We start from the raw sequence: 249285 nt of genomic DNA, 5'->3' as shown, positions 1-249285 counted from the left end.
GATAGATACAGAGACAGTAAAGCATCAAACAGACTGTCAAATTATAGGGGGAAAGTTAGGGAGAGGGGGGGAGATAAGAGATCAATCAAAGGACTTGTATGCATGCATATAAGCATAACCAATGGATGCAAAACTTTGGGGGGTGAGGGCATATATGGGAGTGGGGTGGGGGGTGGCAATGGTAAAATATGTACACATATAATACCTTAATAAAAAAAAATTGGAAAAAAAAAAAAAAAAAAAAAAAAAAAAAAAAAGAAGAAGAAAACAGGGAAATGACTCACTTGATGGGCATGAGCGCCCAGGTCCGAGGTGGACGCTTCATCCCACCCGCGGGTGGGAGGGGCCGTCTTCATTCAGGCTTGGAGCGTCAGCTCCCACAGCCGCTGGGAGCAGCCTGGCGCACTGCGGGCGCCCGGCAACTATCTGATGAGTGCGCGATGCTGCGCACTGTGCTAGTCTGGGAAATGCCCTTCCTTGCACACGCTGGTTTGATGTGTCTGTTCTGGCATTTCGACACTGAAAGAGACATCAATGATACAAGGGGCAGCACAGAGTCCACTGGGACCCAGAGGAGGGTCATGTGACTGAGTCTTGAGGAATCCGAGAGGGCTTCCTGGAGGAGGCGGGCTTTGTTTGTGTGTGGCGAGCATGTCAAGCTCACGGCCGGCAGGCCACATGCCTCATTGGACATGCTTGGCGCACGGCATGCCCAGGCCGAGGCAGGGCTGTTGTATTTTCGTCAGGATGGGCTCAGGTGGACTAAGGTGGGCAGCACTGACCCTGAGAAACCTGCCCCTTCTTTAACCCCTTTGCCCTCCTGCCAGAGAGAAGCGGTGCAGAGCAGGAGACCGAGGGGTGCTCCCAGCCCAGGGGCCTTACACACGTTGGTTCTGAGCCACTGGGCCACGGGCCTGGCGTATCAGTCCCGGCGTCAGCGACAGCCAGCAGGAGAAACGGTGGGACTCGCGCACACATGTGGAAGTCAGCTCTTGGTGTCTTCACTTGAGTCATGTCACCAATCGCAGCAGGGGCCTGCTAGCTCGTCCCACCCCAGCGTCCTCGTCAGCAGCAGGAACTTGTATTGTGGCCCATGGGGTCTAATCAGTACAAAACAATGGACTCAGACTGCTTGGAGTAAGGAGTCCTGAGGAAAACGTATTTTCCTATTCAACATAAACACTCAGCTACATTCTCCAGAAAATGTCTTTTGATGTACCAATCCATAACTTAGAAATGAGGGACAGTGTCTGTTTCTTATGAAATAACGTGAGTTTTGTTTCTCCTTTGACTTGCTGTCTTCAATGGTTGGACCTACTTCCTGCTCATGTGCCTGTTTACGTTTGACCTGGGGGCCTGGAACCAACCTGCTAGCTCTCAGGACGCTTCCCACGGGATCTGAGCGTGGACCTGGGGCCCAGGGTCTCCACCAGTGCACACCAGCTTCCAGAAACCTGCGAGTCGGGGGACGACACTGAAAACGTGCTTCTTTGTAAAGCATTCCAAATGTTCCAGATGCCTTATCAGACCTGAGCGCTCTCACAGTCATTCTGAGTAAGTATTAGCATGTCAGCCATTTCATAGTTGAAGAAAGCAGGCGGTGAGGGAGTGGCCTGATGCGGGAGCTGCGTGGGGCGGCACAGGAGGGCTGCCTGGTCCTTGGGGGCATGTTTGTGCCGATCTTGGGAAGACCCCCTCCAACATGTGGTCTGACGGGAGCCGCCTTGTCCCGTGTGCCCTCCAGCTCCTGGATGTGCTGACTGAGCTCAGTGTCCAGTGGCCGAAGCTGAGCGTCACCCCTCCCGCCGCCCCCCCCCCCCACCCCCGCCCCGAGGGCAGTGTTTCCTCCCTGCAGAGGGGAGGGAGCTGCTGGGGAGCCTCCTCTCCTCTGGTGGGAGGTGGTCCTGTGGGAGCCAGCGGAAGCCACGGAGAGTCATCACGGCAGGACATGGAGCCCTTATGCAAATGAGATGCCGAGAGGGACCTGGCAGCCTTCATGGCCTGACCCACTTCCCCGATGACAACTGTGGTTTTGTCCTGCCTGGCTGGTGTCCTGAGCCTAAGCTACTTCTTTGGTTTTTTTACTTTTTTACATTTTTATTGATTTCAGAGAGGAAAGAGAGAGAGAGAGAGAGAGAAACATCAATGATGAGAGAGAATCATTGATGGGCTGCCTCCTGCACACCGCTTACTAGGGATCAAGCCTGCAACCCGGGCATGTGCCCTGACGGGGAATGGAACCCTGACCTCCTGGTTCATAGGTCGACGCTCAACCCCTGAGCCACGCCGCCAGGCCTAAGCTACTCCTACTAGTAACTGGGTTTTGGCAGATTCCGCGTAGTCCTGAATAGCACAGCTGTGAGGGGGCAGCACCAGGCTTCGGATGGACTCTCACTCCAGTTTCCACCGAACCACGATACCCATCGTGCCCCACTCTGGGCTCCTCCGTTTGTCGCATCGTTTATGCCGATGAGACCAGATGCAGCGGCAGGTGCGCGTTCCTGGTTCTCTCTCAGCTCTCGGGATTCACGTCCCCAGATGGTCCCAGACGGCTGTTTGTGGAAAGAAAATGAACCACCCAGTGGACTCGGGCTTACCTGTTCTGGCTGAAGTTAAGTCGTTCGTTTCTTGCACATTTGGAACTTGCTGGAACTCTTTACAGCAGGCCTCAGATTCCCCCCCCTCCCCCGCCCCCCGCCTCCTTGGAATAATCAAAGCCAAAGAAGGGAAGCATGAAGGACTTTTCAAATAAGGGCTGTATGGTCTCCCAGAAGAGTTAACTTTGGAACTGCAGCCAGCTCGTCTGGCTTAACTACATCCTTGGTTCGTCTTGGTCACTCGAATAAGAGGGCTCCTGCTTCCTGAATGACAGGACGCAGCTGGGCTAGGAGCTCACACGCATCCTGGCAACACGTGTTCCAGCGTCTCCCAAGTCCTTCTCCGAGCCATTCACGTGTTATCTGCTGAGATCTTCTCTCCGGCCCTTCACATGCTGTCTCCTAAGACCGCTCCGGTCCATTCCCTGTATTTTAAGGAAAACCTTGGTTATTTTGCTATCATAGAATCCTTGAGCCAGAATCCCTATTTCCAAATAACATTACTTAAAAGTTTATTTATGCGGAAAGAGTATTTGTGTGTTTATATACATATAATGATATAGTGTGTGTGTAATTAATATAGACTATCTTTAATTAGTTGCAAGGTTGTTGTTTTTTTTTTTGCGTAAAAATACCACACTGAATTTAAGGACCTTTTGTTTGTTTGTTTGTTTTGTTAATCCTCACACAAGGATGATTTCTCATTTTTAGGGAGAGTGGAAGAGAGAGGGAAAGACAGAGGGAAACATCGATGTGAGAGAAACACATTGATTGATTGTCTCCTGCATGAGCCCCGACCAGGGCCTAGGCCGGAATCAAACCCGGGACCCTTTGGTCCTCAGGCCAACACTCCATCCACTGAGCCAAACCAGCCAGGGCTAAGGGCCTTTTTCAAGCCCCATCATTCTGTTTATAACCTTCATCATCACTCTCTCTAATTAACGAGTCCCTTTTAGCTCTATTCATCTGAGAGGTGAAGGGCGCATTTAAAGGGCTACGCAGCACACTCTGCAGCCGTGCTTAGCAGTTAAAGGCTGTGATGTTCATGACCAGAGGCATCCCTGCCCAGCTGACCATGACCACTTCCAGGTGGCCATCTTCACTGAACTAATCGGCAACGCAGCCACAGCGGCAATGATGACACATATACCCATGTAACATAAGTGCTCAGAGAAGGACATCAAAGCTAGGCCCATCCTGTGGTCCATCAGCCCATCAGAGAGCGGGACCGGAGCCCAGTGAGGACTGAAAGGTCAGGTGAAAAGCTGCCGTGTCCTCACTGACCTGCAACGCTGTGGGGTGTGGGGCGGGTGAGCAGTCTTGCTCCTGGCCCAGCTACAGCTTCTGTTGCCGCCAATAGAGGCATCAAAGGCCGTAGGAGCAAACGGCAAACACGGTCGGAGGGCAGGAGACCTGGCCTGGGTGGATGTCACCTGGTAGGCACCTTCCTCGCAGCTGTGTTACTTGGTTCTCTTTGCCAGTCACCTGCTTTCTCAAGTCCTGGGTCAGGGTCAGGGAGTGTGACGGGCGGGGAGGCGGGCCTGTGTTGGTCACAAGTGCCCTTTGTTTTATTTTTACTGTACCCAGCACACAGGGCCATGTAATTACGAGGCTGGACTATTTATACTCTGAGGCTAAAGAAGGTAAGGGCTCAGCCCTCTGCTTGTTGTTCCTGCTTTTCCTGTGGCGTCCCTGCGTTGCTAAACTCTTAGATGCCAAGCTGTGATCTGCCAGGCGATGACCGAGATCTTATGTCTGATGCACAAATAACCTCTTCAGAATAACAGAAAATGTCCATATTTGGGGGTCTGAGATAATACATAGAAGTGCTATAGACTTTGGTGTAGACTTCACATCTGTCCCCAGAGAGAAGCAACACAGTGGGTGTGGCACCTGCTCTAAACTTGCTGGATATTGTGAAGAATCGGAGACGTTACTTCTGCCTAAAGAGGAATTTGTTGAAAGCTCTGAGTGGCCGAAAAGTAGATGAAGGAAGTTGAACTGCATGACATGGCTGCACTCTTTCCTCACTTAGAAAAACCAAGTTCAATTATGCATCAGGTACTGCGCTCATTGCTGTACACGGAGTTTGTGGGTCATTTCCACACGTGTCCTTTTCTCCTCCAGCACTCACAGCAACATGCACGTAGTAGGCCTCCCTCACAGCAACATGCACGTCGTGGGCCTCTCAACCCCATTCTGCAAGTGAGAAGTCTGAGACTTTGCGGGACTGAGTAGCTGGTCCTCCACCTACCGGCAGTTGGCAGCACGGGGTGAGGCCGGGCCTGAGGACGCTGCGCTCCTCACACCTAACTCCTATGCTGTTCCCTTCCCCTTCTCCTATGTGTTAAAAGCAATAATCACGCAACGTCTGAAATCTATATTGTGGAAAATTTCGAGCCCTGCCTGAAGCCCTCATTCTCTCTGGTCATATCTGAACCCCACGACCTGAGGGCGTGCCTCCTGGGCTAACGCCGTGGACTCATTCCGTGGGCCGAGTTCTGTCGTTGAAGGAGCAGCGTAGGACACAGTGGTGAGCACACAGAGCAGCGATTCAGAAAGGACACTGGCGCCTTCTCCTCACCTGGACAAAGAGCCGCAGTGTGAACCCTGCTGCTGTGGGAAGAAGGAACCCAGTTTCTTGAATCAGCGCTAGCAGTGCCCGAGCTGAACCAACCCAGAGAGAACATTCTAGAGGGAGTGTTACTCACCCCGCGGGGGCGATGCCAGGATAAAGAATGAATTGCTTTGGCTTCATGCACCTTTCTTGTTTTCTTAGCCACCTATTGCTGGGAGCTGCTGATAATCGCAAAAAGGAACTTGTCTCGTGTTTTCAGGGTTTTAGCATTAGGTCATTGTTACTAATGGAAGGAAGTCGAGTGCTTGGGGCATGAGTGACTTCTCGAGATTACACCGTGAGTCACCCACTCGGCCAGGAAGGGAGCAGGGCGTCCTGGTTACAGGCGCCGTCTCTGGAGACCGCCCGCCTGCTCCCCGCCGCGCCTTCGGACCTGGGCCTCCTGGGCGTGTTCTGCGTGTGACCGCTGCTCCCCACGAAGACGGCAGCGTGAGCTGGGACGTGCTTCTGCGTGGGCACTCGGACCTCATGGTTTCATTCTGAGGTCACAGCTCAAGGGCCCTGTCAGTTGCTCATTTCTCTGGACTGACGTTGCCTTAAGAGCTGATTGTCCCTGGAGAACAAAGGTTTTGAAGGTCAGACAGCCCGTGGCCAGGCTTTGGGAGTGAGACAGGGTGACCCACGGCCCTCGAGTCCACACCCACGGGGTCCTGCCAGGTGTGGTGTGAGGTTTCAGGAGAGGCACTGCCGCTCTGCCTCCCACAGGCATCACTGTGGTCGGACATGAAAGATTTCTGTGGTTCATTTCTCATAAAACGACGTTTTGTCTGTTGTTCGTTAGAGTTTAGAAATGTATTGATCATTCTGAATCATCAAGTTCATTTTTCTCTCCGCTCCCAATTCTAACCTCGTCTGGTGTCATTCCTTAGAGCAGTGGTCTCTGCCCCGGGCTCCACCCGAGCTCGGGTGACATCAGCGTGGCCTTGGCGCCGTGTGCTTAGGAGACAAGCAAGAGGACCAGGGGGGCGAAGCAGCGGCCTCCTTTGGGTCTCCGAGGGCAGCGGACCCGAATAGCAAGTCTTACCTTCCTGAAGTCTCACCTGCTGCTTCCTCTCGCAGAACTCTTCGATGTCATGGGTTAAATGAAATGTGAACTTCTAATGACGCTTTCCACGTCCTTCTGCTCCCTCTCCTGCTGGCCATTGCCCGTCTGAATGCAGCTCCCGCAGCAGGGATTTCATTGCCAGCTCACACGATCCCCAAGCTGGGGCACTGTCCACCAGTCATTTTCATTTACGTTCATCCCCCACCCCCCACCCCACACCCCACCCCACCAACTACATCTCTTGCCTCCTGTAAAAACACTAATGAATTTCCTTCTCTAGGTTTCTTATCTGCCCACAGCACTGTTTTGGAATTCTTGTCTTCGGAGAGTCTAGAAACAGGACCAAGAGAAGAGGGTACGTGTGGTGAGTGTGGCCCTAACCGTCCCTCTCCATCAGCGGTCAGAGGGACTCCCCATTGGCTCAGCCATAGTGCCAGCTGCCCGCCCGCCTCCCAGTACGAGAGCCTGTCCACTGTGCCAGGCCCCCGCCTCCGTGACAGCTCAGCCATCCGGGAGCCCTGCCTCGTTGCCATCAGAAAGACCTCCCTGAGGGTCTGACGTGCAGCTTGCACACCCTGGCCTCTGTCCCTCAGCCTGTGGGACTTCCCTCCCAGGCGTTCGTCGTCACCTGTAATGATATCATACACTTCCTTGTTCCCTCCCACTCCGCACACAGGAGGTGAGAGGGTTTGCAGCCAGATCGCCTACCATCTGTCTAATAAAACTTTTTAAAATGATTTTTTATTGATTTCAGAGAGGAAGGGAGAGGGAGAGAGAGAGATAGAAACATCAGTGATGAGAATCATTGATGGGCTGCCTCCTGCATGCCCCCTACTGGGGATCGAACCCACAACCTGGGCATGTGCCCTGACCGTGAATCAAACCGTGACCTCCTGGTTCATAGGTCGAGGTTCAACCACTGAGCCACGCTGGCCGGGCTGTTTAATAAAACCTTATGGGAGCACAGCCATGGCCGTCTGTTGTCTTCAATGGCAGCTTTGGCGCTGGCGACGGCAGGTTAGGCAGTGCTGACAGCGAGTGCCGGGGCGCGGAGCCCTCCATTGAACAGGTGGGCCGACCCCGGCACCGGGCATAAGGCAGGAAAGGGAAGGGGTTCGCGTTGCCCCTGCCGAGGCCCCAGCGCCTGGGAGAGTGCGGGCCCTGGGCAGCCGCTCAGCGAGGGTTCGGTGCAACAGAAGGCAGGTGACGCCGGGACCACCTGTGCGCCATCCTGTTCCTCCCACGTCTGGTTCAGTCTCTGCCCCGTCCTCCTTCCTCCCTTTCCCGTAAACTCTCTCCTCTGGTTTCTTCCTCCCTTCTTCATGGCCTCAACTTCCCACCTGGAGGAAAATCCCTAAAATTCGCTATACACATTCTGGAACTACGAAGGTTAGGTTAGAGAATTGGAGGGGGGCGGCAATAGTATTAAAAATGTGTCCATTTTTTTTTCTTTGCCAGTGTCTGTCTTATTGTGTTCGTTTTAGAGCAAAAACCGTCAGGAAGAAGTTATATTTTTTAAATATATTTTTATTGATTTCAGAGAAGAAGGGAGAAAGGAAGAGAGATAGAGACTGACTCCTGCACGCCCCCTACTGGGGATCGAGCCTGCAACCCGGGCACATGCCCTGACCAGGAATCAAACCCTGACCTCCTGGTTGGTTCATAGGTCAAAGCTCAACCACTGAGCCAAGCTGGCTGGGCAATTTATTTCTTTTCATAGTCATTCTTCACAATACTTACCTAGCATACTGCTTGATACCCTTGGTTATTTTTGGTATAATGTTGGGATTTTTTTTTAACTTCATACTTTATGGAGTTTTATTTTTATGGAGTAATTCCCTTTTCTGTTTTGTTGACTGAGCACTTACTATTATTAATGTGCTTACCGCCCCTCCTTCAAAACGTAAACTCACTGGACACACACAGTCCTTTTGACGTCACGACTGATTCGAGCCAGAGATAACCTTGAGCTCCTGTAGACGTGGATCAAAACCAGCCCGAGAGACGTGAGCTTCCTACGCCCACACGTAAAACAAGAGAAAACAGACAGGTCCCTGCTGGACGTTCCCCTGGTGACTAAGGTGCGTGACCCGAGGGGTCTGGGAGGCAAGGCAGCACAGCCTAGACTGCGGATGGAATCTTAGAGTTTGTTTGTGTCTTGGTTTTTTAACTTAAAAAAAAATTATTGCTTTCAGAGAGGAAGGGAGGAGAGAGAGATAGAAACATCAATGATGAGAGAGAATCATTGATCGGTTGCCTCCTGCATGCCCCTACTGGGGATTAAGCCTGCAACCTGCGCGTGTGCCCTGACCGGGAATCGAACCTTGACTTCCTGGTTCATAGGTCGACGTTCAACCACTACAAGTCTGGGCTCCGTGCTGGCCAGGCATCTTAGAGTATGTTTTTGAAAGAGGAGGTCCAAATCCTAATGTGTCCAAAAATAACCTCGAGTGTGAGCTATTACCCTCAGAGGGAATCTTACGATTGTGGGAACTCTGATAAAGGTGAAGGCACACAATTGTTCACGTGTTGTGAGCGGCAGCGCTGACCTGACGTGCTCACGTCTGTGATTTGCTTCTTATGCCCAAGAGGGTGATGGCGCCCCGTCAGTGTGGTCTGCCGCTGCCCAATCCTGAGTGATAATGAGGATGTCGAACCTCCGCTCTGTGTCCAGCCTCCACCTCGTGTACGTGATGGGGTCGGGGCTCACTCCCGACCTGTCTCCGGGTCACAGTCACCCCACCCGCAGCTCCATGGGCCTCACTCACAGCCTATTTGGGTTTCCTAAGTAGTGACCATGGCACAGGGCCCCGATGAAATATTTATCACTAAAGATCTAAATGCATGTCTAAGCTTATCTCAAAATGTAAAATGGGTACATGATAAATGTTATCTTCAATAATAGTGGCATTCCCAAGTAACTTTGATGTAGCCTCATTTTTTAAAAATATATTTTTATTCATTTCAGAGAGGAAGGGAAGAGGGAGAGAGAGATAGAAACATCAATGATGAGAGAGAATCATTGATCAGCTGCCTCCTGCACGTTCCCCTACTGGGGATCGAGCCCGCAACCTAGGCATGTGCCCTGGACTGGAATTGAACCCGGGACCCTTCAGTCCTCAGGCCGATGCTCTATCCACTGAGCCAAACCAGCCAGGGCACCCCATTTTCTAATTACGAGGCTGATACAGACAGCTAAGACTGTGGAAAATCAGAAGATAAATCTACACCATGTAATAGAAAGTGTTTTCTAACTGCTGTTTTTCTGCCTTGTTTTTGCGTTCCAATGGAGTGTTTTTGCTTATTTTTCATAAATCTCCCTCAGCAGGTACTAGGAGAAGCTAGTGTTTATCCTTTGGGGAGGAGGGGACTGCCTGCTGCGTGACAGCAGGTGATGCAGGAGAAAGGAATTCGTTCCCAGGAGTCAGGAGCCCAGGCCTGGGCCTGCCCAGGGAGGGGTGCCCTGGTCACGTGACCTATCTGGGGTTTGGTTCCCCCTTAGCCAGGGGAGGCTAGTGGCTGGATTAGGCGGTCCCCCTTCCCTTCCAGATGAATAGTCTCACGCGCTATTTTAGGGCCTCTGGGGTGTGCTGTGGAGACAGGTCCACAGCCGGGATCGGTGGATGTGCCTCCTGCCCGCGTTCCAAGGCTTACTTTCAGGATTCCCTTCAAAATGAGGGTAAAATGAAATGCATTTCACTTGAAAAATCATACATATCTATACAGCACACAGACACAGAGGACAGTCTGGGGACAGCCAGAGGGGAAGGGATGGGCAGATGGAGGTGGGAAAGGAGGGGAGATGGGGAAGAAGGGAGACTTTGCTCGGGACGGTGGGCACATGAGCAGGAGATGTTTTGTTGGGGTGTTCACTTGAAACCTCTGTGATTTTGTGAACCCATGCCACCCCAATAAATTCAACTTTAAGGAAAGAAACATAAATAAATAAATAAATCCTACCTTATAATAGAGAAACATGCAAATTGACCGCACCTCCGCTATGCCCATGATTGGGCCTGCGAGAGGCTGGGGGCGGGACTCCGGGTGGCCTATCTGGCCATTGAGAAGACCAAGATGGCGGCGCCCAATCCTCTTAGTTCCGGGGGTCCCGGGGGCAATCGCCACCCGGGGGGGCGTGGCCGGGCCAAGCCAGGCGCAGCCCGGGGGTCCAGGACGCGATCGCCACCCTGCGGGGGCGTGGCCGGGCCGAGCCAGGCGCTCCCGGGGGTCCCCGGGGAGATCGCCACCCTGGGGGGGCGTGGCAGGACTCGCCCAGCCCCTCCCAGGGTCCCTGGGAACATTGCAGGCATGTGGTTGCTGAGACCCAGACCAGGCCTCTGGCCACAGATTCATAGCTTTGCGGAGACCTAGGGCAGGGATCTGCCTCATCTGCAGAGAGACAGGTTCTGCAGTGCCCCCAAGACGTGGGTGGGCCCAGCCAGGGATCAAGGGGCATGGAAGGACTCCTGGCAGAGGGGCAAGGACCCTCACCCCTGAGGTGGGGGTTGAGGGGTGGAGCCACCTCAGTGAAGGGGTGCTGCACTGCAGGGTACTGGACTGACTGACATGATTCAGAGAAGCTCCCAGTGCTAATGGGCCTCGCTCAGGCAGCCTTCACACTTCAGAGGCAGTGACTACTGCTCCTGCCTTGACCCAAAAGCAAGCTCGCTACACCCTGCCCCATGGCAGAGCATGCCTAGGCAGTGAGTGGGAAGCCTTCCACCTGCTTCGGAGAAGGGGGGGCAGTAAAGAATGGGGGGAGAGGAAAGAATGTGGAGCATCTGCAATGAAGAGGTGCTTGAGAAAGAGGCTGGGAAGCCTGACTGGAAGGTTTGTTCTGTTTGCTGGGCCGCTGCCCCTTAGGAAGCGCAAAGAGCATGGCTCTGAGGGCTTCCTGTGTGCTGAGTCAAGTTCCACAGCCAACTGGAATTGGCCTCAGTTTCCTGGTCTGTAAAATGGATGAAGTGTGTCCCAGTGCCTTCACTGAGCTTTGATGGCCAATTGAGATACTATATAAAGAAAATGAGGGAAGAAGTGAGAAAGAAAAGGAAGGACAAAAAACACAAAAGAAAGATTGAAAGGAACCTGTAAACCCATTGTCACTTAAATAGGGAATATAGTCAGTAGTGTTGTAATGATGGTATGATGCCAGGTGGGTACTAGAAATATCGGGGAACACTTTGTAAAGTATATGATTGTCTAACCACTATTCTGTAACTAATATAAAACCTGAAACCAATACAAAATAATGTTGAATGTAAAGAAATGAAAATTGGAGTGAAATTTTTATAAATTTCAAAGTTTAAATAAAAGCTGTAAAGGAAGGAAGGGGAGAATAAAAAGTGTTTTTCATTTTGCCACTTCATTAAAAAGACAGTTGTCTTTATGTGGTGCTTTTATACTTTTCTAAGTCATTATCTCATTTTAATTTCCGGGCAACTTAAAGACAAGATAAGTATTCCCTCCACTATTCAAAGAAAGGAAATCTTGCTGTCTGGTCCTAATGATTCAATCGTCAAGCCCTTATTGTAAAGCAGGGTTAATAAAATTTTCCGTGCAGGGTCATATCTATACTAATAAAAGCCTTGGGGGTGATCAGGCCAGCAGGGGAGGGTATTTGGGGTCAATCAGGCCCACAGAGGAGCAGTTAGGGGTCAATCAGGCCAGCAAGGAAGCAGTTAGGGGGCAATCAGGCAGGTAGGTGAGCGGTTAGGAGCCAGCAGTCCCGGATTGTGAGAAGGATGTCCAACTGCAGGTTTAGGCCCGATTCCTGTGGAATCGGGCCTAATCCTGCAGTTGGACATCCCCCGAGGGGTCCCATATTAGAGAGGGTGCAAGCTGGGCTGAGGGACACCCTCCCCAGTGCACGAATTTCGTGCACCGGGCCTCTAGTAAATAAATAAATAAATAAATAATTCTAAGCAAGTACAAAAACACCAAAAACATTTTTAAAAAGAAGTACGTTAGGCACTTTGGGACATAGCAATACAAGGATGTGCTTTCGTGTTGAGATGAGCCTGGCAGAGTTAAAGGATATAAAAAGGTGTAATTCCTCCCAGGAGTAGCAGCCACCCTAAATGGAATTAAATCAATTATGCTAGATGTTGTTATTAAAATAGACACCCCTTTTTAAAAAGAGTTTCTTTGCTTCTTCATCTTTTGTTATCCCTAAGGCACACCCAGCCGTGGGGTCAGTGAGAGAATGTTCCAACATTTGTAAACAGTCAGCTTCCCTAAAAGTGAGGCCAACTCGGCAGAATCCTGAGCAGGGCAGGGCCACAGCTCCGACCCAGGGCCCGGCTGGACTCCCGGGGGCCTGCCCTGGGGTTCCCTGTTGCCTGGTCTTTATCTCTTTCCTCTCAGCAGAGTCTCATCGCCTAAGGCAGCGAGAGAGGAGCCTGACAATGTGCGACTCTGTGAACACAAATCTCAGCCCCCGCTGACCCGCCAATCAAGCACCTGGACTCAGCTGCCGGCCACCAGGCCACCCGGCCACCCGGCCACCCGGCCACCTGTGGCCAAAACAACATTGAATGTTGAAAAAACACACACAAAAAACAAAACCTCGCTTGTGTCCGCAGCTGGAGTATCCTGAGACACCCGGGGGGCGTGCCTGACCTGTGCCTTTGCAACTTTATGGGATGGAAAACCGAGCCCAGGGCTGGCCTCGCGTGGACGCTTAATAAGCAAGAGGCACGCCCTCCATTATCCAGGGACAGGACTGCACCCCATTGTGCGGGCGGAGCAAAACCAAGCACACCGAGAATTGGTCTCAAGAGCTCCCCAGGAGGGTGCCCCCAGGCACCGGCAGGGATGAGGAGATCCCTATGGAGCTCCCTCCCTCCCCCTACAGGGTCCCCGGGGAAGCAGCAGCTTATAAAAATGCATGCACGATACACATAAGGAAACGGGACCCCTCGAGGGGGGGCCACGAGAGGAGAGACAGGGAACTCTGTCCTCCCTCTGGTAGTTAGCAGGGCGGGCCCACAGCTAGGCCTGCGGTCTCTGCTCCAGGCACAGGGCCTGCACTGGGGCAGGAGGGGCCCTGGGGCACGTGGACCGGCTGTTGTGGAATGAAGACGTGGCAGGATGGAGAGGTTATGGCACCAGCTGAGGGAGTGGTGGAGGGGCAGGCTCTAGGCCAGACCCCCGGGCGGACTTCGAGCAGATGGACTGGGAGACCCATGGACGCTGTGCTCGATGGGGCGGGGGCGTCCGCTCGGCTCATCGCCACTCAACAGCTGGGAAAGGGCAGGCGGCGGGGGGACGGGTTGGAGTGCGTAAAGCAGGCGTGCCCGCGCCTGCGCCGGACCAGGCGCTCTCTGCACACACGTGTTGACGGACCGCCACAGCAGAGCATCGTAACTGTTGCATTGTTTTGAAAGATGACAGAGAATGATCTCTAGTGGACTCGTGGGGATTAAAGGGACACGAAACCGTGTTCATAGATGAGCGACCAGACCCGGCGTGTGGGACTCGCCCAGGTCACGGTGCCGTGAGGCGGGGTGATGCTGGAGCAGCCCCGAGCCTGTGTCTGGGGAGGGGGATCTCAGCCGCACCAGCTCGCCCAGATACAACCAGACAGCATCTAGATGGACCGCTATCCCGACCTCAGCACACAGGTACGTCACGTGTCACCGACAAATAGGAAGGCGTTGTTTGAATTCGGTGCAGGGGCAGGGGACCCACCGTCTGTTCTGTGCTGGGGCCTCAGGAGGCGTCAATCCTGCCCCAGACAGGACCAGGCCCTGGACGCAGACCCCGCCCCGCTGACTGCCTGTTCCTGCGCCCCCTCCCCCTCCGTCCACAAGGCGCTGCGGGAACCGCTGGGGAGGGGCGTGGGTGTGGAGGACGGATCCCAGCCCAGGCGGCCACGGACGACCGGGAGGACGTGGGCTCAGAGTCACGTTCCTTGTCTTTGTCACACGTCCTTCCTCCCTTTCCTCGTGCTTCTAATGCCTCTCTTCCCTCAATCCCAACAGCAAACATTTCACTCTGAGGATTGGTCACGTCCCGGGATCCCCGTGTGCCCCGTGACCGGGAGCCAGCCCACGTGGCACGTTCCTGGCCGTAGCTCAGCGCCAGGTGCGCTGCTCTGAGAGCTCCGCGTCTCCCTCCTCCCTCCTCGTCTCCTCTCACCGCTCTCGGGGGCGGGTGGAGGGGGACGCGTGGGAGAGGGTGGTCAGAGGCCACGGTTTTATCTTAGGGTCGTGAACAAGCTGCCAGGGCGAGGTGGTTTACTCGCCTCCTCCACGTCGCCATTTCCTCGTAGCGCCTGCTCATGGTGGACGCAGGTGTGGGTCCGTGTGTCCTGTCCATGGGGCGTGTCCGTGGGGCGGACAGACAGATGGCAGGCATTGTGCCTGCCTGGTGGTGTCACAAGAACCACCTGCTTGGACGGGTGGACCTGGGCAGAGGGAGGGCGGCCGGTTGTGTGTGGGGAGCTGCATCCTCACTGCTGGCTTCTGAGGCAGGTGTGCCTGGGCCTGAGGCTGGGGGGGGGGGGGGGGGGAGGGGGGGAGTGGAAGGCGCCGTCGCAGAGCAGCGGGGCGGGCGTCCCGGGGAGCCGCACGCGGAGCTGGGCGCCAGCATCTGGCCCAGTCTGCCAGCCAGGACGGCGGCCGCTACTGGGGCGGGCGGAGCGGCAGGCAGAGGTGAAATGTGGGGCTTCACAGGGTTTGGGCGTTAGCCTGGGAACCGCCGGGAGCCACTGAAGGCTTTAAGCAGGGACAACCCCGGGGCCTCTGTACCGTTACTCTGGCGCCTGCGTGAGGAGCAGACTGGAGATGCGGGCGAGACCCTGTCCCGATTGTCTGAGGGGATGTCGGGCCCCATCCAACGCCGTGACGAGAGATGCCAGCTGGGAGGGGGTCCATGGGGCTGCTGTTGAGCAAGGGGTGGGGTGACAGAAACCCAGGGTGACTCTCTGTCCCGGCCTGGGCAGCGGGTGGGTGCTGGTGGCCGGGCACTAAAGGAGGAGGCAGGGGAAGGAGCGGCCGGGGGCAAAGGGGTCCCGTCTCTTCTGTGAAGGTCAAACCCAAGGTGAAGCCTGGTGAGCAGGTGACTGAAGAGGGAGGTGAAATGGCAGTGATGTGGGCGTGCGACTCGGGGGGCTGCAGCGTGAGGCCCAGACCGGCCGCCTTCACTCCTGTGGGGGCTGCGGAGCCTGCTGCCTGCTCAGGGCACCGAGGCTCAGGTGGCTCCCCGGTGCCGGCGTGTCCTCCCTCTCCCGGCTGGGCCGCCCGCCCTGCGCCGCCTCCCTTCGGGTCCCCGCTCCATGGGCCCGCAGGGCCGGCCCGCTCAGCTCGCAGGACTGCGCTGGCATCGGTGCGTTATGTTTTGTCGTCCTCCCGCCTGGCTCGCTGTGGACGGGCACTAAGTGGCTTCGGAAGTGGCACCTGCGGCCGAAGTGGCTGGGCGCTGGCCGGCCGTGCAGGCCGTGCCCTGGCAGCGTCTCGGTGCCCAGGACAGACGGTCCTGCAGGGCAGGCGGCGAGGAAGGTCACTCCGTGTCAGCGCGGCCAGCCACTCGGTCAGCGTGGATAGCTGCGGGCTTCCCGTCCGGTGTTAGAGGGATGGGGTGTAATCCCTTTCCTGGCACCGGGCGGTCCATGTGGCAGACGCAGCGACGACAGGCCGGCTCCGGAGGCTGAGGGCCCGGACCTGAGTCCGAATCCGCCACCAGCCCGAGGGGCATCCCAGGGAGGGAACGGGACCCTGTGTCCCTCACGCTTGTCGTCTGGGGAGCGGGGTCACAAGGTGACTCCCCCACGGCATGGCTGGGGGTCCCAGAAGTTAGCGCCTGGACGAGGCCTGAGTAACAGCTTCGTTATGCTCCCGGGCCTTCCTTCAGGAGGCGCTCCCACAGCGAAGCCCGTACTTGGCGTCTGTCCGACGTCCGGCTCAGAGCTGTTCCCCACGTCCACTCCTCCCTGCAGCCTCCCCATCTCAGCAGTGCGCGCCGTCTGGTCTGTGCACGCGTTCCCACGGCGAGGTGCAGACCCACCTGCCGTGCCCACGTCCCGCTGTGCCCAAACCGGCGCGTCCACCCCCAGATCCGGGAGGCTGGCGAGTGCCCCGCGCCTGGTCACAGGGGCCGCTGACGGAGCTGGGGGCCATGCGGGGCTTCTCACGTCTCCTTGCTTCCTCCGGACCCTCCTCAGCCCTGGGAGAGCGCTTGACACCCAGCCTCCGCAGTGCCGCCCGATGGCAGGCAGGTTATGCCAACAAGCCCTGAAGCGCCCTGGGTTACTGGAATGCGGTGTTCTCTGGTGTTGTGCTGCTAACCGGTTCAGGTTCCCGGACGGCATCCCTTCGGCTGCCAAATGCAAAGGAAAAAACAAAAAAGGCTGTTACTCCCATCAATGGGAAAACGAGTGTCTCGGAGATTGGAACCGTCTGACAGGCGTGGGCGGCGTGTGAAAGGCCGGGTCGCCCTCGGCCTCGCCCGGCCTCGTCATCTTCCCAGAAATCAGGGCAGCGGCCGCGGGCCGGCTCAGCACAGCACGGCACAGGCCTCTGGCAGCTGCGTGTGGAGGCGGTGGTGGCTGAGGAAGAGGGGGGGTGGGGAGGAGGGAGCAGTGACCCGGGAGGGGTGGGCCCTCGTGGGGACACTCGGGATGTTCTGGCGTGGACGGTGCATTACAGCGTGTCCCAGGAGGCGAGGGCGGCTGCCTGCCTGCTCACGTGGGGGATGGGCAGCCCTCCGCCTGTCCTCTCCGTCCGCCCACCTCTGTCCTGTGCTCGGACCCCGCCCCCGGTGCTGCCCGGTCGACCTCCTGCCGAGGGGCTGCCCCTGCCCGTCGCTGGTTGAGACCCTTCGGGGGCGCCCGGCTGCCCCACAGCAGGAGGGGCCGTCTGTGGCCAGGGCGCCGAATGCCACCTAACACCTGTTTTGAACAGTGAGTTACAAATAGTTCAACGTTTTTAGGTGCATAAAAAATGTGCCAGTACGTTTGTTCTTGTAATCCTCACCGAGGACATGCTTAGAGAGAGGGAGGGAGAGAGAGAAACATCGATGGGAAAGAGAAACAGCCGTGGGCTGCCCTCTGCGTGCCCGGGTAGGTGCCCTGGCCGGGGAGCGAACCAGCAACCTTTCAGTGCACAGGACGATGCTCAGCTAACTGAGCTGCTCCAGCCGGGCAAAAAAAAAAAAAAAAAAAGAAAAGTTGTAAAGAGTGAAAATTCATGACGTGAAAATTCCATGCGATTCCGAGTGCAGGTCCATGTTCCCATCCGCACGGCTGCTGGGCCGAGGGAGCTGGGACTGAGTGCTCTCTGCAGCTGGCCCTCCACAGAGCGGCTCACCCTTCCCCAGGGGAGCCCCCCGACCCCACTTTCTGGTGCCAGCTCCGCGCAGCGTGGTGTCGGCAGTGGCTCTTGGCTCTCCTCACTTCTGCCAGGCGCTGCTGCTCAGCCCGTGGGCTCGGCTCGGCCGTGAATTCTCCCCGGAAGCCCCTGTGAGCACCCGCGGCCCACGTGCCAGGCCCCCACGCTGCGGGCAGCCGTTCCTGCTGTCCTCCTCGCGCTCGGTTACAATCCTGTCATTGTCCTCGCGACCTTGCCCTGGCCCCTCCTTAGACCGGCCAGCGCCCTGGGAACCGAGGCCACAGCCAGTCCCCGGTCCCTTCCGGCTGGGAGTGCTGATACGGCACCGAGTGGGGGACGGTGCAGATTGCTGACCACTGATCCGCGAACACGTCCGTCTCCCTGACACTGCCGCCGAAGGGCTTCCGTGCCCTCGTCCAAGGTGGGACAGTCTAGGGTCCCCTGACTGTGACCTCTCCTCCCTGGGGCTCATCCTTAAACTCTGCAGAGGCTCGGCCGCACACTGAGGTGAGCCTCATTAGCTTCCCCCTCAGGGGAGGGTTCCAGTTTTCTGTCACTTTAATCCGATTCCAAGTCATTTTGTTAGGAAGAGTAGAATCCTGGGGACTGGCTATGGTTATGGGAAGTACTCATCATGCTCTGCTAACCGTGATCGCCCTGTGCTGGTTCAAGAAAGGACAGTCTGACCTGCCGGGGAGTTGTGCGCACTCAGACCAGAGTCAACCTTGGAATGTGGTCCATTCTCAGGGAAAGATCAACAACCTTGTTGCCCAAACAATGGAGCCCCACCCGCCTGCATAGCCTGCTTCCCCATAGCAGAGTCCCCGCTTCCCCTGTAATCCCCGTCCAACCCCATCTGAGCAGCTGGCTTAGGCGGGGGCGGAGCAGATGCCTGTGGGTGACCCACTGCTCCCCCTGCTGCCGGCAGGACTGGGATAAGCGCTCACATAGGATCCAGCCCTGACTCTGCGGAATCGGCTCGGGTGTCATTGCACCAAGAAGAACAGTCCAGGCCGGAGCAGGGGGGCCACGCGTGCTGATCAAACGTGATGTTTCCCTTCTCAGAGAAATTCAACCCTGAGCCTTCACCAAAGCCCCCTTTTCTTCGCTGAAAATCAAATCTTGTCATTGATAACGTCAAACAACAACTTGGGGAAAATGTCAAGTTGGGTAATTTAATGCTTGGAGGGAGATTTCCGGTAAAAACATTTGTTTTATGTGTCTGGATAAAATTCTCCCCTGCCCCCCTTTCCTGAGCGTGGATGGCTCTCGTTCGAGGTGCTCTGTTCTGAGAGTAAAGTTAGGATGCGGGGACGGTGAAACAAAAAGGGGTTGCAAATTCTCTCTCCACTCCCTCCGCAGCTGGCTCCGCCTCCGGGTCCCGGGACGGCCTTGGAGACCACAGCGGTCCAGTCGTGGTTCTTGCTCATCTCGCTTTGATGGAACAGGAGGGACCCAGGCACTTTGCTTTCTTAAGCCCACTGCGGCCGAGGTGGCGGGAGCTCACTGAGTCCCTGACCCCCCACCCCCGCGGGCACACACTGGCCCCCCGCGGGCACACACCTGGCCGCCTGGGGGTGGTTTTCGGGTGGGCGGGACGTGGCTTGGCTGAGCAGTGAACTTTGTGTTGTCACAACATCAGTGTTCTCTTTCCTCTTCCCTGCCCTCCAGTAAAAACCAACCCCTAAAGTTACAGGCTTTTGTCTTGCCAACAGGCAGCGTTGTCGTTGCTATAAATAGGCACCAGAGAGGAGTGTCTGAGTCCAAGGACAGAGGCGTTTCACGGGCATGAAGGTCCAACCATCCCCAGTGGTGGGGGAACAGGTAACCCGCCCCGCTTCTTACTGACTCTCCTCTGCCTGCGTGCCCGTCCGGAGGAGCACGGGGTGAGTGACAGGAGGAGAAACCAGCAAGCCCCCCCACACCTGACAGGGCGGGGTTGGCTGCTGCACTCCTGACTGCCGCCACGTCACTCCCGCCAAGGCCACGGCCACGGCCACGGCCACGTGAGAGTGAGTGGGGGCAGTGCCTTCCCCGGTTTAAGGCCAGGGGCCAGGGACACACGGGCTGCTCTGATCCCCAACTGGAGCGCCCCTTGCCTCGGGCTGTGTGGGCCCCACGTCTAGAGAACACTACCTGCCTCTTGGTGCTTGGAGAAGTTTAGTGGCCGAGCCCCAGGAGTCCCTCCGGGAGACGGCTTTCCTAAGGCATTCCCGGCCTAAGATGGGGCGTAGTGACCACCCTCTGTCGTGTTGATCTTTACAACAGTCCTCACTTGGCCGGGCTGGTGTGGCTCAGTGGTTGAGCATCGACCTATAAACCAGGAGGTCAGGGTTTGACCTATAAACCAGGAGGTCAGGGTTCAATTCCCACTCAGGGCACATGCCCAGGTTGCTCTCGATCCCCGGGGGTGGGGGGGGGGGGCGGCTCTGATGTGCACGAGGCAGCGGATCAATGATTCCCTCTCATCTTTGATGTTTCTATCTCCCTCTTCCTCTCCCTCTCCCTTCCTCTCTGAAATCAATAAAGTATATTTAAAAATAATAATCCTACCTTATAATAGAGAAACATGCAAATTGACCGCACCTCCGCTATGCCCATGATTGGGCCTGCGAGAGGCTGGGGGCGGGACTCCGGGTGGCCTATCCGGCCGTTGCGAAGACCAAGATGGCGGCGCCCAATCCTCTTAGTTCCCGGGGGCCCAGGGGGCGATCGCCGCCCTGGGGAGGCGTGGCTGGGCCCAGCCAGCCGCTCCCGGGGGTCCCGGGGGAGATCGCCGCCCTGCAGGGGCATGTCCGGGCCGAGCCAGGCGCTTCCCGGAGGTCCCCGGGGAGATCGCCCACCTGGGGGGGCGTGGCCAGGCCCAGCCAGCTGCTCCCCGGGGTCCCTGGGGAGATCGGCACCCCGGGGAGGTGAGGTGGGACTCGCCCAGCCCCTCCCAGGGTCCCTGGGAACATTGCAGGCATGTGGTTGCTGAGACCCAGACCAGGCCTCTGGCCACAGATTCATAGCTTTGCGGAGACCTAGGGCAGGGATCTGCCTCATCTGCAGAGAGACAGAGGTTCTGCAGTGCCCCCAAGACGTGGGTGGGCCCAGCCAGGAATCAAGGGGCATGGAAGGACTCCTGGCAGAGGGGCAAGGACCCTCACCCCTGAGGCGGGGGTTGAGGGGTGGAGCCACCTCAGTGAAGGGGTGCTGCACTGCAGGGTACTGGACTGACTGACGTGATTCAGAGAAGCTCCCAGTGCTAATGGGCCTCGCTCAGGCGGCCTTCACACTTCAGAGGCAGTGACTACTGCTCCTGCCTTGACCCAAAAGCAAGCTCGCTACACCCTGCCCCATGGCAGAGCATGCCTAGGCAGTGAGTGGGACGCCTTCCACCTGCTTCGGAGAAGGCGGGGCAGTAAAGAATGGGGGGAGAGGAAAGAATGTGGAGCATCTGCAATGAAGAGGTGCTTGAGAAAGAGGCTGGGAAGCCTGACTGGAAGGTTTGTTCTGTTTGCTGGGCCGCTGCCCCTTAGGAAGCGAAAAGAGCATGGCTCTGAGGGCTTCCTGTGTGCTGAGTCAAGTTCCACAGCCAACTGGAATTGGCCTCAGTTTCCTGGTCTGTAAAATGGATGAAGCGTGTCCCAGTGCCTTCACTGAGCTTTGATGGCCAATTGAGATACTATATAAAGAAAATGAGGGAAGAAGTGAGAAAGAAAAGGAAGGACAAGAAACACAAAAGAAAGACTGAAAGGACCCTGTTAACCCATTGTCACTTAAATAGGGAATATAGTCAGTAGTGTTGTAATGATTGTATGATGCCAGGTGGGTACTAGAAATATCGGGGAACACTTTGTAAAGTATATGATTGTCTAACCACTATTCTGTAACTAATATAAAACCTGAAACCAATACAAAATAATGTTGAATGTAAAGAAATGAAAATTGGAGTGAAATTTTTATAAATTTCAAAGTTTAAATAAAAGCTGTAAAGGAAGGAAGGGGAGAATAAAACGTGTTTTTCATTTTGCCACTTCATTAAAAAGACAGTTGTCTTTATATGGTGCTTTTATACTTTTCTAAGTCATTATCTCATTTTAATTTCCGGGCAACTTAAAGACAAGATAAGTATTCCCTCCACTATTCAAAGAAAGGAAATCTTTGTGTCTGGTCCCAATGATTCAATCGTCAAGCCCTTATTGTAAAGCAGGGTTAGTAAAATTTTCTGTGCAGGGTCATATCTATACTAATAAAAGCCTTGGGGGTGATCAGGCCAGCAGGGGAGGGTATTTGGGGGCAATCAGGCCAGCAAGGAAGCAGTTAGGGGGCAATCAGGCCAGCAAGGAAGCAGTTAGGGGGCAATCAGGCAGGTGGGTGAGCGGTTGGTCCCAGTGCAGGTTGGTCCAACCTGCAGTTGGACATCCCCCGAGGGGTCCCATATTAGAGAGAGTGCAAGCTGGGCTGAGGGACACCCTCCCCAGGGCACGAATTTCGTGCACTGGGCCTCTAGTAAATAATAATAAGACTCATATGAAAATATGTTTGGATCTCAAACCTCTTAACTTGCATTTGAAGATAAGACTTTTCTAAAGTTTTTAAAATGTTACAGTTAAAATACTGCCAATGAGCGTGAAGTTCTTTTGATGTGTCTGGAAATGGATATTGTAGAAATGAACATTTAGAAAATATGTAGTAGATGAGATTAAATGTTCTTTGGGGTGAGGACTAATTCAAAACAGTTCTTTGTAAGGAAAAATGAAAAGCCTCTGAGTTGATTTTCAAGTTCCTTTTATTACTCACGTAACTGCATTTAGTGCGCGTCTTTCGGTTACAGGGTCCGGGACAAACACAGGTGAACTGCCCATCTCACGAGCAGGGACACAGTCTCTTCTAATGAAAAAGTGGGGCCGTGTGGCCACTCCTACTCTGACTAGAAATCAAATGTGAACATCTACTTCCTCTTCAAAAACAAGCGTGCCTACAGTTCCTCTCTAAGGCGAATAGCTGCGCCTGCCTTTTCCCATGTGAGTTATGGCGCCAGCACATAACAGACCCATTCAGAGATACATGGACTAGAGTGGTGCCCTTATGAAACTCAAAATACTGGACAAAACTGGAATAATCTTAACGAACACGTCGCACGCACGCGGTGATCAGACATGGAGCCTCGAGGCGGAGGAGAGGTGCTGGGTCCGTGTGGCTGTGCCTGGCCCCCTGTACTTGTGGGAATTGCTTTATCCCCGGGAAACGGCACTCCCCGCCGGTGTCCCCGCCGCAGTCAGAAGGGGCTTCCTCCGTGTGGTCTGCACTCACGGCGCTCCCTCCGGGGGGCGGCTGCAGCGGGCAGGCGTCTGGGGCCCTCTCGGGGGCACGTGGCCGGCCTCAACCATCGGCTGAGCGTGAGCGACCCGCTTCGCGCCTTCTCAGCCCACTGTGGGCGGGTTGGCAGGGACACCTGCTTTTCAGAGTGACTCCTGCAAAGCATGACTTGAACACTGACGTGTGGTAAGCGCACGAGACGCGCACTGCCTGCGGGAGTGGAGCGGGCCCCTCGCTGCCTGGCGTGTCCTTTCCTGGTGTCGGGGGCAAATCGGGCCGCCTAGTACCTGGGCGCTTAGATCCGGTGTCTGCAGGCGGCGGGGAGCTGGGGGCTGCGTTATAACAAAACATTTGTTTAAGGTGTCTGCCCGGCGAGCTGGCTCAGGGGTTGAGCGCCGACCCAGGAACCACGAGGTCACCGGGTTTGATTCCTGGTCAGGGCACAGGCCCGGGTTGCGGGCTTGACACCCTGCAGGGGGCGTGCAGGAGGCAGCAGCTTGGTGACGTTTCTCTTCGATGTTTCTATCTCTCTATCCCTCTCCCTTCCTTTCTCTCTGAAAAACCTTAAAAAAATAATAACATAAAATCTATTTTTATAAAACACGCCTGCTTCTCTATCGTGGGCAGTGAAAGCGTTAGTGACTTTATCGTGTGTATCAGCATGGGTCTGGAACTGGAGTGTTGACTCCTAGGAGAAATGGAAGTAACTTCTACAACTGGGAAGAGAAAGCAATACAATATGACCTCATCGCTCAGCACTCGTTCCCGCTGGATCAGCCACATCTCAAAGCACTGCCGTCCGGGACGATTCAGCCAGGACAGTGTGTGACGGGGACACGCATTTTATGTGGGGCATTCTCGAGAATTGGCTGACCCGTCTAATCAACATTCTTTTCAAAGATGCCATAGAAACTCTTAGGGATCAATAGTGACATAGTTTGAGACCATTAACATGATATCAGTCTAAGATAATTTAACAGTATAACCTTAGAAAACTTCCTTCTTTCTCCACAAGTAAAGAAGGCGGGTGCATCACAATAGAGTGTACTGCCATTTCTTCACATTTGTCTTCTTCTACTTCCAGGCGTCACGTGTGCCCTGGAGAAATACTTTACAGTTTTATTCTGTGAGAGACACCATCATAATGACGCGTCCAAGAGTGAAAAAGTACAACAAGCCGGCGTGGCGTGGCTCAGTGGTTGCGTGTCAGCCCATGAGCCAGGTCAGGGCACATGCCCGGGTTGGGGGCTCGATCCCCGGTAGGGGGTGTGCAGGAGGCAGCCAATCAATGAGTCTCTCTCATCACTGATGTTTTTCTCTCTCTCTCCCTCTTCCTTCCTCTCTGAATTCAATGAAAATATATGTTTAAAAAAGTAAAACAAAGCAAAATAATCATTTTAAATACCTAAGAAAATTTTCAGTACTTGGAATGTTTTTTGTTATGAATACCCTCAGTCCTTGCTTCTGTTGGGAAATACTTGACGTGCCCTTCTGGCCGGCGCTTGTGGGCCGGGCAGAGAGGAGCGGGCGTGCTGACCGGCGTGGGTCAGGGACCTGGCCGGGCAGCTGCCTGCCTCCTGGGAACAGCCTCTGACAGCTTTGCAAGGGAACACGGCTTTCTCTAACTAAATGAATGGTCACGACCTTGGCTGCACAGCGCCAGACACCTCCCTCCACCACGTCCTTAAATCCACCGGCAGTTTTCTCATTCACGTCAACCTCACTCCATGTAACACGTAGCAACAATCCCTCGGACCTTCGGTGACACAGGCAGTACCACCGACGACCTCATTCTGTGCTGAAGCTCAGCCCATGTTTATAGGATGAGCAGCAAAATGCATAATGGACACATCAAGGCTCACTCTACCAATGAGAGAAGCTTCGAGGGTCAGAGCTGGTGAGGATACGAGACTAGACCCCTAACCAGCGAGGGCACCTGAGCCCCGAACACGCCCCTGTCTCAGGCCGCTGGCTTTAAGGAAATTAAAGCAAACCCTCCCTTACCTAGACCTTTCTATTCCCCACACAGTACACCATTCACCTCACACGTCCTCTGCAACGTATAACGATCTTACTCTCAGGCAACGTGTAACTATCTCCCTTCCTTTCTGAGAATGCCCATATGGCAGCTCCACAAAATAATCTGAATTTTATTACGTTTTTAAAAATGTTTCTGGGGAATGCTTAAAGTAACACCAAGGACTCGTGTTCAATATAGTCATCACTGCCTTGCTGAACTGATTGATAACTTCCCACCGCCACAGTCCTCGGTGCTACTGCTCGCGGCCGTCGGCACGCCGTGTCTCCCTCGCTCCTCCCTGGACCGAGCCGCGCAGAGGAAACGCGTCCTTTCACGGGGCCTGAGTGGGCTCTGGTTGCTAGGCTACCCCCTACCCGTGGGAGAAGTGGGATTAGTGTTATGAGTTAGATACCAGCCAGCATGTCCACACAGAGAATGGATTTTTTTCTTCAAAGAAGTTCTGTGGGTCAGCAGACACGGGCATGATCCGTGCTCACGCGTGTGCGAACATACACACCCCCTCAAGTGACTTCTTAGAACATGCTATGACCAAAGTGAATCTAAAGCTACTGCAGGAGTCAGAGGCCCTGCCAAGGGACATCGCTGAAAGCGACCATTATGGGGGCCCACGACCCACCTTCTGCCTCATGTTGGGCGTCTCCACCCCCTGGGGTGGGGGTTGTAGTTGCCCTCGGCTGCCGAGAGGCAGTACTCGGATCTGGTCTCCAGGGACATCATCTGAGAATCATTCCTGGAAGGCTGCCTGTAAGAGGCGTGCAGCCACTGGGAGTGGGTGGGGAGACTACTGTTGGGGAGGGGTGCCCCGTGATACTCTCGCCTCCCGCACGGGCCCACGCTGGCTGTTGGGGCCTGCGGGGCGTGGGGCAGCCCATCACCCCAACCCCCCATGGGTGCCGGGAGCACCTTCCTGCGAGCGGCCGAGACCACGTTGGCCACGACGGAGTCCCGGATGTCTCTGGGTCGGAAGGCATCCTCCGCGAGACCCAGAGGAGACTCGGCTGCTGCTTCCCAGGGCGCGAGTCTGCTGTCCGCTCCCTCGGGCCCCGCGGCGGGCTGGGCGGGGTAGCGGTGAGCAGGCCGGCGCGCCCAGGCAGGTGTCGCAGAAGCGGTGGGTGGGACGGGTCTTCCCGGGAGAGACAGCGAGCGTCCACTCTCCTAGAAGCAAGGACAATGTTAGGGCGTCTTATCCACTGTGGTTTGTGCCGACGGACTTATTCTGGGTGCTGGTGGGCTGTACGAGCAGGTCCCCGCGGAGCCTCGGCGGGGCCCGCCGGCTGCCGAGGCGCGTGCAGGGCTCTGGGCCGGACTGGACTCAGGCCTCCTGGTCGCTCTCCATCCCTGAGCCCGTAGCTCCGAGGCTCCCAAGTCTCTTGGGTGTGACCCCCTGTCATCCCGGGAGCCCCAGCCTTGTCTGCCCCCCCACACTCACATCTGCACGCTCTGCCCACGGCGCCGCGCCCTGTGCTCCCACACAAAGTACACAGCACACGTCTGCCGCCCGGAAGCAGACCGTGACCCTGGCCCTAACTTCCCTCAAGGGACTTGGAATCTGCATCTCGCCGTAGCCCTCCGCCTACAGCAGGGACAGGCGTGAGCGCTGAGACGTGCAAACGCCACTCGCCAGCGGCGGGCAGGCCTCTCCTCACGGACCTGCCTGTGCTGTGGTGGTGGTGGGGGGGGGGGGTCGGGGTCTCGTTCTAAGCGTGGGGATGGCCACGTCTCTGAGGGCAGCGCTCCCGCTGTCCCGTTTGCGTCTCCCCCTGTGCCCGGCCGCATTCCTTGTTTCTTGGACAGTTGGAGTCCCTGAGACACTCCCCTTCGGGGGCGTGCTCCCTCTGTCTGACCGCGCACAGGGGGTAGCAGAGCCTCGGCCGCCGCACTCCTCACACACTCCGCCTGCCGAGGCGCGCTGGCCAGGCTGGCGGGAGCAGCGGGCGCCCCTGGGCGCGGCGGCACCTTCACGGCCCACAGCGTCCCCTCCAGGACAAAAAGCGTTGCCTGCCTGGTGAGCGTGTTCAAATTCCATGAACGGTTTTTGGTTGTTTTCAATATATTTTCATTGATTTCAGAAAGGAAGGGAGAGGGAGAAAGAGAGAGAAACATCATTGATGAGAGAGAATCATTGATCACCTGCCTCCTGCACGCCCCCTACTGGGGATCGATCCTTCAACCTGGGCATGTGCTCTTGACCAGAATCGAACCCGTGACCCTTCAGAACGCAGGTCGAAGCTTTGTCCACTGAGCCAAACCAGCGAGGGCCGGTGAACGGTTTTAACAGCTTTTCTTTCTCAGTCAAGTTATTAACTTTAAAGTGAATAGCAAACCTGGATCTGACAGGATATCTCTGATTCCAATGTTTTGTTTCTGCTTTTTCCCGCTGGGCATGCAAAGAACGGAGATGGTTCGTTCTGGGCTCACGCAGAAGAATGGGGGTCCGCAGAATGGGTCTGGCTTCTCTTCTCAGTCATTAAAACGTCAGTAATAATGGTTGAATTCTAGCAAAAACTTGCCTCCTTGTTCAATGTAACCCTGTAATAAGTCTTCTTCCCTCTAAGGTCGGGGTGGGCGGGGCCAAGCTTGGTGTCAGTCATCACCGTGGGCGGGCTGATTTCCACGTCCCATTACCTGTGCATTGAGCACCTACTACTCCCAGGCATTCGACTGTGTGCCTGGGAGCACAGGGGTGATTCACTGAGGTCCTCGCCCGCAGGCAGCGCACAACACTCTCCCTCGTTAGCTCCGCTGTGGCAGCTCAGCCACAGGCCATCCAGAGGAGGGACTCTCCACCCAGCGGGGCAGGATCTGAACTGCGAGACGCATTGGCATTCGGTGTGGCAAGGAGAAATGCAGCTCTCGCCTCTCTCTCATGGTGTGCGGGATGCCTCCCTTCCGTCCTTACAAGGGGCGGAACAGCTTTGGTCTACAGGTTCCCGGGCGCCCGGTGATGCCTGCTTTTCCTGGTCTGTCTCCGGATAGGGCACCTCGGGTCCTAACACCTCAGAGACTTGAGGGGTGATAATAAAGGGACCCGAGACCCCACAGAAACGCCGGTGAGGCTCCTGAGGGCATGCCCAGGGGACTGGCATCACTGCTCAAAACTGGAGAGAGAGCGTACTACCACTCCCTTTGGAGGGTTAGGGACCACACGAGCGCACACACTTCAGAGCTTCAGAGCACCGGATGAAAGACAAAACCTTGCTTTCTGGTCTTTCTCCCACCTGTTGTTTCATCGTCATCAGAACGGAAACTTAGAAATGAGCACGTTCGACCCATGGTAGAATGACATCCTGATAACAAGGAGCTCAGAGATTTTTTTCAGCAAAGGTTGCCTCCCGTGTGTGCCCTGAGCGGCTAGGGAACCCACAGCCTTTTGGGGTACCGACGGCACTCCAGCCCCCTAAGCCGCCTGGCCAGGGCTCCATGCCCCTTTGATCCTGCTGCTCTGGCCTCTTCCCTGCTATGATCTCACCAGGCACCCTGTGCCCCAGGACCTTTGCACCTGCTGACCCTGCTGCCTCCCGGCATCAGCACCCACGACTCCGCTGCCTCTCCTTCGGGCCTGACTCACATCACATGGTCGCACGTTGGCTAGTCTCTCTGTCTCTCAAAATTCCCTGTCCCTCCTCTCTGCTTGATTTCTCCCCTCGGCGCACGCCCACCTAACAGGATAAATGTTTCATTCAGTTCGTTTGCTTACCTGCTTCTTCCCACTGGAATTTAGCTCCAACTAAGACGTCCTCAGACCTGGGACAGTGCCTGACAAGTAGGTGCTTGGTGTTTGCTGAGGAATGAACGGCCATTTCTCTGTCACCAGAACCGGGAGACGGGGCTGGCTTCGCCACGTGTGTGGTCACGCCCGGCTGTGCAGCCCTTCCCCCAGGTCAGTGGCATATGGTGTGGCTTTCACGCAAAGACTCTTGCCCACCCTCACCCGCAACATACACACACCAAACCACGCGTCAGGCAAGTTTGGTGAGACAAGTAGGATGAAGCAATACTTGCAAAGGAATCCATTTTGTAAACAGGTAGGAGGTTTTAACGTGGAGGGAAAAGGTTTGCACTTAGGTCTGTGGGACTGTGAGGGGTTTAAACTGCTTTGAGAAAAGTCTTAGACAAATTCTCCATGGAGATTTGGAATTCCTTTATCGAGATCTTTAAATATCGGGCAAATGTTCCCGGGAGGTTATTTAGACACAATCAAGCAGGGAGTCAGGGGTCAGGAGAATTTTTAGATCACTTTTGTTCTAGTCTCTTAATAAAACAGTCTCTACCTCATATTCCCTGGCTTCTGCCTTCTCCGAGTGAATCTTAAATTCCCCTCCACCATGTGGAGTTTGGGGAAGTTCTGTGGCGCACTCTTATCTAAGCCGGGACTGCCCAGCCAGTATGGCTCAGTGCTTGAGGATCTACCTATGAACCAGGAGGTCACAGTTCAATTCCTGGTCGGGCACATGCCTGGGTTTCGGGCTCAGTCCCCAGTAGGGGACGTGTAAGAGGCAGCCAGTCAATGATTCTCTCTCATCACTGATGTTTCTCTCTCTCTCTCCCTTCCTCTCTGAAATCAATAAAAATGTATTTTAAAAAATAAAAATAAGAAAACAAACAGAGGGGACTGTCCATTTCTGCTGGCAGAGAGCCATGCACGGAAGCAGGACTTCGGAGTCGTATTACTGAGAACACGGGCAGCCACGTGAGCACGCGCTGCTTACACAGCCCCGAGAACGCAGTCCACACGCCAGGCCTGGGGAGAGGCCGGCTGGTGGCCAGAGCTGCTCGTCCCACTCTGCCACGGACTATGCATCTTAATTCCTGTTAGGTTCACTTTCAGATTACATTTTCAGTTCTAAATCAATTCACTTTTTAAAAAATATATTTTTATTGATTTCAGAGAGGAAGGGAGAGAGAGAGACTGAGAAACATCAATGATGAGAGAGAATCATGGATCTGCTGCCTTCTGCACGCCCCCTACTGGGGATGGAGCCCAAAACCCAGGCATGTGCCCGACCAGGAATCGAACTGTGACCTCCCGGTTTATAGGTCGACACTCAGCCACTGAGCCTTGCCGGCCGGGCCCAGTTCACTTTTAAAAAGTGTTTGAAGGGAGCCCTTTGAGAGACAGGGTCCCGGAGGGAGAGTGGAAGCTGTCCTTGGACACCACGTGACCGTGGGTGTCGCCTGACCTGGGGGTGCTGCCTGGCCCCTCCGGGCAGCATGGGGCTCACCTGGGGCCTCGCCCTCCGGCTGTGCGGCGGCAGTAACGCGGGCTCCCCTCCGAGTGGGGAGGACAGACGGGGCTTACACGCCGACCCCCAGGGCCCCAGGACAGGACTGTTCTGTCATTGTGAGGAGTCAGAGGCCTGGGAGGACCTTTTGTTCGGGAGGCAGCGCCTGGCGTGCTGCCCACGGGATAAAAATAGGAGGGGCCTTGCTTTGAAGTGGGGTTGGCACCCGCGGGCGGCCCAGATAGGAGCCGGTGCCACCAGCACCAGCCGGGGCAGGGCTGGCCAGAAACACGCGCTGACCTCACTCCCGCCGGCTCCGGCGGGCCAGACGCAGGCTTCCTCCTGTCCTTGAACCTGCGGCTCTAACATCATAAAAATAACCCAGTCATTTGAGGTCAGGGAGACAGGTCGAGGGATTGCGCACGCATGCATTTGGGGTCCCTTTCATCTCAGAGGCAAGGGCAACAGTAAAATGCACAGCTTTTTTACCTGCTGGCTCCAGTTCTAAGCACTTCTCCCGGTCAATCCCCTTAACAGCCCTACACTCCCCGCCTCCACGTAAGGAAACTGAGGCGTGGCCATTAGTAACTGACGAGGCCACACAGCAAGCTGTGTTTGCACAGGGAAACTGAGGAATCGAAGCCATAGAGGATAGAATTGTATCTAAATAGTGTATTTTAAGGCATCAAATCTGTTAGTGGAGAGAAATCACCCCAGCAGCCATTTTTACGCCCACACCCTCCCTCATCCTCACAAAGGAGGTGCGAGACTCTAAAGACGCAGCTGCGAGCGTCCTGCTCATGGGGCCCCGGACCAGGTCACCCTGGAACTGCCAGGGAGATAGTCTGTAATTCTGGGGAGAGGACTTCCTTCAGTATATTTCTTGTAAAAGTCTGCTTTACTCGGTTAGAACATAAAAATAAAACCTTTTAATCACGTTTCTCTCTAAAAGATGTAAACAGTAAAGGTCATTGAGATCCCACCACAGGAAAAAAACAGATGTAAGGAGTTCTAATTTCATCAGTTTCTATAGAGAAAATGTAATTTTCACCATAAGCAAAGGATGTTGATCCCGTGAAGTGAATGAACCTTTGACCTTGTGGGGGCTTCTGTAGAGAAAAATGTCAGTGCCTGGCACCTGTAAGCATGTGATAAAGGAGACTATCATAATTAGTATAAAATAATGCTTAGGTACCTCACATGATAAACTAGAGGCCCGGTGCATGGAAATTGTGCATGGGGGGGGGGGGGGGGGAGGGGTGTGTGTGTGTGTGTGTGAGGGTTCCTCAGCCCGGCCTGCACCCTCTCCAATCCAGGACCCCTTGAGGGATGTCTGACTGCCAGTTTAGGTTGAATCCCACAGGGATCGGGCCTAAACCAGCAGTCGGACATCCCTCTTGCAATCCGGGACTGCTGGCTCCTAACCGCTCACCTGCCTGCCTGCCTGATTGCTCCTAACCACTCTGTGTGCCTGTCTGATCACCCCTGACCCCTCTGCCTGCCTGCCTGATCACCCGTAACTGCCCTCCCCTGCTGGACTGATCGCCCCTTACCGCCTCTGCCTCGGTCCCCGCCACCGTGGCTTTGCCCGGAAGCACATCTGAAAGATGTCCGGTCTAATTAAAATATTACTCTTTTATTAGTATCCTATCTAATAAAGAGGGAATATGCTAATTGACCATCACTCCATCACAAAGATGGCTGCACCCACAGCTGAAGCCAAGTTCCCATAAGGAGCCTTAATGAGCAATCAGCAGGGACCTGAGGGTACACCCTCCCCCACCCCCATGGGGCTTGACAGGGGACGTCAGGCCACACCCCCCACCCAGCAGGGCTTGACAGGGGACATCAGGCCACACACCCTCACCTAGCAGGGCTTGACAGGGGACCTCAGGCCACACCCCCCACCCAGCAGGGCTTGACAGGGGACCTCAGACCACGCCCCCCACCCAGCAGGGCTTGACAGGGGACCACAGGCCATGCCCCCCACCCAGCAGGGCTTGACAGGGGACCTCAGGCCACACCCCCCACCCAGCAGGGCTTGACAGGGGACCTCAGACCACGCCCCCCACCCAGCAGGGCTTGACAGGGGACCACAGGCCACGCCCCCCACCTGGCAGGGCTTGACAGGGGACCACAGGCCACGCCCCCCACCCGGCAGGGCTTGACAGGGGACCTCAGGCCACACTCCCCACCCCAGCACTGGGCCAGGGGACCTGAGGCTGCGCCCCCCTGCCTGGCTGGGCTTGACAGGGGACCTCAGGCTGTGCTCCCCACCCAGTGGGGCTTGATGGGGGACCTCAAGGTGCACCCCCAGTGCTGGGTTGGGGGAACTCTGGCCGCACCCCCTGCCCAGAGGGGCTTGATGGGAGACCTCAGGACATGCCCCCCACCCAGCAGGGCTTGACAGGGGATCTCAGGCTATGTCCCCCACCTGGAGGGGCTTGACAGAGGACCTCAAGACATGCCCCCTGCCCCGGTCTGGGCTGAGGGACCTCAGGCCACACACCCCGTCCTGTGGGGCTTGACAAGGGAGGGACTGGCCAGGTCTGGATCTAGCCCAATGGGGGCAGGGGCCAGCTGGGTCTGGGTCTCACGTGATTTTGAGGCGCATGTGGGTGGGCGGGGACTTGACTCTGGGTCCCATGGTGTGCCCCAGACTCTGACAGGAGGAAGGTTTTCATATACATTTTACTAATTTTATTTCATCTCTGACACTTCTATTATAGATAAAGGACAAATAGCAATATTAAATTATTTCCTCTAATTAATCCCCTTTTAATGTGCACGAATTTCATGCACCGGGCCACTAGTAGATTATAAAGCCACTTAAAGTATCTTTCCCGATGTGAATTCGGTGCTAGCTGTGCCTAATATCCTAAATACCTTTCCTAAGACACACCCAGGCCACCTTCCCCTCCCGTCCTCCCTCACAAAGAAGAGTCACTGTGAACCTGCATCTTCTCCAAGAAGAAGAGAGAGGAGAAGAGAGGCTTTTCATAGATGATGTGCCTACAACTATGGATGCAGAGGGGGTGATGTCATAAATCATAAGTTCCTAACCTGGCAGGTCCTGGTGGGCAGTCACGCCCCAGGCCCACCGCTCCTTAGGGAAAGGTTTTGAGCCAACCCTGCCCATGGCTCCTGTGCATGCAGGCAACACAGCTGTGCATGCAGGGACACACCTGTGCATGCAGGCAACACAGCTGTGCATGCAGGGACACACCTGTGCATGCAGGCAACACAGCTGTGCATGCAGGGACACACCTGTGCATGCAGGCAACATAGCTGTGCATGCAGGAAACACAGCTGTGCAGGCAGGGAACACAGCTGTGCACACAGGGAACATACCTGTGCATGCAGGCAACACAGCTATGCAGGCAGGGGACACACCTGTGCATGCAGGGACACACCTGTGCATGCAGGGACACAGCTGTGCATGCAGGGGAAACACCTGTGAAACCCAGAAGCGATCCCCTCTCTTGTTAACCACCCTGTAACCCATTCTGGCCCTGCCCCCCCACTCCATGTAACCTGCCTGCCCCTCCTTAATTTTGAATGCAGGAGAGAAGCCGCAAAACTGTTCTTGTGCAGAGCCTCGCGCTCTTGCTCCATGTATGCTGTCGGTCTGGCTCAGACAGACTCTTGAAGCTTCTCTCCCGGTCGGGGCCTTTCCTGCGCCGACGTGCTGCAAGGGACCCGTGGCCCTGCAGCAAGCTGTCTCAGAAGAAAGGCTTCGGCTCAGAGGAAATGCATCAGTTAGGATGTCGGGGACAAGAATTCTTAAGACATGTCTGTGTGCTGCCGGACCTCCTTGACTGGGCCTTGGCACAGGAGCAGTCTCCCAGGCCCCTGGCGTGGTTGTAAGACAGCCTCTGCCGCATCCTGATCACATTAAAAACTGGCAGCCAGAGCGAGTTGACAGTGGTGACAGACACCACATCTCTGTCCGCGCAGAACTCCGTATCTGCAACGTGACCCCCTCCTCTCCCTCCTCCACGTCCCTCCTCACCATCAAGCCTCGGACACCCCCTCTGGTCAGCAACGCACTGACTCAAGGACACGCCTGGTCTGCTGACGCAGAAGCAGAGTTTCCGTGAAGCGAAAGGCATCTTGGCTTCAGGCGTGTCTCAGCCCCAGGCCATGGATGGGGAGGACCCTACGGACCACACACTCACGAAACCAGACGGAAGGACGCCTGGCTGACGTCGGGGCTGTGCAACGATCACCCACGCCTCCCCTGGCCCACCCGTCAGGAGAGCCCACACCGCTCCCGCAGTCCCGCGAGGAGTGAGTTTTCTCCATGTCCCCACCCCCTGGGGAGTCAGGTCTGAGACCAGCTCACCTGGGACTCTGGGCTCGGTGCCATGTCCTCAACTAATACACCTCTACTTTATTATTTTTTTTAAAAATTTAAATATCTTTTTATTGATTTCAGAAAGGAGGGGAGAGGGAGAGAGAGAGAGAAACATCAATGATGAGAGAGAATCATTGATCAGCTGCTCCTGCGTGCCCACACTGGGGATTGAGCCCATAACCTGGGCATGTACCCTGATGGGGAATTGAACCGTGACTTCCAGGTTCATTGGTCAATGCTCAACCACTGAGCCACACTGGCCAGGCTAAACCTCTACTTTATTGTCTGCAAACTCCTGTCCACGTTGGTTGGTTGGAGGCGGGCAGGTTAGGACCCCTCTCGTCTAGTAGCCAATGACACAACACCGGGTGCCATTCTTCCACAGGATGAGGGAAGTGCAACTTGAGGAAAATGACTTATTCCATCTTTGTAACTGTTTTTTCTGTCCATCACTTTTTTAAAGCTGATTAAATAGATCCCTTGATTCATATCTTGAGCCCTAGGGAAAATGTTTAACCTACTGTTCTTGGGAAATTTTTGAGATTTATTACCAAATCATATTTATGTTTCCTTTGTCAAAAAAAACATGGCCCTGGAGTGATGTTTAAAATTAGGAATAAAAAATATAATTTTCCATCTGGGAAATCGCCACCAAATTGTTTTCTTAAGCACAGAGCAGGAAAGATTTTGTTTAATTGCCTTAGCACATCCCTGGTCCAATTGGTAAATTTTCTATTAAAGACATATTTCTCATTTGAGGGAATTTACACAAAAGCTTCATGTATTCATTTCATTTTATTTCTTTTTTAAATAAACACCTTATTATTTCCTTTTCTTTTAATTGATTTCATAGAGAGGAAGGGAGAGGGAGAGACAGAAATATCAATGCAGAGAGAATCATTGATCAGCTGCCTACTGTATGCCCCACACTGGGACCTGAAACCTGGGCATGTGCCCTGACCAGGAATCAATCTGTGATCTCCTGGTTCATAGGTCGACGCTCAACCACTGAGCCGCACCAGCTGGGCTCATTTCATCTTAGAGGCACAGGAACACGGTAAAGTAAGTGGGGTTTGAATGGCCATTTTTCTGGAATAGATACAAGATCACTGGGGGCAGGGGGCAAGGGGCAGGGGCCAAGAGAGGGGGTAATAGATTAAAGCAGAAAACGAGATTAAACCAGCGCTAGTCATGAGGGTGTGTGTGCTTTTCAAGTAAAACTGGGAAACTTAGAAACACTTTCTATCAGAAGTGTCCCAGGCACATTTCTTCAAAATAGGAAGCATTGACTTCATTTGGGAAACACTTGGGCAGGCGCTGGCCTGGTGGCGCAGTTGGTTGCAGCATCATCCTGATACACCAAGGTTTCAGGTTCGATCCCCAGGCAGGGCACTTACAAGAAGCAACCAATGAATGATGCATAAATACGTGGAACAACAAGATGTTTCTCTCTCTCTCTCTCTAAAACCAATTATTTTTTAAAACTGTTTAAAAAGAGAGAGAAGAGAGCACTTGGGCACTTATCGGAGGGAACACAGGCAGGTCTAGCCACTGTGCTGCTCACCTGAAACTAATGCAGAGTCGTGCTGAACGGGAACGGTAACAAACACACCCACCTACACAGCTCGAAACCTGTGATGGAAGACAGACCGGCATCTGTGGCAGCCTGTGCTGCCTTGGCGGCAGCCTCAGAGCCACCGCGGATGTCCGGGGCATCTGATTCATGACGCTGAGCTACAGCTCAGGCTCTGGGCCCAGGTAGGCCATTACACTGCTGTGAAATGGAACCAGAAGAAAGAGAATACTACTCCCAGGCACATCTGTACTCCCACCAATGGCTCAAGGGGGCGGTGCACGGGTATTGGTATGTCTGCTGACCAGGCTTGAAATTAGAGACCAAGCATTTCATTGTGCCCTCGGCACTAGCTGTCATCACAGCCTCTCCTATCAGCAGGGCTCCCATTGCACCCACAGAAGAGCAGCATGCGATTGCCCAGCAGAGCATCGCATGCTGGTGCTGTCGTACATTTCACTACGCGAGCCACACGATGAATCAAGGACCTCACTCCTTCTTCCCCTGACCACCCCTCACTCCCAAGTTCACCTTCATTTTGATAGGATGTTAGGTGGCTTTGGATTTTCCAATCATGAAACAATCTCTTTCACATTCAGGATCGATTCATGCAAATGCAGAGATGACTTAACAGTAGCTTGTGAATTAGCCATAACCACTTTATCGTGTGCGGATTCTAAGTGGTCTAGCCTACGTCGCCACCTGTGAGACCTAGGTCACCACGCACAGGCTGAGCCTGAGATAAAAGACATGTGAAGAACTAAACCGGCTGAGCCCTCACAAATGCACGCTTCAGAGGAGAAGAGACCCTCAGTAACCCATATGTCTGCACTTCTTGAGCAACTACCCTTTAAAAATCACGCTGGGGCGGGCGTGGGAAGAAAATGTCTATAGCTTATCCGGATGGCCATTGACCACCTGGAACCTCACACGTGGTGACCGAGGCTGGACCACCTGGAACCTCACATGTGGTGACCGAGGCTGGACCACCTGGAACCTCACACGTGGTGACCTAGGCTAGACCACCTGGAACCTCACACGTGGTGACCGAGGCTGGACCACCTGGAATGATACACGTGGTGACCTAGGTTAGACCACCTGGAACCTCACACGTGGTGACCGAGGCTGGACCACCTGGAACCTCACACGTGGTGACCGAGGCTGGACCACCTGGAACCTCACACGTGGTGACCTAGGTTAGACCACCTGGAACCTCACACGTGGTGACCGAGGCTGGACCACCTGGAACCTCACACGTGGTGACCGAGGCTGGACCACCTGGAATCTCACACGTGGTGACCGAGGCTGGACCACCTGGAACCTCACACGTGGTGACCGAGGCTGGACCACCTGGAACCTCACACGTGGTGACCGAGGCTGGACCACCTGGAACCTCACACGTGGTGACCGAGGCTGGACCACCTGGAACCTCACACGTGGTGACTGAGGCTGGACCGCCTGGAACCTCACACGTGGTGACTGAGGCTGGACCACCTGGAACCTCACACGTGGTGACCGAGGCTGGACCGCCTGGAATGACATGCCTGGTGACTGACCGAGGCTGGACGTTTGGTGTGTGTTTTACCTGGGAGGCATGGTCTCTCAGTTCCTTCATGGAAAGGTTCTGAAGAAGACTCTCCTACAGTTTATCACTGTGGGTCAGATGGTCCCAGGTGAAATGCTACTGTGATGATGTAACGAGCTGCTAAATTCAGGTCAGTCTAGGCCAGTACTTTTTTTTTTTAAATGAACTCAAGCTGAGAAAAAATGAAGCCTGACCATGCGCTGTGACCCAGGACACACTGATAAACAGTTACGCCCCATTCCCAAGGCAGGGGCTTGACCTTGGGCATGGCTCACACAGTTTGAATATTACAGAAGTTTCAGAGCAAAACAAAATGACAGCAAAACCAGCTGAACAGTGACACCTACTAAACAAGGCCACTCTACCAATTCCAGGAGACATAGCCACTCTACCTAATACATAGAAACAAACACAGGGAAGCAGCCAAAATGTGGAGACAAAGAAACATGTCACAAATCAAAGAAATGGAAGCAAGCAAACTACTAAATACAGAGTTCAAAACCATGGTTATAAGGTTACTTAAGAATCTAATGAGACTTTCACGGATCTTAGTGAGAATGTCAAAGACATGAAAAAGGACCAGTCAGAAATGAAGAATTCACTAACTGAAATAAAGAATAATTTACAGGGATTCAACAATAGAGTAGAGGAGTTCGAGAATCAAATCAAAGATTTGGAATATGAGGAAGCAAAAAACACCCTATCAGAAGAGCAAAAAGAAAAAGAATCAAAAAATATGAAGATAGTATAAGGAGCCTCTGGGACAACTTCAAGCATATCAACATTCACATCATGGGGGTGCCAGAAGGAGAAGAGAGAGAGCAAGGTATTGAAAACCTATTTGAAGAAATAATAACAGAAAACTTTTCCTACCTGGTAAAAGGAATAGATTTACAAGAAAAGGAAGCACAGAGCATCCCAAACAAGAGGAACCCAAAGAGGCCCACACCAAGACACAGCATAACTCAAATGCCAAAGGTTAAAGACAAAGAGAGAATCTTAAAAGCAGCAAGAGAAAAGCAGTTAGTTACCTACAAGGGAACACCCATACGACTGTCAGCTGATTTCTCAACAGAAACTTTGCCGGCCAGAAGGGAGTGGCAAGAAATATACAAAGTAATGAATACCAAGGACCTACATCCAAGATTACCCTACCCAGCAAAGCTCAAATTTAGAATTGAGGGGCAGATAAAGAGCTTCACAGACAAGAAAAAGGTAAAGGAGTTCATCACCACCAAACCAGTATTACATGAGATGTTGAAGGGTATTCTTTAAGAAGAGGACGAAGGAGGAGGAGGAGGAAAAGGAAGAGGAAGAGAAGGAGGAGGAAGAAGAGGAGGAGGAGGGGGAGAGGAGGAGGAGAAGGGGGAGGAGGAGAAGAAGAAGAAATAAAAAAACATGAACAATAAAATGGCAATAAAAATCTATCAACAATTGAATCTAAAAATCAAAATAAATGAACAATAAATCTAATGAACACAATAAAATGGTGAATAAAACAGAATCAAAGGCATGGAAGCATGGAACAGACAGGAATATCAGGGTAAAGGGAGGAGGGAAGAGATTAACCGAAGATTTCACCTATGGATATAGACAGTAGGGTGGTGAAGGCCTGAGGCAGGGCGGTAACCGGGTGGAGGGGGACAACGAGGGAGAAGAGGGGTACAACTGTAATACTCTCAACAATAAAGATTTTAAAAAAGAGAAATCAATGAGAAACCATGTTCCATTCAAATTCTGTGTCAAGGTTTGGGAGGGCTGCCGGGAAGCCCTGCCCGCCGGGACGGCATTTGCTGCCATCTACTGGACACTGGGAGTAAAGCTGCCCATGGCACTCGGGCTGGGTTGCCTCGACTCAGACAGCTAAAAGGGGCGCATTTCCAAGATGAAGGGGTGAACTGGAAAACTACTTACAGGCTGAAAGAATGAAGCTGACTGAAGTGGGTTTTTTTTGTGTTAGAAAAGTATTTTTCAAAATGTGGGTCACAGCCTACTAGCATCACAATCACCAGGGGTGTAGTCCACCTGGACTTACTGAACCCGAAATTCTAAGCTGGGGCCAGAGGGTCCGGACTTTTCCCGGGGAACAAACATTGGGCAGCTGTGTGGGAATGCTGTGAAGGCTCTAGTGTGTGAAAGCTAAGGTCTGTGCAGCAGGAAATCAGGGTACTTGGTGAATTCAACTGTAAAATTAAATTAAAATCGAAAGTTCTGGGTGACGTATTTTGCTTTGCTATTTATTTCAGCAACGCCACCCAAAATGGGTTGTGGCCGTCTGCTGGCTATTTCATAAGGTAGAATTCACACTCGGTGTAGCCCCTAATGGGTTTACAAGAAAGATTATGGTTGGCACTTTCTGATAAGTACTAACAAGTAGTTGGACCACAATACATTCTGTGTGATTAGGGGAAAAAACACCCGAATTGTGGAAGGACCAATATGACACTTTAAATTAGCACTTTATTATATACTTCAGCTTATTACTGACTGACTTTTTAGCTTTAGAGAATGGTTTTGTGAACATTTTTAAAAATGTTTTGGGGGAAAAAGAAGTAAGGGGTGTGCCATGCAAGACTGGGACCTAATTGCTTTTTTAATTTTAAAGAAAAAAAAGTGATTAAATGTCACAAAAGAACAAGTTGAATGAAATCAATTTAATTGTTTTTGAAATAAAAACAATTTTTGAATCAGAGAGATTTTTCAGATTCTCGGCTTGTTTGGCTTTTTTCTATTTAACATTAGTCCCGACTTCTGCTTCTGACTCAAAGGATTCTAGAAGTTCCAGAAAACCCACAAAAGTCCCCTGGGGTTTGAAAGGCGGCTGGAATTTCGGCTCCTCCCTGCACCAGCGCTCAGCCTCTGAGGACTGCTTTGCGTGGCTGGCAGGGCGCTGGGGGTTTGCAGGCCCGGGGTTCACTCTTCCTGCTTTTGGAAACCGATCCCACTTCTGGGGCAACGGGATCGGTTACCCTGCAGAGGCCGGTGCTGACCCTTTGTCCTGGGACAGTGGCGGGAAGAGGGCTGGGAGCAGCTGTCTGCCGCGGCCTCAGAGCCTGGGGACCGGCGCCCTGCCATGCCCACTTCCCTGGAGAGGCCCCTGGACGCGTCCACTCTCCTGTCCTGAGAACACATCTAACTCCAGCCTTCCCCCGGGAGAGTTCGCTGAGCATTCCCCGGGCACCTCGCTTGTTTGAGTTCTCATCGGTGCTTCAAATTGAGCACAGCTGACGTTGGGTTTCTCTTTAAAAAATATACCGACCCAAGCTTTTAAATGCTGGTCTCCTCTTTGTAAACCACTCCAACAACGAAATGCCAAGACAACAGAAGATGACAAAGAATAAAAACTTGGCCGCAGGCCGAACAGAGAGCAATAGGGGCACAGGGACCCAGAAAGCGTCAGTGAGGGTGAGGCAGGGTAGAGGAGACAGGGCTCCCGAGGCCCACTATAGGCAATTAACACGCCACTGCTCCATTAGCACACACTGCTCCATTAGCACACACTGCTCCATTAGCACACACTGCTCCATTAGCGTTCACACTGCTCCATTAGCGCCCACACTGCTCCATTAGCACACACTGCTCCATTAGCACACACTGCTCCATTAGCTCACACTGCTCCATTAGCACACACTGCTCCATTAGCACACACTGCTCCATTAGCTCACACTGCTCCATTAGCACACACTGCTCCATTAGCGCTCACACTGCTCCATTAGCGCTCACACTGCTCCATTAGCACACACTGCTCCATTAGCTCACACTGCTCCATTAGCGCGCACACTGCTCCATTAGCACACACTGCTCCATTAGCACACACTGCTCCATTAGCACACACTGCTCCATTAGCACACACTGCTCCATTAGCGCTCACACTGCTCCATTAGCACACACTGCTCCATTAGCGCTCACACTGCTCCATTAGCACACACTGCTCCATTAGCTCACACTGCTCCATTAGCGCGCACACTGCTCCATTAGCGCTCACACTGCTCCATTAGCGCTCACACTGCTCCATTAGCACACACTGCTCCATTAGCTCACACTGCTCCATTAGCACACACTGCTCCATTAGCGCTCACACTGCTCCATTAGCACACACTGCTCCATTAGCGCTCACACTGCTCCATTAGCACACACTGCTCCATTAGCACTCACACTGCTCCATTAGCACACACTGCTCCATTAGCGCTCACACTGCTCCATTAGCACACACTGCTCCATTAGCGCTCACACTGCTCCATTAGCACACACTGCTCCATTAGCACACACTGCTCCATTAGCGTTCACACTGCTCCATTAGCACACACTGCTCCATTAGCGCTCACACTGCTCCATTAGCACACACTGCTCCATTAGCGCTCACACTGCTCCATTAGCGCTCACACTGCTCCATTAGCGCTCACACTGCTCCATTAGCACACACTGCTCCATTAGCGCTCACACTGCTCCATTAGCACACACTGCTCCATTAGCGCTCACACTGCTCCATTAGCACACACTGCTCCATTAGCACACACTGCTCCATTAGCGCTCACACTGCTCCATTAGCACACACTGCTCCATTAGCGCTCACACTGCTCCATTAGCACACACTGCTCCATTAGCGCTCACACGGCTCCATTAGCACACACTGCTCCATTAGCGCACACACTGCTCCATTAGCGCTCACACTGCTCCATTAGCACACACTGCTCCATTAGCGCACACACTGCTCCATTAGCTCACACTGCTCCATTAGCACACACTGCTCCATTAGCACACACTGCTCCATTAGCGCTCACACTGCTCCATTAGCGCCCACACTGCTCCATTAGCGCTCACACTGCTCCATTAGCACACACTGCTCCATTAGCGTTCACACTGCTCCATTAGCACACACTGCTCCATTAGCGCTCACACTGCTCCATTAGCACACACTGCTCCATTAGCACACACTGCTCCATTAGCGCTCACACTGCTCCATTAGCACACACTGCTCCATTAGCGCTCACACTGCTCCATTAGCACACACTGCTCCATTAGCGCTCACACTGCTCCATTAGCACACACTGCTCCATTAGCGCTCACACTGCTCCATTAGCACACACTGCTCCATTAGCGCTCACACTGCTCCATTAGCACACACTGCTCCATTAGCACTCACACTGCTCCATTAGCGTTCACACTGCTCCATTAGCACACACACTGCTCCATTAGCACACACTGCTCCATTAGCGTTCACACTGCTCCATTAGCACTCACACTGCTCCATTAGCTCACACTGCTCCATTAGCACTCACACTGCTCCATTAGCACACACTGCTCCATTAGCACACACTGCTCCATTAGCACACACTGCTCCATTAGCGCTCACACTGCTCCATTAGCACTCACACTGCTCCATTAGCACACACTGCTCCATTAGCACACACTGCTCCATTAGCACACACTGCTCCATTAGCCCACACTGCTCCATTAGCGCACACACTGCTCCATTAGCGCTCACACTGCTCCATTAGCACACACTGCTCCATTAGCGCTCACACTGCTCCATTAGCACACACTGCTCCATTAGCGCTCACACTGCTCCATTAGCACACACTGCTCCATTAGCACACACTGCTCCATTAGCACACACTGCTCCATTAGCATTCACACTGCTCCATTAGCTCACACGGCTCCATTAGCACACACACTGCTCCATTAGCGCACACACTGCTCCATTAGCGCTCACACTGCTCCATTAGCGTTCACACTGCTCCATTAGCACACACTGCTCCATTAGCGCTCACACTGCTCCATTAGCACTCACACTGCTCCATTAGCTCACACTGCTCCATTAGCACTCACACTGCTCCATTAGCACACACTGCTCCATTAGCACACACTGCTCCATTAGCACACACTGCTCCATTAGCACTCACACTGCTCCATTAGCACTCACACTGCTCCATTAGCACACACTGCTCCATTAGCACACACTGCTCCATTAGCACACACTGCTCCATTAGCGCTCACACTGCTCCATTAGCGCACACACTGCTCCATTAGCTCTCACACTGCTCCATTAGCACACACTGCTCAATTAGCGCTCACACTGCTCCATTAGCACACACTGCTCCATTAGCGCTCACACTGCTCCATTAGCACTCACACTGCTCCATTAGCTCACACTGCTCCATTAGCACTCACACTGCTCCATTAGCACACACTGCTCCATTAGCACACACTGCTCCATTAGCACACACTGCTCCATTAGCGCTCACACTGCTCCATTAGCACACACTGCTCCATTAGCACACACTGCTCCATTAGCACACACTGCTCCATTAGCACACACTGCTCCATTAGCGCACACTGCTCCATTAGCGCACACACTGCTCCATTAGCGCTCACACTGCTCCATTAGCACACACTGCTCCATTAGCGCTCACACTGCTCCATTAGCACACACTGCTCCATTAGCGTTCACACTGCTCCATTAGCACACACTGCTCCATTAGCACACACTGCTCCATTAGCACACACTGCTCCATTAGCGCTCACACTGCTCCATTAGCGCTCACACTGCTCCATTAGCACACACACTGCTCCATTAGCACACACTGCTCCATTAGCGCACACTGCTCCATTAGCTCACACTGCTCCATTAGCGCACACTCGGTTCCATTAGTGCAGTTCTCTTCTCCAGTTTAGTTTGTGGGCCCTTCACCTGGGCTCCCACCAGCAGAGACCAGAGAACCTGTTGGCTGTTGTGTACGTGTTGCTCCTGCGAGTGCTGAGCCACAGCTGTTGTCTATTTCATGCCCTTTACAGCCGCCCCCCACCCCCCCACAGCGGACACAGGAAGGCTTGCTGTGGGCCACGCGCCCCCTGGAACACTACGCGCACTGCCTCACTGAGTCCTCAGGACTCCAGAGGGACACCTGTCCTTGTCCCCCCTTCCCAGCCAGGGACCGAGGCCGGGGGAGGCGGCCTTCCTTCTGCTCAGGCGGTTTGCCTCTCGGCGCTCCACGAGCCTTCCTGCGAGCCATCACCTCAGCCCACGGGGTTTCCTTTAAGAAATGTTTGCCTTGGGCTTCCCCTAATCAAATCACTTCTGTTTAACTTAAAAATTGGGGGGAACGTTTCTCGAGTTATCGTTACTGCACGTGAGGGCTTTCTCCCTAGACCGCCTGTTGTGCACTGCGCAGCCCTGGCCACACTGCAGGCAGCTGAGTGTGTGTGAGGCTCCACCAGGCACGTGAAGTGTCCCTCAGCAGTGACCACAGCATGTCAGGCGTCCCCACCGCTGAATGAGCCCTAAGCACCCCCCACCTTCTTTACGAGTGTCTCTCACCTGGGGCACCCAACTCCAGGGAGTTTAGTCAGTGTCTCCCTTTGATGTAGACGGTCTAAGTGACCGGCTTTTCTCAGACAGGTGCGCTTGTGGTCGCTAATGGGCAGGTCCCTCCCCTGTGGCCTCTGACGGGCAGGTCCCCTCCCCTGTGGCCTCTGACGGGCAGGTCCCCTCCCCTGTGGCCTCTGACGGGCAGGTCCCCACCCCTGTGGCCTCTGACGGGCAGGTCCCCTCCCCTGGGACCCCTGATGGGCAGGTCCCCTCCCCTGTGGCCTCTGACGGGCAGGTCCCCTCCCCTGGGACCCCTGACGGGCAGGTCCCCTCCCCTGGGACCCCTGACGGGCAGGTCCCCTCCCCTGGGACCCCTGACGGGCAGGTCCCCTCCCCTGGGACCCCTGACGGGCAGGTCCCCTCCCCTGTGGCCTCTGACGGGCAGGTCCCCTCCCCTGGGACCCCTGACGGGCAGGTCCCCTCCCCTGTGGCCTCTGACGGGCAGGTCCCCTCCCCTGTGACCCCTGACGGGCAGGTCCCCTCCCCTGTGGCCTCTGACGGGCAGGTCCCCTCCCCTGGGACCCCTGATGGGCAGGTCCCCTCCCCTGGGACCCCTGACGGGCAGGTCCCCTCCCCTGGGACCCCTGACGGGCAGGTCCCCTCCCCTGTGGCCTCTGACGGGCAGGTCCCCTCCCCTGGGACCCCTGACGGGCAGGTCCCCTCCCCTGTGACCTCTGACGGGCATGTCGCCTCCCCTGTGACCCCTGAAGGGCAGGTCGCCTCCCCTGTGACCTCTGACGGGCAGGTCCCCTCCCCTGGGACCCCTGACGGGCAGGTCCCCTCCCCTGGGACCCCTGACGGGCAGGTCCCCACCCCTGGGACCCCTGACGGGCAGGTCCCTCCCCTGTGGCCTCTGACGGGCAGGTCCCTCCCCTGTGGCCTCTGACGGGCAGGTCCCTCCCCTGGGACCCATGACGGGCAGGTCCCCTCCCCTGTGGCCCCTGACGGGCAGGTCCCCTCCCCTTGGACCCCTGAAGGGCAGGTCCCCTCCCCTGTGGCCTCTGACGGGCAGGTCCCCTCCCCTGTGGCCTCTGACGGGCAGGTCCCCTCCCCTGGGACCCCTGACGGGCAGGTCCCTCCCCTGTGGCCTCTGACGGGCAGGTCCCTCCCCTGGGACCCCTGACGGGCAGGTCCCCTCCCCTGTGGCCTCTGACGGGCAGGTCTCCTCCCCTGGGACCCCTGACGGACAGGTTTCCTCCCCTGTGGCCTCTGACGGGCAGGTCCCCTCCCCTGGGACCCCTGACGAGCAGGTCCCCTCCTCTGGGACCCCTGACGTCCAGGTCCCCTCCCCTGGGACCCCTGACGGGCAGGTCCCCTCCTCTGGGACCCCTGACGGGCAGGTCCCCTCCCCTGGGACCCCTGACGGGCAGGTCCCCTCCCCTGGGACCCCTGACGGGCAGGTCCCCTCCCCTGTGGCCTCTGACTTGCAGGTCCCCTCCCCTGTGGCCTCTGACGGGCATGTACCCCAAAGGGAGGCTGTCACTGCTCCCACGCACCTTCTCCACCAATCACGAGTGTCACTCACCTGGGGCACCCAACTCCAGGGAGTTTGGTCAGTGTCTCCCAGGAGTGAGTGACCCCACAAGGGAGCCGGTCGAGAGCACGGGAGCCGCTGCTGAGCACTGTGAGGTCCGGGCAGTCAGGCAGCCTCTCTGCCCGAGAACCCGCGGGACCTAAACACGGGAGAAGGTGGTACCTTCCCACAGGACGGCTGATTAAAGGGTCATCCACGCAGGTGGCCCGAGGTGGTGATTGGGGAGGGGGTGGGGAGGCTGGGTGCAGGGGTCAAAGGTGCCCACTTCGGCGATCACATGAGGCAGTCCTGTGACCGCAGTTAATTATGCTGCGCATCGTGTATTTGTTTTTCTCTCTATTTTTTTTCTGCATCGTGTATTTGAGAGTTGCTAAGAGTAGGTGTTCACCATTCTCATCACAAGAAAAACCCTGTAACTATGAGAGGTGAGCGTGGTGGGGCTCACGGGGGTCACACTCAACGTGCGGTCGTTTCACAGTAGATACAGCATCGAATCACTGTGTTGTACCCTGAACTGTGGTACGTCCGTCCTCCGTCAACAAAAAAGGGAGGATCTCTGGAAGATGCCGGCACAGTGCGGGCCCACAGTCTGTGCTCGGTCACCGCTGCCATCGGCACCACTGAGGTCAGGTCTGTGCTGCAGGCGGCAGAGGCGATGCTGGGGCTCCCGCCCCGGGTCCCCCTGGCTTAGGCCTCAGTGCTGCCGGGGCCTTGGAGAGCGATGCTCACACCAGTGAAGACGCCTCGAGTGCCTCCCGAAGGAAACACCAAACAAAACCCCGTGCTTCTCGCTTTGACGTTCCCCGCTTTCCCCACTTTCCCCGCTTTCCCCACTTTCCCCGCTTTCCCTAGACCGGCTTTCTTTTCAGCTCAGAACCGACTGCGAGCCTTTGTGTTTTGTTTTGTTTTCCAAGAACAAACCATCAACAGCTCCCAAGAGGCTCCCAGCAGGGCCGGGGGAGCAGGTGTCTCTGTGGTGCGTTCGAAGGTCCTCGTGACCTTGAACCTTGTCCTCACCAGCGGGTGGGGGAGGGGAGGCGGCTGGGCCGAGGGTCCTTGGGATTGTTTTCACTGGGGACCCTGAGTGTGTGCTTCACGTCATAAAGCACATGCGTTAGGTCAACACGCCAAGAACGCGGTCAGCATTCAGAACCAAAAAAGTAAAATAAAAAAGTTAGGAAATCCTATGATTCAAAACAAAAAGTCACTTAAACGGTAGGAGCCCGGGAAGCCTTGCTGTCTCTCCTTAACCCTGAGACCCACCTCGCCGGCCGCGAGCCCGGAGCCAGGAGTCGGAGACATGCCGGACAGGCTTGGTACTAAAATGTTTAATTAAATTTCTCTGCGTTCGGCTGCCTCTGAGCAGGAAGTTCTGTGACCTCCAAGTGCCACATGGGAAGTTAGCGCACAAATGCGCAAACCGTGGAGACGTGACTTTTTGAAAATTTAAGAAACTGTCCCTGATGACAGCGAGGAGAGGGGGTTCTGCTACGGGCCCCCCGAAGGCTGGCTCTGTTGTTCCCAAGCTCCATAGGACAGCCCAGGATTGCATACTTCATTTTCAACAATTCAGTCATAAAGGCGGGACAGAGATGGGCCTCTCCCGGCAACTCCGCCTGGGGTCCGGGCCCCGGGGAATCTCCTGGCTGGCGCTGGCCCTCCGCCAACTCTGGTGGGAAGTCAGAACTTCCCAGAATGCCGGCTGCTGACTCCGCGGCACTGGAGTGGCTGGGTCTGCGTCCCCAGAGTCCACGATAAGGGGCCAGCCAGGGGACCCGCAGGGTCAGTGTCCCTGGGAATAGAGTGTGGGGTCTCAGAATTCACATGCGCTTCTCATGAACTCTTAACAACTTTCAAAACAACTCAACAGCCCTGACTTCGGGGAACAGGCTCGCAGCCCAGGGCTCCCCTCTGGGAGCGTCGTAAGCATTTAGCTTTTCAGAAAACAACCATTCTTGGTGGCGGTCACCTGTGCCCTGCCCGCCCGGCCCGGGGTCCCAGCCATGCGGGCAGGTGCCTGAGGTCGGGACCCGGCTCGGTCCTCTGTGGGGAAGAGGCCACTCGGGGCCTCGTGTGCTCAGAGGCGTCACTGAAAGTTCCAGAGTCGAGGGATCGGGACGCTGGTCACAGCAAAGCGACCTCCAAGAATTCCCACTGAGAACCCAGCCAGGACATGGTCCCCCTTCCATGTGGACCCCCGGTTCTGACATCTCAGACGTGACTTGTGAGCAGCTGGACTCCAGGCTGCGGGAGAAGACACTGCCGTGAAGCCCACCCACCAGCAGGGGGCCCCGCCCTCAGGCGTGACGGAGCCGGGCTCCCGTTCACACCACTTGTCACGCGGTTGCTGTTCCTACAGGTAAAGTGAGTGGCGTCTGTGACGGTTAAATGAGAGTCGCTACCAAGAACGATCACACTAGATATATTTTAAAGTACAGACTTTCACGTGCTCTAGAAGGACAGCCCAACGTGTGTTATTAAACATATTCCTGAAAGTGTGCGGATTATACCATCAGTGAACCGTCACAGTGCAGACACGGTGCGTTTTCCCTCTCTCAAAACAAAAACATGCCTGTTATTGAAATCTCAGAAATAAAATTGTAACTGTGCCAAGATCAGAGGGGCCGTCCTCAGCTCCCGTCTCCCCAGCTCGGCGCTAACCTGCCCCCCAATAAGACCGGAACACCCGGGGTTCAAGCATCGCGGCTGGAAGGGAGGTTCAAGGCGGTATGGGAAGCCGTGGAGCGGGGTCCACAGGGGTCCTGCGGGACTCGGCGCCGTGGTCACCTCGCGTTGACACCGCAGGGCCTGTAACTGCGCATGCGGTCCTTGGGGCCGGCACAGGTACCTCACGTCACCGACGCCCAGGCAGTCACGGCGCTGTGGTGCCGACGGCGAAAAGCTGCTTCGCAGGAGCTGTGCCTACACTCAGCTGAAAGGGCCAGGGGAGAGGCCAGGTGCCCAAACTAACAAAAACTGCCTCCTCCCACCCACAACCGGCCAGCACAGCCCACACCTGCCGCCGCCACCAGCCACCGACACCCAGGGGCAGAGGGTGCGGGGAGGGAAGCTGAACCCCTGCATCCTCCGTCTCCCCCGGCCCTGCTGGCGCCCTGGGCACAGCTCCCCCCGTAGGTGGCCCCGCCGCTTACCCCACAGGCAGGCTCCCGGGGCCCTGGTCGGGAGGAAAAGCAGAGGGCGCCGCTCTGGCTCCCGGGAGCAGGCTCGGCCTCTCCCTCGCGCTGCCCACCTGCAGGGTGGGGAGGCCTCTTCCCCAGGGGACTGTGCGACCCAGATGGCACGATGCCCAGGGCCAGTGGGAGCCGGGGCTGCCCTGCCCACCTGCCTGGCACGTGCCTCAGGAGCTTTTGGGGAACCATGACAGTCCCAGCCATGCTCGTGCGGCGTTCGTCATGAACCCCAAAAAGGGCTCTGTGTAGGGCACCGCCTGCCCCACAGGAATTGGACCGAGAGCACCTCCCCTGCCTGCAAGCCGCAGGCCCCTGGGCACCCGGGAGGACTTCCGATACCGGCCACTCTTGAGCGAGGCTCTCCAATTGACTGCCTGGTGGCCCGTGACCTTCCCGCTGACTCACGCCATTCTTTGCAGGCTCTGTGAGGAATGCGAGGGGCTGAGACATCTCCTCGCCGGCTCGGCCTTACGCAGCCTTTTTTGGTTGTTCCATTAGAAAAGAATGCAAAATGCACAGCATTTAACGGACTTCCTGTGCAGGGAAGAAGAAATGCAGACGACCGTGTTCTATAAAGGGCGGATCGCGTCTTCCTTTATCCTGCATTCCTCTTCTCACCGGTTCCCCAAAAAGGCACGTGAGTGGAGCTGTCCCTGTGTCTGCAGCCTCTAGCTGCACTGCCCCACAGGCTGGGGGCACTGCCAGAGAAAAGGCAGAGGGCCCTTGTTGGCAGCTGACGTAGGTCTCCTCTGGGCGGTGTGTCTCAGAAACACCGCAGCTGCGGTTTTACGGGGAAACGGACACGCTGGCAGAAAGGAAGTGCAGGGCTCAGGGGTTGGGCATCCACCTGCGAACCCGGAGGTCACATTGCAGGCCCGGGTTGTGGGGTCGATCCTCAGTGGGGGGCGTGCAGGAGGCAGAGCCAAGCCATGATTCTCTCTCATCACTGATGTTTCTGTCTCTCTCTCCCTCTCCTTTCCTCTCTGAAATCAATAAAAAATAAATTAAAGGAAATGCAGGTGTTTGGGGAGCATTATCAGAGAAATGTCAGAGAAATAGCACAGGTCAGAGCAGCTCGCAGAGGGAAGATGTTAAAAAACGTGCATTGAACAGATGAAGAAGAAAGTAACATTTTAATAGGATGGTGGGAGAGAGCAGGCGACAGTGACAGCAGAGAAAAGGCGCGCAGACGTCCTCGCGGATCACACTGGGGCCTCGTCCCCGAACCCAGGCATGTCTTCCTGAGCGTCTCTAACACGTCTCCTGTGTGGGGTGATGTTCCCCCTGGAGCCGCCAGAAGTGCTTTGTGATCTACCCGAATTCACGCTGAATAGTTTCCAACGTTGCTCAGACTCGGACTTAAAATAGCTATGAGCAAGGTCTTTGGGTTCCTGTCAGCCACGTGGCTAACTCCGCGGCCAGCTGGGGGATGGCAGGGTGTGACCAATCCCTACCCACAAGGTAACCTTGTCGGAATCCTCCTGGTCCGTCAAAGGTAAATCATAACGTGAAGGTGCGAGATTAGAACCGCAAGGCACAGTGGGAGGAGCAGTTGTCAAAAAAGCAAAAGAAACACAGGAAAAAGAAGTGTGTGAGGTCGCTGGGAAATGGTGCTAATCTCGGGGTGCATTCACCCTTTGGCCTGCACACACCAGTCCTGCTGCTCCACCAGCACCCTCTCTCTCCAGTCACGTGGTCTCTGGAAGACACCTGTCACGTGGACCTGCATCCGAGGCCCGCCCATCTTCCTACCTTCCTCCACGGCCTGCCTCCACCCCGAAAAACCCCGGAGGAGTGCTTGCTTAGTCTCCTGAGTGATGGGGGAGGTGGGAATCGCTGGCTAAGGGCAATTATCCCTCTCCGCCATCCCTCTCCCCCATCCCGTCTCCATATCGTCTGACACCTGGCAAGGAAGCGAATACACCTCCAGTGCTCAGCAGTGACAATGCCCTCTCTCACCCCTAACTAACCCTGCACCTGCCAGCAGTCCCAGGAGCCTTCTCCGCAGTTCACCCCGTGGCCGAGGTGGGGACCGGAGCTGACCCCTGCCCTCGGTACGTTTCTTACCCCTAAACACTAGTAACAGAGATAAAACACCACTTCAAAAGGAAACCTCAGCCAGTGTGTGTCATGTGCTCGTGACAGCCCTTCGCCCGGGAGCAGGGCTGGGCCAGATGGGGGATAACGCTGGTCACTGGCCACTGCCTGTCTCAGCTAACACACGGACCCTAAGCATCTGCTCACTTAATATCATGGCACGTGGCTATGTGGGCTGTCCCCAGATTTAAGTGCGCAAAGAAGATCAATTTGGTTGCAGTCCATCTGAGTTGGATTTTTGACTCATTGACCACAGCGTGCTCCTTGGACCCACAGTGGGAGGCGGCATCTGAAATTAAGTAAGTGGAGGACTCGCTAAGCATTCTCGGGGACTCAAGTAACACTGCAAACCATCGCTTCAAGCAGAGTGGACACCGGGCTTCCGCCGCAAGATTACCCTTCCGCGATCGAGGGTTTCCACACCTGCGCTGTGACGCCACTCTTCTTGGCCGAGAACTTGGGCCTCGGTGCCACCAAATACGACGTGGAGGCCGACTCTTGCTTTGGGGAGCCGGGGACGCCCGTGGGCACCGGGGATGCGCTGACCGGAGAGGTGGCCTCGGGGAAGAAGGCCGGCTGGGGGCTGTAGGCCGGCAGCGAGTACACGGACGCGGCCTGTGCGTTGGTGGGTGAGCTGGCATTGACGGCCCGGGGCGGGAGCGCCTGCTTGGGGGCCGGCCCGGAGCCGGCCTTGGCGGGGGGCCTCTGGGGGAGGCCTGCCTTGGCGTCTGGAGGCTGGAACGTGAACAGGGACGCACTGAGCTGATAGGGCTGGTGCTTCATGACATCCAGAGCGTTGAGGGGCTTCTTGCCCTTCTTCTTGCCGGCTTTGGAGGCCTGCGGGGCCGACGGCGGGGACTTGACAGCCGCCAGCGGGTAGGAGGGCGAGTGGATGGGGTTGTAGGCCACAGGGGGCGGCGCTCGCACGTTGGAGGAGTACTTCCAGCCGGCGGGGAGCGACGGCGTGGGGGACTGGGCGCGAGCGGCGTGGGCCTGCACGGTGTCCGAGTCCACCACGTACTTCTCCATCCTCGACTGCCTTTTGGCAAAGAGCTGGGCCCCTTTCCCCTGCATCCCGGGAAGCTCGCTGGGCGGCCCCGCGGCGCCCACGTGCGAGGCGCTCCCTGCGGGAGTGGGGGCCGCTGGCTTGGATGTGTGGTTCACGCTGGCCACCGCCGCCTGGGGGCCTCTGAAGGGGCCGGCCAGGTTGAGGGCACTGGCGGGCCTGGCAGGAGGGTAAGACGGCTGGGCTATTTTGATGGATGATGCAACGGAGCCCTGTAAGGGGGGGGCCCTGGGGAAGGCAGGCGGATGGGCTGGACCCACGCCCGGCGACCAGACTGGAGACACTGGAGACACGGGAGTGGCGGGCTGGGAGGAGGAGGCCTTGACTGCGGGCTTCGGGGCCACGGGCGGGGGCGTCTTCTGCTTGGCGGCGCCGCCGTGCATGAAGTTGCAGGCCTCCGCCCCGAGGCTGAGGTAGTCTTCCTCCGGCCCCGAGTCGGCCCCCGCGCCGCGCTTGCCCTCCGCGTTTTGGAGAAGCGACAGGAGCTCGGGGTTCGGGCTCACTTTGGGCTCCTTGAACGTGAACATGGGCTTGGTGGTGCTCCTGCGCTTGGCCTCCTGCAGGATGCCCGTCCTCTTGGCGGGCACGGCGATGCGCTCGTCGCGGGACGCGATGCGCTCCGGGTGCCAGGGCGCGGGCTGCGGCCACGGCGGGGGCTGCGCGGGGCCGGCCGGGGGGCTAGTGGCCGCGCGGGCCGGGCCCCCCGGGGGCGGTGTGACCGCGGAGTAGGGCGGCGGCGCGGGGAAGTCGGCCGTGGGGCTCGCCACGCTGCGGGGTGGGGAGAAGGCGGCCGCAGGCTGGGCCCCGGACCCCGGGAAGGGCCGGGCCGTCCTGTTCATGGGCGCCATCCGCGGGGCCTCCGCGGGGCCGGGCACCGCCCCGAAGCCGTTGTGCTGGGGTGCGAGGCCAGGGCCCTGGCTCACCTCGATGTAGCTCCTGCGCACGGAGCTCTGGCCGCTCACCGTCGCCTCCTCCGTCCGCCGGTAGGAGGTCACCGCGCTCGGGCCGTCGTGCGCCTCGGCCTGCGCCCCCGCGCGCGCCCCGCCCTCCTCCTGCTGGGCCGAGATCTGGTCCATCCGCTCCCTCCTCCTGGCGAACATGAGCGCCCCCTTGCCCGACGTGTCGGGGAGCATCTCCATCTTGTCCCCCGCGCTCAGCTTCTTCTCAATGTCCCCGAGTCCGGAATCCCAGTCGAAGGCCACGACCTGCGCGCTGTCGTCGGTGTCGGACGGCAGCTCCTCGTCCGCGTCGGACTCGCTGGCGCCCAGCAGCGCGGCCTCCCAGGCGCTGTCCCAGCCCTCGTCCTCGGGGTCCCCCGCGTCCTCCGGTCGCCGCAGCTCCCCGGTCCCGTAGCTGACCAGCGTGAACCTCCGGGCGCGCCGCCGCCGCTTCTTAAACATCAGCACCCCGCGGGAGTGCGGGCTGGGCGCGGCCGTCAGCAGCTGCGCGATGCTGCGGCATCGCGACTTGGCCTCCTTCACCTGCTTCTCCGAGAGGCTCTCGCTCCTCCGCAGCCCTGGGGAGAGAGAGCAGGTTGAGGGGGGGACCCTCCCTCCCGGCCACGCCCACGCCCACATGCACCCGGGAAAGAGAGGGAAGCCTGCCTGCCCCTGGGCTCCAAGCGGAAGCAACCCAGCCCATTCCTCCTCCTCCTTTCTCTAAAAGTCTGCGCTTCTAGGCCCCACCGGCTGGCCCAGGGGTTGAGCGTCACTAGGAACCAGGAGGTCACGGTTGGATTCCTTGTCAGGGCTCATGCCCGGGCTGCTGGCTCAATCCCCAGTAGGGGGCGTGCAGGAGGCAGCCGATCCATGATTCTCTCTCATCAGTGATGTTTCTCCCTCTCTCTTCCTCTCTGAAATCAATAACTATATATATATATTTTAAAAGTCTGAACTTCTACAGTGCCACGGGGAACTCGTGCATGCAAGTCCGCTGCCTATGCCAATGCCCGTGTGTGTCTGCTGATCAGAATACAGGTCCCATCATTTGTATCTGGGTGGCTCCCTGCTGTAGCAGTAAGTGGTGTCCAGTGAGTCCCAGATAATAGGATGCAATCAAAACCAGAAAGGAGACCACTTAAGGGCAATATGTTCTGAAAAGCAAGTTGGGGCATATCGTGTACTTCCATATTTAAAAAATAAAATGTCAATATAAAACTATCGCCAAGCGTTTTTTTAAAAATCGGGGGTGGAGTAGGGGGGCAGAAATGTTATTGAGCTTAATTAATGTAATGACTTTAAATATTCAAGTTTTCTTCTGCTTTTCTTTCTTTCTTGCCTCTGACTTCCCTCCAAAGTCTTCCCATTCATGGAGGCTGAATTAGCATAAATTCAGAAAACTATGTGAATAATTGAAAGTACTGAAGCACGATTCGTAATAATTGAAACACTAGACTGTTGTGAATGTAAGAAGCTTTAGCTACAAAGTTGTCTAGCTAAATTTAAATATGACTTTAGTTGCAAAAATCCATGGTGCTGGGGTACACGAGTAAGTGTAAATCTTGGGGAAATGTAAAAATTATGTGCTTAGTGACCCTTTTACCTGTAGGTAAGAGCTGATAAAAAATTAAATCATTTAAAATGATAGTTTGACAGTTTTAAAATAAAAAATTTTAATTTAAAATTTTATCATTGTTGTCATAAAAAAGAAATTGGTGGCAAATTAATTTATAGCAACAATTAATCATAAGCATGTATTCAATGAAAATGAGCATGATTCACAAAATATGTTTTGAACTCCTCAGAATAGTTCAATGGAAATTTCAGAAAAAAATTTTAGTATTTTATGATTGAAAATTAGCTCTTTTTGAACTGAAAAAATCAGACTTAATGGTTAATTTAAAAAACAAAGAATCAGAGTAAGAAGTTTTATAACAAAGTTACAGGTAGTCGCTGGTAATAATATTTTATTTAGAGGAAATAACAATGTGTGTGGTCATTCCTAAATGTAATTTTTTCTTGACTGTGTTATACCACTTACTATGAAACTGACAGTCACAGTTGCACACTTGTCGCTAACACCCCTGCCAACATGTCAAGTATGTGAGTCCGCCTTCATGCACTTGTTTAAAATCTATAAATGTGACCGTGCATACAGATGCTTCAAGGATATGCAATGATTGACAGCACTTGCCAAGGAAGCTACAAATGGTTTTGCTAAAAATACACTCTGAGAGGAATGACAACAGGTTAGAAGACTTAATCTGCTGCTTTGACTAACCAAGTTCATTACTGTCAGATCATTCAGACACCCAGTGCCTTTCCCCTCAGCCCTCGCCTCCTCAAACGACTTTCCAAAAATGTGTGGAAAAAAGGAAAGAAAAGAACAAAAGTCATAAAACCCAACGGCCGAGCTCATCCTCACTCTGCTTCCTCTAATCACTGCCCGGGTACGAAACCCGGCGGGAGCCTGGCACTTAAACCTGTGTTCTGTGTGGGGGCATTTAAATGCTCCCCGTGGCCCCGGGGCTGGCCGGGGCGTGCGGAGGCGGGCGGGACGCTCTGCGGCCGGCCGGTGAGGGCTTGCTGGCGGCGGATCGTGTAACTGCCGGCTGCCACATGTCCCTGCCCGTCAGCCCACTTCTGCAAGCATCATCAAGCTGCAGGGCGGTTTGTTTCAGAACAGGATCTGCTTTCCACATCAGCGGTGCAGCCTGTCTCCACACCCTCTGAGCGGCGGACTCCACCGTTCCTGACCTTTACACTCGGAGTCCACATCACGCCAACACCCGCATGTGCTGTGCGAGCCTGGGAGATGGCACATTCCGAGGCAGATCCGAGAAGCAACGCTAACAGTGTCCTGGTCTGTCACAGTTCCTGTGCCCCTGGGGTAACATGTGCGTGAAAAACACGGAACTCTACTCCAAGGTTCAACTCGCCGCTTCCAGTTGAGAAACTGGCCCTGTCTGCAATTTCATCTGGGGGGTGTTTTTGTGCATTAATAGTTTTTAATTGTGTCTCAGTGAAGGACAAGAAAAAGTCTTTAAAAGAAAAAGCCATCCATGCAGGCGAGCAGCAGCAGGATCCCCGGGCCCCAGCCCCGGCCCCCGGCCCCCGCCAGCCCCCGCAGGACTCACGTGCGTGGCGCGCTCTGTGCTTGTGTGGTCTGCTGTGATCCCTTTCCCCGCGCGGGTCGTCCCCCTGCTCCGTGCCTTCTGAGGAGACGGCAAAGGCGACCAGAGAAGGAGGTGCTTCGGACTGCCCTCCTTCCAGCGGGGAATCCACACGCCCCGCCCCCGCCTGCAGCCGGCACCCTCCCGCCAGCTGCCCGTCAGCGCAGTCCAGGATCACTTCCACCCTGGGCAGCCCCGCGGCCCCGGCGGCCGCCCCCTGGACCACTCGCAGCTCTTGGCCCCTGCAGATCTGGATGATCTTGCTGGACCTCAGACAGGCCTCCCCTTTCTCACTAGTGGGGGCTGCATTTACGTGGACAGTCCCGCCCGGGTGTAAGTTAGGATCTGGGTCAGGACTCTCAGGTTTTGCAGCTCCCGGGAGAGCCACGGCGGGGGCCCCAGGGCCCGTGCGTACGTCCTGAGACAGGGACAGTTGTAGCTCAACCACAGGGCCTGGCCAGCCCACGTCTGCCTTCCTCTCCAGCAAGACAGCCTCCTCTGCCGAGCGTCCTCCCGGGGGGCCAGGCGTGTGGGGAGCCTCGGTGTAACGCAGGCCCGTTTCTTCTTCTTTTTTGCTCCCAGAAAAAGCGGGACCGCTTTCCAGGTTCTCAGCGAGGGGGGTGCCGCTCTGGCGGGGGGCGAGGCGGCGCTCGGGGTCCTGGCTGTGTGTGGCCGGGCGGACGTGCAGGGTGGTGCTTTCCACGCACCCCTCGGCGGGGAGATGCGCAGGGGTTTGGTTTTCGGTGTCGGAGGCCAAAGTCTCACTTATTCCACCGGAAGGTCTGCACACAGAAAAGCCAGACAGTTCCAGACAGTTAGACCCGGGAGCCCACCCCTGCCGGGAGCTTCCTGACCCTCCTGATGGCCAACGCCCGCAAGGCAGGCTCTCCTACGCGCCAGCGCAGCGCATGGGAAAACAGAAACCGGCAACCTGCGCGTGTGATTATCTAGCGATCTTCCCAATAACGTTTCCTTTACAGCCAAGCAAAAGGGCTCACAGGTATGATAAAACCTAAATCCATCCTAAATTCAGCTTTTTTTAAAAAAGACAGGTGATAGCCACATGGATGCTCTTTAGCTGTAATTATTTGGTTGTTTTCAAAACACGATGTTTGTTACTTTATGAGAAAGCGCGCCCACGTCTAGCTGACTAAGGCTGGGCCTCACACACCCAGCCCAGCGGCGGCGGGCGATGCTACCGCACTGTAAGGCCGGTGCCCTCGCAGAGGCTGTGCTTTCTTTAGGGAATGAAACACAAGCTGAGCTCAGAGGGTGTTTGCAACCCATGGCCCCAGCCCACACTTTTGCGTCCAGAGAAAATCCTTTGCGAGCTGCCCTGGGCGACTGAGTCATGGAGTATAAATACCCCAGCCGCTCCCTCCTCTGTGAGCCTGCCTCTCGGAGCCATTTCCTTAGAGGACCTCTGTCCCAGTCCCGTGCTCCTGTGGGGGGGGGGGGGGGGGGGGGGGGGGCAGGAAGGTCCCTCACCACAGTCCTTTGATTCTGACCTGGACATTCCCAGCTGGTTTTGCAAATTTGGGTTTGCAAGAAGCAATGCCAGTTTAAGGGTTAAACAACTTCTTTTTTTTTTAATATATTTTATTGATTTTTTACAGAGAGGAAGAGAGAGGGATAGAGAGTTAGAAACATCGATGAGAGAGAAACATCGATCAGCTGCCTCTTGCACACCCCCTACTGGGGATGTGCCTGAAACCAAGGTACTTGCCCTTGACCGGAATCGAACCTGGGAGGGACCCTTGAGTCCGCAGGCCGGCGCTCTATCCACTGAGCCAAACCGGTTTCGGCTAAACAACTTCTTGCTCAAGCTTTAGAAGAGAACCCTCATTCACAGAACAGCTGGAGGAAATGCCTCATTTCTCACATTTGTAAAGGTTTTCGTGGGTTTTGTAAAAAGCAGCAGCAGTGTCCTCTGCCTCCGCTTCCTCCCTCCCAGTGCATTCCGACTAGGAAGGTCATCAGGTGAGGACGGGATTCCTCCTCGTCTCCCCAAGGGAATCTACCTGAGGATTGACGTGGTCGTACAATTTCCGGTTGTATTACGTTATAATGACTCCTAACTTTGCTTTTGACTGCATTTAGCAACAAAACTAAACTAAACAAAAACCATCAAAGGAAACGCAGCTTTCTCTAAGCGTGTAACCTGCGAAGCTTCCTGGTAAATACAGAAAACAAATTGTAATACAGTGTTTCAAAAACACGCTGTCGGCTTCTTAGACCTCTCGTGTAGGAAATGATGCTACACTCTGTGCCACTGAACGTGAGAGAGCCGGAGGCCAGAGGGTTTAATGGAGGAAGGCTTGGGAGGGGACCGGATTACATCACTTTGTGTTATGTTAGCCATCACTCAGGAGGCAGAGACGAGAGTCTGACTCCATTCCAGCCTCGGAGACTGTCACGCAGGCAAATGCTCAGATAAATGTTAACACTTACTGGTGGCCAAAGGGAAAGGGATACACATGACCACAGTCATGAAAGCATGAGAGGCTACGCTTTCTCCCTGAAAACGCTCGTGTCCACCCAGTCTGCAGAGGCACTGAGTCCACAACGTGTGTCGTGGGTGGGAAGCAAAGGTGGACACGCCCAGCTCTCCGCAGGGCATGACTTTATTTTCAAGGAACAAAAGTCTCAGGCAGGACCTTTGACCTCCCTGCGAACTGCCTGGAAGAACTGAGACAGAATCAATGCCTGGTCCCGGAACAGGGCTCTCCCTGGAGGTCTACAGAGAACAAGGGCCGGTGGGGGGCCGGAGGAGCCTGGCATCAGATCCTCACTTTGAGGCCCAGCAAACATTTGTTTAGCAAACATTTGCTCCTTCCTCCCCTTGAAGGCCCAGACCACTTCCCCATCTCCTTGGCTCTGGTGGCACACATGCCCGCTTGCCTTGGGGCCTCGTCTTAATGAACCCTGTGCATCCAGACATAATTACATTTGGTTATTTGCTCCTGCTAATCTGTCTTATGTCAATTTAATTCTTAGACCAGCCAGAGAACCTAGAGTAAAATTTCCTGCTCCCCAACACATAATTATATAATTTAGAAAAACATCTTATTTTAATGAAATTTAAGATAATAGAGCCTTAATGATAAAGAAGTTTTTTAGGACCGCCTGACCCAGCTATCTCTGGGCAATTATCCAGGAAAAGTAAACCAGTTGCCATTCAGTGATAGAGGACAGTTATGTGAGCAGGAGAAATATTTTAATTCCAGGAAACAGCATTCAGATACCAGAGTGGTGGTGGTGATGGTGATGGTATTGGTGATGGTGTTGGTGATGGTGATAGTGGTGGTAATAGTGATGGTGATGGTGTTGTTGGTGGTGGTGGTGATGGTGGTAGTGATGGTGTTGGTGGTGGTGATGGTGATGGTGGTGGTGTTGGTGGTGGTGGTGATGGTGATGGTGTTGGTGGTGGTGATAGTGGTGGTAATGGTGATGGTGATGGTGTTGGTGGTGGAGATGGTGATGGTGGTGGTGGTAGTGATGGTGGTGGTGGTGGTGATGGTGATGGTGGTGATGGTGGTGGTGGTGATGGTGGTGGTGGTGATGGTGATGGTGGTGGTGATGGTGATAGTGGTGGTAATGGTGTTGGTGGTGTTGGTGGTGGTGGTGATGGTGATAGTGTTGGTGATGGTGATAGTGGTGGTAATGGTGATGGTGTTGGTGGTGGAGATGGTGATGGTGGTGGTGGTGATGGTGGTGGAGATGGTGATGGTGGTGATAGTGGTGATGGTGGTGGTGGTGGTGATGGTGATGGTGGTGGTGGTGGCGGTGGTGTTGGTGATGGTGATGGTGTTGGTGGTGGAGATGGTGGTGGTGGTGGTGGTGATGGTGGTGGTGATGGTAGTGATGTTGGCGATGGTGGTGGTGGTGGTGGTGGTGATGGTGGTGGTGGTGGTGGTGGTGTTGGTGATGGTGATGGTGGTGATGGTGGTGATGGTGGTGGTGATGGTGGTGGTGATGGTGATGGTGGTGGTGATGGTGGTGGTGATGGTGGTAGTGATGATGGTGATGATGATGGTGACATGATGACTGCCTTTTGGTGAGTATTAATTTGAGATTACATTTTCAATATCACCAATTATTTATTTGGTAAAGTCAAAGTACTTAAGAGAAAATAATAATCATGATCCCATTTACTAAAAGTAGCAGAGAACTAGTCCAACTATCTGTGACAGTAAGTATGTGTCTCAGACTCAGCTGTAAACCACCACGGGTTTTTCCCAGTGACGCATCGCAGCCCAGACAGGACCTAGTAGGGAGAGTCCCACCCACACCGTGTTCCGGAGAAGCTGGCCTCATTGCATCAGTGGAGGCACTAAAAAGGGAACAAACCAGAGAAGGCATTCCCCCCTTTTGGACGTGACCAAACCTTCGCAAAGATGGAAGTGTTCAGAGAGCTGGGCTCTATGCAGGGCCCTGGCACACGGGACTGCACGCCGCAGCCTTCCTGCTAGGTCCTCGCCAGAGCACGTGGCAGTTTATAAATAAGCCGGAGGCTGAGGGCCTGCACAGTGGGCTGGATGGGCAACATTCAGGTGGGAGATGCTGAGAATAAAGAGAGATTTCTTTTATTTTCACAAGGTTTGGCCATGTGAGTCGTGTTTGTATAGAAATGGAATCAGCCCTGGCCTGTGTTACTCAGTGGTTAGCGCATCAGCCCATCCATCAAAGGCTCTCAGGTTTGATTCCTGGGTTGCAGGTTGGCTCCCCGGCCCTGGTTGGGGCATGTGGGGAGGCAACTAATCGATGTACCTCTCTCTTACGGATACTTCTCTCTTTCTCTCTCACTCTCTCCTTCCTTCCCTCCCTTCTACTCTTTCTGTAAAAATCAATGGGACAAATATCCTCAACGGCAACAACAAACAAACAAAAAACAAAACCAGCCCAGCCAGCGTGGCTCAGGGGTTGAGTGTCGACCTAGAAACCAGGAGGTCATGGTTTGAGTCCTGGTCAGGGCACATGCCCAGATTGCGGGCTCGATCCCCAGTGTGGCGTGTGCAGAAGGCAGCCAATCAACGATTCTCTCTCATCATTGAAGTTTCTATCTCTCTCTCCCCTCTCCCTTCCTCTCTGAAATCAATAAAAATATATTAGAAAGAAAGAAGCGAAGTCACACTGAATGTGATCAGGGGGTAATGCTGTCTGTCACCTCCGAAGGGAGGCCCTCTGACACGCCCAGGGGGCTCCCTCCAGGAGCCAGGGCTTTCTGGTCTGAGTGGTTACCACGCCACGTCAGTCCCCCTGCAGAGCTGTGCGGCCTGGGCTGTGGTTTGCACACACGGAAATGTGGATGCTACCGTGTGTGTATGTGTTACTGCCCCCATGGTATTCTTTTTTAGGAAAAAAAAAAAAATTTTGCCCTAGCCAGTTTGGCTCAGTGGATAGAGCGTCGGCCTGCGGATTGAAGGGTCCTGGGTTCGATTCTGGTCAAGGGCACATGCCCGGGTTGTGGGCTTGATCCCCAGTAGGGGGCATGCAGGAGGCAGCCGATCAATGATTCTCTCATCATTGATATTTCTATCTCGCCCTCCCTCTCCCTTCCTCTCTGACATAGAATATATTTTTAAAAATAAAATAAATATATTTTTATTGGTTTTTAAAGAGATAGGGAGAGAGATAGACAGAAACATTAAGGAGAGAGAAACATTGATCTGCAGGCCCACACTGGGGATCGAGCCCACAACCCGGGCATGTGCCCTGACCGGGAATCAAACCCTGTGACCTCTGGGTACATGAGTCGACACTCAACCACCGAGCCACACTGGCCGGGCACCCCCTTTCTTTTCTTTTGTTTCTATGTTTAAACTTTCCTTCTGCATTTTTAAGCAATTGTGGGGAGGATGAGTATGGGGAGATAAAATTAACAAGAGATTTGCATTGATAGTCCAAAAGCTCCATTCTAGCCGCCCAAATATTGGTTTTACGGAGGCTCTGGCATCAGGAATCTGGCTGCTTCATTTAAGGCTTTTGTTGTTGTTCTCCTCCTGGGCATTTTCTTTCTTGAGAAAGTTAGTGTGTCGTGTAATCGTTTGCTATTTAACTGTTTTTAATCCATCTGTGAGTTACACATCGGTGGTCCTGGCCCACCACAAAATCTGGACCTGGAAGGACTAAATTATGTTCAACAGACTGAGCTGCCTAAGGAACTAGTTTTAAATAACTGAGATTTCCAACGAAGTTCCGGAAACGAAGATTTCCAAGTTAATTTTCAATCAACCAGAAAACTCAGTGAGTTAAAACCTCCAGTTCTCAGACACTGGCCTCTGCAGGGCACCCGCGTTTATGGGTCCGAGGGCTGTCCCCGTCCCCGCTGGCGTCCAGGCAGAGTGCTCCCCGGGCTCCTACCGTTTGACGAGCATGTGCAGCGAGTCCGCCACGCTCTCCATGAGCCGGATGACCTGCGGGTAGGTGAGGTCCGCACACGGGTTGCCGTTGATGGAGACCACTTCGTCCCCCTCACAGAGCCCGGAGCCCGACGCTTTGCTCTGGCTGCGGATCTGCGTGGAGCAACAGGAGGCGATGGTTAGAATCGTCAGCGTGTGCACACCGTGCCGCCGCCTCCGAGAGACGTGTGTGGGCCCGGCACGTGGGTCTGCAAGCTGGAAAGCCAGCCCCGGCTTCATTCACTGTTAACCTGTGAGACCACCTTCCACATGTTCCACCACACACACAATGTAGCGTGTACTATGTCAGCCCTGGCTGTATTTTTATCTATTAACCACCATCTTACACATGTCACACACACACACACAAACACACACACACACACACACACACACACAATGTAGTATGTACCATGTCAGTCCTGACTTTATGTTCACCTGTTAACCATATCTTACACGTTCCATACACACACACACAATGTAGTGTGTACCGTGTCAGCCCTGTCTTTATTCACCTGTTAACCTGTGAGACCACCTTACACATGTTCACTACACACACAATGTCAGTCCTGGCTTTATGTTCACCTGTAAACCACCATCTTACACATGTTATACACATGCACACAGAATGTAGTGTGTACCATGTCAGTCCTGGGTCCTGGTTTTATGTTCACCTGTTAGCCACCATCTTATACATGGTCCACCCCCCCAACACACACACACACACACACAATGTGGTATATACCACCACGATGTTCACATTTAATTCATATCATTGTAAATAAACAAAAAGGAGAGAAAATCTATTCTAGAAGAATGAGAGTTAAGAAATAAAAAGTAGTGAGGAATGGGGAGATGTTTTTAAATAGAGCACATGCTAGATAGAATCATGTCACATTGTGAAGTCTGACCCAATCGGAGAGTGGCTTCTCCCACTCAAACAAAATTTAAAATCCTGTCGCACTGCAGATAAACGCACCCAAGACAGTCGTCCCAGCATAGAGGGTGACGGGATGGCCAGGGTATTAAGGACCATGTCAAAGGAAGAGCTCCTTTTGAAACCAACTATTTAAGAGTTAGTACTAGGCAAACTTTGGCCCCAAAAATGAAAGGAAAAGGTTGTGTAAAAATGAAGCAGCCGAGCTCTGAGGATGCCTCCCGTTCCTGCATGGCAGGATGAGGAAGAGGACGGATCAGAATGAAACCTAGATGCTCCGTCAGGCCCGGGAGGAGCGAGGTGGGACCGACAGCAGAGGCGCCCCGGCCCCCGTGAGGGGTGGCTGAAGTGAGACACGTGTCATCGTGCCGACGACAGTGCTGGGCTGGTCACTGTCCCTCTACCCTTCCAGGTCCAGTCCCTCCCCTCCCCAGCGCTGCCTCATGGCGGGCTTCCCTCACGCCGGCTCCTGGCTGGGTCTGGCCAATGGGAACCCCAGTAAGAGATCAAAGAAGGAGAGGAAAGGGGGTCAGGCAGGTGTGCTCTCCACTGGCCTGCTGGGCCACAGCTCTCTGACAGCCCAGCTCCTGTGTGTCTGCCCCCACCAGGCCTGAACTCTTGTCCTGGGCCCCCCACACCATCTCCTGTGTGCAGGCCCAAAGGGAACAGTAGCTTCTGCTCTTTTTCTTATATATAACTAGTGGCCCGGTGCACAAAATTTGTGCACATTAAAAGGGGATTAATCAGAAGAAATATTTTAATATTGCTATTTGCCCTTTCTCAATAATAGAAGTGTTAGAGATGAAAGAAAATTAGTAAAATGTGTATGAAAATCTTCCTCCTGTCAGAGTAAAGTCCCCGCCCACCCATGTATGCCTCAAAATCGCGCAAGACCCAGACCTGGCTGCCCCCGCCTCCCCCAATTGGTCTAGATCCAGACCCGGCTGGTCCCACCCTTGTCAAGCCCTGCTGGGCGGGGGGCACAGCCTCAGGTCCCCCAGCCCAGGCTAGGGTGGGGGGCATGCCTTGAGGTCCCCCATCAAGCTTCGCTGGGTGAGGGATATGGCCTGAGTTCCCCCATCAAGCCCCGCTGGGCAGGGGGGCGCGCCTTGAGGTCCCACGTCAAGTCCCGCTGGGCGGTGGGGGGGGGGAGTTGCAGCCTCAGGTCCCCCGTCAAGCCCCACCAGGCGAGGGGCATGACCTGAGGTCCCCTGGCATGGCGCCGGGGCGGGGGGAGCAGCCTGAGGTCTCCCGACCCAGCACTGGGGTGAGGGGGTGCACCTTGAGGTCCCCCATCAAGCCCCGCCTGGTGGGGGTGTGTGGCCTGAGGTCCACCGGCCTGGTGCCAGGGTGGGGGGGCACAGCCTGAGGGCCCCTGTCAAGCCCCACAGGGACCCGCAGCCTCAGGTCCCTGCTGATTGCTCGTTATGGGAACTTGGCCTCCGCTGTGGGTGCAGCCATCTTGGCGCCGCCATCTTTGTAGCAGAGTGACAGTCAATTTGCATATTCCCTCTTTATTATATAGGATTTTATTGATTTCAGGGAGGAAGGGAGAAGGATAGAGAGATAGAAACATCAATGATGAGAGAGAATCATTGATGGGCTGCCTCCTACAGGCCCCACACTGGGGATCGAGCCCGCACCCCGGGCCTGTGCCCTGACTGGGAATCGAACTGTGACCTCCTGGTTCATAGGTTGATACTCAACCACTGAGCCACGCTGTCTGGGCAGCTTCTGCTCTTAAATTCAGGTGAGCCGTTCTCCTCAGTGCACTGACCCTGCTTAGTGCCTGCATCACTTTAGCTTTGCACATGACGCCTATTAAGTGATGACAATTGCTTAGATTTCACTTGTGATGTGGGTTTACTAGTTCTCAGTGAGCCCTGTGTCATGATCATACATCACTTCAAGAACACGTTATGGCACGATTACAGATATTTTCTACCAAGGGGACCCCCCTCTATTAAAATCAGGATTCGCAGTCCACAGGGGTCCACCCAGGTGAGCACACATCCTGGAGGATGTGTCCACAGCCAGGCTCACTCCTGATTGGCTGTGAAGTGGATGCCGCCCACGGGGTCCTGCCAGTGTCTTAAAAGCCACTGTGTTCACTGACAAAGATTCACATTTTCTATCTCCAGGGGCATTTACATTTCAAATAATACTCTTGAAAGCAAAAGCATACCTTTACGTGCCAAAGCAATGACACGAGTGAAATCTGAAGTGATTCAGTTAGTTTTGTTCTGGAAGTTTCCATCCTTGAAAGATTGGAAAATACTCGATACTATGGCCCAATATGTTACCAAGTCAAAGTCAAGTATTATTTTTGTTTGCAGACTGTGATTTGATGGGACATGCCTGTGGGAACATGCTCTAACTCCTTTTCTTTCTTTAAATATATATTTATTGACTTCAGAGAGGAAGGGAGAGGGAGAGAGAGATAAGAACATCAATGATGAGAGAGAATCATTGATCATCTGCCTCCTGTCCGCCCCACACTGGGGATTGAGCCAGCAAACCGGGCATGTGCCCTGACCGGGAATCGAACTGTGACCTCCTGGTTCGTAGGTCAATGCTTAACCACTGAGCCACGCCGGCCCGGCTCTAAGTCCTTTTCTTTGGGAGCATCCGTGAGACCTCACTCCCACCTCCTGCGTCACCGGCTGCTCCTCCCCGTACAGCAAGCTCCTCCCTCTCAGCACCTCGCACTGTACTCAGACCACGTGACTCAGAGGTGGTGGAGATGGAAACGTTCACAAACACTACGTCCTACTGCTGACGGCTTCTGGGCCTGGCGGGAAGGACGCCCTGCACTGCGGCCCAGTGGAAGTGGAGAGCTAAGGCTCCGGGGGAACGGAGCGTTACTCCATGTCACAGCACGAGTCCGAGAAGCGTGTCAGCTACGCTACTTTAGCTTCATGGGTCAATAATTCCCTGGCAAAATGAGAAAGTTGCTTTTGCTCTTATTGGGGCTTCGTGTCCAGGCCTTGCGGACGGAGCAGGAAGCAGGCGGGCGGAGCTCTCCCCGGACCCTGCCCGCGCTGGCTTGGGGTGTCCACCACGCGCAGTGCCAGCTTCCCGTCGGCGACGCGCGCCTCCTCTCCGGGCTGCGTGTCCTGTGTGAGTCGTGGACAAGTCCTCGGGGAGGTGCTCACGCAAGTGGCGGGACCAGGACAGCCTCCTCCTTAAGCCACACTCTCCCCCATTACCCAGATGACAAAGCGGAGGGCAGGCGCCCAGCCCCGGCCCGCAGGAGGGCGCCTCTGACCCCACACAGCTCCGCTCAGACCTGAGAGGGTGAGGGAGGGGATCGCGACCAGAGGCAGCTTCCGCGATGGAGACAAGTCCATGGAAGCGGCGAGCAGACCAGATCTAAGCGCTCTTTCTGGACCCCAGCCCTTCCCCAGTGGGCACAGCAGGCCTTTGGCACGACTCTCCTCCCCCTGAGACAAGGTTTCACCGGCGCCCCCTGCGCCCGGCGGCTCCTCCGCGGAGCCCAGGCAGGTCGCGTTCCCCGCTGCCCTGAGAGAGGTCCCCAGGCCACCGGAGGCGATGATGGCAGCAGCCCAGGTTGTAGCAACCAGCACCTAACCGCCCTCTGCAGGGCCTCCTCCCAGACTCTGAAGTCCAGGCTCAGGTCCTGGCAGGGAGGCGGGGGGCGGGGGGCAGGGGGGCTCCAAGCACGAAGCAAAGGGCAGCGTGACACTTTTAGGACGACAAGGACCAGAATGGGAGGGAATAAAAGCAGAAACGACCGGGCCCGGGCGGCGTGGCTCAGTGGTTGAGCATCGACCTATGAGCCAGGAGGTCAGGGTTGATTCCCATTCGGGCACGTGCCCGGGGTGCGGGCTCCAGCCCCAGTGTGATCCTCTCTCTCTCCCCCTCTCCCTTCCTCTCTGAAATCAATAAAACCCTATTGTAAGACCCAGAGCCAAAGCCCCTGGGCCTGAGCGCGGCCTGCGGCGGTGAGTGGGAAGGGGCCTGCGAGGGGACAGAAGAGGGTCCGCGACCAAGAACTCTAACTGGGGGCTGAGCGGCAGAGGGCAGCGGCAGGGTGACGGGGTTGCGGATGCTGTTCCAGCTCCTTCCAGGCGCTGGGGGCCGCTGTGGGGAGAAGACAACACGGGTGTCCCAGACGCCCCTCCCGCGGGTCCCTGGCGGATCGGATCAGGTCCCCGCTCAGCGGTGCGGCTCAGGGACCTGCGCCTGGACCCGTGACGCGGAGAGAGGCCGGACCCGCGGGCTCGGTGCTGTGGGCGCGGAGCTGGGAGGCGCTTGGCTGTGGGCGCCCGGGCCACCGGCAGCTTCTCAGTCCGGGGCCAGGCCAAGGTGTGACCCCGAGGCCCAGCGCGGCCCGTGGCTCCCTGACCGGCTGCTGTCGGCAGCCATTCTCGGAGGCCCTGCCCCCTGCCCCCTGCCCTCAACCCCGCGGGTCGCACCACGGCCCTGCGTGACAGAATAAGCGGCGGTGTCCATTCCCTGAGGAGTCCTGGACCCGCGCTGGACAGCACTGCGGGCAGACAGGAGGCAGAGAGGAAGGAGGGGTGCAGGCTGGCAGGCCGGGGGGACAGGCACCGTGGGGCTGACGCTGTCGGAGGGTTCGAGGTCACTGTCTCCAAGGAAGAAAGAGGGGCTGAGGGAGGCGGCACTTGAGGGTGATGAGATGGACTAGGAGCCGGGCCTGGGAGCAGGGAGGGCAGTGAGGGGCGGGGAGGGGTGGCGGCAGGGGGGGGGGACTGTCGCGTGCACGGGGTCTAGAAGGAGAGCCGACCCGGGGAGGGAGGAGGCTTCCCTCCTCGGAGGCATGGCGGGTGCGGGAGGAACTGGGTGAGGGTCGGGGTGCCAGTCCTCTGTCTGAACAGTGGGAGGAACCCTCGCGGTGCGTTTGCGGGGGGGGGGGGGGGGGGGGGAGGGGGGTGTCACTGCGCAGACGGAGGCAGCCTGGGGCTTTTGGCGGCTCCGTCTGCGCCTCAGCTCCGCTCCCAGGCCCTGTCGTGGAGTCTGGCAGAAGCCTGGACGCTTCTGCTCCGGTCCCTGTTCACGCCCAGACATGGCAGAGTCCTCCTGAGTGATCGTCTCCCCTCAGGGACCCAGTGGCCATAAAAGCAGAAAGCATTCCTCAGCCGCTTGGACAGGCTCCCAGGCTCCCGGAGCGAACCAGGACTCCGCAGACCGAGGCCCTCCACCGAGCCCCGGAATGTGCTGCCGCGGCGCCCCCGGGCAGAGCTGTGCAGTGAAGCCACTGCGAGCTGCGAGCCGGAGAGCGGCCACGTGCTGCAGAGCGCAAGGACTAATATGGAATGGTATTCCCTGCTCCCGGCCGCGGGTGAGCACCAGCTCCTTCCAGGGCCGAGGGGCGGCCGGGCCTGCTTTCTGTCGGGTGGGATGGTGCGGGCTCCGTGCCGAAGGCTCCTGGACCAGGCAGATGTGATGTATAAGCATTTAGACAGAATATGAAACAATGCTTTTAAAGGACTCATTAAAACACGTGTAAGCCTTAGCTGGCTTGGCTCTGTGGCTAGAGCGTCCGCCTGCAGACGGAAGGGTCCCGGGTTCGATTCCCCGTCAGGGCACAGGCCCGGGTTGTGGGCTCCATTCCCAGTGGAGGGTGTGCAGGAGGCAGCCGATCAATGATTCTCTCTCATCACTGATGTTTCTATCTCCCTCTCCCTCTTCCTTCCTCTCTGAAATCAATAAAAACATTTAAAAATAACAACAACAAAAACAAAAAACATGTGTAAAACCTTTAAGACAAGTAAGTGGCGGAGGACTCAGAAAAGAGAGAAGCCTCAGAGCCCGGTGTCTGGTTCCCAGCCTGTGTGCTTATCACCCACACTCACTAGCTGCGGGATTCTGCTGCAGCCCCACCTGGCCAGGGTCTGGCTCCCCACAGAGCCCCAGGCCAGCCCCACAGTCTGTGCGTGGTCAACAGGCAGCAAAACGAAAGCGCACGCCACCCCCGCACATCACCAAGTACCGGGGCCCTTTCTCAGTCTGCTCATTGTGTGCACTCCTCATGAGCTTTCTCTCTGGTCACAGGAGTTAGAAATGGCGAGGGTACGCGCTCCCTGCCTAAAGGAAGGTGCTGTAGCTCGTGCATCACCAAAGCCGGGGGTGGGGGGTGGGGAAGCCACATTTAAAACACACGAAAATCTTAACTAAATAAAAAGACTCACGACACTGGGGTCTTTTAACGAAAGTGGAAAAACTCTCCTGTGCTCAAAGGGACTCAGTGCCTCCATTGGACTCCAGGAAATGATGGGCTTAACAATAACAACCCCGAGTCACTCTAAATGTTTAAACCACCGTTAGGTGATTGATTAGATGAGGAAACACAGGTGATGCCCTGTCCAGAGGCTGCCACGGGAGCCCTGCCACGGGGGGTCACCTGTGCCCGGCGCCGCCACGTGACGCAGGAGGGACGGGGCTGGAATCCTGGCCTGGGGCCCTAACTCCTTCTGGTGTTGGTGCTTTTACTGGATTGTTCGGCCTCAGACCCTGACCTGGTCTCGTGCGTCCAGAGGGTGTTGTGTGTGGATGCCCTGCCCCGTAGCTTGGCCCTCAGACCTACACCCCATCTGCCTGACCTGGAGGGATGGTTCCCTCTGCAGGTTGCTCCCCCATAAAACTACCGATAAAGAGGACAGACATTGAGTGAGAAACGTTCTCCAAACGACAAGAGCACAGACCTTTATGACAAATGGGTACGTTCTGTTCTCTCGCTCTGGGCTTGAAGTTTATTAGCAAACAGGAGATTTATCTTAACTGGACAGCAGCTCATGTGACAGGAATTCCAGTTGTCAGGAGCCATTTTCTCCTCAGGAGAATGGAAGGATCTCTTCGACTCCTAATTCTATGCTTTGTTAAACTGTGTCACACACACACACACACACACACACACACACACACACACACACATACATAATTCTATGCTTTGTTAAACTGTGCAACACACACACATGCACACACACACACACATAATTCTATGCTTTGTTAAGCTGTGCCACACACACACACACACCCTATATAATAAGAGGTAATATGCAAATTGACTGTCAAGCCCTCGCACAAGATGGCCATACCCATGTCATCACAAGATGGCTATCACAAGATGGCCGGCAGGGGAGGGGATTTGTGGGCGATCAGGCCAGCAGGGGAGGGCAGTTAGGGGTGACCAGGCCAGCAGGGGAAGGCAGTTGGGGGCAACTGGGCCTACAGAGGAGGGAGGGCAGTTGGGGGGACCAGGCCTACAGGGGAGGGCAGTTAGGGGCAACCAGGTTAGCAGGGGAGAGCAGTTAGAGGCGACTGGGCCAGCAGAGGAGGGCAGTTGGAGGCGACCGGGCTGGCAGGGGAGGGCAATTAGGGGCGACCAGGCCAGCAGGGGAGGGCAGTTAGGGGCAACCAGGCTGGCAGGGGAGGGAGTTGGGGGCAATCGGGCTGGCCGGGGAGCAGTTAGGCGATGATCAGGCTGGCAGGGGAGCAGTTAGGGGAAATCAGGCAGGCAGGCAGGCAAGCGGTTGGGAGCCAGCAGTTCCAGATTGTGAGAGGGATGTCCGACTGCCAGTTTAGGCCTGATCCCAGGCCTAAACTGGCAGTTGGACATCCCCCAAGGGGTTCCAGATTGGAGAGGGTGTAGGCTGGGCTGAGGGACCCCCCCCCCATTGCACAAATTTCATGCACCGGGCCTCTAGTACATACATAATTCCATGCTTTGTTAAACTGGACTCCCCCCCACACACATACATACATAATTCCATGCTTTGTTAAACTGGACCACACACACACACACACACACACACACACACACACACATACATAATTCTATGCTTTGTTAAACTGTGCCACACACACACATGCACACACATACATAAAAACTTCTATGCTTTATTAAACTGGACCACACACATACACATACATACACACACATACATGCATACATAATTCTATGCTTTGTTAAAGTGTGCCACACACATGCATACATACACATGTATACATACACACTTCTATGTTTGTTAAAATGTACCACACACGTGTGTGCACACACACATGCATACATGCATAAATCTATGCTTTGTTAAATTGGACCACACACACACACACACACACACACACACACATGCATACACACACATACATAATTCTATGCTTTGTTAAAGTGTACCATACACATACATACATACACATACAGACATATACACTTCTATGCTTTGTTAAACTGTACTGCACATATATGCACACACATACATACAAATACACACATATACACATGGACACACACACATACATGCATGCACACAAATGCATACACGTAAGATACCTGTCATGGTGCTTCTCCACTAGAAACATTACACACAATGTTTGTTGAGGTTTTGATGGAAGAAGTGGGAACAGCACAGCCGTACAAATGCTCTGCAGTTTTAACCTGGGGAAGCTGGCTGCACAGCGTGACGTTAGGAGGGGCCCGGGAGAGTCAGTGCCGGCTCTGTCCTCGCAGGACGGGCAGGTGCCACCCCTAGTCGGGACATGCTGAGCGATCTGGTGGCAAAAAGGAGCAAATCAGCTGCCCAGGCCTGGGAAGTTAATCCAGGACGGGCCACCAGCCAGGCTGGTTAAACGCTCGCGCCACAGCCTGAGCTGCTGGAATTAACCTCGCTGGGCCGCGGAGTAGGAGTGCGCACCCCAAAGCGTCAGTTCTCACGTGTTGTGGACACATTTTCATTATTTAAAATGATTGAGGACTTCAAACACATTTTGTTCTTGTGAGCCCATCTAGTGGCACTTGCCATGTTAGAAATAAAAGGCGAGATATTTAAAATGTTTGTTCAATAATTAATTTTAAAATAAAACAACAGGTATGTTAACATTGACACTTAGTTTTTATGCAAAATAGCCATGTTTTTAAAACTGAGCTAATTTAGGGGAGGGCGGCATTGTTTTCCATCTGTAAGCTCTTCACATGTGAGCTCAGAGAAGGCAGCTGGGTCTCCCCCGTGTTCTCACTCTGCGCCCCCTCCCCTGGGGACTGCAGGGTGGGCGAGCCTGCCTCGCGCAGACACAGCCGGAAAGGGAGCCGTGCCGCCTTTTCACGTCATTTTGGACCTTCTTCTTGATGCTGCATCGACTCAGCCGGGTCACTCCCAAAGCTGCCGGTGGGATCTGAGCGCAGCATCGCGCTTTTCCCCTGGGTCCACTCTGCACCTTGCCTGGCTCTTTGCCCCCCGCCGACCCTTCCACATTGCGCCCTGCTCATCTGGAGAACGCTGAGTCACCGGGCTGCGCCCATCTGCCAAGTGTCAACATATTTCACTGCACAGTCTGCACAACCACACTCCTAACTCCGTCTGATCTCATCAGCAGCTGTCAAATGCACGGGGACAGAGCTTCGGACTGGAGGGACACCTTGTATCTGTACCTTTAAGGAGCTTCCCAGGGGACCCAAGGCCTAGTCTTTCACTATTTTCTACAAAATAGGCAAGGAAATACGTTTGGAGAGAGAGAGAGAGAGAGAGAGAGAGACAAGTAGGCAGATCTTTACTGAGTGACTTTCTTCCCAGCGATCATATTATCAACCCTATTAAGCTTCAAATAACCATATTTTTCAAGGAGACGAGCTGCTGAGTTTAATGATCATTATTATAGATTTTTTTGCATGTTCTTTAATTTAACTGTATAACTTTAATTGTTCTCCAAACAAAGATGCTCCAAAGCCAAGCCTCTCTGGACTAGAGGCGCAGACATAGTGTAAGCTGCTAACACCGCTGATACGGAAAAACTGGAACCCAGATTTCATCCCTGCGTGGATCATGCAGGCAAATAACCAGCTCCAAAAAGTATATGTGCAGCATGGAGGGACCTGGAGAGTATCATGCTCAGTGAAATAAGCCAAACTGAGTAAGACAAATGTCACATGATCTCACTTATTAGTGGAATCTAATGAGCAGAATGAATTGACCAACAAAATAAGACCTGAAGCAGGGAGGCATGGAACAGACTGACATACCTCGATGTGGGGCTTGGGGACAAGAAGAGATAAACCAAAGACCTTATATACTTACTAGAGGCCCGGTGCATGAAATTCGTGCATGGGGGGGAGGGGTCCCTCAGCACAGCCTGCACCCTCTCCAATCTGGGACCCCTTGAGGGATATCCGACTGCCCTCTCACAATCCAGGACTGCTGGCTCCCAACCACTTGCCTGCCTGCCTGCCTGATTGCCCCTAACCGCTTCTGCCTGCCAGCCTGATCACCCCCTAACCATTCCCCTACCAGCCTGATTGATGCCTAACTGCCCTCCCTTGCAGGCCTGGTTGCCCCCAACTGCCCTCCCCTGCTGGCCCAGTCACCCCTAACTGCCCTACCCTGCCGGCCCGGTTGCCCCCAACTGCCCTTCCACAATTGCCCTACCCTAAAGGCCTGGTCCCCCGCAACTGCCCTCCCCTGCCAGTCATCTTGTGGCGGCCATCTTGTGTCCACATGAGGGCGGCCATCTTTGACCACAAATGGGCAGCCATCTTGTGTGTTGGAGTGATGGTCAATTTGCATATTACTCTTTTATTAGATAGGATATGCATAGCCATGGGCACAGGCAATATGGGGCGGGGGAGTCCTGGGGTGATAGGGACTGGGAGGAGGGGGGATGATGGAGGGTGGGAGATATCTGTAGTACTATCCTATATAATAAATAGATAATATGCAAATTGACCCTCACACCCTCACAAGATGCCTGCCTACGACCAGGCTGGCAGGGGGGTTAGTGAGGGACAACCAAACGACTGAACAAGCAGGCTGCGTGGGACGACCAGGCCGGCAGAGGGGGGCAGTTAGAGATGACCAGGCAGGCAGGCAGGTGAGTGATTAAGAGCCAGCGGTCCAAGATTGTGAGAGGGATTTCCAACTGCCGGTTTAGGCCCAATCCCCAGGGTTGGGCCTAAATCGGCAGTCAGACATCCTCCGAGGGGTCCTGGATTGGAGAGGGTGCAGGCTGGGCTGAGACCCTCCCCCTGCCCTTCGTGCATGAATTTTGTGCACCGGGCCTCTAGTCAACAATAAAAAATTAAAAATAAATAAATAAGATAAATAAAATATACATGTGTAGCCTCCAGCCATACAGAAAGCTCCAAGTACCGTCTGATTTACCTCGACAATAACCTTAATTCTCTAGCTGGTCACAAAGTTTAACATGCCGAAGACCAGGGATTTCCATTAATTCTTGGTTTTCATTTGAAACTAAATATGATGAAATTTTAATTTCCTCTCTATTATTACATAAACCTGAAACCAAGAAATGGAATTACCAAGTGCTTGTTTTATAAGAAAAACGATCTCCAGGCTAATTAAATTAGTTGTGCATACTTGAAGGAAATGGACTAGTCCAATGGTAGATAAGTATATTAAAGTATTTTAATGAGTTACAGTTAGCATAGAAACACAACAACCTACAGAAAGTATGTTTTTAAAGGACAAAGAAGCCATATTAGTTTCTTGAGACAAGACTCTCCTAATTTTACAAATAGTTTGAAATACAGTTTGTGAGAAAATGTAAGCAATATTGAGTTTCGTCTTCTTCCTTTGAAAGAACTCGGCTCCTAGCTAAAGGGAAGCCATGAACAACACAGCAGTGAAGTTTCTCCCGGTGCATCTACTATAAAAATAAAATACTGTGAGCATCATAAAGAAAATAGAAGATGAACAACCAGCATGTTCCTTTGGGAATTATCTAGAATTTTATTATTTTATTTTTTCTGTTTTGAAAAAATCTTTATTGTTGAAAGTATTACAGATGCCCCCTTTTTCCCCACTGACCCCCTCCACCCCCGGCCCGCCCCTACCCAGGCCTTCAGCACATTATACTCTATGTTCATGGGCTGCATACACATGCACATAAGCATTATTTCATATCCGGCCGTTAGTGCTGCTCCCCACTCCGTGTTACTTTCTCCTTTGATCTGACAGTTTTGATGGGATCAGTACCTCGCAGCCCTAATTGCTAATCTCTGGGCTCGGTGGACAGGAACGAGTCACCACCGGCCTGATTCCTGAGTGAACAGGTGAGGGGCCAGTTAAGCAAACACAAAGGTGCTGTCTGATTTCAGTATTTGTCCCTCATCTACAGGCAGCATATAACGCACAGATGCACAGGCATTTCACATAACAGACTGTCCTGCACATGGTTTCAATGCGGAGAGGCACTTTTCCTTTCTCTCTTCCTTTGCTCCTTCCTTCCTTCCTTCCCTCCTTCCTTCCTTCCTTCCTTCCTTCCTTCCTTCCTTCCTTCCCTCCTTCCTTCCTTTTTTCTTTTTGTAAAGTATATATATTTTTTATTGATTTTAGAGAGAAAGGGAGAGGGAGAGAGAGATAGAAACATCAATGAGGAGAGAGAATCATGGATCGACTGCCTTCTGCACGCCCCCTATGGAGATTGAGCCTGCAACCTGGGCACGTGCCCTGACCAGGAATCGAACCGAGACCTCCTGGTTCATAAGTTGATGCTCAACCACTGAGCCACGCCGGCCAGGCTCCTTTGCTCCTTTAACCGCACACACAGGACCCCAGGGCCAGGCCGCTGCCAATGCCAAGGACACGACAAACACGTAAGGACACCCGCTCTGGGGCACAGAGTCTGGGAGAAAATAATGACAGCTACACAGTGACAGTGACCCCTGACCTCCTGAGATGGGCGCGTGAGGGCAGAGGGAAAGGCAGCGTGGAGTAAGAGTTTGCCCGTGGGTGGCAGAATAAAGCCCTCTCCACTCTGCTGGACGCCTGGCCCCACAGACCTGTGCGCAGGGAGCCCCTCAGTTTCAGTGCTTAGAGTTTAGGCTGACGTCTCCGCAGAAACTGGGAGAGAGCGGGCGGGGCGGACAAGGAGGCAGGACCCTCCCTGCAAATGATACGCTCGAGTTCTAAACAGTGGAATGAGCGTTTTCACTTGTCCAGCCTGCTGGTCTCTGCTTCCTCTCCTGCCCACCTCCCTCCGCCTTCCTCCCGGACTGCAGCCCTGGTGATGAGGTCCCAGGCTCCAGAACAAGGACCTGGTGTGGAGGCAGCGCACACATGTGCAGACAGCATGGCGGCCCCACGCCACCGTGCCCTGGTGGGAGCCTCATCATGGGAGCAACGGAGAGTCCGGACTGTTCGAGTGACCCGGACAGGGACCCCGGGCTGCATTCTGTGTATGTGTCTTCTGCTGCCTCCTATATTATTTTATTTTTTAAATATATTTTTATTGATTTCAGAGAGGAAGGCAGAGGGAGAGATAGAAACATCAATGATGAGAACCATTGATCGGCTGCCTCCTGCACGCCCCCTACTGGGGATGGAGCCCACAACTCAGGCATGTGCCCTTGACTGGAATCACACCGTGACCTCCTGGTTCATAGGTGGACACTCAGCCACCGAGCCACGGTGGCTGGGCTGCTGCCTCCTTTTTACATGGCGGTCGCCAGCAAGTCCCCTCTTCTCCGACGAGCCAAGGGAGAAAGGGCCACTCGGTGTCCATCCGAATCTGGGCTCTCCCCCTGTGCAGGGTCCGATGCTCAGAGCAAAGCAAGGCGAGATGAGCACGCCCTTCTCTGGCGTCCCTTCTGGACTCGGCGCCAGTCCTCGCGCCTGGTCACCCGTGAAGTCACCAACCTTGCTCCCTGTCACTGTGGGCGCCACACCGCGGCGCCATGCTCGTCCCCAAGTGGGCCTCTCCCTGGGCCCCCCTGCCCCAGAGCCCTTGCCCTGCCAGGCCCTTCGGGGAAAACAGCTTCGGGGGCGGGGCTGGAACACAGTGGTATTTACCATCTGGACACCGAAACCTTTAGAGAACACCAGGTGACATGCAAAAGCGTGAAGATGGCCGTGGAGGGGAAATTCTTCTCTGTCCGGAGTCCACCCCGCTCCCCAGCCCGCATTTCCTTCAGCGCCCAGATCCAACGGGCTCCCCCAAAACCCTTCCCCTCTTCCCCTCTCCACCACATAGAAACCCCCAGTCTATGAACTTGTTGAAAGGGGCTTTGGATTTCTCTCCCTGCACCTCATGGCTTATATTTTACTAGAGGCCCGATGCATGAAATTCGTGCAAGAGTAGGCCTTCCTTGCCCTGGCTGCCGGCACCGGCTTCCCTCTGGCACCCGGGACCCAGGCTTCCCTCGCAGCCCCGGCTTCATCCGGAAGGTCCTCCAGTCTAATTAGCATTTTACTCTTTTATTATTATAGATCATTAGAAACCTGTTCTCTCTGCTCCTGAGCTGTACCTTCACGCAAACAGGAACCTGTTTAACCCCCTCGTTCTCCCAGGGCGTGAAGCAGTAAGGACGGTACCGCGCCACCTCCGGCCGCACACGCCGTCTCTAACCCTCAGGCCCAGGGGCCAGGCATCCCCCGCCCCCCGCCCGCCCCCCGCCCCACCACCACCACTGCACGAGGAACCGCGTCTCTGAGCTGTGGCGTGGCTCCCAAGGTCACACTCAGGAGGGGACCGCTTTCCATGGAGCCCGGAGCCTGTCGCTCAGCCAGAACCTGCCACAAGCTAGAGGGAAGGAGGGGGTGGGGAGAAAAGGCGAGAAACCTGGGCCTTCCCATTTGTTGGAACGCTGCTTCTCAGGCTGCTGAGCTGCGGCGTTGGGGGGACGGAGGAGGTGCCCACAGCCCACCCTCCCTTCACACAGAGCACGGCTGAGACCGGAGAGGTGCCGGCCGGCTCTCACTGCACAGCCGGCGCCGCCCGGACTGGGCCCGGGCCCACGCTCCTTCTCCATAAGATGCACGTTTTGAACCAGACAGCGACGGACAGACGTGTAAGTCTGTTTGTTGAAACTTTTGTTTCCTGTGTTAACATAAAAACATTCAAACCTGTAAAGAATTTTTGTGAGTTTATTTGAGCCAAACTGTCCACAATTGCCGGGAAGCAGAATCTCAACGGATTGGGATAATGCTCTGGAGAATGGCGGTTTTTCACCTATTTTTATACATTGCAATCAAAGGAGGAGACGTAAATGGGTTACATGAAATCCATGGGTGACAGACTAGGGAGGCGGGAGGAAGCAACGGGGCAGGAGACATCTGGATTTGGATAGGAAGTAAAATGATAGACACGTGCTTCTTTTACACGGGTGGGTGCAGGATACTTAACAGTCAGCAATTAACATCTATAATAATAACCTATAATAATAAAAGCGTAATATGCTAATCAGACCGGATGACCTTCCGGATGAAGCCACAGCGAGCCGAGGCAGCCGCCACGGTGGCAGGGGCCGAGCCCCTTGCACAAATTTTGTGCATCGGGCCTCTAGTGATAACAATAACAATGAGGGAATTTGTGGTCTCTGTCCTGGCGCCCAGGGCATTTGGTTGTGCCCCAGGGGATCCAGAAAAAGGGAAGTTACCAGTTACCCAGACATTTCAAGGGTATGTTATCATAGATGCAAAAAGACAGAGAGGCTCAGTTAAGGTAAAGGTTGACCTTGTCAGTGAAGATACCAGCCTAGGACGTAACTGCCCCCATAACTGCGTTTAGTTAAAGTTTAATTTCAGACCATCCTTTGTGGTTCCTTTAGGTCTCTGAGTTTGCAAGACCGCCATGCAGGCCTCCCCTGGGCTGTCAGGTCAGCATGTGGCCCCTTTCGTCCACACCTACAGTCCTCTGGCTGCCAAGAAGAAAGAATTACAACTTCTAGAAGTTTTCTTAAATAATTTTCTCATCTTCCAACACAGAGGATAATATCTAAAATATACAAGATAATAGAGTTGTCTTTGGTTGTGTCACCAAAAAAGGAAATATTTTATCTTTGAAATGTGCTTCCTGCTCAGCGGTCAGAACGATACAAATAGTGCCTGTTTCACCCGTGAGCACCTGCCACGCTCATACCTTTCATCAGCACGGCGGAGGCAAAGTTTAGAATCTGACCACGCCAGTGAGAGGAGGGCACTGAAACACAGATATATTTAGGGCCAAGTTCAGGGCCGTGTAATGTTCCCCAATTAACTGGTATCTACTTTCAGAAAAATGTGTTTAGCAAGCACGGGCAGCTCACCAAGTCCTAGATGACCGTGTGCTTTCACAGCTCATGCCGACATGCCCCCCCCCCCCCGGAACCCGGACGCTGCGCCGGAGCCAGGGCAGGGCAGGGCTTGGAAGCAGGACAGGGGTGCCTCTGAGCACCAGCCCTGCCGTCATCAGCGGGAATTTTCGGAATGACTTCGGATAAATGGCCTGAGCTCGGCCGAACAGCCTGTGGGAGGTATTAGCCATCGAAGGAGAGAATGAGTCTCTCCGAAGGAAGGAGAAGTGAGGAAAGGGGAGGGGACCATCAGCGTGCTGCCCGCGGAGCAGGTATCCAGACCGAGGCTCGCCTGCCCAGAGCAGGTGCTCCCCGCTGCGCAGGTGGGTGGGAGACCCGCCCAGTGCCCGGTCCCACGCTCTGTCTGACCCACGCACAGACCCAGCCTTCTATGGCCATGGGGACTCGGAGGGGGCGGGGGCACCGGTGCTGGTCAGGGGTGCAGGTTCAGCCTTCCTGGCCACGTGGTCCCACCTCTCTCAAGCAAGAGCTCGGACTCTAGCCAACCCTTCTGTCCCCTGATTGGGCGGCTGCTTGAATGATGACAACGCTGCGTTAACATCTGCATAATTGAGGGTCAGGCCCTGGCGAGGCAGAACTGACCAGGGTCGGCCACCTCTGAGAACTGCACCAGGCAGTCAGGGGGCCTCCCCCACCTCAGCACTTCCTTCTCCTTTAAGTTTCAGTCAACACCGGGGGAATTCTCTGCCCACAGACAGACAGTCACAGCCCGGGCCTTGTATTACAATGATTTTTTTGGTATAAAAGTCCATCTCCCTAGAGCAGGTGTTTTATTTTGTTTAGTCAATCACTGCTTTAAATTTTTTTTTTATTAATTTCAGAGAGGAAGGGAGAGAGAGAGAGATAGAAGCATCGACGATGAGAGAGAATCATTGATCAGCTGCCTCCTGCACGTCCCCCACTGGTGATCAAGCCTGCAACCTGGGCCTGTGCCCTGACCAGGAATTGAACCGTGACCTCCTGGTTCAGGAGCTGATGCCAGGCTGGCCGGGCAATCACTGCCTGTGAGTTTCCATATAGAAGCTAGTGAGCTGCTCGGTATAGTCAGCTCATGGGTTGACAGACGGGACACACTTGGTCAGGGCAGTACTGACAGCTACAAGGGTTGAGTATCGCAAAAGGGAGAGATGAACCACGTTAGGTTCGTCTCCTGGGGAGGGGAGGTCTGAACTGGATTTAGGAAAATGAAACTTCACCAACGAGACCAAAAAGTTCTCAAATCAAAGGGGAAAACCATGCACAGAGGCAAGAACATGTGAAATGACCTGGGGCCCAAAACACCCATGGTCAGGGCTGTGGACGTGGGAAGCAGAGGGAAGCGCCGTGGAGACAGGAGCTGGACGGGGCCGGGGGCGGCGCCTGCCCGGGGGTCTGACGGTGACTTAATGGGGCTCACTGACTGCAGGACGGGCACGTGCCCATGGGTAGAATAATGCCAACAGCACACAGCTCCCTGCTTCCTGCATTATTCCTGCAAACAGCACTGGAGACGGGCACGTGTCCCCTCGGCACAGGGGATAGCCGGACATGCAGATGGGGAAGTCACTGAGCCCGTTTCATTGTCATCCGTTACCAATCGGTAGAGCAAACATTCAAACCCCAAGGTCTGGCTCCCCGGTCGAAGGCCCCAGTGACACACGGCACTGCCACTCCACAGAACGCCGCCTCCGCGCGCTAACCGTGTGGCTCTGAGCACGTCATTGAATCGTGGGGCTGCTGTTCTCTCATCTGTCAAATGGGAATAACAGCGGAGTCCTCTGGGTTCCTGAGAGGAGTGACACAGAGGGCAGAGATGGCCGTCCGGGCGGGAGGTGCCCAGCCGGCAGGAAACAGTGGCTGCTGTCAGCACTGCACGCACCGGGCGCGGGGCTCCAGGCGGGCCTGCAAGTCAGGCTCCATCGTGCCCTCCAAAGACCTGCTGGCACCTGGCCTGGGCTCTGTGGAAGAAATGACTCTGGTTCATGACAAAGGCATGTGCTTGAAGACCTCACGGAGGAGAGCGACAGCCTGGGGTCACCTGCAGCCACGGCTCCGACAGCCACGGCAGTCAGACCACGGGCCACGCTGCCCAGCGTCCGCACTGAGACACCGTGGAAGGAGAACCTCGCCCCCCTCCAAGGAGTGGGAAGGAACAGGCTAAGTCTACACTTGCTTGTGTGCACATTTATGAGTTAGTGACCGAGGGAATCAGTAAACGTGACCAGCCAGGGACCTGTCATTACTTGGTTACAACCCAAGCCGGTTGATCAGAGGGTCTAGGTTATCAACTCCCATCAGATAATCTCATTGTTCCAGGGATAGGCATCAGGCTGAGAAAACTGAAGACAGAACTAGATAACCGGAAACCAGACACAAAGCGCATGCTGCTCCACAGCCCCTGGCATGGCCCACGCTAGACGTCCAACTTGTTCGTGTGAATGACGTGCCATTTCTGGCCACGCTTCTGGTCACATGATCCACGTTTGCCACGGAATTAGCTTTGTCTTTTACAAAACACGCTGCTTTGTCCCTACACGATGAGATGCTGGGTGCAGAGTCTTTCTAATCGTTTTAAAGAAAACCTCAGCAACTGCCCTGGCCGGTGTGGCTCAGTGGATAGAGCGTCAGCCTGCGGACCGAAGGGTCCCGGGTTCGATTCCGGTCAAGGGCACGTACCTCAGTTGCAGGTTCCTCCCCGGCTCGGGCCCTGGTTGGGGCAAGTGCAGGAGGCAACCAATGGGTGTGTTTCTCTCACATCGATGTTTCTCTCTGTCTCTCCCTCTCTTCCACTCTCCCTAAAAATCCATGGGAAAAATACCCTCGGGTGAGGATTAACAAAAAAGAAAAGAAAACCTCAGCAACCAATCAGCGCTCGAACTCTTGTAAACCCCCTATCACCCCCCCACACATGCTGAGCCATAAGTGCTCACTGTCCATCCATCCGCCCCTCTGCCACTCCATCCCTCACTCCGCAAATTCCACGCAGGTCGGGGGCTCCTCTTTCACACCGGGGCTGCCCTACCTACACCTGACTCTCCGGCTCCCAGCTCTCCCGGCCTCTCGTCCTCGGAAACCTCCCCCCTCAGGATGCTCACGTGGGCGCCACGCCTGGGGCGCCCTGACAGGTGCAGCCGATGAGCACCAAGCACGTTTATAGCCTGTGGTCCCAGCTGTCGCTGAGGTCAGGGTTTTCTGTGAAATGTGTATTTCTGGCACCTGCCTCATGCCCTGAGCAGTTCACACATCGCCAGCAGGGCCGGGGGTCCTGGGGGCCACACTTAGAGAAGGAAGCAGATTCCCGTAGGAGTAAAGCTACTGGTCAGCGGTGGCCTGGGTGGGGCAGGCACTGGGCGGCAGCCTCCAGGAGAACTGGACCCACTTCAAGAGAAAAGGGAGCATGCAGTAGCGCAGGGCGCTGCAGGGACCGGCAGTCAGCCGGCAGGCTCTGCCCAGGCCTCCGACTGCACTCGCTGGGTGAGGCTGAGGCGTGAGCCCGCCCCTTACGCCCATCATAAGCCCAGGGATGCACTGCGGATGGCCTGCATTTCAACCCATCAGAATGTAAGCCAGCAGTCATTTGAGATGCCTTTACCATTTGGAAAATTCAGAAAAATAGTCCAAATGTAAATATCTATGTACAGATATAATTGACTCCTGTATTGGGGGAATGGGGGTGGGGCGGAGAAAGGACCCTGAAAGCAGTTAAACAGGTTCTCAAGCACCTGGGAACCCCTCGCCAGGCCCAGGCCGGGCTCTGGGGGAGGACCCAGGCCAGGCAGTCGGGAGCAGTGGAGGCAGGAGGGGGGCTGAGGCCCACCCCCTGTGTTCAGCCTGCGGGGGGACCTGGACGGGGCTGGGGGACCAGGGCGGGGCGGGGGGACCTGGGCGGGGCGGGGGGGACCTGTTGCCTAAAGCAGTGGCTCCCAACGTGGGGGCCCCCCCCCACAGGGGGGCAATTTGGTTTTTAAGGGGCAATTCGAGAAGGAGTTATTAACAGTGATTTTTTTGCATTTCTTATGGTTCTGGGGCCTCATTTGCAGTATGTAAATATATATTGTGACATATTTATGCATTCAGTTCTCTATTACATGTTTTGAAACTTTATTTGCTGTTTTTTCATATCCCTTCATATTTTTTAACAGTTTCTTCGTGGTTCCTTCCTCAGCACGTCAGCTGTCCTTTGTGCTTTTGTTTTTCTCTCTCATGGCGGCCATGTTCTCGGGAGGCCTTTGGCTCCTCCGCGTGCTAGGAGCTCACTTCTGGAATAACAGGGTTCTAGGTCACAGGGGCCTCAGGATGTTAGCCAGGCTTAGGGGGCGTGGCCGTGAAAAGGCTGGGAACCGCTGGGCTAAAGGAAAAGGTTTCCGGGCAAATCCCAATCCCATAGAGGAGGTTCCTCTACAAGGGCCACCCCACTCACTCCGCTGTGTTCCCTCTTTCATTCCACCTGGTGAGGGGACTCTTCCTTTAAAAAAGAACACACACACACACACACACACACACACTGCACACACTATACACATACCACACACATGCACACAGTCACACTCAGACACACACCACACACACACACACACACACACACACACACACTATATACACCACACACATAGACACACATTCACACACTCACAGACACACACCACACACACTACACACACACACACACACAACACACACTATACACATACCACACACATGCATGCACACACACTCACATTCAGACACACACTACACACACAACATACACTATACACACCACACACACACAACACACACTATACACATACCACACACATGCACGCACACACACTCACACTCAGACACACACTACACACACAACATACACTATACACACCACACACACACATAGACACACATTCACACACTCACAGACACACACACACACACACGCACACACAACACACACTATACACATACCACACACATGCACGCTCAGACACACACCACACACACTACACATACAACATACACTATACACACCACACACACATAGACACACACATGCACTACACACACAACACACACTATACACATACCACACACATGCACGCACTCACACTCAGACACACCACACACACTACACACACACAACATACACTATACACACCACACACACACATAGACACACACTCACAGGCACACACCACACACACTACACACACACACACACGCACTACACACACACATATACTATACACACACCACACACACTACATATACTATACACACCACACACACACATAGACACACATTCACACACTCACAGACACACACAACACACACTATACACACTATACGTACACACTATACACACACAGACACACACTACACACACAGACACACGCAGAGCACACCCTAGGTACACACACGCCTTCAGTCCCCTCCTCTGTAATTAGCTCTGCAGACCGGTCCCAAGAATAAATGTCTGTGTCAGGTCTCTCTCCTGCTCTAGGACCAACCTCAGATGGGCTGCTGGGTTCCGCAGCTCCTTAGAAGACGAAGCTGGCTCTGCCCCCACCCCCGGTCCCGAGTGGAGGGAGCTGCCAGTCCAGAGCCAGAGCCGTCCAGCCAACCTGAGCGAGGGGCCTAGGAAGCAATGGGAGGGGCTTGCTACATACTGAACTAACCCTGAACATCCCCAGCCTCCCTCGCCCACTTCCCTCCAGGGGGTGCAGCCGCCAGCACTCATGCTGGGCACTCTGGGGTGAACCCCCAGATCCCTCTCTGGTGAGCATCATTAGTGCTACCCTCTCCTTTGCTGTTCCACCTCCTTCACCTACTCAGCAGGCCCTCCCCTTCCTCAGGGCCATGGCACAGCTCTTTCTGCCTAGAATGTCCCCCTTCACTCTCCGGGCGGCTCATGCCTTCTCATCCTTTGGTTCACCATCAGGCAGAGAGTCAGGCTTCCCTTCAAAGGCCAGTGGTCAGGAGCCAACAGGCAGCCTGCACCGCATCTCTGTCATTTCCCTCCCTCTCCCTCTCCCTCTCCCGCTCTCCCTCCCTCCCTCGCTCCCTCCCTCCCTCCCTCCCTCAGCTCATCATTTCAGGCCTCAGGGTCTCCAGACTTTGACAGCAGGTCCAACCTGGATGGAAACATCTCTAGAAACACTCGACTGCTGGGCAGTAGGCCTTGCAGTTCCTCTCTTCGATGAACAAACAGGAATGAGATGGTCACAAAAGCTCGGGTCACTGAACTGGGCCAGAAGCAGACTTTGGCGATGCACCTGCAGCCATAGGCCCCGGGATGGGCCTGCGTGGTTTTGTGTTTGCACACTCGGCATGAGCTGGGCCGGGCCGGTGGGCTGGGGCTCCTCCCAGGAGACTGGGAGTAGGTGTGGGAGCCTCGGGCCGGTCCTGACCGCCCTGTGGGACCCTGTGCCCAGAGCTGGGAGGAGACAGCCGCTCGGGGGAAAGGACAGTTCTGCTTGATCTGGGAGAATGAAAGCCCCTCTTCAAGCATTTGTTCAGCACGTGTGTGCGCGGGGCGCTGGGGACACGGGGCGAGCGGGGCACACGTGGTCCTGGGATGGGCGATCCTGGCTTTCAGGTGGAGTCCAGTCTTCCAGAAGGCGCCAGGCCCATGCAGCCCGGGCCAGCCCCTGCCTTTCCAGCCAGCGCCCGTGTGCAGACACCCACGCAGGCCCCTCCCGGGCCCCAGAGCCGCAGGTGCATTGCCAGAGCGGGTTCTGGCCCAGTTCAAAGACCCAAGTTTGTGTGACCACCTTATCCTGTTTTTTTAAATCAAGGAGCGGAACCATAGGGCATCCACACCAGAGCCTTCTAGAGAAACGTTCACCGAGGTCACACCTGCTGTCCGAGTCTGGAGACTGTCGGCCCGAACGCCCAGCTCTGGGCTCCGCAGCCGTGGCCTTCGGGGAGCTGCCTCGTGCGGCTGGGAGCCTGGTTCTCACACCTGCGCTGTGGGGAGGGCGGGAGTCTGAGTCTGGAAGCCTCATGGGGTGGCGCAGTGATCAGTTTACACACCAAAGCCCCGTTCTCACTGACTTTCACCCACTGTCCTTGGCGCTCCTCTGAAGGAGACCCTGAAGCACGCTCCAACCTCAGTTAGAAAGAAACCAGAAGCCAGAGCCCGCCTCCTGGTTCCAAGCAAGTGCTATTTTTAGAAGGAGGTGTCACCAACCTGCCCGGTGAGCTGCGGGCTGGGAACCTCTGCTTTTAGGGAAGTGCCTGCCACCCCTGGCCCTCGCCTCAGACCCTCCTCCCACCCCCCGGGCAAGGATGCCTCAGCTGCCTAAAGGCTTCCGTAACAACATGAAAGCGTGCCGCAGCAAAACCAGAAACCAGGACCAAACAGCAGATAAGACAGCGAGACACGCAGGTGCACGTGCACGTGACCGCGGATCAATGCCGGGGGTGCCGGCCGGTAATACAGCGGATGCACCGTTTGCGCTACCTGCTCACATGGCCTGGGTCACCACAGCCTTCTGTCCGTCCGTGCAGCGGGTCTGAAACTTGAGGCCTGGGTCTAGTAGCAGACCCTTCTGTTGTGTCTGAGCTTGAACTCGGATTCTCCCGCTGAGCAGCCGGTGTGGCTTTGGGAAAACGATCATTCTAGCTACTATTTATTGAGAAATAAGTAAAATGTATGTATTACATGTCAGGCACTGAGCTAATTACTTCGCATGCCACATAACTTTCCTCGGTCATTCTCCTGTTTTGTGGAGTTATGACGCTCATATGCCCTTTCTATGTTGTGAAGAAGACAGAAAAAGCATCTGCTAGTGTATTTAACAGCAACCTAATTCTTACCTCCTCAGTTCATCAGCACTGAGTGAAGAAACGAGTCTGGAGGTGGTTGTGGTGTATATCAGGTGTTTAATAAGTGAAGGAAGTAAAATAAAGAATAACTAGAATGCCATTTTCTTTAAATCAAAGTAAAATCCTAGAGAATGAAAAGCGTGTCATTCGGTTCCTCCTCCATGCTATTTGGGTGGGACATGCCATGTTCCGGGAGAAAAGGAATTGTCCCTGGAAGAAAATGATTGGGCCTTAGCTCTCGTCCATTCTCCCTTTATTAACTGGCTCTGTGGTCCAGCCCACTCACTTTTCCCGCCTCCACGTGGACACCTTCATGAACTCACTGTCTCCGTTTGCATGTCACCTGGGGCGGGGTAAGGGCGGGAGGTCCCTAAAGAAGACTTTCTTAGCACAGTTCGGGAAACCTTGCCGGCTTTATGAGAGACTCAGAACACGCTACAATCCACTGGACCAGGCAACCAGCTGCCGGAACGTTCTGGCCTGTCCAGAGCTGTTGACGGGGAAGCTGCTGGAAGCTTTCGGGGCAACGTCAATCGCGCAAAAAACATTCTGTTTCCTGGACCGTGTGGCCCAGCCAGGGCGCTGATTTAGTGGCTGGACAAGGTGGGGACAGGAGAGCACGAGCACCGTCCGGCCTGGAATTCCGCGTGGGACAACTGGCCTAATCCCTCTTGGGAACGGGCCACGCGCCCTTGCACCGACGGTGCCCGCTCAGGACCCGAGCGGGTGGGAATGGCCACGTGTGCCTATTATCGCCTCCAGCCTGGGACAGCCCGTGCCGCGTCCCATAGATGCCTGGTGCCACCGGTGCCAACGGATCAGGGTCAAGTTTTCAGGCTACTTTCCAGGAGGAGAGAGGCCAGGGTTTTCAGATCTTGTCCCTGGGTTTTGTGCAGACGTGGGTCCCCTGCAGGGCCCGGCGACGCTGGAATTCTGGTCTTCAGGACCCAAGTGGCCTCGCAGAAGGTGCCAGGCCCAGGACCCCTCGGCCCAGGAATTCCAGCTGCACTGATATGTGCACACGTGGAACTTGCTTGTTCATACAAAGTCACGGACAAGGAGGGTCTGGGCTGCACATCCATGTGGTGGCTCCTGCGTGGCCGTGACAGCGTGAGTGAGAACACGCGTGTTGGTGAATACAGCCCTGCACGGGGCATGCTGTCTGCGGTTGCTCGGGAAGGGGTGCGGGGCGGGGGGGGCCGTGGCTGGGTTTCTACTACAACTGAACCTGAAGAAGGATTTCTGGTTGTGGAGACCACCCGCGCGTGCGGGGCTGGGCTGAGCGTGCGCACAGGCGGAGAAGAAGGGCTTCCCCAGGGCCACAGACCTGCCTGCGGGGGTCCTCTCTCAGTCCCACGGCAGACGGAGGAGAACGCCGCGCTGTGGGAGGCACACGTCCCGCGCAGAGTCCCGGCAGTGGGTCCCATGGCAGTGGCCGCCCCGGGCCCCTCGCTCTGTTAGGGCTGCGGTTATGCAAACGGCACGTGTCCGTGTGAGTTCAGCCCAGGAGCTGGCCCAGCCACAGAGGCGGCCCCGGCGGGCAGCGTGGGACAGAATTAGATCCAGGGTCAGGGGTGATGCGAGGCCACCGCCCGGTTCGGGAGGGCCCAGCCGGCAGCAGATGTTAGACAAGCCCTGCTGGGCGCCGACCCGGCGTTCAGTAACGCTGTTGGTGAGCGGGTTGACTTGCTGACTGATGGACAGGAGGCGCCCCGGGCATGCCAGGCCGCTGGTGGGGCTTCTGACATTAATTCTATGAATACACCCGAGGCTTAGGCAGGTCTCAGCCTTTCCGGCCTGGGGATCCTTACGCCCCAGCGCAGAAGCAGCCACTGGGCAGCGGCCACAGGGAAGGAGCAGCCACGGGAAAGGAGTGGCCATGGGGAAGGAGCGGCCACGGGGAAGGGGCGGCCATGGGGAAGGAGCGGCCACGGGGAAGGGGCGGCCACGGGGAAGGAGCAGCCATGGGAAAGGAGTGGCCGTGAGGAAGGGGCAGTTGTGGGAAAGGAGCGGCCATGGGGAAGGGGCGGCCACGGGGAAGGGGCGGCCACGGGGAAGGAGCGGCCACGGGGAAGGAGCGGCCACGGGGAAGGAGCGGCCACGGGGAAGGGGCGGCCACGGGGAAGGGGCGGCCACGGGAAAGGAGCGGCCACGGGGAAGGGGCGGCCACGGGAAAGGAGCGGCCACAGGGAAGGAGTGGCCACGGGAAAGGAGCGGCCACGGGGAAGGAGCGGCCACGGGGAAGGAGCGGCCACGGGGAAGGAGCGGCCACGGGGAAGGAGCGGCCACGGGGAAGGGGCGGCCACGGGGAAGGAGCAGCCGTGGGGAAGGAGTAGCCACGGGGAAGGGGCGGCCACAGGGAAGGGGTGGCCATGGGAAAGGAGCGGCCATGGGGAAGGGGCGGCCACAGGAAAGGAGCGGCCACGGGGAAGGGGCGGCCACAGGAAAGGAGCGGCCACGGGGAGGGGAGCGGCCACGGGGAAGGGGCGGCCACGGGAAAGGAGCGAGGCTGAGAGGAGGCAGGTGGCTGCTGAGCTCAGTGTGCGTGCGCTCCCGTCCCCACCTCACCCGGCCATTAGACCAGCGCCCTGGCTGGGCCACAGGCTGTGTGCCAGCGCCTGTTCTGCCGGGACCCGGCTCGACGGCTCAGCTGTCGGCCTCTGAAAGGGGAGCCGGCGAGCCCGTTCCAGGAACACGAGGCCCGGCCCGGGCGGGGGCTGGCGGGAGCCCAGGACGCGGGCACACACCGGGATCCGCTGAAGAAGCGGCCGGGGATCTCTGCCCCTAACGCCTTCCCCTGAGCCCTGCTCGTCCCGTGAGCAGAGGCTCCCAGACTTGCTCCCCATACAGCCCGCCACTCCCACCCCAGACCCTGAGCAGCGGCCTCCCTGGGGCCCGGATCCTGCATTTTACAGCCCTCGGGGCCCTGCTTCAGGCCTGGGACCCGCAGGAGGAGCGCCGGCCTGGGGCCCGCAGCTCGTACTCCTCAGCGGCAGGGACCGGCGCCAGCGATGGCACCAAGCGGCCCCCAGGCCTCAGGGCCAGCAGCTCTAAGGGTGGGTTCTCGGGGTCTCGGCACCAGTGACATTCAGAAGCCATGTCCTGAGACCCCTCCGTGGGAAAAGCATTGAGCCAAGGGGGCAGCACATGCAGAGAGATGTGCAGTCACGGGCACAGTAACCTGGGGACCAGGCTGCCCCCCCCCCCCCACCACGGACACAGCTGGTGCTGAGGCCGAAACGCACACACAGAGGGGAGGGCTAGGTCCTGAATGCCAGGCGCAAGGAAGGCACTGAAGAACTGGGGGCACTGGTGAAGCTGGGAGGGAGGAGGGAGGGAAGGGGGGAGGAGGGAGGAAGGGGGGAGGGAGGAAGGGAAGGAGGAAGGAGGGAGGGAGGGAGAGAGGGAGGGAAGAGGGAGGGAGAAAGGAGGAAGGAGGGAGGGAGGGAGGAGGGGGGAGGAGGAAGGGAGGAGGGAGAGAGGGAGGAGGGAGGAGGGAGGAGGAAGGGGGGAGGGAAGAGGGAGGAGAGAGGAGGAAGGAGGGAGGGAGGGAGGGAGAGAAGGAGGGAGGAGGGAAGGGAGGAAGGAGGGAGGAGGAAGGGAGGGAGGAGGGAGGAGGGAAGGAGGGAGAAGGGAGGAGGAAGGGAGGAGGGAGGGGGGGAGGGAGGAGGGAGGAGGGAGGATTTACAGTTAGGAAGGGAGGAGGGAGAGAGGGAGGAGGGAGGAGGGAGGAGTGGGGAGGAAGGGAGGAGGGAGGAAGGGGAGGGAGGGGGAAGGGAAGAGGGAGGAGGGAGGAGGGAGGAGGGAGGAAGGGAGGAGGGAGAAGAGGGGAGGGAGGAGGAAGGAGGGAGGAGGAGGTGGGAGGAGGGAGGAGGGAGGAGGAAGGAGGGGGCAGGGAGGAGAGAGGAGGAGGGAGGAGGGAGGAGGGGGGAGGGAGGAGGGAGGAGGGAGGTCTGTGTCTGGGATGAGGAAGGGCCTCAGGCAGAGGGGATGGTTAGAGAAAGGCGCGGCAGTGGGACAGGAAGCCCCGGAGGGCAGCTGCGGCCACAGCTGCGCGTCTGGACCGACAGCACGGAGAGCCTGCTTTCGTTCTGGAGGCAACGTGCCCAGGACTTGGAGAAGCGTGACTGAGATTTCTTTTTAAATTTAATAGGTACTAAACACTTCACGTTTACCGTAGCCCTCATTTCCCATAGCTACCCTATTCCCGGGACAGAGAAAGTTCGAGGGGAAAGATGGCACCTCATGTAGCGTCCCTCCCTGGCAGCGGGTCCCCCAGCCATTCATTCTAGAAGCTGCTAAGGGCCCCAGAGTCTTTTGTTTGGGGAGGAAAGAGCTCACGGTCAAACCCTGGCTGGGCTGCAGTGGGGAAGGGAGACCGGAGTGAGGGAGACACCATTTGGTGATCATTTCTTTTTATTATTATTAATTATTATCATTCAGAATGAAAACTACCCAGCAGTATCGACTGGATGGAGGTGGTCAGAGTGAGTGCGCACAGCCTCCCTCACATGGGCCTTTCTGGCGTTCTGGTTCTCCCAGGACCCAGGCCCGCCTCCTCCTCAGGCCCCGTCCCACTGCCCCTCTGTCCCCCACCACCCAGCCTCCGCCCAGCAGGCGGCAGAGAGCAGCTGCCCGCCGGGTTGACAGGGGCTGAGTGGGGCCCTGGTCACTGTGAAGAGCTGTGTCCCTGAGCCACGGCAGGCCCGGCGGTCACCCAGGCTTTGTTCCAGGTTAACGGCCCGATTCACTTTCGTTTACTTTCTTGCTTCTGTACCGTCCAGAACTTTCCGTGGGGAGTCTTAAATCTCTCCTCATATGAATGGTTTATACTGTGCCTGCCTCGAGCAATTGAGCTATATACGAAAAGGGTGCAAGTACATTTACAGTTAGACATTTGTGCCTTCGTCCTCAACTTTGAGGTGACTGCAGGGAGTGTCCTCACAGTTTGGGGCCTTGCTTCCCGGGCTGGCCCTGGGGGAGGAGCCTGCTCTGGGGGAGGCACTGCCCCTGGACTGGTCAGCCCCCGTGGCTGAGGCTGTGCTGCCGCCCAGTGGTCACAGCTGAGAACGGGCAGCTCCCAGTATTCCCTGGAAAGACGTCCTTGTAGAAAGAGCAACAGGGAGCCCAGCTGGTGTGGCTCAGCGGTTGAACATCAGCCCAGGAACCAAGGGGTCACTGGTTTGATTCCTGGTCAGGGCAACATGCCAGGTTGTGGGCTCGAACACAGTTGGGGACATGCAGGAGGCAGCTGATCAATGGTTTTCTCTCATCATTGATGTTTCTATCTCCCTCTCCCTTCCTCTCTGAAATCTAATCTAATAATAGACAAATATGCAAATTGACCGCACCTTCGCTACACCTAAGCCACGCCCACCAGCCAAGCCACGCCCACCAGCCAATCAGGATGAGTATGCAAATTACCCCAACAAAGATGGCGGCTAATTTGCATATCAAGACAGTGTCGAAAGAAGCCAGGGGCAAAGGGAAAAGCAGGCAGGCTGGCAGAGAAGGCGGGGCGGGTGACAAGGGCGGAGCGGAGGCGGGGCCGGGGGCGAAGGGAAAAGCAGGCAGGCTGGAGGAGAAGGCGGGGCGGGCGACAAGGGAGGAACGGAGGCGGGGTAGAGTGCAGCAGGAAATCCTATTGCAGGATTTTTTCTGCAACGGGAACGCTAGTATATATATATATATATATATGTAAATATTTTTTAGAACACAACGACACCACCAGCTGGCTCTGGCTGATCAGTGGGGAACTGGGTGCAGGCCCGTGGCCCTGGGGACTCGGAGGTGCCTGCTGAACCGGACCCTCTGTGCCCCACCCCCGGCGCCTCAGGGCACGCCCCTCATCAGAACTCACAACCTCCTGCCCAGGACGGAGGACGTCTGTCCAGTTGTTGACACTCCCCCGTGGCCAAGGCTCTCGAAGGGGTGGGTCATGGTGACGGCGTGAGCCCCGGACTGCTGGGAGGAGGGTGCCACGTGGACACGCCATGATGGCCACTGGGGGAGGCAGAACGCTGCTCTGACCGGCCAGGCCCCTCCCAGCTCCCTGCGGACAAGGGAGGGCCGCCCCCCCCCCACCCGAGGGCAGCGGCTGGGACGTGCGGGGTCCTGGACCGTCCACACACTCAGCTGTTCTGCCCCCTGGCCGGTCACATGGTTCCTGGTACTTTGGTGATTTCGGCTCATCGTGACTCCCCAGAATGACAGGTGTTCAGCGAGGAAGGCACCAGTTCTTGGGCGCTGCCCGTGGCTAGTCCAGGGGTAGAAACGGGTCCTCGTGTCACCTGGGCTGTGGGCCCTGGGGAGGGCGCCATGCTACGAACTGGGGGTCCAGGGTCAGCCTCGCCGTTCAGTGGTTCTGTGACCCGTGTGCCCCTAACCTTCCTGGCGGGGCCTCCCCGTCTGTGCGCTGTGACGTGACTCCCGGAGGGGTGTATGAGCAGGGGCGGGCCGCGTGGGCCGCAGGACAGCGTCCACGCTCCGGCCCTCTCTAAGCAGATGGGAATTTGAAAACACTGGCTTCATGGCCTGTCTGTGCGTCCTTCCTCCCCGGCTGTGTCACAGGGACAGGGACAGGTGCTCCGAGCGGCCGATGGGGACACAGGATACAGTTCTTTTCCTTTCTAATAACACGGCTCCAAGGCCAACACGTTCCCGTAAGAATGACAGAGCCCGTGACAGAAGAAGGTAACGCACGGACCCTGATGGTTCCTAAGCCCGCTGGGGACAGGAGGACGCTCAGCCGCATTGCCCCCGAATGCCACGCTCTTCTTGTTAAGGGTGAGGACTAGACACCTCTGTTGTGTCTTGCTTCCCTTTCTATGATGTTAGAAAACATGTCCTTTGTAAAATGTTAGCTGTAACTAGAACAAGAGAGAACCATCTGGAATTCCAGGAATGAAGGCGGACGGTCACACGATGAGGTCACTGGGTTGATGGACAGCTGCGGCGGGACGCCCCGTGGAGACAGCTTTGGGGGAGACGGTGGGGAAACGAAGAACAAGAAGAGACGGCTGGTCTAGAGGCCTGCGTGCAGCCGGGCGCCCGGGCCACAGAGCGCGAGGCGCCGAGACACGGCACAGGCCGCGCCGATGCTGCGTGGCGGTCCCCCGGGACCAGGAAGCCTCCGTCCTCAGCTCCACGCAGCACACACTCCCCTCGGTGCTCAGGCCACGGCCAGTGGGCGTCCTCCGACCAGGGGGCTAAGGCGGTGCCGGGCTGGGCCGCCCGCTGGCCGGGGACTGGCACCTCACCCGGGATGCCGAGCAGAAGTCCTGTCCTCGCAGGGCAGGCTGGCCCGGGGGCCGATTCCCGGAGGGCAGTGCGAGCGGGGATGCTGACGCCGGGCGGGCCAAGGGCTGATGAGCAGGATGCCCGTCACGGGGCTAAGGGAACGCGGGTCCCGAGACCTGCATGGAAGAGGCGGGTGAGTGGAGAGGGGCCTTGCTCAGGCTCAGGCCGGTGCAGATGAGAGGAGGGGGGGGGAGGGCGTCCCAGCGAGGAGTCCGGCCGAGCCCCCCTCATCTCTTCTCTGCCTCCCGTGAAGGGCGGTGTCCCCCCCGCCCGCTCAGCCCACCTCCGCCTCGAAGGCCACGCCTTTCCGTGGGTGGCAAAGGCGTCAGAGGCGCTGGCAGAAGGCGGGGCCTGTCATTAAAGGGAGGCCGGCAGGCCTCTATGTAACCATCACACCGGGTCTGTGAAATGCTTACTACTTGCCCCATCCTATATAATAAGAGAGGAACATGCTAATTATCCATGATGCCCTGAGCCGTAATGACCAACCGCATAACGACGGCATCACTGATCTGAAGGAGGGTGGGCAGCAAATTACAAGCGGGAGGCGGAGAGCTACAGGAGGGGGCAGGGCAGCAGGCTATGAGGGGGTGCGGGGGAGCTAGAGGAGGGCGGGCAGTGGGGGGAGAGCTACAGGAGGGGGCAGACCTATTGGCACACGGATTTGTGCGCAGGGCTACTAGCCTTTATATATGAAGATACCGAGGCTCACGGGAGGTAAGGAAGTGCCGCCTGATCACACAGCCATGGGCAGGAGGGAAACTGAGTCCCAGGCCTCCCCTTGGCAGAGTCCTTCCCGGGCTCTGGGACATGTGTCAGCAGCGCTGTGTGGGGGGTCACAAAGCCTGTGTGTGGGGTCTCAGGGCCCTGTGTGTGGGGTCACAGGGCCCTGCGTGGGGGTCAGAGGTGTGGGGTCACAGAGCCCTGTGTGTGGGGTCAGAGGTGTGGGGTCACAGGGCCCGGTGTGTGGGGTCACAGGTATGGGGTCACAGGGCCCTGTGTGTGGGGTCACAGGGCTGGGTCACTTGGTCCGGCCGGCTCCGATTGGGGGACCCAGTTTGGACAGTTAGGCTTCTGCCTCGTTCTGGAGAACCAGTCCCGTGACCCTGGTCCGGCCGCCTAGTCGTTGAGACCTGCCGCCGTCCTTGATGGGCTGTGAGATGGCCCCGCCCGTCCCGATGATGGGCTTCTGCCTGTCACCGTCACCTCGCTGCTCCTCCCGGGTGGGTCCTGGAGGCCTGGACTCCTCTACCCCCATCGGCAGCTGAGCCGGCTGCCGGTCCGTGTGCCCAGGGCGTGGCTGGCAGCCCTACTAGTCCAGCCTTACTTGAAGTCTGGCTTTTTCTGGAAGGAACCGCTCGCCAGCCCACCCCCAATCTCCCGTCCCGTTCTTGTCTGACCTGGTCTACTCGTTATACTTAGACTGCTCCATCCCTTCACTCAGTGACAGGCGTGGTGCCAGGGTCCAAGGGTGCAGAGCTGCCCCCTACAGGCCAAAGCCTGCATGCCCCACTTTACCAGCCATACAGCCGACTTCTTGATTTTTGTTTAGCTCCATCTGTCTAACTCTGGCCTGGTTCTTAATTGACTCAGAAATTAAAGGAGGGGGAAGAGGAGGACTAATAGCCCCTAAAATGTCACGACATGCTTATTATATACACAAAAGCCAATTTTATGGAACGTTTTCTTGAAATATTCCTGAGTGTAGGCAGGTGTCCATCAGCCGAGTGGTAAGTCTGGATGGACATGAGGTGTGACACTCCCTGACAGGTCCCTGTTCCACAGTCGCTGGAGGACAGATAGGTCACAGGGTGGCTGACACCGAAGGGCGTGTCCAGACAGAGGCCACGCCCACCACAGCAGGCGGCATGAGGATCCAGCCTGGGCTGGGCTAAGCTTCTCAGGGAGAAGTCTGGGGTCTCCACCCAGGGCGCACACATGTGGACAGGCCACCAAGGTCCCCCGACGTACACCGCACATATGACTTCAATGACGGAACCTGGAAAAACTGAAGCAAGTACAACTACATCCCTGCGTGACCAGGACAAATGAGAACCTTCATCAAAGCGTCTAACACTCCGACTGTGTTCACTCTGTAGGTGGCATCGCCGACTTCAAGCAAAGGCCCTTGTGTATTCCTTGTGTTTTCAAAACATGGTCTTGGGAACCAAGTAAACGAACTGCCAAACAGCCAGGTCAATGTCATCCCCTCCCTCGACACCCACCCTCGGGCGGTAGGTACCTCTCTTTGGCAGCAGCTGGGGAAAGCGGGACCAGGGCTCTAGTACCCTCCCTCCAGGTCACCGCGGAGGTCACCTGCCCTGCCAGCACCTCTATCTTTGTATCACTCACACACTCCGTGACTAGAGAGCAGGTGGGCATCTCTCAGGGGGTGGCGAGGGCGGCGAGGGGCAGAGTGAGTCACGAGAGACCGTGTTGTGAGTGCTGATGGGCACACGCAGAGCACAGCCTGAGGGAAGTTCACCTCCACTTTGAGCCCCTAAACGCAAGCTTCTCAGGACACAGTGCAGTTCGGCCACAGACATCTGCGCCTGCTCACCTGCTCGGTAGTTGACATCCAGTTGGTAGGTGAACGAAATCTGCTGATAATTTATAATCCAGGAGAGAACTTGGCCACATGCAGTGGACCATGAGTACGAAGGACAAGCACGTCTCGAGGAGGGCTCCTGGGGCCAGGCTCACGGCTCTTGCCATCACTATTAAACAGGAGCCCTCGCGCGAGACTGCACACGCAGCCCCCAGTGCCGTTAACTAAAGCAGACGGAGACGTCGCTGAAACAGAGGAGGCCCTCACTCTTTTCCCTGTGCTGAGCACTCAGTATTTATTTACCTTTTAAACCTTTTTGTTGCAAGTATTACCTATGGCCCCTTATTCCCCCCATTGACCTCCAGCCCACCCCACCCCACCCCAGGTCCTCACCCCCCTATGGTCTGTGTCCACGGGCCATGCATAGATGCATACAAGGTCTTTGGTTGATCTCTTCCCCACCCTCCCCCACCTTCCCTCTGAGATTCCACAGTCTGTTCCATGCTTCTAGGACCTAGAATCTAGATCTCTGAATTTTATTTTATTAATCAGTTTATTTTGTTTGTTAGATTCCACATATGAGTGAGATCATGTGATACTTCTCTTTCTCTGACTGGCTTATTTCATTTAGCATGATACTCTCCAGGTCCCTCCATGCTGCCTCAAAGGGTGAGAGATCTTTCTCTTTCACTGGTGTAAATGTACCACAGCTTTTTTATCCCCTCATTTGCTGATGGGCACTTGGGCTGTGTCCAGATCGTGGCTATTACAATTGTGCTGCCATGAACATAGGGGTTCAGCACCCTGTACTTAAATGCCAACAACGGAACACCCCACAAACAGCTGTCACACTTCATTCCACGTCTAAAGAAGCGAGGTTCACGTCCAAGGTCAGTTTTGTTGCTATTTCTACCAATTTTTCATGTTTTAAAAAATAACAAAAAAAAAAAATAACTTGTAAGCAACTTCTAAATAAACAGCCATTTCCCCATGTGATTGACCTTGAGGAGAGAACAGCCAGAACTCCATAATCCGGTGGCCGTCAACCCTGACTCAGAGGGCACAGTGCTCATTGGCTTCCAGCCACGGTGACCTCATCGCTGGGAAATTCCGGGCCGAGGCTCTACCCTTGGAATGTGCCTGCAGCTTCTCTGAAGGGACCATAAGGAGGAGCTGAGCGGAGCGGAGAGCTGCGGGCAGTGCTGCCCCGGGCAGCAGGGGGCACGGAGGCGCTGTTCACCCCTCACCTCGGCTTCTGTTCACAGCTGGAGAGAAAGTCTGTTTCCTTCCAGCGGTGCTGCCCTTTAACCACCACACGTGTTCACGGTTTGAAAGGCGATCTCCTTCTGTCTCAGTGCGTTTTCGGAGCCACAGAGAGGTTTACAGAGTGCGGTGCGATGCCCACTGGCGTGTCGGAGACGTACAGTGGCGGTTCATAGAGGGGGGAAGGTTCGGAGGGTAACAAACGCTCCGCAGTGACCCCGTCTCCAGCAGCAACACCGGCTCCGGCGGCGCTAAGTTACCAGAGACGCGCTGCGTCCCGAGCAGGGCCGTGGGGCTGCGGGGCCCTGAGCTGGAGCGGGCGGGGCCGGGGTAGCCAGACGCCGTGTCCTCGCCTCGCGCCCTGCGTGGTCACCTTGCGCACACGTTTCCCACACCGGGCAGTTAGATTTCTGACGCGGGGCTTTCCTCGGGGTTCGGAGGTCCAGGGATCCCCACCTGGAAAAGGCAGGGTGCGCACAGCCTGCCCCGCCTCTGCTCAAGTTCCTTTCTCTCCGGGAAGGACACGCTCCGCGGGTGGGAGACACAAGCGGGGGTGCGCTGGGCGTCGGACATTTAAAATGTTCTCCACCCATCAGCAGCCGGACATGCCGGGCACGCTCTTCACAAGGCAGACCTCACCGCGCCCCGTCCACCCCAGGGCCCCGGGGAAGGCTGGCTCTTCGGCTGGGCAGGGCCCCACGAGGCGGCCCTCCCTCCAGGCCGCCCGCTGGACCGCGGCTTCCGGTCACGGACGCGCCCTTCGCCGTGACCCTCCGCAGCCCCGGCTTCAGTCTGGGAGCTGCCACTCCCGGGCCCCTGCGCTGAACGGCGGCACCCGGACACGGTGAGCGAGATGGCTGCTGCGCAGCGGGTGCCACGTGGAGAGCAGAGTCCCGTGGACGCAGGGCTCTCGCAGCTCCGTGGAAACGGCTTCTCTCTGGGCTTCGGGGCCATTGGAGCACGTGGGTCTGCCTGGCGCCAGCAGGTCCCAGGCCGGGCCCCCGCGTGTCTGCGGCCACGTGGTCCTCGGGGAGAACACGCCAGCCGGCCCCGCGTGTCTGTGCCGTCCTGGCCCTGCCGGCTGCGCGAGGCCCGCCGTCTCGCCACGGCCCAGGCAGGCGGACATCCGAGCAAAGTGTCCAAAGGCAACGCTCGCCCGTCCGCGGACAGCACAGCGCGCACGCCGGGCTCTCCCGGGGGAAGGCACATGCATTGGGTGTTAGGGATTTCTCACCCGCATCAGGCACCTGTGGTCAGCTGTGTGTCTTCATGATGTCACACCCTCCAAGGTTAAAGGTCCACGTTGTAAGTAGACTGTACATCTTTCCTAAGTATAAAGGTTTCCCCCGAACCAAGCACAGGGAACGCCTCCCGCAGGCTGTGCTGTTAGAGCTCAGTGACGATGTTGCGCATCTGCTGCTCTCTCAGGAGATGGTAACGCCTCAGGGAATGACCCAGCGCAGGCCACACACAGGGAACATGGAGCCGCTTTGCACAGACACTGTGGGGTGCTATTCCTCTCCTTTCCCCAGTGGCAAGTGGTTCTGCAGCACTGAGTGTGGATGGGGTGCCCACGTGGGTGAGGGGTCCCATGTGGGTGGGGTGCCCCACATGGGTGGGGTGCCCACGTGCCTTCCACGGGGCCAGCCAGGGGCGCCCGGAGCCTCAGTCAGGGCCCAAGCGCAGCTCTGTGCTCTCATGTGCCAACACGTGTTACCACCAGCAAGGACCAGGCTCTGGGCGCAGCCTGCTGCTTAGGAAACCTGAAGCCAGGATTCGGGGAATCCCAGCTCTTGGGCAAACCCCACACAACAACGGGAACTGTTCCTTTGGGAAGCCCAGTCCCGGGGGAGGACAGAGCTGGAGGTGAGCTGGGGGGCCGTCAGGCAGCTCAGGGCGGGTAGGGAGGGAGGGACAGGCCCTGGGCAGCAGCAGGGCCCCCCGCGATGCTCTCACACCCCGAGGCTGTGTTCCTGAGGAGCCAGTGGGAACAGGAGTGCCCGCTGGGAGGCTCAGGAGGGGGCGCCCTTGCTGCTGTTTCAGCACCGGGATGGAAGGAGGGAGACGGACTGCTGTGCAGGGCCTCAAAGATGAGCGTGTTGTTAGCGGATCACTCCGGGTTTTGTGAGGCAAGACCTCCAAGTCCACCAGCGGCTCGGGAGCCGGGAGCCTCACCCTGAAGTCGATGGCGCCCGCAGGGGCAGAACCCACGTAGCTGGAGCCGCGCTGGGCGCCATTCAGGCCACACCCCCGCGGGGACCGGGCGGAGGGCCCGCTCGCTGCCTTCGGGTTGCATCATCCCACAAGAAGGCCGGTATTCTTTCCGTTTTGCATAAATGCCCGTGCGGGGGACTGCCGGGCGGAGGCAGCTCTGCTCCAGGCGCACAATCCAAACTCGCCCTCCTGTCTGACGACCCCGCCCGCCCAGCGGAACACCAGGCCGCGCTGCCTGTTCCCTCCCTGGAGGCCCCACGTGGATGGGGGGCCCCACAAGGAGCAGCTTAAGCAGGGGCGCAGGGGCCAGAGGGAGACGATGGACCACATTCCTAGTGCCCTTTCATCCCAGCAGCCGAGGGAATGGTGGGGACCCTCATCGACCGCTCAGTCACTCAGCCCCTGTGCCCAGCTCCCCGTGGCCCCCCAGCGCCTGGGCCGGACCTGGTACGGAGCCAACACCCAGCAAACGCAGTCGGATGACATGGAAGCGCATGGAAAGGAGGGAAGATGCGACGCAGCCACCACGGCCTTGTCCACGGAGACCCCAGCGAGGCCTCCCAACCATAAAAGGCCCATTGCCGAGCACCGGGGTGGACTGGGGCCTGAACAAAGCGGCCTGAGTTTGGGGAGAAGGACAGATCTGCTTGCACAACAGAGAGCAAGCCTGGCAGAGGGCGGAACAGTGAGAGAGAGCAGTGCAGAGGCCACGGAGGCCACGGGGGGAGCCATGTGGGGGGGGGGGGAGCACATGGGGAGGGAGGCCACGGGGAGGGAGGTCACAGAGAGGGAGGTTGTAGGGAGGGAGGCCACGGGGAGGGAGGTCACAGAGAGGGAGGTCGTAGGGAGGGAGGCTACATGGGGGGAGGCCATGGGGAGGGAGGCCATGGAGAGGGAGGTCACAGGGAAGGAGGTCGTAGGGTGAAGTGGACAGCAAGGCAGCCCCGGTGTTGGCCACCACAGACCCACAGCAGGAATGTGGCCTGTGTCATTAGAATTTATCACTGTGTTGGCCCATGACCCCAAACTCCCAGGCCGGCTCCTGAAGCTCACTGTCCGTTTCCACGACGGCTGCGTGGGAGGGAAGGAGGCGCCGCGCCCGGCTCGGGTGACGTCAGCACAGAAATAAAGACGCAGAGTCATCAGGGGCAGGAAGTCGGAGCAGAGCCACTGCCACTGAGACCGGAACCCGGCCCGCTGGCCGCACAGGACACCCTGTGCAGGGCGGGAGGACACACCGACATGCGGGCACTCTGCATCCCGCCCCAGTGGCCATGTTTCTGGTTTGGGACCCCTTTGGACTACGGTTCCTCAGAGGCGGGGTTTCCTGTTTGCCAGAGCCTCTGTATCTAGTGCAGCGTCTAATGGAAAGTACACAGTGTTTGTTGAATGAATAAATGGTGGCTTTATCATAGATCTTCTTCATTAAGAAATTCCTAGGATTAATGAAAAAATCAAATGGGAGGGGGGAGGCAGGGGATGGGGGAGGGAAGCAGGGGGAGGGGAGAGAGGCAGGGGTGGGAGAGGGAGGCAGAGGGAGGGGAGAGAGGCAGGGGGTGGGGGAGGGAGGCAGGGGTGGGGGAGGGGGTGGGGGAGGGAGGTGTCAGAACAGCGGTTGCTCCTTAGAGTGACTGCAGTAAGGGGCTTCACTGTCAGACAGGCTTCGCTCTCCTTCTCCACCCTCCTTCCAGAATGTCCTCTGCCTCGCCTGTATCTGCATACAATGAGACTGAATTCACCCTGTATCTGCATACAATGAGACTGAATTCACCCTGTATCTGCATACAATGAGACTGAATTCACCCTGTATCTGCATACAATGAGACTGAATTCACCTCGAGGCCAGCGTGGACAGTCTTCCCAAGTGGCTGTGCCCCCCACCCCCTCACCTGCCCCTCAGACCCGGGGAGTCCCTGAGGGTCTGCGTTCCTCCAGGCATCAGGGCTCAGGGGGGAGGAGAGCAGCGCCTGTCACTCTCCGGAGATGCGACCTGCCCACCACAGCTGGTCTGCTGGAGAAGCCGCTTCCAAACATGGACATGGGCATGGCCCTGCCAGCTCCCGGTGCCGCCTCCTGCCGCTCTCAGCCTCAGCACAGGGTGAGGGCACAGCGCTCCTGTCCCACCGCGCAGCCTGGGAAGTGACCAGAGCTCATCCTAATAGTAAAACAGACACTGGAAACGCGGGGCCTCCAGAAACCCTGCGCTGTGGGGCTTCACCGTTTCTGAGAGTCAGAGCTGAGGGCTTGCCCCACCTCCCCTTTAGCTGTTAGTCTCACCTGAGGCTATTTTCCCATTGATTTTCAGAGAGAGTAGGAGGGAGTGAGCAAGGGAGGGGGAGGGAGAGAGGGAGAGAGAGAGAGAGAGAGAGAGAGAGAGAGGGAGGAGAGAGAGAGAGAGGGAGAGAGAGAGGGAGAGAGAGAGAGAGAGGGAGAGGGAGAGAGAGGGGAATGTGAGAGGAAAACATGGATTGGTTGCCTCCCGCACGCCAAGGATCGAGGATGGAACCTGCAGCCCAGCCCCTCGGTGGGCGGGCCGATGCTCTAACCATGTGCTCCGGCCAGGCTGTGGGTGCTCCGTATAGCTGCATTTGTTTTTGCTTTTCCACAAAATGTGTAGCTGCCCACTGATAACAAAAGGAACATAACCCCCAGCACACACGCTGAAGTCCCCAGACGCACTCACAGGGCTTCCGTCACTTGCGGACTCCTGCCTCCGGGCCCGGGCTGCAGAGCCTCGCTGTCTTTTGCGTTCCTGGCCCTTTTCTCGCCAGGTTTTCCCTGTTTCTGATCGAAAAGCTCCCTCCTAACAGTAGGTGCTCAGGGCAAACCCTCGCCTTCCCCTGGGAAAGCCATCCCTCAGCGGGCTCCTCGAGCCGGTGCTTCCAAGCCGACAGCCACATGAGCAGCCTACGACCCGCACGCCCGGCCGTCTTTGGGACCAGAGAGTCAAAGGGAAAATGGCCCTTTCTAAAACAAGGCCCGGACTCCTCGTCTGCCCGGGGAGTGGAGACAGAGCGGGTAACACCCAGAGCCACGTCCTAGGACACACACCTGCCTCCTGGGGACTCGCTCCTCACTCGGGCACCAAACATTTCGGGAGCGAGTTCATTATCCTCTTCTCTGTCCATGTGCATGTCGGTAACAGACCAACATTCACTAGCAGCACAGAAGGTGCATCTAGGCCAGTGATGGCGAACCTATGACACGCGTGTCAGCACTGACACGCGTAGCCATTTCTGATGACACGCGGCCGCATGCCGAGGATGAAACATTTGCTGCTCCTGAGGATGAAACATTTGCGACTAGAGTCTTGGAGTTCGTTTTTTCCTCAAAGTGACACACTACCCGAGTTATGCTCGGTTTTTTGGCGAAGTTTGACACACCAAGCTCAGAAGGTTGCCCATCACTGATCTAGGCTACTGTGACCAGATCGTCCCGCTTTTGGCGGGACAGTCCCGATTTTTAACAATTTGTCCCACGTCCCGGGACAAATTAAGCATTTCTACAACAATGCTGAATCTTTCCAAAAATTGGGACTTTTTTAAAACACCGCAGGACGCGGGACAAATTGTTAAAAATCGGGACTGTCCCGCCCAAAGCGGGACGATGTGGTCACCTTAATCTAGGCTAATGTGATAGAGCAACTGGGGGCGTGATGGGGAGGGTGAGCTGGGATAGGAATGCCTCTCTGAGGAGGTAACATTTTTAAAAAATATATATTTTTTATTGATTTCAGAGAGGAAGGGAGAGGCAGAGGCGGAGGGCGGGGAATCAATGATGAGAGAATCATTGATCAGCTGCCTCCTGCATTCCCCCTGCTGGAGATCGAGCTCGCAACCCAGGCATGTGCCCTGACAGGGAATCGAACTGTGACTTCCTGGTTCATAGGTCGATGCTCGACGCTCAACCACTGAGCCAGACCGGTCGGGCAGGGGGTAAAATTCGAATGGACCCCTGAATAATGAAGACACAGAGATGCAAAGATCTGGGTAAAGTCTGTCCCAACGCAAAGGGCAAGCACACCCACAGCCTGTGAGATGTGGAGGAGCTAACAGACGTGAGGAAGAGAGGGGAGCGAGGCCACAGGGGGCAGGCATCGGCCTGTGTGGGCACTGGGCCGGTGTCTCAACCGGGCACGACTGAGGTTTGGGGCCCGTAAGTCTTTGCTTGGGGAGAGGGGTCCGTTCTGTACAGTGGAGGGTGTTTAGCAGCATTTGGGGACCCACTAGATGCCAGCAGGCTCTCTCTAGTAGTGACCATGACAAAAATGTCTCCAGAAATTTCCAAATGTCCTAGAGGGTGGGAGCCTCCAGCTGGCAGGCCCTGTTGTAGGTCAAGGTAAGAAATCTGGATGCCATTCCACGTGGAAGGGAAGCTATTAGAGCATTCCAGGCAGAGGCGGTCAGATCCCGGTTCCAAGGGAGGAAGCTGATGGCTTCCGAGGCGAAAGACAAGAGGAGAGGCCAGGGGGCAACCAGAGGCCCGAGAGGGAGACCATGGACTGAGCTGGCAGCCAGAGGAGCCATCCAGGAATTAGCTGGAGGGCGCTGAGGGGAAGAGAAGAACCAGGCGTGACCCCTCTGGAGCCACCACGGAGGTGGGCCTGTGCCCTAAGCCCGAGAATACTGCCATTCACTGATGGACAAGACTTGAAAGACTTGTGAGCGCAGCAGTTGGAAGTCCAGAGCTCTGTCAGCCGTATTAGGTCCGCGGTATCTATTAGATACCGTCAGGTAGGCAGTTAGATGTATGAGGTGGCGCGCTGAGGAGAGGTCGGCACTGGAGAGTTAAATCTATATTTTAAGATGAGAGATCAGATGGGGTTACCCGGTGTATCAGCCACCTAGGGGTCCTGGGATAAATGACTACGAACTGGTGGCTCACACAACACAGGTTTATTCTCTTACAGTCTGAGCCAGAAGCCCAAAAACCCGGGTGTCTCTGGGACTGAACTGCCTCTGAAGACCCTCAGGGAGGCCCGTTCCCGACTCTCCAGTTTTGGTGGCTCCAGCATCCCTGCCTGTGGCCTCATGGCCACATCGCTCCAAGTCTGTTCCTTTGGTCACATTGCCTCCTCCTCTTCTGTTGTCAAACCTGTCTCTGTTTCTCTTGTAAGGACCTCTGTCATTGGCTTTAGGGCCATCTGAACAACCCAGGAGACCCCTTCATCTCAAAGTCCTTAACTTAATGACACCTGCACAGACTCCTTTCCCCAGCGTAGGCAACATAAGGTAACATCCACAAGTTCTGGGGATTAGGATGGGGACCTATTTCTTGGGGGGCCACCATTCAACCCAGTACTCCTAGGGAGAGAGTGCAGAGAGAGATGACAAAAGCCTTCACCCTAAGGAAGGAGGGAGGGCTGAGGAAGGGAGGCAGAAAGAAGAGAGAGGTGGAGAGAGATGGCTTTGTTTTGTGCCAAGTTTGTACTATACTAGCGACCGCCGCCCTGTTTTAATTCTTTCCCGAGGTCTCAAAGGACTAACATTTGAAATCTATTTAGGCAATTCTTTGGAACATGCAGCAGGCTTCCTACGTTGAATTTAGGATCCAAACCTCTGTGATTCGCCAGTGAAATTAAAGGGATGGAGAGTGATGATGCGAGGAAACTGTTTCCTCTGATGCCCAATATGGTAACGTGAAACACACGTCGGTGATGCAATTGTGCTTCACTCCTGGGAAAAAGAAATAAAGCCGGTGCTAGCAATCGTCAGTACATTTCAGCTTTAATTACTGATGAACCACATATCCTAAAATCCTTGAACAGAAATATATCCTGGAGGGTCGAAGTGTCATCTGTCTTCCTAGGTAAAAATTGATGCCTTGGAGAAACACATTTTAAATCAAAGTAAAATTGAGAGTGACACCTGAGCAATGGTGGCGTGAGAGATCCCCTTGGCCTCTCCCCCTGAAATGTCAATAAGTTAACCAACTGTAATCCCACCGAGCATTCCCTGCTCAATAGGGGCACGCCGAGAGGCCTGAGCACTGAAGCATCTAAAGGTGGGCAACGGGAATCAACAGGGAGGCGAGGAGGGAGGGAAGTGCAGACGGCCCACAGACACCTCATCCTGGAGGGGAGGCAGCTGGCGGCAGCAGGCACCTCCTTCAGCCAGGAGGGCAGAGGACTTGGGGTGGGGCGGGCAGGGGGGACAGTCCAGCAGGAGCAAATAGTGACTGAGCTGCAGACTGATGGAGCCCGGTGTGGCTCTCCACCCACAGGCTGGGTGGGGGTGTTTCAGACAAAGAAACGGAACCACAGAGCCCTGTCACCACCTGGACTCCCCAAACTCACCTCCCACTGCCCTTGGAGACGGGTCAAGGAGCTCATTATCTGTAAACCAAGAGCTATTGCAGGAGAACAGCTGTTTCCCTCCGTGGCTGATCCCCAGGTGGGGTGCTTGGGGGAGACATCATGGAGTTCAGGGGTCCCCATTACAGTGAAGGCAAAGCAAACCCCACCCCAACTAGCATGACTATACTGTCTTACAGAAGCCATGGAGGTCAAGTCTGGGAGATAACAGATAATAATAATAATAATAATAATAATAATAAAATAATAATAATAAATCTTGTGATTCAGCGCCATCTACAGGAAATAGCAGAAAAACCTCTTCAGAGGAAGCTGCTATATAGGCCATTAACCCTTTGCACTCGCTTGCTTTTTTCTCGATTCGTTTATTCTAATGCTAACCATGTCGAGTCACACTCGACATCCGAGTGCAAAAGGTTAATATAGACAGATAGACATGCCTAGACAAAGGATAACAGCAAATACTATGAATAACCATGGTAATGAGGATGATCCAAAAGAAAATGAAAAAATCCCCAGAAAGCAAGCTGGAACACATGGAAATATCCTATATAATAAAGAGGTAATATACAAATTAACCCTCATGCCCTCACAAGATGGCTGCCTATGACCAGGCCGGCAGGGGGTTAGTGAGGGATGACCAAACAACTGAACAGCAGGCTGCATGGGGCGACCAGGCCAGCAGGCAGGGCAGTTAGGGGCAACCAGGCTGGAAGCGGGGGACAGTAAGAGGTGACCAGGCTGGCGGGGGGGCAATTAGGGGTGACCAGGCCAGTGAGGGGTGTTGCAGTTGGGGGCAACCAGGTCAGCAGGGGGGCAGTAAGGGGTGACTAGGCCGGCAGGGGGGGCAGTTAGGAACGATCAGGCTGGCAGGGAGGGGGCAGTTAGGGGCGATCAGGCTGGCACACAGAGGCAGTGAGGGGTGATCAGGCCGGCGGCGGGGGGGGGGCAGTTGGGGGCAACCAGGCCGGCAGGGGGCAGAAAGGGGTGACCAGGCCAACAGGGGGGGCAGTTAGGAGTGACCAGACTGGCAGGGAGGGGGCAGTTGGGGGCAACCTGGCCAGCAGCGGGGGGCAGTTAGGGGCAACCAGGCCAGCAGGGGGGGCAGTTAGGGGCAATCAGGCTGGCACACAGAGGCAGTGAGGGGTGATCAGGCCAGCGGGGGGGGGGGGGCATTTAGGGGCGACCAGGCAGGCAGGCAGATGAGCAATTAGGAGCCAGCAGTCCAGGATTGTGAGAGGGATGTCTGACTGCCAGTTTAGGCCCGATCCCCCAAGGGGTCCCGGATTGGAGAGGATGCAGTTCTGTGCTGAAGGGACCCCCTCCCCCACCGTGCATGAATTTCATGCACCAGGCCTCTAGTGTGATATAAATGTCAGAGGTTTGAAGATTGCAGTTCTGAAAATATCCAAGGAGATGCAAGAAAATACAGACAGGCAATTAAATGCACTCAGAAAACAAATCAATGAACAAACCAAGTACTTTACCAAATAGATTGAAACTTTTAAAAAGAACCAATCAGAAATCCTGGAGATGAAGCAAGCAATTAAGGAGATTAAGAGTGAACTACTGAAAGGAACCAAGATGGTGGTGTAGTTAAACACTAGTACTTGCATCCTCTCACAACCACATCAAAATTACAACTAAAATACAAAACAACCCTCATTCAGAACCACCTGAAATCTGGCTGAATGGAAGGCCTACAACTAGAGAATTAAAGAAGAAAGCACCTTGAGATTGGTAGGAGGGGCAGAAGCATAGACAGGCTGGCCTGACACCCACCTGTGATGTGTTTATAACCAGAGGGATAGCTCCGCTGTGGAGGCCTCCTGTGAAGAACAAGGGGTTGCAGCCACACACCAGGCCCCCAGCCCAAGGTTCCATAGCTGGGAAGAGAAGTCCCTGTAACTTCAGGCTCTAAAAACCAGCAGTCAGACATCCCTCTCACAATCTGTGGCTGAGTGACACAGAAACTGTGGGAGTCCTAGGCAGTTCCTCTTAAAGGGCCAGTGCATGGACTTACCCAGTCTCACTACCTCTGAGCTCCAGTGGGGGAGCAGCAGCTTTAAAGGACACAGGGACATATGGGGAGGAAATAAATTGTCTGGCATCAGGGCAAGAACTCAGGGGCCGCTTTCTCCCAGACAAAAGTGTTGGAACCTCCCCTGCAAAAAGCTGACTGGCAGGCGCCATATCTGAGTCTCCATCAATGTGGCCCACACTGTTTACCCCACCCTGGTGATTCCCTGATATCTCACCCCACCCAATTTGCAGCCCCACCCAAGCTGCTTGTAGTGTCTTTTCCATGCCTGTCCTGGCTCAGGCTTCAGACTTTCCTAAAATCCCTCAAATAAGCAGCAGCTGGACTCAGTGTGCCCAATACCTATCGATAATGGCCCCAGGCCCAGCACTAGCAACAGCTTGCCAAGCTTCAGAGTTTGGCCTCTCTTGGGTACCTCTAAACCCAACACAAGTAGCAGCCATCTGCAGATCTCTCTGTAGCTTGTGCTGGGTGGCCCCAGGCAGGGCACAGGCAGTGGCCGACTTTGCACCTCCCAGGAGGCCCCAGAGCCAGTGCACCTCATGGATAGCTTCAGACCACAGCAGATTATAACTCTACATCCACAAGCGACACACCCAAGGAACAGACTCAGTGAGCACCACAGCCCCACTGAAGCAAGTCCTGCTCCAAAGGGATGTCTCCTGCACAGCAGCTCCCTCACTATAGTCACAGCTGGTCCTCACAGCCAATTGGCCTGGCGGTCAATTCCTCCCAGTGACGCCAACAGCAATCAAGGCTCAACTACAACAAGACAGTGCACACAGCCCACACAGGGGTGCACCTAGAGTGCCCAACTCAGGTGACTGGGGAGGCTGAGCCACTGGGCCCTACAGGACATCTACTACACAAGGCCACTCTGCCAATTCCAGGAGACATAGCAGCTCTACCTAATACATAGAAACAAACACAGGGAAACAGCTAAAATGAAGAGACAAAGAAACAGGTCACAATGGAAAGAACTGGAGAAAAAGAACTAAGTGAAATGTAAGCAGACTACTAGATACAGTGTTCAAAACAATGGTTATACGGTTGCACAATGAACTTAATAAGAGCTTCAAGGACCTTAGTGAGAGTGTTAAGGAACTTAGTGAGAATTTCAAGGAAATTAGTGAGAACAACAAAGACATGAAAAAGGACCAGTCAGAAATGAAGGATACACTAACTGAAACGAAGCATAATTTACAGGGAATCAACAGTAGAGGAGAGAATTCTGAAAGTCAAATAAATGATTTAGCCTAGGTAAATGCCAGTACTCGCTGCCTCCCATACCACATCAAAATTACAACTAAAATACAGAATAACCATCATTCAGAGCTGCCTGAAATTTGGTTCAATAGAAGTCCTACAACTAGAGAAGTAAAGAAGAAAGCACATTGAGACTGGCAGGAGGGGCAGAGGCATGAATGGGCTGGTCTCAAACCTACATGTGGTGTCTTTTTCATTATGAAGGATACTTGCAAGGCCTTCTGTAAGAAGCAGGGATGCCAGCCACACACCAGACCCCCAGCCCAGGGTTCCAGAGCCAGGAAGACAAGTCCCTGTAACGTCCAGCTGTAAAAGCCAGCAGGCATTGTGGATGAGTGACATGGAGGCTGCTGAAGTCCCAGATGTTCCTCTTAAAGGGCCCGTACACAAACTTACATGGTTTCACTTCCTCTGAGCTCCAGTGCCAGGCAACAGTTTTGGGGGAATCCACAACATACAGGGAGGAACTGGGCTGTCTGGCATTGGGCCAGGAACTCAGGGGTGGCTTTATCCAAGACAGGGGTACTCACAGGGGTCACTGATCCTGTGCTGGGACCTCCTCTGTTGCAGAGCTGACTGGCAGCCATATCTGAGTTTCCATCAGCATGGCCCACACTGTTTGCTCCATCCTGGTGATTCCCTGAGACCCCCGCCCCATCCAATTTTCAGCCCCACCCAAGCTGTTTGCAGCTGCTTTTCCATATGAATGGCCTGTCCTAGCTCAGGCTTCAGACTTTGCAAAAATCTCTTAAACAAGCAGCAACTGGAGTTAATGTGCCCCAAACCTATCAATAAAAGGCCGAAGACCTGGCACTAGCACCAGCCTTGCTTCACAGCTGGGCCTTACCTGGGCACTTCCTAGCCCAAAAAAGTAGCAATCATCTGCAGATCTCTCGATAGCTCCTGCCAGGTAGCCCCAAACTGTGGCTGACTTTGCACCTCCCAGGAGGCCCCAGAGCCAGTACACCCAGTGGACAGCTTCAGACCACACCAGGTTACAACTCTACACATCCACAAGTGACACACTCAAGAGGCAGACTCAGTGAGCACCAAAGCCCCACTGAAGCAAGTCCTGCTCCATAGGGGAGTCTCCTGCACAGCAGCTCTTCCACTGTAGTCACAGCTGGTCCTCACAGCCAATTGGCCTGAAGGTCAATTCCTCCCAGTGATTCCAACAGCAATCAAGTCTGAACTACAACAAGATTGTGCACACAGCCCACACAGGGGTGCACCTAGAGTGCCCAGCTCAGCTGACTGGGGAGACTGAGCCACTGGGCCCTACAGGACACCTACTACACAAGACCACTCTACCAATTCCAGGAGACATAGCAGCTCTACCTAATACATAGAAACAAACACAGGGAAGCAGCCAATATGTAGTCAAAGAAACATGTCACAAATGAAAGAAATGGCAGCAAGAAAACTACTAGATAGAGTTCAAAACAATGGTTATAAGATTACTCGAAGATCTTAATGAGAGCTTCAAGGGAATTAATGAGAGTGTCAAGGGACTTACTGAGACTTTCAAGGATTAGTGAGAATGTCAAAGAAATGAAAAAGGACCAGTCAGAAATTAAGTATACACTAACTGAAATAAATTTACAAGGACTCAATAGTAGAGTAGAGGATTCTGAAAATCAAATAAATGATTTAGAATATGAGGAAGCAAAAAAAACACCCAATCAGAAGAGCAAAAAGAAAAAAGAATCCAAAAATATGAAGATAGTGTAAGGAGCCTCTGGGACAATTTCAAACGTATCAACATTCATATTATAGGGGTGCCAGAAGGAGAGAGAGAGCAAGATATTGAAAACCTATTTGAAGAAATAATGACAGAAAACTTTCCCTATCTGGTGAAAGAAATAAACTTACAAGTCCAGGAAGAGCAACCCAAGAGGCCCACACCAAGACACATAATAATTAAAATGCCAAGGGTTAAAGACAAAGAGAGAATCTTAAAAGCAGCAAGAGAAAAGCAGTTAGTTACCTACAAGAGAATGCCCATACAACTGCCAGCTGATTTCTCAACCAAAACTTTGCAGGCCAGAAGAGAGTGGCAAGACATCCTCAAAGTGATGAATAGCAAGAACCTACAACCAAGACTACTCTACCCAGCAAAGCTATCGTTTAGAATTGAAGGTCAGATAAAGAGCTTTATAGACAAGAAAAAGCTGAAGGATTTTATCACCACCAAACCAGCATTACATAAAATGTTGGAAAATTTTTTTTAAGAGAAGGAGGAGGAGGAGGAGGAGGAAGGAGAAGGAGACAAGAGGAGGAGGAGAAGAAGAAGGAGGAGGAGAAGGAGGAGGAGGAGGAGGAGGAGGAGGAGGAGGAGGAGGAGGAGGAGGAGGAGGAGGAAAAAATATGAAAAATAAAATGGCAATAAATACATATCTATCAACAATTGAATCTAAAAATCTAAAAATCAAACTAGAGAATCAAGAAATCTAATGATAAAATAAACTGAAGAATAAAATAGAATCAGAAGCTTGCAAACATGGAACAGAATGATGAATCTCAGAGGGAAGTGTATCGGGGAAGGCGGGAAGAGATTAATCAAAGATCTTATGTGCATTACCTATGGACACAGATGATAGGTTGGTGAAGGCCTGGGCTGGGGTGGGAACTGGGTGGAGGGGGTATTGGGGCGGGGAGGAAAGGAGGACATCTGTAATACTCTTAACAATGAAGATTTTAAAAAAATAAAAAAGAAGACATATGAACAGCCAATAGGCATATGAATAGATGTTCGACCTCACTAGCAATTAGGGAAATGCAAATCAAAACTACAATAAGCCTGGCTGGTGTTGCTTAGTGGTTGAGCATTGACCCATGAACTGAGAGGTCACGGGTCTGATGCCTGGTCAGAGCACATGCACAGTTAGTGGGCTCGATCCCCAGGATGAGGGATCAATGTTTCTATCTCCTTCTCCCTTCCTCTCTCTCTAAAATCAATAAAAACATATTTTTAAAAACTGCAATGAGATACCACCTCACACCTGTTAGAGTGGCTATTATCAACAAGACAAGCAATGACAAGTGTTGGAGAGGCTGTGGAAAAAAGGGAACCCTCACTCCCTGCTGGTGGGAATGTAGATGGCACAACCACTATGGAAAGCAGTCTGGCGATTCCTTTAAAAATTGAGACTAGAGCTACCTTACGACTCAGCAATCCCTCTCCTGCGTACATACCCGAAAAACTCAAAATCATGTATTCACAAAGATACATGCACCCCTGTGTTCACTGCAGCTTTATTCACGTGGCCAAGACATGGAAACAGCCAAAGTGTCCTGCGATAGAGGACCGGATACAGAAGACGTGGTCCGTACACACAATGGAATATACTCAGCCATAGAAAGGATGAAATAGCGCCATTTGCAACAACACGGATGGACCTTGGGGACATTATGCTAAGCGAAATAAGTCAGAAAAAGCTAAGAACCGTATGACTTCGCTCACACGGAGGATATAAAACTGAAACTCGAGAACACCAACCGCAGAGGAGAGGGGTGGGGAGCGAAGGGGGGTCCTAACCGCAGAGGAGAGAGGTGAGGAGCGAAGGGGGTCCTAACCGCAGAGGAGAGGGGTGGGGAGCGAAGGGGGTCCTAACATATGGTGACAGAAGTTTGACTTTGGGTGGTGGGCACACAGTGCATATGTCTGTATAACTTGTAACATGGAAACCCACACCTGAAACCTATATGGTCATATTAACCAATGTCACCCCAATAAATTTAATTTAAAAATGAAAAAATAAAATAAATCAAAGTAAAATCAAATGTCTGACCTCAGAATGCAGAGCCACTGTTGTGTTTTTCTGGGTGTGGCTCTCCTAGTGGCTGTTGGAGCACCCTGGGGCTAAAACCTCCAAAACTCTAGGGGGTGCAATTTAAGGGAAATTTTCAAAACTTTTTTTCCTAACGAAGTCATCTTGCTTCTAGAAGGGAGATGATGAGGGGGCAGGCTGTTTCCCTCCACTCCCAGGACTGTGCACAAGTAAGGCAGTGCTGTTGGGGAGGGTTAGAAACTGCAGCCTGTACTTCTGACTCCTCTCCCATACCCTACCCCCTCCTATCTGCCCCAAATCCTAAGGGGTAAATAAATCACATAGACTGGGACCAGCTCATCTGGGGCCATGTGCCTCCAGGCAAGTGCAACATCTCTCTATATAAATGCCTAATAGGCAAAGTGTCCCCTCGGGAGTATGAGCCACCGGGAGTTTGATCACTCGCTATGACGTGTGCTGACCACCAGGGGGTGGCGTGGAACGAAGGAAGGTCCCAGCCGGCAGCAAGCAGCTGCTCGGAACCCTGAGCCTCTAGTGTATTAAATAATGGACCGGTCAATTACTTAGCTTGGTGTACAAAGGTGAAGAAAAGCACATTTTATACTTAAAATCAGAGCATTTAAAGTAACATGAGAGGTCTCAAAAGTCTTTGAGATTAAATCCCACTTGCTCTTTCACCCCCCACTGCACCACCCACCACCACACACACACTGTGTATATCCAAACAACATTCGGATTTAAGTAAGGGTTTGTACATGCAACATGGACTGACAGAAACACAAACCACACAAACCATGGGTGCTGCTGAGATGTGGAAGGATAGAAACAATGTCTACTACTCAAGAATGGGAAGAGAATGCCCGGCCGGTGTTGCTCAGTGGTTGAGTGTTGACCCAGAAATCATAGGTTCGATTCCAGCTCAAGGCACGTGCCTGGGTTTCAGCTTGATTCCCAGAAGAGATCGATGATGTCTCTCTCTTATTGATGTCTCTCTCTCTCCCGCTCCCTTCCTTTCTCTCTAAAAATCAATAAAAACATATTTAAAAAATAAAATAAAATAAATAAAAAGAATGGGAAGAGTAACCTGAAGAGAGCCTGCAAGCATAAAGGTGGAAGCAGAAGGTGCGTCAGGAATGGCCGAGGCTGAGAAAGGTGCGAGGCTCCCAGGTGGAAGGTCACGCAGGCCTTTGATGCAGCAGCCTTAGCTCATCGCTGTCCTGTTCGCTGCGGAACTGGAGGGGTGTTTTGGCAAGAAGAGTGGCAGCGGATTCTAGGCCTATCCCAGCAGGCCGAGGGAGAGAGCGGCCTCAGTGCCAGGCAGGCTCTGTGACCTCCCCTGGTCCCCTGGCCCTGTGACTGACCGAGTTCCTGCCCCTTGCTGAGCCCTCCCCCTCTCCTTTCCTCTTCCCTCTCCCTCCCCTCCCCCCACTCCCTCTCCACCTATAACACAGGAGCCATGAGCACCGGCTCCTTCCAGGTCTGTGTGCGGATAACGTGCAGTAGTGGCTACGGAACATGTGGGTGGTTTACTGCAGTGAAAGGGAGCTGAGACCTGTGACCCCACTCAGGCCTCCTCATCCGCTCGGACAGCCACCACTCTCTCCATGGACCCCTCAGATAGCGGTGGGGGCCACCGCCCGGTGTCACGGGGACACGGCATTTAACAGCAACCATTGGCCCAGGGCGATTACTTCCATCTTCACAGACGGCACAAAAGTCTGGGTGATGATGTGGCTTTCCAATCCTGAACCTGATACTCGGAGGGCCTGGGGTCCGAGTGCAGGTCTGATTGCCAACACACAGGCCCACAGAGTAGGTGACAGAGACCAGACGGGGGCCAGAGAGCTGTGGACGTGGCCCCAAGGGCATGGGTGGGTGTGTGGCCAGCCCAGCCCACCTCTCTTCACTCAGTCACAAGAGCCTTCCAACTCAGAAGTGTCTGGGGGTCCGGCATGGAGGATCGCAGGGTCTGCTGTGCACGTGGACGCATCTGCTCGGTTACCCAGGTTACGGCCTTGAAGTGCTCTTTGATGCTTGCCCTCTGGTCTCCATCACCATCAGCAATTCCTGCTGACATCCCTTAGCAATGTTTCCAGAACTGCTGGCTTCCTTTTCCCTCACGTAACACGTATCTGTCGTATTCCAGAGCCTCCGCTGGAAACACGCACCACGTCTGAACGCCCGTGTCCAGTTCCTGTGGCTCCCGGGCGCCCCACACGTGGTGGCCACACTGACGCTCCCCACACTCCTTCTCACTCCCATGCTTGTTCCTGACCTCACCAGACCACTCCGTGTCTCTGGGAAATAAAGCTCCAGTTCTTTGCCTGAGAGGCACACCCTGGTAACGTGTGGATATAGGCAGCCTTCCCGACACTCTCCTCTCTCTCTCCTGAGCCGCTGCCCTGGGCAGATGGGCCCTCTCCCGCTCCCCTAGTAATGCCTCGCGCAAACTGAACTCTGCATATTGCCTCAAGTTCTTCCTCCCGCCTGCACTGCCTCCTGTTCTCTGCTTCTCTCCTGACCCCTGTGCTTACACGGGCCCCATTCAACTCTCTTCCCTCTAAGAAGCTTGCCCGTCGCCTCTGTGCACAGGAAAAGAGGTGGGACACGTCCTCGCCATCCCAGCCACGCCTGCTCAGAGCCCTGCACCACCTGAGTGCACACACGGCGGGACATTCCATAGCAGGGTTACCATGTAACATTGCAGATGTGGATACTGATTCAGGTCCCCATTCTGCTGGGCCTTCTCTGAGGACAGCAGCGGGGTGGCCTGATGTAGACAGCAGGAGGTCGAGGGCCAGGGTCCGAGTTCAAGTCATCACTCACACGGTCTGAGTATGTTATACCCCTGTTTATTCATCTTCAAACATCCTATGTAATAAAAGCCTAATATGCTAAGTGTCCGACCGTTTGTTCAACCATTCGACCAGTTGCTATGACGTGCACTGACCACCAGGGGGGAGACGCTCTAACTGGTAGGTTAGCTTGCTGCTGGGGTCTGGCCCATTGGGACTGGGCAAGACGGACCGGGCAAGAGTCCTCCCACGGTCCCTCCCGGGCTGGCCAACCTCCCGCATCCCTTCCTGGCCCCGATCGTGCACTGGTAGGGTCCCTCGGCTTGGCCTGCTGGGGTTGGGCTGAAACCGGCTCTCTGACATGTCCTGAGAGGTCCCGGATTGCGAGAGGGTGCAGGCCAGGCCGAGGGACCCCACGGGCGCACAAATCCACGCACCAGGCCTCTAGCGGGGATACTATTCTACTTCCCTCACAGTCTCATCATGAGGCATGAATGAGTTAATATATGGAAGGTGCTTGCACAGAGGTGGCACCTCACAACTTTCTTTTTCACTTTGCTGCTATCACTAACCTTCTTAGGACCTTACAGTACATATTCCATAATAATTAGCAGCAGCAAAAGCAAAAAGACACAGAAATATTTACAGCACAGTTTTCTGAGATGTTAACAACACAAGGCTTAGCAGTAAACGGACTCATACTTGCCCATCCTTCCCTTTGTCGTTAGCCTTAGAGACGTGGGCCTGGTCACACAGGGGTCAGCATGAAAGGGTGGCTGAAAGATATGTGCCGAGTGTGAAATACGATCCCATGAAAACCCACACATTTAAATAGAGAACCAAGTTTTGTTCAACAACCGAGACATTTTCCATGAACAACTTATGCGAGATGGGAGACGTCTGAGAGCTGAGGTCGGACTGTACCTGCCTGTACCTGGAAGGTTAGCTGATCAACTAACCCAGTGGTCGGCAAACTCATTAGTCAACAGAGCCAAATATCAACAGCACAACGATTGAAATTTCTTTTGAGAGCCAAATATTTTAAACTTAAACTTCTTCTAACGCCACTTCTTCAAAATAGACTCGCCCAGGCCGTGGTATTTTGTGGAAGAGCCACACTCACGGGGCCAAAGAGCCGCATGTGGCTCGCGAGCCGCGGTTTGCCGACCACTGAACTAACCCAGCCATCTGGGGGGGTGGAAACACCAGCTATGCAAGAACGCATCTTCCCCAGCGGGGCTGTGAGCCCGAATCACGGCCGGGTCCCTGCGGCATCACTTGCCATCAGTCTCCTCCCGCCTCGCTCCTCTGGGTCAGGCGGGAGCAGCGCACTGTGTCAGCCGAGACTCTGACCGGAATAGAAATGCCCATTTTTAGCGGAAGGTCCTCTCACATCGACAGACGTGGTCCCTGATGGCAGCGAGGAGGCCCTGGAGAGGGCGCTTGGGTATAGTTTGTCGTCGGTCTGGAAAGAGCCTCTCAGACTCTCCCCGTGAATGATGTTCCGACGTTAGAAAGGAAAGAGGAGAGGGGAAGAAATGGGGGGGAAAAACACAAAAAGCACCCACTGTTGAATAATGAAGATATTTAAGGCACATCTGTGGGCAAACTGCCAGTTTTTAAAACATTTCTTTGTTGTTTTAAAGATATGCGCCGAGTGTGAAATATGAGTCCATGAAAAGCCACACGTTTAAATAGTTTGTAAAAGCCCGAAATGAATGGGGCTTCATAAGTACCACATTCATTTCGGGCTTTTAAAAAACTATTTAAACGTGTGGCTTTTCATGGAATACGCTGTCTGGGACGAAGAGCGTGAGAGACGATGATGCCAAAGAGAGGCCAGGCACAGACGCCAAGGAGGGCGCAAACACCTGCGAGCTGTGTGTGTGTGTGTGTGTGTGGGGGGGGGGGGTCTTCAGGGCAGAGGTGGCCCCGGAGCCTCGGGGGGAGGGGGCACAGCTCTGCTCCACCTTCTGCATCTGACCTCTTCCTCCCCAGGCCCAATGCAGCCCGGTTTCGTCAGAGAGAAATTCACTGCCGAAGACCGAGGGAGGTGGTATCCCTGACTCCACACGTGGCTTGTCCGCTCTCCGTGCCATGTGGCTCAGGATGTCATACTCATGCCCACGCATGGCTCGTCCCCTGTTTCTCACATTTCACATCTGCAGCCTCCCTGGACAGGCATTCGAGAAGCGCATATAAAAATCCATCAGGTTCACCCAGAATGCACAATCACCTGGGTTCAGACAGGACATCCCTTTCTCACCCCTTACAAGGTTTCGTTTTGGATAGCATATAAGAAAAAACACATTAAAGCTAAAACTGAGCGCTGTATCACTAAATGCCAACATGGGAGAAGCATATGCGTGGCACATGCAGCCTTGATGAAGGAACCTCCTTCCCGGTAAATGCCCACTGCTCTGGCTGGGCACACGTGTCACCCCTCTCCATCCTCAGCCTCAGCGTAGTGCAGCGCCTCCTTCTGGTTTGCCTGGGGAAGGCGGGCGGCCGCTGGCTCCGGCTCCATCCTCCTCATCACTCCTTCAGGAGGTGGGCTGGTGCCTGCCTGACGCCTAGGCTGGGAGAAGGCACTGGGCCAGCCGAGCTCAGGTGCACCCTCCCCCAGCCCCCAGCCCCTCAGGGGCCCTGCCTCAGGAGTTGTCAGCTGCCCTGGATCAGTGCAGAAGTGTGGGCTCTCCCCACCACTGCCCGACACTAGTTGGGAAGCTTTAATTCTGGGTGCGATGTTAAGATGCCTGCTACGGCTTCAGATCTTGGCCATATCTGTAAATTTAGTTGAGTTTTCAAAAAGTTGTATTTTCAAATCTTCATCTGTTTCTAATGGTTTATTTCTCAACTGTTTCCAATTTCAAGAATAGATAGAGCCCAGCCGGTGTGGCTTAGTGGCCCAGGAGGTCACAGTTGTATTCCTGGTCAGGGCACATGCCCTGGGTGATTCCAGCTCGATGCCCAGTAAGGGGCATGAAGGAGGCAGCTGATCAGTGATTCTCTCTCATCATGGATGTTTCTCCCTCTCCCTCTCCCTTCCTCTCTAAAAAATCAATAAAAATCTATATATTTAAAAAGAATAGATTTAAAAAAATAGAGTTTGCATTTTATGATGAAAAATGCTCGTTTGGAGAAATTGCATATATTTACTGTTTACAGCCTGTAAATAGCGGAGTGAGAACTTCAGCCGCGGCCCACTTTCCTGCACAGACCAGGCCTCTTCAGGGCCCCGCGCTGCCTTCTTTCTGACGGACAGTAACTGACCACAGCATAGCCCTGGCCAGTGTGGCTCAGTCGGTTGAGCGTCGTCCCATGCACGGAGAGGCCGCTGATTCCACTCCTGTGGGGGCACATGCGCGGGCTGTGGGCTTTGTCCCCTGTGGGGGGCATGCAGGAGGCACCAGTTGATGATGTTTCTCTCTCTCAATTGCGCTTCTCTCTCTCCACCTCCCTTCCTCTCTCCCTGAATCCCGTACTTAGGTCGTTGTTCTGAACTCTGCTCCTGTGAACCAAGAGGGCATTAGTGCAACCAACCAACTTCCCAAGTTCCCCTTTGGAAACCACAGCTGAGAACCCTGAGCAAACAGAGCTCTAACCCACCCACGGCGAGCCTCTCCGTAAACAAGTTCTGGCGGAAGGAGGAGAGGGGGTTTTTCTTCTGCTTACAGAGCCCGCGAGCCAAGGACGTTTCCTGTGGGGTCACTGTGGACACTGCAATTCTTTAGGCTTTTCTGAAAACGCCAGACAGATCCCCCAACGAGGGAGACACTGAGTAAGAAGCGGTTCAGAGCAAGAACCCATTGGTGCCATTGAACATGGGGGTGCCATGAACATGGGGGTGCCATGAACCCGGGGGTGCCATGAACACGGGGGTGCCATGAACACGGGGGTGCCATGAACACGGGGGTGCCATGAACACGGGGGTGCCATGAACATGGGGGTGCCATGAACACGGGGGTGCCATGAACACGGGGGTGCGATTGGACATGGGGGCACCATTGAATACGGGGGTGCCATGAACACGGGGGTGCCATGAACATGGGGGTGCCATGAACACAGCGGCCTCCCTGCAGACACAGCTCAGAATCACCGGGAATCATCCTTCCTGTTTGTGAACTAAAGGCAGCGTTTCCTACAAAAGCCGGAAGACACCACCTCACTCCTGAGTGGCCACCCACCGCCCCCGATGTCCTCCTCGAGGTGCGCAAGAACCCAGGAGGTCCCACGTGTGAGGCCCCTCCCGGCCCCTCGCGGACGTGGGTCCCGGCCTTCGCAGCCAGCCTGCACGGGCGGATGACCGTGTCCCCAGCCCGGGAACCGAGCTCGCTCAAAAATATCCTAAATAGGGCACACCGGGGGACTGGCGCGGCTATAAATACGACAGGCGGAGTGCATTTCTGTCTTCTTTTCTCCAGCCAGACACTGCTGAGCAACTGTCAACACACGGACGTTGTTGTTGTTGTCAAGGAGCGTGTGTGGCTCCCTTAGGCTCTTCAACCTCTGCGCTGTCCCCCTCAGACAAACCCGGAGGGCGGCTGAGGGAGCCGCTTCGTCTTCGCCTTCGCGCAGTCCAACCTCGGAGCAGAGCAGGGCTGTGGCGAGCAGACCCGAGGATGCCCGGGGAGAGGGGAGGAGAGGGGAGGAGAGGGGAGGAGAGACCCGAGGACACGGGGGGGGGGGGGGGGGGGGGGGGGGGGGGAGAGGGGAGGAGAGGGAGCGGCAGCACTCTCCCCCCAGCTGACGTTTGTAGAGACAGAATCCTCGTCAAGAGGCCCAACCCACTGGCCGGGTGTTTGAAATGCGCTCAACTCATCGTTCTCAACGGAAAAAATAAAAGTCACGGGGCTATTTTTAAAGCATCTAAAAATAAGGACTTATATATAGTACACATTTTTAAAACTCAACACATTTCAAGACGACGTCTGAGGGAGAGATTGAGTTATGTCTGAGCACGGCTACGTTTAAACGTTCGACAAATAAAAACACTCGGAGAATCGCACGCTATCCGTTAAAAGCAGTGTTTGACGCTGTTCCAGTTTGGATGGCAATGACTTTTCTAGAGACTTTCTGGAATTATCAAGAAACTGATGTCGCCCGTGGACTGAAGGTTCCGGGTTTGATTCCGGTCAAGACACTGCTGAGCTGTCGCGTGCAGACCTGAGGATGCCCGGGGGGGGGGGGGGGGAGGGACAAGGCGTGTACCTGGGTGGCCGACTGGATCCCCAGCCCTGGTCAGGGCACATGTGAGAGGCAACCAAGCGATGGGCCTCTCTCAGATCACGTTTCCCTCGCTCTGTCTCTACCCTTCCTTCCACTCTCTCTAAACGCCAATGGAAGAATATCCGCAGGTGAGGATTAACGAGAGAGAGAGAGAGAGAGAGAGAGAGAGAGAGAGACTGACGTCATTTCTAGTGCCTTTTGCCTACACTGAGTAAACACGTCCTGTCACACTGAGTAAACCCTTCCTAAGGCGCGAATGACGCCCAATAGCCAACAGAGGCCGGACACGGGTCGTGTGCCGGGCACTCAGCACAGTGCGTGGAGTTGTGACTGATCCTTTAAGCCACCTGTGACAAAGGTGACAGGGTTTCCCCTGCCAGACAGGTGGAGAAACTGAGGCTGCACATTCAAGGCCCCGTGGCTGCCAAGGGAGGGACAAGGGTTCGAACCCTGGCCATCCGCCCCTGGGGGTCCAGGACTCAGGCAGCCCCTCGGCACTGGCTCTGCGGGCCAGGGACCACACCCTCAGACCGCAGCGTCAGGCGCCCGCAGAGGACACTGCAGGTCTGAAGCCGGCTGTCGGGGAAGCAGGGAGAGCGAGGCCCCGTAGACGGAGTTCCTCGTTGGTGGGGCCAGGCCGGGGGTTGGCTGGGCAGATGGAGTGTTCCGAGCAGCAGAGAGGACCACGCCGAAGGCCGACAGACAGGTCTGACGGGTCTCACTGTAAGGCTTCCCCTTCCATTTTCATAAGAGACAATGAGAAGAGTTACCTTTAAAAATGCAATAGTGTGTGGACACAGGAAAGAAGTCACGAAAATCAATATAGCGGGTGGGATAAATGTAGGTTTATGGTTGTGAGTATGCAAACACGGAGTTTATTCCTTTTTTAACGTCCATATTTTGTTTTGTTGGTTTTAAATATACTTTATTGATTTTTTTAGAAAGCAAGGAAGGGAGAGGGATAGAGAGATAGAAACATTGATGAGAGAGAAACATCAACATTGATTGGCTGCCTCCTGCCTGCCCCCTACTGGGCATCGAGCCTGCAACCCGGGCATGTGCCCTGACTGGGAATCAAGTCCTGACCTGGCGCATGGGACGCCGCTCAACGCTGAGCCACGCCGGCTGGGCCCAAGTTTACTTTGCATTATTATTTATTAATTATGCTATTATTTTCCATATGAACAACTGTAAACCTACTTTTGCCCCGCCCTATATATTAATTATATCTATTAGGCCCTTATTAAAACACCAATAATTCCTGACATTTTCAAAATTAGATATCAAGCCTCCAATGGAAAGAATTAATGCCGGCACTAACAGAGGTCAGAGACTGTTCCCGACGTGCTGGGCGCGGGCCCCGCTGTGACCGCCGCGTCAGGCAGTCAGCGCTGAGGCGGCGTGGACGTGGCTCCCGCAGCCGGAGCCTCCTCTGCCCGGTCTCCCCCTCACCGCTCCCGGGCCACACGGCGTCTCTGTGGTCCATGCGACGGCGCCGCGTGCGGAGCTGATGACCCAGAGGCATCAGCAGGAAGAGGCCAGAGGAGTGAGGGTGCTTTAACCCTTTCAGCACGCGTGAGCGGTGAGGGAACGGGGCTGCTGAGCCCGGAGGAGGGAGGCTGGGGTGACCGTCTTACCGGGTTAGTGCCCCTGAGAAAGGCCGCCACGCGGACAAAGACGGAACTGACCTGTGGCCGCACTGGATCAATGAGGTCCCGTGGACGAAAAACGGGGGCGATGCTCACTGGGCCGCAGAAGGCCTCTCCCAACGACTGTCCGAGACAAAGGCGGCCCGGCGGCCTGGTCACGCAGCCCCGCACCCACAGAGGGCGGCCGGCACCGACGTTTCATCGAGTTTAATCACACAGAACAGCTAGAGACGCCCCAGTCCCCTCTAAGATTCATTGTGTGGTCAGTTAAGTCTTTTTAAAAAATAATGTTTTATTGTTGAAAATATTCATATGTTCTCCCTTTCCCCCACTGACCCCCTCCAGCCCGCCCCCACCCCTAGTTGGTTACGTCTTCAGCGTCCATTCTCCGCATCCTCAGGGGCTCGCTCCACGTGGTGATCTGTGGCTCCCGCATCGCGGCCGGGAGGCGAGGGCGCCTGAGCTGGGCTGAGTCAGGGCGCGGGCATTTCCCCGGCCGCGGCGATGGGTCCGGTGAGCGCGTGACGCAGTGCGATCTGGTTTCTTGCGAGTTCTGGGGCAAACATGCTTTATGCCAACCAGCTCTGGAAGGGAAGCTAGAGCCTCCGAGTGACGGGCAGTCATCTTCGGACCGAGCGGGGGTGCTGCCTGGGGTGGCATTACCAAGACACCGCGCGGAGCACGGCAGGGTCACCGCCATCGAGCCCTGCCCGCAGCCAGGCCCCAGTGGACTGTGCAGCATGTGAGCAGTTTGAGTGTGTTTTCTGCACACGCCAACAATGGCTCCTGATTCTGATGCAAACATGTGTAGTCATCCATCCTCAGGAAGAGCCCGGACGAGACCAGCTGCCCTCTGTGTCGAGTTCTCCGCCCAGCAGCTAAGCGGTTTCTCTAACGCTGACCTCTGAGTCATATAAACTCAAGTTACGTAAAAACCTGGCTCCTGTGCCATCTGTATCCTTTCAGAACAAACCGTGCTGACCAATATTTCAACCGCAGATTTACTAGGGATTTAACAGGCCTAAAGCAATTGTACAGAAAACTTTCCCTCCTTTGCTCATGAACTTAATCCCTCTTCCGCCTTGCACAGGGCTACCGGCCATGGAAAACCACTTACATTCAATACAGAAGTCCTACAGGGTTAATGGCCTTGTGAATTGACTGTATTAAATGCTTAACTAATTAAGGCTTTGGCAACTTTTCAACACTAGAACTATGAAACTATTTTGCAGGCTGTTTTCTAATCTTCATATTTTGATTCTATAGAATTCAGTTTTGGACCCACATCAGCAGGTCATCCCCAACTGGGTTAAAGGTTCACCGTCCTTCATGTACCTGTGCCTGTATGAACATTGGAAAACAGAAAGTGGAGACCGCAACCCTCGGGCGTGGCTGTGGTTGAGTGTTGACCTATGAACCAGGAGGTCACAGGTCCATTCCCGGTCAGGGCACATGCCCAGGGTTGCAGGCTCCATCCCCAGTGGGGGACGTGCAGGAGGCAGCTGATCAATATTCTCTCTCATCATGGATGTTTCTATCTCTTTCCCTCTCCCTTCTTCTCTGAAATCAATAATTTATTATAATTATTAAAATTATAAAACTTTAATATATATATACATATATATGTATATATATCAAAAATACAAAGTGAAGACCGCAGACACACACTGAGGCTATGAGTGTCAATCTTGCCTCCGAGGTGGCATGTTCCCCGGTGCTGGCTGTGCCCATCGTGTGTGGAGATGCTGTTTCTCTTCGTCAGTCCCCCGGCAGCTGGAGGGGGGGCAGGCGCAGAGGGACCCCAGATCGGCAGCCTCAGGCCAGGAGCAGCCTTGTCTGTCTACCCAAAATGCCACCCCATGTCTCCCCCCTGCAGGTGGCCCTGCAAGGACCAGGCTGCACGGCTCGGGGACACCACTTCGAGGTCCCGCCTCGTTCCTCTTTGTCGAACTTGGCAGGCCCGTCTCTGGGCCTCTGTGATAAACATTGGTAACGCGGCCTCTTCTTTCCTGTTTGAGTCAGAGGAGTCTGGGAAAGTGCAGCCCCTGTGTTCCTTCTCAGCCTGGAGGGAGCACGCTTCCACTCGCCTCTTCCCCTTGGCAATGACTCCTCCATCCTGGTCCTGGGTGCTCCCCTCGGAAGATGGGGCTCGGCCAGTTCTGGCTGAAACTGAAACTGTGGGCCGTGCGTCTGCTCCCAGCATCGTCGTTCACGGACACGGCTCGACGCGACAGCCAGGCGCCGGGCAGAGGGAAGTGCGGCCCCAAAGGGCACGCAGCAGGCCCTCGGACCCCTGCCCGGCCCTCCCTCTGGGAAGGCGGCTCCGATTCCCACAGGACGACGCCGTGGCCGCTGACAGCGCCTGTCCATCACCTTCAGTAACAACGGTTATTTAATGTTCGGCTTTTAAATCGCAGAGAAAACCTCCCTCAGGAGTTCTTATATTCCAACTCCATGTTGACACAGAAAACACCATTTGGTGGCAAACGCTAACCCTGAAACGGGTCTGTGCCCAGTGCCCAGCAGGGTTTCTCTTTTCACCGGGATAAAGGGACTGGTTTCGGACAGTGCTTGAAATCCAGGCACTCGCTGGCTAACGTGAGCGAGGCCCATCCAAGGCGAGTTTAAATGTCATAACTAACAGAAGACCCATCGCCCCGGGAAGCTTTCATGGCAGAAGGTATGTTACCTATTACAACCGGGCAGAGGCGAGCACGTGTTCACAAGCGCGGCCCGGCTAGATTCCGGAAGGCTGGGACGGGAAGCCCTCGGGGCAAGGCTGTCCTTGAACTTCCACCTTGAACGCTGCCCACTCCTGTGTGGCCGGGCGCCCCTCTGAGGACACAGGCAGGCCAGAGAAATCTCTCCCATCTGTTTTCGAGCACCTCTGAGGTGAACGTTCCTGTAACTAGCTGGAGGCCTATGGTTAGAAGTCTTTTTAGGAAACGAAGCCATTTTGGTCGGAGGAAAGGTACCTGCTGAGGGGACAGGTGACAGGACTGTGGCTAACCATGGACTCGAATGTTCTCCAGTAGCCGGCTCTCTGCACACGCTTCCTGGGCTGGGCCACACCTCCCGGATCGGGGAGAGAAACTGGTGTTAAAACACAGGCGCCCTGCCTGGTGGCTCAGGTGTTGGGGGCGTTGTCCCGTGCACCAAAAGGTTCCGGGTTCAGTCCCTGGTCAGGGTGCAATGGGAGGCAACCAGTCCATGTTTCTCTCTCACATTGATGTTTCTCCCCACCCCTTCTTCTCTCTCTAAAAATCCATTTTAAAAAATATACCCTTGGCCCTAGCCGGTTTGGCTCAGTGGATAGAGCATCGATCGGCCTGTGAACTGAAGGGTTCTGGGTTCAATTCTGGTCAAGGGCACATGCAGTGTTGTGGGCTCGATCTCCAGTGGGGGGCATGCAGGAGGCAGCTGATCCATGATTCTCTCTCATCATTGATGTTTCTATCTCTCCCTCTCCCTTCCTTTCTGAAATCAATTAAAAAAATCATTTCACTATGGAGTCTATCATTTTGTAAGTATTCAATAAATACTAAAAACAAGGATAACCTAATGCCCTGGATACTTGGAGAATTAAGTGCCCTCATAAATAGAAATGTCAGTGTGTACGTTTAATATTCCAGCGAGGACCCAAGTCATAGGCAGAAGGCCTATGTCCTCATCCCAGCTCTGCCCCCGAGAGCTCGCGCAGGTACACGAGTCACAAACTCCTCACTCGTGCACGAAGTCCTCACTTCTCACGCCTGTTGTGAGAATTCAACAAAGGATGCTCCCAGAAATCCTGGAAGAAACCACAGGCAGGGAAGTCTCAGCTCTTCACTACTTGGGAAAATAATTAGCCGAAACAAGGTTAGAAATCCATTCTAAAACGTGGAGAGGCTATTTGATTTCCTCACAGGACATTCTGAATTCTTTATGCTGACTTAAATGTTGAGATATAAATGGTTCAGTTACTTGTGCAAACCAAAAAAAACATTCATCTGATTTATTTTTAATCCTCACCCAGGAGTGAGGATATTTATTTCCATTGATTTTTAGAGAGAGTGGAAGGGAGAGGAGAGGAGAAAAGAGACAGAGAGGAGAGAGGGAGAGAAACATTGATGTTAGAGAGACACATTGATTGGTTGCCTCCCAAGCACACCTAGACCGGGGGAAGGGGTCAAACCTGCAATCCGGGTATGTGCCCTTGACTGGAATCAACCCTTGACCCTCCAGTGTGCAGGCTGGCGCTCTAACCACTGAGCATGCTGGCCTGGGCTCATCTAATTTTAAAAAGGTCCAAAGAATTGTCCGGCTCCTTATTTCTATGGCAAGTAAAACTAGCCACTTAACTGGTTTTGCTTTCTGTATGCATCTATTGTTTGGTTGAGATATAATCGACATGTAACATTGGATAGTTTTAGATGCACACAATAGGATGGTTTGACATACTAGTATGAATATAATGCAAAATGATTGCCACAATAAGTTAACGCCCATCACCTCCCGTACTTACAATATTTTCCTGCTGATGAGAACTTTTAAGATCTACTTCCTTCCCAACTTGAAAATATTCAATGGGTATTGTTAACTTCAGTCACCATGTGGCACAATCATCCCAGAATTCGCTTCACTGGTTTTATCTTTTGCTTCTGCGCTCTCTCCTCTTGTCTCTCTCTCTCTCTCTCTCTCTCTCTCTCTCTCTCTCTCTCTCTCTCTCTCCCCCCTCTCTCTCTCCCTCTCTCTTTCCCCTCTTCTCTCTCTTTTTCTCTCTCTCTCTCTCTTCCCCTCTTCCTTCCTCTCTCTTCTCCCCTATCCTGCCCTCCATCCCTCTCTTCTTTATTCTTTCCTTTCTTCCTCCCTTCCTTCTTTCCTTTCTCTTTCTCTTTCTCTTCTTTTTTCTTTACATGGCCAGGGACCAGAACTTTCCTAAGCGCTGGCAAAGAAACAGTGATGAAAACAGACACGGCTCCTTGCTCACACAGCTTGTAATGTTCCATGGAAAACTGCACTAAACAAGTGCGCTCACTGCAGCTCTGTAAGGGCTACAGTCGGCAAGTACAGTGCTGCTGGGGCACGTGGCTGTGGCACGTGGCTTAGTTCAGCCATGACCCAGGGTCTCTGAAGCTGCTTTATGTTTTACTCCGTGTGTGTGTGTGTGTGTGTGTGTGTGTGTGTGTGTGTAGATAGATGATAGATAGATGATAGATAGATAGATAGATGATAGATGATAGATAAAAACACAGCCCAGGCGAACGTTGCCTCACAGCATCCCAGGTAAGTGGGTTTAAGCGCGTTGGTTCACTCTGATAAACAGGTTAGTCCTCCCCACCCGGCATTTACAAAATCAGAAATAAAACTCAAGAGAAAGCACCTTTCTCATCTGTGTGAGGATGACCTGAGCTCCCCGCTCCTTGATTTGTAGAAAGACTGAACGGGAAGGGGAGAGACAGCGAGAAACATCGATGTAAGAGAGACACACTGAGCCTGTAATCGAGGTATCAAACCTGGGACCCTTCAGTCCACTGGCCAGCACTCTACCCACTGAGCAAACCGGCTAGGGCTGGCCTGAGCTTTTGAAGCAACGTCCAGTCTTTCCAGAGAAAGGCCACCGCAAACTTGGGTGTCGTCGGAACGGGTCTGCATTCTCAAGTCCCGCGGTAGCAGCTATGCCCTCACCTATGCCCTCTGTGGCTTTTTCTCGCCCGGAGAAGCGGTTGGCCGTTTACTGTAGAAGGACATGTCTTAAATGCGTTTCTCCCCACAGGAGTTCCGCGCAGCTGGCAGGCTTTCTCAAAGATCAACACTCCTGACCCCTCGCGGGCTGCGTTCCTGCAGGAGAAGCACAGAGGACTGGGCCCAAGTGCTCTGTGTGAGGTTAGGTCCCAGCCAATTAGCCTGCAAACCCTACATGGACTGATGAGTCCTGTACAAATAAACCCCGGCCTTAACCCATCAACACCTCCGAAAGGGCACACGTCCACCCGGGCCCGTTCTCAGTTGCGGCACCTACTTCCTCTGGAAGGAAGGCAGACAGAACACCAGGCTTGTTTGACAGCCGCTCTGGTTGCCTGGCAACCTTGCCGTCCTGGGAGCCGGGGGTGGGGCCTCCGCAGCGCCCAGCACCCTCAGACATTCTCCACCCACCAGGATGAGGCCCAAGGGGGATTCGCGCATGGTTTTTAAATAAGAGAATACTTTGCTCGTTTCTGTAATCAGCCCATGTACGAATGTAACACAGTGCCTTATAAAGGGAAAAACGGCGGCGTTGAATCTTCCTAGACGAGTAGCCTTTCCTGGCCAACTTCCAGGTAACACAGCACAGCCCATACGTGCAGGGTGCTTTCTTTCCAATATGGACAGCACAGCGGAACTCTGCAAACATTCAGATTCTATCTGCAGAGCGTAGATACGACCATGAGCAATGAGGGCCGCTCAGCAGCAGCCCCTGCAGACGCTCAGCCCCCCACAGAACACGCCACCCCGCTGCTGTCCGTAGAGCACATGGGTGAGATTCTCGGTCCCTTTAGGAGGAAACAAGCTCCGATGAGCATCGTCGAAAGCGCCCCAGCTCAGTCAGCCCCGGTGCCTCACGGAGCTCTGCACCCACAGCCCGCGGCCCTGTCACCACACTGCGATTCGTCCCCAGGAGAGGCGCGTGGCTTTAAACCTGAAGACGCTTCTTTCTTTCTCTTGTTGGTGCAGGAAGCTCGGGGGCAGCGAGCGTGGTAGTGGGAGAAATCTCATCTGAGAGCCGGGGCGCCTGAGTGCAGACGCAGCTCCGACACCCCTGGCTGTCTAGCTTTGAGCAACTCACGGTTCTGGGCCTCAGTTTCCTCACCTGTAAAAGGACAGGCCTGGGCGGTGACCTGTGGGTCCTTTCTGATCGCAGCACTGGATGTCTTATCGATAATATAAATGGAAGCGACCAGGAGCCCCTGTGAGGTAGGGAAATGAGACAAGTGCCTGAGGAATAACATCTCAGGGTCAGGGCCCAGGAGGGGGGCACGCCAGGCAGGGGCAGGAGAGGGCACGCCAGCAGGCACGACCCATCCAATAACACTGACCAAGGCCCTGATCAGTTTTTAAACCTTTTTAAAAATATTTTTTATTATTTATTTAAGAGAGGAAGGGAGAGGGAGATAGAAACATCAATGATGAGAGAGAATCATGGACTGGCTGCCTCCTGCACGCCCCACACTGGGGATGGAGCCCACAACCCAGACATGGGCCCTGACTGGGAACCAAACCATGACCTCCTGGTTCATAGGTTGACGCTCAACCCCTGAGCCGCGCCGGCCGTGCTGCCAGATCATTTTTGCTATGAATCCCGATTGGCTGCCACGCTGGCGATGCATCCGCTGCCGTTGGGGGACGAACTGCCACCTTCCTGGGAGCCGTGTCGTCACACAGGAGAGTCAGAGTGCTCATGGCTCTGTTCATGCGCTAACACTTAAAGAGCAGCACCCACGTTTCTCATCCGTCAGGCCACAGACCCGCTTCTGTGGATTCTACGTCCGCGTTGCAGGAGAAATGGGCAGAGGAGGTGTCCCTGTGTCCCTGTGACCGGCTAGCCACTCGGCACTGATCTGGGGTCCTGAGCTGCTGGGACGTCACCGCCCACTCAGAGCCCGGGCACTGCCTTCCTCACTGGCGGAGGGTCAGCTCTCAGGACCCCGGCCCTCCTGTCAGCTCCAGGGCCCAGAGAGGGTGAGTTACTCCCGCTGGGGCAGGGCGGGGTCACTGGCGGTCAGAATCGCAGTGCCTGAGGCTTTCTGGAGAGGCTGGCTGCCCCAGCTCAGCTTTGCTGATGGTTTTGTGCACCCCGCTGAGAGGTGTGCCCTCATGAGGAAGGAGCGGCCAGGAGAGAGTCACCAGGGCTCAGTGAGCAGCCAGGGCAGAGGGCACCCGGGCTCAGTGAGCGGCCAGGGGAGAGAGGGCGCCAGGGCTGCAGTGCCATGGGGCCGGGTCCTCTCCTAGTCAGCGTCTGTGTTCTAGAAGGCACCACACCCTCAATTACACATCTCACTTGCGTTTGCAGCTAGGAAGCACCCTCCAAGGTCACATCGGGGTTCTCAGACTCTGTTACGGCAACATTTGGCTGAAACACCAGCATTTGGAAGCTGCCGCCAGGCTGTGTGTGGTAGAGAAGATTTGATTTTCCCCAAATCTATGCCAGGAGCCCGGACACCCCAGTTCCTTTCTGACACATCCAGGGAAGCTAGTGTTTGATGGAAGGGGGTTGCTTGGTGCTGTTAGCACAGATGGGCCATTGAAGCCAGCGGCACAGGTAAGGCCAGCCAGTGCCCATGTGGCCGAACTACACGAGGCAGAGGATTCTCCTAGTAAAAACGGCCTGTTTCTTTTGGCTGGCTGCGCTCACGAGCCGTCTGAGGGCCCTACATACAATGTGCTTCTCACAGCGCACTTTCCCTGGGAGTCGGCAGCGTGACACACATTATGTCTGTCTGTCCTATTGTCATATCAGCCTTATCGGCACAACCAACAGAAATTAACACATGCCCGGAGTTAATGAGCAGGAGGAGGCTGGTCACCCTCCGGCTTCATACGTCAACATGGAATGTGTGTCTGAATGAACATGTAGGGCCCAACAGGATAAGCGGGTAGAAATACGGCATGTGGGTGCCATCCTCTGTAGGTAGGAAAGAGCTAAGAGCAAACCCATGTGACCAAACTGCAGGCCAGAGAGTGGGCGGCGGGGACTTCCTTGGGGACTCTCGAAGGATGAAGTAGGAAACCCCAAACCTAGCGTGGTTTTCACTCCCAGAGGCACCATCCGCCTAAGGTCTTGGAGCAGAAACCAATCCCTCCTCTAAACTGGAGGATTTCGTGAGGGACCAGACAGCCCGTCCAGGAGGCAGCTGTGTGTCAGCGTCAGACAGCAGGATCTGATGAGGCTCGATGGGTAGAGCGGGTGACAGAAGCCCTGACAGTCACAGGTCTGGAAGCGCTCAGGCCGAAACGTCACACTGAGTGCAGACGCGTTTCCCACGTGAGTCTGCCTCTGACCTTCACTCCTCCGTTTATTTACCATCCCATAGCGCGTGCTCCACTCCACGGTCAGGGAGACGGGGCGGACACGGTCGCTGCACCCAGGATGCCGTAGGGTCGGGGGAAAGGGCATGGTCACCATCACAGGGAAACAGGGTGGCGAGTGCCAAAGCTGTGCACAGAATGACAAAACACTGAGATGAGGCCATTAATTGGGGCCCAGACAGGCTCTCGGCGGAGGAGGCGGAGGAGGCGGGTGGAAGAGGAGGAGAGAATTGCATGTTGAGGGAGGAAGAAGCAAAAGTGAAGACAAGATGGCAAAAATATATACACAAATAAGTGATTATATATACATACACACATGTATAGATCATGCAAAGTGTGGCTACAAGCAACGGCGGTACCACAGTTTAAGGCCCAGCTAGTAAAAGCAGTAAGAAGGCTGGAGAGGTGGGCAGAACCCCTGGTAAGGGCCTGTTTTCCCACGTGGAAGAGCTTCGGCTTTAGTCTGCAGGCGCTGGGGACCAGGGGAGGGTTTGCACCAGGAACGTGGCACAGGCAGGCCCGCTGGACACGGGGGCGTGGGCGCCATGCACAGGGCGGGGGCAGAGCCTGAGGAGGAGAGGGCTGCAGGCACACGGTGCACAGGGCTGGCCTGGCCCACGGAGCAGTCCTGAGAGGCAGGCAGAGACCTCGGCGGGTCCTCACCGCGTCTTCTCTGACCAGAGATGATCCTGACGTGGCCAGCTTGCCCGCCTTCTGCCTGGCTATTCCACGATGGGACTGATGTCCAAAGAATGGTTTCACATGTGTGCTGTGAAAATCCTAGCCTAAGATTTATGTCATGCTCAGCAAAATTGTTCCAGTATGCAATTTTAATAAAGTTGGAGGATGAAATACGTACTTCATATTCAAGTGCACTAAACTACATGGAGTATGTATGTGTGTATGTACATATATATATATATATATATATATATATATATATACATATATGTACATACACACACACACACACACACACACATATATACATATACTAGGAGCCCAGTGCGCCATTTCGAATCGCGAGGCGACGCCCACCCTCGAGTTGCCAGTCCAGCCCTGCTTCCCTCTCCGGCCCTTGAAGCAGTCACGGCCGCTGCTGATCAGGCCCTCCCCCAGCGCAGGCGCGGAGGCCCCTGCAGCCCCACCCCCAATGCTGCGCACGCAACCTCCTCCTGTCTGGTCGACCCGTTACAGCTTCCTGGTTAATTAGCATATTTATCTATTAGATATATAGATAGATATATATATACACATATATAGATATAGATATACAGATATAGATATAGATATATAGATAATCTGATGAGGATTTGATTTCAGAGAGGAAGGGAAAGGGAGAGAGGGACAGAAACATCAATGATGAGAATCATTGATAGGCTGCCTCCTTCATGTCCCACACTGGGGATCAAGCCCACAACCTGGGCAGGTGCCCTGACTGGGAATTGAACCTTGACCTCCTGGTTCACAGGTCAATGCTCAACCACTGAGCCGTGCTGGCCGGGCTACATGGGGTGTTTGATGGTGAAATTGCTCTGCAGCTCAGAGCCTATGGACTCCTCCTCCCTGGCGGTTTCTTTATCCAGCACATGGTCCGGGCGCTGGGCCCTCCAGGGGTACCAAGTGTTGCTGTACCTGCTCCCGTCACGCAGATGAAAGGGGTTTTCCTGACGTGGGTGACTCCCCCACCAGCTGCACACCCGTGAACCCCACATCCCTCCCTCCCCCGGCACGTCCGTCTGCACAGCTGCCAACAGGGCACCGGGTGGTCTCCAGGAACCACGTGCGCTGAGTGGGTACAAACAAACTCGTTACCTTTCCTGCCTGCCTGTCCCCTCTCCCACAGTCACCCTCTCCAAGGGGGACACTAAAATGTGCTCGGTAGCCCATCGCCTCAGATGCTCTCTGTCCTTCTCCACCTCCCACGCCCCGCCCGGCAGCTTACCCTCCGGAACCTAACCATTTCCCGCGAGGGCACTCACCTCCCCCTTCCTGCCCACACCCTCCGCCCTGGACTAGGACGACACTCCGGCCTGCTCTCCCAGCCTGCCCGCTCTCACCCCATCAGCCTTTCTCCATGGGTTGCTCATGCCATTCCTTAAGTGTGTGAATGTCTTCAGTGGGTTCCCACTGCCTTTCTAACATTCCGACTGCCTGGGGGCCGCGATGTGGCTGCTGCCCAGTCCAGCTCTGTCTCTTGTCTGCTCTGCACCTCAGCCTGCTGCACGGCCGGAGCGAAGGCTGCACGGAGGCGCGGACAGCCCTGCTGGTTCAGGCCCGAGCTGTTCCCAGGCACCTCCTGTGGGCCTCCTCTTGTAGGTCAAGCTTCAGCTTATGCATCACCTTCTAGAGCTCCTTTTTTATGTAGTTTAGTGCGCTAGGATAAGAAGTACGTATTTCATCCTCCAACTTTCTTCCCATGCCTCATGCCCCCAACACTATCTTCTACGGAAACGCAGACACAGTCTTATCACGCTGACTGCAGCTGCGTCTGACCCGCGGTGGGACTGTCCGCTTTTGCAGAGAGGAACCTTATACTGTTCGTCTGCCTCCCCGGGGCCTCGCCTGATTCCTGGTGAGCTCCTTTTTTTATGGGTCTTTAAAAAGTATATTTTTATTGATTTCAGAGAGGAAGAGAGATGATGATGATGATGATGAGAGAGAATCATTGATCGGCTGCCTCCTGCCTGCCCCCACTGGGGATCATGCCCGCAACCTGGGCATGTGCCCTGACCGGGAGTTGAACTGTGACCTCCGGGTTCAGAGGTCAATGCTCAACCACTGAGCCATGCTGGCCGGGCTCCTGGTGAACTCTTAATTGATGTTTATTGACATCAGAACAGTTTAAAAAATTGATATTCCGAGGAATACATTTTTTTATCTTTTCATTTAATTACTCTGGTACATAAAAGTAGCCAAAATAGGGGGAAAATCCCAAGTGCAATGACTGCAAAGAGATTTTGGCTTGAAGTCCAACTCTTATCAATTGCAAATGGCTGAGAGGACACAAGCTTGGGGACAGGCACCGGGTCAGGCTCTGCGAGTGAGAGTCTGATTCTTTTATTTTTTAATCTTCATTGTTGAAAGTATTACACATGTCCTCCTTTTCCCCCCATTGAGCCCCTCCAGCCCACCCTCACCCCCCGGCCCAGGCCTTTTGTCTGTGTCCATGGGTTATGCATCTATGGTCTTTGGCTAATCATTTCCCACCCACCCAACCTCCCCCGCCTTCCCTCCGAGATCCCACACTCTGTTCTGTGCTTCCGTGTCTCTGCGGTCCTGTTCCTGCCTCCTGGTGGTTCTCCCTGCCCCCCGAAGTATTCCAGGAGCAAGTCTTTGTGCACGAGTAGTCAGTGAGTCTGCTTAAAGCCCTCACTGTGTGCCAATGAGGGAGGCAGTGTCTGCATTTCCAGAGACTGTGTGCACAGTGGGAATGCAGCGCCAACCCACCACGGGCCCTTCTGTTGGACGCAGCCACAGTCCCTTAGAATGCACACTTCGCTCTGTAACAGCCTCAATCCAGCCCGTGCCGTCTGCTTGGTACAGCGACATTCTTGCATGCCCTGTGCTGGACCTGGCATCTAAGCAGGCCTTGCATTGCCTTGGAAATACCTGGATACCAATGAAAGAATCACTACCTGATACAATTATATTTGTCATGTCTTTGGCAAATAGGAAAGCTAGACATATGGAGTTAAAAAGGCAAATGAAAATCTTATTATTTCAGTGTTTGGGCTATCTTTTTTTAAAAAAAAAAAAAAAAGAACAGCTTATCTTCTCCACAAAGTAGATTTCACAAACGCAGTCCCTGAAGTGCCCTTTGGAAAGGACCCTCTGTGGCCCGAGGCCTCGTGAGGGCCTGTCCGGTTACGGTTCCCTCTGCACGCGTGTGCCCGGGCCTGCGATGAGTCAGGGGACAGCTATGCCCTCTTGCAGCCAGTTCCCCAGAGAAGCAGAGGGAAAAGAAACAACTGCCTTTTAAGGAAGTCAGACCTGTTTCTGGCGATAACCCTCTTTCCATCGGATTTGAACGAGCTCTCCACAGGCGAGGAAGGCCCTGCTCAGAGTACACCACCCGACTTCCCCCGCCCAGCCCAGCAGCCCCGGGCCTCTGCAGGGTGGCTGAATGTTTCTCCTGCCGTGATCTGATGTGTGTAAACACAGGACACACACACACACACACACACACACACACACACACACACCTGGGCACAGGGAGTGGGAGGGCGAAGGACACTTCTTCTGCAAACAGGGAAACATCTGGCCTCCGTTTGGAATTCTGTTTTGGCTACTTCGTTAAAGAAATTTGTTTTTTCTGTACTTTCAAAAGTACAGAACGGGTGGGGGGAGGGGGGAGAGCTTGCAGCTTCTAGGAAACATAAAACATGGAATGTGTCCTGCAAAGAAGCGGCAGAAAAGCTGAGTGGGAAGGTCGTTGAGGGGGGCCTGCGGCAGACACGCCGTGACCGCCTCCTGCCCAGCTCTGCAGCTGGTGGGAAAGCTGTCGCCGGCGCTCGGCGTCTCTAGCTCTTCTCATCCGTTGACTTTGAGAGTGAGAGGTGTCCAATGTTAGTATATGGTGGCTGGATATGTAGCTATTTTTCTAAATTTTCCCATCGTCTTATTCTCCTTACATGCTACCAAGCATTTCTACCGCCAATCTTCATTGTCAGTGTCTCAGAATGAACTAGAAAACTGACTCCTGGAAGAATAAGTTCTTTCGAAGGCACAGGTGCTTGATGTTTATGCAGGAGCAGAAGATCATTCTTACAGATTACAGTGTTCGTGTTGCTACCTGGAGTCACACACACATACACACATGTACATGCACACACATATACATATACACATAAAGACACACATGCACATATACATGTGCATACACGTGTGCATGTTCACATATATAACCACATATCTACATAGCATGACACCAGGCTTTGTTTTTTACTGAATTCTTTTTTTTAAAATATATTTATTTACTGATTTCAGAGAAGAAGGGAGAAGGAGAGAGAGATAGAAACATCAATGATGAGAGAGAATCATTGATCGGCTGCCTCCTGCACACCCCCTACTGGGGATTAATCCCACAACCCAGGCATGTGCCCTTGGCTGGAATCAAACCTGGGACCCTTCAGTCCACAGGCTGACGCTCTATCCACTGAACCAAGCCAGCCAGGGCAATTTAAATTCTTTCCTACTTTTCTTATCTGAACAACAAAGCTACAGCTGAAGAACTAAAACATTGAAGTACTCAATTTGCATCTATGAAGTCATAACATCTGATACCATTTTCAGTCAGGAATTGCAATGGTCGAATTCTATTACTGTGAGGAAGAGGTTTTTGTTTGTTTTTAACCAAATTACTTTTAACCGTTAAAATAATTAAAACAATTTTTTTTAAGCAGCAGAAATTCTCTGGAGTTTAAAATCATTATCATGTAAGAAAAATAAAAGGTTTATTGTAAAAAAAAATACATCTAGTAAAACATCTTAGAAAAAAACACTTTAAAGTAATTTAAAAACTCAAGACCTTACAGAAAATGTGTCTGTGTATTAGACCTTGGCACAGGTAAAATATTTCTCTAACAAGACCCCAAAACATTAACCACAAGAAAATTGATGAATTGATGTTTATATTAAAGTTATTATTTATCAACAGAAACCTCAATAACATGAAAAGGCTGTAAAATTGGGAGGCCATTCACTATATATACAACCGACAAGGTTTAACATAATGAATAAGTAAAGGATGTACTAATCAATGAAAAGAACACAGATAGCCTAATAGAAAAACACACCGAAGCCATGCATAGGTGATTCAAGGAAGAGAAAGCACAAATGAAGATTTAGCCAACTTCCCTGAGGTCAGAAAAATGCAATGGAGACCACAGAGAGAGGACATTTTAGAGCAGAACAGTGAATGTTAGAAAGTCTGATCAACCCGGCCAGCATGGCTCAGTGGTTGAGTGTCAACCTATGAACCAGGAGGTCACTGTTCGATTCCCAGTCAGGGCACATGCCTGGGTTTTGGGCTCAACCCCTAGTAGGGGGGCAAGCAGGAGGCAGCCAATCATTGATGTTTCTATCTCTTTCTCCCTCTCCCTTCCTCTCTGAAATCAATAAAAATATATTAAATTTTTTAAAAAGTCTGATCATATCAAGTGTTGGAGCAATGTGGACCCACAGGTGCCCAGGTGGTGCTGGCAGAACTGGAACATCGGGCATCGACTTGAAAAGGGGCTGCATTTCCTTCTACACCTGGTCATCCACACACCCACGACCCAGCAGCTCACTCTCCGGTGGAGCTGACGGAGCCCTGGCTGGAGCAGCAGGGCACACGCTCCAGCAGCACCGCTCACAACAGCAAACGCTGGTGCAGCCCACACGCCCACGGACCAGACACTGGCGGACTGACTGCGGGACGGGGCCCACCAGGCAAACGTAGACCGGAGTGCAGCCAGGTGGACAGACCCTACTGATGGTGCCTTCAGGGAGAGCTGGACACCTCTTTTTTAAATATATATTAAATGCTTATGAAAAATACACCCGGCCGGCATGGGGGCTCAGTGGTTGAGCATCGACCTATGAACCAGGAGGTCATGGTTCAATTCTTGGTCAGGGCACATGCCCAGGTTTTGGGCTCAATTCCCAGTGTGGGATGTGCAGGAGGCAGCTGATCAATGAATCTCTCTCATCATTGATTTTGTCTAGCTCTCGCTCCCTCTCTCTCTCTCTCTCTCTCCCTTACACTTCCTCTATGAAATCAATAAAAATATCAAAAATAAATAAAATAAAAATAACTCAGGACACATGCTATGAACTGAGGATTATACCTATTCCAATTCTGTCCTATTGTCCAAAGTAAAAGAAAATTAATTTGAATAGATAAATAAAAATTCACACTCCATGGATCAAATGCTTTAGAAGCCTTCACATAATGATCTGATGTGTTGGTTTTCTGTTCCTTTACAGGACTTTTTAACATCTAATGTTTTTATAACATAAAAATACTTCCAAATATGAAAATGAAATGTATACAACTAGAGGCCCGATGCATGAAATTCGTGCAAGCTTAGGCCCTCGCAGCCCCGTGGCCCTGCAGCCCCGCCCCCCGCCCACTGGTCTTTCTGGAAGGTCATTCTAGAAGGTCGTTCCATGATCTGGTCTATTTAACATATTAGGTCTTTATTATTTAGGATGTCAGCATAGTAAGCACTAAAGTTAATGGGTTTACTCCTTCCCACCTCCCCTGATTTTGCTAAGAGAGTAACGACTTTGTCTTATTTGCCATCTTTCTCCCTCTCTCTCCTTCCACTGTTCTCAGAATCCCTCTCCTGGGCATCTTTTCTCTCAACAGAGGCCATCTGTACTCTCCCGACTCCTCCTCAGCCACATCAGGTGCTCCCTCTCTGTCCCAGTCACACCTCACACGGAATTTGTCTACCTGGATCTCCTGCTCTCCTCCAGTCCCATCCACTGCCCAGCAGATGCCGTGGGGCCTCCTTCCCACCATGCCATGAGCAAAGACCAGCAGCCTCCTGTGTCTCACGTGTGTTCTGATCATCCCCTTCCTTGAACCCTGAAATCCCCGCCACTGGAAACCCAGTCCTTGAAACGGTCTCCTTTCTTAACTTGTCAGAAATATGCTCTTGCTATCTCTCTAGTGACCTCTTTTAATTTCTCTCATTGGTTTCTCTTTCTCAGTCTATATTTTTTAAACTACAGGCCCAGCACACGAAATTCATGCACTCGGGGGTGGGGAACGTCCCTCAGCCCATCGTGTACCTTCTCGCAGTCCGGGAGCCCTTGGGGGATGTCTGACTGAGCAGTGCTCCCCCTGTGGGAGCGCACTGATCACAAGGAGGCAGCTCCTGCATGCACCCCCTGGTGGTCAGTGCACACCATAGTGACCGGTCGTTCTGCCATTCGGTCTATTTACATATTAGCCTTTTATTATATAGGATTTATCTTTATGGTTGAAAGTATTATAGATGTCTCCCCCCCCATTGATGCCCTCCACCCTGCCCCCACCCCTACCCAGACCTTCACTGCACTATTGTCTGTGTCCATGGGTTATACATATATACTATGCAGCAGTAAAAAAAGAAGGATATCTTACCCTTTGTGACAACAATGGAGGTACCTGGAGGATATTATGCTAAGTGAAATAAGCCTGTCAGAGAAAGATAAGTATCACATGATCACACTCATATGTGGAATCAAATGAATTAAATAAATAGATCCAGAGACATGGATGCATGGAATAGGGATCTCTGAGGGATCCCTGAGGGAAGGCAGGTGGGGCCAGAAGAGTTTGATAGTCCATACTTTATACGCTGGTCTTCCCTGAGCTCCGTCCTCTGCCCTCTGTGGTCTCACTTCATGTATTTCTGCTGTTATCCCCAGCTCTGGAGCCACCGAGACACTCCTCATCCTGCATTACATCTGCATGTCCCACAGAGAAAGCAAAGTCCATTTATTTAAAATTAAATTTAGTTTCTCCTCACCACAACTGCTCCTCTTAGGCAACATTTCAACAAAGGCCTCGTCTATCCTCCAAATTACTGTTCACTCCTCCCCCATTCTTGCCATCCTTGTCTTTCTCATTTGTCTCTGTTTCTTCCTTTTCAGCCCCAGGGCCATTAGCCTCATCTAGTCTGTAATTAGTCACTGGAGTCTTATCATCACCATCGCCTCCTGGCTGTTCTCCACCCCTCCACCCATCAATCACCTCCAGGGCCATCAGCCACCTTTCTAAATTCTCCCAGATCATCCACACTCCTCGTTAAGCATCTTCAATGAGAATTTGAGAGCATTTGTAACAAGTCCACCGGTTCAGTGTTTGAGTACCTATGAACCAGGAGGTCACAGTTCAATTCCCGGTGAGGGCACGTGCCTGGGTTGTGGGCTCGAACCCCAGTGGGGGACATGCAGGAGGCAGGTGATCCATGATTATCTCCCATCATTGATGTTTCTCTCTCTCTCTTTCCCTCTTCCTTCCTCTCTGAAACCAATAAAAATACTTTTTTTTAAAAAGAAGCTGGTGACTTTTAATGCTGGTTCTTTGCAACTTCTGCGCTAATAAACTAAAGAGATTCTGAAACTTAGTATCTTCTAACTTTTTCCATGATGGTGAGGCGGCAAGATCTGCATCACAGCCTTTTTCACGGGAGTTTTCCTTTGCGTGACACAAGGACTCCATGCAGACTGTGGAAAATGAGTACAGAGTCTGCAGTGTTACCGCAGAGACCCGCCCGTGAGCTCCGATGCTGCACAAACACAAAGCCGTGAAACAAAGAGGCTCCGGCACCGGGGAGGGGCTCTCTGACTCCCATCTGATCAAATCTGTCTGACACCCTCTAGCACAGGAGAGGTCACCGGAGCCCGGAACCGAACAAGTTCTCAGAAGACTCGTCTCTGCTGACCACATGCCCTCACCGCACACTTCGCTCTCCGAGACCCTGGCACCCATGCTGAATGGGCTCCCAGGCCTGGACTGTCTCATCCATCGGGGGGTCCAGGTGGAATGGGGACCCCTCTGAGGTCGTGGTAAAACCAGAAGCAGATTTGGTCTTTGTCTCTGGTACCTGGCACCAAACTTCTAAACCCTTGGACTCCCCTGAGTGAAAGGGGTGTCCTTTGTTACCCCTAAGGAGCCTTTTTGACACCCTTGCATTTATGCTAATGAGGGGATTTAGGATGGGACCCCCAAGGCAGCCTCAGGATGGGGCTGGTCACCAGAGAGACCACTGATTAGAGAGCTGGAACTGCCAGCCCCACCCACCAGCCTCTGGGGAGGAGCAGGGGCTGCAGACAAAGGGCTTTAAAAGCTCTGAGCCCCGCAGCGTGGCTCAGTGGTGGAGCATCGACCTATGAACCAGGAGGTCATGGTTCGATTCCCAGTCAGGCACATACTGGAGTTGTGTGCTCGATCCCCAGTGTGGGGCGTGCAGGAGGCAGCTGGTCAATGATTCTCAATCATCACTGATGTCTCTCTCTCTCTCTCTCTCTCTCTCTCTCTCTCTCTCTCTCTCTCTCTCTCTCCCTCTCCCTTCCTCTCTGAAATCAATAAAAATATATTAAAAATAATTATAATGAAAAAAATAAAAGCTCTTGCACAAGGAGATTAATGAGCCTCCAGGATGAAGGAAAGTCCACAAGCCGGGAGGGTGGCACCCCAGGAACAGAGGGTCCTCGCCCTCGCCCCAGGCACCCCTTCCTCTGGCTCGTCATCTGCATCCTTACGATATCTTTATAAATAAACTGGTAAACGTTTCTCTGGGTCTGTCAGCCACTCTAACAAATTAATGGAACCCAAGCGCGGGGGGTGGGGGCATTTAGGAACCTTCGATTCATAGACCGTCAGTCAGAAGCACAGGTAACTGTCTGGATTCTGGCGTTGAAGCGGGGGCAGTCTTGTGGGGCTCAGCCTTAACCTGTGGGGTCTGGCCCTGCCCCAGGCAGACAGGATCAGAATGGAGCTAAATTTGTGAGACACCCAGTCACTGTCCGCTGAGATGTGGAGAAATGCTTCGTGGTGTTGGAGAAAACACATCAGAACAGTACTTTTCACAAAGCAAGAGGTGAGCATGCTAACCTAATTAACATGAGTATCAGAAGCTGGTGCTAAGAGTAGGTGGAATCCATCGATCTGAGAAGTGTGGGTGATTGTACCCTGAAATCGCTCCCCTAATGGTGGTAGACCCAACTGGGCAATGGTACAGGAAAAGTTCTTACAATAAAGCTGAAGCGACAAAAACTTAGCTGAACATGTTCCTTGTGAATGATGCCCGAGGTGAGCCTGTGACTGCTGAGTCGGTGTAGCCGAATAGTGAGCCTGGCCAGCCCCAACCCCCGCGTCCCACTTTGCTGAACGGCTGTCTAGCTAGCATCACCTCGTCAACTTGGGGACTTGATTTTTTAGTTAATGAAGAACTTTGCGTTCACTGGTGCGCGAGGCTTCGAGGCAGATGTGTTCCGTGAGGAGGTAAACTACAGGGAGGAACGACTGGGATTTCCAGAAGTCTCTATTGGAACAGCTTCGGAGGAAGAAGGACCAGGTTGTTCGATACTCCATTGGAGGCAGAGTCTGAGTCAGTGACTAGAAGTTACAAGTCCGAAGATGTCACCTAAATATCAAGACCATGTTTCTTGCCCAGCCAATATGGCTCAGTGGTTGAGCGTCAAAATATGAACCAGGAGGTCACAGTTGGATTCCAGGTCAGGGCACATGCCCGGGTTGCGGGCTCAATCCCCAGTAGAGGGCTTGCTGGAGGCAGCCTATTGATGATTCTCTCTCATCATTGCTGTTTCTATCTCTCTCTCCCTCTCTGAAATAAATAAAAATATTTAAAATAATTATAATAAAATATTTTTAAAATAACATTTTTCTTTGAATAATGACCAACAATGAATTTTTTAGATTTCACTGGGCCCCAAGACCAGAACTAGTTTTTAAACTGCTGGTGGTTTATCTGTGAGTGCTGTGAAGAGGAGTCCTCCATCGAGGGGCAAGTTGCATCAAAGGAGACGTCTCTCAAGTCTGAGGTCTATGGCCCTGTCATGCTTTCCATGCTTCCAGCTGTTGCCATTCTGCAATCAATCTTAGGTCGAATCTAGACTTAATCCTGCAGTTGCTGGGACCTGCTAATGCATGTCTGCGCCTCCAGGGAAATTTCTCTTTACAAAGTAAGTCTGTGCTCTCGCTGCACACAGATCTGTTACAGAGAGAAAAATCTCTGGATGAAGATGGGACTTGCAAACAAAACATTTTTAGTCAATGTCTCATCTCAACTCCTGGAATTAATGATCTAAACTTTAGATTCTAAAGAGCTTCTGGCCCTTGACAGTTTGGCTCAGTGGATAGAGCATCGGCCTTCGAACCAAAGGGTCCTGGGTTCGATTCCAGTTAAGGGCTCCTCCCTGGCCTGGACCATGGTCGAGGCGCATGAAGAAGGCAACCAATTGATGTGTTTTCTCACATCAATATTTCTCTGTCTTTCCCTCTCTCTTCCACTCTCTCTAAAAAACGATGGGAAAATATACTCGGGTGAGGATATAAAGAAATAAAATAAGTAGTTTCTGATTGCTAGTATCTCAACTCTTTCCATGACGGTGCGAGGGCAAGACCCTGTTATGACCTCTTCACAAAGCGTTTCCCTTTGACTTGGAGACAGAAATTTTGTGCAAACTGTGAAAAAAGAACGTAGACTTTTTATTGTTACAGGAACGTGCCCGAAAGACAGAAGAATGGTAAGTGAAAGATGAAGGGCCTGGCGTCAGAGGACGTGTAGCTATCCGCCCTCCAGCAGCTGGGCTGGGGACTGATCCCTGAGAAAAGCAAATGGTGGAGGGGAAACAAGGATGGAATTGGCCTCAGACTCACACCGGGAGCTGATAAGGGGGGAGCAGAGAAGGGCTGTGCGGCTGGTCCGTACAAATGAGTGACCGAGAAAGTTCACACAGACCTCGGCAGCTCCCGGTCACCCAAGACAATGGAACTGAGGATAGTGGGAAATGACTGGGAACCATTGATCCTCTGCCCCCGCACGCCTCCCCCTGAGGACCAAGCCCGAAACCCAGGCATGCGCCCTGACCGGGACTGAACCGTGGCCTCCTGGCTCATAGGTCGGCGCTCAACCACTGAGTCACGCCCAGCCGGGCCCATTAGACTTTCTTAAATTGAAATATTTCCGTATCTTTCCTTGACCCACTTTAAAGGTGGTGTCACGTGGTGACAAGACAGAGGCGATGAAGGGCAAATCCAGACCCGAGCCGGGGATATTTATGGAGGGTCTTTCACGTGCAAGAAACCACCAGAGAGAGGAAACGCAAAACAGACCCTGCTGCTAGGGGCTTCACGTTTTCTTTGGGAAAAACCCCCACGCGCTTGTGAAAATCAAATAAATGAACAGAACAAGACCGAGCACCAAGTGCCTGGGTCCTGGCATGAGCCGCGCTGAAGGCTTTAGGAGGAAAGCACTCCTGTCTTGTTTGGGATTCGTGCAAACAACTGGCCTGAACTAAACGTGAAAGGATTGTTAGGGAAAGTAATCGACTGCAGGAGATAAGGAAGAAAGACTTGTCCCGGACTGTGCTACTTTAGCCTGGCCGAGGGTGAACGAGGTTGGGGGCCGAGGGTGAACGAGGTTGGGGGCCGAGGGTGGATGAGGTTGGGGGCCGAGGGTGAACGAGGTTGGGGGCCGAGGGTGAAGGAGGTTGGGGGCCGAGGGTGAACGAGGTTGGGGGCCGAGGGTGGACGAGGTTGGGGGCCGAGGGTGGACGAGGTTGGGGGCCGAGGGTGAACGAGGTTGGGGGCCGAGGGTGGACGAGGTTGGGGGCCGAGGGTGGACGAGGTTGGGTTCCCCCCCACATCTCCGCCCACTCTGTGAGCTTGTACTCCCCTTGGCTTTTCTCTGAAATCGGCTAAAATCCCCTAAAGCCACTCGTCTCTAAAAGCACTCCTCTCTTTTGGAGACCAGCTCACTGGTCTTCCCTGTCTATCCTACCAATTAGCAGAAACTGGCAGTTCTTAAAAACACATATTTCCCGCCAGCTGGCTCAGTGGTTGAGCATCGACCTATGAACCAGGAGGTCACGGTTCGATTCCTGGTCAGGGCGCATGCCCGGGTTATGGGCTTGATCCCCAGTTTGGAGGCTGCAGGAGGCAGCCGATCCATGATTCTCTCTCATCGTTGATGTTTCTATCTCTCTCTCCCTCTCCCTTCCTCTCTGAAATCAATAAAAATGTATTTTTAAAAGCCACATATTTCCCATCCTATATAATAAAAGCCTAATATGCAAATTGCCCTCTCAACTGGGAGTTTGACTTGGAGCGGGGCCGGCTGGCCAACAGCCCACAGCCCTTTTCCCTGGCCGGCCCTGCCCCTGATCAGCCCCCCCCCCCCCATTCCAATGGGGGGGCCACTGGCAAACTGCCCACAGCCCCCCATCCTGATCGGGGGTGGGGCCAGCCCACCAGCTGCTCATGGCCCCTCCCCCCAGCTGGCCTAGTCCAATTGGCCCCAGTCGGGGCAGGCTGGCCAGACCCCACCTGTGCACGAATTTGTGCACCAGGCCTCTAGTAAGTATATACACGTACGTGAAATTACTCAGGTGGTGTCCACGCATCTGCGCTCCTGAGGAGGAAGGGCTTGTGAACGCAGTGGAAATGAAATGCCAGGCGCTTGCTCCCCATTTACATACGAGTGAAGGCAAGGTCAACAGGGACCCCAAGCCCCAGCACAGAAAAGGGAGAGCCCAGCGACGTGCCCGTCTGCAGTCCCCGGCGCCATCTGCTCTCTACACCTCCCGTGACCGGTGCTGGGGACGGACCGGCCTGCTGCCCAGGCTCCTCTCCGCACCTGGGCCACCTCAGAGCTGACACCACAGTAAGACCAGCAAGGCCTGCTGCTGCCAAGAGAGAACCGAGATGGGAAGCAGCCCCACGGACGGGACTGGTGAATCTACAGTCGTTCCGCTGGATTAACGCTGTGGGTCACTGAGAACAGATTCCGGGATGGAAACGAAAACATGGGCCTGGGAGCCATGGTCCTCGGCTGCAGCCAGTGGGCGGGCAGGAGCTCTGTGATGGGTGAAAGGCACTGAGCTACTCCGTCATCTCGTCTGTGATCATGTCATTTAATGTTTGGGGGTTTTTTTACTTGGAATTGAATGTAAGAGTGATTGCCGGTTGGTGTGTGTGCAGAGAGCAGGGAATCAAAAGTTATTCACCGAAATGTGAATAATGTGCTATTTGTGGATGGTATGATTTTTCACTTTATTTTATCCTTTTCTGTCATGTTTGATTTTTTTGACCATGACAATGTGTTACGTTTTATAAGCCAAAAATAGAAGGCATTTTCAAGTCTAGCTATTTTAATTAAAAAAAAAAAGACCTTAAACAATCCACTTGTGGGATCGAGCCATGATTTGATTCAGAATTCTGCATTTGGAGATGTGGATCTAAGCTAATCGAGTCCAAGTCTACCAAGGACTCGCTTGTTGATCTTTGACATACTTCACCCAAAGGAGAGAGGGTCAAGGAATTGATGATGAGTATGGAACACAGCCCTCGCTGGTCTGGCTCGGTGGATGGAGCGTCGGCCTGCGGACTGAAGGGTCCTGGATTTGATTCCGGCCAAGGGCACATGCCCGGGTTGCAGGCTTGATCCCCAGTGTGGGATGTGCAAGAGGCAGCTGATCAATGATTCTCTCTCATCACTGATGTTCCCATCTCTCTCTCCCTCTCCCTTCCTCTCTGAAATCAATAAAAATATTTAGAAGAACAAGGAGGAAGAGGAGGAGGAGGAGGAAGAGGAGGAGGAAGAGGAGGAGGAGGAGGAGGAGGAGGAGGAGGAGGAGGAGGAGGAGGAAGAGGAGGAGAAGGAGGAAAGAGAGACTGGGGCACACAGAGGAGGAATTTCCCTCCTCGAATAAGAGCAGCGGAGTCAGGGCCGTGAGAGGTAATACAGAACAGAAGGAAGTACACCTTCACTGAGTCTGTGTCCAGCTCAGCCCGTGCCTGCACTAGGAGCCCACGCAGCTCGGCACCGTGACGCTACGCGGTCCTCCCGCAGGAAGGAGCACCCAGTGCTGGGCGTCCTGCCCTGACCCAGCTCTGCCCGGGGCGAAGCTGTCCTGCCCGGCATTTCCTTTCCTGCGGGCGGACAGGCAGGCAGCCCAGACATCCAGGACCTAAATGGGTCCGCACTGTGACCCCCTGCAGCCACTAATAAAGGGAACGTGCTGTCCACAGGATTCAACCTAATGCCCCTCCCGCTGAGCACAGCCGGTGGGAAATGTTATGTTTTCCATGAAAGAAAGAAGAACAAAGGCGACTCCTAGGGCTGCATCCACTCGCGGGGCCTTTTGCAAAGTTCATTTCTCATTAGCTGGATCCTGATGGATGGAATAACTCACCACTGTATGGAACACTGACCCGCCACGTGCCTAATGCACTATTGTTCGTTTAGGGAAACCAGCCTTATATAGTAATAACTTCCAATTCAGCAGGCGCGTGTGTGGGGGTGGGGAGGGCGCGCCAGGCTCACCCGCCCGCCCCCAGGCCCTGGCACGGCCCCCGCTTGCTCGGAGAGCCGTGTCCTATATTTACTCACCAGGAACAATTTATTTTCTTTTATATTTTCAAAGTACTCTAAGCGACTCCTTCTCTGTGATGATTTCCATATGCTGCTGCTGCTCTCAGAGAGCGAGCGAGGGAGCGAGGCCACATTCTGAAACCATTAAATGCCATCTCGTGGGGGTGGGGGCCTGGGAGAGCCCATCGGGACCATCTCCAAGGCCCCGGGTGGGAGACAGCACTACCTCCCTCAGACAAGCCGCTAAATCAACTGCAATAAGCACACGTGTGACGGCAACTTTGTAAAGGCCTTGGATGCTCTGGGTGGGAAGCCATTTACACGTGTAATTTCTAGCTCTGAGCCCCATCCTCAGAGACAGATGGCAATACCACCCCCGGTTTACAGCCGAAGAAACTGAGGCACAGAAACTAATGTGAATGGAAAGTCAGAGCTGCCTCGCTCTAAATACAGCTCAACATAATTACATGCAACCAATTCTGCACATTGAGGGATATTCCTTTTAAAAGTCTCTACTGTTTTGCTCTAGCCAGTTTGGCTCAGTAGATGGAGCATCAGCCTGCAAACCAAAGGGTCCCGGGTTCGATTCCAGGTCAAGGGCACGTACCTTGGTTGCAGGCTCCTCCCCAGCCCAGGGCCCTGGTCAGGGCATGTGCGAGAGGCAACCAATCGATGTGTTTCTCTCACATCGATGTTTTCTCTGTCTTTCCCTCTCTCTTCCACTCTCCCTAAAAATCAATGGAAAAATATCCTCAGGTGAGGGTTAACAAAAAAATCTGTACTGTTTTAAAGTGGGACAATCATTGTATTTAGCCTTGTGAACTATATAACTTTAGGACCCATTGCCTCGCATGGATTAAGCTGCAAAACAGAACTCGTGATAAGTGGTTCGTACCGCGAACATTTTGTGAAATGCTGCATTTTACCAAAAGCGAAAATTCCCATTGGATGAAGAACTGTCACAAATCGTTTATCTGGCTTTTGTGCCCTCAACTTCCTTCTGCTTCCTGGGGTCCCGGGAATCGAACCGCTGCTTGTCTAACTTCTGAAGAAGATAAACATGTGTAGAAGAGCCACTTCCTCTCCTGAACAGGGTAAGGAGGACGAAGACAGAAGACTCCGTTACTGCGTCACTCCCGAGTGTCGGGTACAATCACAATGCACTTCCTTACACAGCATGGCAACAGTATTATGAACGGACCCCTGGGTCCCCAGTTCCCCACCGTAACACTGGTGACATGTCCATCTACAGAAACAGCAATTCCATCACAGCACCCACCGGACGGAGAGGGGCCTGAGGCTCAGCTTGTGTTTGCAGCTACACAGGAAGAGGCAGCCAGCGGCGAAATGCTTCTGTCCTGGGAGTGGGTCGGTTTCCAAACAATATCTAGCTCAGATCCCCCCTTTTCTTGAAGGAGAAATGAAATGAAATGAAATGAAATGAAATGAAATGAAATGAAATGAAATGAAGGCACATTCGAAAAAATAAGAAAACTCTTCTTTCGTCTAGGTCAGTGATGGGCAACCTTCTGAGCTTGGTGTGTCAAACTTCGCCAAAAAACTGAGCATAACTCGGGTAGTGTCACTTTGAGGAAAAAAACATTATTTTGCAAATGTTTCATCCTCAGGAGCAGCAAATGTTTCATCCTCAGCATGCGGCCGCCTCAGCGGCCACGTGTCATCAGAAATGGCTACGCGTGTCAGTGCTGACACGCGTGTCATAGGTTCGCCATCACTGGCCTAGGTCTACTATCGGGGCCGAATTCTCGCGGACACTCCTTAAATGCTTCTCTCTCTGGGAGAGCCGTTCCAGCGGAAGAAGGGAGATTATTTCAGTATAACTTCTCATCAGCATTCTCCTGCAGAGGCGGTGGTGGTGGTTACTCACTAGTGAAGTGCTCTAAAGGCTGGCCAGGAGCCTGCCGGGCCAGGGAGAGCTGGGATGAAGAGGGGAGAGGGGGCGGACGGCTTGAAGTTGTTGCCCCAGAACCAGCTGAATTGCTTCACGATGGGACAAGGTAGGAAAACACCGCCTGGCTAGGGGGCCCAGAGAGCGTTTTTCACTGTGAGAGTCGGGACTTCCTAGAGCCGTGGTCGGCAAACTGCGGCTTGCGAACCACATGCGGCTCTTTAGCCCTTTGAATGTGGCTCTTCCACAAAATACCACGGCCTGGGCGAGTCTATGTTGAAGAAGTGGCGTTAGAAGAAGTTTAAGTTTAAAAAATTTGGCTCTCAAAAGAAATTTCAATCGTGGTACTGTTGATATTTGGCTCTGTTGACTAATGAGTTTGCCGACAACTCCTCGCGGAAGTCCCTGCGCCTCACTGGCGTCCCTGCGGTGCCTGGGTCATGCCAGCGCCCCGCCTCGGGGCCCTTCTGTTCTGGGGGTGCTCAGTGCCTGAAGACTCCTCGGTTTTCTGCCTCGTCAACTGGAGCACCTATGGACATGCCCGGCCGGTGTGGCTCAGTGGTTGAGCATCGACCTATGAACCAGGAGGTCACGGTTTGATTCCCGGTCAGGGCACATGCCCAGGTTGCAGGCTCCATCCCGTTTGGGACGTGCAGGAGGCAGCCAATCAATGATTCTCTCTCATCATTGATGTTTCTCTCTCTCTCTCCCCCTCTCCCTTCCTCTCTGGAATCAATTAAAATATATTTTAAAATAATAATAATAAAATTAAACTTTAAAAGGAGAAGGAAATGGGCACTAACTCATAACATTGAATCTACATTAATATTTGGACTGACACGGTGCCCTGGCCCAGACAGTTATGAACTTCATACCTGGGGTGACCCCACCAGCAGGGACCCTCCCGACACGGTCTTGCCATATCTTATATTCTGTGGCACTTGATTCAGTGAACTTCCACGTTACTATCTAGCTTCAATTCTTACACAATCTTTATTAAAATAGTCCCAAAAAGAAGCTGTCGCTAAAAGATAACAAACACATGAGAATACGGCGGGCCTGACTCCTCAGGTTCCCACAGAAACTCTCCCCAGCCAGTCTGTGAGATGGAAAACCACTCCTGTGTGACCACATGTGACCAGTCGGTGCATGCTCCGACCTGGAGGACCATCTGGAACAGGGATGTGCACCCGCTTTGCTGGAGAGGAACGTGGCCTCCTTGTCTCTTGACATCCGCTCCTGCTGGTGTGAAGCAGTCAGGACTAACCTGTATTTAACAAGGAGGCATTCAGAACAGAAGAAACTTCTGGATCTGTTTTTCAAAAGAGGTTGAAGTCGGGCAATACTCGATTACAGAATTTAAACCAAATGATAGTGTTTAGAAAGCTCTTCATAGATGCAATTAAAAGTGGCTAAAATCATATGGCGACAAACCAAGATGTATTCTTTTTCTTTGTCAGCTGAGATTTTTGAAGATGCAAAGAAAAAGGAGGCCAGAAACCGGCAGAAAGAATATTAGAACGGGCGGGTATCGTTGGAGGGAGTTTTCTGTCCAGTCAGGTTAAAGAACACGTGTCCGGTGTGGCCCAGCCCATGGCAGTTTCTCGATGCCACTTCCACCCTGAAGTGGGTGAAGAATGCCTCTGAATGTCACACATGCTGACCTTTTCTGGAATGACAAAGTGTTCTGGGTCATTGGTTTCCCAGCATACATTTTAGAATAATAAACAAAATATGTCCCCTGTTAATTGCTTTGAAAGCAACTTTAAAAAAAGAAAAAGAAATGAGGAAACAGGGAGATTATAAAGTTATTGAAAATGCTTCTACCAGGAAGTGATTTTCCTACTTGAAAAGGCCAGTGTGCTCACCACTGCCTCTTAGATGAGGACAGCGTAAGCTAAGGGACAGGGGTGAGGCCAGGGCAGAAGCTTCCATCTGAGGGACAGTGGGGGTGGGGGTGGGGGAGACAGGGCAGAAGCTGTCCCATCTGAGGGACAGTGGGGGTGGGGGACAGGGCAGAAGCTTCCATCTGAGGGACAGTGGGGGTGGGGGTGGGGGGACAGGGCAGAAGGTGTCCCATCTGAGGGACAGTGGGGGGGGGGGGGGGGGTCGGGGGGACAGGGCAGAAGGTGTCCCATCTGAGGGACAGTGGGGGTGGGGGGACAGGGCAGAAGCTTCCATCTAAGGGACAGTGGGGGTGGGGGGGACAGGGCAGAGGTGTCCCATCTGAGGGACAGTGGGGGTGGGGGGACAGGGCAGAAGCTGTCCCATCTGAGGGACAGGGGTGGGACGGCAGGGACCCTGAGGAGGGTCAGTACCCAGTTACCACCCACGTGCGCTGTGTTTATAACCCGTTAACATGTTCGCCTTTACTGTGTCTCAGACACCTGACATAATTCTCCAAAATGGTCCCACTGCCAGAAACTGTCTGCTTCAAAGGGAAGGGCACATGTCATCTCTGCAAAGCAGACGTGGGAAGCTGCACACGAAGAAAGTCAAAGAAAACCTATCCTTTAGAAGACAGGATTGTGAAAGTTTCTGGTGTTTCTATTTCGCTTCCTAACTTATTTATTCTCGAAATAAACGTTTCAAATAAAATGATTTGACACTCATTTAAATGAGTAAAAGTACACTTAGGGTCAGAACAGAAGTTTAGGGACAAAAACCTCTGCACCAACACCTGTTTAGGTCCCTCTTTCCACCTGAACTGCAGTTCAGCTACACTGGACCTGAAAGCGCTGTGTGTATGTTTGTATAGAGCGCAAACCCTGAGCCAAACTCTCCGGGCGTCGGACCCTGACTCCGTGGACAGAGGAAGCCACCGTCTCGCTCTGTGCTCTATACTGGGAGCTCACATGTGGATAATCATGTTTAAAAGGCGGCTAAAGAAGTGTCTGGCACCCAGTAAACATTAAATATGAGTTTCTTGAATAAAATGTTCTCCACAAGGTACTGTTAAAGGCAGTAAGATGTTTGGGGAAAATGACACTCATTAGCTGTTATTGCTGATTTCTTCAGGAAAAAATAATCTGTGTCCTAAAAAGGTGAAATTGCAACCAGGTCTCTCTCTCTCTCTCTCTCTCTCTCTCTCTCTATCTCTATATATATATATATATATATATATATATAATATATATTTCTTTATTGTTGAAAGTATTACCTATGTCCCCCTTTTCCCCTCATTGACCCGCCCCCACCACCCGCCCCAGGCCCTCACCACCCCATTGTCTGTGCCCATGGGCCATGCATATATGCATACAAGGTCCTTGGTTGATTACCAGGTCAGTTTTGATAACGGAGATGAAGGAAGAGGGTAAAGGACGGTGCAGCACCTAGGAAGAATCGGATGGAACATAAACACTTTACCCAGTCCTGGAAAACGCATCCGGTGCATTGCTGTAAAGTCCAGCACCCAACACCAATGGCCAGGAAGACGGTTCTTGTTATGTCATCAAGAACCAAAGTCTTTCACTCACACTGTCTCCAATGGTAAGTCCACCACACATTTTAGCACATTGATCTGAAACATGCGGATTTATACACTAGTTCGGGAAAACTGTATCCAGACCATCAGAACACCAAGACTATGCCCAGCCTGCATGGTTCATGGTCAGGGCACATGCCCGGGTTCTGGGGCTCAATCCTGAGTGTAGAATGTGCAGGAGGCAGCCAATCAGTGATTCTCTCTCTTCTTTGATGTTTCTATCTCTCTCTCCCTCTCTGTTCCTCTCTGAAACCAATAAAAAATACTTTAAAAAAAATAAAGAGGATACCAAGGCTATAGCTACTGTCACCAGTGACCTGCTACCTGCCAAGGATTTCACAATCACTGCAAGCATATGTTTTTGAGAATGTGGCCATCTCTTCTGTTTAATAAGAGAAGAACGGTAGATAAGTCATAAAAATAAAGTACCTGAGGTAACTCAATGCTGTAAATATGTCCTCACTAAGGCGGTCAAACAACAGAACCCACCCCCCCACACACACACCCCAGAGAGTAAGTATCATCTTATTTCTCACATGAACTCCATGACCATTGTTTACTCAATAGGGTTGTTTAATGAAGCTCATGCAGGAATTCTCCACTTCCTTTTTTTCAATCCTCCCCCGAGGATATGTTTTTTATTGATTTTAGAGAGAGGGAAAGGGAGAGGGAAAAAGAGAAAAACATAGATGTGAGAGAGAAACATATATTGGTTGCCTCCTATACACACCCCGACTAGGGATCAAACCCACAACCTGGGCATGTGCCCTGACCAGGAATAGAACCCGCCACCTTTTGGTATACGGGGCAATGTTCCAATCAATTGAGCCTCACCAGCCAGGGCTTCTCCACTTCCTTTTACAAAACCTCCTGGCACTAGGTTTCATTTGAATCTGTGAGAATAGACACAGCAAACATCTTGGAGTTCATGTATGCTTCAGGTTCATTTATAAGTAAACCGGTTCCCTATCCAGTCATGCCTCCCATTGCTCATGAGCTTAGAGAGGCATTTCCTTAGGCCATTCAAAGAAGAAGTGGTTATAAATGTTTTCAGGAGAACCAAGATGGTGGCCTAGGTGACCACAGGCATGTGCTGCCTCCACAACCACATCAAAATTACAACTAAAATACAAAACAACCATCATTCAGAACCGCCTGAAAGCTGGCGGAATGGAAGTCCTACAACTACAGAAGTAATAGAGAAAGAACACTGAGACTAGAACAGGGTGGTCTGACACCCATGTGTGCTGATTTTTTAATTGGGAGGGAGGACATCTCTGTGGAGGCTGCCCGTGAGGAACAAGGGGTCCCAGCCCCACACAAGACCCCCAGACCAGGGTTCTAGAGCTGGGAAGAGAAGTCCCCATAACTTAAAGCTGTAAACGCCAAAGGGGATTGTAGCTGAGTGACACAGAGGCTGTTGGAGACCGAAGTGTTCCTCTTGCATGAACATACTCAGACTCGATCCCTCTGGCTTCGGACTTTGCTAAAATCTCTCAAACAAGCAGCAGCGGGCATCAGCATGCCCCAAACCTATCAATAAAATGCCCAAGACTCAGCACCAGCCTACCTTGCTTCACAGCTGGGCCTTGCCTGGTCACTTCAAGCCCAATATAAGTAGCAGTCATTTGCAGACCTCTCTGTAGCTCCTTATGGGTGGCCCCAGAGCCAGTGTACACAGTGGACAGCTTCAGACCATACCAGATTACAATTCTATACATCCACAAGCAACACACTCAAGGGGCAAGCTCAGTGAGTACCAAAGCCCCACTGAAGCAAGTCCTGCTCCACAGGGGTGTCTTTGGACAGCAGCTCTACCACTGTAGTCATAGCTGGTCCTTACAGCCAATTGGCCTGAAAGCCAATTCCTCCCAATGATGCCAATTCCACCCAGTGATGTCAATTCCTCCCAGCAACACCAATCAAGGCTCAACTACAACAAAACTGTGCACACAGCCCACCCAGGGGTGCACCTAGAGTGCCCAGCTCAGGTGACTGGGGAGGCTGAGCCACTGGGCCCTACAGGACATATATTACACAAGGCCACTCTACCATTTCCAGGAGACATAACAGCTCTACCTAATTCATAGAAACAAACACGGGCAAGCAGCCAAAATGCAGAGACAAAGAAACATGTTACAAATGAAAGAAATGGAAGCAAGCAAACTACTGGATACAGAGTTCAAAACAACGGTTAACAGGTCACTCACAGAACTTAATGAGAGCTTCAAGGGACTTAGTGAGACTTTCAAAGATCTTAGTGAGAATGTCAAAGACATGAAAAAAGGCCAGTCAGAAATTAAGCATACACTAACCAAAATAAAGAATAATTTACAGGAATTCAACAGTATAGTAGAGGAGTCTGAGAATCAAATCAACAATTTGGAATATAAGGAAGCAAAAGACACCCAATTAGAATAACAAAAAGAAAAAAGAATCCAAAATTTTGAAGATAGAAAAAGGAGCCTCTGGAACAACTTTAAGTATACCAACATTCACATTATGGGGGTGCCAGAAGGAGAAGAAAGATAGCAAGATATCAAAAACCTATGTGAAGAAATAATGACAGAAAACTTCCCCTACCTGGTAAAAGAAATAAACATCCATGTCTAGGAAGTGCAGAGAATCCCAAACAAGAGGAACCCAAAGAGGCCCACACCAAGACACATCATAATTAAAATGCCAAGGGCAAAAGACAAAGAAATAATCTTAAAAGCAGCAAGAGGAAAGCAGTTAGTTGCCTACAAGGGAGCAACCACATGACTGTCAGTTGATTTCTCAACAGAAACTTTGCAGGCCAGAAGGGAGTGGCAAGAAATATTCAAAGTGATGAATAGCAAGGACCTACAACCAATATTACTCTACCCAGCAAAGCTCTCATTTAGAATTGAAGGTCAAATAAAGAGCTTCACGGACAAGAAAAAGCTAAAGGATTTCATCACCACCAAACCAGTATTACATGAAATGTTGAAGGGTATTCTTTAAGAAGAGGAAGAAGAAGGAGAAGGAAAAGAAGGAGAAATATGAACTTTAAAATGGCAATAAACACATATCTATTAACAATTGAATCTATAAATCAAAATAAACGAACAAAAAATCTAATGAACAAAATAAACTGGTGAATAAAATAGAATCAGAGGCATGGAGACATGAAACAGACTGACAAATCTCAGAGGGAAGGGGGGAAGGGGACGGGAAGAGATTAACCAAAGATCTTACATGCATATATGCATTACCTATGGACACAGAAAATAGGGTTGGCGAAGGCATAGGGCGGGGTGGAGGAGGACAATGGAGGGAAAAAGGGGTGGAGGAGGACAATGGGGGGAAAGGGGGGGTATCTGTATTACCCTCAACAATAAAGATTTTTAAAAATAAAAATAAAATAAATGTTTTCAAAGCTTAGATTTGGTGAGGTTCTAGTTCATACAAACTGTTTCCAGTGTTACCGAGTGACAGCCTGTCCCCTCCCAGGCCTGCCAGAGGGAAAGGATCACATGGACTTTGGACAATTATCTTGCATATTAGTTTTTCAGGATCAGTTTTCTTATCTATAAATTTAGAGTAATAAAACTTTATCTATCCAGCTGGCATCAAATGGGATACATAGAGGTAAAGTATTTTTAGTTAAATATATAAATTAGCTGATATTCTTGAACACGTATTCACTGACAGAAGGAGGTTAGGTTATTTTGGAAGCCAATCTACCTATTTTTAAACTATTACCATGAAAAATATGCAAATGTTATCATTGGGTATAATGTGTACATCACAATGATATTACATACTGACTTTCAGAATTTTCAATATTGGAATATCTTCAGAAACAATGATCACTTTAGTTTAACGCCCAATAGAAGTTCCGAGTGCTTACTTCTAACTTGAGAGCTCTGGACTCTGACAGTTAATGTTCAAGAAAGGACTCGAGACCGGCTAAAAGCAAGCATGGCCCGGAGCAAAGAGCGCCCCAGGTTATGAAAGTGCTGACTCACATGAAGAAAAGAAAGAGTAGTTCACATTCTTATGAAGCCCAAAGCCCGATCGTAATTCTAAGTACTTTTTCATTCTACCTAGAAACATAGCTTCGACATGATCATTTTTTTGGTGAAGTCACATGGGTTGGTGACAAATATATTTTTATTGATTTCAGAGAGGAAGGGAGAGGGAGAGAGAGATAGAAACATCAAGGATGAGAGAGAATCATTGATCAGCTGCCTCCTGCACGACCTACACTGGGGATCGAGCCCGCAACCTGGGCATGTGCCATGATCGGGAATCGTGACCTCCTGGTTCATAGGTCCACACTCAATCACTGAAGCATGCCGGCCAGGCATGAATTTTCACAGCTAACCAACATCTGACTGATCATAGGAACCTGTGTGACGTAACTGATTCTTCTGAGAAGTGTCAAACCCATTCAGTTATAAACACGAAGTTGTTTTATTTCTTCCAGTAACTGCTTTCATGATAAAGCCAAGTCTCTCCTTTAATCATACGTTGGTTGGATCCCATGCATTTCCGGTGGCTTTTGGTTATTAAAACAGAGGAGTCCAACCCAGGCTTCAATCTTCTGCCTGACTCTAAGCTCTCTCCCTAAGCTCCTGGCCAGGCTCCTGGCTCCTGGCTTGGCACTGGCAGGGGGTGTGGTCTGTTTCTAACCACCTCTAGCTCCCAGCCCCCAGGCTGAAGGCAGGAAGGAAGACTGGCGGGAGAGGGGGAGGCAGATATACTTACTCATAAACCAGTGAGCTGGCATTTCTCTCTGGTAAACACTGCGTGGCCTTCACTGTCCTCTCTGTGCCCGGTGTCCAAATGCTGGGGCACTCGAGGGGTTCCTCCTAGGAGCCCTGGAGGGCATGCCACCCCACAGTTCCCTACCCCGGGGAACAGGGCTCCTCCCACCTCCTCTACACCCCCTCCCAGCCCCCAGGAGCTCCTGGTGATGCCAGCTTGCTCCTGCCGGTAACTGGCTAAGAGCTTGGGCTGTGGGTGCAGGGCACTGGCATGATGGCTCAAGTCCCACCACTTCTGGAACTCTCCTTCATCCAAGGAAAACGCAAGGATCCCTGCTGTACCAATAGCCCGGGTGCTATTCATTCTCCGTCTCTGTCTCTCTTTCTCTGCCTCCCCTGTATCTTTCTCTGGTTCTATTCTGCCCCCTCCCCATCCCCCTGTTCACATGGACACCAGGCAGGCCAGCAACTGCCCTGACCAAGAGGGCATCCCCCAGGGCATGAACTGCCAGGCCCCCTCCTGCAGCACCCCAGGCTCTACAGTCATTATTTCTCAGCTTCCCAGCACCCTGTATTCCCCCCCACCCCCACGGACACCCCCATCTTGGCTGCAGACAGGGAAAGCCCTCCCACCATCGTTATGACCCGTTCCCATGCCAAGGACTGGACAGTCCTCCCTCCCTCCCCTTACTGCCCCGGGGAAGGAGCAGTGGGGCAGTGCCACCGTCAGTGAGCCCTGGCCTCCACTCTCTACAGCAGAGGTTCCGACCTTGGCCACGTGTCAGTGACTTCGGATGCCGGGGCTCCCTGACTGGCTGAGTCAGAGCGGGGTGAAGACCATGGTGTCTTCTGCAAACGCCCTTCACGGCCAGCTTAGCCTGCCTTCGGCTCTGGGCCCTGTTTCGCCCCGTGCAGAAGAGGTCAGCTCTGCAATGGAATCGCCACCGTGGTCACCTGTGGCCGGTGACAGCTCGATTCCCCCATCTCTAAAGTGAGGGTGTTTTTCATAAGACTTCTTAGGTTTGAGGGGTCATTTGAAGAGACAATACCTGCAAAGAACTTGGAACAGGCCCTGGCACAGGACAAGGGCCTGATCAAGGAAGCGACACGTGTGCTGTGTCCAGGTGATGGCCTAATGCAGGCCGTCATCGCTGCACCCATTGTCTCTGCAGTGACTGTCTTAAGGCATGACCTTCCAAAATAAAGCTTTTAGGTAGCGTCTGCTTAACAGAGTTAGCTCGTGAGCACTGACTCCTGGGGGCATACCTGCTTTTAGGCTTTTTAGAAGGTTAGTGCTCAAAAATCAATAAAAAATTAAGTGATCTGTCATATTTTCCAATAAAGATGTCACTGCTTTCTATATGTAGTAAGAAGCATCTACCCTCAAATATACACATTCAAACTCATTAAAACCTTTCTTTCCCCTTTAGAAAATGTTTCTGGAATTATTTCATTTGAAACATTTTCAAAACCTCGCTGATGGCATTAAGGGATGGGAATTATGTTATTTTAAAGTGCTCTGCCTATTAAATAGCACAATTTCACTCAAAGCTTTAAAGAGATTATGCAGCAATAGATAAGAAGCATTAAATTCACTCTGCCTCATATATGGGGGACTGCAATTTGTCATTTCAATTTTAAGAAACAGTTATTTGAAACTTTGAATTAAGAAGTAATAGAAGAATAAGCACCACCGTGGTCTACACCTGTGGCTTAAAGCTTCCATTTCTAAGTGTTAAAACATGTAAAGGATAAACCGTCCAAACATCTCTTGAGTCATTATTTTCAAAACACAAGTTTTTTCTGAGCTGTCCGGAAGATTTGTTTGTAAAACAGAAATTTCTCCTCACTTCTTTATGTAAAGATTTTTCAAATGGATTTGCCAAGAGCATGTCCAGGAACACGGCCATGTAAGTACATGTTTGGGGAAGAGCGTTTGTAAAGTAAATGCCGCGTGCTTTCCCCAGGACTTCCCCCACCGGGGCGGCCTGCGGTCATTACATCTGCACGCGGCTGTTTCTGCGGCCGCCCTCCTGCACATCCACTTCGCAGAGTGTGGTCTTAGGACTCTGCATCGGAAATACCTGCTTCCCATCACATGTATTCAGAGCACAAATGCAGAGATATACGAACATTTAAAAAAACAGGGTGATGTTACTGATTAGTTGGGCCTTTTTAAAATTCAATTTATTCTTGAAAACAAAGCAGAAATCTGTGGCCTGAGCGTCCACGTCAGTGAAACGTTATGATGACTAAGGTTTGTGTCCGTGCTCTGTGGAGCTGGGGTCTGCTGCAGGTCAGCCAGCCAGCCCAACATGGAACACACTTGAACCTCGCTCAGCAGGAACCGGGCACGTCGCCAGGGAGATAGTGATCGGGCCTGACAAAGCCAGTTAGGCTTTCCTGCCATACAGAACTATGGAAACCTAAACACGGGCCATGGTACAAGCCGAAACTGGGCTGTTATCTGTAGAAGTGCGTGGTAGCATTCCCGCTTTAAGCGGCACGACTCAAGCACTGCCTGACGTTTTCTTTTCTTTGGAAATAAACATTTTCTTCAATTCCCCAATTCATCGTTTGCATGTTCTTCAAAACGATGAGTGCTTTGTTTGCCAGCAGCCACCCCCTACCCAGCCTTCTTGTCTCTTTCCTCTGCGGGGAGGTGACTAGGCCCCAATAAGTCATCGTCAGTCCTAGGAAGAGGAGGAAGTCTATAACAGAACAACCTTCATTTCACCTTGAGCTCCGTGAGAAACCATTAATGGAATCCAGCTAGCTCGATGCGTTAAGAAAAGCAGTGATTCCCGTGCGGCCGTGGCCCTGATCACAAAGAAAGTCACAGGCACTTTGCTCCGAGGGTTCTCTGCAACAAGTAACCCCATATAACAAAAGCCTACTCTGCAGGCTGTCCCCTCGGCGGTTGTTCCACCAGGAGTTCAACCGCTCGCTATGACGCGCACTGACCACCAGGGGGCGGCACAGAACATGGCAGGTGCCGGCGACAAGGCGCTGGCAGCAGGCGGCAGTGGAGGCGCTGCTGGCCCTGATGGCCTCTGACGAGAGCGGGACCAAGTTGCCAGGCCCAGGCGGGTGCGAGAGGGGGCCTGATCTCCGCAGGCCACCCCGAGGGACCCCACCCGAGCATGAATTCGTGCACTGGGCCTCTAGTGCTAGTATAAGAAATCAAATATAGGCCCTGGCCAATGCTGCTCAGTAGTGAGAGCTTTGGCCTGAGGACCTAAGTGTCTCCAGTTCGATTCCCCACCAAGGGCACATGCCTGGGTCGCATGTGGAAGTCAACCAATCAATGTCTCTCTCTCACACTGATGTTTCTCTCTCTCTCCCTCCCCCCTTCCACTCTTTTCTAAAACTCAATGGAGCCGAAACCAGTTTGGCTCAGTGGATAGAGCGTCGGCCTGCGGACTCAAGGGTCCCAGGTTCGATTCCGGTCAAGGGCATGTACCTTGGTTGCGGGCACATCCCCAGTGGTGGGTGTGCAGGAGGCAGCTGATCGATGTTTCTCTCTCATTGATGTTTCTAACTCTCTATCCCTCTCCCTTCCTCTCTGTAAAAAATCAATAAAATATATTTTAAAAAATAATAATAATAAAATAAATAAATAAATAAAACTCAATGGAAAAAATCTCCTTCAGTGAGGATTAACTAAAAACAAACACACACACAAATACAGTAAGTTTGAATTAAGGAAAAAATAGACAGTATAGATTTTTATGAAGTGGGCACTGCCATAGTAATTTAGAGGTTATATCTTCTTTGGAAGGCTCTCCAGTCACTTTTTACATATGCTAAAAATTAGGCTGCAGTCTCTCTCTCTCTCTCTCTCTCACACACACACACACACACACACACACACACAAGAATTAAGTCAAACATCCAGGCGCTTTAATAATGATCTTTTGAAAACCACAGATACACCGTCTGAGTATTAGAAAGACGACTCGTGGGAGAGCAGGACTGAACTGTTTGATGCTCACGCAGCGTAATAGCCTCTCTGGATCCTGCCCGCAGCAGAGAGAGGCCCACAGAGGACCCTTCATTCGCCATTTGCTTCAGTTCTTCAAAACCACACACAGAGGTTCCACTTTGAAGCAAGCACACGGAGAATGAATGCAGGAGAAACCCACTCTCTTCCTCAGGGATGGCAGCCTCAAGCCACCCCGGCCCCCACATTGAACCGGCAGGCAGACTGGACACTCGGCCCCACAGACCCTCACCATGGTGCCGCCCAATTGCCTCCTTCTCTCTCCTTCCCCACACACTGAAAACGCCTGCTCTCTCCCTACACACACACATACACACACACACACACACACGTGCACACACGTGCACACATACATACACACACACACGCGCGCACACACGAGTCAGGAAGGGCGAGAGGTTTGTCTCAGGCCCAGCTGCACGTTAGCTCAGAGCTGGAATTAGACCCCAAATCTGAGTCCTGGGAGCCAGCCGACTGCTATTCTAGACCCAGAACAAACCCAGGCTCCTGAGTGCCACAGTCGCTGAGTGGGCGTGGTTCTGTCCGATGCCACGGGCCACTGCCTCGCAGAGAAACACAAGGAAACCACCTCTGTGCCCGGACTCTCCCTGCCCGCCCAGCTGAGACCTGCTGGAGTGAGGGCTGAACCGGGATTGCGAGAAACAATCCAATTCTAAAACCTGCTCTTCATCTGTTAGGTGTCGCTAGGGGGCAGGGTTCCCCCGCCGCACTGTGGAAGGATTTTCTGAGCCCCGGAGCAGAACATTTCAAAGAAACTCTCCCCCCACCCCCTTCAGTGAACCTTTTTAAAACATAAAAGTCCAAGAGGAAGAATAGCTACAAAGGCCAGTGGTCCATGCTTTTCATAACGACCTAGATCCATTTTAATACAGGTATAAAACAGGAAACGAGCCACACATGTTCTTTCACACGATACGCAGTTTAGTACTGAGCTCAGATAAAAGTCTGCTTCTTTTCAGGCATTTTAAAATTCATTTCAGCTGCATCCCAAGCAGGACACCTCAAGCAAACCGGGAGGGTATTAGCTGAGAAACAAACAATCTCATGGCAACAAACCATCTAAACCGTTTCAGACCATTATCAGACGTGTTTCACCGTTACATTAAGCTACATACAGCACATTGAGTGTCTGAATTCCTTCCGAGCACTTAAGCAGATGAATACATACAAACGGGACAGAGTCCTTGCGTTTTTGCATTTATTTGTCAAATCCTTAAAGGAATATCCTTTCAGACAGATTTTATGACCTCACCACACTTTAAAAATGATTGCTCAAAACTGGCCTTTTCGGGAACGTCCTCACCAACACTTCCTAAGAGGCCACAAACGCGGGGGCCAATGGCTGCGCTGAGCTGAAGGCTTCTCCTCTCGGGAGCCAAGGACACTGACCCGAAACAATAACTCCACTGAGTTTCTCACATCGCCCACAAGACCGTTCCCGGGGGTCTCGTCCGTTGTCACAGAAGCTGATTAACTAGGATTGTCTCCATCTGATTAATATGACACATCCCCTCCCCCCCCCCCCCCGTCAATTACTGGTTAATTACTCTGTGTTTTTCTCCCAAGCTTCAGTGAAACAAACCAACCCAACCTCCTAAACACTCAATGACAGCACCCAAATCAAGGCACCCTACAGACTTCTGAGTCAGAACTCCAACAGGTTGCTTTCCTGCCTCCCTCCCGCGCGGCGCGCCCACACCCTTCAGGGACCCTACCTTGGCCACTTGCAGGGGCTGCTGCTGCTCCTTGCCTCCCTGCAGCCGGAACCCCCAGGGCGCCCCTCCGGTCATGGAGATGCAGATGAAGTCCCCGGTGCCCATCCTCCCCTTTCCGCTGGGCAGCAGGCAGGGCTGGAAGAGGGAAGCCGCGCGGGCAGGATGCGCTCCCAGGACTCCCGACGGAGGAGGCAGGACCGGGCAGGACGCGGAGCTGCGCTAATGGGCCGGTGGCACCGAGGCGCGCGCCGGCCCACTCCTGCGTCACGCGCCCGCCTTCGCTCAGCCCACCTTCGGGGAGGGGAGAGGCCCGCCCGGAGACCGTCCCCATTTGGGGCGAGATGAGGCGGGGAACAAAAGTTCTCTAGCGCAAAAGGATGAAAGCCCAGCACTTAAAAAGAGCAACGATTGCAATATTTTCGTTTAATAATTCTATAAATAGCAGAGGACGCCTGAAGGTTGTAGCCTGCAGGCCAGGAGGGACCGCCTCACGTCGGAGCTCTGGGAACTCCGCTGCTTAGGTTTTACTCTCTCCAGTGGGTGGTCTGAGGATCACCACACTGACGACGGACAGACAAAGGGAGCTCCAGTGGCTTAATTCTTCTAAGCTTTCCTGTCCGCAGCCTGTGCAACTAATCCCCCAAGAAGAGGGAATAAAGGAAAGCAGAACTGTTTTTAAAATCTCTCCTGAAAACTAGCCCCTGAGCTCCATCGTCTCCCCAGCATACACCCCAGGCAGGGTGTGGAGTGTCTCAGCTTAGTAAGTGTTTCCTCTTCCACTTCCTGGGTCCCTGGAGGGTCAGGAGGCGCCCGCGGCAGCTGGATCCTCATCAGGAAGGTGGGCTGACTTTATCCAAATCTCTCCTGATAAAAAAGGAAAAGCCTGTTACAAGCGCCATCCTAAAACACGAGCTCTGCTCGGAAGAACAAAAGAAGAGGAAGAGAGCTTGTAACACTTGTCCTTCCACTGTCTCTTGTCCCCTCTGCTCCTCAGCCCCAGCGGCCCCACCCGGGAAAGGCTCCCCACGGCCACGGACTACCCACCGCCTCGCTTCTCAGTCGCCCTTCATGCTGTCCCCGTGGCCTCCCGAAGCCGCTGCCCCTGGGCCTCGAGGCACAGCCTGCTCTGGGCCGGCCGGTGCTTCGGGCCTCCGGCAGTCCGCCAGGCTACTCCTTCCCTCTTTTCTCACGCGGCACCTTTCCGTGGGTTCTCTCGTTCGCTCCTCAGACCTTAGCCAGCCCTCAATCCCAGGTTCCTTTCCTTAGCTCTGGGCCAATTTACCCAACAGCCCAGTAAGCCTTTTCCGTGTGACTGTCACAGAAACCTATATATTCAAAGTCACATCATTGTTTTTCCCAAATCCTGCCTCTCCTCCTGTGTTCCCGTCTCAGGCTGATGGACTAACTCACCACCTTCCTCTTATGTCTGGGTCCCTTTGACTCTGACTGAAATGTCACTGGGAGCTGGAGGCTGGAGCTGGCAGCCACCTGTGACCACGAGGTAAAGCTGAAGATGACTGCAAAGACCCGTCCTGATGATATTAGTGCCGACAACAGCACCCCCCCCCCCCGTGGCCCCCTCACCCTGCAGGAAAATACCCCACGTTTCTTTAGACTGCTGGAGGGCCGCTTATTGATACTTGAAGCCAACACACTTTTTTTTGCACAATATTATATATATATATATCCTCCTATCTAATAAAAGAGTAATATGCAAATTGACCATGCCTCCGCTACACCCACAAGCCATGCCCACCAGCCAATCAGCAGTGACTATGCAAATTAACCCAACCAAGATGGCTGCGGCCATGGAGCGAGCAGGAGGCTTGGGTTTCCCCGGCAATGGAGGAAGCCAAGCTGTCTGCACACCCTGGCCAGCCCTGGACTCCACTCAAAGCTACAAAGTTTCAATTATAGAAGATAAATAAATCCCAACAAAAATGGCTGCAGCCTCAGAGCAAGCAGGAGGCTTGGCTCCACTCAAGGCTACAAAGTTTCAGTTATAGAAGATAAATAAATCCCAGATACCAGAGCCTCTGCTTGGGTCACTATGGGGGCATGGCCGGCCTGCAAACCATCCCAGGCCCCTCACCCAGGCCACCCCATGCCCCAAGGGAACCCCCACCCTGATCTGGGACACCCTTCAGGGCAAACCAGCTGGCCCCCACCCATGCACCAGGCCTCTATCCTATCTAATAAAAGAGTAATATGCAAATTGACCATCACTCCAACACACAAGATGGCTGCCCCCATGTGGTCAAAGATGGCTGCCTCCATGTGGACACAAGATGGCCACCACAAGATGGCCAGTAGGGGAGGGCAGTTGGGAGGGATCAGGTCTGCAAGGGAGGGCAGTTGGGGGAGATCAAGCCAGCAGGGGAGGGCAGTTAGGGGTGACCAGGCCGGCAGAGGAGGGAAGTTGGGGGCGACCAGGCCTGCAGGGAAGGGCAGTTGGGGGGGACCCAGGCCTGCAGGGGAGAGCAGTTGGGGGGGACCAGGCCTGCAAGGGAGGGCAGTTAGGGGTGATCAGGCCTACAGGGGAGGGCAGTTAGGAGTGACCAGGCCTGCAGGGGAGGGCAGTTAGGGGCAATCAGGCTGGCAGGGGAGCAGATAGGCATCAATCAGGCTGGCAGGGGAGTGGTTAGGGGGTGATCAGGCTGGCAGGCAGAAGCAGTTAGGGGCAATCAGAAAGGGAAGCAGGCGAGCAGTTGGGAGCCAGCAGCCCTGGATTGTGAGAGGGATGTCCGACTGCCCGTTTAGGCCCAATCCTAAACGGGCAGTCGGACATCCCTCGAGGGGTCCCAGATTGGAGATTGGAGAGGGTGCAAGCTGGGCTGAGGGACACACACACCCCCGTGCATGAATTTTGTGCACTGGGCCTCTAGTATGTATGTATGTATGTATGTAAAAGTAAATAAATAAATATGTGTGTGTGTGTGTGTGTGTATTTACTTTTTTGTTTGTTTGTTTGTTTAAAGTATTATATATGTCTCCTTTTTCCCTGATTGACACCTCCCTGGCCACTTCTACCCCCTAGGACAAGCCCCTCTTCCCCCACCCCAGTGTCCGTGTCCATTAGTTATGCTAATATGCATGCATACAAGTCCTTTGGTTGATCTCTTACCCCCTCTCCTTCCCTGCCTTCCCTCACGGTTGGACATCAGTTTACGTTGTTCATTATATTCCACAAATGAGTGAGATCATGTGATATTTATCTTTCTCCAACTGGAAGCCAATACACTCTTAACAGTTACACTCAATGAACAACTTCTCCATCCAACCAGTTCCTCAAGATGGAGAGCCAGGGACTCAGAAATTGCTCTAATTACCGAAGATTTACTCTGTCAGGAAATTGACACATAGTATTTTATTTCTCCTCAAAGCAACCATGCTAGGTAGTCACTCGTGTCTCACTTTCACTGGCGATTAACTCAGCCTTCCACCCTAAGTGGGAGAATCGAGATTTGAACATTTGCCTGACCGGATGTCAAATGTGTGTTCTTGTCTTTGCTCTCCTGTCTCCGGGCTTTATGCACTTCCTTGTGCTAACCTCATGTGTGCAGTCACTCATTGAGACCTATAGATCCAACTTCCAAAGGCATCAGAAACCTACCAGTCACTCCTTTCCCACTGCCGGGGCTACCTCTGTGCCTGGCCGGGATCCAGCCTCCTACCTCTTCTCTAGTTCAGCCTTCTTCCCACCCCCTTCATTTCTGACTCCCCCGTGGTCCTTCTGAAGTGCAGTGTCTGTCCTGTTTTCCTCTGTTTTAAGTCTTTAAGGCTCTCAGGACAGCCTGACCCCTTCCACAGGGAACCCTGTCCACTCCCACGTTGCACATCTTCTCCCACCTCAGCTGTCACCTTGAATTGTATGGTTTGGACACATAGAACGCCCTTCAGTTTCTCTAACTTGCTTTTCTGCTCCACCTGCTAAGGTTTTCTTCCAGGCCACACAGGTCACCCAATGGTCCCTACTCATCCCTCCAGCCTCAGATTAGAGGTCACACTCTCTGAAACCATTCCTGACCCCACACCCTGCCATCACCCACACCATCCCTCTCATTCCATGGTCTCTTAAATGGTTTGAATCATTAATCCTGTCTGACTAGGAGTCACTGCTGACTTATTCAGCATTGTATGCCCAAGTCTAATACGTCTTGACATCTAATTGCTGCTCAATTATTATGCTAGTACACTAGAGGCCCGGTGCACGAATTCGTGCACAGGTAGGGTCGGGCCGTGGGTGGTTGGCCTGCCCCGCCCCTCGTCAGGGTTGGGGGGGGCCGATTGGGGGTAGGGCCTGGGGCCTCTAGTGTACTCTAGTGTTGGTGGTCCGGCCCCATCCTCTGGTCCAACTCCCGACTGAGGGGATAATTGCATATTAGCCTTTTATTATATAGGATAGAATAAAATGGTGGATAGATTCCCCAGAATAAAGGTAATGAAAAGAGATCCAAAGCAATTTCTTTTCTTTTTCTCCACTTGATTTGACCTGGGAAAATATGAAGTATGTAGAGCAAAATTCCCGATTATACCATTTAGAGACCATGCAGGTAGGACAGCAGGGCTGCCTCCCTAACAGTTGCCTGGCCCCCATTGGGTAGCAGCGAGTGCATTGGGCAGCCAGCATTGCCTTGGTTACCTAAGGCAATCAGTCATCTTTTCTCCTTAACACAGATCAGTTCAGGAATGGGTAGAAGACCTAGTCCTAAGCAAGGACATTCCGCTGGCCCCAGGGTTAATTCACATACAGTCCAACCACAGGGAAGCTCGGGATTTTTCTGGAGAGCTGTCAGGAGTAACACTGCTCCCAGGGGCATTGCAGCAGCCAATGGGGCAGCCAGTGTGAGGAGGAAGCCGCCAGGAGCTGTTGGGAGACAGCCTCCATGGGCCTCCAGTGCTCCTCTCTGTCTTTCTGGTGAGTCAGGATTCACAGTGCTGCCCTAGCCAGTTTGGCTCAGTGGATAGAGCATCGGCCTATGGACCGAAGGGACTGGGGTTCGATTCCAGTCAAGGGCACATACTGGTTGCCGGCTCCTCCCCAGCCTGAGCCCTAGTCAGGTCACATGCAGGAGGCAACCAACCGATGTGTTTCTCTCACATCGATATTTCTCTCTGCCTTTCCCTCTCTCTTCCACTCTCTCTAAAAATCAATGGTGCCCTAGCTGGTTTGGCTCAGTGGATAGAGTGTTGGCCTTCGGACTAAAGGGTCCCAGGTTCAATTCCAGTTAAGGGCACATGCCTGGGTTGCAGGACTGATCCCCAGTAGGAGGCATGCAGGAGGCAGCTGATCAATGATTCTCTCATCATTGATGTTTCTATCTCTCCCTCTCCTATACATATATATATATATATATATGATAAATAAAAATCAATGGAAAAATATTCTCAGGTGAGGATTCAAAAAAAAAAAAAAAAAAAGAATTCACGGTGCTAATGCTTCCGGCTCTGAGCCATGTCCAAGGTTATGTCTGAACAAGCAATCCTGAGGGACGTAGTTATATCTCCATCAGGGACAACGACCAAGTTTGCTAGTTGATTGTTAGCAAAACACAAGCCCCAAACCCCACAAAACAAAAGCAATGGATTCACTACCTTAGTGTTCCTTAACTGATGGTTGCCAGAGGGGAGGAGGCTGGGGCTGGGGAGAAGGGTGGTTGCAGAACAGTCCTGGTGATGTGGAGAACAGCACAGAGAAGAATATAATCAAGAATCTGTGATAACTATGTATGGCACCGGGCGGGTACTGGAAATACCGGGGATCACATTGTAAAGCACCTGACTATCTAGCCAATAGGATGTATACCTGAAACTAAAACAAAAGAATATTGAATGTAATCTGTAATTTAAAAAAATTAAAAATTAAAGTCAGCAGGCACCTTAAAACATTAGCTACATGCTTGGGTTGCGGGAGGCAGCCGATCCATGATTCTCTCTCATCATTGATGTTTCTATCTCTCTCTCCCTCTCCCTTCCTCTCTGAAATAAATAAAAAATATATTTTTGAAAAAGAAAATACAGTTTTTGACATTCAGTTTTCCTAAGGCTGGAGGGCATTTTTCTGTAATGTCACTGACTGAAATAACAATATTATTGTTCATGTCTACCCACTATCTCATTTTGCTACTTTAGTTTTTACTAATATATATTGCATGTTTTTCATTTCAGATAGTACTGGATTATCTAAGTGTTTTAATCATAAATGAATGTTGTATCTTATCAAATGCTTTTTCTGCATCTATTGATAAGATCATATGATTTTCATCCTGTATTTAATCAATGGGGTGTATTACATTGATTGGTTTGTGTATATTGAACCCTCAGTACTGGATTATCAGAAATTTAAGAAAGAACAATGATCATTTTTAAGGGGAACTGTAAGGTAACATTAATAAATTATTAAACATGACGTTTACATGATAGCTTCTATCTTTTTAAACAAATAAAACCACTTCCCCCCCACGGGTTACAACTATTATTTGGAATTGTCACTAAATTATGCCCTCTGAAGTCAATGTTAAAAACTGGAACTTTGAAACATTATATTTTGTTATTATTGTTTTATTTCCCCTGCAAACAGTGACTGACAACAGTAAGACATGAGATTACATAGAAGGGAAGAAATGAATATCCCAGAAAAAGACAGATCTTTCTAACACTTGCCCTCAGCCTCTGGAGGAATGAACAGCAGGTAACAGAACCGTAAGTGCTGAAACATACAGGTAGGGATCCTCAACGCGATGGATGAGCATTGATGACTCCCCTTAACAGCAATGCACCTCGGGCGACTGGGGAACCAGGAAATCATCCTCTGCTGACCCACAGTTGCCTGAGGCCACTCAGGTGTTTCGTGGCTCCCTGAAAGCAGGTGTGTCACGCCCTGTGAGCCGGTGGTGCTGGGCATCCCAGTGAGGAGGGGGCAGGGAAAGAAGACCCCTGCCCTCAAGAGAGCAATTTCCTGCTCAGCCCGTGCCCCCACTTGCTTTGAGGCTGAGGTGGTCTGGGGAGAAATGACCTTAGCGACTATAGCGACTTGAGGTTCGTGGTGGAGGCCTCAGAGCCGAGATGCTGCCTTGCAGACCTCACAGCACAGGCATGCGGTCCTTTGCCAGGGCTGCATAGCCAAGGGCCGCCCGCTGGTGACTACAGGAACGGAAATTCATTTTCTCACAAGTCGGGAAGCCAGAAGTCTAGGTCAAGATGGCCTGGCCAGTGTGGGTCAATGGTTGAGCGTCTACCAATGAACCAGGAGGTCATGGTTTGGTTCCTGGTAAGGGCACATGCCTGGGTTGCACTTTTGATGCCCAGGTTGCAGGCTCGATCCCCAGTTCCTCTCTGAAATCCATAAAAATATATCCTATATAATAAAAGCCCAGCAACCGAATGGCAGAATGACCAGAACAAACAGTCAACTAGTCGCTATGATGTGCACTGACCACCAGAGGGCAGACACTCAACGCAGGAGCTGCCCCTTAGGAGTCAGTGCACTCCCACAGCAGGAGCAGCCGCTCAGAGGGTGGGTCCACAGGATGGGTGGCGCTCCCACAGCAGGCTGATCCCACAGGCCACGCCCCCCCCACCAGTGCACAAATCCTATGCACCGGGCCTCTAGTATTAAAATAAAAAAGATGGCCTGCCTCCTTGCCTTGTAGAGGCCTGTCTTCCCAGGGTCTGCACCTGCCTATCCTCCTCTTAGAAGAATGCCTCACATGAGCGTGACCACCTTGAAAGCACCTCTATCCAAAGACAGGTGCCCCCTGGGATGCTGGGGTGTAGTCCTTGAACATAAGAACTCAGGTGGACACAGCTCAGCCCCTAATAGGGAGGCAGAGCCTACGGGCCCCCAACTGCCCCCGGTTTCCTCCCTCAGATGGATGTGTCGGGTGACGTCTGAGACCCCGGTGCCCTGTCCGTTCTTCAGGCTCCCCCTGTTCCTGTCCCGAGAAAGTAGTCAGATCCTTACAGGTTCCCTAACTCAGGCTTCAGCTGAGCAGGAAGGGAAGGGGGTGTGTTCCCGGCTCTGTGAGGCCCACGCCCCATGAAGGGACTGCCAGGTGTGCCCGAGGGGAGGGAAGCAGGGAGGCATGTAGTCCTGGCGAGGAGGGTCTGGCATCTGCGGGTCCCTCAGGTAGCGTGAACCCCCGAGCTGCCGGCAGGAGCAATGTGAGGCCTCGGCCGGAGGCTGGGCCCCAGGAACAGAGTGCCCAGCCCAGCTCAACACTCTCAGCCACGTGCGTGTCCCAGACAGTTTGGTGACCAGTGAGGACCAATGACTGAGACCAACAGCGGTGCCCCACCCAGAGCTGAGACTGGCCCTCCCACCAGCCCAGGAAGAGGGGAGGCGAGGCTGGCCGTAAATGGATTACAATGATAACACAATATTCTTGAGCTGATTAAAAATATATTTATGCACATTTTCGTTTGTAATTCACTCATTCATTCGGAAGGCGTTTGAATGATGAGTGCCAGGTGGGCAGCTGTGAGCACCCCAGCCCAGTTCCTGCTCGCCGGGCGCCCACATTTCGCTGGAGAAGCCGGACAGTACACAAGTAAACCAAAGAGCTTCAGAGAGAAATGGCGGCGGCAGGGAGAGAAGGGAGGGATGCCCAGGAGACGGGACCAGCCTCCCTGCGCTGAGACAGTGATCTGAAAAGCAGGAAGAGCGGGAGGAAAGGCGATGATAAGCTTCGTAGATGCAAAGCCATGAAGTCTAGCGTGGTACGTCCGCTTCGCTGAGGCCCCAGCGTGGAGCTGCCGCAGTGGATGCAGCCCAGGGGTCAGCCACCGGGCTCCAGGCCCAGCGCGGCGGGCGCACCCAGAGGCGGGCCAGGCCGGAGGCCGTGGCCCTGAAGACAGGCAGGGGTTTCCTGCACTTTGTCTTCCCCCCTTTACCGAGACTGGCCTGAACCATCCCTAGGGATGGCGTTTCCTTCCATTTCCCGTCTTTTTAAAATTTTTTGGTAATTACTATTGATTTCAGAGGGAGAGAGAGATAGAAACATCCATGATGAGAGAGAACCATTGATTGGCTGCCTCCTGCACACCCCCCACCAGGGATCGAGCCCACACACAACCTGGGCATGTGCCCTGCCTGGGAATCCAACTGTGACCTCCTGGTTCATAGGTAGATGCTCAACCACTGAGCCACACCCGCCTGACCCATTTCTGTCTTTCCATCCTGGGCAAGGATGCAGCATCCCAGCATGCTGACCCGGGAGGGGCTTGTCTGTCACGTAAAGTAGCACTTCGGGTCTCTCTTCATATTGCTAGATCCACTCTCCCGTCTCCTCTTTTCTCCTGCCTGAGTGTGAGACTGGGAATGATTACCATACTGGGAACCTGGCCATCAGACATGAAAAAATCTCTTCTCTGCAATCATTTAAAATGTCTTCAAAAAATCTTTCTCTCTTTGATTAAAAGGTAGGGTGGTTTTTAAAAAAATCAAAACGGAGAAGAAATGTTTGAGAACGTCATCTGTTCTGCCCGTTATCTATACAATGTCAAGAAAATGTATGAAGTCATGTTTGAAAGGCGTGCATAAGCATGCACGGATGTCCGCACCAACGGTCCATTTTAAAATGCAATGTTATGGTATCGTTATAGGAGAATCTAATGGACGTGTGATTGCAATACATTGTTTCCAATGGATCTCATTTATTAATGCATTTTAAAACCCAAGAATCACCCAAATTTAGATCGTCAATTTGAAAAACTGTAAAATCTAGAGCAATTGTGTTGTGTTTTTCCAGAAATATAGTGTTTTAACAACTGCAGGCAATTAATAAACATGTTTGTAGTCCTGGCTGGTTTGGCTCAGTGGGTAGAGCGTCGGCCTGCAGATTGAAGGGTCCCTGGTTTGGTTCCAGTCAATGGCACATGCTTGGGTTGCAGGCTTGATCCCCAGTGTGGGGTGTGCAGGAGGCAGCCAATCAATGATTCTCTCACATCATTGATGTTTCTCTCTCTCTCTCCCTCTCCCTTCCTCTCTGAAATCAATAAAACTATATTAAATAATAATAAAAAAACAATGTAGGTCAACTCGATCAGAACCACTGCACAGAAGTTTCAAGTAAAATTATGTCTCTTTTTCCCGCCATTTTTTGTTAAGTTGTGTTTTGGGTTTTTTTAAATCAGAGGGAGAGGAGGAGAGGATTAGGTCACTGTAACTTTTGTTCCTACGAGGTAGACACTCCAAGTTAAACACGACAGAGTCTGACTGGGGGCAGGGGGAATTTTCAGTTCAGAGAAGAATCAGATAATGATCATTAAAACTGATTTCCCTTCATTCTTTCCAAATCCGTCTTATCCTGCCTTCCCAGTAAATGAGATCCAGATGTTGGAAGGATGTGAGACACTTTGAAGCCCAGCAAAGCAGAGACATGCTTTCCAGTTAGTGTAACCATTCGTTTGAAAAACAAGCTCTTTAGTTTCTTTACAAAATTGTTTTGGCTGAGGAAACCCTGGGGTGCAAATCATTAAAAGCTGCCACAATCCCTCAGTAGACAAACAGATACTAGATACCGCCCAGGTACAACTCAAAATCATGAAGGGAGAGTTTCAGACTTTGAAGTAGCCTTTTTCAAAGACTGGTAAGATGTATCGGATGGTAAGCCTGCCTTTGTCACAGAATCACTACAATGACACGAACACAGTAATACTCAAGACGCACAGTGAGTTCAGCATAGCATCGCTAACGATTAGTAGAACAAATCATGAATAAGAATTGTAAGGTTCGGAAGTGACGCTATCTTGGTAGACAAGGTAGACAAGTATTATTTTAGCCCAAGGACAACTAGCCTCAACAACCCTGACCTAGCAAAAATGTCCTTTCTTTGTTGTCTGAGTCCATCTGTGCTGTGGGCTAACGCTAACTTCTTCTACCACACGTTTGCCCGTGAAGAAGGTGGAAAGAAAGGGTAACTATTTCAAGGACTGTCTACTGTTGAAGGAAACTACATACAATCCTGTTATTAACTAATACATTACCGAGTATATGAAATACAAATCATTATATTCTTCAGCTGGATTTCTAAGAGAATATGTCCATGTGTAACGCAAAACAATGCCCCGGGAGCTGTTTCTTAATAGAAAGATGAAGTAAGAAACCACCTTCAATAAATAGACTGGGCTTTTAAACCTTTAGGAACAACTGATTGGCACTGCTGCGCTCATTCACTTTGTCCTCTTCTCCATGTGAAAAATAATACTTTGAGGGGGAACATAGATTGTGAAAAGGGTCCATGACTGAACAAATCAAAACTGATAGGTGTAGCCATGGTCCATACTCGTAAAGTTAGACCCTTTACGTGATTCTTTAACCAACCATGCCATTTGACTGAATACATAATAATGCAGACAAATACAGTAACACCTTTCATTGCCTTTGGCCATTTCAAAGGAAGCAACTGAATGCAATTTATATTCTCAGCTACAGTATATCGGACGCTAGAGACACAGGCTTCTGGTCGCTGCCTTCGAGGCGTTGGATCTAGAGCCAGCTGGTGAACTGTGGCCCGAGAATCTCCATGGCAGTCACTCCTCAGCCTCACACAATATGCACGTGATGGTGTGGCTGTTGTCATAAAACTTTATTTCCGCCCAGATGGCGTGGCTCAGTGGTTGAGCATCAACCTATGAACCAGGAGGTAAAGGTCTGACTCCCAGTGGGGGAATATGCCCAGGTTGCAGGCTCGATCCCCTATGTGAGGCAGCTGATCAATGATTCTCTCTCATCATTGATGTTTCTTTCTCTCCCTCTCTTTTCCTCTCCAAAATCAATAAAAATATATTAAAACATAAACAAACAAACTCAATTTCTAAGACCAGCAGGAGCTGGATGTGTCCTGTGGGCTGACGCTTGCTGATCATCCGGTTAGAATGAAGGAAAAACAACTAAACCAGTGACTCAAAACAGCAACAACAAAAGCTGGTTCTTTGGAGACTGTGTGGGGACGTTAGGGGATACCATTCAGCAGAACAAAATGCTAGAGAACTACTAGGAGAGCCAAGGACATTTTCCCAGCATCTGTTTAAAGACATCAGAAATGCTGGGAGCAGGGGGTGCCAAGATTCCGGGGGGCAAGTAGTGAGAGCAGGGGCTCGGCCTGGAGAGGGCAGCTGCCAGGGCCAGGAGACAGCAGGGTGTTTGCTGATCCCAGAGAACTAGAGCAGTGGGATGGATCGGGGGACCTATAACCTGACAGAGCACCTGAATTAATCCAAAAAAATAATCATATTATTTTAAATCTTAGAACACATGTACTTATATGAATAGGAGGTTAAGGTTTTTATACATGAACTAGAGGCCTGGTGCACGAAATTCGTGCATGGGGAGGGGGTCCCCTCAGCCCAGCCTGCACCCTCTCCAATCCGGGACCCCTCAGGAGATGTCCGACTGCCAGTTTAGGTCAATCCGGGGATCAGGCCTAAACTGGCAGTCGGACATCCCTCTCACAATCCTGGACTGCTGGCTCCTAATCACTCACCTGCCTGCCTGCCTGGTTGCCCCTAACTTCCCCCTCTGCCGGCCTGGTCACCTCTAACTTCCCCCTGCTGCCGGCCAGGTCACCCCCAACTGCCCCCTCCCTGTCAGCCTGGTGCCCCCAACTGCCCCCCCTGCTGGCCTGGTTGCCCCAACTGCCCCCTCTGCTGGCCTGGTCACCCCTCATAGCCCCCCTGCCAGCCTGGTCACCCCACGCAGCCTGCTGTTTAGTCGTTTGGTCATCCCTCACTAACGTGTATGAGGGTCAATTTGCATATTACCTCTTTATTATATAGGATAGGGGGTTAAGTTTTCCTTAAGTTTCCTTTTCAAGGCCTGTGTGAGTGATTGGGGAGGTGACTCAGCTGTGAATCCAGCAAGCAGAACCGATAAGCATGGTCAGACCGACCCACCAGGAGTCAAAACATGATCTCATCAACATCATCTCATTGCCTGATGACTATAATAGCTGATGTCTGCAGACCCCAGGCCTGCACGTAGCACCCCAGCCCCTTCCCCTTCCCCTTTATACCCTGTCCTCTGCACCTTGCTATACGACAGGATTGGATGCTTGCAAGCGCCCTGTCTTCTTGGTGGGCTGGCCTTCTCAATAAACACCTTATATGACTCAACCCTGCCTTCGTTATTGGACACAGTGACAGGCAGCCCAAGCCCAATGGGGGGTGTTCCGGTAACAGGGTGATTTTTGCCTCCATCGACATTGGACAATATCTGGGGACATTTCTGATTGTCAGGATTGTGGGAGGGGATGGCTTGCTACTGGCTATTAGTGAGTAGAGGCTGGGATGCGGCTATGCACCCCGCAATGCTCCAGACAGCCCCAGCCCCGGGAAGAATTAATCATCAGGCCCCAGACCGTGGCCGCCAGGTGGAGGCCTAACAGGATCCGGCGGCTGCGGCAGGTGCGGCCTGGCGAGGCTTCCTGCTGGGCAGCAGGCAGAGCGTGTTCCCAGGATGGGGCCGGAGAGCCGCAACCTGTGGTCGGGTTCGGGGTCAGCAGGGTCAGTGGGGTCAGCGGGGTCACTCCTGGTCATGATCTCCTAGGACACAGGAGTGTGCGTGAGCCTCTCCCACGCCTGTGATTACAAAACAAAGTTTCACTTCGGGAAATGACCCAGAAAACTAGGGACCGGTGGGCGCCAGCTCGCGGAACCATCCCCACTTGATGCTGCAGACCTGCTGAGGGCCCTGCCACGGGCTCCCCGCCTGACCCTCCACCCTCATCCTGACCTGCTCTGTGGGCCACCTACACGGACCTGCAGTGGCCGTGACCCCAGACCTCCCACGCTTCCGGGTCTGGACTCAGCTCTTGGATCTAGGGGGACAGGGAAGGGGCATCTCGGCTTTCTCATTCAGAAGTCACCTTAGGTCCCGGCCAGCGATACCCTCTCCCCTTGGATCAACGACAGGAACATCCCTTCCTTCAGAAGGAACTCCATCCGGGCCGCCAAGGTCTGTGGTCAACGCGGCCTGTGGAAACCAGACTCATAACTGGCCACACGTTCCCTGCCCTGCGCTCAGCTCAGCCTTCCCCTGTCAGTCCAGCGTGTACACTAGTCAGCGTGTCTGTGGTAGGTTTACCTGGCCAGGAGGTGGTTCTCGCGCGTGGAGAAATCAGGAGCTCTTGTCATCTTATTTCTTGCCATCGATCCTACAGGACTGCCCTCACCCAGACGGTGACGTCGGCTTGCCCACCACGTCTCTATTCCAGCCTGCAGGCAGCTGGGAGAATCAGCATGGAAAATGTATCAAGACGAGACAAAGAAGTTGCACCAATAATCCCCACTCCGGTAAGGGAGGCCGGCTGCAGCCACACCTGCTGACACGCAGCAGCAGGTGTGTTCCAGAAAAAATTAATCATCTCGGCCACAACTGCAATATTCCCAAACCTAAATGTCTGCCATCATTTACAGCAACAGTATAGAATCGCTTTATTTGTCTAGTGAATCACATAAATGGATTAGCGGGAGGAATCAAACAAAAATCATTTCTTCTTGTCAGTGGGCATATAGTCCAGCACCTGTGGGCAGGCTCTGGGTCAGCGGGGTCAGCGAGGTCACCGCCTGTACACGATCGCCTCGGACGCAGGAGTGTGTGTGAGCCTCCCCACTCCTGTAGTTCAGACTTCAAGTAACTTGCTGGCACCTTCTCTACTTCATCCCACCTTTGTCTTAGGGAGTCACCAGGTGCTTCTTACTTCTCAACTCAATCCCAGTAGCAAAAAGGGAACTATTTGCCATAGGATATCGCACAATAAGCTTTCCATATTATGAAGGTGAGAGCTCCCTCCTCATAAGCAGTTTGTTACAGAAAAGCTGGGTTTCTTTCACCTCTGAAGGGCCTGCTCCCCTGCCTTCTTTCCTGAGACCCAGCGAATCCGTGCGGTGAGAACACTGTCACATGGCATCCTCTCCATCGCTTGGAAAACCTTCTGAGTCCCCAGAGTAAACGTGAGTGAGGGGCGAGCTATGTGTGCAGAGCTGTGCAGGGCAGGGGTCGGCTCACTTCCCACCTGCTTTCCTCCTCCAGTCTTACTTCCCACTTCCTCCTCCAGTCTTAGCCCAAGGAAGCTAATGTACAACCAGATGATTGAAGGGTACATTTCTGAGTCTAAAATCTCATGGACATGGAGACTTGGAAAAATAAATGTTTTCTGAACACCGCATTCTTTTTTAAAAATCTTGGTTGAAAGTATGACATATGTCCCCTTTTTTCCTTCATTGACCCTCTCCAGCCCAGTCTTCACCACCCTATTGTCTGTGTCCACGGGTTATGCATAGTTGCATACAAGTTCTTTTGTTGATTACCTCCCACCCACCCACTCTCCCCTGCCTTCCCTCTGAGATTCTGCACTCTGTTCCATGCTTCCATGTCTCTGGATCCACTCTGTTCATCAGTTTATTTTGTTACTTATATTCCACATATGAGTGACATCATGTGGTACTTGTCTTTCTCTGACTGATTTATTTCACTTAGCATGATGCTCTCCAGGTCCCTCCAAGCTGTTTCTGAACACACTCTTTATGAAGAAACTAGAGGCCCAGTGCATGAAATTCGTGCACTAGGGGTGTGTCCCTCAGCCCAGCCTGCACCCTCTCCAATCTGGGACCCCTCGGGGGATGTCCAATTGCCAGTTTAGGCCTGAAACCGGCAGTCAGACATCCTTCTCACAATCCGGGACTGCTGGGTCCTAACCATTCACCTGCCTGGCTGCCTGATTGCCCAAACCACTCTGCCTGCCAGCCTGATCACCCCCTAACCGCTCCCCTGCTGGCCTGATTGACACCTAACTGCTCCCCTGCTGGCTCGATCACCCCCAGCTGCCCTCCCCTGCAGGCCTGGTTGCCCCCAACTGCCCTCCCCTGCAGGCCTGGTCGCCCCCAAATGACCTCCCCTGCCGACCATCTTGTGACAATGTGGGGGCAGCCATCTTGTGGCAGCAATTTTGTGATGACGTGGGGGCGGCCATCTTGTGACACAAGGGTGTGAGGGTCAATTTGCATATGACCTCTTTATTATATAGGATGCTGTCTCCCATGTAAGTAAAAAATATTGAAAGTAACTCAGAGCATATTATTCCTCAGTTCAAAACCTGAGATGACTCCCTTTTTGCTCAGAGTGAAAACCAGACTCTGTATAGTGGCTGCCTGTACCCAACGCCTCCTGCCCCTCCTTGGCTCTCCCCTCTTCTCTTCAGTTTTCCCTCATTGCCTTTGGCTGCCTTCTGCTCCTGGAATGTTCCAGAAGCCCTCCTTTCTGACGTAGGGATTTGGGGGGCTCCCCTTGCGGCCTAGCATGCGCAGCCCCCTGGGACTTATGGAGCTGACTCAATTGCCCCCTTCAAGGCTTTGTTTCAACCTCACCTCTGAGGCTTTGTCAGGCCAGGTCCCTGAAAAGTTGATGGAATATGGAATTAGGCATACAAGAGTGAGTGGGGGCCATGCCTGTGTGGAATAGAGAGCAATGTGGAATTAGGCATACAAGAGTGAGTGGGGGCCATGCCTGTGTGGAATAGAGAGCTATGTGAGTGGGGGCCATGCCTGTGTGGAATAGAGAGCAATGTGGAATTAGGCATACAAGAGTGAGTGGGGGCCATGCCTGTGTGGAATAGAGAGCAATGTGGAATTAGGCATACAAGAGTGAGTGGGGGCCATGCCTGTGTGGAACAGAGAGCTATGTGGAATTAGGCATACAAGAGTGAGTGGGGGCCATGCCTGTGTGGAATAGAGAGCTATGTGGAATTAGGCATACAAGAGTGAGTGGGGGCCATGCCTGTATAGAATAGAGAGCTATGTGGAATTAGGCATACAAGAGTGAGTGGGGGCCATGCCTGTGTGGAATAGAGAGCTATGTGGAATTAGGCATACAAGAGTGAGTGGGGGCCATGCCTGTGTGGAATAGAGAGCTATGTGGAATTAGGCATACAAGAGTGAGTGGGGGCCATGCCTGTGTGGAATAGAGAGCAATGTGGAATTAGGCATACAAGAGTGAGTGGGGGCCATGCCTGTGTAGAATAGAGAGCGAGGGAGGAGGAGCAGGAGAGACAGGCCTCAGGTGCCCTGTGGAGCCCACACCTGGGAACAGAGGGGGGCAGTGTGCCTGGATGCGCCTCAGGTTGCAGTGCAGCTCTGAGAAGGTCTTACCTGGGCCCATTTCCCACTGGGTGTCCCAGGTCGGGCGGAAACCCACCGACGATAGTGCTACCATCACGCTTAGTCGTTGGCATTGAGCTCCTGAGAGTGTGTTCCCTCCGGGGTCAAGGCTGTGGTGAGGGCAAAGGCAAGCAGCTGGAGGCTCTCGGCCACGTACAGTCCGTGGAGCAGGTTACCTTGAAAGGAGATTTGAGTGGTGCCCCTCCAGGCCCACAGAGCTGACCCTAACTACCCCATATGACACTCCCCACCGCCACTCATCCCTCCCCAATCACGGGTGAACTGTGTGATCCATTATTTTTGTTATTTGAAATCTTGACACTAAGGCAGTCGCAGGAGAAAAAGGCACAGCCGGTTCATAGAAAATAGCAAATCAGAGCGTTATCAAAGGCAAAAAAATGTAAGAGGTGAAAAGACCTTTAGAATTAGAATCGGAAGGTATATCTTCCACGTAACACTGAGACTAGTCACTCATTTTCTGAGCCTCAATGCATTGATCTACAAAATGACTGGGTTGAACTCAGTCCTCACTGTATATTTCCAGGAAGTTTTTAAAAATTTCTTTCTTGATCTCATTGGTAACCCATTCATTATTTAATAACATGCTATTTAGCCTCCATGTGTTGGAATGCTTTTGGGTGTTTTTACTGTAGTTGATTTCTAATTTCATTCCATTGTGATCTGAGAAGATGCTGGATATGATTTCAATCTTCTTGAACTTGTACAGACTTGTTTTGTGTCCTAACATGTGGTCTATCTTTGAGAATGACCCAGGTGTACTTGAGAGGAATTCTGCAGCTTTGGGGTGAAATGTTCTATAAATTGAATATTGAATTGAATATCCATATCTCTAAAATCTCTTGCAGCTTCAAACATTTAGGAATTCAAAACTGCCCTCTGAAACCACAAGTTGTCCTGGTGACCCTGAGCAAGGGGTGAGGATGAATTTACAAATTCAGATTTAGTGGTTTTATCGGAACAACAGGCCAGCCAGCCATCACATGATGTTCCTATTTCCAAGTGACTACTCTCCTGCATTGTGACATAGCTGAGATGTGGCAGCTTTATTGCTTACAAGCTGGACTGCTTCAACACAGGCCAGAGCTTCCTAAATGCCATCAAAACGTTTTCATCCTATTGAGCATATAAAAAGCACATTTCAAACAAAACTTTCATTGGGGATTTTCGAACCCGACCAGTGTTGGATGTGGATGTAGGCAGGGCATCACGCCTTAGACTCCTAGCAAAGGAGCGTGGGCAGGAACCCTTAGTGTTCACCAGGCTGGGACAGTCTAGAAGGCCTGCAAAACTCCTGCAGCATTTCAGCATTAGCACTGTCCCCGCTAAGTTTTTACCGAGGCCGTTCACCTGTAAGGCGACGTGTCAAGTAGCTTGTATTTTCTTGTAGCCCAGAAGAAAGTATATTTTGAAAACAAAATACTGCTCTGTTTTTACTTTTGTAAGTTTGATCAGAGTGGTAGCTATAGCAAAGCTAGAGTTGGCTGAAGGCCTTTTCTTTGTAGGAGTGGTGTGGGTGCGTGTGTGTGTGTGTGTGTGTGTGTGTGTGTGTGAGAGAGAGAGAGAGAGAGAGAGAGAGAGAGAGAGAGAGAGACCAGGCAGATGGTCCGGAAGAGCTAGAGGGTTACCGGGTCTCACATAGGTGGCCTTTCTTTCTCAGCTGTCTCACAGAAGTACAGTGAGCTAAACACTGGGTGTGATACACGTGCCAGTCCCTGTTTTGGGGTGGGGTCAGACATCCTACGTCAGAGACCTGGAGCATGTAGACATCCGTTGAAGGAATACACAGAAGCCCTGCAGTTCCAGCTCCAGTGAAGACAGCTCCCCCCATGCTTTTCAGCGGGACATCCTTTCCTCCCGTTTCCACGCCGCAGGCTGCCGCCTCCACAGCACTGCAGACCACGCCCCCCCCAAACTGAGTCTCCGGGAGGTCCGGAGTCCTGTGCCTTCCAGCAGTGGCAGCGCAGCTCCGGCGACGTCACAGTGACTCTAGAAACGCGTAATGAGTGAATGAATGAACCCACAGGCTGGAGTGAAAGAGTGAATGAACCCTCAGCACGCACTCCTTCCTTCCCGCGGGCTCCACGAAGAAAATGCCGCGCTGATTTAGCCACAGGGTTGAAAAGCTTTGACCTGTCGGACGGAAGCGAACAAACCAGACAGGAAAGGCGAAAGGAGAAAAAAGGAGGACCTGTGGCCAAAGCCCCGACCGGCCGGGTGGCCGGCCCGCCCCGCCCAGGCCCCGCCCCTCCAGATCCGGCCCCGCCCACTCCAGGCCCGGCCGCGCCCCCTGTCCCGCCCACGCCCCGCCCCTGCCCGGCCCTGCTCCGCCCCCTCGGCGGCTGCGCGCGTGCGCCGGCGGCGGGGGCGCGGCCGGGCTGCGGGCGCCGGGAGCGCGGCCGGGAGTTTTGACGTGGCAGTTGCCAGCCGGGCTGAAGTCCGCGCGCCGCGAGCCTGCGAGGAACCCGCCCGGGAAGGCGCGGCACGGGAGCGGGAGCCGGAGCCGGGACAGCGGGCGCGGGCAGCAGGCGCGGAGCCGGCGGCGGCAGGTAGCGCGGGGCCGGGCGGGCGCCCCCCGCACAGCCGGGTGGGCGCAGCGGGAGTGGGCGCGGGGCGGCCTGGCGGGCGCGGGACCCCTCCCTCTGGCTCCCGGCGCGGCCGTGCGGTTCGGGACCGGCTGCGGTGGGCGAGGGCGCCTCCCGCCCACCGAGCCCGGGCGCCGAACTGGTGCCGGGTCTGCGGCAGACCCCCACCCCACCCCGTGGGCACTGCCAGCGGTTTGGGCTCCGGATGCACTGGAGCCCCCTCTTGGGGCGGGGTGTTGGGAAGAGGCACCGCGGAGACGTCCGCGGGCTCGGGACAGGCCCACGGGGACGGGTTGTGCAGACCGCGCGGAGTCCGCACCAGGGCACCTGGGCCGAGCCGTCGGGGGTCGGATGCCCGCCGCCTGCCAGGTGGCGCCCGGCCTGTCCGGGAGCTGACTCAGCTCCTGTGACTCGGGCTGAGGAAGTTTGACGTGGCGGCCGGTGCGCGAGGAAGCGACGCCTCCGGGGCAGCTCGGGGACAGGGACACCCCCTCCCCCGTCACAGCGGTGGGGCGCGAGGGAGGCCCGCGGGCTCCCCCAGCCGGGTCGGAGCCATGGCCGCTGCCACGTCTCCCTCTGCGGCGGGGCAGGGGGGGGCATTGGGGGGGACAGTGATGGGCAGGCCTTTGCTCCGCGCCTCCCCTCCTCTCCTCTCCTCTCACCTCCCCTCCCGGCCTCGGACAGGAACGGGGACTTTAGGATATTTCTATGCGGTTGCTTTAATTCTGGAAACTTATAGTTTAAGGTGAAAACGAAACCAAAGGAAGTTGCCATCTCCTGAACATAGATCCAGTGCGAGTCTGAGGAGGTGTCACCCTTCATCCTTTCCTTTAAAAGGCATCGTGGTGGAATAGCAGAAGGACGAGTATCCTGCACTGGATGAGGAGCCAGCCTCTCACCGCTGGAAGGAGAGGGCACCGAGCCCAGAGAGGCTCCTTCTCTTACTCCGAGACACACAGCCAAGCCCTGGCCCGTTTCCAGAGAAAGCCCACCTGTTGCCAGCATCCAGAGCTTTCTCTGTCTGTAAACATTGTTAAGAACACTCAATTCCATAAAATGCCTCTTATTTTGTGAAACCTGGAAGAGTGGAAACATTCAACAACTTGATGTTGGTTTCTGAGTAGAATCAAGAGGGATATTTTGTATTTGCGACTCTGTGTGTGTGTGGTGCCTGCCTAAACACATATGAAATTGCACTTTTTCCTTAGTTCCTGAAATACATGTGCATATGTTCCTAGAGGTGTGACATTTAAATCAGAGAGTCTGTCATCTTTGCCCGAGAAACTACTGACGACTCTCACATGGTTGTCGGCTGCCACCTGGCTTGGTCCACGTATGACTCATAAGTCCATGATCGACTCTTTATCTTGTGCTGTGTTCGTTGGACTATTGATTTCTCCCTGTCCTGACGGCCTGGTTAAAATGACTAATTAGGATGGCACTAAAAGCACAAGCGATAGGACAGCTGGTTTCAGACGGGCAGTTGTGCTGGTCGGTCCGTTGACTGGCGCCGATTCTGGCCCGTGGTGTTCTCTGCGCTGCCCTGGGCCCCAGGAACCAAAGGCACAGAAATAGCAGGTACACGTACGGCACTGTCTGTGAAACATTTTGGCCTTCCGGTGAAAAGGCGGTGGGCAGCTGTTGGGATTTCATGCCTGGGCATTTGCCCAGGACTTCAGAAGTGAGCTCCCGAGCTCTGTGGAGCTGTGGTTAGAGCTTTTCAGGGGAGAATGGTGTGAGATGGTGTCCAAGATGTCCGCTGTACCTGATGACTGCACCTGCCCTCGAACCAGAGAAAGTTAACTGCTTCCCTTTTAATAGCATCGAGCCACTCCGCTCCTCGGTGACAGCGTTTTCCCTTCTGTTGCAGGGTTCGCTTGTAGAGCTGCCTCCTGGTCGGTATTTTCACAATGAGTCAACAAGGCTACGTGGCGACACCCCCCTACTCTCAGTCGCAGTCTGGGATGGGCCTTTCTCCACCGCTCTACGGCCACTACGGGGACCCCTCTCACGCAGGGGCTCCGCCAGGTAAAGTCACAGGCCTGGCCTGTATGCCACGGTCGGTCGGCCGCATGCGATCTCCTCAAAGAGCGGCCGGGGGAGTCTGGGATGGCCAGCGTGTGAGGCAGTGCTTGAGATTGCAGGGTCACCTGGGAAAGGCTGTCGAAGGAGCCTGCATCCTCAGCGTGGCTGCTGCATGGAATACAGCAAGTTTGGTTTTTAAATTCAGATGGAAACAAAGAAGCTTCCTGAGTGTTTATTTTAGACTGGCTCTTGCTTTTAATCAGTGGTATGATGTTATTGGAAACACTCAATAAAAAACAATATCTGTATCCATAGGCTAAAGTGGGTTTGGCAATAATATTATAAAATCAGTTTTGATTTTGGGAAAGTATCATTAGATCTGCACACTGAAGATTACTCAATGATAACAACAAGGTAAACATGGCCTTGAAATTATTATTGAACAATATTGGTTGCTTCGGAATATGATACCCAGCAGGGAATCTTGGCTTTCGGGGCAAAAGTGGGGGGGAAAGGAGTAACAGAGTGGGACTCCCATAGCCCTGGTGCCAGTGAACACCACGAGGCCCTCCCTTTGTCAAGGGGCTGCTGTGAGACCAGGTTCCAGAGTCAGGAGCGAGGCGAATACTAGCTTGTTTCAGGGCTGATGGGCCCACATTCCTTGGAAATATTTGTGTAAGACAGTTCTCTCGGCTTCGGAGAGAATGCTGAGCAATTCATTTCGAACGCTTGGTGGGAGTGGGCTGTGTTTGTGTTAAACAGTGAGTCTCTGGGGCTCAGGAGGCCTGGCTCAGACGTGCAGGGCACAGGGATAGCAGGGACGGAGTGCGGATAGGTACTTAGTGCGGGTAGGTACAGAGTGCGGGTAGGTACAGAGTGCGGGTAGGTACAGAGTGCGGGTAGAAGGTACCGAGTGCGGATAGGTACTTAGTGCGGGTAGCAGGGACCGAGTGCGGGTAGGTACTTAGTGCGGGTAGAAGGGACCGAGTGCGGATAGGTACTTAGTGCGGGTAGCAGGGACGGAGTGCGGATAGGTACAGAGTGCGGGTAGTGGGGACGGAGTGTGGATAGGTACAGAGTGCGGGTAGCAGGGATGGAGTGCGGATAGGTACAGAGTGCGGGTAGCAGGGACGGAGTGCGGATAGGTATTTAGTGCGGGTAGCAGGGACGGAGTGCGGGTAGGTACTTAGTGCGGGTAGCAGGGACGGAGTGCGGGTAGATACTTAGTGTGGGTAGCAGGGACGGAGTGCGGGTAGGTACAGAGTGCGGGTAGCAGGGACGGAGTGTGGGTAGGTACAGAGTGCGGGTAGCAGGGACGGAGTGCGGGTAGGTACAGAGTGCGGGTAGCAGGGACGGAGTGCGGGTAGGTACTTAGTGCGGGTAGTGGGGACGGAGTGTGGATAGGTACAGAGTGCGGGTAGCAGGGACGGAGTGCGGATAGGTACTTAGTGCGGGTAGCAGGGACGGAGTGTGGGTAGGTACTTAGTGCGGGTAGCAGGGACGGAGTGCGGGTAGATACTTAGTGTGGGTAGCAGGGACGGAGTGCGGGTAGGTACAGAGTGCGGGTAGCAGGGACGGAGTGTGGGTAGGTACAGAGTGCGGGTAGCAGGGACGGAGTGCGGGTAGGTACAGAGTGCGGGTAGCGGGGACGGAGTGCGGATAGGTACTTAGTGCGGGTAGCAGGGACGGAGTGCGGGTAGGTACAGAGTGCGGGTAGCGGGGACGGAGTGCGGATAGGTACAGAGTGCGGGTAGCGGGGACGGAGTGCGGATAGGTACAGAGTGCGGGTAGCAGGGACGGAGTGTGGATAGGTACAGAGTGCGGGTAGCAGGGACGGAGTGTGGATAGGTACAGAGTGCGGGTAGCAGGGACGGAGTGCGGATAGGTACTTAGTGCGGGTAGCAGGGACGGAGTGCGGGTAGATACTTAGTGTGGGTAGCAGGGACGGAGTGCGGGTAGGTACTTAGTGCGGGTAGCAGGGACGGAGTGCGGGTAGGTACTTAGTGCGGGTAGCAGGGACGGAGTGCGGGTAGCAGGGACGGAGTGCGGGTAGGTACTTAGTGCGGGTAGCGGGGACGGAGTGCGGGTAGCCGGGGAGCGGGTACGGAGTGCGGTGGCGGTGGCGGCGGCGAGGGCGAGGAGCTCAGCACGGAGGCCCCTGGCAGCAGCCACAGGGCGTTTGCTGTGGACGGTGCTCCGAGACTGACCTTCCTGCGGACAGCCCCTTGTGGTTCAGTCCACCGCTCATTTTGAAAAGCCTGCGATGAGGCACCGTTGTCTTATCCAGACCCATCCTCCCAAACAGCTACAGCCTGTCTCTCTGGGTCCCTTAGGAACCATTAGCCGTCTTTCTCAAGTTTCTCTGTCTGGTGGTTCATTTCCCTCAGGTTTGTGCATCAGGATAATTATATAAGTTGCTCTTTTCTGAGTGCTCACTAAGTATCAAAAGCTGGCCCCAAAAGCTTCATGTGCATTATCTTATTGAATGTCCACTCAGAGCTGTGCCGTAGATGTTTGGCGGTTAAGAAAACAGTGTCCGGTATACTGTGACTGGTCCAGGGTCACACAGCTGGCGGTGTGGCCAGGATCCATACCCTGGTGCACACTACGTGTGACACTCAGCGTTCCCACCCCTCTCTCCTCTCTCCGCAGCCTTTTCCCAAGTGCTCACTTCACTCAGGGACGCTCACCCTTACCTCTCCGCCCCCCGTGGCTCCGCGTCCTCCCCACGCCGTAGCCTGGGCCTCATCCACGGTCCCTTCTCCCTCCAGGCCATCGGCGGCCTCCGGTTCCGGGATACAGCAGACACCGTCCTGTCCACTGGCGAATCTGACCGTTTATCACGTTTGTTCCCTCACAGCCCTCGCGTGGTTTCCGGGACATGTCCTTTGTGACTCTTCTGGGTGGCTTTCTGGCCACATCTTTCTAAGGAGCCCCTTCTACATGGCTGTTACAGTTGCTGCTTCTCCTTCCTTGTCCCAGCTCCCCCTTTCCTCCTGCAGTGGGGTCCCCTGCACTGCCTTGTCCCTGTGAAGAGCTGTCCTCAGATCTGTCCTCGGCTCCCAGTTCTCCCTGCGCTCCGCACCGTCTTTCAGGGCTCACTGTTGCCGCAGGCACTTCACACTCCTCCTGTCCAAACAACCCACGACTCTTACAAAAGCCGTTCTTCCTGGCGTTCTGGATCTCACTCATGGGCAGCATCTTCCATTCTTTCCAGTTAGAAACTTTCACTATTGACTCTCCCCTTACCTTCTCCAGCCCCATGGGTCCCCGAAGTCTTCTGGATAATTGTCAGCATCTTTCCCACCTGCTCCCTCCTCTCTGTCCTCCTGCCATCTTCCTGCGCAGCCGTCGTCCCTCACCTGGCTACTAAAATGGTCTCACAGCCCCCATCTCTCCCAGCACTGCCATCCCAGCCCCGCCGGCCTGGGCTGCAGGGCTTCATTCCAAATCCAGTTCTGACTCCGTGGGCCTCAAACCTTTTGGCTTCCCGTTGTCCCGATTAGAGTGTGAGCTCCCCGGGCCTTCATTCACCCTTTTCTCTTTCCAGCTCACCTGCCCACCCACACCGTCACTGTCACCATAGGGCACCGGGCTCTCCGTCACTGGGAGGCTGGTTTGCACTTGTGCCCTGACTTGCACTCCACTCTCCCAGGAAGCCAGTCCAGGCCCCGCCTTATCCCAGCAGGGCCTCCCCCATGTCCTTCAACCGGTCTGGAGGGTGCCTGCAGGCGTTTCTGCCCACAGCCCTTCCTCAGGCTTACTTATGAATCCGCTGCCACTCCCGTGGTTCCTGACACCTGGGCCGGCCTGCCGTCTGTGCTGGTGGTGACAGACAGCCCGGCGCAGGGGGCGCGCTCGGTGAGCGGCCGTTCCGTGAGCGGTGAGTGGCCAGCGGCTGCGCTCATCAGCCAAGCACCCGGTTCCCAAAGTGTAAGTCGTCTCTGTGGGTCAAATCCTTCCTGCTTCACCGCTCTCCGGACTCAGTCCTCAGGGGGACACCAAGCTGCGGGCTCTGCCCGGACCCCTGTCGGAGGACTCGGCGGATGGTTTAGGGCTGTACTGAATTGGCCCGCCTTTCTTTGTGCTCAGTAACCGCAGATCCCTGTCTCCGGGCCTCCCGTGCCTTCTCTCCCGGTGATGCTGTTGTTGGCTTTCGCAGACACAGGCAGGCGTTGTGGCTTCTTGGAGCACCTTTCTCCCGTAGACCTGGAGTGCGGCCTTGGTGTGCTTCCTCGCACGCGTGCTTCCGCCTGTGCCTCGGGGAGTGCCAGTGCTCGGCCCAGTGGAGCAGGCTTGCTGAGTGCAGTGTGCTGGGCGATGTTGCGATGAAGACAGCACCTGCTCTCAGCCGGTGCGCTCACCGGTGGACAGGCATTCGGGGCGCACAGCGACCGTGCAGGGAGCACTGTCACCCGGGAGGGGAGGGGCGGAAGCACAAGGCAGGGCACCCAACCAAGACTTAGGGCTGAAGGGAACCTGGAGGGAATGTTCTGGAAGATGAGAGTTGGCCGGTGGGGAGGCCTGTGGGTGGCACGTTAGAGGAGCAGCGGAGGGTGTGGCGGGGTGTCGAGTGGAGCGGTGAGAGGGGCCTGCAGGGGAAGTGGGGCCATCTGAAGACTTGGTGTCGTTTATTTTAAGGGCAGTGGGACCGGAAGCATTCTAAGCTGGCAGGGTCAGGTCCATGTGCAGTTCAGGAAGAGTTCCTCTCCACGGGAGGGGGAGGAGGAGGAGGAGGCGGCGGCTAGGGCACCACTTTCAGGAGCCGGCTTTCGCACCCTCAGGGTTGGGGGCCCCGGTTCTTTGCCATGGGAGGCCGCGCCGTGTGCGCTGTGCTGTGTAGGACGTTCAGCAGCGTCCCTGACGCCTGCCCAACTGACACTGGTGCTCGCCCGCCACTCACCCCCCCCCCCCCCCGCGGTGGCAACCCAAAACCCTGGACTTGCCGACCGTGCCACCCTGGTTGGGGACCACTGGTCTGGCAGCTGAGAGGCAGAATGTGGGCGTCCTGGGGTAGGCTGGGGCTGGGTGGGGAGGCCTGAGGAAGAGCGGGCTCCGGTGGGGACGCCACCGCACAGGGCCTGGGTGCAGCGGTCATTCCGAGTCTGAATCTGCCTGCCTCGGGGGCTTATCTTTGTGTATTCTAGAGACACGTTTCCCACAGCGGTTTTTAACTGTGGCTTTAGTTTGTCAGATCCAGGGCCAAATCCAAGGCACGCGTTTCTGTGATATTTTGGTCAGGTTTCTTTGCTGATAACAAACCACTCTCACAAAAGGGATTTGTTAACTGGCATTAGGATGCTTAGAGAATATTAGAGGGAGCCAATGAGCCAGGCCAGGCACCCCCACCGGGCTAGTCCATCAGCAGCCACTGCCTCTCCCCAGAAGCCCACCCCTACCTGGGCCAGGGCCCCCTGCCTCTCTCCCCCAGAACCATACTCCTGCCTGGCCAGGGCCCACTGCCTCTCTCCCCCAGAACCATACTCCTGCCTGGCCAGGGCCCCACTGCCTCTCCCCAGAAGCCCACCCCTGCCTGGCCAGGGCCCCCTAGCTGTGTGGCTTCGCTGAGTTTGGAACCTATGGCAGCACAGTTTGTCAGGAGTCTAGGAAATGGAGACTCTCCTGCTCAGGACCGTCCCGAGAGGCGAGCCAGAGAGGAGGAGGAATCGGCAGTGAGTGCGCCAGTCTGCCATACCTGCCTCTGTATGGAAGGCGGTTCGTGGTTTTGACATTGCCTTTTGGCACACGCATCTGTAGTTCTTTCCCATGGTCTGGTTTTCCTTTCCTTTTAAAATTCTCACACTGCTCCATAAAGAACCTGCTTGCTCTTCATCTCCATCGCTTTTCAATGCTAGCAACTGGCCAGGGAGACTGGGCCTTTGTAGATAACGCTGACCCTCCCTCCCTTTGCCCGAGGATAAAGTCCAGATGGCAGGCAGGACTTTGCAGTCTGACCCCAGCCAACAAGACAACCTCTGCGTGGCTCTTCCCTCTGCACGGGGAGCCCCTGCCGTCCCATGTCCGTGCTCTCCCGCCTTGCCCCAGCTCTGTTCTGCCTGGGATCCCCTCTCTGTCTCTACCCTAAGAAAACCCCCCTCAATCTTGAGTTCCCTCAGTCCTTCCTCTGAACTTCCTGTCTGTGCAGGAGACCACTCCCTGCTAGCTCAGTCCTGAGGCACAGAGTGTGCGCTGACCAGGGGCGAGTGTGAGCGCTGCTGTGGAGGCCATTTCCAAAATAAAGGGGAAAGGACGTCTTAGTGAGATTGGGGTACAGCACAGGTCTGCTTTCGGAGAGAGAACTGTGTTTTTTTTATTGTTGATAGCATCACATATATCTCCCACTTACTGCCCCCCCCCCCTTTTACACCCCTCCCCTCTCCCTCCCTTTAGGTCTTCACTAACCTGGCCCTATCCATGAACCATGCGTATAAGTATAAGTATATTACAGAAGTATTAAGAAGCTTTCCTGTTTCTCCCTCACTGCCAATCTCTGACTAGAAGCATTAAAGCCCTTCTGAAGCTGTTCCCTGCTTTTTCTTTCCTTTGACCAGTGTCGTAGGGAGCCCTGTGGAAACAAGGCCACCAAAAATTTTGGTTGCCTCCCAAAAAAAAATTGGGAGAGAGAGAGATGCCCATCAACCTTGTAACGCATGCCTCGGGTAAAAGCAACTCCTTTTACACTGACGGTGACTAGTTTCTGCATTTGAATAAAAATTTCCAGCTTATCCTGTAAATAGCAGAAAATTTCCAGCTTATCCTGTAAATAGCAGCCTCATTTTCAGAACATATAAGTGGAAGAAAATTTTAAGTTACTCCTTTTACAGCTTGAATTTACTCTTGAATATCATTTTTTCTGTCTAGCTTCATTTACATATATGCAAATTTTACTGTGGAGTTTTACTAGAACAAGTTGCTCTTAAAATCTTGTCTAGGAAATATTCTTTTCTACATATACATATACATTTTGTCCTTGAGGCTAGCGGATTCAGGATGGGGGTGCCCGGATTCCAGGGCGGGGTGCGCCTTGTTTTGGTTTTTGTTATGGTTTCGTTTTTAGAAACAAAAGTTGATTAACGTGCATAGCGCATCCACACAGGAGCACCCCAACATGAGTAACTCCGAGAACTGGTTTTGATTCTTCATCAAAACGTGTGTGAGGGGTGTTGATGAAATTGCTGCTTCCTTCCTTATTTAAGACATGAGACTATCTTTGGTTTCTTGTAATGCATGTATTAGTTACTATTTTAGTGTCGTGAATTTTCTGCTTTTGTCCAAAAGAGTGTTTTAAAATGAAAATGCAAGTGTGCATACGTGTTGTTAGAATATAAATTCTTGAAAAAAGGAGGGCAGGGCGTGGCCAGGGGAGAAGGCCTGGAATTTGCTGGGGGTTACCTTGTACCCAGGCCTTGTTCCAGACGCCCTCAGAACTGCCCTCAGACGGGGCAGTATCGCCCTGGTGGTGGTGGGACCGGGCTTTGAGGGGTACGGTGTCTGCTCAGGGCCACTGCTGTTTGGTGCTGGGGAACTCAGACCCCCTGTGCCTGTAAGCCTCATGTCATTCTCATGAGCTGGGCTTGGGGTTTAGAACTTCATATAACAATGCATGTTGTTATAAGAATCATGTACTTGGTTTTATTCTCGGTATATGAAAAACTGCTAAATAAAGCTGACTGTAAAGTTAATATGAACTTTTTCTTCAGTTTGAGGAATCCTGTTTTAGCGGAGAAACTTGTAAACGTGGGTATTGTTCAGGAACACTGCCCCTCCCCCGCAGTGTTTCATTCTAGATTACCCCAGCATCGGAACGCATGCGCACGAATGTGCTATGATGCTTTGTCAGAAACTCTTCTGGGCGACTGCAGGGTCTGGGGACTAAACTTCCTAGAGGGACACAGAGGAAGGTGATGCTGAGTGTGCAACACCATCCTGAGGGCATTTGCAGGCGGGGCCGCTTGGAGGCCGCTGAGGGCCGTGCCGGAGGGCAGGGCGGGCCTACAGGAGCTGAGCGGGCTGTGGCCAAAACACGCAGGCGGAGTGCAGAGCACAGACATACACTTTCTCTTTCGGTCCTTTCAAAACGCGGGGGGGGGGGGGGGGGGGGAGGCGCGGTAAGGGGGTGTCCCAGGTGCTTTAGAGTAAGAGGGCAAACCGAGTCCTCAAAGACAAATTCTTGCGCAGCCCACCATCTGCTAGCCAGCCCCTGGCTTCTCTCCTGTGCCACCACTTCCAGAGCAGAAAAGAGGACAGTGTCTGAGGACAGGTCTAAGAGAAACCTTTAAAGACCGCGTGGAGAAGAGCGGCTTGTAAATGAAAATCAGTCCCGGCCTGAGCACCTAGCGTCATATGTGAGTGACTGAGGCCCCGAGCACCTAGCGTCATATGTGAGTGACTGAGTCCCTGAGCACCTAGCGTCATATGTGAGTACTGAGGCCCCGAGCACTTAGCGTCATATGTGAGTGACTGAGGCCCCGAGCACCTAGCGTCATATGTGAGTGACTGAGGCCCCGAGCACCTAGCGTCATATGTGAGTGACTGGGCCCTGAGCACCTAGCGTCATATGTGAGTGACTGAGTCCCCGAGCACCTAGCGTCATATGTGAGTACTGAGGCCCCGAGCACCTAGCGTCATATGTGAGTGACTGAGGCCCCGAGCACCTAGCGTCATATGTGAGTGACTGAGGCCCCGAGCACCTAGCGTCATATGTGAGTGACTGAGGCCCCGAGCACCTAGCGTCATATGTGAGTGACTGAGGCCCCGAGCACCTAGCGTCATATGTGAGTGACTGAGGCCCCAAGCACCTAGCGTCATATGTGAGTGACTGAGGCCCCGAGCACCTAGCGTCATATGTGAGTGACTGAGGCCCCGAGCACCTAGTGTCATATGTGAGTGACTGAGGCCCCGAGCACCTAGCGTCATATGTGAGTGACTGTGGCCCCGAGCACCTAGCGTCATATGTGAGTGACTGGGGCCCCGAGCACCTAGCGTCATATGTGAGTGACTGGGGCCCCGAGCACCTAGCGTCATATGTGAGTGACTGGGCCCTGAGCAGTCGGGCCCTCAGCGGTTGCCACCAGGTCTGAGGTCCCGAGCGATGCCTGAGCCGCAGGCTGTGCTCCTCCCCGCCTTTCTCATGCTGTAGCCACACGCTGGCCTCTTGGGGCTCTTTTCACAGTGGGAGTCAGGATGCTTCATGCTTGTACCGTTTTTTCCAGACTGATTCTCTGCTGACCAGTTGGCACCTTCCATGTGCCAGAGCTTTGTGTGAAAGGCAGCGTGTTCTGTGAGGGCACCACTCCCAGACGCGGAGGCTGCTCCTGCGTTAGTCCTGTTCAGTGTGAACACGCTTCCTTTCTTTTCTGCTCTCTGTCATGGCCACGGTCAAGTGACACTGATAGGCCTGTGATGGTTCACAGACAACTGGTCCTAACGCGTTCCTTCCCTCCCACTGAGGTCTTTGCGTCCAGTCTCCGCACGTCCGGCCTCCTCTGAATCCACGCCCTTCCCTTGCAGGTGCGATGAAGCCAGCAGGGCCCATGGGGGCTGCGCCTGGCGGGGTGCTGCCTCCGGGCCCCCCGCCTCCTGGACCACATCAGTTTGGCCAGAACGGAGCTCATGCCCAGGGTCGTCCTCCCCAGAGGTGAGTGGGACGGATTCCAGCCTCGTTTGTCTAGTCCACGAACACTGTCTCAGGTCCTTCCAAACCCACGTGTTTATCCACTGAAAGTTTGACCTCCTGGTCTGGCCTCATCCTCGAAAGCATCTACTGGCCGAGTGCCCCGGGACACAGAGCTCTTAGAAAGCCAGGAGGGACAGCTCAGCACTGTGGTAGGCGGCGGGAACCCACCAGGTGCCGCCCAGACCTGGGGCTGCAGCCTCGGTGCCCGGTTTCTGCTGGGAAAGAACTCAGAGCGAGACCCAGCCTGTAGGAGACATTTCCTGGGTCAATGGCAGAGGGGGAGAAGCTCCTGGAAGAAACGGGCTGAGGAAGCACGTTGTGGAGGTAAAGGCAGGGCCCTTGGAGCGGGGGAGTGAGAGCTAAGGGCAGTTGCCTGGGTGTTGGGAGTGGGGGGAAGGGAAAGGCAGGGGCCTGCTCCGGGAGGGAATGCCAGACTGGGCCCTCTGTCCTGAGGGCTTAGGGGCGGGTGGAGATTTTAGGGGAGGTCCCAGGAGAAAGTGTCAGTAGAATATTGAGCAGCTTTCAGGGTGTGGTCTCCACTGATTGACGGGCCGCACCAGGGCAGGGGTCATTATCCAATGCGGCTGGTCCTGAGGTCAGCGTGGCTGGTTTTATTGCTTCTCTGGGCCTGGAGCTGACATACAACTGAGGCCTCGCTGTTGTCTCGAAGGAGGAAAGGTCAGGGGTCCAAACCGAATGAGCAGCAATATGCTAGGGAGGAAAGGTCACCCTGGGGGCGGGGGGGGGGGGGCGGGGTCCCACCCGCAAGTGCTTCTCCCTTGCTAGGCTCCCAGGGCTTTCCACCCTGCTGACCTGCACCTGCCCATGGTCCTTGCTCGCTCATGTCTCGCTGCCTATAGCTCAGTACATGTTAGAAATACATAGAAGTTACTGTGTCAGCACCAGGCGTTCTACTGTTTGGTTACAGGCATCTTATTTCAGTTTTGTATTCATCTCTCACTTCTCAGTTGTCAATGGCCCGTATCCCCAATACAATTGTAAACCCCCTCGTCTCTCAGTTCCTTCACGGAACTGAGCGCAGTGCCTGCAGGTGCTTGATAAATATTTAAAAATTAAATCAGAGGCGGCCCAGGGGAGAGCGTGGATTTGCCGTCCAGGCGGGAGGGAAAGCAGCACAGGGGGGAAGCCCGGGCCGCCGGGAGGGGGGTGCTCCCCGCCTGCAGCCCCTCCAGACTGTCCCCGGGAGGGAGCCTGTCACCCGCCCCGCAGGAGACCCGTGCTTGTGTGTCCACCGAGAGGTTGTGTGAGAAGCTGTGCCCAGTAGACACTGTTTGCCTGGGAATTTCTCCAAGCATCACCCGAGGCTGCTGTCTCTCAGCTTTCTTCCCCAGGTGGTCAGGCTGCAAGGTCGGGGGGCCCCCCGTGTGAATCTGGGCCCTGTAGATAGTGGAGCCATTTCATCACCAGGTCACAGGACCCCTGGTCCTCAGGGGGGAGGGCCCCCTGCAGTTTTCAGTCGGTTAATGTGAGGCCGCCGGCTCCTGGCTCGTGTTTGTCCTGACAGCCTGGGCGTGGGAGGGGCGGCTGTGCGAGGCCGAGCGGCCAGGCAGGACACGGTGAGGCTGAGCAGTTGGCAGGTGACCGGTCTGGGGCGGGTCAGAAGTCAGAGGGCAGACCCCGCAGCTCTTCCGGGTGAAGCCTACGGGCTGTGGTGCTGGCGCTGCTGCCGCCCCGTCTCCTGCTTCTAACCGCGGGATGGAGGTCTCCGTCTGTCCGTCCGGAGGGGAAAAGGAAGTCTCCGTCTGTCCGTCCGGAGGGGAAATGGAGGTCTCCGTCTGTCCGTCCGGAGGGGAAAAGGAAGTCTCCGTCTGTCCGTCCGGAGGGGAAATGGAGGTCTCCGTCTGTCCGTCCGGAGGGGAAAAGGAAGTCTCCGTCTGTCCGTCCGGAGGGGGAATGGAAGTCTCCGTCTGTCCGTCCGGAGGGGAAATGGAAGTCTCCGTCTGTCCGTCCGGAGGGGAAAAGGAGGTCTCCGTCTGTCCGTCCGGAGGGGAAAAGGAAGTCTCCGTCTGTCCTTCCGGAGGGGAAATGGAAGTCTCCCTCTGTCCGTCCGGAGGGGAAAAGGAAGTCTCCGTCTGTCCGTCCGGAGGGGAAAAGGAAGTCTCCGTCTGTCCGTCCGAGGGGAAAAGGAAGTCTCCGTCTGTCCGTCCGGAGGGGAAAAGGAAGTCTCCGTCTGTCCGTCCGGAGGGGAAACCGTCTGTCCGTCTGGAGGGGAAAAGGAAGTCTCCCTCTGTCCGTCCGGAGGGGAAAAGGAAGTCTCCCTCTGTCCGTCCGGAGGGGAAAAGGAAGTCTCCCTCTGTCCGTCCGGAGGGGGAATGGAAGTCTCCGTCTGTCCGTCCGGAGGGGGAATGGACGTCTCTGTCTGTCCGTCCGGAGGGGAAAAGGAAGTCTCCGTCTGTCCGTCTGGAGGGGAAACCGTCTGTCCATCTGGAGGGGAAATGGAAGTCTCCCTCTGTCCGTCCGGAGGGGAAAAGGAAGTCTCCGTCTGTCCGTCCGGAGGGGGAATGGAAGTCTCCGTCTGTCCGTCCGGAGGGGAAAAGGAAGTCTCCGCCTGTCCGTCCGGAGGGGAAAAGGAAGTCTCCGTCTGTCCGTCCGGAGGGGGAATGGAAGTCTCCGTCTGTCCGTCCGGAGGGGAAAAGGAGGTCTCCGTCTGTCCGTCCGGAGGGGAAAAGGAAGTCTCCGTCTGTCCGTCCGGAGGGGAAAAGGAAGTCTCCGTCTGTCCGTCCGGAGGGGAAAAGGAAGTCTCCGTCTGTCCGTCCGGAGGGGAAAAGGAAGTCTCCGTCTGTCCGTCCGGAGGGGAAAAGGAAGTCTCCCTCTGTCCATCCGGAGGGGAAAAGGAAGTCTCCATCTGTCCGTCCGGAGGGGAAATGGAAGTCTCCGTCTGTCCGTCCGGAGGGGAAATGGAAGTCTCCGTCTGTCCGTCCGGAGGGGAAAAGGAAGTCTCCATCTCTCCGTCCGGAGCGGCGGAAGGAGAAGGTCTGGGGCAGTCGGCTGCTGTGAACTGCCAGCATCGCGGACGTCTTTTACGGAAGAAATGTAAAAGTTGAACAGCTGCTTTGAAGCGAAGAGAAGGTGTGGGTCCCTGGTGTCAGCTTTTGGTTCTGCCCCTGTGTTTCCCGGTTCGGCTCCTTGGGCTCAGTGAGCCATGGCCGTCGCCGGCAGGCGGGCCTGGTGTGGGCGGAGCTCGGCGGGGTCTGGCTCCAGGGTCGGGTGAGCTCGCTCTCCCGGCTCAGGCATGACTGGCCGGACCAGGAACTACCCTGAGCCTTGGTTCCTCACCCCCATGGGAGGGGCGCCGTGCACGGCCGGGCCCCACACCTGGGGACCGGTCAGTGCCACATCCACGGGTGGAGACCGCTGCCTCTGTGGCTTCGGGTCCTATGGTCCCCCTCGTGACAGCTGTATCTAGGGACCCCCTGTGGTCCCAGCCAGGCACCCGCAGACCTTGCCCCTCTCCTCCACATTCACCTGCTTCCACGTGAACTGTGAGTGAAGGTCAGGGATGGGGCGAAACACCAGAGGTCAGGGAAGTCCCGTGTGCAGGCTCAGCCCTGGGGTCACCAGGATGCTGCTGCATGACTCACCCTGAGCTCAGCTCCAGAACATGGAAGACAGCGCAGACATGTCATTTCCCTGGTGCCCACGAGAGGCGCATTTAATTTTATAAGTTATTGGTGTTCGTGGTATGTCACGTGCCTATGAACCTCCATGGTCTATTTAACATCCTCTTTCTCTCTTAGATTTCCAGGCCCTCCACCTGCCAACAGCGCGACACCCTCCTATGCCCCTTATCCACCCGCGACACAGTCATCGTATCCGAGTGCCATGCCCGCTGCATCCGTCTCCCAGCTGGGCAGCCAGCTGGACACCATGCACATCAGCTACGGTAACCGTGCCCCTCGCAGCGCTCCTGGGCCGCCTGCGTCCGGAGCACGTGAATGAGAGAGGTTCTCTCTTTCCAAATGCACGTAGCCCTGGCGCGGCACGCCCTAGTCGCATTCCGGACTTTTTGATATTGCTCATCTGTATTGTGAATGGCTGTAATTAATTGCCCCTGACCGTGCTGCCATTTATTTTAAGGTAGTTGAAGGATCCTACGATACCTTACGTTCAATACACAACAGAAAACACAAAATGCTGAGGTCACAAATAAGCCTTAGGGCGGTGAGCTTCCTTTAGGAAACATGAGGGCAGCTTAGCCTCGTGCTGTGTGGGCCCTCAGTGAGAGGTGTTCCCCGAGCGCTGGGTCCCGGGAAAGGGCCCCGGTGCCGGGGCGGCAGAGCGGTGAAGGGCGAGAAAGCGGGGCCCGTGCGGAGTCCCCCGCGGTGCTGGGTGCTCGGGCCCAGGGGCTGTCTGCCCTGATCACGGCACAGCCAGCCCTTTATCTTCTCAAAGAATGTTTCCGTTACTTAGCGTTAGTGTCAGATTTATCAGTGGAAAAACCCTCAGAATACTTCTTATCTCTTACTGATTCCAAATGGGTAAGTCTCCAGTGAAGCAACGCGAGTCCACACACTCAGGAAAGAGAAATGATCGGGCTTTACAGCTATTCCAGTAGGACTGGAAGGCGTGTCCGCGGCCCCGCCGCCTCCCTGGCCTTGCCTACCTGGTTCTGAATCCGCTGCTTCGGGAACAGCACAGGATGAAAATAACGGACTGGCTGTGTGGTGACCTTAATAACTCCTGTTGCGTAGCCACGGTTACGTGTGTCCATCTCCTGTGTGACTGTCTCGATTTTGTACCGGATGCCATTCCTTCATTAAGGCATATATCATACAAAGTCAATGCGGCTGAGTTAAAACTTAATCAGCTCATCTTCTCACTGAAATGATTGATGCTCTCGTTCCCCTTTAAAATGTCCTGTGTGAGATGCCCCAGATGACATCTGTGTCGCTTGCTGAGTGAAGGTGGCCCTTGTGGCCGAGAAGGAAGTGGGGTTCGTGGTGCTTCTTGCTTCACGTCAGGAAAGTGCCCGCCGTGTCCTTGGCGGGCCAGAGAGAGACGCGGTGTGGGCTGACTGGTCGTCTTCCCGCACAGGTTCGGGCATGGCCCCCCCTGGCCAGGCGCCCCCGGGCTCCCTGTCCGCACCCTCGGGCCGGGGTCCTCCTCCGCCTCTGCAGCCGTCCATTCTGCAGCCTGGGTCCCAGGTTCTGCCCCCACCGCCCTCTGCACAGAACGGCCTGGGCACACCACCCATGCCTCCGAGTGCCCAGCTGCAGCCCCCGCCTCTCCCAGGACAGACCCCGGGCAGTGGGTACCCCCCGCAGCAAGGTAAGACGGGCAGGGCCCAGGGCAGGGCCTGGTGATCGGGGGCTACCCTTCCTGGGAAATCAGCTTTGTTCCTGTTCCTGCGCCCCTGTCACCAGCTTTAAGGGAGGGGGCTTTTGAACAGTGTGGCCACTGAGAAGAAAGGGCTCCGGGACGGTCCCACGCGGCTCCCTGCCTGTGCACAGGCGAATGGCGCAGCGTGCCTGGCTGACCAGCAGGGCTGTGCCCATGGGCCCCACCTCTAGATTTGGCTTCTAGTGATTTCTTTGTAAAATTTTTCCAAACAGGCAACTATGGCCCCCAGATGCCAGGCGCACAGCTGGCGTACCCAGGAGGCTTCCCCGGAGGGCCTGCGCAGATGGCGGGCCCGCCCCCGCCCCAGAGGAAGCTGGATCCTGACGCCGTGCCCAGCCCCGTAAGCACCCCTCTTGCTCCTCAGTCTCCCTCCCAAAGGGCCACTCTGTGCTCATCCTTCCCAGACACTCTCTGGGGTGCGGCATCTCCCCGTCCCTTCGGTGGCGGACACTCACCACGCAGGGGAGGCTTCCTTCCTGTGTGGGGGCAGAGGGGTCATGGCACACGGGCTGTCCGTGAGAGAAGCAGCCCATGTAGATTTTCCTTTGATAGTCTATGAACTCGCAGTATCTGCTAATGTATTTATTATATTGGCAGTATTTATTATGTTCAATGAGTCATTAGTAGTAGGAGTGTATCCTGTATACACATACTATTTAAATAACTAAGGGACCCTTTTTAATAAGAGTACGATTTCCGTGGAGAGCGAAAGCATATTGCAGTTCGCATATTAAAAAACAAAATTATTTTTGAACCAAAGAACTTATATACATATATGCGTAACCCATGGACACAGACAATAGTGTAGTGAAGGCCTGGGGGTGGTGGTGCGGGTGTGGGATGGAGGGGGTCAATGGGGAAGAAAAGAGGGGACATATGTAATACTTTCAACAATAAAGGTAAATTTTAAAAATTATTTAATATAGACTTAGAGCTATAACTTAATTATTTTCCATCCAAGAGGAGGATTGCTCTAGGAACTGTATCAGTCAGCGTTCACTAAGTTACTCTGTGTAACAAATAGCGCCCAGCTCTGCTCACAACGGCAGAGATTTGCTGTCACCTAAATGGCCTGCAGGCTGCAGCAGCTGCAGTTTGGCCCCTGCCCTTGTTCCAGATTCCAGGGTGAGGGGACATCCCCTTGGGGGCGTGTTATTTTATGGCAAAGCGAGAAAAGGAAGAGGGCTGTGAGGGTACAGCAGCTCGTAGAGCTTCCAGTCCCACGTGTGCCCCAGGACGGCCTCGCAGCGTCGGCTGGGAGCTGTTAGCAATCCATGCTCAGCTGCACCCAGGCCCACTGAAGCCAGATCTCTGGGCGCTGGATCTGTTCTCGCGAGCTCTCCGGTGATTCTCTGGCATTTGGGAAGCAGCTCCCTCAGTGATTCCTTTCTCGTGGCTGTAAACGAGAGTGCGGATAGTCCTGGTCAAGATCTTTCCCTGAACCCAGATTCTAACCCCCTCTTCTAGCTCCTTGGCCAAAACACTCGATTCTCTTTCTCACACGCCTTCCGGTTAGCCCTTTGGCTGACTCTCTTGGTCCTGGTCCTGTCCTGGTCCTGTCCTGGTGCCCCCAATGTCCCCGCCTCGCCCTCCCACCTGGGTTCCGGGCAGAGCCTCCTGTGGGCCAGGGCTGGTAGGTAGACATTCCCATGCTTGTGGAATGAATGAGTGAACGTTAACAACAAAAGCAAGAGCAGCATGTGCTGTGATTCATCCTGACATTGAAATACGTACAGGAAAATCAGTCCGGTGGTACTTGTACCCTAAAAGCAATAAAATAGCAATGCCAGGTGGTTAGGTTCCTATCACCACAGTAGCATGCTTTTGCTACTAACGACATCCTCGCTTCTGGAAAGAAAGGATAACATCCTGTTCACTGAGTGCCTGCTGCACAGCAGTCAGCCAGTGCTCCCCGCCTCAGCCCCGGAGTGAGGCCCTGGTCTCCTCCTCAGGACTCCCTCTCTCCCTCTGTGTCTGCAGGAGCCTGTCAGACCCAAGTTCTCCTGCCCCTGCTCCCCAGGTCACATCCCTGCCCTTGGCAGCCCCGAGACACGCCTTCGTGCCCCCCCACATACACCCCTCCCCCGATCCTGATCACTTTCCCAGAGAACGCCTCTCTCCTCCCTGGTCCTTTTCGTGACCCTGAGCACGATCACGGCAGATCGTGTGAGAGCGGTTCCCGGGGCTCCTCTTCGGGAGGGCGGCAGCGTCTCCACGTGCTGGTGGCTTGGCTTTGTCAGGAGTCACTGTCACCGAGTCAAAGCCCTTGAAGCACAAGTCACACTCAGAGCCACTGTTGGAATTTCTGGTAATAAGTCTCATCTCTAGGCCTGCTTTCTGAGCACATATATTCGAGGTCAATTTAAAAAGCGATAATATATATTTTTTAAATTACTGGAACTGTTACAGTATTTTTTACTCTCTTCGTAGTATTCCAGCCAATATGTAGATTAATTTAGAAATGTAATTGCCATGTATGACATCCTGTCTTTGGAGCCAGTGCTTGTAAATTGCAAATGGCTAATTTAAAAACAAACTTTCTGGAAATAATCTATTTGAAAACTAAGAACCATCTATGTTCAATATGTAGGCTACATGATTTTTATTTCACTGTCATATTTGACACTTCATTGGTGAAACCATTACAGTAAATGTTGATAATATAAAATCTATTCCAGTTTTGAATGAACCAGGTTATTGTTGAGCTATAGAAACTGTGGTTAAATACGGAATGTAATTAGTGTTTTGGTTATCCTGTTTGCCTCCTGTGTCTGCCCATGCTAGCTTGAGTCTCCTCTGTGTTCCACAGTAATTGTGTTTGGAGCATATTCTATATCTTTAATTCAATTAGAATCCCAGTCCTATGATTTGAATGAGGGAGACAGGATGTGTAGACTTACAGGCAGGCGGAACCGGTGTCTGGCATGCCTTCAGACCCCTGGTGTCAGCGCCAGCCAGCCTGGAGGGGTGAATTGGGGGGTGGGCCGGGCACCATTTCAGAGTTTGGGGGAGGACAGTTTATTATTGTGAGTAATTTCTTTTGGAACATAAAAAACTGTATATCTTCCAAAGCCACGTACTTCAGTTTGACACTTGCCTTATTTCTCCAGTTTCCCCTCTTTCCTCTCTCTTGTCTGACCCTGCTCTCGCTTATCCCCATGGAGAAAGGAGGCGGCAGGGAGAAGAGAGAGGAAAAGAATTCTTAGGGTTCCCTCTTGTTTCTTCTGGTTCCACACAACAACTCCTGCTCATTGTTGTCACCCCAAAGCAAATACAACAGAAAGACAATGTTTGTCCCTCAGTTTTTCATCACGAAATGTTTTCTTGGAGAAATTTCTGAGGTTTCCAAATGAAGCGGCTTGTGTTCTCTTCTGACTTGTACCCTGTGGGAACCCCACCCGGGACACTGTTCGTCTCACGTCTCAGGGAGCAGGGGGAGGGGGGCCAGAGGGTGCTGAAGGCCAAACGGGATTTGAGGAGGAACTGAAGGCTTGTTTGGGTCGTATGTTGTAAATCCTTTCGTCTACACTCATTTTTAGCCTTCTAGGCTTTTCTTTAATTGCAAACATTATTTTCTTTAAAAAGTTATTTTCAATTTATTTTCCTACCAGATTTTAAAAAAATGTTTATATCCCAATAAACAAATTGAATAAAAATAAAGTTCTCTGAAGGGTTGGGTCAGAGCTCAGAGTATTAAGAATAGAATTTGGAAGCTACTGATCTAACGCTGTCATAGTCAACATTGGCGAGACATACGACGTGGCAGTTTCTAAGGAGAATTTGCTCTGCAATGAGCCTGTGTTTGTGTGAGTAGTGAGAGGGGCAGGCACGTGGAGATGACATGACTAACTTGCTCTTGCTGTCTTCTTGATCAGATCCAGGTGATTGAGAATGACCGAGCCGCCAGAGGAGGACAGGTGTATGCCACCAGCACCAGAGGCCAGGTCCCTCCCCTGGTCACCACAGACTGCGTGGTGCAAGATCAAGGTATGTACTTGCAACAATAGTTTTGATTGAGGTTTTACAATTTTCGCAGCAGCATTATTATTATTTTTTAATATATCTTTATTGATTTCAGAAAAGAAGGGAGAAGGAGAGAGATAGAAATATAAATGATGAGAGAATCATTGATCGGCTGCCTCCTGCATGCCCCAAACTGGGGATTGATCCTGCAACCTGGGCATGTGCCCTGACTGGGAATCGAACCGAGATCTCCTGGTTCAGTGGTCAGCAAACTCATTAGTCAATAGAGCCAAATAGCAACAGTACAACGATTGAAATTTCTTTTGAGAGCCAAATTTTTTAAACTTAAACTTCTTCTAACGCCACTTCTTCAAAATAGACTCGCCCAGGCTGTGGTATTTTGTGGAAGAGCCACACTCAAGGGGCCAAAGAGCAGCATGTGGCTCACGAGCCGCAGTTTGCCGACCACTGTCCTGGTTCATAGGTTGACGCTTAACCACTGAGCCATGCTGGCCGGCTCGCAGCATTATTTTTAAGCTCGTGCACTGATCCCTTCAATCGCGCCTTCACTGATGGGAACGCTTTTACAGGTGATTCTGTGAAGACCCGTCTGCATCTCTGCAGAGCCTGAGGGGGACAGGGCTCTGTGGTCCAGCCACGTCACTCTGTACGTGGGACCCACGTTGGTACTTAAGCTCTCCAAGCCTCAGTTTCCCCTGCAGCGCCGTGCTCACCGCAGGGTGCACCATGAGGAGGTCACACAGAACAGAGAGCCCCGAGCACAGCGTCAGTCACCCAAGTACAGAGGTGGGGCTGCCAGCTGAGGTCTCATTTCGGGTGAGGGCAGAGCACCATCACAGTCTCAGAGGGTTCTTCACGCTCACCGACGGGTGTATTAGCCGGGCCCTCCTTTGTCACCTTAGTCGCTGCACAGGACCTGGAGGGTGGCATGGGCAGAGCGTGGGGCATTGAAGGCTGGAGATGTCGGCAGGCCGCGTCCCCGCCAGCCGCATCTTGACAGCAGCTCCTTTAAGATTCTGGGTCTGTGTTCCCTCTTTTCAGCCAGGATGAGGAGCGCTGAGCTCTGTCACGACTGCTCCCTGTCTGCTGTCACTCAGTCCACGTGTCAGCCTCGAGCAGGGTTGATCTTCCCGGAACATAGTGTCCTGTTGTTTATGGCAGTTAAAGTTCACCCTGATAAGATCGGACACCTAGACTACGAGATGCTGTTTGAATGGGTCATGTACTCGGCCCTGGAAGTATAATGTTGTTGTGTGAACACGCATTTTGTGCCATCTCATAGTTGTGGAGCCAGCCAGGTTCTAGTTGGGGGTCTCCCCTTCTCCCAGGTCTATCCTCTGAGCTGTCCTCAGTGCTGTCCAGGCAGCAGCTGGGGCAGAGGGGCTTTGTGGGGAGCTTCCCATGCCTGCACACCTAGCACAGCGGTATGCCTCACCTGCACGCCTCATACACCTGCACGCCTCGCACACCTGCCCGCCTTGCACACCTGCACACCTCGCATGCCTCCCACGCCTCGCACACCTGCACGTCTCGCACACCTGCACGCCTCGCACACCTGCACGTCTCGCACACCTGCACGCCTCGCACACCTGCACGCCTCGCACACCTCGCACTACTCGCACACCTGCACGCCTCGCACACCTGCACGCCTCGCACACCTGCACGCCTCGCACACCTGCATGCCTCGCACACCTGCATGTCTCACACAACTGCACACCTCACACACCTGCATGCCTCGCACACCTGCACACTTGCACATGAATCCAGGCTCCTTCCTACTGCCTACTGAGCTTTGCTCCTCTTGCCTCTGCACCTCAGCATCGCCCACCCTCAGTAACAAGTGAGAACTAACAGCTGCCCCAGGAGCCTGCCTGGGAAACCCCGCGTCTCTTCGGAGGCTTTGCTCACTGGTACTTTTCACTAAGGCCCCCTCTGCGACTGTTTAAAACTGCAGGCGCCTTCCTTAGCCAGGTGTGCATTCCCACCGCACTTCCGAGGCCACATACTGCCTCCTCTGTGGGGCTAATATTGTCTGTGTCCCCTCGGGGACAGCGTCTAACCCTTAGCCACCACGCAGCAAATGGTTTAGCAGTGCGTTCTCTTCACCATAATATATTACAGGTTTTAATTACAATTTAATGTCAAATTTTATTTTAGGAAAGTTATTCTAGAGATTCAAAGTATTCGTCATGACATGAAATAAATATAATTGGTTAAGAAACAATGTATATTAAAAATAGATTGAAGTGCTTTAAAACACATTTCTATTACAAGTAGAACTTTCGTTTCTAGATTTGATTTTCAGTTTAAAACGGACATAATCAAATGGAATCGTATTGAGGAAGTGTCCCCTGCTGACACACGTGGCCCAGGTGCTCAGCTCTCCGCAGCCGGGGAGTCGCTGGGAGGCGGGAGGGCGTAGTGCTCTGTGCTCTGTGCCTTTGCCCCGTTTCCCGTTGGCTCTAAGCTAAGGTGACCAGATCGTCCCGCTTTTGGCGGGACAAAACCGATTTTTAACAATTTGAACCTTTCCAAAGATAGGGACTTTTTAAAAACGCCGTGGGACGTGGGACAAATTGTTAAAAATCGGTTTTGTCCCGCCCAAAGCGGGACGATCTGGTCACCTTACTCCAAGCGCCCTGGGCCTGCCAGTGGGTGTATTCACACTGCTGTGGGGACAGTGAGAGCACCGCTGTCTGCTGAGAGGCTTGTGTTGTGCGAGCAGTCGCAGTGCCCCTAGAGGCTAGGTGGTGGAATTGCACAGTCCTCCTTTTTTTAGAAACCGTGTGTTTTACACACAGGCCATGCATTACCCAGAAGCCTCTTCACAGTGCTTACGTGTCCCAGAAGCCTCTTCACAGTGCTTACGTGTCCCGGTTTCTAGCTGATCTTCAGTGTGCCTCTGACTGTTTCAGGCAATGCCAGTCCTCGCTACATCCGCTGCACGACCTACTGCTTCCCGTGCACGGCAGACATGGCCAAGCAGGCTCAGATCCCCTTGGCCGCCGTCATCACGCCCTTCGCCGCAGTGCCTTCCAACGAGGTAAGAGTGATGGAGCAGCAGCGCAGTGACCTGCCAGCTCCGGCGTTCTGCCTGCAGCGTTGTTTTCTTGGACAGTATTTTGTATTGGAAACAGAAACTGGAACATGTATAGTGCAAAAACACGTCGTCATTCAATCCGTTATTCGTTAGGAAAACAAAAATCTGACAAGCTGCGTTTTGGGGCATCCTGTATACCAAGCACTGGTGGCCGGGTCACTTTCTGGCCTGTTGGAACGATGCACGTGAATACCACACCCGCCTGTGAGGCCTTAGTCCCCAGTTCAGGGCCGGTCTCTGGGTGTTCTGGGGAGGAGATAGCAGAGCCCAAGGTCCCGTCTCACTGCACCTGCTTACCAGTCCCTGGGCCAGGTGCCCAGCAGTGCTGCTCAGTCCGCGTGATTGGGAAGCATGAGCACATACATCTGCATGCTTCACCTTGGAAGGGTGTCCTCAGTACACGGGCAAGTGGGGGAGGGACAAAAGGGGGGCTATTTAAAGTCCTATTCTAGGGCGCTGTTAGTGGGCCTTGTGGTCCGCACATCCTTCTCCACGGCCGCCATTCCTCCTGCTGTGCCCCGGTGGACGCCCTCCTGCACACAGAGGCACAGGCCCTGGAGCAGAGCTGGTGTTGGGGGCGGCGGTGGTGAGAACAGCCGTACTTCCGGCTGGGGCAGTGGTCCCCTAGCCAGGCTGAAACCAGGCTCCTTTAGCTGCGCTAAAGGCAGGAGCCTCGGACTCTCTTCCCAATTTAAACCTCCGCTTGGCCGTAATGGTCCTTGGAGGCCGGCTGATCTAATGTGCACGCAGCAGCACCTGAGCAAGGGGCAGGGCACCGGTGAGAGAATCCGTACCTGTCTTGGGGCCATGCCAGCTGGTGTGGGGGGGGGGTGGCATGGGGAAGGGAGCAGGGGCCTGCTTATGTCACTCAGTGAAGAAAGAGAAGCGAGACGGGGCCCATATGGACATGGCTTTCTTCTCCTTTAGGGTGTCAGCTCACTCTCCTGAGAGTGTGGGAGCGCTGCCCTCTCTCCTTTTGGGGAGTCGAGTGGCATGGGCGTGCGTAGGGCAGAGAGGAGGCAGTGGGCTGTTCCCAGAAGCCAGTCTCCGTGCAGAAGGACACTCAGGACCGATGGCCCCAGGAACGTAATGCAGTGCTCCTCAACTCTTCAGAATCACTGCGCTGGGCGGGGAGAGTGGCCCGCGCTGGGCCGGCCAAGAGCTGCTCCCGAGGCTCCCGTGCGCATCCCGCTGGGCGGGCGTGACACACTGAGGCACTGCCCACAGCCCGTCTCTCTGCGAGGTGTTTCTAAGTAGATCTCAGTGCCCCCCTCTCAGCACTCCGGCAGGCTCTCCACACCAGAGGTGAACGTTGCTTCCAGATTACTCTTCCTCCGGAGGCACAATTCACTACCGTGAAAGGCACGCGTCTTAAGTAAACAGTCCCTGACCTGCGGCCGATGCGTGCACCTGTGCGAGCCAAGCCCCTGTTGAGATGTGCAATGCCACTGTCACCCTCCCACAGCCCTCGGACCAGGGTTCTGATTGGTCGCCCAGGTCGGGTTCCGAGCTTAGGCCCCACCCAGAGCACGCACTCCGCCTAAGTCTGCTCACGGGGCGGCCGGGCGGGCGTGGTGGCGCCAGTGGCGGCCGTCCCTTCTTCATGGCTGACGAGTGTCTCCCTGTGTGGCTGTCCCGGCTTATCCAGCTCACGGTGGGCACCTGGGCTGTTGTGAACGAAGCCTCTGTCGGTTCTCGTGCAAGTCTTCCTGTGGACACACGCCGTTTCTCTCCGGTTGGTGCCTGCGAGTAGATTGCTGGCTCATGGTACATGATTCACTTCTAGCATTTTCCAAAGTGGCTGCACCACTTACAGTTCCAATAGCATTTTAATTTGTTGTTCTCTGCAGTAAGTGACTTTTTATTTTTATGTTTGGTGAAATGTTAGGACTTCATTCCTTATCGGACTAATATTGCCATCATTACGGCAATTTAGAAAGAGACATCCTTCAAGACTTCCTGACTTGGCATTGATCTAAAGGATTTACTTAGTACATTACACTTTTCTTTTTAAAGTCTTGGTTCTTGTTTAATGGAACCCTTTAAAGCATGCCGCTGTGTTAGCAACGGCCTATAGAAATACGCCTCACCCGGCGGGCATGACCGAGGCTGTGCCCTGGAGCATTGCTTTGGAGATGCGTGCTATTGCTAAGCGCATCCCTGTGTCTTCGTGGCTTAACATTTCATTTTCCGGAAATGTTAATTTTTTGGTGTGTGTTTTAAGTGAAACCCATGCCCACGTTCAATATAATTAACTATGAAATACATACTCTGCGTCACTAACTGGCTAGCTGAGAAGCTCCTTTGTTTCATAATTGTGACTTTATTCCCAAGGCTGTATTTTAAGAACTGAGGTAGAAATGGTATAGATTTCCAGTGCAGAGGAGTGAAGATTATACTTCATTTAGTTTTGTGTTTTCTTTAAGATGGGAAATGGTCGCATTTTGGACAATTGCATACATCTAACCATACATGGGATTGAGTAATACCGCCTATAAACCAGATGCAGAGCTTCCCTCCATCTGTGACTGGATTTGGGATGTCTGTGTGTGTGTTTTTAGATTACAAACGGACACCACTGTCTAAGTCGTTCCCGTTCATGTGGACTTAGGTTAGTGCCGATGCACTTCACCCGAGACTTGCAGTTTCCCTTGGCGACTAGTCCCTCCCTCGCGCTCTGCAAGGACCAGCCTGGACGTTGGAGGCTCCTCTTCCGGGACCTGGGAAGTGGACCGGCGCTTCCCCGTGTGGGAAAGCTCTGCTGAGGGGCCCGGCTGGGGTTCGGGGTTCAGGTGCAGGCAAGTCCCTCAGTCACGACTTAACAAACAGACATTGTCCTGTCAGGAGTGCTGTTTAAATTCCTCATCCTCAGGGATGGTTCCTGCTCTGATAGAATCACTGTATGTGAGGACGATGCCATTGGGAGGAGAAAGGAATGGTGTCAGAGAACTGGCAGCTGGGGTTGACAGAAAGGCCAGGCTGTCCGAGGACAAACCCAGCCCTACTCATCACGCCAGGTGGGCTTCCTGCCCCCGGCACCTGGAGCGGGGCTTGCTCGTGCCTCCCTCCGGGCCAGGCTGCCGGACGGGCCAGCCTGGTTCTGCAGAGCTCACGCCGTGGGTCACGCTCCGCAGGAACGAAATGCTGCCGCACTGGAGGCTTTGTCTGTGTCCTTCATCCTCCTCTCAGGGAGATGGCAGCTTGTGAAGGCGTGTTAACGGTTTTATAGAGGTAACGACTCTACAGCTGGCGAGTACGTGCTGCTGCTGGCACTCAAAGTCCAGTGCAAGCCCCTGACACGTCGGCTGGCGAGGATGCGGAGAAAAGGGAACCCTAGTGCACTGCTGGTGGGAATGCAGACTGGTGCAGCCACTGGAAAACAGTGTGGAGTTCCCTCAAAAAATCAAATATGGAACGGCCTTTCGACCAGTGATCCCACTTCTGGGAATATGTCCTAAGAGACCCGAAGCGCCATCAGACAGAGCACGTGCGCCGTGTTCACAGCAGCACCATCTACAGTAGTGAGACCGGAACAGCCCGCCGTCAGCAGAGACGCTGCCTTTGGGCGCAGACGCCTGCCCGGGACGGTGTCTCAGGTGGTGGCACAGCCACTTGCGGAGGGAGGTCAGGAAGGAGAGGTGGCAGAGAGTGAAAAGGCTTTGCCTCCAGCTTGTTCTTTTTCACCTTTCATCCTAAAGCGTTTTCCAGCTTTCCCCCAGCAAACAGAAAACCACCAGTTATCTTGTCATGGGAGAAACGAGCTGGATTCACCGGGTGTTTAAGTGTAAAGTGTATTTTCCTCTTCTGTGGAACGCTTGGCATTCTTACAGCAATTAGCTGTCTTCTGCAAGTGGCCTGGGATCACACAGCAGGAGAGAATTGTCTCTTAGGGATGAAGGTAAACTCCTAGTCAGGCTGGAAAGAAATGTGGGAAGTGTCTCCGTCACAGAATCCTGGGGGGCGTGTGGACTCTGGTTCCCGCCGCTCGGCAGGAAGAGGGTGCTGGCTGGTCCCTGTAAGCTCCCTCACCTGGGAGAGCTGGTCAGCACGGCCCATCCGAACAGGCCGCTCCTGGCTGAAGGCTCCCCGATCCTGTGGGCGTGAGCGGGGGTCCCACAGGCGCCCCTTCCTCAGGCTCAGCTCCCTCTGGCTGAGTCCACCCCCTCCCACTGAGGAGGCCCCGGCCCTGTCTCCCTCCGCACACTTCCTCTTCCTTCATGAGAGGAGGCTCCACATCGCCCTTTGTCTGTGTTTGGGGGTGAACTTAGCGTATTGGGGTTCATCCGCCCAGACCGCATCTGCTGTGATGAAGGAACTGGCAGGGACCCTCACCCCAACGTGACTTCTGTGTTTCCTTCCTCCTCATGGATTTTTCTTCCATGGCTGTCGCCCTTCACCCAGGCGGAACCCCGGGAGCCTCCTCTTTAGAGTGTTCGTGCCTCTCCCCCCTCCCCCCCCCTCTTGTCGTGCATTCACCCAATACTTACTCAGAGCTACCCGGGCTCAGTGGTGAGCCTGAAGCTTACTGTGCTTCATTTAAAAACTGTAACTAATATTTAAACATCTTTTGAGGGGTTTTGTGTTTTTCAGAGAGGAAGGGAGAGGGGGAGAGAGAGAGAAACATCAATGATGAGAATAATTGATCAGCTGCCTCCTGCACGCCCCCTACTGTGAATCGACCACAACCAAGGCATGTGCCCTTGATCGGAATCGAACCCGGGACCCTTTAGTTCGCAGGCCAATGCTCTATCCACTGAGCCAAACCAGCTAGGGCTTCAGTTTGTTTTTAAAAAGTTTTATGAATTGAATGAAATATAGGAGATGATGCAGCAAACAAATTCTAAAAACCTCTCACGGTGATGGTGAAATATATGGTAGAGTTTATTAATTTGTAAGAGGTTTCAGCACATCCATAAGTGGCCTGTAATTGTACCATTTTTCCCAAAGGCATTACTTTAGTGAAATGTGAAATCGTTTATCTCGTGTCAAAATTGTTACAAGCAGTAAACAGCTCACTTGAGGAGAGAGAGACAGAGACAGAGACCTGGCGGGTCAGGGCCGCCGGCCCCGCTCACTGCCCGGCCTGGCTCAGGCTCTCTACGGAGCCGCAGCCTCCTGCTCCCGCCTTCATCTCATGGACCAGCCTCCCAGCCTCCTGGCCGCCTCACCTCCTCCTGCCCTGCCCGCTTCTTCCTGCATCACCTGGCTCTCACTGACTGAGACTGTCCGTCTCTCTGTCCTTGGAAATATGACTTCTAGAAACCGCCGTCCCTTCCTTCTAAGAAGCCTCTGTGGACGCGGTCTGGCTACAGCACGAAGCGCCGGGCCCGGCAGCAGAGCTGACCAGGGCAGGAGGGAAACCTTCTCTCAAGTGCCCCGAGCCCTCACAGCAGCAGAGGCTAATCTTCTGGACAGAAGGAAACGCGAAGCTTTGGAGTGACAAGGGCCAACCGAAAGCATCCTTGAGAAGTATAAATAGAGCCTCAGAATTGACCCAACACATGAGTGTTTCACTGTCAGGGCCTGTCTCTTCTTAGAAGGTGTACAGAGGGTTTTAAAACGGCATTTGGAAAATATTCTTCCATGCTTACTTCTCATTTCAAAAGTCCAACAGAACAGCAGGCCGGTGACCGCTGTGCAGGAGCAGCCGGGCCTCCCGGTGCTGTCCGTGTGGCTGGCAGGCGTCACACGGTGAAGCTGACCGTGGGCGCTCGCGCGCTGCCCCTGCCCGCCCCGTGGAAACGTCCGTGGTCAGTGAGGTCCGTGAGGTCCACGCCGACTCTTTCCCTTTCGCTTCTGGGTCTAACCCCGGGCGCCCCCTGCTCCTCTGCCTCCGGCCTGAGCGTCTGAGCGTCTGAGGTTTCACGGGTGGAGGCTCAGCACAGGCCCTGGGCTCTGGTCCTGCTCCGCCCCATGCTCCGCTCGCCTCCAGCCCCCTGAGCCCAGGCCCTCGGGCAGGGCAGGTCCGGAGAGCAGCCGCCCTCAGCCCAGAGCACTGCATGCTGAGCCGCAGCTGCCGCCAGCCCACGCTGCCACTCTCATCCGGCTGGGGACCCTGTCACGTTGGCAGGTCTTCTTGCTGCCAGTCTGATCGGATTTAGGAGCCACAGTGGCCAAAAGCCCTCTCCTGTCGCCTGCAGGGTCTGGCTGAGCCGCTCTGCTCTGTAGGCCTCGGCAAGTGGGCTCCCTGTGGGGACAACTCGCCCCGGCAGTTGCTCTGCTGGAGGCTGCGGGGGAGGGGAGAGAAGAGGGAAAGGGAAGAGAAGTGTACATTTAAAATGCAGGATGTGGGTTTTTTCAGAATCAGTCAACAAGTGTGAGGTCACCTGCTGTGATTTGGGGCTGCCCCTCCCGACAGGCCACGGTTTCCTCTAAGACAAGTATAGCTCCTTAATTTTGTGATGGTGATAGCTTACATAAGTTCAGTTAAATGCTATTAGACTTACATAAAACAAATATAGCATAGTTACCTTGAGTGTTTTATTACTGAGGAAATTGTAAGGCTTTAATTTTTAGTTGTACAGCGCCACCTAGTGGATCTGTGTTCACCAGCTGTCCAGATCTGGTATCATCAGCTTTTAATATTTGGCTGCCTTTGCCGCTCACCACTTCTCTAAAACACAGACTATGTGGCAAGACTTTTCTTAGTTCCACAGCTGCACAGACGAAAACACAAAGGTTACACACCCTCCCCGCGGGGTCCCTGCAGGGTTTGTTCATCCGCTCAGAGCACGGTGCTCGCTCTGCAGTCCATCTGTGCGCATTGCCCTCTACGCTAGAGAGAACTTTACTCATGACGATTTCCCAGCGCCCTCTCTACTCTGAGCTGTGCTTCTGATTGCATTGTTGCCTGCTGGTTTGTTTAATGTCCTGGGCAATAGGCCCAGTACCGACTGGACAAATGTAAGGTTGCCTGGGAGAATGGCAGGAAGACTTAGAAAACTGATACTATCAATAATGATAAAAGCGCAATATGCTAATTAGACTGGACAGCCGAATGACCTTCCGGACGCAGCTGGGGCTGCGAGGGCTGAGCCCCTTGCACACATTTCGTGCATCGGGCCTCTAATATTAAAATAAGAAAACTTTCAAAATTGCATTAGTATTCTTATTTCATCTTCACACCGAGCCCATTTCTCAGTGAACTATATCCTCCTGCGGCCTCAAGTCCACCGTGATTGTATTACACCTGCACAAAAAGAAGACACTTTACCCAGTTAGAGCGTCTGAATTAAAATTAGTGCCGCCACACGGCTGGCAGCCCTGGCAATCTGAAAACAAGCACAGGCCCAGACAGCGTGGCCCCCCTGCCTGCTCCCCGCCTGTCCTCGCTGGGGGTGATGGCCATGGGGGGTTGGTCCAGTGTCCGCTCCTTCCACTGAAGTGAAGAGCAGAAAAGAAGGAGAGGCAGGAGGCGCTAGAGGCCAAAGGTTTTAAGCACATTTATTTTTAAAAATTATAAAATCTGAAAATATTCCGGAAGCAAATCTGACAAAGTCCTTGGTAAGGAAAAGACCAACTTTTGGGGAGAATTTTTGGGGAAGTGTGATTTTTTACAAAAAGCGGTATACACTGAAGTGGAACTCAGAAGAGACGTGAGACTGGCTGTGTGAGCTCGTGCTCACTGCGGGGAGGTCAGCGGCGTCTGGAGACGGAGGAACCTCTGCACAAGCAGGCGCGGCGCCCGTCTTGGGCCCCCAGAAACAGGCACTTGAAGAGCTTTTAACACTCCTGGCTGTCACCTCAGTGTCTGCAGACCTCCTCACCCACCCAGTGTCTCGTTCCCAGAGAAAAGGTCCAGACGAGAGTGTGCTTAGCAGCCGGTGCAGTCGTCACGACTCGCTCCTTCCTGGACTCCCACCTCCAGGTCTGCCGCCCGCACCTGCCAGCACTGGGGTGTGGAGGTGTCAGTTGCAAACAGTTGCCTTTGAGTAAATCCCAGCAGCAAAAATAAGGTTAGTTTTGCTCGCATTGCTCTGCTTTGTCTAGCAAATAATTGCATCCTATGTTGTCCCTGCAGTCAGTCTCTCAGGGCATTGACAATGGCCTTCGACGGCTTTGGGAAAAAAGGATGAGGAGTAGACGTGACTGGAATGCATGCAGATTGCAGACTTTCTTCCCGACTGAACCCGGAAGGCGTGTCTGGTCCTGGAGGCGTGTTGCCGGGCAGGCAGCAGCCTGAGGGCAGCTGGTGGACTGGCTCTGACCTCCTGCTCTCCCTCTCCCTCCGCTGCCGCCGGGGCTCTCTTGTACCTAAGCTTTTGTCTGCTCCGCTTAGTCCCCCCAGTGCCTTCTCACCGCCTGCCTCAGAGGACAGACATTTACCACTCTAGGCTGTTACACAAAAAGTGTATATAGGAAAGTGTTGTATAAGTCACTACTTGGATGTATAATGTACTTAAATCTGATTCCTAGAGTGTTTTTAAAATCTGTACTTCTCCACTTTTAACCGTTAGATTCCATAAAAAATCTGAAAGATAGATTCCTTCCTTCCAGATCATTTTTACAATAACATTTTACAGTAACAAGTAGCTAATTTCAGAATTTGTATGATTAAGTGCCTCTAGAAACTCCAGCCTATCATCTGTCATTAAATACACTCTTCTGGCTGAGTGGTTCTGAGGGAGGAAAGGCCTTCTGTACGATGGGTAACGTTGCTGCTTATCTAACAGTTCATGCCGGCATAGTGCTCTATACTGAACATGCGTTTTCCTTTCGTCCTCATCACAGCCCTACAGTGGGCACCAGGGTTCTGCCCACGCAGGGATCAGAAGAGATAAAGGAGAAAATCCAATCCATTTCTCGGTTCCTCAGGCAAGCTGTGGGGGAGGGGCGTGAGAGGCAGAGGGAATGATCTGAACTTAAAAACATTTTCCCTTGATTCTTTCATGTATTCTACTAAATCTGCTTTTTTATTTTCTTGCTCTGAGACCTCGAAACCTATTTTTGAACAAACGCTCAGCAATGGGTTAGTTTCACATTGAACATCTGGGCAGGGGCAAATAGCATCTCTCGGATTTCTGCGATGAGCAGAAATGGCCTTCTGACCCCCACCCGCCCCCATCCCCACCTGCCTCCTGCTCTTCCAGTCTCCACTAAAAGCAGTCTGCTTCTTATACTTCCTTTTCTTTAAAACACACACACACACACACACACACACACACACACACAACATGTATGATGTGCCAAATCCTGCCATTCTCAAGCTTTTCCAGAAATGTCACTAGGGGATTTGTAACAACAAGAGCAGTCTGTGGTTCCAGTCTGAAGCCGGAAGAGCTGAGAAGCAGGGCAGCTTTTCCACTCGAGCTGTAAATAGAAGACGGGCAGTGGTTTCCCGCACGTTTACGAGGAAGAAGCCACTGGAATGTTTATTTTTTGGTTCTGGCAGAGCGTGCCCAGCAGAGAGAGGCCTGTGGGAGGCATGTGGCCTGAGCGGCAGGCAGCGGCCCTTTGCTGGGCTGATGAGCGCACGCAGAGCTCTGAGCGTGCGTCTGGCCCAGACGCTGTGTGCAGGGCGGGCGTCTCAACAGTGCACAGCGCAGCAGGGGCCCCAGGGGCGACCCGACCCTCCTGTGTGCGCATCAATGCAAACAGCAGATCAATGCACGGGGTTGAGAATGTCTGTGACATAGTTAGTAGTATTAGTACCCTCTTTCATTTCTGTCTCCACACAGGTAATCACATACCCACATCCGTACATAGATACGTGCATGTGCGTGCATGCTTATAAAAGGCGTTAATCTAATTTCTGTTGGGGTGTTGCCTGGAATTCGCGAGGTGTCAGGAGAGGCACCTGACTGTCCCCTGCTCTTCTGTGGCGCCTAGAAAGGCCTCACCCACGTGTGCTCTTTGACTTCTCCCCGTAGACGCCCCTCTACCTGGTGAACCACGGCGAGGCGGGGCCCGTGCGCTGCAACCGCTGCAAAGCCTACATGTGCCCCTTCATGCAGTTCACCGAGGGCGGCCGGCGCTTCCAGTGCGGCTTCTGCAGCTGCGTGAACGACGGTGAGTGCCAACGTGTGGACGAGCGTGAACTCCAGACACGGTAGAAATGCCTGCACCGTCCACCCCACGCCGCTCGGAGTCCTCCCCCGGCTCAGTGTCTCCTGCTCACTTGGCTCAGCTGAGAGGTTTCCCTTGTCCCGAATCTTTTCAGACATTGACCTTCCAAATTCCGAGATCCGTGTGTGATAGGAACCCTGCAAACTTGCTTAAGAGAAACGGTCACATATAGCAGGGAAGGAGAACAGTCGAGCCTCAGAGGTTATTTTGAAGTCCAATCTGTGCAGTCCCGTTGCAGTCCACATGGTAGTTCACACGTGCAAGCAGTGCTGAGCTGCTGGTTTGGAAACAAAAGGCCTCGCCACCCTGTGGGTTCACAGATGAGTCAGCCAGGCATGTGGGGACCCTGGCGCTCAGCCAGCGCTCAGCCGCCCGCCGTCTTGGCAGCAGGGCTCCTTCCCAGATGCCAGGCCCTCTTTGTGCCGGCGCTCGGGGTGACTCCTGGCTGCTCCGGCTGCTGGACGGCCTCCAGGCCCTCGCCAGAGCGAGCCCCTTAGCCATTCGAATCCAAGTCAGAGTCCCGGCTGAGATGGCAGCGCGAGTCTTTCCCTAATACAGTCATCCTCGCCGCTCTGCGGCCCACGCAGGAAGGTGGCCGTGCACTCCCCCCGCGCGGAGGCACCCTAGTTGCCGGGTAACAAATACCGTGGTTCACAGTCCATCCACATGGCGCCGTGCTTCTGGTAGGTGCACTGAAAATGGAAGTGCGGAGAAAAGCCGCCTTGCTTTGCAGAAGGCAGTGAGGTAGGGCCGGCCGGACCTCGGCGTGACCACTGAGGGCACAGTGGCTGCATCCTGCTTCTCTCCAGTGTCCCAGTCCCAAGTGCTCCTTGTCATCAGCAACTTGTAGGAGGTCAGGAGAGTGTTTTTTTTTTAGAAAACCCTCATTCTTTCCAAGACATGCTTTTAGATAGTGGGTCTTCAGAATATATTCCATTCCAGCTCAAAATACTTGTTTCCCCTCCTCCTAACTCCGTTCCGCCCACCATAAATTTTGAGAACTTACTGCATTGTCTGTGTTATAAAAACAAAAGATTTCCTTTCCCGTTTTGTTTTGTTAGTCCCGCCATTCTACTTCCAGCATCTGGACCACGTCGGCCGGCGGCTGGACCACGGCGAGCGGCCGGAGCTGTCTCTAGGGTCCTACGAGTTCGTGGCCACTTTGGATTACTGCAGAGTAAGTGTTCCCAGCAGCACGCCGGTGCTCGCACGCAATGTCACGTCCACGTGAATGACCCACGTGTGCGAAGAACTGACAAAGCGTGCCGGTGCCTCGGGGTGCGGGGGCCTCGGCACAGAGCAAGCCTCCGGGCTGGGAACACGAGGAGACAGCAACGCACGGCACTGGTCATTTTATACAACGTGCAGACACGGAAAGCAGGGACCTAATGCTGTGTCCCCTCCGGGCAGAACGTGCGGGTCCGCAGTGCCGCCTCCTTCCTATTGGCTTTGTCACCTCACGCCGTGTGCCTCACCTCCCAGGCCAAAGCTCAGCAGGACCGGCTGCAGACCAGGGCCGTGTTTCTGTGCTCCGTCTCTGTTGTCGCCACGGGAGCGACACCCTCAGACTCCCCCAGCTCTCAGCGGCTGGGGATCTTGGCCATGCGGCTCCCCCGCTTCCTTAATGTAAAGCATTAAGTTGAGGGATGTGAGCTTCCTTATAAGACCACTAACTGCGGGGCCCAGACTACCACCCAGCGCTGCCCTCGCTTGTACAGAACTCGACCCCTGCTCTGATCCGCCCCCGCTCTGAGGCTCTGTACTTTGTACAAGGTCAGCCTTCTGTTAGGGCTGCCGCCCACCCACTCCCCCCCCCCCCCCCCCCGCCCGCTCCCGCCCCCCACAGACTCCTGTTTACTCCCTAGCACCTGGCCGGGCTTTTGTTTACGTGTGTGTGTGTGTGTGTGTGTGTGTGTGTGTGTGCGCGCGTGCACAACGCCTTTCTCTGACGTCGTCGTGGTGGCCGTTCACTAATCTTCCGTTGTTGCTGTTGTTTTCATAGAACTTGGTCCATATGTTTTAGCAGTTATTCCTGTGGATTTTAAATCTGTGTCTTCCCTCTTCAGAGGTCCTGATCTCCCTGGGGACAGGAATCTTGTCCCAGCTAACTCTGTGGTCGGCCACGGCGTCTGGCACAGGCAGGCAGTGGACCAGGGGGTGTGGGATGAGTGAGTGAGTGAGCGAGTGAGTGAGCGAGCGGATGCGGGAGTCTGCAGGTGTGCTTATTCCCAGGACTGGCTGTGTCCCTTCTCCAGGGCACAGTGATGGTGGCATCAGCATGGGTACCTTGCAGGGCTTGAAAGTTCTCGGTGACTTGAAGTCAGATTTCAGCGGATGGCTGAAGGGCCACGTGGCGCCTGAAGAAGCAGGCCCTGACCGACGCCCTCTCCCCTGGCAGAGAGGGCCCCTGACCGGAGCGCTGCAGCGGGCTCGCAGGCCTGCCCGCGCTCAGTGCAAACACAGGACATTTTTCCAACTAGAAGCTTTTCAGCTGCTCGGACTTTAGCATGTTTTTAATTTAACTTTTGCATTTGTTTGAGTATTTTATATGGGGTTGTTTTTCTATAGCACATAGAAGTAGTTATAAAAGGTTAATGCTTTGTTAGTTTAAAATGTAACATTTGAACATAGTTTGGGAAGTAGAAGAACATTCCTGGTACAAATGCTTTATTTCAGGGAGAAAAATGTGTCCTAAAGGATCAACTGCTTTGGGGCAGTTTGCTGTTGACGGAAGAATGTTGGGCGAACATAAACGTCCTAATTAAATGTGATAAAGCCGTCAAAACCAGGGTGCAGAATTTACTCGCTGATCTTTGGAACCGTAGCATAAATCTAACTCTGAGTTCCCAGTTCTCTGCCAACAAGGCCACAGTATCTTGATTTTATGCTTTTTTAGTAGAAACTGAAGCAGAGAGCCAGATCTATTTCTGGGAACAAAAGTCTCAGTGCTTTAACCCCTGTTATCTGGAGAGGCACTGGGAAATGTCCCGGATGTCTGACCAGGGGAACTCCGCCACAGGCACTGAACCAAAGAAAAGCTGTGCGTTCGAAGAGGTTTGTAAGCTTCATCTTCCCTTTATTATTCCAAGTGAGGCTCCTAATGAAAGATGTGTAAGTGTCTTCAAGTTTAATTATAGCTTCAATGTACATTAACCCTTTGCACTTGCTAACCTTTTGCTACCGATGCTAACCGTGTCGAGTCACACTCGACATCCAGTGCAAAAGGTTAAGTATCACAATGAGTTGCTTTACAGGTTTGGATGATGAGAAAGAGCTTATTTTATTTGTATGTGTATTTTTTAACATGTAGAACTTAAAGGGGAATTGCAGACTCACATTTTCTTATTCATTTTAGTTTAGTTAATACCATGTGTAAGTTATTTAACATTTACTACGTGTGGCGCTGTGCTCGAGGCTCTGTTCGGTTTGACCTCCTCATGGTGCACCCTTTGGTGAGCACAACGCTGCAGGGGAAACTGAGGCTTGGAGAGCTTAAGTACCAACGTGGGTCCCACGTACAGAGTGACGTGGCTGGACCACAGAGCCCTGTCCCCCTCAGGCTCTGCAGAGATGCAGACGGGTCTTCATAGGCCCACCACGAAGCACCTGCAGGACAAGACCCCACACTGTCACATGACTGACAGCTTTTAGAAGTTCACGGACGATATCTGCATATAAAATATGCCTGAAATTAAAACTCATTCCAAACCAGCCTTTATTTCTAAATGAAAATACCATTTTTCCTCATAGTTTTACTTCACTTTGACATTCTTTTGGATGCCTAACACGCCCAAGACACTTGGCTCTATGCTGTGAGAGACCAAAACTAGCAAGATAATGAACCTGACCTCCAGGTACTCACCATGCGTAGGCCTGCTCAACCCAGATGTAAGGTGCCTTAGGAACACGCCCGCAGGAACTCAGGGTGGCAGGCCAGGGAGGGACTTGAAGGAGTGGCGTGGAGCAGGTTGCGCCCTGACTGGGTGTGGCCACGTGCGTATTCTCTGCTTTCCCCGCTTTCCTGGGGCTGGGAGGCGCTGTGGGTGCGCCCAGGGGCCTAGGGTGGGGCCTGGCGGAATTGGACAGTATATCCCCAAACTTGGGCGCTCCAAAACACAAAGTAAAATATTTTTAAAACACTTGACCAAACAAAACACTTTTCTGGCCAGGTTCTTGGCCCAGGCCCCGAGGCTGTGGCTCTGGGTCGGAGGTGCTGTGAATGGCAAGCACTGAGATGGCGGGAGGAACTGAGTGGGAGCCGATGGCGGGAGCTGGGATGGACACACAGGCTCTCCTCTTGTTGCCGCCTGGGTTTGGCCTCCCATCTCTGGCCTCTTCGTTTGTTATGCGTGTGACAGTGGCATCTACAGTGCCAGCCACCGAAGGACTGTGACTTCGCTAGGCCCTGAGCACAAGTGCAGGCAGGGAGGGGGCGTCCCACCCGCCAGCCGCCCGCACACTCGTTCGCTGTCACAGTGCTGACCCTCGGTTTTGTGCCGGGCTCTCGGCCTGGGGCACGGTCAGCGCCCACCTCCGGCAGCAGCACTGCCACCTGCTCCGAGCCTCCGCAGGGGATGCCGGCAGCAGTCTCCACAGCGAGACGAGGGGTTGGAAGTCGATGGGGCAGTCCAAGCGAGAGGAAGGAGGGCTGTAGAGCATTCCTCAGAAAGGGAAACAGAACACCTGTGTGGCCCCGCAGTCCCCTCTGGGGGGAATCCCAGTCACCAGAGCAGGGTCTCCGGGAGGCAGTGCACCCACGTTCACAGGCGGCGGAGCGCCCAGTGTCCATCGGTGGTGAGCGGATGCACAGCACGTGTGACGCCCATATGATGGAATATCATTCTCCTTAAAGACAGGAAACTCTGACACGTGCTACAACACGGGTGACTGTTAAGGGCTTTGTACGAAGTGAAGTAAGCCAGTCACAGCAAAGACAAATACTGGGGTTCTTCTGATGCACAGCACCGAGAGACTTAGATTCATGGAGGCAGCCGCCGGAGGTAGGCTGCAGCCTGCCAGGGGCTGGAGGGAGGGGCGATGGGAGTGACTGTTGATGGCGCAGGCTGTTCTGCGGGGTAAGGCCGTCTAGACTTGGGGGGGTGATGGCTGCACAGCGGTATGCATGCAGTTCACACCACTGACCTGTGACAGTGTGTCTCATGTCGGGTGCATTTTTACCACAACCAAAGGTCACATGGAAGAGAGACAGTGAGGGTCTGTGTTTGGGGACTGGACCCAGTGGATGGGTGTGGTGGCCAGGGAGGTGACAGCTCCACAGAGAGAGATTGCAAGATGGTGTCAGACGATCAGTGTTCTGTAAGTTCTTACAGAAAAGACCAGGAGAGTGGGAGAGGCATGGTGTAGACGGCTGGAATCCGAGTGTCAGGTGCTGGGACCGGCCTGTGGCGCTGTGCTTTGGTCGATCGGATGCTGGTCTGGAGCTCAGAGGAGCCCCCGAGGAGAGACTATGGGGAGTCGCTATCTGGAGGTGCCGGTTCCACCTGAGCGAGTGAAAGTGGTGTCTGTGGTTGGGCGGTGGGAAGGGGGAGGAGAGGGACTTCTTAGAGAAAGAGAAGGGATGAGACAGCAGCCACGGTCAGGAGAGCAGCAGAGGGAGGACAGCATGGTGCTTTGGTCGCCACAACGTGAGCAGCCTGCCGAGCCTCCAAGTGCAGATGCTCAGGAGGAGGCTGGGTCTGCTCCACGTCCCTGCCGGGAAGCAGTGACCTCTGAGAGCGGTTTAGTGCAATGTCATGGCGGCAGTGTCACAGAGTGGTATGTCACGGAGTGTGGTGTCATGGAGTGCGGAGTGCCATGTCACGGAGGGCGGCGTCACGGAGGGCGCTGTCAGAGTGAGGTGTCATGGAGTGTGGTGTCGTAGAGGGCAGCGGCGAGGAATGCAGTGCCATGGAGTATGGTGTCATTTCGAGCCAGGTTTGTACCGAGGTCAGACATGAGCTTGGCTGGGCGAAGCAGCTGGATCGAGTGGGTTGAGCAATGGGTTAAGAAAGCCAACGATGAAGTCCTTACAGCTTCTGGGCACGACATGACAGAGCTGGACGGGGAAGAGTAGGGATGGGGTGAAACGTGAAAGGAGCATTTTGAAAGAATTAGCCCCTGGGACTCAGTGATGGGAAGAAAGGGAACAGTCAGATCTGACCCCACGTCTCAAGCCTTTGGGTTGACGTGTGGTGATGTCATCGATAAGGAAAGAGGCGTGGGACGAGCATGTCATTTAGAGGGACGATGAATTAGCTCTGCACACACAGGAAGCGAGCTACAGGAAGCCTTCTGTAGGAACGCGTACGGTGGCGCCATGGAGACGCTGGGCCAGGCCGGGGCGGGGGTGAGGGTGAGAGCACACAGAACGGGAAGGCACATGTGGGTTGGCCACGAAGGCATTTTAGTTTAATTGATGGGAATGGTGGTTTTCATTCCATATCCATCAGCATAGGTCTGTGTCCGAGTTAGAGTAGGTGGAACCAGGAGTGAGTGCAATAAATTGCTCATGTGAAGAGCAACAGATTCCATTCACTTGTTGGTCTGGTTCTGGATATGCCCAAGGATTGCGGCTTTCAGGTTGATGATTTTTAAGTCCTGTAACTTTTTTCTTATGTATTGATTGATTGGTTTTAGAGAGGAAAGGAGAGAGAAACGTTGATTTGTTGTTCCACTTATTTCTGTATTCGTTGGCTGATTCTTCTGTGCCCTGACCTGGGGGAACCCGCATCCCTGGCAAATCCGGATGATGCTCTAACCAGCAGAGCTGCCCACCAGGGCCTGCTTCTCTTATTCACATGAAGAACTTTTACTAGGAGAACGTCATAGCTAGCCTCGTAGTACTTATAGAATGAATCAGTAAGATAATCTATGATAATAAAAGCATAATATGCTAATTAGACTGGACGACCTTCCGGACGTCCTTCTGGATGAAGCTGGGGCTGCGAGGGAAGCCCGGGTCCGGGTGCCAGAGGGAAGCCAGTGCCAGCAGCCGGGGGAAGGAAGGCCTACTCTTGCACGAATTGCGTGCATCGGGCCTCTAGTTTGGAGATATTATCATTAATTTTATAATTATAGCAAAGTACATTTTTAGACATTTCTATTACTTATTATAAAGCTAAAATGAAATTGGTCTTACCTCTTTATTTTCTCTGTTAGTGTGAGACACTGAAGTCGTTTGCCTGTGGCTCTCTTTTCTAAATATTTGTGTAAGGTCGGCTGGCGAATCCCTCAGTGTGTGACCCCGGCCAGCAGAGGGGCCACAGAGCTCCATGTGGCAGCTGCTTTGTGTTAAAGTGATTATTTTAAACAGAGAGAGAAAAGGCCACGTCGTCCATGCTTTATCCTAAGTACGTTAGAAGTGGGAAGTATTTAACAATGTAGTTTAATTTTTTTCAGTACAATTATATTTTAGTATGTAATTTCCTGTCTTTAACATTGAAATGGCTTATCAAGGAAGAGAGTTGAGAATAGCGAACTGAAACTAATGCAGCTGTACTGCAGTTTCAAAGACAAGAATTAATTACGTGTCCTCTTTTCTGGCACCATTTGCGGGTTCACCTTCCCTGAGGCAGGTTGTAAGTGAGCCCCCCAGCCCGCTCCCCTGGGCACTGGGAGCAGTCAGGGCTGGGGGTGCCAGCAGGGAGCCCCCCCAGCATGTGGGCTGACGGGGTCCGGGCCTGGAGATAGCAGCCTTTGCCGTTTATAGCCTCAAGACTGCTCGGTGGCTGATTCCCCACGAGTCGTAAGCAAAACACCTGGTGGCCTGCGAGAGTGCCTCTCACACAGTGTAACCGGCGTCTGTCATTTGTCTGCTTCCTGTAGAAGAACAAGCCTCCCAGCCCTCCCGCCTTCATCTTCATGATCGACGTGTCCTACAGTAACATCAGGAGCGGGCTGGTGCGGCTCATCTGCGAGGAGCTGAAGACCGTGCTGGAAAGGCTGCCCAGGTAGGCGCCGGGCGCGTGGAGTCAGGGCGCACAGGCTGGTGAGCTGTGGTGCCAGTGACGGCCCCACCTTTACCAGCGCGGAGGGCCGTGCGCTGGGGAGCGTGGGCGTTGCTGCTCGTTCTCCAGGCTTTGGTTTCCAGAGGGAACTGGTGGTGGCTGGGTGTGGCGGGAGCTCGGGGAGCCAGCGAAGCGTGCCCTCGCCCTCCGCCCTCGGATGGGCACGTGGCTCTCCTCCCGCCGCAGCTGTGTGCAGGGGAGCAGTGGCTGTTAGAGCGCGCAGACTCAGCCCGGTGGGAGGCTCGGAGCAGGGCCTCAGCACCGCCCCCCACCCTGGGCACCAGCACCCCGTCTGGAAAGCGATGCTTGGGGTGGGTGCCCGCGCCTCAGGGCCCCAGGTCCGCGGGCGGGCAGACGAGTGGGGGGACCGGCAGGAGCAGGTTTGTTTGTATCCGTGACAACGAAGCCATAATATTCCGAGGAGGTTTGGAGAAGCAGCGGGGGAGGGGCTGTTTAAAAACAGGGAGGTGCTTTCAGCGGAACCCCAAAGGGAAGGGTGCTGAGCGCGCGGAGGAGGGCGTCAGAGGCATGGCCGGTGCGCGGCCTCGGAGGGCTCGCTGAGCAGACGCGTGGTCCCGCCCTCCCCAGGCTGCCGGTCTGGTCTGAGCTTCCAGCTGGGCCCGCGAAAGGAGGGCCTCGCTCCTTCCCTCTCCTCTGTCCCCTGAGCTGGGCGTCTTCCTCATCACTGCACCAGCCTTCCCTTCCACACGGGTGTGACCTCACACGTCTCCACATGTGTGAACCCCACTCCCTCCACAGGCGTCGCACAGCCCGTTGGCGCCGATGGGTGACCTGGAGAAGGCCGAGAAACAGTCCTAGGGCCGCAGGGGTCCCTGTGCTTTGGACAGACTCCTCTTGAGAGTTTCCATTCAAACCAAATACCTTCTCTCCCTTGACCTTTCCAAACAGATCTGTGTTCCTTCTCCCCCGGATTTACTCTGCGCCGTGTGTGTGTGTGTGTGTGTGTGTGTGTGTGTGTGTGGCTTTCTCTTGTCTGTGGTAACATTGCCATCGGTGTGGCTGACTTCTCTGAGCCGAGCAGGCGATACGCAGATAGCCTTTAGACAGCGCGGTACGTCTTGATCACTGTCTACGGTATGTTAGTCGCTTAGCTGATCTTTAGAAAAGGGAAGGCCCCACTTCTTAAAAAAGATATTTGTGTTGATTTCAGAGGAAGGGAGAGGGAGAGAGATAGAAGCATCAATGATGAGATAATCGTGCATCGGCTGCCTCCTGCACACCCTCCTGGGGATCGAGTCCCAATCCAGGCATGTACGCTGATGGGGAATTGAACCGTGACCTCCTGGTTCGTAGGTCCATGCTCAACCACTGAGCCCCTCCAGCTGGGCACCCGTTTTTTTACTATTTAACTCTGAACTTACACCTTTGAAATTGCCATGTCACCTGGCTTTTCTGTCTGACTTCTCTGGAAGAGGAAAGACAAGATTGAAGTGTTCCACCTGTTGTGCCCGTCACACTCTTGTTTTTTGCTGACTGTGTAATGCTGCTGTAGCTGAAATGCTCCAGGTGCTTGGTCTGGGAACATTCTGGTTCGCGTGGTTCCTAGCATCTTCAGTGTTGCTCTGTCAGTCCTCCCACTGAAGCAGGGCGAGCGCGGAGGGAGCTGGGAGTGGACACGCCGAGCAGAATGTGTTGTTCGCCTGAGTCCCTTATGTCTTATTACGCGGGTGGCATTGATGTGAAGGACAGGCCGGGGTTTCGTGTTCTCTCGATATGATTTAACCAGGCAGTTATACTGTTACAAGGAACATTTTAAGATAGTTCCCTGTTCTCAAATTAAAAAAAATATGTCCCCATGGGAATATGTACTAACACTTTGCAACAATGTGAGATGCTCCGATTAGATGTTTCTAAAACGTTAACTTGATTTTAAGGGAGGCCACGACCCGGGATGCTCCTTTCCCATCACTTGCAAATGTCCAAATCCAGGGGGAAAACCCACCAGATGCTTGTGTGTCAGTGTTCTTTTCTGCTTCATGTCTTCGTTGACTCCAAATTAGCCATAAAAGAAAATAAATGCCCTTGGTGATCTGCGGGACGTTTTCTGCCTGATGTAATGGAAGGCTTGCTGGGAAACAGGCGTCACCCCGTGGGATGCTGGTAACGCAGCCCCCGATGAAGCCCTGATGGTCATGTGCTCATGCCTGTGGTGTAAACACCTCCCGCCGGCTGATTGAAAGCCGAGGCGCCATCAGGGCACTGAGCTGGGGGATGAGTACAGCCAGGTCCAGTGCCTCGCCGTCAGGTGAGCACCCCACAGAACCCTAACTCCCACTGGACCCGTGGGGCAGAGAGTGCAGGCTTCCGGCCCGCCCTTCATTGGTTTCCCGTCCAGGATTTGTGAATGTGAACTGGAAGAGCCCAGTGGGAATGATTCGTAGGAGTTTACACGGGAACCGCGTCCAGTTGGTGCCACAGTGATGCCCACCGAGGAGGGAGGATCTGTGCTTGGCCTTGAAGAGGAACATCTACAGTAGGGCGGGAAGGGAAACGTGGACACAGTGGTTCGCACATGGAGCACAGTGTGGGGCACCAGGGGTGTGTGCGTGTGTGTATGTGTGTGCATATGCGTGCACATGTGTGTGATTGTGTGTGCGCATGTGTGTGATTGTGTGTGTGCACGTGTGTGATTGTGTGTGATTGTGTGTGTGCGTGCAGACCCCAGAATGTAAACCCCCAGTACTTTTGGGAGGGATTATGAGGCTCTGCTTAACTGCCCACTGTGGTCGAGGCCACGATGAAGAACAAACCCCTCAGTTAGCGAAGGCGGGGAGGACAAGCAAAACAGGTTCGGGTCAGGAGTGTGTCACCCGCTGAAACGTCAGAGGAGCGAGAGGCCGGATGAGCCTGACCCTTCCATCCGTGCTCCCGCTCCTTCCTCCTGTGTGTCACTCTGTGCCACGCGAGGTTCCCGCGCTGAGCCAGCTGACGCGTCTGCATCAGGCCCCGCAGCAAAGCCAGCTGCACCGAGGCCTGAGGGCCACAGAGCCGCCTGTGCCTGAGGCTGCAGGGACCCCTGGCACTGCCAGAGCCACTCTGAAAGCTGGAGGGCGCCTTGGGGGAGACTCAGACAGACACACCTTCAGTGAACACGGAACTGCAGTCTAGACCATGCAATTCTGAACATACTTGGCATGGATTGAATGAGAACATTCCCACCTTCATACTCCTGGCAAGACTAAGGCTTTGTCTTGGAATTTCTCATAAAACGTTACTGTTTGCTAAGTATTGGAGCTTTATCGTCTTGCTGTGACGGCCACAGTGGTCACCTGTTAGCTAGTGAGAACTAGCTAATAGGTCGCCAGCCGGTATGTGTGACCTATTTCACATATTTAGACTATGTATGGTATGTGGCTCTCAGACCCGCCCACTGGCTGTGAGGTTCTCCAGGGGCAGGGGTCACACGAGGGCAGGGCCCCTCCGCCCGGGAAGAGCTGTCCCGGCTGCAGTGCACCCTTCTCTGGCTTCCGATGCTCCGTGTCTCGGGCCAGACAGCGGCTCCAGGGGGCTCTGTTTATACGGAGAGGAGGGGCCTCGCTTGTTATAAAAACGTAGCTGTGGGTTGAGAATCGGTATAAGAAGTATGAGATGGAAGGAATCCGAGCATTTTTAATAACATCTATTTGGTATTTTACTTAGAATTCTGAGTGTTTTCTTTGTCAGCTGCCTGGTGTCTGTGCTATCCCCCCCAACCCCCCCCGCCCCCCCCAACCCCCCCCCCCCCCCCCCCCGCCATGACTCCCTCTCGTGTGCATCTGGTGAACTGGCTCAGGCGAGACTCGACCGCGCTTCTGCCCCTGGGAGCGCGCTGACCCCGGAGGCCTCTCTGGGGCTGGGGAAGGACTCGGACTCTCTCCCTCCCAGGGAAGAGCCAGAGGCGCCTTCAGCCGTCCGCGTGGGCTTCGTCACCTACAACAAAGTGCTCCATTTCTTCAACGTCAAGAGCAACCTGGCGCAGCCGCAGATGATGGTGGTGACGGACGTGGGCGAGGTCTTCGTGCCCTTGTTGGATGGTTTTCTTGTCAACTACCACGAGTCCCAGTCTGTGATCCACAAGTAAGTGCCTGCTTCCTGACCTCGCCGCCCGCAGGCCTGCTTCTGCTTTGATTCAGTCACACGGCGTTTGCTTTTGCCATGAGCCAGGGGTGCGGACGGGGTCCTGAACCTCCGTCGTCGCTGTTAGCGCTCCCTCAGCCCGCACCCCTGCTCTGTGGGGAGGTCCTCTGGGTGAGTGTGTCCTGGGATAACGGCAATAATGGAAGAATTACTCAGGAATTGCAGCCTAAACCATCGGAAATGTAGGATAGAGAAAACATCGACAAAGGGTCTGATTCTGTAAATGTTCCAAACAAATCTACATTTTGGTGCCAACCCGCACCGGCTGCGATTCCCTGAGGACCAGCCCCTGAGGCCCACCCTGGTGTTCGGGGTGAGCCACACCAACCGGCCTTCGCCCGCGCCGCCCGCAGTTTGCTGGACCAGATCCCGGAGATGTTCGCGGACTCCACCGAGAACGAGACCGTCTTCGCGCCTGTCATCCAGGCCGGCGTGGAGGCCCTGAAGGTGAGGAGCCCCTTCCGGTCGCTGTGAGTGCAGTTTAAAGTCAGACACCCAAGGAAGGCCCCGCGGAAGGAGAGGCCGCCGTGTTAGCCACGGGGCTGCCAGCGGCTGGCCAAGACCCCGCGGGCCTCGGGAAGTGGCCCGGCCACGGTCACATTCCCCCAGCGTCCCGCCTCGGGGCTGCCAGGGCTTCCAGCTCAGCTCCTCCCTTTGGCTTCTATGAACTTTAGTCAGTCCCCTTAGCATATCCAACAGGATCTGAACTTCCAGACCTGCTGGGAAACTCCCTCCCCCTCTCCAGGGGCCGGTGACTGTCGGTGACAGATGGGGGTCCCAGGGCCTTGCCCAGTGCCCGGCAGGTGCAGGCAGGACCCGGCTTTGTAAGGCTGGCCTGGGAACCCGGCGTCCTTCCCTGGGATCGTGCTCGCTGCTGTCCATCACAGTAAGAGTGACAGGTGTCACTCCTCTTATTCTCAAGCCCAATCAGATACAGAGCTGTAGGCACAGGAGCTTTTTCTCTTATTCTACTTATAAAATGTTTCATAAGCATGTGAATAGTGAAACTAGAAATCTAAAGCTCATAACCATAAGGACAAAAGAAATGAACATGGCTTTTTAAAAAATATTGAACTTTAAAATTATATATATTGAACTTTATTTTTTTAATGGGCCCTTGAGTTTTCCCTTTAGAGTTTTGCACCTGGAGGTATTAACAGGCATGCGTCACTGAATTCTCTCAACAGGATTTATGTCGTTACTATGTTACCTCTGTCACGTACTATGTACCTGAGGCTTAGAGATGTTCGAGTTTGCCTCCTGTCACTCAGCTGAAGGGGTGGGGACTCTAACCCTCCCTTAGCGCAAGGCGTGGGGATGCAGGACGCCGTGAGCGAGGGTGCTGAGTGGACAGAGCCTGCCCAGCGAAGGCCTTGGAGAGTCGGTGGGCCGCCAGGAAAGGGGGGAGATGGAGTTTTTAAAGTTTTTACTTTTTCTGTTTGAATTACAGCAAACAGAAAACAGTTTTATAATAGAAGTAGTTTCATAATAGTAGAAGTGATAGATGAAAAAGTAGTCTTAGAATTTCACATTTTTGACGTATTACTGGGCATCGTGCTTGGATTTGGGCATTGGACCAATGTGCCTCACCACATAGAGCAGGTGCCCCGCCTGCGCTGCGTCACTGCTCCTCCTCCTCTCCCTCCCCTCCTCCTCCCCCTCCTCCTCGCCCTCCTCCCCTTCCTCCCCCTCTCCCTTCCCCTCCTCCTCCTCCTCCTCAGCCTCCTCATCCTCCTCCTCCTCCTTCTCCCCCTCCTTCTCATCCTCCTCCCCTTCCTCCCACTTCTCCTCCTCCCCTTCTCCTCCTCTCCCTCCCCTCCTCATCCCCCTCCTCCTCGCCCTCCTCCCCCTCTCCCTTCCCCTCCTCCTCCTCCTCCTCATCCTCATCCTCCTCCTCCTCCTTCTCCTCCTCCTCCTCATCCTCCTCCCCCTCCTCGTCCTCCTCCTCCTCCTTCTCCTCCTCCTCCTCAGCCTCCTCATCCTCCTCCTCCTCCTTCTCCCCCTCCTCCTCATCCTCCTCCCCTTCCTCCCCCTCTCCCTTCCCCTCCTCCTCCTCTCCCTCTCCTCTCCCTCCCCTCCTCCCCCTCCTCCTCGCCCTCCTCCCCTTCCTGCCACTTCTCCTCCTCCCCTTCTCCTCCTTCTCTGCCTCGCTGTGCCAGCAGCCATGGAGTCCCTGCTCACTCTTCACTACTGGCCGCAGCAAGCGCAAGGTGGGCCGTTGCTGTGTGTGAGCTGGGACCCGCTGGGACCCGCTCCACAAAGCACGGCAGACCACCCCTCAGTGCCCATGTGAGGGCAGGCTTACCTGGACTTCTCTTCGCTGGTTTTTTAAGGAAGTTATTCTCAAACCCAAGTAGCAGATGACTTGCTGGAAACCTCCCAGCTGAGCCAGGCCCGTGGTGTGCCCCCAACCCAGCTCCAGGCCAGGCCAGGGGGCAACGGGTCCCAGGCCGAGGGACAAACACGCGAGGCGCCTGGTCTGTTCCAGGAGACAGGAGACCCCCAGAGCGGGATGCAGGGTGGGCGTTGGAGATCAGGCTGGACAGGCGGCGTCCGACGGAACTGCGGAGGCCGGCAGCGTCCGGCACTGGCCGTGGTGCCCGGCAGACGCCGCGGCTCAGCTCTGTCCTCGGGGCACAGGACCTTCTCCACAGGCAGAGAGAGGGTCGGATAGGGAACCACAGTGTGTGCAGCCGGCGCAGGAGGCAGCTCACCTCCCGCTCCCTCCTTCCCGCTCCGCCCCCGCCCCCGCCCTCCTAAAGGACCTGGGCTCTGTCCTGTGTCGGGGAGTCTCCAGGATTCTCAGGAGAAAAGCCCAGATGTGGCCGGAGCTGTTATTCAGAGACACGCTCTGGGGCTGCGTGCCAGGCGGCGGAGAGAGGCACGCGGGAGGCAGTGGGGGAACCCTCTCACGCAGTCAGTTTCGCTTGGTCAGTGGCTTCCTAGCTCCGGGCAGCAGGTTTAGACACCCCTCCTGCGGATTCACTCCCCTGGAGCCGGAGTCGTCCTGTCATCGCCCCCAGGTTCTAGAGACTGAGTCTGAGCCCACGTCTCTCCCCTCGTCGTCTTCCTGGTGGTGGGTCCTGTGTGTGCTGCTGCCACAACACCTCAGCATTCTGTTTCTTTTTTCTTAATATATATTTTTTTTATTTCAGAGAGGAAGGGAGAGGGAGAGAGAGAAACATCCATGATGAGAGAGAATCATGGATCGGCTGCCTCCTGCACGCCCCACACTGGGGATGGAGCCTGCAACCTGGGCCTGTGCCCTGACCGGGAATCGAACTGTGACCTCCTGGTTTACAGGTGATGCTCAACCACTGAGCCACACCAGCTGGGCTGCACTGCGGCATTCTTGTGCTTCCTTCCTTGAAATGCCGCTTCAGGTTCAATTCGTGTTTACCCAGTTTCTCAAGTGTGTCTGCAGCATCGTGGCCCGGAATTCTGTCACTTCCTTTGGCGCCATGAGTCCCTGGTCCTGGAACACTGGGCTGTACGTTCAACACTGTAAGACACACCCAGTTGTTAAAGCACCGCGGATACAGACCTGCATTTAAATGTGGGCTCTGTCATGTCACCACTCATTTCTCAAAGCCTCAGTTTCCCCGTGTCTGCGAAGGGGGACTGGACCTGCCCAGGGACGCAGGCTGCTGTGAGGGTTGCTGAGAGGGTCTCAGTGCCGGCTCATGGAAGCACTTCTGTCGTAATTGACTTCTGTTCCCTAAGCGAGGCCTTCCGTGACTTGCAGGCCGCGGACTGCCCCGGGAAGCTGCTCATCTTCCACTCCTCCCTGCCCACGGCCGAGGCCCCCGGGAAGCTGCGGAACAGGGACGACAAGAAGCTGATCAACACGGACAAGGAGAAGGTGGGTGCCAGCTGCCTCCGCAGCGCCCCACGCCGCTCTCGGGGTGCACCGTGTAGGAAAGGGAGGGGCCAGCGTGGCCCAGGACGTGCGGTGCAGGAGGGCTGGGGATCACCGTGACGTAGGAAGCGTCCTGTCCTAGGAACGCTGCTGTGTGAGCTGCAGCCACATTGAGGCGCGGGCTGACTGTCTTCCTGAGGAGCCATGTAAGAGACAGGTGACGAGACGGTGTAGGGCGAGGAGCTGGGCGTGAGATGGAGGCAAAGGCAGAGGGACGGTGGGCCGCTCCTGTGCCGACGCCCTCAGTCCGCTCTGCTCACACCGCGGATGCGCAGCCTGGGGAAGGGACGGGTCTGTCGGCAGGACATCACCTGAGCAGGACCTGTGGCCTCGTCCAGGACGAGAGGGAGGGCGGCGGAGCAGCTTCTCAGGTCGTGTCAGCAGGTCAAAGGGTCAAATCGTGTGCAGACACGTCTCTCCCGACGGCCCGGCCCGCGCTGCTGTGCTGACGGTTGTAATTCCTCCTTCAGCAGTTCGTGCACACAAACACTTCTTTCCGCCGAGGAACGCCAGTAAGAATGCAGTAGGGATTCCAGACTCACGCCCCAGCCGTTCCGTGCGCTCACTTCCCTTCCCTGCTCCGCTTCCCGCAGGTCCTGTTCCAGCCCCAAACCGGTGTCTACGACTCGCTGGCCCGGGACTGCGTGGCCCACGGCTGCTGTGTGACGCTCTTCCTCTTCCCCAGCCAGTACGTGGACGTGGCCTCCTTGGGCCTCGTGCCTCAGCTCACGGGAGGGACCCTTTACAGATACAACAACTTCCAGGTAAGGCAGCCCCTGTTCCCGGGGTGTCTGCGGCTTTCAGCCCTGGCCAGAGCTGCGCCCCGTGAGCAGTTGACAGAGGGGAGCTCAGAGCCATGGGGTGCTCCCCTTCCCCGGCCCCCCCACCCCACGCCCGAGGGCCTGTGGGGCGCTGAGCTCAGGCAGCTGGGAGCTGAATACCCACGTGGGAAAACATGTTCTGTGTCTTTAGACACTGTTCTAAAAGTGAGGACATATGTGTTTTAAATTGCTACAATTTGGGGGTCAGTTCTTAATCCCATCCCTTCTGAGAGAGCCTGGACTGAGAGAGTGGAGAGAGCGAGTGTCGGCACTGTAAGACCCCGGGCTCCTAGTGCCACCGACGGCGCCCCAGGCACAGGCTGGCTCAGCCACGGCTTCTCCTGGGGACACGGGGACCTCGGAAACTTACCACATTGAGGGCAGAATGTACCGGCCGCCTCCACAGAAGGAGGGTGCAGAAGAGGCTCAGCTATGCCCACGGTTCCTCCTCCCAAACTTACTAATCAGATCAGCCACCTGCCCTCACCTGACAGAGGGTCAGGGGCCTCTGATTTATGTCCCTGCCCCTGGGAACATGGAGTGGGCACCAGCGTTCCCCAAAATAATGACAGATGTTAGTCACTGTCTGTTTTCATTTGTCATCGATAATTACCTTAAATCGCATGTCAATACCATAAACCAGTCAGAGGCCTCGATAAGACCAAAGGCTGCACAAGTAATAAAGTTGGAAACGTTTTGAGAGCCCTGGTCAGTTTGGCTCAATGGATAGAGCCTGTGGGCTAAAGGGTCCCGGGTTCCATTCTGGTCAAGGACACGTGCCCAGGTTGCAGGCTCAGTCCCCAGTAGGGAGCGTGCAGGAGGCAGCCAATCAAAGATTCTCCCTCATCATCATTGATATTTCTCTCCCTCCCTCTCCCTTCCTCTCTGAAATCAATGAAAATACATTTTTGAAAAAGCTTTAAGAATCCTTTCTAAGGTTTCTGGATAAAGCAGGTTTGAACTAAGATTTTAAAACCGAGTTGCTATGTTCCACTGCCATCTGGTGGGCATGGCTCACACTTCACCTTCTCAGATGCACGTGGACAGCCAGCAGTTCCTGAACGACCTCAGGAACGACGTTGAGAAGAAGACAGGCTTCGACGCCATCATGCGGGTCCGCACGAGCACAGGTACTTCCGTTCACGCTGCCCCTCGGGTCTCAGTTGTGTGTTGTTCCCTCTATAAGGTCATGACAGGCCGGCAAGGAAAACGGTGACATAGAAGCAACGCTTCCCTCCCCCTCGTCCTCAGGTTTCCGAGCCACTGACTTCTTCGGTGGGATCGTCATGAACAACACGACCGACGTGGAGATGGCGGCCATCGACTGCGACAAGGCGGTGACCGTGGAGTTCAAGCACGACGACAAGCTGGGCGAGGACAGCGGGGCCTTGATCCAGGTGCCGGGCTTTCGTTCCCAGCTTTGCCCCGTTACCGCGGTGATGGCGGGAGACAGTGCTCTCTGGTGGGTCTCAGGGAACCCGGCTCTCCCCGGAGGCAGAGCGTCAGGTAGCACCCCGCGTGCTCTGCACTCCGATGCTCCCCTGCAGCAGTCACCTCGCTGCCTGAGAGCCCGCGGACCGTGGTCAGTGTCAGGGCATCGGCAGGCCAGGCCAGGACTCGTTCTCGGGTCAGCACCGTCACCGGGTCTCGCGCGCCTGCCATACGGCAGGCGCCCTGTTCTGAGCAAGCATAAGTGGGACTGGGCATGGTGATCAGTAAGACTAACTCAAAGCCCGGGAGACAGTGAATTAAAACAAGAAACATTGAATCTCAGGGTCCTAGTTTCCACACCCAGCGTCACCTCAGAGAGAGGCTGGCATTTGTGAAGAGAAGTTCCCTGACGTTTACTCTAAACCACAGGCCTCTGGGGAAAGGGTGCTGGCTTGCCTCTGCAGCTCGATGGGCGCATGAACCTGAGCTTCACAGCGCATGTTCCTAAGGGAGGGGGGTGCGGAGGTCACAGGACAGGAGGCGTGACTTCTCCAGTCCCTGCGATGGAATCTGAGCCGTGGGAATGGAGTGGAGATGCAGGCAGGCGGCTACCTGTGGGCTTCTCCTGAAACCCTCAGGAAGCCCCGGGCGTGGCTACCTTCCTTTCCCTCTGCAGTCACAGCTCTGGGGGGAGGGAGCGGGCTTGCAGCCACAGCCGGAGACTGCGAGGCCAGGCTGGGGTGGGGCGTGCTCACGACCTCCCTGTGCGCCCGCCCTCCCGCAGTGCGCTGTGCTCTACACCACCGTCGGGGGGCAGCGGAGGCTGCGCATCCACAACCTGTCCCTGAGCTGCAGCGCGCAGCTGGCCGACCTCTACAAGAGCTGCGAGACGGACGCCCTCGTCAACTTCTTCGCCAAGTCAGGTGAGCTTGGCTGCGCCTTGCCCAGGCCAGGGCCCTCCGGACCCCGGGGCGGTACAGGTTCCCGGCTACCAAATCCGCGGCTGCTCCAGGCCCGTGTGTGAATGCAGAGATGGCAGAGGGTTTATGTACCACCTGCGCACACCCTCCTGCAGACTTGAATCACCGGGGTCTGTCCAGATGCCCCGACCAGTGCAGATGCCGTGGGACAGCTCTGCTGCCGCGCTAGGGAATGAGGACGAGAATGTCCTGGGCACCAGCCTCGGGGGCCTGACTACACAGGACACGTCAGCAACTGCATCACTTTTTTTAAGTGTTCCATCCACGATTGGTTGAATCCGTGGATGTGGAACCCGTGAATCCACGGGCGGCTGTGATCAGTCAGCCTGGTGGCTAGTCCAGTTCGTAGTAATAGGCACAGCTGTGCGGTGCAGCATCTTGTGGGCACATTCAGGATTTACAAGCACAAAGGGGGAAGGAGACAGCCAGCATCTCTAACGCAGGACTAAGGGGACGAGGGTCAGGCCACGGTGGTCTTAGTTTCCTTCCTGGGTCTGAGGTGAACATGTGGACGGTGGCGCTCGGCCTCCTCGAGTGCGTGTCCCTCTGGCACTCGGGACAGAGAAGGTGGTCCCTGACCACACTGACTTGCTTGCAAACCACGGGGATTGCGAAACGGCAGAGGCCAGGGTGGAGCCCCCTTTGCGACCCTACCCCAATCCCAGTGGAGATTCTAATGAGGGTTTAGAAACAGCATCCAGCGTAGGAGCCAGGATGTCGGCAGGTGAGCTCTCCTCTCTGGTGTGGAGTTCCACGACTCGTGCCCTGGGGAAGGCGGACCGTCCCGGCCTCTTGTGGGGCCGGCGTGCTCCCGGGCGGGGCGTCCTGCTGCGTCAGGCGGGCGCTGGCGACGGAGCTGCCACTTGATGGGCTGCCCTTGCCTGTGTGGTCGCGAGGACAGCAGTTTGGTGTTTCTGTTCTGTGTGAAGGGATCCGTTTCTGAGCCGAAACGCACCCTTGCTCTGCTTGTGCCCACAGCTTTCAAGGCGGTTCTGCACCAGCCCCTGAAGCTTATCCGGGAGATCCTGGTCAACCAGACCTCGCACATGCTGGCGTGCTACCGCAAGAACTGCGCCAGCCCGTCCGCCGCCAGCCAGGTGAGTGCCCGCCGAGGCCGTGTGGCCTCCTCGCGCCGTGCCACGCAGTGCCGCGCCGAGCCGCGCCGAGCCGGGTGCTGAAGGCTTGAGATTGTGCAGGACTCAGGGACCAGCGAGACTGAGGATGGGGATGCAGTGTTTTATGGCCAACGTCAAACCTCAGTGGCCCGGAGAGTGTGCCCATTGGGTGGACAGCGCCCCCATTGGGTGGAGCAGAGACCTCTGAGCTCCGCACGGTGCACGCGGGTTCCCTTTCCTGTGAGGATGGCGTCGGTTGTGAACTGTGTGCACTAACGAGCTGACACGAGCTAACGGCGGGATGAGCTCTTGGTGTCTGTAACATGGATGCGATGGATAGATATCCCAACTCCTCATGCCCTGGAAACTCACGGCATGGGGAGTTTTGAAACGTGTCCTGGCCGTCATACAGTACGTGGACGTTTCCGACACTTCCTTAAAAACCCGCATCTCCACTCCCCGAAAGCAGAGCCTCCCGCCTCCACGCCTGCGCCTCTCCCCTCCGCACCCCTCCCGTCACTCACACCGGCGCCACTCCAAGCCCCGGGTGCACTTCTGAGCAGAGCACTTGGGTTAGAAGGAGACGGTGAGCAGCAGACGGGAAGCCTTCTGGGTCGTCCTTTGTCAAAAGTGGGTGCTGAGCGCGGACCTGAAGCCCCACCCACACGTAGCAGCACCAGCACCTGAATCCTGCGCTTTGACTGGAATCCAGATTCCTCTCCCAACACAGCCGGCCCTCGCTGGTGGCCCGGGGCCCGGGAGCACTTGCGGGGCCAGGCCGAGGCCGAGGCCAGAGAGGTCGTAGGGTGCGAAATGGAAGGAGGCGCCCCCCGGGGTCATGTGGTCCCGGCTCGGTTAAGACATGTAACTGCAGGCAACACTGGAAGGACTTTCTGAGCTTCCGTCAGCAGGCAGGTCCGATGTGTTACCTCGGATAGCAGGGAATGCCCTGACCTGTCTGAGAGCGGAGGGAAGCCCTGCCAGCACAGCTGCTCTGAAGCTGGTGGAGGGTCCCCGCCTTCCCTTCGCTGCGTCCTGAGGCAGGACCAGGAGGGAAGGGGCGGGAATGGGGACAAGGAGGGCAAGCCCAGAGGCCCTGCGGGATTCCCTCCCCAGCTGCAGTCTGATGGTGTATGTCCTTTTTCGTGGTTAAGCTGGAAAGGGAAGAGGTCAGGAATTCACAGCCAGACACTTGCTTGCAGATGGCCATCACTCGACACGCTGTCTCTCTCGGCTGCTTCCTCGCCCGCAGCCACGCGGAGGGGGCCCTGGACGGCTCCATTCCCCGCCGCCTATGAGATGGAGCTGGGAGAAGGGTGGAGTCTGAAACAGTGTCTCTCTTTCAGCTCATTCTGCCGGATTCCATGAAAGTGCTGCCGGTGTACATGAACTCCTTGCTGAAGAACTGCGTGCTGCTCAGCCGGCCCGACATCCCCACGGACGAGCGGGCGTACCAGCGGCAGCTGGTCATGACCATGGGCGTGGCTGACTCGCAGCTCTTCTTCTACCCGCAGCTCCTGCCCATAGTGAGCACCTGAGGGGCGGGGCGGGGCGGGGAGGGGCGCCTGCGTGGGCCACGCTCAGGGTGGGGCTGGAGGAGCCCCTGCCCTGGCTGCTCAGGTCGCTGAGTGGTGGGAGGTTGGAAAGGCGGTGCTGAGACCCCGAGAGCATTAGACACCTGCATGTGCCGTGGGGCCTCACATGCGTGTGTCCGTGGGCTCAGTCACCACACCCCATCAGCACGCACTGAGCTGCCTGACCGAAGGCCGTGGTTGGCAGGTCAGTGTGTGAGGGCGCCTGCGTGGTGCAGGGACTGCCCTCAACCTCCGGGCGGTGTGTTCTACTTCCCTGGAGCCGGTCTGGGCTGCCCCTGCATTGTCCTGTGAAGGTCAAGTTCCAGCTGGGGGAGGGGAGGAAAGGGGAGGGAGGAGAGGGGAGCGGGGAGCAGGCCGTGGCTTCTCTCTCATCCGGGGCTCACACCAGCCCAGGCTGTCATATCAGTGTAGTCAGAGGCCAGCGAGGTGGGAAATAAGCTACCGACTCTTTCCATCGCTATGAACGTTAGCAGTAAATTGTGCAGACAGTTGCTTTTCCGATAAAATCGGATTGTGGACAGTCTCCATGCAGAGGAAGTCGAGCTCTGAGGGACAAGAACAGCACCCCCAGGAGGGAAGGGGGAGGAGGAGAGAAGGAGGCAGAGAGAGGAGGAGGAGGGAGCGGGAGAGGCAGGGAGGAGAGGACGTGTTTCTAACTCTCGCCTCTGTCTGCCCAGCACACGGCGGCCACCCAGAGCCCAAGCCCCGCGGTGCCCGCCGCCGTCCGCTGCTCGGAGGCCCGTCTTTCCGAGGAAGGCGTGTTCCTCCTGGCCGACGGGCTGCACATGTTCCTGTGGCTGGGCGTCAGCAGCCCCCCCGAGCTCATCCAGGGCATATTCAACGTGCCGTCCCTGGCGCATGTCAACGCGGACATGGTGGGCATCTTTTCATTGTTTCTACACATTCTTCAGTATTTTTGTTCATGTGCAACCACGTGTTACAAAGAAAACCGGGCAGATAGTTCTGTATAAGAACGAGAGAATTTCGTGTTTTGACGGATAACAATTAGCTGCTGTAAAGTTGTTTGTGGAAGTATTAGACGAACGAACAAAATACGTGCGGTTAGCAGAGCTTCCAGCAGCGCTGAGCCCTCCCCACGTGGCCGTCTCTGCACGGGCGGCACCTCACTGAAGTCTCAGCTGCGGCCCGGGCACAGGTGCTCCCCGGTCGGCGGCCAAGGTGGCGACTGAGGTCCTTCTTGGGCTGCGGGCTCACCTGGAGCTGAACTGCACGTCTGACGGGGCAGAAGTCTTTCTCCCGCGCTCAGCTGCAGGCATCGCAGATCAACGCCCTGCAAGCGAACGCTCCCCAGAATGGCACCCCCTGCTGCAGGTCCCCGTGGAGGGAACACCCTGGCTGTAAGGTGCACGCGGAGAAGCAGGGGCTGCCGCTTGTTTGAGGCCCATTTATTGGGAACCTTAGTTACACCGTTGCCCGTGAGCTCCCGGCTGTGACGGCTGCGCTCTCCTCTGTGACGGCTGGTGGTTCCTAAGAACCAGAGTCTGTTCCCACTTGCTGGTCTGAAGGCAGGTGCACAGCACCTGGGAGGAGGCGGGCTAACATTGCAGGCTGGTGAGGAGTCAGCATAGCTTTAAAGGAGTTAAAGGGGCCGTATCCCATTCAGAGGCTAGTTTTAAGATGAAGGTGAAGATTTAGAAATGGTAAGATATCTGCGTGGGGTTGAAATTAAGGAATGATTAGAAATGCAATTTCAAAAAAAAGAAAAGTGTAATTTAAAAAAATAAAAATTCAGTAGGCAGACAACTCTATGAATCTCTAGAATGTTTCTGTGAAACAGAGGAAGTGCCTCTACTTTTTTTTTAAGTCTTTATTTATTTATTTTAATCCTCACCCGAGTATATTTTTCCATTGATTTTTAGAGAGAGTGGAAGAGAGGGGAAAGACAGAGGGAAACATTGATGTGTTTGATTGGTTGCCTCCTGCATGCCACCAACTAGGGCCTGGGAGGGGGAGGAGCCTGCAACCAAGGTATGTGCCCTTGACCATAATCGAACCCGGGACCCTTTGGTCCACAGGCCAAAGCTCTATCCACTGAGCCAACCGGCCAGGGTGGAAGTACCTCTCCTTCCGCAGTGCGCTGATGCAGTAACTGTCAGTGCATCTCTGCTGATGAGCGTGCATGCGAGTCGCCAGCCTCCACGGAGAGCACGCCTGGCGGGCCTGCTCCTGTCCGCCTGCCTCCTCGCAGCCTCGTCAGAAAATGCACACAGCACCACCTGTCGCTCTCTCTGTAGGGCAGCTGACACCCCAAGCCATGCACACGGGGTACCCTCGCCCTGTGTTACCTGTTGAATAAAGGCTCCACCTTAACATCCGTGAATACACGTGGGAGGTGGCCTGTGACTAACTGGCGAGTTTCTGCTGTTTACAATCCTGTGGAAACCGGCCATGTGGGTTGCTGAGGTGTGTGACTGCGGCAAGCTCCCAGGACGGCGGGCACTCGGGGCTCTGGCTGAGAAGCAGGCGGCACTTGTCCTGCTGGACAGAGCTCACGTCCCCACGGCTGTGCGTCTGTGGACCATTAACCAGCTGTAGGGACTCTGGGAGGCCACACCCCCTCGAGAAAGCAGCGTTTGGGTCTAATGTGGAGCCGTGGCACTTGGATGGCGGTTTCCAGACCTCGGGGTGCCACAGGGTCCCGCCGCTGATCACTCAATGCAGCCTGGAAACACCGCCTTGCGCAGGGATCGCCCCGGGGGCGTCCTCTTCATAAACAGCCCGCTGGGTGGTCAGTGAGGCCCGGGCCGGAGCAAAGCCCGCTGGGTGGTCAGTGAGGCCCGGGCCAGAGCAAAGCCCGCTGGGTGGTCAGTGAGGTCTGGGCCAGAGCAAAGCCCTCTGGGTGGTCAGTGAGGTCTGGGCCGGAGCAAAGCCCGCTGGGTGGTCAGTGAGGCCCGGGCCGGAGCAAAGCCCTCTGGGTGGTCAGTGAGGTCTGGGCCAGAGCAAAGCCCGCTGGGTGGTCAGTGAGGCCCGGGCCGGAGCAAAGCCCGCTGGGTGGTCAGTGAGGTCCGGGCCAGAACAAAGCCCGCTGGGTGGTCAGTGAGGCCCAGGCCGGAGCAAAGCCCGCTGGGTGGTCAGTGAGGCCCGGGCCGGAGCAAAGCCCGCTGGGTGGTCAGTGAGGCCCGGGCCGGAGCAAAGCCCGCTGGGTGGTCAGTGAGGCCCGGGCCAGAGCAAAGCCCTCTGGGTGGTCAGTGAGGCCTGGGCCGGAGCAAAGCCCGCTGGGTGGTCAGTGAGGCCCGGGCCGGAGCAAAGCCCGCTGGGTGGTCAGTGAGGCCCGGGCCGGAGCAAAGCCCGCTGGGTGGTCAGTGAGGCCCGGGCCGGAGCAAAGCCCGCTGGGTGGTCAGTGAGGCCCGGGCCGGAGCAAAGCCCGCTGGGTGGTCAGTGAGGCCCGGGCCGGAGCAAAGCCCGCTGGGTGGTCAGTGAGGCCCGGGCCGGAGCAAAGCCCGCTGGGTGGTCAGTGAGGCCCGGGCCGGAGCAAAGCCCGCTGGGTGGTGTGCCGCAGGATGAGGCGCTGTTCAGCGCACTGTTTTACATTTTTGATGTTTGGGTAAACGAACTAAGTCAGTAGTGAAATATATGGGTTAGAAGGGTGTTTTTTAACGTTAATATTCTAATGCTCTCATTGCTGCTTCTACACAAATGTTACAAATTACACTGACTTGTCTGACTGATGTTCTTAATCTCAGACGGTCCTGCCCGAGGTGGGAAGCCCGCATTCTCAGACGCTCCGGGCGATCGTGGGCGCTCTCCAGCGTAAGAGGCCCTACTCAATGAAGGTGAGACGGGTTCCACTCCTCCTCTCTTCAGTTTCTGAATTTCATACAGACTTTTTAAACGCACGTCCTACGGTGTTATAGGGTAGAAAACTCACACTCACCTCTAAGTATATCCACCGGATCACCAGCCACACATACGCGGAGTGAACGGCCGCCGCCTGGCCAGCCCTGTGAGGGCAAGTCCCCCCTCACCAGGAAGCCCTGTATGGCGTGGCATTTGGTCAGAGTCTGAAATGACTTCCCTTCAGCGCTGAGTCAGATGGATGCTGAGTCAGAGCCTCATTCAGAACACGGGCAGAGAGTTTCCTTTTATGACTCCAGATTTATGACGTCTGTGAAGTTTTGTCCGGCCCTTCTACGCCCTTTCCAAGCCTTTTTTGAGAACGAGTGAAAGGGCTGAAAATGCCTCTAATTCAGGGAGATTGTGCCTGCTGCTGAGTCCCAGCCCACTGGCTTCCTTCTCCAGCCCAGGGCCACCTCCTGTGGTTCGGGGCCACCGGTGACGATGGCCAGCCCGCGGGGCAGGACGCTCACCTGGCGGCAGCTCCCCGGCCCCGGCCCCGCACTGCAGGCTGTCCCTGCCATGGGTGTCAGTCCAAGCAGCCTCTTCCCTGGGCCAGCTGCCCCTCGTGCAGACGTCGGCTTCAGGGGGCCAGTAAACTCATGGAGAGCTGCCAGGTGAACACAGAAATTTCCAGAATAGTTTCACTCCACACGGCGCCTGCTTGGGTTCAGTTTTAGGACAAGACCTAGTAATGGCAGGGGAGCCCCACACTGAGCATGCTGCTCCCAGGACCCTGACCCCCAGGAGACGTAGACAAAAGGGGCGTCTCCTGTCACAGTGGAAGGCGCTGGGGTCAGAGTGCACAGCGGTGACGCCCCCTGTCCCAGCTGCACAGCCGCTTCCCGCCGCCCGCCTTCCGCAGAGAAGCGGCCTTCCGTTGCTCAGGAGGCCTCCTCTGCTCCTGCGCGCTCCCCGCCTACGGAGCCAGGTCAGCTTTGGCTGTAAAGCATCTGGGCGACTAGGACATGGGAGCAGAATACAAGCAGTTGCACATAAAACAATTTCAGCCCGAGTGCTTAAAGAAGCAGAGATTCCCACGTGCCCCTTGCAAATGCATCTGCTTGTGAGGTTCCTCAGGCCATTCTAGGCGCTATCTGTATAGAGAACTGAAAACCTAGGGCTACAGAGTGAGATGGAGCCCTCCTCAGCCCCTCTCCGTGCACACAGCCCCCCTCAGCCCCTCTCCATGCACAGCCCCCCTCAGCCCCTCTCCATGCACAGAGCCCCCCTCAGCCCCCTGCCTGGCACAGAGCCCCCCTCAGCCCCTCTCCATGCACAGAGCCCCCCTCAGCCCCTCTCCATGCACACAGCCCCCCTCAGCCCCCTGCCTGGCACAGAGCCCCCCTCAGCCCCTCTCCATGCACAGAGCCCCCCGCAGCCCCTCTCCATGCACAGAGCCTCCCTCAGCCCCTCTCCATGCACACAGCCCCCCTCAGCCCCTCTCCATGCACACAGCCCCCCTCAGCCCCTCTCCATGCACACAGCCCCCCTCAGCCCCTCTCCATGCACACAGCCCCCCTCAGCCCCTCTCCATGCACAGAGCCCCCCTCAGCCCCTCTCCATGCACACAGCCCCCCTCAGCCCCTCTCCATGCACACAGCCCCCCTCAGCCCCTCTACATGCACACAGCCCCCCTCAGCCCCGCTCCCTGGCACAGATGTGAAGGTGGGCGTGAAGGAGCTCCCTCACCTGCCAGCCCCCCAGGAGGTCACAGGCCTGGAGAGAATCGATGCCCACAGGGAGCAGCACGGACTCCCCAGGCTTTCCGGGCAATGAGGTCCTAGACCTGGAGCCTCCAGTCCTTCCGCCCATGTCTCATCCTGCCCGCTCTGCCTGGCCTGGGGCACGGGCCCAGACTCACGGTCGCTGCCTGTTGTGGACGTGGCCGCATCCTAGGGCACGTGGGAGAAGGTAGACACAAACCAAGTGAGACGTGAGCCTTGACTGCAGGCTCACCAGGATGCAGGGCTCCCCCGCTGCTGTGGGGTCGCCTCCCATGCCTGGCCCGACACCAGGAGCCGGCACACCCATGTCCTCGCCCACACGGACCTGCTGACCTGTGCTGTCGGCAGCAGCAGCTGTTGCTGGATTAGCATTTTTACAGGCCGAGGCCCTGGCCAGGTAACAGGAAAGAGAGCAAGCGGCGCTGACAAAATTGTCCTGCGAGACAACGGGAAGCCGAGGAAGCAGCGTGGGGCGCTGGGCCCTCCTGGCCAAAGGGGACAGCCCTTCCCGCTTGGGCTGGGGATGCGGGACTGCGGGCCGGGCCGCGGGGAAGCCTGGCGTTCGCTCTCTGCTGATGCTTCCCGCTGGTCTGGACCCTGGCACCTCCCTCATCCTCCAGGCCTCGCAGGGACACGATGGTTTTGGTGGCGTGGGAACATACGAAATTGAGCCCAGAGAGAGTGTAACCGCTGCCTTGTGCTCTCTCCTAGCTGGTGATCGTGAAGCAGCGAGAGCAGCCGGAGATGGCGTTCCGGCAGCTGCTGGTGGAGGACAAGGGGCTGGACGGAGGCCCGTCCTACATGGACTTCCTGTGCTGCCTGCACAAGGGCGTCTGCCAGCTGCTCAACTGATGCCTCCCCAGGCGCTGGCTGCTCCGGGGCGCCTCCTCGTGGCGCCTGACTCTCCGGCACAGGCAGCAGCTACCTGGGTTCCTGGCTGGTTTGCAGACGCCTTTGCTGCCGGCTGGCCTTCTGAGCCAGCGTCGGTGCTCAGTGGGAAGCCGTGGAGGCCGCTCGCCCGCAAGGACCGTCTGCCTGGTCACAGCGTGTGGCTGTTAACCGGGCGGCCCGTCCCACCGCCGCGGGTTTACCGAGCTGCAGCCACCCTAGCTCCCTCCTCTGTGCTACACACATAAGTTATTTTTCCAAGTGTACAGATGGGGGTAAACGCTTGTCTTGGTTCCTCTCCCATTTGCAGCGAGGGGAAAAAACTTAATTTTTACATTATATTTTTTAAAATCATGTAACCCCACTGAACACATTTTTCAACTTGAGGTTTGCATAGCAGACTTTTAATGACCTTGGGATCTGTTAGTGGAACCATCTGTGTTCTACGTTTTTTCAAGATTACGTGTTGTATACGGTACCACTCTTCCCCGCTGTCTGTTTTGTCTGCACAGACGTCCTCATCAGTCCTCGGTGGTTCTCCGGGCAGTGCTGAGGGCTCTGTCTGTGCAGCGGGGTCTCGGCCAGCCAGGGCCCTCAGTGCCCTGCTCTGCAGGAGGCTCACGTAGGGGTTCGGAGGCCGCGGGCCAGGCAGGCGCACGTGTGCGGGGATCACTCACGCCCCGCCTTCGTCTGGAAGTGCCCCAGTGACAGACAGGGAATCGCTAGGAATGTATGTTCATTTGTTTAATGTCTGATCAGATGGAAACATGTTTCTCCATTACTGAAGCAATAAAGAGTAAAGTAAGCATTTAGATCATGTGTTTGAAGGTGGAAAGATAACCTGGAACGGAACTTGCGCCCAGGAGGAGGCATTGCGGCTGCAGTGTCTGAACCCCGCCCCCCAAAAGCTGGTGGGGAGAAAAGGCAGTGCTTTGGGAGAGCTGACACATGGACTTGGGTTGCTGCAAACAGGACGGGATGCTGGCTAGACTGATACAAGACACGAGAGGCTGGGAATCCCAGCGCCGCCTCCGGGGCGCTCGGCCCGCTGAAGGCAGGCTGAGCAGCCATTCAGACCAGCTGTGCTAGAAAGTTCTACCAGCTGTGTCTCTGTGTGTGCAGCTCCCTAGCTGCGGAGCCCACAGGTGAGTCCTACCTCTACTTGACGGCAGCTTCAGATGG

The 249285-nt window shown here is 54.2% G+C and overlaps 2 protein-coding genes across 3 annotated transcripts; one reads left to right on the top strand and one right to left on the bottom strand.

The window, feature by feature from the left end:
* Positions 1-25576: 25576 nt before the first annotated feature.
* SYNPO2 (synaptopodin 2) lies at positions 25577-165799 on the bottom strand. Of its 2 annotated transcripts, XM_028130230.2 has the most exons (5): positions 165662-165799; positions 63421-63572; positions 57022-57839; positions 52304-54462; positions 25577-26107 (listed from the first exon to the last, which is right to left on the bottom strand). In XM_028130230.2, exons 1-5 carry the CDS (start codon positions 165764-165766, stop codon positions 25577-25579), a joined length of 3765 nt encoding a protein of 1254 aa, XP_027986031.2. In that variant the 5' UTR covers positions 165767-165799. The 2 variants fall into 2 exon arrangements, with proteins under 2 accessions (XP_027986031.2, XP_054573055.1); XM_054717080.1 differs by lacking the exon at positions 25577-26107 and having other exon boundaries at positions 50898-54462.
* A 19420-nt stretch (positions 165800-185219) lies between these two features.
* SEC24D (SEC24 homolog D, COPII coat complex component) lies at positions 185220-248915 on the top strand. The gene is made up of 23 exons (XM_054717078.1): positions 185220-185382; positions 187289-187446; positions 196954-197080; positions 200878-201023; positions 202175-202408; positions 202693-202820; positions 206356-206467; positions 209380-209507; positions 219434-219572; positions 220691-220806; positions 227454-227578; positions 231521-231712; positions 232126-232219; positions 235518-235634; positions 236285-236455; positions 237546-237642; positions 237764-237909; positions 238728-238866; positions 239902-240020; positions 241385-241564; positions 242311-242508; positions 245338-245427; positions 247927-248915. Exons 2-23 carry the CDS (start codon positions 187329-187331, stop codon positions 248065-248067), a joined length of 3057 nt encoding a protein of 1018 aa, XP_054573053.1. The 5' UTR covers positions 185220-185382; positions 187289-187328; the 3' UTR covers positions 248068-248915.
* The last annotated feature ends 370 nt before the right edge of the window (positions 248916-249285 follow it).

The sequence above is a fragment of the Eptesicus fuscus genome, chromosome 6 (assembly GCF_027574615.1).
Source record: "Eptesicus fuscus isolate TK198812 chromosome 6, DD_ASM_mEF_20220401, whole genome shotgun sequence".
NCBI classification, from domain to species: Eukaryota; Metazoa; Chordata; class Mammalia; order Chiroptera; family Vespertilionidae; genus Eptesicus; species Eptesicus fuscus.
Note: the sequence above shows the minus strand (reverse complement) of the source record. Positions and strands in the feature narration are given on the sequence as shown.

Bases quoted from the DNA above. Each gene is read 5' to 3' on its own strand.
- SEC24D (XM_054717078.1), top strand. From the start codon at position 187,329: ATGAGTCAACAAGGCTACGTGGCGACACCCCCCTACTCTCAGTCGCAG. The intron at 197,081-200,877 runs GTGAGTGGGACG...TTTCTCTCTTAG, and splicing joins CAGGGTCGTCCTCCCCAGAG to ATTTCCAGGCCCTCCACCTG. The intron at 245,428-247,926 runs GTGAGACGGGTT...GCTCTCTCCTAG, and splicing joins AGAGGCCCTACTCAATGAAG to CTGGTGATCGTGAAGCAGCG.
- SYNPO2 (XM_028130230.2), bottom strand. From the start codon at position 165,766: ATGGGCACCGGGGACTTCATCTGCATCTCCATGACCGGAGGGGCGCCC. The intron at 57,840-63,420 runs GTAGGAGCCCGG...TTCTGTGTGCAG, and splicing joins CTGCACATGCTCGTCAAACG to ACCTTCCGGTGGAATAAGTG. The intron at 26,108-52,303 runs GTGTGGAAACCC...CCTTGCTTCTAG, and splicing joins AGAGTGGCGTCACAGCGCAG to GAGAGTGGACGCTCGCTGTC.